We start from the raw sequence: 242,871 nt of genomic DNA, 5'->3' as shown, positions 1-242,871 counted from the left end.
CTTTCTTTCTTTCTTTCTTTCTTTCTTTCTTTCTTTCTTTCTTTCTTCCTTTCCTTCACCATTTGCTCAAAACACTATCCTTTCTCCACTGAATTATTTTAGTACCTTTGTCAGAAATCAGTTAATCATATATATGTGGGTCTATTTCTGGACTCTGTGATCCACTAACCTGTGTATATTTACATCAATACCATATTGTCTTGATTATACTATAGTTTTAATTTCTTGTCTTAAAATAAGTTAATGTTCGATAAGAATAAAAATATTCTTATTTTTAGAATAAGCCCATCAATTTCTACCAGAAAAATCATGTGAAGATTTTTATTGGGATTGCAGTGACTCTATGGGTCAATGTGTTGAATATGGAAGTTAGATTTTGTCAGATGATTTTCCTGTGTCTATTGAGATAAGCATATGATTTTTCTTTTTTAGTCCATCAGTATGGTAAAATACATTGATTTATTTTTTAAAATATTGCACCAACTTTGCATTCCTAGGGTAAACTCCACTTGGTCATGGTATGTTATCCTTTTATATGTGGTTAATTTGATTTGTTAACATGTCATTTAGAATATTTATATCTATGTTCATGAGGAAAATCAGCTGTAGTTTCCTTCAAATATCTTTGTCTAGATTTGGTATCAGAGTAATGCTTGCCTCATAGAGTGAACTGGGGAGAATTCCCTTCTTTTTAATTTTCTGGAAGCGTTTTTGAAGATTTGGTATTATTTCTTCCTTGTATGTTTGGTATAATTCACCAGTGTAGCCATTTGGGCCTGTAGTTTTCTTTGTGGGATGCCATTTAATTACAATTAATTTTTGTAATGGCTTTATGGCTCTTTAGGTTATCCATTTCTTCTTGAGTGACCTTTGGTAGTTTGCATCTTTCATGTAATTTATCCATTTCATCAAAGGGGTCTAATTTTTTTAGCATAAAGTAATTAATAATATTCCCTTATTGTCCTTTTAATATCTGTAAACTCTGTAATTATGTCACTTATATCTTCTCTCTTTTTTCCCTATCGGTCTTGCTAGAGAGTTATCAGTTTGTTGATCTCAAAGAACTAGCTTTGGGTCTAATTTATGTACTCTATTGTTTTCTGTTTTCTATTTTACCGATTTCCATTATAATATTTATTATTTCCTGTCTTCTGCTTACTTTGGGTTTAATTTACTCTTTTTTTCCACTTTAATTTGTTAAGATGGAAATGGAGGTCATTGATTTGAGATCTTCTTTTCTAATATAGAAATTTCATACCATGCATTTCCCTCTAAGTACTGCTTTGGCAGCTTCCCATTAGTTTTTATGTGTTACATTTTCATTTTCATTCAATTGAAAATACTTCTAATTTCCTTTTTGATTTTTCTTTGATCCATATAAGTATTTTATTAACTTTCCATATATTTGGAGATTTTCCAGAGATCTTTCTCCTGTTGACTTCTACTGTAATTCCATGTGGAAAGAGAACATGCTTGTGTATGATATGAATCCCTTTAAATTTATTGATACTTGTTTAATGGCTCATAGTATGATCTATCTTGGCAAATGTTCCCTGTACATTTGAAAAACATGTATATTCTGCTACTGTTGAGTAGATAGTTCTATGAATGTCGATTAGGTCAAGTTGGTTGATTGTGTTGTTCAAGTTTTCTATATCTTCACTGATTTTCTATCTGCTTGTTTTATCATTTATTGAGAGACATGCTGAACCCTCTGACTATAACTGTGGGTTAATCTATTTCTTCCATCAGTTCTATCAGTTGTTGCTTCTTGTATTTTGCAGCTTTGTTATTAGGTTTGTAAACATTTAAGATTATTGTGTCTTCTTGATGAGTGGGCCCATTTATCATTATGAAGTGACCTTTGCTTTGAAATCTCTTTTGTCTGATAATCATATAGCCACTCCAGTTTTCTTGTGATTAGTATTAACATGGTATATCTTTTTCTATTCTATTACTTTTAACCTATCTGTTACAATAGTACCTATCTCTAGAACACTCAAAAAAATTAAATAAATTACTAACAGATGTCCTTTCCCTTCTCCATATTCTATTGGTTAGAAGCAAGTCACTAGATCCAGTCCACACTCAAGGGGAGGGGATAAACATTTTAAAAAATAAATTGCTTACAACAGAACATAAAACATGGTGAATATTCAGTGTATGTTAATTACTATAACCAATTGCTATTTCTCATCACTATATTCAAGGCAATGAGAACAGTCCCTAATATATCAGTATGTTTTCACTACTTGGGTACAGTTGTATTTATATTTTCTATTTTTAGATGCAAATAGAAAAAATATACTAAAATTATGTGAAGGCCAAAATAGAAGTGTTTAAAAAAATCCAAATGAGAATATTTCCTATTATTTAACCTAAGTGAGGCAGCCTGGGATGGTAGTTAGGAGCTCATATTCCGGAGCCAGAATGCCTGAATGGATCCCCTAGTGCTTACTAGCCATGTGACCTTGGGGAAGTTACTTAACCTCCCTGCACCTTGGGGAAGTTACTTAACCTCCCTCCATCATCAGTCAGGGATGGATAATAATAGCACCTAGATTCCTACAGTTGTTGAGAAGTCCTCATGCATTGATACATTAATATTTGTAAAGGGCTCAGAACAATACCAAACCCATAACAAGTGCTCTCTATATAAATGTTTGATAAAATAAGAAAACAAACTTTACTTCCTTCCACTGATCATTCTAATAAAGTATGAAAGAAATTCATATTCAGAAGGCCTAAACTGAAGCCCCTGAATCTGCAGTTTTATTAAATACTGCAGGTGATTCTGATGGAAATTATCAGTGGATGACACTTTGAGACACGGTATAATTCCAAGATTTATTTCAAATATGACTAACAGGGCACAACAAGTGGTACCAGTTGGTAATGGGAGTGTCACCGTGTGTGATGAAGACCCATGACTGAGTGCAGAGCCTGATTTGGAGAAAGATATCTAGTTTAATGTTGAGGTCCCCTAGCCTCCTTGTGACTGGCACGGGTGCATTCAGAGAAGGAAGGAGAAAAGCAGGAAATTCTCTTAAAATTTTTTTTTCCTAAAAAGAAAAAAATTTTTTTCCTATAATGTTTGGACTTACGGGCATGCATCATTTTATTGTGCTTTGCTTTATTACACTTTACAGATAATTTTTTTTTTTAACAAACTGAAGGTTTGTGGCAACACTGCATTGTCAGATGATGGTTAGTACTTTTTAGCAACAAAGTTTTTTTAAAATCTCTGGGAGTTCTTTCTTTATTAAAATTTTTTTCTTCTAGCTTTATTGAGATATAGTTGACACAGAGCATTGTATAAGTTTAAGGTGTACAGCATAATGATTTGATTTACATACATCATGAAATGATTACCATAATAAGTTTAGTGAACATCCATCATATCATACAGATACAAAATTAAAGAAATAGAAAAAAATTTTTCCTTGTGATGAGAACTCAAGATTTACTCTCTTAACTTTCAGATATAATGTACAGTGATGTTAATTATCTTTATCGTGTTGTACATTATATCCCTAGTACTTATTTCTCTTATAACTAGAAGTTTGTACCATTTGATCACCTTCATCCAGTTCCTCCTCCCCCGACTCCCTGCCTCTGGTAACCACAAATCTGATCTCTTATGAGTGTGCGTGTTTGTTTTTGTGGTATAATTGACCTACAACACTGTGTTAGTTCCTAGTACACAATATAGTGATTCGGTATTTCTGTACATTTCAAAATAATCATCGTGATAAGTCTAGTTACCATAATAAAGTATTTTTAATTAATTATGTACATTGCTTTCTCAGACATAACGCTATTGCACACTTAATAGGCTACAGTATAAACATAACTTTTATATGCACTGAGAAACCAAAAAATTCATGGGACTTGCTGTATTGCATCACTCGCTTTATTGCGGTGGTCTGGAACCTGCAATATCTCCGTGGTATGTCTCTATGTCTTATTTTTAGTTAAGTTTTTCAAATTTTCTTTATTGTTTAGACTCCTCTTTCCCTCCAGATGGCGCCAGTTAACTGTTATTTTATGTACTCAAGTCAAGGTGCACTGACATTTTCCCTGGAAGTCAGGCACCCAGCCTTCCTTGACACTTTAAAGGTTTGCATAGCACATGAACATAATTTGAGAGTGGGAATATTTTGCTTTCCCTCCCCAGGAAGATGTTTACTCAGTACTAGGAAAGGTTTACTAAGAGGAAAGTAATCCAGAGCTTACAAATTATGCGTGTTGATAAAATCATAGAACCATCCTGGAGAAATCAGTCAGTTCTGACCAATACCTTCAGGCAGGACCACACAGACACCACCCTCTCAGAGATGAGACTGAATGCAGAGAGAGAACTAGAGAAGCTCAGGGTTTTGTTTAATGACTTGAGACACCATTGCATCCACTGAGAGCTGCTTTACCTCCTACCTGAGGAAAGGGGCAGTTCTCTAGGGGCTGGCAGAGAGCCAAAAGGCTTCAAGGCCTGTCTCCCACCTTAGATGGCCTTTGCCTCCTTGCTTCTTACTTACAGACCCTGGGTGTCCCTAAAGAATAAATGCTCAGCATCTTTGCATGTGATGGGGGTCATGGGAGACCCTATCCTATGCATCCCTGTTTACTTGTTTATTAATAAAAGGTATAAGGAGACCCAGAATTTAATTGCTTTTGGTTTTTTTTTTTGGAGAATCAATTAAATTTAAGCCACTATCTCCAGAGAGTAAGATCCAGATCTTATCTAAATATTCAATTCCAGGAGGAATATTCAATATTCACCTTCCAAGAGGGAGTACTTTTTGGCTACTCTGAATTCCAGATGTAAAAACATAAGCCCACTTGATAGGGGGTTTTCATCATAAAAGACAGAGAACAGCTGACTCTCATTTTCTGAACAATATCCCTTAATAGATCTGAAGGCTAATTTTAAGTGTTCCACACTCATCTACTATCTGTACTAACCAACCCCAGCCCTTTTTGCTTTTTGTCATGACTTGAATGTCCAAACCCTGCCTCAGACTCTTCACTTTCCTTGTAAGTTCTAGAGACACGACTAGAATTCAAATGAAAAGTGATCGCTCTAACAACCAAGGATAATTATATTTACAAGTTGAATTCCATTTTAACAAAAACAATGACAACATCCAATCTGATCTCTTGAGGCTTTTTTGCATGTCTCAACAACTAGATCATGTTAATAGTGCATTACTGATAGAGAAAAATGTTTCCTGTAGAGGAGAAAATCATATATAATAGATGTGTTCAAAAGTTGTTATACATGTTGAGGTCAAACTACATAATTAAGGTATTGTTCTGGTTAAGTGTATGTATAATAATTAATTTATAATATGTCTAAAATAAACCTCAGTCTATGTCACCAGTGAGGGCTATTAATAAAATACCACTTTAATGTTCAAATTATAACTGATTCCTAACATTGTGTGACCACTAGAAGTAAAAATTTCCCTATATTCAGCTGCAAATAACAGAAGACCTAACAGAGGATTAAAGGAATAGAGTTCATTTTTCTCACAAAACAAGGAATCCTGAGGTGGGAAGTTGCTGGCAGTGGTCCAGTTAGTTGTGCAATGATGCCATCCAAGACCACGCTTTTTCTATATTTCCTCCCTGCCATTTTTAGTGTTGGCATTTGTCTCCATACTTTTTGTTTCATGATTACGAGATGGCTTCTAATGCTCCAGGCTGCATCTCTGTGTTTAAGAGAGAAAGAAGGGGAGGAAAAGAAAGGCGAGCGATGCTGGCTGCTACCTCTGTTCCAGAGCAAAAGGCTGCCTCAAGATGACTCAGTGTCTTCAATGCTAGAAAATAAAACTGCTGGCAAATTTACAGTCAGTTCTGTTAATAACACAATTTATCTATACCTTCCCTTTTTCATTCACGGTTGATTCAATAGGTAGTTCACAGTATCTTCTGCCACATTTTAAAATGCATAAATTGATAAGGAAGGAAATGGTTGATTCTATATATCAATTTTTATTTTTATAATTTTGTACTTGGAAAAATGTCCTTCTCACTTTGAAGCAAATGAGAGACTGGCAATTGAGACTGCAGAAAATCTAGGCGTTTATATCTTGGTTGGGTAACCAAATACCCTGGGTGGCCTAGGACAGGAGCTTTTTTTTTTTTTTTTAAGATGTTGTGGGTAGGAGTTTATTAATTAATTAATTTATTTTTGCTGTGTTGTGTCTTCGTTTCTGTGCGAGGGCTTTCTCTAGTTGTGGCAAGCGGGGGCCACTCTTCATCGCGGTGCGCGGGCCTCTCACTGTCGCGGCCTCTCTTGTTGCAGAGCACAGGCTCCAGACGCGCAGGCTCAGTAGTTGTGGCTCATGGGCCTAGTTGCTCCGCGGCATGTGGGATCTTCCCGGACCAGGGCTCGAACCCGTGTCCCCTGCATTAGCAGGCGGATTCTCAACCACTGCGCCACCAGAGAAGCCCGACAGGAGCTTTTAACATTTTCTGTGAAACCAGCAGATATAAAAAGAGTCCTAATACTGGGTCCTCCTTGAAGTAATTTCTTCTCAGTCATAAAATAGTTTGGAATGAAGGGATCGTGAGATGATTAGGCCCATTCTGTATTTCAGAATTTGTAGGCTACGATGATGTAGACAGTCCATTGACATCTCATAAACTAGGGTGTGCTTAGAACTTGGCACACTGCAACACATGTAACAGCAGTTAGGGATGGTCAGGTCCAGGATGGCCCCAGAAAGAGGTGACTATATCAGCATCCACTATAAACCGCAGTCTAGAATTCAAGAGACCTAGATAGGGCCCAGGGAGAACAACGTACTGGTGCTCAAGAGCAATTTAGATAGTTATCTAAGAGCAGTAAACTACAATGTCCTGGAGCTGGGGAATTGATGGAGGAGTGGAGAGGAGTAGGATTCAGCATTTAAGACATTGACATGCAGGACTGATGTCACTCTATAAATAAAAGCATTCTGACACTTACATATCCAGCCCCTCCAGCTTTGGGCCTTCAATTGATTACTTTAGTGATAAATAAGTCCAGTGCCATTGTTCCATATTAAAAAAAAAGTCTGATTTGTACAAAGAGAGAACTAGAAGAGCTCAAGAATTCTTCTTTATCTTTAACTTGGAATTGAATATAATTTGGCCAAAAATTAAAAGAGAACTTTATCAAAGAAAATCTAAAGAATGTTCAGACTCTCAAGATAGCTAAATGGAAGTGAACTTTTACTTAACTTACAAAGAAGTAAACTCAAGGAATGTGCTATCTTGTTTTGGTCAGAGCACTTAAAAGATATCCTATCTTTGGCAAAAATAAGTAAATAAACACAATTACTATTAAAGTAAAGGATTTAGGATTGAGAAAAAAAAGGCTGAATTTCATCAAGAAGCTTGGTAAATGTAGATCCAAATAGATAGTCTTCCAAATTCAATTTGTCTTCCAATTTAAAAAGAGATATGTGAATTTAAAGAAAAATATGAATTTCTGCACTTTAAAATGGCAGCTCATGATTTTGCCAGAATCTGTTAGTTCCATTTGTTCTGAAGTCAAGTTATGAGTACAGTCTTTCTATGGACCAGGGTTATCTATTTTTGCATACAGATGGTATCCCCATTGTAGCCATCCTAACATCTGTAAGAATGTGGTAGTTGATTTGTTGCTCACAAGAGGAAGGAACCAAATAGTGTATCAGTTAGCTTCTGCTGTGTAACAAACTACCTTAAAACTCTGTGGCTCAAACCAACAGCCATTTATTTAGTTCACAGTTCTTCATAGCAGTTTGGGTTGGGCTTAGCTTCTCAGTTCTTCTCGTAGCATTGGGGCTCACTCATGTGTATCTGCAGTCAGCATCCAGCTTAGCTGAGGTCTGTCTAATCTACAGGACCCCAGCTGGGATAGGTTGTCTTGTTCTTTTTGGCCTTTCATCCTTAGTTGACTGGCACAGTCTTGTTTACACAGCAGCTGGACAGGTTTCCAGAGTGAGTGGAAATGTTCAAGGTCTCTTGTCACCTGGGTTCAGAACTGGCACACCATTACTTCCACTGAGTTTTATTAGCCAAAACAGGTCACAAGTTCAGCCCAGATCTGAGGGGAGGACAAATTGACTCCATCTCTTAATGGGAAGGGCTGCGAAGCCACATTGAACAGGACGTGAATACGGGGAGGAGTGAGGAATTGTGATCGTTTGTGCAATCTACTACAGAAAGGATAGATAAATCAATACAAGCCTTTCTACTACTAGAAAAAGAAGTCTTCACGTGCCAGGCATCATGCTGTGTAATAGAGATTTTGCAGGAGATGCTCTAGTAGCTATACTATGCCATGTGAAATATGGAAGGATAGGCCTGAGCTAGATAAGTGGAAGGTGTTTGCCCGAAGTTTTTATGCCAGGAGCAGTTTCTTTGGTAAAAAGTAAGCACTAGCATGCTATAATGTAAATAGATTGATTTTTTAAAAAATAAATCAGAATAATCAGATCTGGAGATTTACCTTCCCTATATGTTCCATAAAGACTTGGATTTTGTCTGTGTTCTTCCCTGCTGTATCACTCAGGCCTTGACCAGTGCCTGCCACATAGTAGACACTCAGTAAGTGTTTGAATGTTGATTTAAAGTCTCTTGGTAGAGGGAGGAGGTAATGGGGATATAAGTATATGTATAGCTGATTCACTTTGTTATAAAGCAGAAACTAACACACCATTGTAAAGCATTTATACCCCAATAAAGATGTTTAAAAATAAATAAAGTCTCTTGGTAATATAACTATGTGAACAGAAGGACAGAAGAAGGCAGATAACAATGGTGCTTTTGTGCTGGGGACAAAATCATTCTGGGTGTTCTCACTGGTGTACACAGGTATCTCTGGGGTTTTTTTGTTGCATATTTAACCTTTTCTGTTGGTATTTAACAGGAGGGAAGTGTAGTAGAGTAGATGTTGCCCACCTGGTGCAGTGATCACCATTCCCAGGTATGGTTGGAAGTGGAGTGGGATTGAGGTGGGAGTTGGGGGTTGACCTCATACTTTTTTGGAATTTGAATCAGTATGTTTGCAGACGAAAGAGAATAGGGCAATCAAAGCAGAGAACTACCAGAAGAGCAGACACTCCATTTTTATTCTTCAGCTACTAAAAGTCTAGATCTTACCTTCCCCACTGCTGACCAATGGCAGTGACTTTGGAGGGAGAGAACAAAGCAGTTGCATACAGTTAGCTGGGGACCAGTAGAGAATACTGGGACCATTTGCTCATTCTTTTGTTTATTCATTTATTCATTCATTCATTCACTCACTCATGTATTGTGATGGTTAATTTTATGTGTCAACTTGACTGGGTCACAGGGGGCCCATATATTTAGTCAAACATTCTGGATGTTTCTGTGAGGGTGTTTTTGGATGAGATTAATGTATAAATCAGTAGACTGAGTGAAGTAAAGTAAATCCCTAATGTGGTGGGCCTTACCCAATCAGTTGAAGACCTGAATAGCTCAAAAAGGCTGACCTTCCCCTGACTAAGAGAATTATTCCCATCTGTGGACTTGTACTGAGATATCAGCTCTTCCTGGGTCTTAAGCCTGCTGGCCTTCAACTGGAACCACACCATCAGCTCTCTGGGTTTCCAGCTTGCTGACTCACCCTGTAGATTTGGGGACATGAAAGCCTCCATAATCATGTAAGCCAGTTCCTCATAATAAATGTATTTCTCTATATATACATCCTATTGGTTCTGTTTCTCTAGAGAATCCTAATACATGTATATATTCATTCATTCCACAAATATCTATTGCGTTAAGTACTGGGGATAGTGATGAACCCTGCCATCATTGAGCTTTTAATTTAAGGGCAAATATAAATGAATAAATGGACATGGTATGATGGGTGAAGTTCAAGCTAGGTGGGTGTTACAGGAACGCTTAACTGAGACTTGGGGGACTAAGCAAAAGCTTCTCAGAGGAAGTAACATCTAAGCTGAGCCCTGAAAAATTAGTGGGGTTAGCCAGGCAACGAGGAGAACTGTGGGAAAGTGCATGGGCAGAGGGAACAGTTTATCTAGCGACCTGCATGAGACAGGTGACAGGACACAACACCTGAGAAGACCTCGAAGTGGTTCAGTATAACTGTTTCATAGAGTAGATGGGCAAGAGGTAAGAAAAGAGGCAAGAGAAAGAGGCAGAGGCCAGGTCATGCAGGAGGCAGCAGGCCAGGTGAGAAGGGATGACGACCTGACCAGAGCAGAGAGCAGACAAAGAAGTGGGTGGATTCAGGGGTTACATAGGAGGCTGAATTGACAAGAGTGGATGATGAATTACACTTGAGGATAGAGGGGTCAGGGTTTCTGGATGGCCTGAGGCATACTGGGGTCATTTACTGAGATGGGGGATTAAGACATTTGGGCTGGGATGTTGTTAATAATCTCCACAGGTTTTCTCACTTTTTTTTTCCTTCCAAGGTCAAACTTAATATCCATTTTGATCTCAAATGGATAAAACTGGGTCCTGGAGGAAGCCAGCCTCGACTCAAACCTGTGCTCCCCTGCCTGTGGGCTAGAGATGTGACCTTGGGCAAATCTCTTAACCTCTTTGAGCCTCATCTCGCTCAGCATATACTGAGAAAATAATAGTGCATATTTCATAGAGTTGCTGTTGAAGTCAAATAATAAATCATATACACAGTGTTTCACACAGTGTTGAGTTCTGTAAACGCTAACGACAATTCTTGTGTTGGAAATGGTAGGAAGAGAAAGGAAGAAACCTAGACCCAGAGGCCCTTCAGAAAATCCGGAGGAGTCAGCTAGGCAGGAGCCTGGAGGAGAGGGAAACACAGGGTCTGAGGAAATGTAGTGGACACAGGCCTAGACCATTGTCTTAATCTCGGCTGACACACTTCATCCCAGTGAGAGGCTGACCATAGATGCCTTTGCTCCCTGCCCCAGAAACACATTCCGACCTGCTTCTTTCTGCCCCTTATTGTTCCTCAGTAGTGGTCTTTCATTTGTTTCCCAAATTCCCAGCACCACATTAGATGCTAATATTCTGAAATTACATATTAAAAACTTCCTTCGACAAGAAAGAACACAGGTCCTGTGGCACTGCCCTTATGCATCTGGCCCTGAAACCCAACCCGGATCCCCTTCTGATTACCAGCCAACACTGGCTTTGGTCAAGTGACTTAACCCCGCTGTGCCCTGGCTTCCTAACCTGTAAGGTAAAGACGAGAGTAGTAACCACCTCAGAGGGGATCTGTGAGGATTCAAAGTGGGTAGAACAATTGCTGGTCCAAGTACACCTTCAGAAAATGTTAGCCATCATTACAGGGCCAGCAGAAAGACTAGCGAGCCAGGCCGGTGCCTCCTGAGGCCCTTAGGTCCTGAACGGAGCAGTGTCCAAACCCATGGGTACTAAGAGAGGCCAGTTGTCCTGGGTACCCCGCTGCTGGGGTGATAACAACAGCAGTACTTGTCAGTTATTAGGTGTTATTTCATTTCCGTTCACAATTCATAGGAGGTGGGTATCGGAAGTTAAAGAACTCTATTGGGATTAGAACCCAAGACTCCATGAAGGTCTTAGTAACATTTTATTCTGTTGGGGAGAAGCTGCAAGTAGATCACAGGTAAGTTAAAATATAGGTTGGGAGCCCACCAATAGCCACAATCCACAAATGGCACTCCCTAGAAAACCTGGGAATTAAAAAGAGTAATTCTGGTGTCCTAGGAGAAGCTGCAGGGGGATTCTTTTATTTGCACGATGACAGCTGCCTCTCCAGCCCCTGCGGTGCCCCCCAGCCCGGCAGGAGGATCCCATCTGCTGGCTTCCTCCTCCTCTCCCAGCCAGGCTTATCTGGCAGACGGCCAGCCTAAGCCAGGGCATCTGAGGAGGCCTGATTTTAATAAATTTCTATTTCCTGTAGAAAACCGGTTTTTTCAGTGGCTTTGTAACTCAACCATTCTTGATCACATCAGGACTAAAACCGGCAGCCAGCTTGGCAGCTCGTGGGCACCCTGTATACAATGGTGCATTGTTTAGCCTTTATTATAATCCAGAGCAATGTAAGGAAAAGGGAGGAAGGGAAAGCAAAGAAAGAAAAAAGTGAAAGAGAAGAAAAATATTCAAACCTCTTTTATAATTTCATAGTACAGCAGGGAGGTCCCAATTCTCTTTAAGGAAAATACAGAATCAATTAGCCTGTCTCTCTCTCTCTCTCTCTCTCTCTCTCTCTCTCTCACTCACACACACACACACACACACACACACACACACACACACACACATCACCTATAGAACAGACAAATGATGGATTCTAAGTTGATGCCTTTTTTCCTGTCTTTTTCTTCTTGACCAACACATGTCACATCCAAGGAGAGTTGAAGGAGTGAAAATCAAGGCCTGAGAGGCAAGAGCATGTTTAAAGGATCTTAGAGACAAGGCAGTGAAAAGAGAGTGGGTCTGAGAGGGCCAAGGAGAGGATGAAAAAAACAGATGCATAACAAGTATCAGCATATTGAAATTATTGGGTTGAGGGAGAACATGAAGTTAGAAATTATATAAACTGAATGGTCAGAAAGTGTCCTATTTCATTCCTATGTTCTCAGAAAAAGTGTTGCACGTGAGCTATGTTTGGGGCCTCCCTTTCCCAGCTTCATCAAATATCTCTGCCCTTTTCCACACCCGTCTTGGGTGGTCACAAATACAAGTATTTCAGGGTGTCTTGTCTGAGTCCCTGCCCTCCAGTGCTAGACAGACCAGCCTTCTCTTCTGCCATCTAGTCACAAAGCTGACTAGACCCATGTTCTGTCCTCATGACCTACTTCTGAAATTACTGGAGAAACTAGTGAGCGTTTATGGATGTTAATATGCTCCATGTTATGTTTACGTTGTTCTGAAGGTAAGAACATGTACAGTTGTTCTATTAGAAATTCTAGGCACCCGGGCAGGTCTGTTGGGGAGAATTTTTCTTGGTGAGCAGTCCTCCTCCTATGTCCAATCAGTCCTATCACAGGGAGACCCAGGATTCATTTACAGGAGAATTGAAATTGTTGGGTATATATCATTACCAAGGGCAGGGTAGAGGTTTGCTGGCAGCCAGGGTACGCTTCAAATGTGATGCAGGGCTTACGTCAATAGTCTGAATAGATCAGGATGTACTGATTGAAAGGATATAGGATTCTAATGAGGGTAGGTTTTGAAGTCACTTACCATGGATTCCAGTGTAGAGAGATAGCTAAGCAGGCAAATGAAAAGACACAAGTAAACCAGGAATAGGTTTGGATACATGGTAGGGTCAAAAGCTAGTTAGGTGGGAAATGGAGTATGGATAAGGGAATGGAACAGACCTTCTAATTCAACTAAACAATTTCCTATGGAACACCCTTATGTCCTTGGCATTGTGTTGGATTCAAAATTATGGGTCACGATACTTATCATCAATATTTTAGTCTCTTTTGGGGTGGGGGGTGAAGGATTGCACATCATAGTGCATAACCCAATGAGAAATGGGTTCTTAACTGAGGCAGGAGTTGGAAAGGAAAGCATAGGAATCATCTAAGAAGCTTTTTCAAAACATATTCTAGATTTCATGAATCAGAATCTCTGAGATGGGTGGAGTTGAAAATGGGCTTGCCTGGTGTGAAAAGCTTCCCAAGACATTCAGGTGTGTACCCTGGTTAACAGCCATTGAATTAGACCAGCCCTTCTCAGTCTTACCTGATCATGAGAATCACCTGCTTTGCTTGTTGAGCATAGATTCCCTGGCTCCACCCACCTCCAGAGCGGCTGATTCAGCAGGCCTGGCACAGGGCACAGAAATGTTTCTAACAGTTGCTCCAATTTATATAAATGTGTAAAGTTGAAGAATACCAAATTAGTTAATACTTACTTATTCAAGAACTGCTCATTGAGCACCTTCTGTTGTGCTGAATGCTGGGAAAACAGAGGAATTCAATCCTTCTGGCCTGCAGGAGCCCACAGAGAAGACAAATACAAGGTAAGTGCAATGAAGTGCTGGGCTAGGGACGAATGGAGTTTCAATAGGGACTGTGGTCAAGGGAGATTTGTTGAAAAGGCTGAGAGTTGAACTGGGCTGTGAAGGATTTGGCTCTGTGGAAAGGAAGGAAGAAGAGATCAGACGGACGGGAGGTAGGGATGAGTGTGGCAAAGTTCTGAAACTCTGAGAGGGGAGCGCTGCCTGAATGGCTGTCTCTTTGTGACAGCCGCAGAGTGGCGAAAGCGTGGGCTCGAGGACTGGAGCCTGTGCTGGACCCTCAGCTCAGCCACTGTCGCTGTGTCCCTAGGATGCATTAGAACCCATGTGTACCTGGTTATCTTACTGGCAAAGTGGAAATAGTAATAGGCGTCCTAGGTTGTGGGATTTAGTAAGCAAGTACACCACCTAGCATTTCGTTCAAGTGCTCAATAAATATTACTGCTATTATATTTTACAATGTTTGCTGCTTACAGAGGGCTTTCACCAGCACGAATTCATTTGCTCCTCAATAATCTTGAGAGGTAGATATTATTATTAATCCCCCTTTACAAATGAGAAAATTGAAGCTAAAAGAGGTCAAGAAATCCAAATAAGCTAATCAGCTTTAACTTGAACCCGAGTCTCTTAACACAGCATAATCTACTCTTTCTCTTATGGCAAACTGCGGTATTCAGGTTACAGAGGAGTCCTTGAGTGCCAGTTTTAAGAAAGTTAGACTGACTCCTGCACATAGTAGGAAGCATTTAAGCAGAAGATGGACATGTTGAAAATGTGTTATGAAAAGTTGAATATTCTGGATAAGATGGGAAACTGGGGGCCCTGAGAGAGAGAAAACTGAGTCATCTGCAGTATTTTAGGAGTAAACTGAACCTTAAGCATAATGAGGTTGGTGAGGAAAGGAAGAATAGGGGGACAGGGACTGAAAAGAAAAGGAAACACACCCTAATAAGCAGTGACAATTGATATACAAAGCGCTTGGAAGGGGACGGTCCAACATTCAAAAATTATAGAGGCTGTTTTCACTTCTAATTGCTAGGATCAAGAGCGGGGAGCATTAGATTCTGTTTCTCGTGTTCATTCCGCGTGCTTGAGCATTCTTTCTACAACTTTGCACAAAGCTTTATGTTTGCCAAGCGCTGCAGTCATTATTATTTATTGTTTCTCACATCAAGGATCCAAGATCTCAGCACTTAACTCTAGAAAGTGGTATTAGAATGCCCTGGGGACCTGACTGTGGAGGGGGAAGATTTTCAGCATCCTAAACATAAATATCTTCCAAGTAAAAGCATCGATTGAGAAGCCTGGATGGATAAAATTAACTGCTGCAATCTTAAAGACGTCTGGTTCACATCCTGGGTAAGAAGGGGAAGAGCTTTATGGAGCCTGTTAACGTCAATATCCAATGACATGAAACAGCATTATGCTAACCCTCTCCCCAAATCCCATCTAGTCCGTTATCTACTGCTCCTTAGTGTGTGGCTCACTGTCCAAGAAGGTCCCCCTTCATACAGCCAGGTGGGAGTCATACGCTGTCTGCTTCCTTGTCAAGGAACGGATTTGATTTCTGGAGAGGTTACATTGACTGCTGAAGGTCACAAGCTAGTAAGTTGCAGAGCCAATGTTCAGACAAGTCTTCGTATCTATCTTCATTGCTCTTTTAGGCTCTTCTGGGAAATATGGCACTTGAAAATAATTTTTAAATAAAGCAGGTGTTGATGGAAAAATTCAAATAGCACAGAAGTGCTTGAATCAGGAAGCAAAGTCACCTCCCACTCCCCCTCAGAGATAATCACTGCTCCAGTTTGATAACATCCTACCTACCAGGTACCGTCTGATGCACGTAAGCATGCACACATGTAAATCTGCACATGTAAGTCTGCATCATGTCTTCTCTGAAAAAGTAAGAAGGCTCATTCTATTCATACAATTCTGTAACCTACTATTTTTCCCCTCAACAGCACATCCCAGGTAGCTTTAACATATAGATCAGCCTTGCTGACCTTCAAAGCTATGTTCCAAGGCACCAAAACCTATTTAACCAATTCCTTACTAATGAGCATGAAGCTTGTTTTGATTTCTTTTACCTTTTTTTTAATTGAAGTATAGTTGATTTATAATATCATGTCAGTTTCAGGTGTACAGCACCGTGATTCAATTATACATACACATATATATATTCTTTTTCAGATTCTTTTCCCTTATAGGTTATTACAAAATATTGAGTATAATTCTCTGTGCTATACAGTAGGTCCTTGTTGATTATCTATTTTATATATAGTAGTGTGTATCTGTTCATCCCAAACTCCTAATTTATCTCCCCCACCTTCCTCGTTGGTAACCATCAGTTTGTTTTCTGTGTCTGTGAGTCTATTTCTGTTTTCTAAATAAGTTCATTTGTATATTTTAATTTTTAGATTAGTGGTTAGTACTCTGTGTTGTGATTTATTTTATTCTTTTAAAAAATACTTCTTTAATTATTTTTGGCCATATATCTTTGTGAACTAGTACTGTTATGGGGGAAATTCCTAGAAATTGAGTTGCTGGAGCAAAAAGAATATTTATCTTTTATTTTGATGGGTATTTCCAAGTGCCAAATAGCTCTCTAAAGTGTTTGTCTCAATTTATCCTTCCACCAACAGAGTATGATGCTATTGCCTCACATCCCCACCACCACTAAGTATTACTAATCTTTTTAAGTTTTCCAGTGTGATAAGTGAGGTGTTCATTCACTGACTCTTCTTCATTCATTCAATCAACACAAACGTACTGAGTGCCTACCAGTGGGATTTCTCTCTTCGTCATATGCATCATTTGCATTAGTAGCGAAGTTCAGCTCTGTGTGTATACGTGTGAGTGTGAGTATGTGTGAGATCATCATACTTTAAGACTGGCCTAGACAATCTTTTGGGTTCCATCTACCTCTAATTATCTGCTTCTAGGAATAAAGCATCTTTGAGTGAAACTTTTTATAATATTACTATTCTCTTTTAATAAAAGCATAATTCACTTTTTTCAACATTTCAGGCTGTCTTTATTTAGTTGTCTCCTAAGTGACATGGGCAGGTCAGCCTTCCCCAGACAGGGCAAATGCACATATAATATTATTGGACTTAACATTATTTAAAGAGAACTCACTAATGCCCTGCCCTTTCATACTATATAAGAAAAGCAGAATAATACTGCAAATCAAGTGAAGGACTTGGAGCCTGACTCCTCTTCCTATTTGCCATATGAACTTGGGCTAGTCAACAACTCTGAACCACAATTTCCTCATCTGTAAAACTGGGATAATAATCTTCATGTACTTCATGGAATTTTTGTGAGATCCAAATGAAAAATCCAAATGAAAACTCATGCATATAAAGTCCTTTTGTAAGTGGTAAAAGTACAATTCAAATGAAAGTTGCTGTAGTTCCTTAATACACAGTACTCTATAATAGCAGTTTTCATGCAACCCCATATATCAATGTTATTTGTGTATGCTATTTGTCTTTATTATACTACGAGAGCCTAGAAGCATTTATTCATCCTTATGCCCTTATAATGTGTTGCATCTTGTTTGATATTGACTGTGTAGGTGCTTAAACAATGTTTATTGAATTGAATTGATGTTGGTGGTCACTTATCTTCCTTGTTGCTAAATTTTATAATGTAACACCTAGAGCACAGAAGGTAAGTCTAAGTAGTATATACAACAGTTCTCAGATGTTTCCAGGGAAAACAAGTCTTATGCATTTGTTCATTTGGCTTTCTGTTTAGAATTAATTCTCTCCCTCCTATCAAGAACGTATGAGGCATCTTGCACAATTAAACAAAATGTTAAGGGATGATGAACATCAAAAACAAAATTAATCGCATTAAAATGAACAGAGGAATTCAAAGAGTAGAGGAATATTATCAAGCACATGGAATGGGTTAGTTACAGCATTTAAGACCATTAATGCTGAAAGCATCAGTGTTTCTGTTTTCTTTTTTTTTTTAATAGAACTTTATTGGAATATAATTGCTTTACAGTGTTGTATTAGTTTCTGCTGTACAACCAAGTGAATCATCCATGTGCAAACATATATCCCCATATCCCCTCCCTCTTGAGCCTCCCTCCCACCCTCCCTATCCCACCCCTCTAGGTGGTCACAGAGCACCGAGCTGATCTCCCTGTGCTATGCGGCTGCTTCCCACTAGCCATCCATTTTACATTTGGTAGTGTATATGTGTCGATGCTACTCTCACTTCGCTCCAGCTTCCCCCTCACCCCTGTGTCTTCAAGTCCATTCTCTATGTCTACATCTTTTTTCCATAGTGGACAGTAGTTTTCAGGGAGGGGAAGAAAGCCGTTGTTTCATCTCACATGCCAGCACCTCAGATTTGTTTTGTTCCAAGTGCTGATCAATTTAATCTCCATATTCCACCACAAGTGTGTGGAAAGTGTCTTGGTGAACTTCCTGTCACTGGCCCTTGAAATTGGCATCTCTTTGGTATTGAGCTGCGCTCACTCTTGAGGCAATGGTGCCTTAAAATCATGGTACGTTGCTGCAGCACTGCAGAATTCCCTTGGAAAAACATATTACAACCTCATTAAAACCACATTAGTTTATCATAATTTACAGTGAGAGAACTAGAAGATGAATTATTGAGTAACTTCTTATTAATACAAAAGAAGTCTGTTACACTAAATTATAAACTGTAGTTTAAGGCATCAATTACAGGCCTCAGAGGCAGAATATATAAAGATGCTCTTCAAACCAAATGCCCCCACTACCCAAGAATGGTCATAGGCCTCCTGAATGTCAGTATCTGCAGAAAGAAGATGTGGCTCCTACTAGGCTCTTCACAAATTATTTAAACATAAATGGGACTTAACTACACAAAGTTATTATGAGATAAACAATGTGTGTAGGGCCTGGTACATTTCTATGGAAGGGAAACAATGAGGTTCCAGGTTGCTTAACACTTCTAAGAATCAAGCTCCTATTGACAGAACTGGAAAATCCACGGAAAGGAAAACAAGCCAACAGCTATGGAGCACCTACTAGTTGTCAGCACAGCATTTACATCTAACCCACTCTTCACAACTACTTGCTCAGCAACCTGTTTTTGAGATGAAGAAACTGAGGCTCAGGGGGCTAAAGAACTTGCTCAAGTTAGTTAGGGACAGAGTCTGTCTGACCTCAGTCTGACTTCAAATAACGTCTACTTCACCGTACAGCTTTTATACTGAAATAGCTCTTTTATCCCTCATGCTTGGGAGGAGAGGTATACAAGATAACTAAAGTTTTCCCCTTAGGCACAGAAAATCTTAAATGGAAATGTTTCTAGAATATGTTGTTTTGCTACCTTAAAAATCAGGATATGCTGAATGTAGATTAACCCTTTTTTAAAAATAAAGGACTATTATATAATAATTCACTTATTATGCTGTAGGTGTAGGTTGACTGTAACTTACATGACCCCTTCCCCATGGATGTGGTGCAGACCCCACGGTGGGCCATTTTGTACCCTACGGACAGGATCAACATCTTAAGGAAGGTCAAGTGACAAGACAGAAAGATTCTGAGCCCCAGAAGACTTCACAGAGCAGAGTTACCATAAGTGCTTATATGTTTATAGAAAAGAAAAATGACTATACCAGGGGTTGGCAAATTTTTCCTGTAGAGGATCATGCGGTAAATATTTTCAGCTTTGCAAGCCATATTATTGGTGTTGTGACTACTAACTCTGCTGTCATAGCACAAAAGCAGCCATAGATGATTCATAAATAAATGGGTGTGGGTATGTTCTAATAAAACTTTATTTACAAAAACAGGTGGTGGGCCAGATCTGGCCCCAAGGCCATGGTTTTCTCACTCCTGATTTATATAATTGAAAGCATGCTATTTTAGGTCTGTCAGAACAACTGAACCTATATTCTAAGTTATTTAAGTGCTAACCTGAAATTTTTAAACCTGTTTTCCTTACCATCTGGTTGCTACCTAGTCATTTTTCTTTTTTCTCATGAAAATAGAGAGAAACAATTTCAGTTGTGTGACCTCCTAAAAAAAGTAATATGACCATCTTTCTATGAATTTATTCATTGTATGAAAGATCAAAGTAGCTTGTCCCTTCAGTCAAAAGAATCATCATCTTCACAGTTTTTATCAATTTATTTTTTTATTTTGACAGAGCTCAAGCATTATGCTTTTTTCTATATCAGAATCCTCTTTACAGCCTAGTCAGTTTCAACCCATTTTCCTTTATTTATTTTATAAATATTTTCCGGTGCACATGTGTCAGGCAATGAGTTAATTCTCTTTCTTTCACTTATTGTTCTGCAAAGTGAGAAATTTAATTATGGGTAAAAATTTACTCTTTATGAATTTTTAAAGGATTTGTACTAAAACAGAGCCATTTTTGGTACTATAGCATCAATAAACTTCCCATCTTAGTTTCCATTTATGGGGCTTAGTTTTTTGGGGTTTTTTTTGCGGTACACGGGCCTCTCACTGTTGTGGCCTTTCCCGTTGCGGAGCACAGGCTCCGGACGCTCAGGCTCAGCGGCCATGGCTCACGGGACCAGCCGCTTCGCGGCATGTGGGATCTTCCCGGACCGGGGCACGAACCTGTGTCCCCTGCATTGGCAGACGGACTCTCAACCACTGTGCCACCAGGGAAGCCCTGAGGCTTAGTTATTTGAGCCTCTGTGGTTATGTCCAAGTTCATTATAATAACCTGAGAATTTAAGATTTTTTTAAATGTATAACTGAGGTTTTATTATAAAGCAGAACTAATATATGACTTTATGAGAAAATGTATGATTCCTGTATGTGGAATCTTTTCTACTTTTAAAAGTAAATTAACAGTGGCTTTGATGGAGTAATTTGTAGCAGAACAAACAAATAAGCAGAAAAGCTAGATAAAAAACAAAAGAAAACCCAACCAGATAAGTAGGAAAGCTAGATTAAAAACAAAAACAAACAAACAAAAATCTGCAGGAAGCTATGGAGATACAGAGGCAGCTAGGATGTAAGGGATCAAGATTCTAGAGGGAAGGAAACATTACTGTTTCATGAATAAGTTCAGTTGTGTCATATTTTAGATTCCACATATAAGTGATATCATATGATATTTGTCTTTCTTTTCTGACTCACTTTGCTTAGTATGATAATCTCTAGGTCCATCCGTGTTGCTGCAAATGGCATTAATTCATTCATTTTATGGCTAATATTCTATTGTATGTATATATATATATATATATATATATATATATATATATATACCACATCTTATTTATCAATTCATCTGTCAATGGACATTTAGGTTTCTTCCACATCTTGGCTATTGTAAATAGTGCTGCTATGAACATTGGGGTGCATGTATCTTTTTAAATTAGAGTTTTCTCTGGATATATGCCCAGGAGTGGGATTGCTGGATCATATGGCAACTCTATTTTTAGTTTTTTAAGGAACCTCCATACTGTTTTCCACAGTGGCTGCACCAATTTATATTCCCACCAACAGTATGGGAGGGTTTCCTTCTTTCCACACCCTCTCCAGCATTTATTATCTGTAAACATTTTAATAATGGCCATTCTAACTGGTGTGAGGTGGTACCTCATTGTAGTTTTGACTTGCATTTCTCTAATAATTAGTGATGTTGAGCAACTTTTCATGTGCCTATTGGCCATCTGTATTTCTTCTTTGGAGAAATGTCTATTTAGGTCTCCTGCCCATTTTTTGATTGGATTGTTTGGGTTTTTTTGTTATTGAGTTGTATGAGCTGATTGCATCTTTTAGAAATTAATCCCCTTTCAATCACATTGTTTGCTCCCAGTCCATAAGTTGTCTTTTCATTTTTGTTTATGGTTTCCTTTGCTGTGCAGAAGTTTATAACTTTGATTAGGTCCCATTTGTTTATTTTTGTTTTTATTTCTATTACCATGGCAGACTGACCTAAAAACATTGGTATGATTTATGTCAGAGAATGTTTTGATACTCTTCAGGCAGTATCAGTTTTGATTTCTCGTCTTTCTTATTTTGCTTATTTGGGTACACTCTCTTTTCTTCTTGGTGAGCCTGGCCAGAGGTTTGTCTGTTTTGTTTACCCCTTCAAAGAATCAGCTCTTGGTGTTTTTTGGTTTTTGGTTTTTTTTGAACAAAGTTGGTTTATTGCTGGATGCAACAAACAGCTCTTGGTTTTATTGATTTTTTTCTATTGTTTGTTTAATCTCAATTTTATTTACTTCCTCTCTGATCTTTATTATTTCCTTCCTTCTGCTGACTCTAGGTTTTGTTCATTCTTCTTTTTCTAATTCTTTTAGGTGGTAAGTTAGGTTGTTTATTTGAGATTTTTCTTGTTTTTTTTTTTTGAGGAAAGCGTGTATCACTATGAACTTCCCTCTAAGAACTGCCTTTGTTTTACCCCATAGATTTTGTGTTGTTGTGTTTTCATTGTCATTTGTCTCAATATATTTTTAAATTTCCTCTTTGATTTCATCATTGACCCATTGGTTTTTAGTAGCCTGTTGTTTAGTCTCCATGTAATCATTTTTTTCTCATTTCTCTTTCTGTGGTTGATTTCTAATTTCATGCCATTGTAGTCAGAAAAGATGCTTGAAATGACTTCTATCCTCTTGAATTTGTTGAGACTTCTTTTGTGTCCTAGTATGTGGTCAATCCTAGAGAATGTTCCATGTGTGCTTGAAAAGAATGTGTATTCTGGGGTCTTCCCTGGTGGTGCAGTGTTTAAGAATCTGCCTGCCAATGCAGCGGACATGGGTTTGAGCCCTGCTCTGGGAAGATCCCACATGCCACAGAGCAACTAAGCCCATGCGCCACAACTACCGAGCCTGCGCTCTAGAGCCCACAAGTCACAACTACTGAAGCCTGCGTGCCACAACTACTGAAGCCACGTGCCTAGAGCCCATGCTCCACAATAAGAGAAGTCACTGCAATGAGAAGCCCGTGCACCACAACAAAGAGTAGCACCCACTCGCTGCAACTAGAAAATGCCTGCACGCAGCAACATAGATGCAATACAGCCAAAAATAAAATAAATAAATTTATAAAAAAAAAAAGAATGTGTATTCTGGTTTTTTGGGGATGTATTTTCCTGACAACGTCAATCAAATCTAACTCTTCTGTTGTGTCATTTAGGATCTCTGTTGCCTCACTGATTTTCCATCTGGAAGATCTGTCCATTGATGTGAGTGGGGTTTTAAAGTCTCATACTATTATTTTGTTCTCATCAATTTCTCCCTTTATGTCTGTTAGTATTTGTTTTATGTATTAGGTGTTCCTATATTGGGTGCATATATGTTAACGAGTGTTATGTCCTCTTCTTGTATCAATCCTTTTATCATTATATAGTGTCCTTCTTTATCTTTCGTTATGGCCTTTGTTTTAAAGTCTATTTTGTCTGATATGAGTATTGCTACCCCACTTTCTTGTCATCTTTTTCCATCCCCTCACTTTCAATCTATGTGTGTCCTTCACCCTAAAGTGAGTCTCTTGTAGGCAGCATATTGTAAGCTCTTGCTTTTTGGTCAAATCTGCCGCTCTATGTCTTTTGATTGGAGCATTTAGTCCATTGACATTTAAGATAATTACTGATAGATATGTATTTATTGTCATTTTAAACCTTGTTTTTCACTTGGTTTTATATTTCTTCTTTCTTTTTGTTTCTATTTTTCTATTGTATGTTTTTGCTTTATGGTTACCCTGCTTTTCAAGTATGTTAACCTATTACTTATCTATTTGCTTTAGACTGGTCGAACACATTCTGAAAAATAGTCTACATTTTCTTACTCTTTTCCCCAACATTTTATGATTTTGATGTCCTCTTTTATATTTTCATGTTTATCTTTTTGCTGTTCTTTGTAGTTATCATCACTCTCACAATTAAAAAAAAATTTTTTTTTAATCTGTGTACTGGCTTATTTAAGTGATTTACTTTCCAATTATGATTTTCTCTTTCCTATACAGTCTTGCTTCTTTTAGAGAAGACCTTTCAATATTTATTTTAGGATAGGTTTAATATTGCTGTATTCTTTTAGTTTTTGCTTGTCTGAGAAATTCTTTCTCTCTCCTATTCTAAATGATAATCTTGCTGGGTAGAGTATCCTAGGTTGCAGGTTTTTCCCTTTCAGGACTTTAAATATATCTAGCCACTCCCTTCTGGCCTGCAACATTTCTGTAGAGAAACCAGCTGATATAGCATTATGGGGGTTCCCTTGCAATTAACTCTTTGTTTTTTTTCTTGATGGCTTTAGAATCATCTCTTTAACTTTTGCCATTTTAATTAAAATATGTCTTGGTGTAGGTCTGTTTGGGTTCATCTTGTTTGGAAACTTCTGTGCTTCCCATATCTGGATATCTGTTTCCTTCTTTAGGTTTGGAAAGTTTTCAGCCATAATTTCTTCACAGACAAAGACATTTACATTGCTAATTATTTTGGTCCAAGAAATTGATGTCAAGATAGAGAATTTCATTTAAAAAATATGTTTGGGTCTTCCCTGGTGGTGCAGTGGTTGAGAGTCTGCCTGCCGATGCAGGGGACGTGGGTTCGTGCCCCGGTCCGGGAAGATCCCACATGCCGCGGAACGGCTAGGCCCCTGAGCCATGGCCCCTGAGCCATGGCCGCTGAGCCTGCGTGTCCAGAGCCTGTACTCCGCAATGGGAGAGGCCACAACAGTGAGAGGGCCACGTACCGAAGGAAAAGAAAAATATGTTTGATTTTAAAAATAAAATGGCTTTTCTAGTTCAGGTAAATAGAATAAGTGAAATTAAAAACTCAGTGGATGGATTTAACAGCAGATTAGACAGAGCTAAAGAAAGCTAAGTGACTTGGAATATAGGTCAGTAGAAAATATTCAAACTGAAGCATGGAGAGCAAAGAGTGTGGGAAATGCAGAAAAGAACTTATGAGACATGGTAAAATTTTACTGAGTGGAAAAACAACCCCAACTCAGATGCTAGGACTTGAGGAACAGACACTATAAGTAATGTGTTGCCAATAAATTTGAAATTGTAAGTAAAACAACAAAAGTCTTTGAAACACGCAGCTTAACAAACTGATACAAGAGGAAATAAAAAATCCAAATAGCCTTTTTCCTAATAAAGAAGTTAATTTTGTTATTAGAAACATTCCTACAAGGAAATCTCCAGGCCCACATGGTTTCACTGATAAATTCTCTAATCATTTTAGGAAGAAATACACCAATCTTGCACAAACTCTCCCATATATATCAGTATATATATATTTTAATGCTAGCATAGCTTTGAGATAAAAAACTGACAAGAACATTGCACTATAAGATATGAAAATTCAGGCCAATCTCTCCCATTAACATAAATACAAAAAATCTTAAAAGTATTAGCAAATAAAATCTAGCAATATATTTAAAAGATAATATATCATTACCAAATTGGATTTATTCCAGGATTGCAGAGGTAGTTTAGTATAGAAAATCATTCAATGTAATTCACTATATTAACAGAGTAAAGGAGGAAAATCATATTGTATCCATAAATAAAGAAAAAGCATTTGACAAAATTTCATATCCATTCAAGATTAAGTGTGTGTATGTGTATATATATATATATATATATATATATATATATATATATATATAAAGAGAGAGAGAGAGGAATAGAAGGGAATTGCCTTAATCTGATGTAGTATTTGCAAAACAAAGAGAAAACTACCCCCTACAATATTTAAGGCTTTTACTCTGAGATTAATAATGAATCATGGATGTCTGCTATTCCTATTTAGTCAACATTACCAGGTCAAAGGCAAAGGGTTAGAAGAAAAAACATGTGGCGATATCTCTAGAATCATGAGTGACATAACCATTTTCCATCCCTATTTTATGCCTGCAACATTATTCCACACCTACTGCTATCACAGTACCCAAATCACTTGGTAGTATTTATATTTATTTGCAAGTTGGCTTCCATTAAGTGATCTGTAAACTTCTTGAAAATAGGAATCTTGTTGACTCTTTGCTATAATCCCCAGAACTTTATACAGTGCCTCACCCATGGAAGGCATGGTATTAGTTGAATATTTTGTTAAATTGTAATGTTCCCCAAAGCTCCTTGTCCAAGTTACTACTGGTGTGAAATAAACTATTTCAAAAGTTAGAAGATTAAAACATTAACCATTATATATATATATATATATAAAATCATACAGGAAGTACTTGGAATTAACTAAGCCATACTCTTAGTAAAAGCTGGACTTCCCTGGTGGCACAGTGGTTAAGAATCTGCCTGCCAATGCAGGGGACATGGGTTTGAGCCCTGGTCCGGGAAGATCCCACATGCCGTGGAGCAACTAAACCCGTGCGCCACAACTACTGAGCCCGTGCGCCACAACTACTGAAGCCCACGTGCCTAGAGCCTGTACTCTGCAACAAGAGAAACCACCACAAATGAGAAGGCCGCGCACCGCAATGAAGAGTAGCCCGTGCTCGCTGCAACTAGAGAAAGCCCCCATGCAGCAACGAAGACCCAATGCAGCCAAATAATAATAATAATAATAAATAAAAACTTATATCCTCTAAGAATTAGACTGTAAGGGCAGCACATCTTCATCACTACCCCTTCTCTATCAGGAATTTGACCTAGCACCAATATAATGGAAGCTCTGCGAAGCCTGATTTTTTTCTTCGCTCTCTTCAGGACCAGAGTCTCATGTTGTTGTACCTGATGTCTAGCTGTTGAATACAAGGAAACCTGGGAATTTGAGCTTTGACTTCAACACTGGGGAGGCTGGACTCATAACTTAGGAATTCTGAATTGTAAAAAAGTTATTCAAAATATGATGGCACCCATGACTGTGAATGCAAATGTTCATTGTATAGAGTTAAGATCTTTTTTTTTTAAACATCATTTTTATTGAGATGTAATTCACACACCATAAAATTCACCCTCTTAAAGTGTAAAATTCAGTGATATTTAGTATATACACTGAGTTGTGTAGCCATCTATCTAGTTTTGGAACATTTTAATCACCACCAAAGAAGCACCATCACATTAGCAGTCACTCCCCATTTTTCCTTCCCCTCAGCCCCTGACAACCACTGATCTACTTTCTGTCTCAATGGATTTGCCTATTCTGAACATTTCATATAAATAGAATCATATAATATGGATCTTTTGTAACTGGCTTCTTTCATTTAGCATAATGTTTTCAATGTTCATCCATGTTGTAGCATGTATCAGTACTTCATTCCTTTTAGTGACCAAATAATATTCCACTGTATGGATATACCACATTTTGTTTATTTACTCATCATCTGGTAGACATATTTGTTGTTTCCACTTTGGGGCTATTATGAATAATGCTGACTTGAACATTCATGTACAATGACTTGTGTGAACATAAGATTTCATTTCTCTTGGGTATATATCTAGGAGTGGAATTGCTGGATCATATAGTATAAAGATCTTAATCATTTTTCTGCCTTATATTTTTCAAAGACTTTTCCTAAGTTTGTCTTTTCCCTTTTGATCTTACTGATTTTTTGTTTGGGGTTTTAGTTTTTTACATAGAGAAATTTATATCTTTCTCTAGTCATAGTTATTTATCATTTCTTTGTGCTTTCTTACTGAGAACTTTTAGAATATGTTTGAATTCCTAACTGGTTTATCTACAGAGAGAAATTACCTTATCATGTCCATTGGAAGTATTCTGATCCATACTCTCCAGCATTTTATTTCCAATGGTTAGTACCATACTGATATGCTTTTGTTGTTATTGTTAGGTGTGTGGAAACAGAAATCATAAACTGAAAACTTTGTTTCAGCCTTCATTACAATTAAATTAAAATGTAAACCTTAAAACACAATGGTATTTAATCAGAAGTCTTTGAGAGGGAATAATCTTGTTGACATGTCCTTTGACATTGCAAAGCACTGGGCTACTCATTACCTTCCTCATGAGATAAGGAAAGGAAGCTGGAAACATTTACATTTCTGTGCCCTCAGAAGCACAAGGACCAAAGAGTCTAGACAGGTGGGGGAAAAGGGCAATTGAACTGTAACATATCCTGTTTGCTCACATATGCATAAAACACCTCTGAAAGAATGGGATAAGAAACTAACAATAGTGGTTTTCCCTAAGGAAGGGAAGTGGGAGATTGTGAGATGTGGGTGGGAAGTCTCTTCACTATTACACCATTATGCTTCCTGAGTTTTTAACCATCTGCCTCTGCTACCTACATAATAAATAATAGAGAGATAAAAAATAATACCTTTAAATAAATACAGATTTCTTAAAACCTTATTATGTTATTTAGAAGTAGCAAGAAGCTTCTTGTGATAGTCAAGGTTTTAAAAAATTCTTCTGGGACCGTTCAATTCAGGCTTTCTGTTTAATCTCACAGGAATGTAACCTCCAACTGTAGAACATGGATTGACAACAAAAGCTTATAAATATCTTATTGTTCATTTAACCTCTAGCATGTTTGTTGTAGGAAAGAGAATTTGTTCTCTTAAATTGCAAAGCTACCATCCAGTCTTTTGTTAAACCAACCCATCAGTATATAAATCAGGTAAGCTCTTCCAGTCATTAACAAAGACCTTAGACCCTTGGTCTAAATTTTCTCCTTTTTTTTTTTTAACAATTGAGGCAGTCACATTTCTCTCAATAAATCAACAAATTGATATTTGGATTTATATTTCAGCCTTCTATGAATTTGATTAATATGAATAAATTCCTGAGAGGTTGATAATGCAAACCTGGTACTTGGCAGCCAGACAGCCAGTGCCTCCTGGTATCAAAAATTCGGTCAAAAATTCTATATGTAAGTAAACTATTCCTTCAACTATATAAAAATTTGGATGCCTATAAACAAGAGCTAGAAGATAATAGGGGAATATAATAATAACAAAGATATTAATAGCTACCATTAACTGAAAACGTACCCTGTGCCAGGCATCACACAAAGACCTTTACATATATTATATTCTCACTTTCAAAATAACATTAAGCAGAATTGTTACCTTTTATGTGAGGACAATGAGGCTTAGAGAGGCTGTGGAACTGGCCATGGTCATGTAGCTGGCAGAGCTGGGATTCAAACCCGTGGCTATCCTGAGACTGTGATCTCAACCAGTAACTACTTCTGACAAAATAACAGGTAGAATGAAGGAATTATGGGAAATGTTTTGCTTCTTAGGAAAACTTTTTAAAAATTTAAGATATTTTTAAGTTTAAAATTCAAAAGGAAAGAAATCTATTCTACTGTGTTCCCGGTAAAACTGTAAATACATTTGGGAAATGGGTAATAGGTACACTCAGCAGGAACTGTAATAGACTACTACCATCTGGTTATTCTGATAACTCACTATCAACATCAGAAGGTGGGATGGGGCTGCTGAAGGCCTGGAGCCCCATGAGGCCGCAGCTGAATTAGGAGGTGAAGGAAGGTCCCCAGAGCAGGGGACCATGGCGAGGGCGGGTGCTTCTTCCAGGGGACTTCTGCATGTATGAGACAGGGGAAGGAGAAATGGGACAGCACAGAAATCAAATTGCAGCCTTTGGGAGTGTGACCCAGTGAGTCTTGCCTCTGTCCTTCCCTTACCCCTATCCAGAACGCCCCCATGCCCCAGGTCCACAGACACTGTGCTGAAGTGGGAATGGCCACAGCCTGGTAACATCTGCCCAACTGAGGCTTCCAATGGGTCAGAATGAGAAGAGGAGGCCTTGAGCCTGTCCGTACCTGCAGCCAGAATCTCTGGCCTTAGGATGTATCTCTTGTTTACTCCATCATTCATTCTTTCAGAGATGAAGTACTTTTTATTATGAAAAATTTCAAACATGCAGCAAAGTGAAATAATTTTACAATGACCACTCATACACCCACCACCTAGAGTTTATCATTAACATTTTGCTGTACTTGCTTATCAGTTATCTATTCATCCTTGTATTCACTCATGATTGAGTCTTGATTCTGGAAGTTCAGGATGGAGCAGAGGAGAGGGCTAGCCTCAGAGAGGAAGCAGCCTCTAGTCTCACTGTGCAATGCAATCTACCCCAATGACTTGTTTGTCTGGGGTCTTATTCCCTTCCCAGCTCCTCAGTTCTAGCTGCTCTCAGACATTCTTCCTTATTTTTCTCACCATCAACACTAGTTCTCAGCATCTGTATTCATAAGATGTGGGTTCCATAAAATCTTCAGCAGTGAAAGGGATTTTATAGGTCAGTAATGTCCAACTCCTACAGCCTAAATAAACGTCTCCCTTGGACATTTATATCCTCACTGGGATACATTCTGTATAATAATAACTACTTTCCTTGGAATAATGGCTTGGAGTTACAAAAGGACCTTCATGTACAACCTGGCACACAGAGAAAATGATTGCATCTCTGAAGCACATTGAGGTAAACCAAGACAACTAGTTCATGAGTTTGGGCACCCCAGACTCTGCTACCCTGGTTTAAGGGAACTGGGATTTCAGCATATCAGTAACCTATTCCAGGCACGGCTGAGAAGTTCCTTTGCTCTAGGAATTAACAGCCTGGGACACTTACTAATCAAGGAAGTTGCCCAACGTCCCTCAGTCTCAATTTTTTCTGAAGAATGGGTTTACTGTTATTAACTACCCTGAAGAATAACTGTGGAAAAAAAAAATTCACTGAGCCCTTTGCTAGCCAGTATATTTCCTTCATATTAGGTAATCATCTCACTAACCCCTAGTAGTAGGTACTGTTGTTTTCTGCATTCTAAAGGTGAGAAAACCGAGGACTAAACATGTTAAAAATAACTTTCATAAGGTGACAAGTGGGGTTCAATGCCAGGACTTGAATCCCGGTTGGCCAGGCTGCAATGCTCACCCTTTTAACCTCTGCACAAGTCGTTCTCAATCTGGGGCAGTTTTGCCTCCAGGAGCATCTGATAATATCTGGAAATATTTTTGGTTGTCACAACTGAGGGAAATGCTACCAGCATCTAGTGTGTAGACAACAGGGATGCTTCTAAGTATCCTATCATGTGCACGACTGCCCCTCACGGCAAAGCATTATCCAGCCCAAATGTCAATAGTGCAGAGATTGAGAAGCCATGTTCCATATTTATTGTCTCCAACTAGTGGAAAAACAAAAATCCCCAAATGAAGCATGGGTTTGGAAGCTTTGACTGTTGTTTTAGGGTAACCCACCAAGGAGGGGGTCAGGCCCCCATCAGGACAAACACTCCGGTGGGGACGCCGATGGCAGGCCCACCCATCAGGCATTATCCCTGTTGCCTGAGAAGCCACAACTCTCATTTGGCAATAGTCTGTGTGTCCAAAGCCGCATTCATTTCCTTTTTCTATAGTGTCTTTTGTGTCAAAGATCCTAAACTCCCTTGACAAACTGTGTGAAGCATAGCATCCTCTCAGCCACAGCTTTGCTCTGAAGCTCTGGGTGCTAGATAATTAGGGACAAACCGAGAATTCCGTAAAGAAGGAAAGAGACAAGCCAGCCAAGGAGCCAAAAGAAAATTCTGTTGTCACTTTTCCTTCACTGTGATTTCCCCAGCAGCTTCTCCTTCCAAAGCCCCAGCAGGGAGGTTGTGGATGAGGAGGGCAGAGCAGCCTCTGGGCCACGGGCGGCCGCTGTGACGCCCAGCCCCGAGTCTGCAGAAGCTTTTGTTCAATTATTGATGTCTGGGGAGGGAAGCGGTGGGCTGGCTGGGCTAGGAGGGCTGACACAATCCAAGTGAAGCAGGAAAATCATCAGGAAGGGAGAAGAGGGGGCCTAGTCAGGTCTGTCTGTGTTGATCGACATGAAAACATGTCCAGGAGAGCTGATTAAGTGAAAAAGCAGCTTACAGAACGGCTCCAAGGGTGAGATTATTAAATTTTAGCATGTGTGTATGAGAGAGACAGATTTGACAGACATTCACCCAAAAAGTGAGTGGGGTTTATTTCTGAGTGGTAGGATTTTAAATAATTTCTAGGTTCTTTAGGCTTTCTGGATTTCTTTACTATTAATAATAAGTTAATATGATATTAATATTAGCTTAATGATAATAATATCATTAATATTATATTAATATTAATTAATATTAATACATCATTGATGTAATTAATATATCATTGATATAATTAATTAATTACATTGATATAATTATAATATTAATTATAACAATATAATTAATATTAATATAACATTGATATAATTAATATAACATTGATATAATTAATTAATTACATCGATATAATTATAATATTAATTATAATAATATAATTAATATAACATCGATATAATTAATATATCATTGATACAATTAATATAACATTGATTAATTAATTAATATAACATTGATATAATTAATCGATAATATAATATTAATATAATTAATATTATATTAATATAATAATTATAGTTAATATTACTATTAATAAGTAATTCCTATTTTCAGAACCTAAACCACCAGTTCTATTCCTGGAGGGGGTGGGGAGAGGAAGGAGGCTCCGACAGAGGTATGTGGAGCAGCAGCCAGTCCCCAGACTTTCAGAGGCTTAGTTGCCCTTGAGGGGCTCATGCCTGGCGAGAAGCTCATTAACATGTCCAAGGAACTGGCTGGCCCATCATGGCAGGTCGGGGTTGGGGGGAGGGGTGAAGAAATCTCGTTTACTGAGACAAGAAAGGCCTGGCTCCTGTGTCAGCCCTCATAGTGCAGGGACCTAGGAAGCCAGCTGTCTCCCCACAGAGCCTCTCCCACTGAAACCAACGTTCCCTTAGGCGGATGGTACTGTTTCCTCACCAGAAACAAAGCCCTGCCTGAAAAATGTCCGGGGTCCCAATGCAGAGTCACAGAATCACACAACCGCAGGGTGGAAGCATCCCCAGAAAGTCATCACCTCGTCCAACTCCTCCTCCTGAAGTTTGAAGTCCCTCTGTCATGTGGTTGATTATTCTGGGCCTGTGCCACCCACAGGCCAGGGGACCCCCAATTTAGGGTTCCAATGGCTCTGTTTTTGGATAGTGTTAGGAACTTCATCATTCGTTTGAGCTCAAATCGGCCTCCCTCTAACCTCCACACTTTTGTCCAGACAAAACAGTTTTAACTCCCCCCACTCACCTTCCCTGCTTTTTCATCGTTCTGTGGGCTTCCATCACCTTCATATCAAGTTTAAACTCTTTTTCTGGGTGTACAGAATCCCTCAGACTTTGGGTTATAAGGACCACAAGTTGACGGGCCCTAACATAAGCAGGAAATGATGGAAACAGGGGAACCTCATCGACTCAAAGAGCAGGAATCTGGGGAGCTGCTGGGACCAAGAACAGAGGACATCTTGGAGACCTGCCTTCCATCTTCTCTGTTCTCCTTTGCATCTATACATCCTTTTTCTCAGTCTCTCAATGCCACACGGTGGGCAGGACTTGGGCCCTCACAGCTCCTGAGTTTATTTCTTCCAGTCTGGACCAATCTGGAATCTCTCGCTCCCAATTCCAAACTCCTGAAAGACCATTAGTGGCCCAGATTGGATCCAGTTCAACCAAGGGGATCAGGGGAAAGGGGTAAAGTGTGTATACATAACTCCTGAGAGCGTATAGTTGGAGGAAGCACTTAAAGAGGTTATGTGACCTGTACAGACACCCCTAAAAGTGCCCACTTCAGATTCATTATGATCTGGGCCCTGTTGACCTCTCTCACATCATCCCTTAACTCCTTTCCTTTTGCCACTTCTCTATCTCTTGCTTCTTCCTCCACCACTTCCTCTTCTTCTTAGAAAGTCAGTAAAGTGTAGTCATTAGATTACCAGTTCTATAGCCAGATTCCCTGGGTGCAAATCCAGTTCTGTCATTGTAGGCTGTGTGTCCTTGGGTAAGTTACTTACCTTACCTGTACCTCCAATTCATTTTTTATAAACAGATATAATTTAAAATGCCTACTTCATAGGATTGGTATGTTAATTAAGTGAGTTAGTAGAAGTGAAGCACTTAGAACAGTGCCTGGGGTATAATAATAGCTTGATCTGTGTTGCGATGATTCTCTCTACCCAGCCCACTACTCCAGGAATACTAGATGCATTAGCCAGGGTACTCCAGAGGAACTGAACCAATAGGATACATATATACATTTATATTTATAAGGAGATTTATTAATTATAAGGAATTGGCTCATGAAATTATGAAGGCTAAGAAGTCCCCAAATCTACAGTTGGCACGCTTGAGACCAAGGAGAGCTGGTAGTGTAGCTCCAGTCCAAATCTGAAGGCCTGAGAACCGGGAGAGCCCATGGTGTAAGTTCTAGTCTCAAGGCAATCAGGCAGAAGGCCTCTTAGCCTTTTTTTTCTATTTAGATCTTCAGTTGATTGGATGAGGCCCATCACGGAAGGCAACCTGCTTTACTCAGTTTACCATTCAAATGTTAATCTCATCCAGATACAACCTCGCAGACATGTCCAGAATAATGTTTGACCAAATATCTGGCCACTCTGTGGCCCAGCCAAGCTCACACATAAAATTATCTGTCATAGTAGACAACCAGCATTCCCTCAAACATGCAAGAAATAAAAGTTCCACAAAACAATGCTTGCCTTATATTATACATTTTTAGAATGGCCACATATTTTGCAGACCCTACCATCAGGTTCATTTCTCCACTGCTTGAATTAACACATGAACTGCAAACAGATAATGGAAAAGTGCTTGCCCTCTGTTGCTGCTTTTTTTTTTTTTTTTTTTTTTTTTAGTTTTATTGGAGTATAGTTGATTTACAATGTTGTGTTAGTTTTAGGTGTACAGCAAAGAGATTCAGTTATACATATACATATATTCATTCTTTTTCAGATTCTTTTCTCATATAGGTTATCACAGAATATTAAGTAAAGTTCCCTATGCTGTATGTAGGTCCTTGTTGGTTATCTATCTTATATATTGTAGTGTGTGTGTGTTAACCCTAAACTCCTGATTTATCCCTTCCCCCCATGTTTTCCCTTTGGTAAACATAAGTTTGTTTTTGATATCTGTAAATCTGTTTCTGTTTTGTAAATAAGTTCATTTGCATCATTTTTTAAAAAATTAGATCCCACATATCAGTGATACCATATGATATTTGTCTTTCTCTGTCTGACTTACTTCACTTAGTATGATAATCTCTAGGTCCATCCATGTTGCTGCAAATGGCATTATTTCATTCTTTTTTATGGCTGAGTAATATTCCATTGTATATATGTACCACATCTTCCTTATCCATTCTTCTTTTGATGGACATTTAGGTTGCTTCAATGTCTTGGCTATTGTAAATAGTACTTTAATGAACACTAGGGTTCATGTATCGTTTCTAATCATGGTTTTTCTCCGGATATATACATGCCCAGGATTGGGATTGCTGAATCATATGGTAGCTCTATTTTTAGTTTTTTTAAGGAACCCCATACTGTTCTCCATAGCGGTTGTACCAATTTACATTCCCACCAACAGTGTAATAGGGTTCCGTTTTCTCCACACCCTCTCCAGCATTTATTGTTTGTAGACTTTTTGATGATGGCCATTCTGACTGGTGTGAGGTGATACCTCACTGTAGTTTTGATTTGCATTTCTCTGATAATTAATGACATTGATATTGCTGCTTTTGGAACCCAGCCTACATGTTTAGAAGCCTGGGCTAGCATGCTGGATGCTGCAAATGTCCTATTGTTCTAGCTTATCACCAGATATGTGGCTGGGCATCAGTGATTCTCCAGCCCCAGTCCTGCCAGCCCAGATCAGAAAAATCACTCAGCCCAGCCATAGCATCTTAAGAAAATTTTTTAAAAGCATTATTTTTTTTTAAAGCCAGTAAGTTTTCTGGTTTTTTACACAATAATAGATAACTGATGCCTACCGGAAGTGGGATGTAGCTATAACAGAAACCTAAAACAAAGACATTGACAATGGGACTGGCTAGTGGGAAGCTGGAAATGTGGTGAGGAAGCTGTTAGCAAAAATGGGGAAAATGATGAGCACATCATTAGCGGAGACTGGAAAACCATCGAGGGAACTAGTATAGCAGGCTGGAAAAATGATGACCCATGTTATGCCGTAAAAAAACCATTGACAAAACTGTTGCCTACGGTAACCTGAAAGATAGAAACTGACTAATCAGTGGATCTGGCTAAAGAGACATCCAACTAGATGGTGGAAGTGTAAGTTGGGTGCTTTCAGCTGTAACAAAGAGATGAGCTGAAGAAAGACCTGTTTTGTTCACAAGCAGAATTCACAGGAAATTTAGAGAAACCAGGACTTGCTAGGTTGGAAAATAAAAGTTTCACATTTTTAGTCTCTCCAGAGGGCCAAAGAGTTTCAAAGAAATGGCTCAGAGCGAAGAACAAATCTAGATATGGCTATAAGACTCTTTGCTGAGACTTCCAAAATATTTAATTTAAGGTGATGCCAAGTGTGAAATAATAAAAAAATATATATGTTGGCCGGAACTCAGTCACACGGCCACGCAAGGAGGGCCTGGGGAGGTGAACTAGCTGGGTGCCCCGGAGGAAGGGGAAATGGGCAGGTGTGGAGGTGAGAGGCAATTGGAGGAAGTTCTGAATGACAATGGAGTTGAGAGAGTATCAAAGTTATCATGATTGTTATTATATTTTTAGTACTGGAGATTTTTTAAAAATACTATACTAGAACCCAAATATACAAAGTATGTAAAATCAGAGTGTTCTCTTTGAAACACAGGCTTTGGGCTCACGTCTAGCATATTGCCGCTCCTCATCCAACCCAGGCTTAGAAGACCCTGAACCCAGTGGTTAAGAGCAGGCACTTTGCAGCCACCCAGTTCTGGGGTAAAAGCCAGTTCTGCTATTTATTAACTGTGGGATCTTTCTTTACTTTTCTGAGCCTCAGTAGCCGTATCTATAAAATGGGGATTATATTACTTATCTCACAGGATTTCTGGGAGAATTAAATGAATCTTATTATGTAAACTGCTTACTACCTGCCTGATGCATGGTAGGGTAATCCATAAGTGATAATATGTTTATTATTGTTCCTCCAAGAAGGCATCTCTAAAGATGTCAGTTCCCCGGAGTTTGCTCCCCAGGGATGAAAGCTGAATGCCTAGGTGGGGATGTACACAAACACTAGCAAGTCCACCAAAAGAATGTCCTGTGCCAGTAAAAGAAATAAAAGGCATTCCTGACATTTCAACAACAGAGGGCGGCTCATGCAGGTGCCTGCGGCAGCCTGTGACTAGAATTGTACTGGAAACCTCAGCCAGATTCTCAGACCCCATCCCAGATGGCCTCAAGAGTGGCATCTAATGCTTCTCATTAAAAACACAGCCAGTCGGCACTTTATGAGCCTTTCTCTTTTCACTGTGAAATTCCTAGCTCCTCTCCACTCTTCCTGCTTTCAAATGAAATGTATTTTCAATGAATAAAATGAGACCCTATGTGTTCTGGCTTTTTAAAATGCAACATCTTATTTGCCGTATCGTGATACAAAGCTAAAATTGGGAAGGAGATGGAAATAATTACCAAGAAGCACAGGAATATGGGAGATTTTGAAAACATAGAGATATTAATCTCCTTGGACTGGTTAATATTAGGACCAGAAGGATCCTTAGCAATCAGTCAGTTGGATGCTGGAATTTCAAGCCGGGGTATTTAAATTTGAATCCTGATTCTACCACTTAATAGCAACGTGACCTTGGGCTAGCCTCATTTTCCTCAACCATAAAATGGAAGTAATAATAATACTTCTTGCTTACAATTGTCCTGTGGGTCAAATGAGATCACATGTGGGAAAACTACAATGTAAACTATAAAGATATAGATGGACATTAGATGTTGTTTTTATTGTGTATCATCTCAGTTCCACGAATACTGTGAATCCTTAAGGTACTTTGTTCAGCACAGGAGATGCAAAGATGGACAAGGAACTCCCAGTCTGGTGTGGAAGACATGTAACTAATTTGACAAAATGCCAGAAAGGATGAGTACCAGAGTGGCTTTCCCAACCTGCCCTTACCACACCCCTGCCTAGGAAAGGGACTGGCCTCCACTGTAGGATCACTACTCACAGCTGCTAAGAACAAGGAGGACATGTGACCGTAGCTGGGCCAATCAGATTCCCTTCCCAAGATTTTGGAATTGGGCACGAATTGAGTTACTGGGCTGTAAAAACTGTGCTGTGAAATCCGTAAACTTGGGAGCCAAGGTAGGCATTTTGGTGAGGGCTGCATGTTGGGGGGCTTTGTATGCTGAAGAGCAAGCAGAGAACTTGTCTGCAAAGAGAAATAAGAGACGGGAGCAGATGCGTAGCAAGAGAAAGAGACAAAAGAGCAGGTGAAAGAAAGATTAAGAGAATCCCCTTTGGGTCTCTCCAGGTATGAGGCCCGAATACATTCCACTCGTGGGTAAAAGTGAGGTCCTCTTGGGTAAAATACAATATTCTTGTATTATACCCCTCCCTACCTTCCCTTCTCCCTTCTAAATTAATTTTGATTGGGTTTCTCTTACTTAAAATCAACAAGCCAAAGTAAAACAAGGTCACTGCACATACTGTCCTGGGCACCTGAGAACAGAGCATTCTCCCAGGACAAGGTGGCATTGAGAGGAGCCTTACAGTCTCATGCCCTCGTTTCACAGAACTGGAGACTGAGACCCAGGTCACGGTGATGACCCCGAGCTCACACAGCTGATGGGTGTAGAGCCAGGGCTTCAACCGAATCTGAACTCCTCATTTGAGAGGAAGACCTGACTCCAGGCTATCAGTCAACCAAGAAGATAAATGCAAACAAGAAGGCAGGCCCCTTCTCCCTCCTCTGCTTGTCAAATCTCAATTTAAGCCCAACTGACACCTCCCCTCATCTCTATGTGCCTCTAGTACTTCCTTCTTCTACTCTTATTTGGGCACTTAGCCCATACTTCCTCTCATTGCTCTTTGATGCTTCATTTATCTCCCTACCTGTCCTGTCAGGGAAAAACCACATCCTGAATCTCATACTCAGCTGGGAGGCGAAGTTCTAGAGTGGAAAAAGCAGAGGGCTTTTTAAGTTTCTCTGAGGTCAAATCTTGACTCTGCCTTTAGTTAATGATAATGATTAATTATTTACTGAGCATCCATGATGTACCCAATACCACATTATGTGCTTTATATGTGATCTGTTTAATATTCACAAGAACTCCAGGAAATAGGGTTGGTTATTCTATGCCTACAGAAGAGGAAACTGAGCTTGACAGAGTGTCGAAGAGAACGCAAGTACACAGTTAACAAGAGACAGAGCTGTGGTTAATAGTCCCAGCTCTGCAACTTCTATTCAGGGTTAGGGGTTGCAGCCTGACTATGAAAGGGTGCTCGTGAACTTGATTTAAATTTAAGTTTGCATAACAAACACATTACTTTAAGTTAGAATGTTTTACCTCTTAATAGAAATAGCAAAAAAAATAATCTACAAATGCATAATTTTTATAGAAGATTGAGAAAAGATCAAGTGCCCATATCAGAAACTAAGGACCTGCAAGGTGGTGGCTTTGGGGTGCTGATGACCTAGATATAGCCCTTTCAGGAGTGTGGCCATGAATCCCTGCTCTCCTTGGGACATCACAGTGTCCCGTGCCTACCTGACATGTGCCTGATAGAGCTGCTGTCCCCACAGGGAAAGACAGGAACAGTGAAGGTCTGAGCCTGTTTCTTGTGGAATAAACAAAGGGAAACATCATAAAATCAGTTGAAATAGTTAATCTGTGTTTAATATATGGGAATATTTTTAAAATTCCCCAAATAATTACACTAAGTTAAGGGACCCAGCAAAGCCCACAGTCTCTGCTCTTCATCTGTTAGTTATAAAAAATGGTGTCCCAGAACCCTCTGCAGCTAGAGCTGAGGCCGAAGAAAAGTTCCAGTGTTTACATTTTCTGTTGTAATATTTGGCAAAAAAGAGTATCTAAACCCACGCTCATCATTCAGATGTGAGCATTCAGAGCCTTTATAGATGTTTAGTGCTTGTTTGTGTTTCCTATTCTCTGGTTTCAACAATCACCAAAGGGAGACTGTTGACAAGACGGTAGGTGTGCCAGCTCCGGCTGGGCGTTCACCCAGGAGCCAGCCGGCCAGCTCCCACCCCAGTCCTTGATTGTGGTTCCTGCCTCTGGGGTTTTCCTATTGCCTTTTGGATCCTCTCCCAAACTCATGTCTCCCACTCTTCCCCCTTCTCTTCTTTATCCCATGTCCCTTCCTAACTGGACGTGTCATATGAGGTCATGTGTTTTGAGGTGTTTGTAAATGGCAGTAGTGTGACAAGCCCTACATAAACCACATTATTTCCATGGCTGGGTGGGGTGTCAGCACTAAGACTGACTACTGGCTTATCCAGAATTCATGGGGTGAACCACGGAGCAAGTGAGGCCAGTTGACGATAGTGGCCAGTACCAATTAAGATGGGAAGGATGCTGATTATAACCTTGCTGTGCAAGAGTGCTGTACTTTTGAGAACCCCATCATTTAAGACAATTATCTCTGAAAGGGCAGTTTTTAAAGAAATGATTCCATGAACCATAACCGGACGGGGCTGTATTGTTACAGGCACTGGCTTGGTACTGCCATGGTTTGAAGGAATTAGAAGTTGATACTCAAAGTATCTGACAGCTGATAATGGCATGAGCACCTAGAAGGGGCGATCAAAATGCAGACCGTACTGGCTGAGAGCATTCCTGAGAAAAGAGTCTAAAATGGGATGACGTAATCACCTGCCATATGGCTCCCCTGCCATGATGAGGGCAATGAACCAACTATCGGGTGAAGAAGTGATCTGAAATCATGTGACCTCCGTTTTCTTTATCAGATGGTTTGGTATTTTCTATTTGACCACTGTAGTCTATAATGTGGCAATTAAGAGGTAAAACAGTTTAGACTTTTCACCAGTTTTCATGTCACCTTGAAATGAATGGTGGGGGTAGTGAGGGAAACGGCAATTTCAAATTGCCCAGGTGATGAATAAAATACACAACTTCACACACACACACACACACACACACACACACAATATTGGATACCAATAGTTTCCACTTCTTAAGTATTTATTGAGTTCCCAGCCTTGTGCTGAGTAGTTTACATGTTTGACTTCATTTAATCTTCACAAGAAGACTATGAGGGACAGTCTATGATCCCCATCCTACAGATGAGAAATTGAGAAGTAGAGAAATTAAATAGCTTCCTTGAGGTCACAGACCAGGTATTCACACCTAGGTCTTTAGAATTCTGAAACCCATAATCAGAATGACTCTGCTATTACTATCATTATGAATAACAATGACTGCTAAAAATAGTTAATGTTTTTGAAGATAAGACTAATAATTCTTTTTCAGACTTTAGCTATCTATCGCTTGAGTTGTTAGCTCTCCAAAGAATATTGCATGATAATAAGCAAATGCCGGTTCCCTGAAGATCAGCCATGATCATGGAAGAGTTGACTGACTGGGATTCCTACACTTACTTACAGATTCCTTGACAGCGAGCACCAGCCTCCCCTATCCTTGCCCCCAGCCCTTCCAATGGCTGTGTAACTTCTATCTCCCTAGATTAAATTCTTTTCCACCCTGAAATACCTAGAGTAGCTTCTGTTTTCCTGACAGAACACTGAGGATATACCTCCCACTAACCATTACCTGTTTGTAACCATTAATAGGTAATGAACTGTTACTAATAAAATTAAAACAATTAATAAACAAATACATATTGATTACCTACTGTGTTCAAGACATTGTTTTTTGATGTTGGGACAGCATAAATAAGAAATAATTCTTTCCCTTGAAAAATGTATGCTATTATATTTTGTAAATATTCATTGAATGAATGAATACAAACAACAAGAAAAATAGAAATTTAGAAACAATAGTATAAACAGAACAACAGAATGAGTTTGAACTTGAGGGCAAGATACACTTGGGTTCTGTAATCCACTTACTGTTTAATTGTTAACCATCATTGCAGAGCCTCTTAATACATTTTCCTAATTTTAATTTCACCCTGTGGAAGCCACATGGGTTTGGGATTTGAGTAGACCAAGAGCAGCCAATCCTTTTTTTAAAAAATTTTTTAATTTTTATTTTATACTGGAGTATAGTTGATTAACAATGTTATGTTAGTTTCAGGTGTACAGCAAAGTGTTTCAGTTATACATGTACATGTATCTATTCTTTTTCAAATTATTTTCCCATTTAGGTTATTACAGAGTATTGAGCAGTGTTCCCTGTGCTATACAGTAGGTCCTTGTTGGTTATCTATTTTAAATGTGGCAGTGTATGCATGTCAATCCCAAACTCCAAATCTATCCCTCCCCCCGACTCTTCCCCCCCCGGTAACCATAATTTCCTTCTCTAAGTCTGTGAGTATGTTTTTGTTTTATAAATAAGTTCACTTGTATCATATAAGTGATATCATATGATATTTGTCTTTCTCTGTCTGACTTACTTCACTTAGTATGATAATCTCCAGGTCCATCCATGTTGTCCAAAATGGCATTATTTCATATCTTTTTGGCTGAGTAATATTCCGTTGTATATTTGTACCACATCTTCTTTATCCATTCATCTGTCAGTGGACATTTAGGTTGCTTCCAGGTCTTGGCTATTGTAAATAGTGCTGCTATGAACATTGGGGCACATGTATCCTTTCGAACCATGTTTTTTCTCCAGATATATGCCCAGGAGTGAGATTGCAGGATCATATGGTAGCTTTACTTTTAGTTTTTCAAGGAACGTCCATACTATTCTCCTTAGTGGCTGTACTGATTTACATTCCCACTAACAGTAGAGGAGGGTTCCCAAGAGTAGCCCATCCTTGATGGCTATTGACCTAGGGTAATATTTTCCATCCATAAAATGAGTTTTTAAAGTACCAAAGTGAACACATAAACCAGGACTCAAAATTCTTCAGTCCCTTCCTGAGAAGCAAAACTTTTAGTGAATGTAGCCCAGAGTGGGCTTTTAAAAAAATCTTTCTTCCTGTCTTCCTCCAACATGTAAGGGTGTCTCTTGGTAGCTGGCCTCCAAGATGGCCCCAGTGATTCTCTTTTCCTGGTGTTCATGTTCTTGCATATGTTCTCCCCACACCAAATGGCTAACCTGTGTAACTGATTGGATACTGCTGAAAGGACTGTGACTTCTGACACTGCAGTGTCCATCTTCTCTCTGTGGGGTCACTCACTCGGGGAAGCCAGTTACCATGTCATACTCAGTGGAAGGGTCCATGTGGTGAGGAACAGAGGGCTCCTGCCCATAGCCATGTGAATGGGTTATCGTGAAAGTGACTCTTCTGGGCCTCATGCTTTCAGAGGATGCAGCCCAGCCAACACCTTGACTGCCACCTCATGATGGACCTGGAGCCAGAGCCACCCTGCTAAGCCACTCCCAAATCCCTGACGTACTGAAATTCTGTGAGATAAATGTTTATAGTTGTTTTAAGCCACTGAGTTTTGAGGAAGTTTGTTAAGTTACACAGCAGTCAATAACTGATACAGGGCTCAGAAATTCACTCACAGAAGTGCATCAAATCCCTTGCCCTCTCCTCTCCTCTCCTCTAGCACTCCAGACTCCTGGGAGTCTCTTACCCTCTACTTTAACAGAAACTTTTCACCAGCCTTCCCTATTCCATCAAGTTATACCTACACCCCTTTCTCCTCACCACAGCCACAGAAAACAGCCTCTCAGGAGTCATCTTTCTCCTGTTCTCATTGCCTTTACTCCTAAAAAAGTCTGTCTCTGCCATGTTTATCTTTTCTATTCTCAGAGATAAGAAGGAGGAATAGCGAAAGATGCTAAGTGAGCAAAAGAGAAGGGATGGCCATAAATAAGTTTATCCCATCACATAATGCATTGGGTTATGAATTAAATAAGGTGATACGTGACAATGCCCAGTTCAGTGGATGACAAATGACCATCCAGTCTATCTTAGTTCCCTCCTTTCTCTTCATGCCCCACTTCACCTCTCTTCTAGCCACACAGATCCTCTTGGGGCTCACCTCAATTCTTCACTTCTATTTGCATTAGCATTTTATGTTCCCTCTGATAGGAATGCCATGTGTCTTCTGAACTATTTGGTGACCTCTTACTCAATCTACGAAATCAGTTCAAGTTGTAACTGTTCTGGAAAGCCTTCTGTGTCCTCCCCGGGGTAACTACTTTCTTCTTCTCTGTGCCCTTCAACCTCTTTTTGGCATCCATCCATTGCTATAATTATTGCTCTCATGTCACTCCCTGCCCACCCTGAAGGGCCTCAAGGGCAGGGAATGTGTTCTCATGTTTGTAGCCACAGAAGAGAGAAGGAAAGAAGGTGAGAAAGAAAGAGAAGGGAAAGAAGGGAAGGAGGTAGTAGACGTTGATTGGTCGGTCCTCAGCATCCATTTCCCACTTCTCTGACTTCCTGTGAGGGAATAACCTTCCCCTGTTCTCAGTCCTGGTGTCAAGGTGTGATTGACCCCATCCTGAAGAGTAGGCCTGAATGACCCAAAGAAATCACAGTATTCCAAGTCTCTGGCTACAGATGGGTTCAGATATGGGTATATAACCCAGTCAGAGACATTTTTGGAGTCTTCAGGGAAAGACAAGCCTCCTTCTATAAGCGGTACCAGAGACACTTCTCTCTTCCTGATTGATATGAATAAGGAATAAGGAATGAATGAATAAGGAAGAGTGTATACCTGGGGGCTGCTGGCACCCTCTTTTACTTCAAAGGGAAAATCTGTCTGAGAATGAAACAAATGTTTAGGAGACAGAGACCAGAAATCAAAAGAGTAAAAAAAAAAGAAAAAAACGTACATCTTGATCACATTGTCTGCACCCTGGATCAAGCCACACCTAAAAGTGTAGCCCTTGGTATTCAGATAGGAAAATACTTTTTATTATTAAAGCCAATTGAAATTATAATACTGGCAACATAAAGAGTCCTACCTGCTACAAGAAGAAAAGAACAGGGACTTCCAGGGTGGCACAGTGGTTAAGAATCCACCTGTCAATGCAGGGGACACGGGTTCAAGCCCTAGTCCGGGAAGATCTCACGTGCCGCGGAGCAACTAAGCCAGTGTGCCACAACTACTGAGCCTGCGCTCTAGAGCCCGCGAGGCACAACTACTGAGACTGCGTGCTGCACTACTGAAACCCGCGTGCCTAGAGCCTGTGCTCCACAGCAAGAGAAGCCGCCACAATGAGAAGCCTGCACACCGCAAAGAAGAGTAGCCCCCATTCACCACAACTAGAGAAAGCCCGCGTGCAGCAACGAAGACCCAACGCAGCCACAAATAAATAATTAATTAATTTTGAAAAAGAAGAAGAACAGAAGAAGTTAAATATTCTCATCTAAAATGTTTAAGATAAGTATAATTTTGTGTTCAAAGGCATGTGCTTCATTTATCTGGAAATTTATTTATCTAGGAGTTTTTATTCCCCAGTGATGTCAGATGAGAAAGACATTGCTGTACCTCTCTGCCTGAGTAGATAACAAGCTCGTTAAAGGCAGAAACTATTTACTCATTCATTTGACAAATATTGAGCAGCTTCCAAAAGTCAGGTGCTGCGCTAACACAAGAAGAAGATAAGGTCCTTGTCAGATGGAGGAGACAGCCACATCTGCTCTTCCTCTATGGTATCTAGCTCAGAGCCCTGCATATCAAGAGTGGGCAATAAAAATCAGTGAACTATTTCATGACTTCTTAAGTGCAGCCGCACAGCAGCTGAGGGTTGGTTACCAAGAAAAAGAAGAGAGTAGGAAATGGGAGACTGGAAAGAATGCTCATTTGGTCCAGGTTGAAGGAACTGTAAAGCGAGTTATCAAAGAGAACACCATTTGAGAGACCAGGTCAGTTAGAAAAGAGTTGAATTAAGGGGCTGGCCAAAAGAAAAGCTGACGAGTTATGGACTTGCTGGGACACTGGGAGGAGCCTAGAGAGAAAGCCCAGTGGGTTCCCTAGGCCCAGAGTGAAGGAAGCGTGAGCGACCAGGTCATGGAGGAAGAGGCAAGAACTCTTTTTTTTTTTTTATTTTTTTTAATTTTTATTGGGGTATAGTTGATTTACAATGTTGTATTAGTTTCAGGTGTACAGCAAAGTGAATCAGTTATACATACACCTATATCCACTCTATTTTAGATTATTTTCCCATATAGGCCACTACAGAGTATTCAGTAGAATTCCCTGTGCTATACAGTAGGTCCTTATTAGTTATCTCTTTTATATACAGTAGTGTGTATATATATCAATCTCCCAATTTATCCCTTCTCCCCCTTATCCCACCCCCTTTGACCATAAGCTTATTTTCTACATCTGTGACTCTATTTCTGTTTTGTAGAAAGTTCATTTGTAGCCTTTATTTAGAGTCCACGTGTAAGCGATATCATATGATATTTGTCTTTCTCTCTCTGACTTACTTCATTCAGTATGACGGTCTCTAGGTTCATCCATGTTGCTGCAAATGGCATTATTTCGTCCTTTTTTATGGCTAATATTCCATGGTATATAGGTAGCACATCTTCTTTATTCCTCTGCTGATGGACGTTTAGGTTGCTTCCATGTCCCGAGCCAAGAACTATTAACCCCTGACCATCCTGATGAACCAAGTCAGGCAGAGTCAAAGAAGATTCTCTCTGGACTCCTTCCTCCCAGCTCTCCTTGAAGGCACCTCCCCCTGGTACCTTATAGCCCTAACTAAAGCCCTCTCTGGCCCTGCCCTGCGTACAGAATAAACTTTTTAACTCTTTAATGCTTGCCCACATCAGTTTCTCCCAATTTCTAGACTCATTTCTTACCTTTAATCCAAGTAGAACTTGGATAATCCTATTATTAGACTTTGTTTACATTTTTATCTCTCCCACTGTTTTCTGGACAGGGACTATATTGTATTCATCCCTGTGGCCCCAGCACCTAGCTCCACTACTGGTATCTAAGCTCTTGCTAAATGACTGGTGAGGTATTGTGTTCAGATGGCCAAATGGTTAGGCAAGGGGGCCCAGGTTTGATGCCTGGTTCCTGCACTTACTGTGGAATTTGGGGCAAGTTATCTGATTTCTCTGCACTTGAATTCCTCATCACCTACGTAAGGATCTTAGTGGTAGGTACCTCTGGTTGTTATGAGGGTTACATGAAATAACCCTTCTAAAACAGAGACACCAGGGCCTGGCACAAAAGGCTCAATTTAAAGCTAAGTCTTATCACTGCCTGAATTTGGGAAATTCAGGGTTAAGCTCCAACAACTTCTAAAATCCCAACCCAACTTTAAGAGTCAGATTCTGTAAAATCAATCATCAGAACAGCGAATGCTGTACATTTGTGCGTGGAGCACCCTGTGTTTCACAAGGCATGCTTTGTCCTTTTCCAGCATCCCCAGTCCAGCACCGGGGAGCAGACTTTTAATAAATGTCCACACAACAGGATGCAGGAACCTGCTGGCCTTTTCTTAGTATGGGTGGATACCAGGTATTAGAGTCCTAGGCTGGCTGTAATATTACTGCCAACTGGGTAGCCTAAAACAACAAAAATTGGGCTTCCCTGGTGGCGCAGTGGTTGAGAGTCCGCCTGCTGATGCAGGGCACACGGGTTCGTGCCCTGGTCCGGGAAGATCCCACATGCCGCGGAGCTCTGCCATGGCCGCTGAGCCTGCACGTCCGGAGCCTGTGCTCCACAGCGAGAGAGGCCACAACAGTGAGAGGCCCGCGTACCGCAAAAAAAAAAAAAAATTATTCTCTCAGAGTCTGGAGGCTAGAAGTCTGAAATCAAGGTGTCCACACAGCTGCCATTTCTCCAGAGGCTCTAAAGGAGACTCCTCCTCACCTCTTCCACCTTCTGGGGGTCCAGGTGTTTCTTGGCTGTGGCAGCACCACTTCAGTCTCTGCATCTATCTTCACATGACCACTGCCTCTGTGTGTCTGCATCTTCTTCTTGTCTGTCTCCTATAAAACACTTGTCATTGGATTTAGGGTCCACTTGGGTAATCCAGGGTGATGTTGTTGCAAGATTCTTAAATTAATTACAGCTACAAAGACCCTTTTTCCAAATAAGGACACTTTCACAGGTCCCAGGTAGATATATGTTGGGTGGGCATATTTGTTGGGTGGGCCACCATTCCACCCACCATGCCAAGCATGGCCTCAGAGGAGGCTACCTCTGCTCTGGCAGGAACCACTGGGTTCTCTTGGACTCGCAGAAGTAAGGGGAGCCGGCACTGCTTGCCTTGGGGAAATGCACAGCAAGACCACCCCTCCCTGCCAGACTTTGGCTGCTGGGTTGAGGGGAAGGAAGCTGCTATGAACCCAAACCTGTATCCCTGAGAGTCCCAGGGTGTGGAGGATGGAAGTTAGAGCCTGATCAAGGTTACCACAGCAGAAGGGCACAGCGAGGGTTCTCACCAGGAGGGCTCAACCTTGCATCCCCTGGACCTGAGGCTGGAGGACTTTAGACCCAGCCTCCCAACAGGGGGTTCTGATTTGAGAAGTTACGAGTGTGAACTAAGAGAGTAAAATTTTGGAGCCAAAAGAAGGGGCACTACCGGTGTGTTGGCCAGGGTCCCAGTGGCAAAGGTATCCCTGGGGCGGATGAGCATCTGAGTGACAGTGCAAGACCAGGCAGCAAGGTGAGCTCACTGGGCAATGGACTGAGAGTCAGGTGGGAGAGCACATGTTAGGAAGGACCCATGAGGGAAACAACAAATAAGTGTATGTGAGAATTTTTTTTTTAAACATCTTTTTTGGAGTATAATTGCTTTACAATGGTGTGTTAGTTTCTGCTTTACAACAAAATGAATCAGTTATATATATACATATGTTCCCATATCTCTTCCCTCTTGCATCTCCCTCCCTCCCACCCTCCCTATCCCACCCCTCCAGGTGATCACAAAGCACTGAGCTGACCTCCCTGTGCTATGCGGCTGCTTCCCGTATGTGAGAATTAAAGTTGGGAAAAACTTACTCTCTAAGCTAGCTGGCTGGCATTGGATTGAGCACTTACTCTTGGGCACTGTTCTAAACATATCACATGAATTCTTGTAGTCTTAAGTCATCATCTTATGGGGTAATAATATCATCCCCATTTTACAGATGAGGGAAGTGAGGCAAGAGAGTCTAAGTAACGCCCAAGGTCATGCGGCTACTAGGTAAGTATTTGAACTAGATTAGAACCCAGGGGGTCTGGCTCTAGTCCACTACACACTGGTTGCCAATCGTGCTGGTTATGTTGGAGGAAAGGAAGGAATCTCATGGAATCTTGAGACCTTCCTTGTAAAGTAGGCAAGGCAGGGATTATTGTTCACTTTGCAGATTAGAAAACTGGTGCTCAGAGAAAGTCAGTGACTTGGTTGATTTCAACCAGCTAGACAGTAGCAAAGCCACTGTTTGAACCTGGATCATCTGGGCCTAGTCCAGTGCCATATCTAATTTTCCATGCTGCCTTCAGCAGAAGTGCTTTTGTACCCTAAGTGCCTGCCTGAGCATATATTCTTCAGTCATGGGGCATGCCTAAGAAAAAGAAAGGGGGAAGGCTGAGTCTGAAGCATTGCTGTGTTTAGTGCTGAAACCCGTGCTTTTTCTTAGGGCCATACAAAGTTATTGATTCAATTAAACCAACATATAATTGAGCCCCTGCTGTCACCAGGAATGTGGAGGGATGGGGAGCTCCATCTCTGGTGATGTTCTGGTCACTAGACCCCCCGCCACCCCCTGCCCCAACACAGAACCAGCACCCTCTCCAAGGTGTGTAAATGCTCAGTCCCGGCTGAGGCCTTATCACCAACCGAGAATGACGCCTGGATGAGTGAGAAAGCCCAGGCATGCTAGATTTCAGCTGCAGCGCTGCTCTAATAAGCTGTGTAACCTTTCTGGGCCTCAATTTCCTTCTCCATAAAATGTGAAAGCTGGGCTGAGCCGTTTCTAAGATGCCACCATATACTAACTCTCTAGGAGTCTGTGATTTCCTAGAGTCCACGCCTTAATCTGTGATGGAAACAACTCTTATGATAACAACACTTGTGTGGTTCTGATAAGAGTATTATCTCACATAGTCTCAGAGTCACCCTGGGAGATAAGTATGCTTCTCCCCATTTTGCGAGGGCTGGGGGGAAGTAGGACAGAGACGTGGAGACTTGACGTTCGGCGCTGTAACCCCACAGCTAGCAAGATTTGTACTCAGGCCTGACTGATGCCACAGCCCTTGCCCTGGCTCAGAACAATTGCACCCTGCCCACCACCACCTCCCATATGGCCCTGCATAGGCTGGGTCCACACATAGCAGTCTGGGCCTATGGGGGCATTGCCAGTCTTGTCGGGCTCAGCCTGCCTTCTTGCTGAGCCTGGAAAATAAGACAGGTGTGTGGGGTGCTTGTCAGGACTGTGGGCACCTCAGGTTGCTGAGAGAGAACTCACTACATTAAGGAGGTGAAAGCTCCCATTCCTGACTTCTGCTGGGCTAGAGACCCACGCCAGACCAGGCCTGATGGTTTCCTGCTGCCAGTTCCAGGGGGTTACCAACCAGTGGGTTTTTGAGGTTTGCTCAGCTTTCAAGTCTGGCCACATACAGTCCCTTGCCAGACCTCGGACCAGCTCCGGCAAATGCCTCTGGCAGTTGTAGCTGCATCCAAATGAAAACAACTCTTTGATGAGCAGCATCTACATCATGGGGCTCCAGGGGTGGGAGGAGATCCAGACCCCTCAGAAACCCGGTAGTCCAAGGTTCAGCCTGAGGCGCCGGTAGCCAGGCTCCCCTGGGGCTGCCAATTTAGGAAAACTCAGACCCAGCTAGAATCATACACACACAGAGAACCGGAGCCGCACAATGTCCCGTGACCCCTTTCTTTACCGTTCACTGCTGGGCCAAGTTGTTGACGGCCTACAAGGTACTGTTCACTGTACTCATTCATCCCTGTCCTTCCACGTACTAGCTCATGGCCTTCAGGAACTTATTTGACCTCTCTGTGCCTCTGCTTCCTTATCTATACAGCAAGGATAGTAGTTGTACCTCACAGGGTTGTTATATGATTAAATGAGAAGATGTATTTTCATTGTGCTTAGCACAATGCCCGGCACATAAGCATACAGCCTGTGGTGTTAGCTATGAGTAATCTACAGATAACAATTGAATCATTCAATAATTAAATATACACATTCTAAATATGAATACTTGCCAAGGCTATTGTGAGCCAGGCTCTGTGCTGGGTGATGGGAGTGCAGCTACGAAGGGCACTTCTGTAGCATTTGCCAATTTCCATGGTGTAAATATTCCCACTGTGGTAAATTCCAAGCCACACTGTCATGTCCCTGAATGCAGATTTGGGAAGAGATACACACAAGAGCTCTCACAAACCAGTGCCAGCACAGAGCCACTTCTGGTGGACATCTAGCCAGCTTCCTGGGAACTGAGCTGGAGGCAGAGAAATCAGGAGCTGAAGCTCTCCATGTCTGGGTTGCTGCCTGTCCCTCTCACTTCTGCTTTTCTCCACATCCTTTCCCTAGAGAGTTTTTCTGTTTACTTCTGACACACGTGGCCCAGGCTGGAGGCTTCAGATCTTAAGACCACCATAGGTTTCATAGCTTACTGACTCAGCATCCCAGTGCACAATTCCAAAAATCAGATCACTCATCTTTTCTTCCAGAGTCTGGCTATACAAATCACTCTTTCGTCTCTTACCTTGCTTTACATTCCTTATGACATAACATCTATTTATTTATTATCTGTCTTCCCATTTGAATGTCAGGTCCATGAAGGCAGAGACACTATATACCTGGTGCCTAGAACAGTGCCTGTCACTTGATAAGTATTTGTTGAATTGCTGGATCGATGAATGAATGAATTCACAGACCACTGATGAGATAACAGGTTGCCCAGTCTCAGGTCAGCTCAGCGGTGGCCCCTGGTCCATTCACCTTTGGTGAGAGAAAACCATGTGGCTCACAGGGGCAGGCTGTCTCACATATATCTACTTCAGTCATCACTTAGATTAGACTAGCACTCTCCAGGGAAATAACACACATCCCTAGAACATTGCACCACAGGAATTTAGATTTACCTATAAGATAGTCCATGAATATTCAGATAGGACATCTTACCTGCAGAGTTTGAGACTGGTTTGAGAAATTCTAGCTTGAGTGTGATCAGTCTAGCATACTGTTGGTGGAATTTATACTTCCTATAGAAGACATCTATTGCTCTACCTGTCTGGCACCCTTCTGTTTTATTCTAGAAACAGAATTCCCTTTTTTCTGGGAAATCTTCTTATCCCAACTCCATCCACTTATTCTAAGTGGACATCACCATGTTCTTGCAAACCCCATTTCAAGTCACAATTGAATAGACCAAGGACAAACAAATCACTCAAGCTGAGTCCCCTGTTTTTATTCTTGACACCAGTGAGAGAGGGTGGATCGGTCTTTCTCAGGTGGTGAAAAGAAGCCACAAGCTATGAAACTTGGAAACTATAGCCAGGATCTCCACCAAGCAAAGAAAACCCATCTGTGGTGAAAGGTAACGACTCAATATGCGGAAAAATGGAAATAAAATATGGAGGACAAGAGTCCTGACAGCATTTGATTGAGATCCAGATGAATCTCTATTCTTACTGTCATTTGTTCAGTGCTTCCACCAGTCATTTATGATAGACCTTCCCCAGCCCCAGCCCTATCACAATTCCTTTTTTGATATAAAGGAGTTCTAAGTTTGATTCTCTGCCACTTTTGCTGGGTTTGTGCTGACTCAAATTTCCATCACCACTTGCTATGTATATAGTTGAACACCCCTGAGGGCAAGCAGAAAGGTCCTTCGCAGATAGCTCTCTAGAAATTAAAACCCTGAAATTATAGAGCTTGAAGCAGCCTTATAGCCAGTATTTGAGGTGGGGGATTGTGGTGGGGAGGGGTACTTAGGGGGACAAATTAAGGAAGGAAAGAGAAAGAAAACTACTCAGAGAATATCTATTTTATGCCATATATGTTAATTTATTATGTTATGTAAACCTCACAATAATCATAATAACTGTAATAAAAGTTGTTCCCATTTTATAGAAGATAAAACTGATGCTTGGACAGATTAACTAATTTGCCTAAGGACATCCGTGGTTGAAGGGAGCTAGGATTTTAACTCAGTCTTCTCCACTCTACTCTCCCTGGAGTTGACTCAACAGTGAGAAACCAAGAGTCTCTGAAGGCAGAAGATTCTCTCCCTGCCCTTCAAAGCCAGCGTTTCCCCTGCTGGCTGGTCCTGCCTGACAAAGGAGGAGAGTCAGTGCCCCATTCTCTTTGCTCTCACCCTTCTGTTCCATGGGTTTCCCTATCTCCCTACTCTTTTTTAAAAATTTATATTTTTATTGGGAAAACAATATTTTAAAAAATATTCAAAAATATTTATTCATAATACCCCACACTTGAGCTAACCCAAATGTCTATTATTAAGAGAATGGATAAATATTTTGTGATATATTCTTTTTTCAGATTTGTATTATAGTTGATTTACAATGTTGTGTCAGTTTCAGGTGTACAGCAAAGTGAATCAGTTATACATACACATATATCAACTCTTTTTTAGATTCTTTTCCCATATAGGTCATTACAGAGTATTGAGCAGAATTCCCTGTGCTATATGATAGGTCCTTATTAGTTATCTCTTTTATATATGGTAGTGTGTCAATCCCAATCTCCCAATTTATCCCTCCCCCTCTTTCCTCCCTGGTAACCATAAGTTTGTTTTGTATGTAAGTTCATTTGTACCATCTTTTAGATTCCACATATAAGTGATATCATATGGTATTTGTCTTTCTCTGTCTGACTTACTTCACTCAGTATGACAATCTCTAGGTCCATCCATGTTGCTGGGGAAGGCAATATTAAGACAAAGTGTCTTGTATATATGTACAATGACTGTTCCTTCTTACGTTAAGTCTAGAAAATAATACATCTGTTTAACATCACGGCTGCTCTGGAATTCTCGTTGAAAACTTTTTTAACAGAGTATCCAAGAACATCCTGTTTCCTCTAACTGGGTAATTTTTTATTCCAGTTTTACTGAGAAATAGTTGACATACATCACTGTATAAGATTAAGGTGTACAGCATAGTGGTTTGATTTACATATACTGTGAAATGATTATCACCATAGGTTCAGCTAACATCCATCATCTTACGTAGATACAATAAAAAGAAAGGAAGAAAAATGTTCTCCTTGTGATGAGGACTCTTAGGATTTCCTCTCTTAACAACTTTCATGTATAATGTACAGCCATGTTCATTATCTTTATCATGTTGTACACGACACCCCTAGGACTTATTTGTCTTATAGCTGGAAGTTTGTACCTTTTGACCGCCTTCCTCCAATTCCTTCTTCCCCCACTCTCCACCTCTGGTAACCACATGTCTGATTTTTTATGAGTTTACTTTTTTCCTGTTTCCATATATAAGTGAGCTCATACAGTATTTGTCTTTCTCTGTCTGACTTACTACACTTAGCGTAATGCCTTCAAGGTCTATCCATGTTGGTGCAAATGGTAGGATTTCCTCACCTTTTTATGGCTGAATAATATTCCATTGTATATATAATATAAATTCTTTATCCATTCATCCATTGATGGACACTTAGGTTGTTTCCATGTCTTGACTATTATAAATAATGCTACTATGTACATGGGGGTTCGGTATCTCTTCAACATAGTGTTTTCATTTCCTTCAGATATATTCCCAGAAGGGAAATTGCTGGATCATATGATAGTTCTATTTTCAACTTTTTGAGAAACCTCTGTACTGTTTTCCATAGTGGCTGCATCAATTTACAATTTCACCAGCAGTGCACAAGTGTTCCCTTTTCTCTACATCTGCTCCAGCATTTGTTGTCTCTTGTCTTTTTGTTGGTGGCCATTCTAACAGGCTGAGGTGATATCTTATTGTGGTTTTCATTTGCATTTCCCTAATGACTAGTGAGGTTGAGCATCTTTTCGTGTACCTGTTAGCCTTTTGTATATCTTCTTTGGAAAAATGTCTATTCTGTTCCTTGCCATTTTTTAATTGGGTTATTTGGCTCTTTGCTATTGAGTTATATGAGTTCTTTATATATTTGGATATTAACCTCTTATCAGATGTACGGCTTGCATATATATTCACTTTGTTAATGGTTTCTTTTTTATTATTAATTTTTATTGGAGTATAGTTGCTTTACAATGTTGTGTTAGTTTCTGCTGTATAGCAAAGTGGTCAGTTATACATATATCCACTCTTTCTTTAGATTCCCTTCGCATTTAGGTCACCACAGAGCAGTGAGTAGAGTTCCCTGTGCTATACAGTAGGTTCTCATTCTCCCATTTTATATAAAGTAGTGTATATATGTCAATCCCAATCTCTCAGTTCATCCCTCCCCACATCCCCGCTTGGTAACCATAAATTTCTTTTCTATCTGTAACTCTATTTCTGCTTTGCAAATAAGTTCATCTGTACCATTTTTCTAGTTCCACATATAAGCCATATTATATGATATTTGTCTTTCTCTTTCTGACTTCACTCTGTATGACAATCCCTAGGTCCATCCATGTCACTGCAAACGGCATTATTTCATTCCTTTTTATGGCTGAGTAATATTCCATTGTATATATGTACCACATCTTCCTTATCCATTCCTCTCTGATGGACATTTAGGTTGCTTCCATGTCTTGGCTATTGTAAATAGTGCTGCTATGAATATTGAGGTGCCTGTATCTTTTGAATTAGAGTTTTCTCTGGATATATGCCCAGGAGTGGGATTGCTGGATGATATGGCAACTCTATTTTTAGTTTTTTGAGGAATCCCCATACTGTTTTCCATAGTGACTGCACCAATTTACATTCCTACCAACAGAATAGGAGGGTTTCCTTCTCTCCACACCCTCTCCAGCATTTGTTATCTGTAGACATTTAAATGATGGCCATTCTAACTGGTGTGAGGTGGTACCTCATTGTAGTTTTTTAAAAATTAATTAATTAATTAATTTGGCTGCATCGGGTCTTCGTTGTTGCGCGCGGGCTTTCTCTAGTTGCAGCGAGTGGCAGCTACTCTTCGTTGTGCTGTGTGGGCTTCTCATTGCGGTGGCTTCTCTTGTTGCGGAGCACGGGCTCTAGGTGAGCAGGCTTCAGTAGTTGTGGTGTGCAGGCTCAGTAGATGTGGCTCGTGGGCACTAGAGTGCAGGCTCAGTAGTTGTGGCACATGGGCTTAGTTGCTCTGCGGCATGTGGGATCTTCCCAGACCGGGGCACGAACCCGTGTCCCCTGCATCAGCAGGCGGACTCTCAACCACTTCGCCACCAGGGAAGCCCCTCACTGTAGTTTTGATTTGCATTTCTCTAATAATTAGTGATGTTGAGCATCTTTTCATGTGCCTATTGGCCATCTGTATGTCTGATGACTTTTTTTAAACCTCAGAACCAAGTTGGCTTTCGAGCCTAAGTGGAGGAAACCACTTCCCCCCCAAACAAGTCTTGGCTCTAGCCCGTCTATCTATATGGGATTGATGTCTTCTTCTAAGAATATTCTAAAGCAGTAACTTTCATACTTATAATTTTATCGGTGGAATCCTTCAATCAAATTAAAACTTATGGAGAACTGCCATATCTAAACCATGAATTCATTTATTTACTGAGTGCCTATTTCTGCCAGACTCTCTTCAAGGCACCGATCAAAACAGTGGAACTTCTTGGAGTCAAGGTGATGAATCCCTGAAACCTGCCTATTTATTTGTCTTCCCATCTTCATCCCCACCTGTTCTTGATCCCTGAGATATCTTCATAATTCCCAGGGGCTCTATGTCTCAGAAAACTACTGCCCCACATCACCTTTGGAATGTAGCTTCTCAGAACACTAAGAGTTGGAGGGAGGAAACTTATGCAGCTTCCACTGACTGTGAAGAGGAGCTGTCAGCTTTGCTCCCACTAGAAGGTAGAGTCTGGAATTGGCAAATGATTTTCTAGAGTGTTCTGCATGAAGCTGTTGAGTTGAAACCTTGCCTCCATCCTTTCTGCCACTTCCAGCGATCTGTGCCTCTCCCCTCTGATTTGTGGCTTGTGTGCCATCTGCTTCCTAGAACTGGAGTCCTATGCTGACCTTTAGATCATTTGCTCAAGCTCTGCTCTCTAGCCCATCTCCTGTTGGATATTGAACTCTCCAGCCATGGGCCATGCTCCAACTAAGTGACTGTTAATCACAAATAAGGAGGCTAACCACTGTTGGCTGATCTTCCCTTTGGAGATTTTTCTATTAAATACCACTGCCATAACCACATTGACCACACTGGGTATTGCTGCCCCTTTGATACTGCAACTCCAATGTGGGCCCCGGCAGGAGTTGTCCCATAAGTCTCACTAGCCAAGGCTGGCACATTCAAGGACACTTTTCCTTATGACTGGTAAGAACAAAAGAGAAATCAAAACAGAGACTGGCATATAGCTTTATAGCCTGGCTTACAATATGTGGTCCGTTCTTCACAGTTAAGAACCCTTACAGCACACCTCTGCCTGGCTCTCAGCATGCTCCTTGGAGCAGAAACCTTCTCCCTCACCACTTCTAAGCTCTTTGACATCCAGATCTTTGAGAGTAAGAACCAAAGAGAATCAACCATTCTCATTTCTTATCTTCCTAACTGCTTACAGGCCTACCTTCTCAGTTCTGATTTCCTGTACCATGCTCTGTCTCTACCCCAAAATTATATACACCCACAGGGGGTAGTGTTACCTAGGTCCTTAACAGAAAAGCCACATCTAAATAAAATGCAGAAATATCAGTGCTATACAAAGGCTGTACTACACATATACACTATAGAGTTTGCATTGTGGTAGGGGTTGAGATGGTCTTTTATACTAGTCTGACATGAAGGGGGATGGAATTTATGTTTCTTAGGAGCCTACTATGGATTAGGCATTGAGCTTCCTATTCTCACCTATTTTAAATAGTTTAAAGTAATCCTCAGAGCAATCCCATGTAGCAGATACTATTATTAATCCTCTTTTTATAGTGGAGAAAATCAAGGTTTAGACAGGTTAAGAAACTTACCCAAGTCCCTTGCTGGGAAGTGACAAAATAGAATGTTAAGGCCATGTCACTCTAACTCCAGAACCAAGGCTCCAAATGTTAATGCTGCCCAGAATCTCCTGTCACTAGATTGCCAGTTCTGCCTTGGTTGTGTGAGTGGAAACTAGTTGAGGCCCCAGAGGCCGTTCCAAGTATGCAAGAGTAACCACATTACCAGTGACTGGTCCAGGGCGGGACAGGTCTAAGCCATTTTGAGCCAATGATACAGGAGGAGAATTCACTGGGAGTTTTTGGGAAAAACATGTCTTCAGTCTTAAGAGAAAATCATAGGAAGCCAACCTCTCTCTTTCATACTGAGTGAAAATAAGGAAGCATGTACCCTTGATTGCTAGTGACGGCAACCCTACAAGGAAGAGGGACCCCATCCTTGGGATGAAGCCAACACTGTGGACCTAAGAGCATGCACTGGGTCCTTGCCAAGGCCACTGAACCTCTTGCTCACCCAACCCGAAGCCTCCCTGCCTCAGGGCTCCTCCTCTGTCAGCTAATACTGCTTAAGCCATTTTGAGTTGGATTTTCTGCTGCCCAAGGATAAAACCATCTTCAGTGATACAGACACTAATACCAGTGTTGTTGTGCACTGTCATTTGGCCTCTAGACTGTGTCTAGCATAAGGGCCACTATGTTTTCTGGTTGGTAACCTCAGCATCAATATAATATAGTAATTAAAATATCTAGTTCTGGAGTCTGAGTTAGGACTCCATCTCTTCCAGTTAATAGCTAGGCAAAGTTGCTTGAGCAATTAATTTTTTTTTTTTTTTTTTTCGGTACGCGGGCCTCTCACTGTTGTGGCCTCTCCCATTGCGGAGCACAGGCTCCGGACGTGCAGGCCCAGCGGCCATGGCTCACGGGCCCAGCCGCTCCACGGCATGTGGGATCTTCCCGGACCGGGGCACGAACCCGTGTCCCCTGCATCGGCAGGCAGACTCTCAACCACTGCGCCACCAGGGAAGCCCCAGTTTGCTTAATTTTATTTCTGTTTCCTCGTCTGTAAACATAGTAGTACTGTTGCCCTTGAAGGATTGTTATGAGGATTAAGTGAGATACAGAACATGAAGCAGTTAGTACAGGGCCTGATATATAGTAAATACTAGAAATTGCAGTGCTATATTAAGGTCGACCCCATCTGTTTCCATCTTTTCCTCCATCTCCCAGTATGCTTTGCAGCATAAAACAAGTGGATAACCACTAGGATGACCATATAATTTGTTATCAAAGTCAGGATGTTTTGTCTGAGATAAATGCTAAACTAGAACAGGGATGACCTGTCCTGGGGAAACCCGGATGCATGGTCACTTTAGGAATATCAAGAATGGATCTTGGACAGCAATTTTTCCAGCGAAAGTCATCACTCTAAGATAACGATTATTGAGTTCAGTAGCAACTTCTCAGAGAATCAAAAAGTTTAAAGGTGTGATCCATGATGAATGAGTGTTCTTTACAAGGAGACCATTCTTAGAAGAGCTGGACTGCCACATAAAGCTAATGTCTAGCCTATTCCCTGTCTGCATGTATAACAACAGAAACTTTTTTTTTAAAATAAATTTATTTTATTTATTTATTTTTGGCTGTGTTGGGCTTTCGTTGCTGTGCGCGGGCTTTCTCTTCATTGCGGTGCATGGGCTTCTCATTGCAGTGGCTTCTCTTGTTGCAGAGCACGGGCTCTAGGCGTGCAGGCTTCAGTAGTTGTGGCACATGGGCTCAGTAATTGTGGCTCATGGCTCTAGAGCACAGGCTCAGTAGTTGTGGCGCATGGGCTTTGTTGCTCCTCAGCATGTGGGATCTTCCCGGACCAGGGCTCGAGCCCGTGTCCCCTGTATCGGCAGGCAGATTCTTAAACACTGCGCCACCAGGGAAGCCCAAACGGAAACTTTTTAGAAGCTCTTTGTAGACAGCACTCAGCTTTCTTCTAGTCCAATACCTGTAATGCATTTCAAAGAGATGGTGGAGACAGAGCATTTGAGGAACCATCTTAATGTAATTAATATGAGACGTATTATTGCCTCAAGTTGAAAAGATGACTCTCTTTTTCTTTATTGTGTGCCAAAAGAAATTTCAGGAAACGAGTTCAAGCTGGAATCTTCCCTGCTGCCACCTCAGCATTGGGGTGACAGAGTCCCAGGACCCAAGAGCACATGCCCTGTGGTCAGCAGTACCAGGCTCGCTTTAGCCATGAGAAATCCTTTAGATGATGTGATGACCAGATGAGATTCTTTAGACCTCAGTGAGGCTCTTCTTTTTTAAACCTGCAAGCTTTAGGGGGAAAGCTGCCTGACTCCTTGTGTAGTCTGAGAGGAAATAGTCTTTCTTATGAACCCGTGAGTTTGTATGTCCTTAGGGGCACACCACCGGGAAGTACACTTGGTCTCTCTCAACAGGTACCTCCAGCTTGACAAGGGATTACAAAACTTGACCCTGGGGATTTTCCCTTGATATTACTGGATCAGAAGGGACCTGCCTCTGGGAAGGATCAGATTCAATCCCCTACTATACTGAACAGGTATTTGCCTCCACAGTATCCATTCCACACAAACACACACCCATGATGTTGCAGCCATGCTATTTGGATGGACTTAACCCCATCCATCTCTGGGGGTCCAAGCCACCAGAGTCATCTCATGGCCCTTGCTACTGTGGTTCAGGAGTGGACATGTGACCTAACTTGGCCCAAACAGAGAGGCTTGGGTTTTTCTTTGAATATCAATAAGAGTGTTTCTCTCCCCTGACTGTGAACAAGGAAACATGTAGCTCCAGGAGATGCTGTCAACCATCTTCATACCTTAAGGGAAGCTTGAAGATGAAGAGAAGTCCAGAGTTGAGAAGTGATACAGGGAAATGAAACCAAACCCCTGAACAAACCATACCTAAAGTCTTCCACACCACATCTTTCAATTATGTGTGCCTATAAGTATCATTTAATGTTAAATTGGTTTGAATTAGATTTCCTCTTGCTTGCAGTTGAAGGCCTCCTAGGTTGAACATTGCTTTGCAAGCACTTATATAGGTAGAAGGTTCCTTCTGGCTCCCAATTCTGGCCGTTAAGGAAAATCACGGCAGCATGATTGGCATAGAACGTTAGAGAAATTATTAGCTTGTTTCACATGAAATTGCCAATATTTGCTCATTTCTGACCTGTGAAATGGCAATTTCATGTGGCTCAACCAATTAGCAACAAGCAGCTTCTTTTTAAAAAGCTAGGAAGCTTGGCTCTACCTCCAAAATGTGTTTCCTACCATTCCACTTTTCTTCATCCTTATTACCATCATCCTGGCCTATATCAATGCCATCTCCTACCTGGATGGTGTCTATGAACTCCTAAATCATCCCCTGTCACCACTCCTGTCCCCTCCAATCCACTCTCCATGAGAAGAGAGAAGTGACCTCTCCAAGATGGAAATAAGTTTGAATCCTCCGTGCTTGAAATCCTTTCCTGGCTTCCCATTGCTCTTAAAAAAATGTTGAATATCCATAGAAAGCTCCCAGGGCTTTCTGCAACCTGAACTCCTACCTCACCCTGAGAGTTTCTTAGCTACCTTTCACTTCCTTAGTCACACCATGCCCACTCTTACCTCCCCACCTCTGCACACGCTGCGGCATCAGCCTAGAACCTTCTCCCCCAGCAACTGTTGAGCGAGGTTATCTGTGGTCAACATGGTACAGCCGTGTCTGGCTAAGATTAGGAACTACACTCGTAGCGTTCCCTTTCCCACTGGCAATGAGGGGAATTCACGTGAGATTGGGAAAGTGGAGATGAAGCATTCCTTTATTTGCCCCAAGTCATGGCAGCCAAAAATGATGGCAGTTTAACGATGGTCAGACAGAGCTAGGTCAGGGGCAGTGGATGGACAGGCTTCTCGGACCTCGTCACATCTCCTGCCTCACAGTTTGACTTTGGCAGCCAGATGGACACAACTCAGATTTCTCTGCCAACTGCAGCTTCTTCACCCACCCCATTGCTTCAGGCTGAAATGATTAGTACCTGCTCCTCCAGTGCTATGAGTCCTCTTCCAGACCTTCACTCCCCCAGCTTCTCCCACATTCACAGAACTCTTAATTCCTACATTAAACCCCGTATTCCTGTAGTGCTTAAAGGGACTCTTTTCCGGACCAGAGCCACTTGTGTCAACGGAAGTGTCATTTTCTCAGGGAGGGCGTTCATGACTGAGGCTAGATTCAGCCTCCCTTTCATATGTCCCCAGAGCTCCTGACATCCCTTTCTTAACAGACTGTATTAGTCTGCTTGGGCTGCCATAATAAAAACACCGTACACTGGTGCCTTAAGTAACAAATATTATTTCTCACAGTTCTGGAGGCTGAGAAGTGCAAGATCAAGGTCCTGGCTCATCCAGTTCCTGGTGAAAGCCCTCTTCCTGGCTTGCAGATAGCCACTTTCTTATTATGTCCTCACATGGCGTGGAGTAGGAGGCAAGACAGAGAGAGGGAGAGTAAGAGAGAGAGAGGAAGAAGGAGACAGAGAGAGAGGGAGAAAGCAAGCAAGCTCTAGTCTCTCTTTTAATTCTTAGAGGACCCTAATACCATCATGGGGGCCCCACCCTCATGACCTCATCTCAACCTAATCACCTTCCGAAGGCTCCACCTCCAAAACCATCACATTGGTATTATTATTAGGGATTAGGGCTTTAATGTATGAATTTTGGGGGGGCACAAACATTTAGTCCATAACACCCTCCTCACATTCAAATTACTTTTGGATGTCTGCTGATCTTCCCTGTTAGACTCTAAGCAACTGAGAAAAATAGGGGATAATTTGGATGTGTGAATAACATTCCTCATTACTGAATCCCTAATGCTCAATAGAGCACAAGAAACATAGTAGCTGCTCAATAAATACTTGTCAATGAATAACTGAATGAATGAATGGAAAAGAGAAACATTGTATTCTACCAGAACTTTCTATGATCTACAAATGAACTTTGGCCTGTGCAGAATGCTTGCATGTTCTTAGTTATTTGACTCTAATGGTTTAGAGTTATACAAGCATCCAGCGGGTGCTCTTCATGCTTTACAACTCTGGGTGAAAAGAAATGGTTAATTCCAGTAGGAAGTGGGAATTTTTATGTTCCTAAATGGGGAATTTCTACTAGGCAGGCAGAATTAACTGTGAACTTTATTGTTGGAGGATCTCCCTCCCCCTCCCCCTTGCCACCCAGAGAGCCAAAGCACTTGCTTTTGGGCAAGAAGAACTGGGAATAATTTTGGCAAGTGAAAACCATTTATCACCCATCCACAGACCACTCAACACTCTATGTCTCTACTGTTAAGAATAGAGAAATGGAAGCCTCAGCCTTCATACTTACACACGTCTATTAAAACTCACTCAGTGACTGAAACATGCCCATCCATCAGGGCTCTATCAGGGTGAAGTGGTAGCAGAGACAGTAGGAGAATATTTTGCTTCAGTAGCCAAAAGCAATCCATTTGAGAGCTGTTCCATGCCTTTGGTATTTCACAGGACACTGTGATTTTTTTTTTTTTTTTTAGTTCACTGGCTCTCTTTCATTTTGTAGGTATGTATTGAACACCTACCAGGCACAGACCCTGTCCTAGGCTCTGGGGAAACAAAATTCAGTAGGTCCTGGTTCCACTCCCCAAGGAAACTGAGTCTTCTGAGAAAGATGGACAAGTAAACAGGAAGTTACAGTATAGTTTAGAACCATATATTGGATTAGTTATGGCGAAAGTCTAAATATCTCAAACAAAGGGCCAACAAAACTGTGGCTTAAGGAAGAAAGAAGTGTGTTTCTCTCTTATGTAATAGTCCCAGGAAGGAAGGCATTTTCTGCCCCACACTGTCATTCAGGATCTAGGTTCCTTCCATTCTGTCATTCTACAGCCCACCTGTGGTATTGTCCTCATCTGAATGGCTGAAGCTGGGTGACAGCACGCCTGTACTCCCACTAGCAGGGAGGAAAAGATGAGGAAGGAGCATGAGTGACACATTTTAAGGCCCAAGAATAACATGCACATATCAATGACATGACCTTAACATAAACTTAGTCATATAAACACACCTAACTGCTGCGAGGCTGGGCCATGCCTTTTCTGGTGTCCAGATACCACTCTACTGTGATAGAAGAAGGAGAAAAGAGATGCTGTTGAGCAACTAACCGTCTCCACCAGATAAGTGAAGATATAACTGGAACACAGATGAAAGGTGCCTTCCGCAGTGTGGGAGTGCCAGGGAAGGAGTCTCTGAAGAAGTGTCTCTCCAGCTGTGTCTTGAAGGATGAGTAGGACACAGTCGCTCAGATGGGGTGCAGAGTACTCCAGGCTTCAGGAACAGCATGTGCAAAGAGATCTAGTCCAGTGGGGCTGTGATTCAAGGGGAATGGATGAAACCACCATCATATCTGATGGTTTTTCAGCTCTTTCTGAGGTGACACAAAGTCCAGCCCAATCTAGTCCAGTATATAATTAAAACTCCAGACGCATCCACTGTAAACTTCTCCCCTGCCCTAGACGTGGAGGCCTGTACAGGAGACAGGGGCATGGCTGCTGCTTCCCTCTCTCCTCACTCTACTTCTTTCCCCTCTAGTTGGTGACTGCTTTGGGCCCCTGAGGCTCAGAAAGAAGGAAGAAAGAATTTAGGGATACGAGTAGTCTTACTTTACTACTACTGTTTTGCTCTGACTTTGGGCTTTCTTTATACGGCCGAGGCACGATTGCTGGCTTTTTCTCCTGTGAGCACTTTAATCTCCCTTGGAGATTCCTTGCTAGACCTCCTTTCTAAAGTTCTCCTGGGACAGGCATCACCTCTTCCAGCTGGCTATAGGGTGGTCCATCCCTCTGTCGAGTCACATCACCACTTCAGGTAGTTTTCTTGGGAAGGCTCCCTTTTAAGATGACCCCAGACTGGCCCTTCCATGAGGCCTTTATCTAGTCCACAAGAAACACCCCACTTGGCTTGCCGTAGGCGGTGGTACAGCAGTTGGGACAGTGCTTTCTTCAGTTTGCTCTGCCACATGCAGCAGCCTTTAGATTTCTCTCTTGAGAGTCGCTGGGTCCTCAAAATTCCAGGGAACACATGTCAGTCTCTCTGAATGATTCTCTCAAAATCCTCTCTTCACGTGGTTCAAGGTAAAGGGAAAGAAGAAAATTAGTATACCTACAGTTTTCTCCAAAATGGTCCTTCCTATGACCTCGGTTATGAGCTAGTGCTAGGAGAACCTCTTAGCAAGTGAGGCACAGCTTTCTAGCACTTCTTTAGGATGTGTGGGTGTTCTTGGCCTTTTGGTTCTCTAACTCCCAAGAAAGCAGGAGCAGTCTCATTTAACATATACAATGAAGTGGGGTTTTTTTTAATAAGTGGTATTTAAATTTTTTCAACATTGCGTTTATGGTCTATTTTCTAATTCATTGCTTCATCAAAATAGTAGGTTATTATTTCAAAGAGAGATCACTGTTAAACAGATACTTTAAAAATTACAATAAGAATGAAGATGACTCACATTCTAACCCACTGTGATAGAGGACACTTGCTAGTTCCTAGTCAGCATCTGGCACCAAGCCCCTTTCTGGTCCTCCCCCGACTCCACCTCCAGTCTCAGGGACGGTCATTCATCTAACAAATACTTACCAAGAGCCCACACCGTGCTGGGCACTGTCCTAGGTGCTGAGGACACATTTCTCTACAAAACAGTTAAAGTACCTGCACTCAGGAGCCTGCATTTCAGTTGGAGGGAAGAAAGACAACGGACAAAATAAATAAGTGAAATGTATAGTGTAGTAGCTTGTGATCAGTGCCTGGCAAAGCACTTTCTAGGTGGTGTTCCAAGGGGTGAGTGGAGAGATTTGTAAGGTAGGATGCGGTAGTCCTGGGAACTGGCATTCTAGTGAAGGAAAGCGGAATGTAAACACAATTATACGTACGATGTGCTTAAATGAGTCGGAGAGAAGGGTGTGTATAGGTTGCTAAGTGACTAAATCTGCTCAAGGGCACTAGGGAAGATTTCACTGGCTTTCCGTTTGAGAACACGGGTATTGTATTTTAGAAAAGTAGCGAGAACTATCTTCAAACGTTAGCTGCTGCCCCACCCAGTGCTTGCTTCAGCTTGTGCATTCAGTTCTTTCTCCCGTTCAGCACGGAGGCCGGGAGCAGGTCTAGGTGGAGAGCTCCTTCTCCCAAAAGGCCAGCATTCTGAAAAAAAGACTTTGAGGAAGTGGAAGGAAACATGCTGGAGATACCCATGATCAGTCCATGAGACCCACAGAAGAGGTGGTCAGTAGACCGTGATCTCCCAGCTGCTCCATCTGACCCCCAGCCTAAGGCTTCCTCCCTGTGAAGTTAGATCCTGGCTGGGCCTCGGACCATGGACATATTCTTCTATGTATTTTTTTAGATAGGGAACTCCTGGGAAGTACTCGCTCTAGCTTATATACATCTTTGCATGAGTCCCCAAAGCCTAGCTTCCCCGCCCCCAAAACCATGGCAGTGGCTTAGTAAGCAAAGCCTAATTGTAATGAAATGAAATACTTCAAAGGCAAAGATTCTGCTTCTAGGAGACATTTGTTGCTTATTGGGATAATTTTGGAGTCAGACAGACTAGAATTCTAATCCTGATCTCTTCTGTGTGATACTGGGCAAATTACCCAGTCTCTCTGAGTCTCTTCCCCTGAACTTCTAGATAAGAGTTTGAAGATGAAACAAGGGTAATAAGAGAATGCTTAGCACAGAGTCAGGCACATAATACTTGTTCAGTACAGGGCCACCATCACTCATATCAGGGAGCTACAAGGAGGGTAGTTGGAGCCCAGTAAAGGGAATAAATAAATACATAAATAAATAATCATTATAGCTCACCAACGATCTAAATGGCTCCCTTGGTAGGTAGTGAGCCCTCCATCACTGGAGGGATTCAACTAGTAAGGTTGGATGGCAGTTTCTCCATCAGAAATTTCTGCACTCGTGAAAGGTAGGACTAGGTATGCTTCATATGCCTTCCAAAGGTAAAGTCTGCCAAGGTTGATTTTGGAGGACAGGGTAACAATCAGATCATGGGCTTTGGAGGCAGGCAGGTTGGGTTCTAATCCCAGCTCTGTCACTTTACTAGCTCTGTAATCCTACGAAAATTTTTTACTTGTGGAGCCTTAGTTTCCTTATTTGTGATAGTAATAGAACCCAGTATGCAGAATTGTCATAATGATTAAATGAGTTAATACTCATTTAGTAAGCTCTTAGTAAGTCCTCAGTAAATACTAGTCATTATTTTGTGGACAGTGACCCTTCTGGTCTCAGGCAGACAGTGTCATCTGACATCTGCTTAGTGACCTGCTCCAGGATTCAATGGATCATGACTTGCTTGAAGTCTCAGCTAGTCTCCCTCCCACAAATAATCCATACTTTGATTAAATTGAATTATTAGAGAGAAAGTGAATAAATAGTATCAGTGCTTCTGGGCAAGTAACAAGAATCTATACTGAAAGTTTCGAGCTCTGGAAAATGCAAGACGATAGCGGTTGTCCAATGCCCCTCAAGTCTCCTGATGGTCAGCGTGGGTTAATGCAGTACCTGTCCGAGCTACCCCACTCCCCCTCACTTAGCTTGTTCATCCCATGGGATCTTGCCAAATGTGTTTGCAGATCAGTCTTCCAGTTAAAAGGTCCCAAAGGAAAAGCTCCTTTATACAAAGTCAGGAGACATGGGCGCACGCACACGCACACACACACATACACACACATATCTCGAGTACCACTCATATCACCCACCTAGTTGAAGGAAAATATAACCAGCTTAGACAGAATCCTTCTGTCTTTGAAGTACATCTGAGTATCCTTTGCCTCCTTTTTTTAAATCCTTCTTTCTCCACGACACAAGGAAACCATCACCACACTTCAGGTCCTTCTATCTTCCTGCTGTCTGCATCCTCTTTCTCTAGAAGAACAGAGAAGGATTTGCATTAAACATTACAGTATGTTATTGATTGGCAGAAAATGTGCCTGAAACTCACACGCATGAATGTGTTCTCTCAGCTGGGTGTTTGGATGGTATAGGGGCTTAGTGTTTCTGTGGGCCCTGCATCCAATTCCACTTCTCTGGGAAGAAGTTCCCTGTTTTCCATTAGAGACCCACTTCTCCTCAACCCCAGGCCACATGGGTCAGGGAAACCTCACTTACCCCCCTGAATTCAAATGTGGACACATTACTCAGACATGACCAATAAGAGTACCACAGGCCTTTGGCCACAGTGATAAGTCAAGGGGCTGGTACAAGACCCAACCTGGCCAAGGAGAGCTAATGAACATTAGCATTAGGACTTTTGCTTATAGGATGTCATCCTAAAGCTGCTGGGCATGACGAGAGTGGTTACCCTGTGGCTAAAGCTAACTTGAAGAATGAAGCCAGCACCAAGGAAAACTGATCTGAGAGATATACCAGCACTAAGTAATAATGGCATTACTTGAGCTCCTAGGTCCAGCTGTACCTGAAGCTGACTAGTCTTGAAATTTTCGCTGTATGAGCCAATAAATCCTCCTTTTGCAACTGAAAGCCTCCTGACTACCATACATGAAATTTTTTTCAACTTTTCTCTAATGGAGGTCTATTCTCTTTGCCAAAAGAAATTTAAATTTTAGGGGGACTATAGAAGTTATTTTTTAAATGGAGATATATAGTGGTAGGGCACCAGGTATTTCACACTGGCTGAGAGAAGAAATCTATCTTAAAGAAATAGCATTAAGCAAGACCCAAGGGCTGAGTAGGAACTGGGCATATGAAACACATTGTCCAATGGGGAGTACTGGGGCTCAAATAAGGGCCGTTAGAGAAGGTAGAGAAAACCAAGAAGGAATATCTAGGATCATGGGCAGAAAGACTCTGTTCATAAGATAATCACTCTCCCCTTTACCCCCAAGTGTCTAGAAAATATCTGACCCATTGTAGCCGTGCAATATTTATTACTATCACTATCTTTATTATTATTTATGGATAGTGGCAGGGGAGAGGCAACCCAAGACCATACAGGAGTGCATTAGTCAGAACTCGTTTGAGTTCAGGTGAATAAAATCCAGCTCAAATAGCTTAAGCAGAAGGGGAGAGAATTCCTTAAAGGCTCAGAGTGGGAGTTTAGCTGGATCTCAAGGCAGCTGGAATCGTGCATTAGAACCCAATAGAATGCTCTCCTCCACTCATGTTCACTTCTCTTGGTGTGTCGGCCTCATTTTCTCCCATAGAAGCCTGGATTTATTCAAACAGTGAGGGACAGTGAGCCTCATAACCAGAGAAGAACTGACACTCACTCTGCATCTTCATTTCCAAGTTCTAAAACATCAAGGAAGGCGTGTGACTGGTCTGTTTCGAGTCAGGTGTGGAAAGCTGAGGAAGGAGCCAGACGTGGCAACCTATGGCAGACACCATCAGCGCCCACCCAGATCTCTCAAACCCTTCACCTTCCAACTGCCAGTATCTGCATCCCTGTGCCCGAGGGCTTCATTGCCCAGTACCATGTAAAGATGCTCTGTGTCTATTAGTGGCAGGCCAGAAGCTCTGGGGAATTCTCAGTCCCCAGGAATCGTCCTCAACCAAAGACTATCTGGAATTGGTGTATAAATCTCCAGCTCCCTTGCTCCTTGGGGAGGGTAATTCTGAGGTATGTGGTTTGCACTGTTTCCCAGAGCTTCCCCACAGGACAGTGATCCAGTTGCTTTCTGGAGTAACATAAGGCACAATTTGCTGTCTGTCTTCCCTTCCTACCAAGGTCCTGCATCGCCCACATAAACTACGAGCTCAGGCTCTGCTTGTGGAAAAACTCAAACTAAGACATAAGCCAAGTCTAGAGGATTACCATCAACGTATGTCCGTGTGTGTGAGCGCACACACGTGTGTGCCCGTGCACCTGTACCTGCGTGTGCAACAATTCAAATCTTCAATCTGTGAACACAGGCACCTCCAACTTTACAAAGCCAACAAAACAATTTTCAAAACAACTGTGGAAGACAAAGTGTTAATGCAGTCATTCGTTGAATACCTTAAAATGACAAAAAGAAACCGAGGACTCCGAGAGCCTCACTGAAAAGGAGACGCGGAGCTGCTGGAGGAAATGATCTGTTAGACAAACACAGGGAGTGCTCATCTCCCCCGCTCCGCCCCAGGAATGAAATAAATGCAATCTGTAAAATGAAACAACAAAAGGATGCTATTACAAGAATTTCAAATATTGAATATGGATTATGCCTTTTTGCCCACAATGTAGCCTAGGATACATTTATTTTATTATATTTTGTGTATTACATATACTATATACCTTGTATCATGTTTACATTATTATACTTCAACGTGATATATTATGTTTCAAAAAAAAAAAAAGGCATAAGCTAAGGAGGACCAAAACTGGGTATCAAGAGGCCAAATACAAAATTAAGAAAATGAGGATGACAGGCTGGGTAAATAAAGGAGGAGGTGGTCTTGGGCAAAATGCCTGGGACAGGGGCTACTCACCTGGCCGGCTCTACAGCTCTGCGGGGAGGGGGGGCAAAGTCTAGGACAGAGAGGGGTGCAGTGACATGGACAATGATAGAGACATTGCAGTGCGTTTTCTTCCACTGAATTCTAGAACTAGGAGTTCCCACCAAGCCTCCGTGTATGGAGTGTGTTTCTGGCATGCTTTGTGGGCTGTGCATATGTATGCGACTGTGGCTGTATTGGGAGTGGGCGGTGTGCAGGTGGTCCACATTCCCTCCCTCCTGGCTGCCTCCTAGGAGGGAGGGAAAGTAGACCACCTCCCTGTGGGCTCTGTCTGCACACACTGCAGCACCTTTCTATGTGACTCAGTCATTTCCTCAGGAAGCAAGAAAGTGAGGCCCTGGAGATGGATAGGGACTTTGAAGGGTGCAGTTGTGCTCCATCTACCTGTCAGAGAAACCTTTAATAAATAAAAAGGGAATGAGCTATATGGAAAAGAATCTAAAAAAGAGTGGATATATGTATAACTGATTCACTTCACTATACAGCAGAAACTAAGACAACACTGTACATCAACTATACTCCAGTAAAAATTATGAATAAATAAATAACGGAAAGGGGGAGATGTGGGATCACAGTTACAGGGAGAGAAACATGAAATGGGAAGGCTTCTGTCCCTGGCTCTAAACCAATGCATTCTGGGTCCTGAGATGAGAGACAGCAGAAATAGTCCATGGCCAGGCCTCCTCTCTGCTCTGCAGCAGCCCCCAGACCAACGGGTGTGAGGCCCTCACCTTCCTGCTCACAGGAAGGGAAACTATAGGGAACATAGGACAGTCCCCAGGCATGCTGGTAGTGTGAGTGTGAGTGTGTGTGTGTGTGTGTGTGTGCATGTACATATGTGAATGTCAGGGAATAAGTCTGAGGTAGAGCTGCTTTTAGCTGCTTCTCCAAAGTAGGCCACTGTATAGGATTTCAAGAGCCCAAACTAATTACCCACCATGGGGGAAAAAAAAATAGGTTGCATATTCCTGTCTTTGGAAAATTCCAGAGAACATTCTGGGGAAGTAGTTGATTGCCCCACCTCTCTTCAGAAAGAAAACATTTCCAAAAGAACGGATAATGTATTGTATATATCAGGCTACTCCCAGCCCTCCCCTTTTTACCGACTTTTCTAGAATCACAGTTGTACGGTGTAGTGAAAAGCCCAGCTTCTTTTTTGTTTAATTTTTTAGAAAATTATAGTATAGCTGATTTACAATATTGTGTTACTTTTAGTTGTACAGCAAAGTGATTCAGTTATGTGTATATACATATATTTTTTCTGATTATTTTCCATTATAGGTTGTTATAAAATATTGAATACTATTTCCTGTATTGTACAGAAAATCCTTGTTGCTTATCTATTTTATGTATAGTAGTTTGTATCTGTTAATCCCATACTTCTAATTTAACCCTCTGCCACCCCCTTTCCCCTTTGGTAACCATAAGTTTGTTTTCTATGGGAGTCTGTTTCTGTTTTGTATATAGATTCATTTGTATTGTTTTTTAGGTTCCACATATAAGTGATATCATACAATATTTGTCTTTCTCTGTCAGACTTACTTCACTTAGTATGATCTTATCTAGTTCCATCCATGTTGCTGCAAATGGCAATATTTCATTCTTTTTTATGGCTGAATAATATTCCATTGTATAGATAGACAGACAGAGCTAGCTAGCTAGACAGATAGATATCAAAGCCCAACTTCTTAAATACAGCATTTTCTGTACCTGTCCTATGACTTTCGACTTTCTCCTCTCTGGGACTGTTTTTTCATCTGTTGAACAAGGAGGCTGGCTAAGAAAGTGATTTCCAATGTTTTGTTTTAACCTAAAACTCTTATTCCTATCAAAACCTCGTACAGAACTTCAGTAAATAAAATAAAGCACTGGTTAAAGAGCAATGAGGGACATAGGCCCCACTTGCCTAGCCTTCCTCTCAGGCCAAAAACAGTTCCAAAGCCGTCTGTGTGGAATCCTAAAACCCTGGGGAACCAGTTTGAAAACCACCTAACTTTGGGCTTTTCCAGCTCTAAGGTTCTAGGTCTTGTATAAGCTATGGGCTGCTGGGTTGTGTTTGATGAACCAAAGATGATCACATTTCTTTGTGTTAGGGTCACACTTTTCATCCAACAGCTGCATACAGCCAGAATTCTACCACCTTTGTCCCCATAGCTCATGAGCACCTCAAGGTCAGTTTGGCCTGCATGGGGTGGCCCAGCAACTGCGAGATCAGCCCCAGAATCCTTGTGTCTTACTTCCCAGGTAAGCCCCAAGAGGATAGGACTCAAAAAAACAAAACAAATATTCTTCTAAATTCCTATATGGTTCAATGGGATGCGTTCTGATACAATTGCCATCTAAAGAATGTCACTTGGGGCTTCCCTGGTGGCGCAGTGGTTGAAAGTCCGCCTGCTGATGAAAGGGACACGGGTTCGTGCCCCAGTCTGGGAAGATCCCACATGCCGCGGAGTGGCTGGGCCCGTGAGCCGTGGTCGCTGAGCCTGCGCGTCCGGAGCCTGTGCTCCGTAACGGGAGAGGCCACAACAGTGAGAGGCCCGCGTACTGCAAAAAAAAAAAAAAATGTCACTTGCCATCTGGCTCTACAAAGATTAGGTCATTAGCCACTGCAGTCACTGACCTTTAACACACCCTGAAGTGAGTTCAGGGTGGAGATCAGGAATGAGGCGCTCTGTGCTCTGGGAAAAACTGGCAGAACAGGCCTTCAGATAGTTAGATATTTTCAGAAGAAAATTTTATGAACCCAAATTCTTGCATCTTATACCTAGAAAAACACTAAAATCATTAACAGAGACATCTATGCCTTGTGACTTGGAGCAACCTTCTACCAAGATGTATGCTTGATGGCCTGGACCCCCTTCACCAAAATCATATATACACTGACCGCCACCCCCCGCACTTTGCAGCAGTTCCTCAGAGCTGTGTGAGAGGCTGTCTCCCAGGCGATAATCCTCCGTGAGTCCCCATATAAAACTGAACTCACAACCCTCATGTTGTATGCTTTTTTCAGTCAACACAATCATTTTCTGTTTTCATGCTCATATTGCCCCAGATTTGAGCAGTGAAAGGTCAATAAAGCTACCATAATTTAACAAAAGGAGGGAAAAAAAAAAAAAGAGGACAAGACTCAATCCCTCCCAATGGCCCCCACTGAGCCTGTTTTCAGCGGAAAATACTCCAGAGACAGCAAGAGCTCTTAGCCCACCGGAGAATCCCAAGAACCTTGGTCTTCAAGAGAAAGGGAGATGGGAAAAGGAAGTGATCTTCCCTTCACTTGCACCTCCTCCCTCTCCACCCTGTATGACTTCCAGTATAAGGGGAAACGCTTCCCTGGATCACCTAAGACCCTTGGTCCCTGCGTCCTCTGGCTCATGCCATGCACGCCCCCGCCCCCAAATCCTACATTCAGCCACAGCTGCCCACCGGCTGTACACATTTGCAAGCCTTTCTCTGATTCGATTCCAGCTCCTGAGAGCACTTCCCTCACCCCAGAGTCACCCACCCCATCAAAGCCAACAGGTTTCTGCAGCTTCGCCTCTCTTCTTCAACATTGATCCATACTTCCCTCCCCTTGACCACTGCCCCTCACCCCTACATTCGCACACAAGCCTTGTCTTGGAGGGTGCCTCTCCTGCCATCCCTGGCGCCCTATTAGGTCCCCTAGGACACTGCTCTCAGTGTCCCCAGTACATAACAAAAATAGCTACCACGTGCCACATGCTAGACCTTATCCTAAGGACTTTGCAGGAAGAAACTCATTTATTCCTTGCAGCAATTCCAGGAGTCAGGTCTTATTTTCATTACCATTTTACAGATGGGAAAGTCCCAGGCACAGAATAACCTGTGCAAAGCCACAGAAGCAGGAGCAGAGCCAGGCTTTTTCTCAGGCAATCCGATGGCACTCATGCTCTTAGCGTCTATACCCCAGGCCTGATACAGAGCAGGAAACAGATTTCAATTGAATGAATTGATTTGGACAGATTGTCTAACTTGGTCTGTGTCCTAAGAACCCCAAGATTCTCAACGGTGCCTCAGCAGTGGCCAAGGCCCTGGGGTGACAGGACCAGCCCCTCTCTTCCATTTCTTCAACCAGGGCAGCTCAACCTTGATCTGCTTTATATATTGGGTTTTGTGTTAAAGGTTGTTGAAGAAGGACTTCTACTGCAAAGGGAAGGGAAAAAAAGAAAAGAAGAAGGAAGCTAGATATTTATTCAGTTCAAGTAATAATAGTTAATATTTATTGACTATTAAGGTGGGTCAAGTGTTCTACATGCATTAATTTTTAACCCACTCAACAATCCCATGAGATAGTGACTTTATCATCCATACTTCCATTTCACAGATGAGGAAACTGAGTCATTGAATGTAAAGTGACTTGTCCCTGGCTGACATGAGCAAAGCCAGGATTTGACTCAGATCATCAGACTCCAGGTTCTTAATCACTGTGGAAGGCTGAATAATGCCCCCCAAAGATCAAAAAACCCTAATTCCTAGAACCTGTGAATGCAACCCTGTATGGCAAAAGGGACTTTGCTGCTGTAACTAACTTAAGGATCTTGAGATGTGACGATTATCCTGGATTATCTAAGTGAGCTCTAAATGGAGTCAAGTGTCTTTATAAGGGAGAGTCGCAGGGAGATTTGACTGCAGAAAAGGAGAAGGTAATGTGATCACAGAGGCAGAGATTGGAGTGGGGTGGCCAAAAGCCAAGGAATGCAGGCAGCCTTCAGAAGCTGGAAGAGGCAAGGAAGAGGTTTTTCTCCTAGAGCTTCTGCAGAGGAAGCCGACACCTGCTGACACCTTGACCTCAACTGACTTTGGACTTCCTCCCTCCAGAACTGTATAAGAACAAATGTGTTGTTTTAAGTCACCAAGCTTGTGTCCATTTGGTACAGCACCCATAGGACAGTAATAGAACCACTAAAGGATGCTGCTTTCCAAAGGAAGAGGACTCTAAAGGGTCAGAGCCAGTGGACTGAGGAGATTTGAGGCTGCAGGGCAGAGGGCTTCGCTTCACGACTCCAATCACATCTCAGGGAGTCTTCACCCACCTCTGCTGACCTGCTGCCTACACTGACAACATGTGTCTGTGTGTGCTTCTGGGCCGTCTCTAGGCAGAGGCTCTGGAGCTTGAACAATGTGCGACAGAATTTGGCAGTTCCTGCTTTAGTGTGTTTGAATTTTTTTTTTTTTACATTTTTACAGAGAAGGTGGTTAGAAGGATACTTCCTTAAGTCCTAAGTGTCCCTTGTCACCTTGAAGACCACACCTCTCCTTTCCCCCATATCAGAAGGAAGGCGGGGAGATTATTCCACCTGGCACTGTGCTGAAGACAGCTCTGCTGTTCCTCTCCGCCACACAAACAGGGACCTTCAAGCATCTGCACTTGATCCTTAGCTGGCTGTGGGACTTGGAAGCTGAGCGTTTTCCTTTATTCTAGTTCAGTTTCCTCATTGGTAAAATGTGGGTTAGGACACCTGGCCTGCCTCCCTCTTAAGACTGGTGTGAGGATGACAATGAGATACCACTAGCAAAGGCACTTTTTGAACAGTAAAGCTGCTCAGCACTCCAGCTGTTTCATGTATAGGGGGTCCGCCTCCCCCCCAAATTATAAACACTCCTCATTGCTACTAATAATAGGAATAAGAAAAGGTGCCATTTATTGACAGCTTACTCTGCACCAGATATGTTTCATTCGTCCATCATTTATTCATTAATTCGTTTGAAAAATATTGCTTGAACCTAAGTTCCAGGCATTATATGAGTATACAGTGGATCAAGAACAAAATTGGTAGCAATCCCTGCTCTCCGAGAGACTGCACTTTTTTTTTTTTTTTTGCGGTACACGGGCCTCTCACTGTGTGGCCTCTCCCGTTGCGGAGCACAGGCTCCGGACGCGCAGGCTCAGTGGCCATGGCTCACAGGCCCAGCCGCTCCGCGGCATGTGGGATCCTCCCAGACTGGGGCACGAACCCGTGTCCCCTGCATCGGCAGGCGGACTCTCAACCACAGCGCCACCAGGGAAGCCCGAGACTGCACTTTTATAGGAGAGGCAAACAATAACTAAGAGAACAAATAAACACCTGTATAATCACAAATAATGATAATTCTATGAAGAGATAGAGCAGGGTGTGGTGTGCAGACTGTTGAGCATGGAGGTGGTCTGTATTGGTGTTGGAAGGGTCAGGGTCTTGTTAAACTTTTTAACATTTTTTTATCCCAAGTGTGGTGAAGGAATATTTGAGAGCTTTAAGCATGGGTGTCATGATCTAATTTAAGTTTTAAAGAATGGCAAGCAAAAGAGAGACATTTAAATATATATAACATCCTCTGTGATAGGTATTATTATTCTCGTTGCCATAGGAAACAGGCTCAGAGAAGTGAATTGAGTCACCCAAACTTTTCTAGAAGTGTCATAACTGGAACTCAGAGCCAGATCTGTCTCATATTTGAGCCCAGACTGGCATATTCACCAACAGCTCTAAATTCTTATCAGTTCCTTTTTACCACATTTTTACCACCCTTTCTATGCCTGTACCTACTCATTTTTAATACCCAATACAGTGGGGAGATTTGTTGGGCTTAGCTTACTTTTGTTTTGTCTTTCCATCTCAGTTTCCAAAAGAAAATCCTGAAGTCACCCCCCCCCCAGCTCTCTCTGGGTCCAGCTCCTCGCCCCCTCCAACTCCCCCTCTCGCCCCCCACTGAGGCACTCACTTCCCGCTGTGGACTAGTGGGGAGGAGCCTTCCTGGGGACTGCTGCCTTCTCCCCCATCCAATCCTTCACAGAGCTTTGAAATGCTAATGAAATCATAAAATCTCACGGAATCTGTTCGACTTCCGTTCCTTTTCATATGCCTCTCCATGGATATTCAAGTGTCAGACCTCAGTAGGTTGTAAATCTCCTCCGTGGCTGCAATCAGAGCAATTTCACAAGCTGGAGAGAAATTCTTCCTTCCAGGGAGCCTGGCCCTCCCCACCTTGGCCAGCCGCCTGGGAGACGAGAGTGAACGCATTCTCATCGTTACACTGACAATTTCCCCATGTGAACCGGGGGAGGATGGGGTCCCCTAGCCTGAACCAGGGGAGGATGGGGTCCAACACCACATGTGGAAAACCCACTGGGAAGCAGTAGCCTTGAGCCCAGTGCCCGCCTCCCTGGGCCTCGGTTTCCCCATCAGAACCTCAGCAATGTCTCCTGGCCTCCTATAGGGCCTCACAGAGAGAAGGAGGAATATTTATTGAATGAATGAATTATTGGCTATGTAAAACAGGAAATAATAGTGCATATCTCGCGCTGTTGTCAAGGTGATTAAGCGAAGTAACAGCACGTGGAAACTCCTAGTGGAGAAAGGACACCATAAACAGAAGGGAGTTGCTTTCCTCCCCCCCTCCCCGGTCCGTCCCTCCCTTCCTTTCCCCCTTGGCTCTGTTAGCCCCTTTCTGCCTGCTGCTTTCCAACCTCTTTCTCCTCCTTCTATTTTTAGCAGGAGACATCTCTACCTTGCAAGCTGGCAGGAGAGTGGAGAGCAAAACTTTTCAGAGCAAGCTCCTAGAGCCAGGGACCTGGTAACAGTCCTCCAGCCCAGTGTGGGGAGATCTGAGAGGTCAAGATGAGCTTCCCACAGCTAGTAGGGCTTTCACATAGCAAAAAGCTGAACTATTTCATGGGCCTTTCTTTCCTCCTGGAACTCTTTCAAGGAGAGTGAGGGCACGGTGAGGTTTCTAACTAGGTTTGCCAGTGGGAAGACACAGATCTGACCTCTGCCCAGCACCCTCACCTCCAAACACAAAGAATTGTAAACTAAGCTGCATTAGCCACTGTGCATTCTACTTATATCCATCAACACCAGCTCTCTATTTTATTAGCATTTATGACTGAAACTGTATTTTTATTGTTGGCTTATAGTTTATAATAGATGCTTGTCTCCCCTACTAACTCAGAGCTTCTCCAGGATAAACAGCTCTGTATTAGCATCCGGTATATAGCAGGCCTCAAAAAAAAAAAAAAACCTGTGGAATAAATAAGTTTATTTTGTGCTTACTAAATGCAAGTCCTTGCCATATAGAGATGAATGAAAAAGGGTTCAAAACTCAAGAAGTTCACAACCTACCAGTGAAGACACATATACGTATGCAAAGCAGTTGTCATTTTGTAACAGTAGATGCTATGTCACAGAATCCAGTACTCAGTATTAATCAGTCCATCCATCATTCCTTACCCCTTAAAATATAGTCAGTGCCTTAATAAAACCATTTTTTATCAGCAAGAACAGAAAAGACATCATGTGAGTTAATTGTTTTACAGTTTTCATTATGCAGATGAATCCAAACTAAACTGACACCTTTCTGCCAGGTGAGCTGGCCCTCCAGTATTTATTACCATTTCTTTGGTATTATTTATAACATGGGTAACAATGTTGCCAAGGAATGCAGTGATAGACATAAGTCAGGTTTAAAGCTACCTACATGCATTATCTTTCCCAAGGTCTTCTTTGAGTCTGTACTAAATGATTTCTCTCTCCCCTCCTCCCATTACGTCACCATCACTTTGAAAATAAATCAGAAGTTCCAAGGGCTGTCAGAAGCCTGCTGGGGAACTGTCTGCCCACTTTTTACTGCTCTTTTCCTTTACAGTTTCAATGTAATCTTTAGTTGCTGTCACTCTAAGAGGAAAAATATCAACACTATATTGTATTGAAATCCATAAGGACATTTTTCAGTTGCCTCCTTAGAGATTGGGTCTACAGGTTGGAAATGGACCATGATGCAGTTACACACTCCAATTTTCAACTGGGGACTCATATCTCACATTATGATCTGTGATATGTGACAGGAAAGCTTGAGCTATAAGGAACATATTAAATACAGGACATGAAAATGTAATAACAGTGGATTCTTCCCTCTGCAAAACTAATCAGGCATCTTTGAAAGGCTTGGCATTGTAATAGCAAAAAAATCCAAAACTAAAACCAAAACCACTAAGGTATCCAGACATGAAAAACTTGTGTAATCTCCTATCTAGTAGGAGTAAAGTCTGGATTCCAGGATGGACCCCACCTAACAATCATGGACACCAATTGTTATGAATATCAAATAAAAGCTTGCAGTTAAAGAACCATCTAGAAACCTGGCCAAGATCAATTATCTATCTATTTCTTCATCACTAGGGATGCCAAATAGTAACACATTTGCCTCCCAGCTGCTATCATGTTTTGTATCAAGAGCATTTTAGTCTGAAGCCAGTGACTTTTCTGGGAACAAGCCATTTCCATTTGATATAAGACCTTCCACCTTTTCACTGCTTACACTATTACTCTTCCTTATTTCCCTGGTTTGCATCATGGTAGCTGCCCTCTTCCATTCCAACTCTGAGACTGCTCTCTTGGCCTAACCCAGGCAGATATTTTAAGAATAAAATACTTAGGAATAAACTTAATGGAGGAGGAGAGAGACTTGTACACTGAAAACAACAAAACATTACCAAAAGAAATGAAAGAGACACCAATAAATGAAGACATCCGTGTTCATGGATTGGAAGACTTAATATTCTTAAGATGTCCATACTGCCCAAAGGGATGTAAAGATTCAGTGCAAGGCCTATCAAAATCCCAATGACATTTTTTTACAGAAATAGAAAATCCTTCCTAAAATTCATATGGATTCTCAGGTGACTCCAAATAGCCAAAATAATCCTGAAAAATAAGAATATTGGTGGTCTCACACCCCTGATTTCAATACTAACTGCAAAGCTACAGTAATCAAAACAGTGTGTACTGGCATAAAGGCAGACATATAGACCAATTGAATAGAATAGAGCGTCTAGAAATACACCCTTGCATATATGATCAAATGATTTTTAACAAGGGTGCCAAGATCATTCAGTGGGGAAAGGACAGTCTTTTCAACAAATTGTGTTGGGAAAACTGAATATCCACATGTAAAAAAATGAAGTTGCACCCATACCTATGCCATATACAAACATTAACTCAAAATGGATTAAAGATCTAAACATAAAAGCTAAAACTATAAAATTCTAAGAAGAGAATAGAAGGGAAATTCTTCATAACATTGGATTTGGCAATGATTTCTTAAATATGATGCCAAGATCAGGCAGCAAAAGAAAAAATAGATAAATTGGATATCATCAAAATTAAAAATTACTATGGATCAAAGAACACTATCAACAGAGTGAAAAGCCTACTCACAAGAATGGGAAAACACATTTGCAAATCATGTATCTGGTAAGGGATTAATATCCAAACTATACAAAGAACTTCTACAACTTAACATCAAGAAAACCAAATAAATTGATTTAAAAATGGGCAAAGGACTTGAACAGACATTTCTCCAAAGAAGACATACAACTGGCCAATAAGCATATGAAAAGATGCTCAACATCAATAACCAGGAAGGAAAATGCAAATCAAAACCATAATAGATAGTACTTCACACCTTTTAGAATGGCTATGACCAGAAAACAGAAAATAACAATTGTTGCCAAGCCTGTGGAGAAATTGGAGCCCAGTGCATTGCTGGTAGGAATGTAAAATGGTGCAGCCACTGTGGAAAACAGTATGAGAGTTCCTGAAAAAACTAAACATATAATTACTATATGGTCCAGTAATTCCACTTCTGGATATATATCCAAAATTATTGATAGCAGGAACTTGAACAGATATTTGTACACCCATGTTCATACAGCATTACTCACAGTAACCAAATTGGGTGGAAACAACCCAAATGTCCATCAGTGGATGAATGGATAAAGAGAATGTGGGGGGTGTGTATACACACACACACACACACACACACACACAATGGAATATCATTTGGCTCTAAAAAGGAGGGAAATTCTGACAAATGATACAACACGGATGAACCTTGAGGACATTATGCAAAGTGAAATAATCCAGTCACAAAAGGGCAAATAGTGTATGATTTCTCTTATATGAGGTACCTAGATTAGTAAAATTCATAAAGACAGAAAGTAGAATGGTGATTGCCAGGGGCTGTGGGAAGATGGGAATGGACAGTTATTATTTATTTGGTACAAAGTTTCAGTTTAGGAAGGTGAAAAAATTTGAAGATGGATGGTGGTGATGGTTACACAACAATGTGAATGTACTTAATGCCACTGAACAGAACATTTAAAAATAATTTAAATGGTAAATTTTATGGTATGTCTATTTTTCCACGGTTTTTTTCTAGAAAGATAACGTTATCATCTGGAAAGGAAAACCTGCTCAGGCTATCGCCACTCCTGGACAAGGACAAATTCTGATAACAATGAGAAATTTGAGTGTTATCTTGGGACCCAGTTTCCCCAGATATATCTGTTCCTGAGAATTATGTGAATTATGCCTTTGCAAAACTAATTTAACTGCATTTAATGAGTTCTATTGTGACTAGGTAGGATAGTGGGTGCCCAGGTTGAGAACAAGGTAGAATATTTATTTTCTTTTTAAAAAGATAGTGTTTACTGAGCAAGAAATTCTGCAGAAAATCAGATTCTTCATAGGAGTGGGTGAGAATACTCTTTAGAAATACTAAAACAAATCACAGATTATCATGGCCAGAGGGGAATCTAATAGATTAAATAGTCCAAGTCCTCCTTTTTTAAAAGAAAAGATTATTTATATAGGAAGAAGGATAAAAAGAGAAATCCTGTCTGAAGGTATGGGAAGGGCAGGGCACATTCACTAGCTTTGCCCACACATGAAGCAATTCATGGCCACACGCACTTTTCTCGTGGGAACAGGTAGCCTCCCAAGGGGCCTGACTGTTTGGCATTCATCGGCTTCGTGTGATCTCCAAGAGCCAGCCTCTGGCCCCAGCCTTACCAGCCTAGACATGTGATGTGCTCCCACACTGACAGCAGGCCAGCTCTCAGGAGCTGGCTCACATTAACTCTATTCACAGGATGGATATAGGGAAAAGAGAAGGCCAGTTCAGGAATTCACGGTGAGATTTATAAATGCCACAGGACCAAAAATATCCAGTCATTTTGACCAGCACATTTTCTTCCCTGTTAAATATTTGTAGGTAGCCAACTATTAATCAGAGAAGACTGCTTGGTGAACATGAAATCAGACGTCAGGCATTCAGGCTACCTCAGTGTTTCCCAAGCCCGGGAGAGTTTAATTGTTCTGGTTTCACCCTGGACATAGGTGTAGCTTCGAAAACTGCTCAGGTGATTTTAATGTACAACCCAGGCTGTGAACCACTGGAGTAACGTAAGCTGATGCATCACAAGTCTAGAGACTATCTTGCAGATGCCCTTTGGTGAAGGTCCCCTCTCTGAATAGTGGTTGAGTACTGCCAATATCTGCCTCGGAGACTCTACTTTTATTCCCTAGGTGACCACCCCCCATTTTCTTCCTTCCAAGTTCTCATTTTACAGAAAAACAGGTGAAGTGACTTGCCTAAGGTTATACAATTAGAGGCAGAGTCAAAACTAAAATTATAGTTTTTCTCAACTTCTCCATAGCCTTCCCACTTCACCTGGCCTTCTGAGGGACCTGCAGGGACTATATAATACAGGATTGCCTTGAAGGAACTTAGGTTCTCACAGATCTTGTCGGGTCCTCATAGTTTGCATGTCAACGGCTTTTAGTTTCTTGAAGTATGACTTTGGGTGGGGACAGTTAATGAGTTCAATTGAGACATAGTTAGAGTCCTTGAAGTCTACACAGATTGGCTACCCCTCCTCTGTGCTCCCTACCATACTGTGTGTTTACCTCTCTCTAACCAACTAGTTTAATTGTCTAATTATATGTCCAGCTCATCCACTGTCTTCTTTATTTTGGCACCCCTAATTTCTGACATATGCCAGACACATAAATATGAATAATATAAAATTATGTTAAATCATCACGTAGTAGATGGGAAGTTCTAGAGCTCAGAGAAGCGTCCAGGCTAAAGATGTCAATACAGGCAGGCAATGAATTATGTGACAAAGAGTCCCTCAGGGAAAGTTCCCATCTTCCAGGCCCGGAAAAGCTAATTCTGCTCCAGTCTCTGAGCCTATATTACACAGCTAGAGAACATTCATGCCTTTGTGGGTCATTTTTTAGAGAGGCGAAATGGGGCAAACACCTCGTTCACGTGATGGCAAAGTAATGTGCACTCATTGTTTGGACGTGATGCACCTCTAAATTGTTATGATAGGAGATTTTTTTATAAAGGACAGTCCCTGAAAAAATTGAATTAAAAATGTGGGCATTCTATTAATAAAAGGTACAGTAAACTTGTTATAAGGAATCTAAAAACTTCAAATCTATCTCTATTTCCTGCATGCTACTTTTTTGAAAACTGACAAATAAAATGTCCCTTATTTCTCCAATTGTATATCGAGATACGGAGTCAGGAAAGATTCAGGCCGACCACCTACACCTTCTGTTAGAGGGTAGGGATTGCTGGTTTGACTTAATAGCCCAGAGGCACTGTAAAATCTTGGAGTGTATTCAAACCACCAGAGCAAGATTAAATTTTATTCGGAATAGTTTTCATGTCAATTATACTCTCATATTCCAAATTTTTGAAAATTAATGATTCGTGCATGACATGTAAACTGTCAGTTAAACTATTTACCCTTTTTTCTACCACTTTTGGTAGGTGGGTGTTTATTTTATTTCTATTTAGGTGTTGATCCCTCTAAACCACTCTCCTCAGGCACAGGACCTGAAAAGTTTCCATAGTTTTAGTTTCTCCATTGTACTCATTTCAAAATGAGAATCTTTAGATTGTTTTTTAATTTCATTTTTATTAAATTAACATTTGAGGGTCATTCTTTAAGTCAGAATTTTGTCCATAATGGCCTGGTGCGTGAAATGGAGCTAAGCATTATTTTCTACATTTTAGGACAGGGAAAACAAAGGCTATGTCTAACAAAAGAATCCATCTTCTCCAGTTTCTGCAGCTAATTAAAATGTTTTGGTTCAAAGAGAAGCAGTAGTCCAGATTTCTGGGTTTTCATTACTCAAAGGACAGGAGGACCAATCTTTTGGAGGACTAATTTTTTTCTGTTCCTTCCCTTCATTCCCATTGGCACAAAGGCAAATACTTGAAACATGTAGATTAAATTGAGATAGATCCCGACAGCAGTTGTATAAGATTCTAGAATCAAAGAAATCTAAAATTGGGAATAATTAGTAGAGCATTTAGCTTAAAGATGGCAGATATGATTGGTGATACAGCTGTCCCTCACCTCCCATCTGTAGCAAACATCATTAATCAATTATCGAGCCTAAATGTGGCCCAGCAGTTGTTTTCTACACAAGTCCCCCAGCAGCCATTACCAAGTAACTGGAGTTGCCAATGAGTCCCTACCTAAGCTAATCTAATCATCTTACTTTATGAGAATATTGAGGCCCACAATGGTAAGGTGAAGCTCTCTCAGGGAGCCCCTGGGGACTTGAAACCAAGGCCTTGGGTGCATTAAAGGACTGGGGGGAAAGGCAGCAATGGGGCAAAGGCAGACTGAATGTAATTCTTTTTTATTCAGGCTTACTTGCCTCCTAAAAAGTGCCTCTGAACCTCTCTTGACAGAAATAAGCTTTAAGATGTAAACAAAGCAGCAGTCTGAGGCACTGAGAGAGAATTAGAAGCAACTGGGGAGAACGATGTGAAAGACTTTGAACAGTAAGACCAGATTTTCCTTCCTTAAAGGGGGTGGGTAAGAAGAAATACTGTTTCTAGCTGGGATAGTCTACATACGCTACTCACCTTCCCTCGGAATTCAATGATTGGCAAATATAATGGCTGTGAGATTGAATAAAAGGAAGGGAGTTTCTTTAAATCCAACTGACAAAGATGGTTGTTTACAGGCCTGTGGGCATTTCATGCCAGTTGATACACAGCCTTTTGGTTTGCCAACATAACTCATCTGAATCTCAGAAAAGGAACAATGATTCCATAGACTTTGTCAGTCTTCTGTTAGGAGTCCCTCTGGGGGTTGTCTCTTTCCCTCAACAAGTTTGGAAAGACCAGAAACTAATTTAATATGCAACCGGGACAAGGGCATTTGCTGATTTGTTGTTATTTTTATGAAAATATTACCATGTGCCAAGTGCATAGTGCTTTATATGGACATTCTCATGATCACCCACACAGCAACCCCCAAGATAGATAATCCTCCCATTTGCCAGTGAGAAGAGTGAGGCTCAGAGGATCAGGTCCCCTGCCCAAGATCCCACAGCTGGTGAGAGTCAGAGGCGAGATTAGAAGGCAGGTCAGCCTGACACCATACCCAGCCCCTGACCAGGGATGGTCACCCAGCAGGTCACATCCATTCAGCGGTCCCATTAGGAAGATCAATTTAGTGGGAGAAACAAGCACCTTGTAGTAACATGAAATGAAATAGAAAACAATGGAGGACATCTTATATAAAGGGTAAGGATTGGTTTGTGTTACATTTGTTTTAATTCTATATATATGTACATGGGGTCCTTGGTAGTGATATAAAATTGATTTCTTTTTTAAAAATTTTATTATTCCTTTTATTTATTTTTGTCTGCGTTGGGTCTTAGTTGTGGCTCTCAGGATCTTTCATTGCAGCGTGCGGGCTTCTCTCTAACTGTGACACATGGGCTCTGTAGTTGCAGCACATGGGCTCTCTAGTTGTGGTGCCTGGGCTCAGTAGTTGCAACACACGGACTTAGTTGCCCCACAGCATGTGGGAATCTTAGTTCCCCGACCAGGGATCGAACCTGCGTCCCCTGCATTGGAAGGTGGAGTTTTAACCACTGGACCACCAGGGAAGTCTCTAAAATTGATTTCTTACTATGGATTAGCATCAGAAAAGTTTGAAGACCACTACTCTAAACCAGTCAGTAATCCTGCCTCCATGTGTAGTTGGGAGGTGTTCGACCCTCTTACTGGGCTTTTAAAGATTTGTGGAGAGAGAGCAAAGGGTGGACCTCTTAGACAGCACTGAAGATAGAAATATCAAGAATTCTTTATTAGTTGTTGCCTCTTGAGTCAACAAACTTTTTCTTTTATTTTTCTTGTGGGCCACTTGCTTTATATTTTTTTTCCACATCTTTATTGGAGTATAAATGCTTTACAGTGTTGTGTTAGTTTCTGCTGTATAGCAAAGTGAATCAGCTATATGTATACATATATCCCCATATCCCCTCCCCCTTGAACCTCCTCCCATCCTCCCTATCCCATCCTTCCTCTAGGTCATCACAAAGCGCTGACCTGATCTCCCTGTGCTATGCATTTTACATATGGTAGTGTATATATGTCAATGTTACTCTCCCACTTCATCCCAGCTTCCCCTTCCCTCCTATACCCTCAAGTCCATTCTCTATGTCTGCGTCTTTATTGCTGTCCTGGCCCTAGGTTCATCAGTACAGCTGTTTAAAATTCCATATATATGCATTAGCATATAGTATTTGTTTTTCTCTTTCTGACTTACTTCACTCTGTATGACAGACTCTAGGTCCATCCACCTCACTACAAATAATTCAATTTCGTTCCCTTTTATGGCTGAGTAATAGTCCATTGTATATATGTGCCACGTCTTTATCCATTCATCTGTTGATACACATTTAGGTTGCTTCCATGTCCTGGCTATTGTAAATACAGCTGCAATGAACATTGTGGTACATGACTCTTTTTGAATTATGGTTTTCTCAGGGTATATGCCCAGTAGTGGGATTGCTGGGTCATATGGTAGTCTATTTGTAGTTTTTTAAAGAACCTCCATACTGTTCTCCATAATGGCTGTATCAATTTACATTCCCACCAACAGTGCAAGAGGGTTCCCTTTTCTCCACATCCTCTCCAGCATTTATTGTTTGTAGATTTTTTGATGATGGCCATTCTGACAGGTGTGAGGTGATACCTCATTGTGCTTTTGATTTGCATTTCTCTAATGATTAGTGATGTTGAGCATCTTTTCATGTGTTTGTTGGCCATCTGCATGTCTTCTTTGGAGAAACGTCTATTTAGGTCTTCTGCCTATTTTTGGATTGGGTTGTAACAAACTTTTTCTTAAAGGGCTAGATAGTAAAAACTTGAGGCTTGCTGGCCAGATGGTCCCTATCACCACTACTCAATTCTGCAAAAGTAGCCACAGACAACGTTTTAAGTAAATGAGTGTGTCTGTGTTCCATAAAATTTATTCACAAAAAACAGAGAGCTGGCCTGTGAGCTGTAGTTTGCTGATGCCTGCTTTAGAACATTGAATAAAGAAAGTACCTGAATTGCCATAGTCTAAGCCTATAGTACTTGAACGGTCCCAAATTATAAGGACAGTCCCACTTTCAAATGATCATTCCCAGATAAAATGTTCAGATTTCTGTTTCTTAAGACATGGTCATCATCCTTATGTTATTAGGTGTATTCGTTATGCAACGCTGCATAAAAAATTTACCCCATGACTTATAGCTTAAAATGGCAAATGTTATTTCATAGTTTCTATGGGTGAGGAATCTGGGCCTGGCTTTGGGTGACTCAGCTTCAAGGTCTCTCACAAGGCTGCAATCTAAATATCACCTGGGGCTGTGGTCTCATCTGAAAGTTTGACCAAGGGAAGATCTTCTTCCAAGCTCACCACACAGTTGTCAGCAAGATTGAGTTTTTTACAGGCCTCCCTCAGTTCCTTGACATGTGGGCCTCTCCATGGGACAGCTCACAACATGGCAGCTGTCTTCCACCAGAGTCAGCAAGTGAGAGAGCAAGAGAGGGCAAAGCCTGAAGCCAGAGTCCTTTCATAACCTGATCTTGAAAGTGACATTCTTTCACTTTTTTTGCACTATTGTTATACACTAGAAGGAAGTTGCTAGGTATAACCCATACTCAAGGGGAGGGGAGTACACAAGAGTGTGAATACCAGGAATCAGGAATCATTTTAGAGGCTGCCTACCACATGTGGGCTAGGTATTTCATTCATTCATTTAACAATTATTTACTGAGCACCTACTATATGCCAAGAACTCTTGTAGGCAGTAAACAGAACAGACGAAAATTCCTGCTCTCGTTCTGGTGTTCTGCCCCACTCCAAATTCACATGTTGAGTCCTTAACCACCAGTGTTGCTGAATTTGGAGATGGGGCCTTTAAGAAGTAATAAGTTTAAATGAGGTTAAAATGGTGGGGCCCTGATCCAATAGGATTAGCCTTACACTTTCTGTCCTCCCTCCCCCTCTGTGTACAAGCACCCAGGAAAAGCCATGTGAGGACAGAGGGAGAGGCAGCCAGGAAGAGAGACCTCACTAGATACAGAAACAGAATTTGTTGGCACCTTGATCATGACTTCTAGCCTCCAGAACTGTGAGAAAATACCTTTCTGTTGTTTAAGCTGCCCAGTCTGTGGTATTTTGTTATGGCAGGCCTGAGATGACTTATATATGGTGATAAGTGCCAGGGAGAGAAAGAAAACAGGGAAGTGCTGGGAATGGGTTTGCAGCTTTAAACTGGGTGGTCAGTGTAGGCCTCACAGAGGTGACAGCTGAGTAAAGCTTACGGGGAGGTACAGGAGTGAGGCGGCAAATATGGGAAAGAGTGTCAGTGCGCTGGGAGCATGCTGTTCAAGGAACAGCAAGGGCACCATCATATGTGGAACAAAATGTATGTGGAGAATGGCGAGGAGAAGATGTAGGGTTCATCAGCCATTTCAGGAATTTGGGCTTTTACTCGGAACTGGAGAGTCGTAACAGGGTTTTGAACTCAGCAGGGCCATAATGTAACTGATATTTTAGTATGTTCCTCTGGCTTCTGTGTGAAGAAAAGATTAGTAGGAAAGGCAAGGTTGGGCACAGGAGGGCCAGTTAAGAGATGATGGGGTTAAGGGTGCTGGTGGTGGCCAATGGCGGTAATGAGAAGTCAACCTCTTTGACTTTCCGGAGCAGGACGCTGGTGCATCAGTCTCTTCCTCAGCAGGGCTTCCTCAAAACACTTTTTTTTTTTTTTTTTTTTGCGGTACGCGGGCCTCTCACTGCTGTGGCCCCTCCCGTTGCGGAGCACAGGCTCCGGACGCGCAGGCTCAGCGGCCATGGCTCACGGGCCCAGCCACTCCGCGGCATGTGGGATCTTCCCGGACCGGGGCACGAACTTATGTCCCCTGCATCGGCAGGCGGACTCTCAACCACTGCGCCACCAGGGAAGCCCAACACTTTTTGTTTGTAGTGGGTGAAGTGCAGAGAGTACTAGACAGAAGCCAGGAGACCAGGTTAGTGGAGAGATAAGAGGCAAAGCAGTTAACCACTGGGTCTCAGACTTAGTCCTCCCTAAGTCTAAAGTTACAATTTAATGAGACTGTCTGTGGAAGGTGGATTTAGGACAAATGAACAGTTAGGTTACTGTTCATTTTAAGCTTGATCTTTGCTTGCAAAAGGGAAAAAAACATAGGATATTACAGAGCTGGGCCTGCAGAAAAATTAAGAAAAAAAAACCAATTACAGGCAAATTGGTATCATTGAGAAAAACCCCATGTTTAATCTTTAGGCAGCCTGGGGCCTGAGAAGACTGATGGATGTGTATCACTCTGTTCTCTTAACACAGACGAACAAAACAGAATTCAACCCCAAATCAGACAAGAGCCTATTGCTTAGGGAGTGAAATGATGTTACACTTTTAGAGCGAGTTCAGTCACTCTAATCTCTCTCCAAGTACCCACATGTCAAGTCCAATGTGCCATGACAAGGCGTTGCCCCTCAAATAGAGGCATTAAGGAGTATTATTTGCCATCTTCACCACCCACTGGAAATGTACCAGGGGAGGTTAGTAGAAGCCAAATAAGGCATCCTTAAACATTCACGTCAAACAGGTTGAAACTTGGTGACAATTGCTTCCAGAACCCATCAGGCAGTTTGTCCAAGAGAAAAATGCATATATACCACCAAATACATTTTTTAGTAACAAAATTACAATTTTTAATAGGTCACGGCAGTGCAAGGGGTTAGTATTTTTGGACTGTCCATAGCCTACCAGGTGCCCACAAATGTTAACTCATTTATTCCTCAAAATGACCTCGGAAGATAAATATTATTATGCCTGTTTTGCAGACGAGGGAACTGAGCCTGACTTGCCTGAGGACATGTGGCTAGTGAGGGCAGAGCTGGGCTCCCACCCACAATGCTGCCATGTAAAGGGTTTTGTCTCAGGGCTTGGCTCTGATCACTACATCTTAATGTTCAATGAGTCCCAAATTGAACATCAGTCACATTTTATCCACATTCTAGTTGTCTTCGTTCTAAGAGCTAATCTCATCAGTGTACTGGGGAATTTAAGAGCACCAGGTAAGTTCAGAAACTATACCAAGCTGGTTAGGGCTGCAAAATAGGTTATAAGACTGTAGAGTGTTTACAGGGTGGTAGTGGCCTCTGCAGCCCAACTAGTCTAGATTCAAACCTTGACTTCACACGCAGTATTTGGGTGACCTTTGTTGGGCAAGTTACTTAACCCCTCTGAGCTTCAGTTTCTTCATGTGTAAACTGGGAACAATAATTTTGTCTACCTCATTAAGTGCTGTGTGTGTTAAATGTGAAAATTCACAAGAATCACTTAGAACGATGCCTAATGCATAGTAAATGCTCAATAAATGTTATATGGTATTGCTGTTTACCTAAAAAAAATCTTCCTTGAGCTGTTGAAGCTATTTCCTTGTCCCTGCTGACTTTTCAGGCTGTAAGTTTTTGTGCATTTGTTTGTTTTTAAATAACAAATCTCAGAGAGTGACTGGCATAATTTTCTTTCCCAGTTCAAGCTGGTCTTGAACTTCATAGTCTATTTCCCAGCGAATTGGTGGTATATTGCTTGTCAATTCAAATCCTGGCATAGATAAATAAGTTTATATCTGCTCCATGTCTGTCCCGGAACTCTGGCTTTTAAAGCCATCACGGCTAGACCATGTGGTTAAACTACCTAAACTTCTCTTTAAGTAGACTCCACAATGTTGATGCTCTTCATGGCCTCCCAGAAATGTGTTCTTATTTTTTCAGAGACTTTTCTGGTCACAGAAATAAGTGTAATGGTCAGGTGGAGAGTGTTGCTGACTGAGGGAGGGCGAGAATTGTCAAAAAGATGTGGTTGCGGTTTACTTCTGATCAGTCTTTGCCCTACAAGGTCCAGTGTTTCAAGAAAGGCAGAAAATGCAGACGTTGAATTTCTTTCTTTCTTTTTTGGTGGTAAAAATGCTTTTCAAATGTTGACAGCTAATTCAGGAGGGAGTCATGGGCAACTAATCAAATATTGATAAGTAATGGCAACTAATCCAGATGGGATCCATAGGACAATATTTTTTTTTTTCTTTTTGTCTCTGGTCTAGTATATCTCCCTCCTTTGAAAGTTTGAGATTGGTAACAAATGAATAAAAGTTAGGGAATGGAAATAGTCTCAGGGGGAAAAAGTCTTCTGGGAATGTTTTGTGATTTGCAGCCAAGAGCCTATTACCCAGCATATAGGTTTAGACGGGCCCAAAATATTGCCTATAGGGCAAGATTTTCCTTCAGATTAATTCACTAGTGCCAAACTGCTTGAAACCACGTGATAGGGGATGACCTTGAACTTGTAGAAGATAGCTGTCCACCCCCACCCCCATAGGTCCCAACTTAACTTTGGAAGCAGAATGGATTTTGGAACAGCTGATCTAAAGCAGGCCTATGGCGACCTGTTGCCACTTAAAATTAGAATCTCAGAAATATTTCATAGCCCATGTGGAACTCTTGCCATGTTAACTTGCATTTTAAAAGCATCAAATATTGTTCTTTGTATCTGTGTTAGTCAGAACATACTGGGTTATTGCAGTAATAAATCAATAGATGGGTAACTCTGAAGCATGTTCTGCATTGTCTCCCAGGGTTCTCCAAAGGTATTTGCCCCCAGTGGTTAATGGTTTTATAATGTGCCCTGTATTAGCTTCCTTTTTTCCCTGTCTCACTTACCTGTGCCTCTAATGAAACTTCCTCCGATTACCTCCCAAATAAACACAAATCTTTGAGCCTCGGTCTGCTTGTGCAGAGCTCAAGGAAAGGCAGCCACCTTCCACTTATCTGCATGGCAGCATCTTAGGTTTGTCACATTATTTGTGGATATCTAGAAGTGTACCTAGACTGCAATGAAACTGTTTTATGTGCAAGAAAATTTGGGGGTATACAATTCAGCTTAGGAAGCCATTCTCTTTATATTGTAGCTGGCTTGTACCAATTAATCCTTAGGTGGCTGCTGGCAGAGGATATACACTAATGAGCAATGATTTTCGTCAGGCATCAAATTAGTTTCAAAGTAGAGGCATGAAAAGTTGGAGTCAACCTAATATTTCATTTACACAGATATTAGGACCCCTAGGTCCTAATTTAGTTTCTCTATAACTTTTTGCAGTAGGAAAGGCTTTCGTGTGAGTTAGGACTGTAACTTACCTTATTTTAAAAAATAAATAAACAGACTGAGGGATGGAGAATTTATTGATTTACATAACTAGGAAGCCCAGGGGTAGATTTGGCCTTAGTTATGACTAAATTCAAGAGCTTAATTAATGTTGTCAGACTCTTCTGTCTCTCTAAATAGCTTAGACCCTTACTTTAATGACTCCCCTTCGCCCAAGGAATCAAGTCTCCAGTATCTATGCCCTTGTATAGACTCTGGGCTTGACCCTGAGTATTGCTTTGACCAATGGGACATTAGCAGAGTTTGAGAAAACAGTGGGACTTGCCCTCTTGAAATTCTGCCACTGCCATATGAAGAAACTGAATCTAGCCTCCTTGAAGAAAAAAGACCACATAGATCATTCCCTGGTTTCATAAGCCCAGCAGTCCTAGCTGACTTACCAGAGAGTAGGGACCTTGTGTTAACTTTTCTGTCACTCCTAGACCACCTAGAGAGACATGGGGTAGGTGTTTGATAAACACTTGCCGACAGATTGATTGATTGGACTTAGAAGGAAATCTCCTTTAAATCTCTGGGTAATCAAAACTACTCCTTAATGGGGAGACGATGAAGGAAGATACATTTTTGAGGACAGATACGTGCCAGGTCACATGGCCCTCAATGGTCATCAATATCAAGTTGAATTTGTTTGCATTCCCTTTCCTTAATCTTCAGATTGTTAAAAGGCATATTTGGTGTTACTTGGTTAGTAAATCAAATGAGTAATTTCATAACTAACTGCCTCCAGGTTTAACCATTCACAGATAAATGAGTGTTCAGACAGGACAAATCTCACAATGAGGTGGAATGAGCTTCTACTAAATGAATAATAAATTGATAGATGCCATAGAACCACAGAGTCTATGTCTCATTCATTCAACAAATACTCAGGCACCTACTATGTGCCAGCCACTTTTAGTCCTGGAAAGAACAGCAATCATCTAGTCTATCCACCTGAACACCTCACTGCCCAGTTAACAGATGAGAAAACCAAGGCTGAGAGAGAGAAGTAAACTTCCCTACATATCAAACCAAGGACTAGAATTCAGTTGTCTTCCTTCATGGGCTAGTATATTATCTCAGGATGCCTAAACACCAGACCAGCTTTGTCTCTAGTTATGTGGCCTTAACTCAATAATTCATCCCCTTGAATTTCATTGTCTGTAAAATGATGGGAATGGGCCAGATGAGGTCTAACACTTTTTTCTGGTTCAATCTCCATATAACCCTATCTATCTCCTGAAGGAAATTTACTATAAATGTGTTTGGAAGTTTGGGCTTTTAAATGGGAGCCACAGATGCCAGCCCTGAAGGAGTAGCCTTTGTATATGTATAGTCCCTATTTAACCCACAGTAATAAAAAGAGATTTTTCTGTAGGCTGGATTTGATGGCCCCTGAGGTGGAGAAGGAAGATTTTAGTATGAAGTCCCATAGTTGACAATATTTCTAGCTATAATCTGATTTGAAAAACAATCTATTCTGAATGTCTGGGAGGAGGAAAAAGCACTTTTTTAAAAAAATTATTATTTTGGTAAAAAATACATACATAAACTTTACCATCTTAATCATTTTGAGTGTACAGTTCAGAAGTGTTAAGTATATTCACATTGTTGTGAAACAGATCTCTAGAATTTTTTCATCTTGCAAATCTGAAACTCTATACCCATTCAACAATTCCCCTTTTCCCCTCCCCCAATCTGGTAACCACCATTCTACTTTCTGTTACCACGAATGTGACTACTTTAGATACCTCATATAAGTGGAATCATACAGTATTTGTCTATTTGTGTCAAGTTTATTTCACTTAGCATAATGTCCCAAAGATTTCTGCATGATGTAGTATGTGAAAGGACCTCTTTCTTTTTTAAGGCTGAATAATATTCCACTCTATGTATATACCATATTTTCTTTATCCATTCATCCATTGATGGACATTTAAGTTGCTTCCCCTTCTTGGCTGTTGTGAATAGTGCTGCTATGAACATGGATGTGAAAATATTTCTTCAATATCCTGCTTTCAATTATTTTGGGTACATACAGGAGTAGGATTGCTGGATCATATGGTAGTTCTATTTTTTTGTTTTTTGAGAAACTGCCATACTGTTTCCATAGCAGTCACACCACTTTGCAATCCCGCCAATGGTGTATAAGTGTTTCAATTTCTCTGCATCCTCAGCAACACTTGTTATTTTCTGTGTTTTTTTTTAAATACTAGCCATCCTAAGGGATGTGAGGTGATATCTCATTGTGGTTTTGAGTTGTATTTCTCTGATGATTAGTGATGTTGAACTTTTCATATGTTTATTGGCCATTTGTATACCATCTTTGGAGAAATGTCTATTCAAGCCATTTCCCCATTTTTTTTTTTTTTTTTTTTTTGCGGTACACGGGCCTCTCACTGTTGTGGCCTCTCCCATTGCAGAGCACAGGCTCCGGACGCGCAGGCTCAGCGGCCATGGATCACGGGCCCAGCCGCTCCGCGGCATGTGGGATCTTCCCAGACCGGGGCACGAACCCCTGTCCTCTGCATCGGCAGGAGGACTCTCAACTACTGCACCACCAGGGAAGCCCCATTTCCCCATTTTTTAATTGGAGGTTATTTGATATTTTTGTTGTTGAGTCGTAGGAGCTCTTTATATATTCTGGTTATTAACCTCTTATCAGATGTACGATTTGAAATATTTTCTCCCATTGTGTAGATTGCCTTTTCACTCTGTTGATTGTGTCCTTTGATGCACAAAAGTTTTTAAGTTTGATGGAGTCTCATATGTCTATTTTTGCTTTTATTACTTGTGCTTTTGGTGTAATAGTCAAGAAATCATTGCCAAGTCCACTATTGTTAAGCTTTTCCTCTGTGTTTTCTTTTAGGAATTGTGTGTGTGTGTGTGTGTGTGTGTGTGTGTGTGTGCATATACATATATATAAAAGAGAACGTTATTCAGCCATAAAAAAGAATGAAATCTTGCCATTTGCAACAACATGGATGGACTTAGAGGGTATTATGCTAAGTGAAATAAGTCAGAAAGAGAAAGACAAATATTGTATAATCTCACTTATATGTGGAATCTAAAAAATGAAACGAACAAAACAAAACAAAACAGACTCATAGAGAGAACAAATGGGTAGTTGCCAGAGGGGAGCAATGGGGGGATGGGAAAAATAGGTGAGGGGTATTAAGAGGTTAAAACTTCCAAATATAAAATTTAAAAGTTACAGGGATGTTATATAGTATGGTAAATAGTGTCAGTGGTACTCTAATAGCATTCTATGGGGACAAGTGTTTACTAGACTTATCATGGTGAACATTTCACAATGTATATAAATTTTGAATCACTATGTTGTACAGCTGCAACAAACATAATATTGTACATCAACTATATTTCAATAAAAATAACTTTAAAATATAGTTTAATCAAAGACGTTAGTAAAAGACAAAGAAGGGCCTTACATAATGATAAAGGGATCAATCCAGCAAGAAAATATAACATTTTTAAATGTATACACATCCAAAAAAGGAGCACCAAGATAAAGCAAATATTAATGGATTTAAAGGGAAAAAGTGAAAACAATACAATAATAGTAGGGGACTTTAAAACCCCACTTACATCAATGGATAGATCATCTAGACAGAAAATCAGTAAGGAAACTTTTGACTTAAATGACACATTAGATCACATAGACTTAATAGGTATATGCAGAACATTTCATTGACAGCAGCAGAATATACATTCATCTCAAGTGCACATGAAACATTCTCCAGGATAAATCACACGCTAGGACACAAAACAAGCCTCAATAAATTTAAGAAGATTGAAATCATATTAAGCATTTCTGACCACAGTGATATGAAACTAGAAATCAATGACAAGAAAAAAAAGGAAAAGAACACAGAAATGTAGAGATTAAATAACACGCTATTGAACAACCAATGGGTCATCAAAGAATTTGGAAATGTAGAGATTAAATAACACGCTATTGAACAACAAATGGGTCATCAAAGAAACTGAAGAAGAAATCAAAAAGTATGAAGAGACAAATGAAAACAAATACAACATACCAAAATTTATGGGATACTGCAAAAGCAGTTCTAAGAGGAAAGTGCATAGCAATATAGGCCTACCTCAAGAAACAAGAAAAATCCCAAATAAACAATCTAACTTTACACCTAAAGGAACTAGAAAAAGAAGAACAAATGGTGCCCCAAATTAGTAGATGGAAGGAAAAAGTAAAGATCAGAGTGGAAATAAATGAAATAGAGATAAAAAAAAAGAAAAGAAAAGAAAGATTAATGAAACTGAAAGTGTATCTGTCAAAGATAAAAAAAATTGACAAAGCTTTAGCTAGACTAACCAAGAAAAAAAGAGAGTGTTCAAATAAATAAAATCAGAAATGAACGAGGAGAAGTTACAACTGATGTCATAGAAATACAAAAGATCATAAGAGACTTCATAGACTGATTACTAGTAAGGAGATTGAAACAGTAATCCAAAATCTACCAACAAACAAAAGCCCAAGATCAGATGACTTCACTAGCAAATTCTACAAAACATTCAAAGAGGACTTAATACCTATTCTTGTCAATTTTTTTCAAAAAAATTGAAGAGGAGGGAAACCTTCCAAACACATTTTACAAAACCAACGTTATCATGATACCAAAACCAGACAAGGACACCACAAGAAAAGAAAATTAAAGGCCAATATCTTTGATGAACATAGATGCAAAAATCCTCAACAAAATGTTAGCAACAACACATTAAAGGATCATACATCATGATCAAGTGGGATTTATTCCAAGGATAAAAGAATGGCTTACCTGCAAAGAAATCAACATGATATATCACATTAACCAAGTGAAGGATAAAAATCATATTATCATCTCAATAGATGCAGAAAAGACATCTGACAAAATTCAACATCCATTTATGATAAAAAAAAAAAAAGCACCCAGTAAGAACTTCCCAGTCCAGTGGTTGACTCCATGTTTCCACTGCAGGGGATGCAGGTTCAATCCCTGGTTGTGGAACTAAGATCCTGTAAGCAGTGCAGCATTGCCCAAAAAAAGCAAAAAAACAAAATGAAACAAACAATGCTCAACAGAGTGGCTCTAGAGGGAATGTAACAACATAATAAAGGATATGTATGACAAACTCACAGCTTACATCATAGTCAATGGTGAAAAGATGAAAGCTTTTCCTCTAAGATCAGGAACAAGACAAGGATGTCCACTCTTGCCACTTTTTTTCAACATAGTCTCAGAAGTCCTAGCCACAGCAATCAGACGGGAAAAATAAAGTACCCAAATCAGAAAGAAAAAAGTAAAACCACCACTATTTGTAGGTAACATGATACTATATAGAGAGAAATTTAAAGACTCCATCAAAAAAACTCTTAGCACTAATAAGTAAATTCAGTATATTTGTAGGTTACAAAATCAACACACAGAAAGCTCTGTCATTTCTATACACCAATAATGAATTAACAGAAAGAGAAATTAAGAAAACAATACCATTTAGAAACAAACAGAATAAAATACCTTGGAATGAATTTAACCAAGGAGGTAAAGACCTGTACACTGAAAATTATGACTCTCTTGAAAGAAATTGAAGAAGATTTAAATAAGTGGAAAGATATTCTGTGTTCATGGATTGGAAGAATTAATATTGTTAAAATGTCCATACGACTCAAAGCAATTGACAGATTTAATGCAATCCGTATCAAAATTCCAATGACATATTTCACAGAACTAGAAGAAATAATTCTAAAATTTGTATGGAAACACAGAGACCTTGAATAGCTAAAATAATCTCAAGAAAGAAGACAAACTGGAGGTATTCCGCTTCCTGATTTCAAACATCAAACCTAATTGAAATATTATGTACTGTACAGAAACAGACACACAGATCAGTGGAACAGAACTGAGAGCCCAAAAATAATCCCATATATATATGGACTATTAATTTATGAAAAAAGAGCAAAGAACAAACAATGGAGAAACAATAGACCCTTCACTTTTTTTAATTGAAGTATAGTTGATTTACTATGGTGTGTTAATTTCTGCTGTACAGCAAAGTGACAATTTATTAAAAAAAAGAACAAAGCACATACAATGGTGAAAGGATAATCCCTTCACTTTTTTTAAAACTGAAGTATAGTTGATTTACAATGTTGTGTTAATTTCAGCTGTACAGCAAAGTAATTCAGTTATACATATATATACATTCTTTTTTCGATATATCCTTTTCCATTATGGTTTATCATAAGGTAATGAATATAGTTCTCTGTGCTATACAGTAAGACCTTGTTGTTTATCCATTCTATATATGAAAGCTTGCATCTGCTAACCCCAAACTCCCACTTCATACCTCCCCCAACCCCCTCCCCCTCGACAACCACCAGTCTGTTCTCTATGTCCATGATTCTGTTTCTGTTTCCTAGATAGGTTCATCTGTGTCATATTTTAGATTCCACATATAAGTAATACTATATGGTATTTCTCATTCTCTTTCTCGTTCTCTTTCTTACTTCACTGAGTATGATAATCTCTAGTTGCATCCTTGTTGCTTCAAATGGTATTATTTTCTCCTTTTTTATGGATGAGTAGTATTCATATAAATATATATGAAGATGTAGTATATATACAGTATATGTAGTATATATATATATATATATATACAGTATATATATATATATATATATATATACTACATCTTCATTATCCATTCATCTGTTGATGAACATTTAGGTTATTTCCATGTCTTGGCTATTGTGAATAGTGCTGCTAGGAACATAGGGGTGTGTGTATCTTTTTGAATTATAGTTTTGTCTGAATATATGCCCTGGAGTGGGATTGCTATACCTCCTTGGTCAGGTTTATTCCTAAGTATTTTATTTTTGGGGTGCGATTTTAAAAGTGATTTTTTTTTACATTTCCTTTCTGATATTTCATTGTTGGTGTAAAGAAATACAACTGATTTCTGTATGTTAATCTTGTATCCTGCTACCTTGCTGAATTCATTTATCAGTTCTAGTAGTTTTCGTATGGAGTCTTTAGGGTTTTCTATATATAGTATCATATCATCTGCATATATGACAATTTTACCTCTTCTCTTCCAATCTGGATACATTTTATTTCTTTTTCTTGTCTAATAGCTGTGGCTAGGACTTCCAATACTGTGTTGAATAGAAGAGGTGAGAGTGGGAGTCCTTGTCTTGTTCCAGATTTTAGCAGAAAGGCTTTCAGCTTTTCACCATTGAGTATTATATTAGCTGTGGGTTTGTCATAAATAGCTTTTATTATCTTGAGATATGTTCCTTCTATACCCACTTTCGTAAGAGTTTTTGTCATGAATGGATGTTAAATTTTGTCATATGCTTTTTCTGCATCTGTTGAGATGATCATATGGTTTTTGTCTTTTTTTGTTGTTGATGTGGTGTATCACATTGATTGATTTGCATATGTTGAACCATCTTTGTGAATTGGGATGAATCCCACTTGGTCATGGTGTATGATCTTTTTATGTGTTGTTGGATTCATTTTGTTAATAATTTGTTGAGAATTTTTGCATCTGTATTCATCAACGATATTGGCCTGTAATTTTGGTTTTTGGTGGTGTCTTTGTATGGTTTTGGTATCAGGGTGATAGTGGCTTCATAGAATGTCTTTGGGAATGCTGCCTCCTCTTCAATTTTTTGGAAGAGTTTGAGAAGGACTGGTATAAGTTCTTCTTTGTATGTTTGGTAGGTTTCACCTATGAAGCCATCTGGTCCTGAACTTTTGTTTACAGGGAGTTTTTAAATTACAGATTCCATTTCATTTCTAGTGATTTGTCTGTTCAAATTATCTATTTCTTCTTGATTCGATTTTGTTGGGCTGTATGTTTCTAGAAACTTGTGCATTTTTACTAGGCTGTCAAATTTGTTGGCATACAATTGATCACAGCATTCCTTTATGGTTTTTTGTATTTCTGTGGTATCGGTTGTTATGTCTCCTTTTTCACTTCTTATTTATTTATTTGTGTTCTCTCTCTTTTCTTCTTGGTGAGCCTGGCCAGAGGTTTGTCAATCTTGTTTATGAGAAAGGATAGTCTCTTCAATAGATGGTGTTGGGAAAACTGGACAGCCTCATACCAAAGGATGAAACTAGGCCATTATCTTATATCATACAAAAAAATTAACTCAAAATGAATTAAAGAGTTGAATGTAAGACCTGACACCGTTAAACTCCTAGAAGAAAACGTAGGCAGTAACCTCACTGACATTGGTCTTAGTGATATTTTTTTGGATTTGAATCAAAAGGCAAGGGAAACAAAAGCAAAAATAAACAAACGGTACTACATCCAACTGAAAAGCTTCTGCACAGTGAAGGAAACCATTATCGAAATTAAAGGCAAAAAAAAAAAAATTAAAGGCAGTCTACTGAATAGGAGAAGGTATTTGTAAATCATATATCCAATAAGGGATGGGCAAAATGGGTGAAGAGGGTCAACTGTATGGTGATGGCTGGTAACTAGACTAGTGGTGATGATCACTTTGTAGGTATACAAAGGTCAAGTTATAATGCTATACACCTGGAATACATATACATATTTAAAAAACAGTAAGTAATTTCTCTGGGAAAAAAAGCATAGGTAGCAACAAGAAGGGTTAACAAGGTGATTCATTGTAATAACTTCCTGACCTTTCAGGGACAAAGGGAAAGAGATTCAATTAATCCCAGAAACGCAACCCATAGGAAGAATGGCAAAACAATGAGGCTTTCATTAGGCTGCAACTGATTTTCTCCAAAAAAAAAAAGCTAAAACCAGTGCAATACCCAACCACAAATATTCTTTATTTTTTGATGACACAATTTAACCACCATGAGAAATTCATATTACTAATATTAAGGATATTGATCTTATTTCTTGTGAAATAATAATCCTGGCCATTATTATGCTAAAATTGATACATTTTCCCCCCTCCCACCCCTGTCCTGGATTCCATTACAAATCTTTCTAACATTCACTGACAATGAATAGTGCCATGATAAAAATTTCTTATTCCTAGCCCCTAGATTTCTTCTCTAACCATGGAGAGAGTTATGGGGGCAGGTAGGAGAAAGCTAAGTTCTCCCCAGTAAAGATGTGTAGAGAAATAGGAAAGTTCATAGCTTGGTGGGTTGGGTGGGATGGGGTGGTGTAGTTTCATGTAGAACTGAGAAAGGTAGACTACTTCTTTCCCAAGACCTTGTTCATATAATTCCGCTTATTACAGGTCCTTATAACCTCGCTAAAATTCCAAGTTCCTTGTCTACATTTCTCAGTTTGGTCCTGTGCTCAGTTTACCTGTCACCTTTCAGCCCACAACTTTTTTTCTCTCTTTGACTCTATAATTCTGAACCTGAGGGTCTGCATACTACTTTTCCCAGGACTCCTTGACAACTGGCTTCCTGTTATTTTTCTTCTAGTAGGGGTCACTGACAGGACATAGAAAGTAAGAAAATGGAGAAGTTATTCTCCATCCTCCCTCTCTGCTTCTAGCACCATCTTGGAAGTGGCTGCATCCCTCTTGCAATCCCTACCTTCTCCATAGTGGCAGCATCAGCGAGGAGGCCTCTTAGCCATTGTTCCAGCATAACCAAAGAGCCCTTCTACTCTGCACATCTGGGCTCTGGTAATATCATCTTCATCCCTTTGTCACCAGCCATAGTGATTATAGTTGCTTCATGTAGTTACTTAAACTGTAGCCATCCCCTTTGCATTCTCTCTCTATCTTTCTCTGACATTCCATTACTCATGTAGCCAATTCCCTGTGTTAAATTCCTCCTATTTGAAATATCTACAGAGGTTTCTGTTTTCTTGACTTGGACTCTGATTAATACAGACCCCAACAAACCTTTCCAGTATTATCTCCTTCTTACCACTAGAATCAGTCACTACCTCTCACCCTGACTCACATGTCATATGCTCTAGTTACACTCTATTTGCTCCCTCCTCACCTAAGTCATATGAAAAAGACCATCAGTGGGCAACTTTGACCAAGCAAATCTAAGTTTATTAGACTTACTGAAAGAAGAGAGAACACTTGCTAGAGTCCTAGTAACATCTCAGAGGGGAAGTCAGAGAAGGAGCAATATAAGCTTTTAGAGCTGGGTGAGGTGATTTTAAAAAGTCTTTTGATATAAGAAGCTATTTGGGATTGGGCAGAGTTTTTAATATAAAAGCTTTGAATAATAATCCACAGTGAGATGAGGGCCTTAAAGTGACTACGTTAGTTAGTTCACAGTGTTATCTTCCAGAGGCAAGTATTTTCCAGAGCAGGTAGCTAAGTTATTTTGATTGATCTTAGTATTGTCTATCATAGGGGCTAGGAGGTATACATGGTTCATGTTTTGTTTAACACAGAGAGAGAAATTACACTTATTTCAGTTCTAACTAAACCAGTCTTTCCATGGTTTTATTTATCTGTCTTTATTTATAATGTTTCTTGCCCTTTGAATATATCTTATCTTTCATTGCACACTTATTCATCCATTAAATATCCATTTATTGAGGACTTATATGACATGCATTATTATAGGCACTGGAGGCTGGTTCTTATAATATATTACACTTTATTAGGAGAGAGAGACAATCAAGAGACAATACAGTTTCAGGCAGCAATAAATCCTAGGAAGAAAAATAAGTTAGAGTAAGCAGAGAAAATGTGACTGTGATGGGTTTTAAATAATGTGTTGAAATCATGCCCATCTTTTTCACACCAACAAAATGAGTAATTCTTCAATAAGTCATTGTCAACCACTACATATATCGAGATGATATCTTGATATATTGACCCAGGTTTTTGTCCTCTCAGTAATTTTTTTTCATCCTCCAGAACTTCCACTATAAAACTCTACCTTTAGACTAAATTTATTGTCTGAGCAAGAACAAAGAGTTAAAATCTTGACTTTGAGTTCCAAAATATCAAAAGTAAACTTGAAGAATTCAGATGATATAGTTTATATTATAAATCGAGAGTTGGATAGATTGTGTGGTGACATAAGATCATAGACAGGATATAAGAATGCTTTCTGGGCTAGGGATTGGGGGTGCTGCTGGGAGGCAGAAGTAGGGGGACAGAAGTGAGCTTAGTGGTGAGAGAGGGCTCTGGTCCCTTATCCTTTGGAGGATCAATCTTACAGTGTCTGTGTCACCAACCACAGATAAGTCTGGGGAGATATCAGAGCAGGGGGCTTGTACCTCACCTCCCTAAAAAGGCCTCAAGCCTCTTGGAGAAGTTCCTGAGCCAGCATGCAATGGCTATAGGGTGGATGTAGACATTCTCAGAGATTCCAGGGTACTCCTAAGTGGTACAATGTGCAGCCAAATTGTCCCATGTCCTAAGAGGCAGAGAGGACTAGAGGAGGAAAGGGGCTTCCTAGATACCACTGGTGACCCAGTCAATAGGTTATATGTGGATCATCCAGATTGAAGGAACCTGGCGGGACCTCATAGACCAGTAACAGTGGACATGCAAGAGAGGACAACATTCAAAGGCCAGACAAGAAACCTAGATCTCAGAGGGGTCCAGCAATGTCATATGACCCCAGATGCCCCTCTCCCAATGCTCTATATATTAGTTTGCTAGGGCTGAAAACAAAGTATCACAAATTGAATGGCTTAAACAAGAGAAATTTCTTGTCTCACAGTTTGGGAAGCTAGATATCTTAGATCACGATGTTGGCATGGTTGGTTCCTTCCAGAAGCTGTGTTCCCTCCCTGCCTTCAGGTGATTTACTGGCAATCTTTGGCATTCCTTGGCTTTTGGAAGCATCACCCCATACCTCTGCGTTCACCTTCACATGGTATTCTCTCTGCATACATGTCTATCTCCAAATTTCCAATTTTTATAAGGACACCATTCACATTGGATTAGGGCCCACCCTAATGACCATTTTAACTTGATTACCTCTGTAAAGAACCAAATTACCTTTTGAGGTATTGGATGGTAGGACTTCAACATATGATTTGGAAGAGGGAGACACAATTCAAGCCATAGTACCATTTATATAAACCCTTGGGTGAATAGAAGAAAGAATCTGAATTTGACTGAAAAGTTAACCAAGAGACTGAGTTAAAACTGGTGCAATTGAGTTACCTTATGTGTCAAACAAGTCTTGGCAGAGAATGTCAATTGTCCATATCAAAGAACCCTATTATTATTACTGTTATTAATTAGGTGTCTTGGAAGGGGATTTTTAGAAAGCAGAAGGGAGAGTTTACTCCTTGCTGCTATTACTGCTAGCAGACCACCCAGAATCCAGAGCTCAATGTGGCTTTTTTGTTCTCTTCTCATTATCAAGTATATAGTAACTCTGGGGACATAACAGAAACGTTCTTTGTGAGAAGAAATCCAACTGATAGTGCTAATGATGGCAATAAAGAGAAACTAAAGAAGTCTAAGAAAGTGAAGGTCTTTGCATTTTAAAGATTAGCAACTGTTTTAGGATATGTCCCCTGTGCATGTCAAGAATCTACTCTAAATTATACCAATTGTAGAAAATTTGAAAAGGAAATACACTAACAGGGAGGAGCATACCCATACTTTTATTAGCCCCAAATAACAAAATTAACATTTCAGAATATATATTTCCAGTCCTTTTCCTGTGTTTTAAATCTAATTGAAATGAATAGCACCCTACTTTTTCCTCTAACATTTGAAAGGCAAGTTCCCATACCAATTAAAAAAACTTCCAATAAACGTATTTTAACAAATGCATTCTATTCTATTACATTAGAGTAACATAATTTTGTAACATAACTTACTTAATAATCTCTTAATTATCCATTATTTTTCCAGTTTCATTATTATTATAAAAACATTGTCATGAACATTTTATAAATAAATTTTTTTAACGTCTTTATTGGAGTATAATTGCTTTACAAGGTTGTGTTAGTTTCTACTGTACAACAAAGTGAATCAGCTATATGTATACATATATCCCCATATCTCCTCCCTCTTGTGTCTCCCTCTTACCCTCCCTATCCCACCCCTCTAGGTGGTCACAAAGCACCGAGCTGATCTCCCTGTGCTATGCAGCAGCTTCCCATTAGCCATCTATTTTAGAGTTGGTAGTGTATATATGTCAGTGCTACTCTCTCACTTTGTCCCAGCTTACCCTTCCCCCTCCCCGTGTCCTCAAGTCCATTCTCTATGTCTGCATCTTTATTCCTGTCCTGCCCCTAGGTTCATGAGAAACATTTTTTTTTTAGATTCCATATATATGTGTTAGCATACGGTATTTGTTTTTCTCTTTTTGACTTACTTCACACTGTATGACAGACTCTAGGTCCATCCACCTCACTAAAATAACTCAGTTTTGTTTCCTTTTATGGCTGAGTAATATTCCATTGTATATATGTACCGCATCTTCTTTATCCATTCATCTGTCGATGGACACTTAGGTTGCTTCCATGTCCTGCCTATTGTAAATAGAGCTGCAATGAACATTGTGGTACATGACTCTTTTTGAATTAAGGTTTTCTCAGGGTATATGCCCAGTAGTGGGATTGCTGGGTCGTACGGCAGTTCTATTTTTAGTTTTTTAAGGAACCTCCATACTGTTTTCCACAGTGGCTATATCAATTTACATTCCCACCAACAGTGCACGAGGGTTCCGTTTTCTCCACACCCTCTCCAGCATTATAAATAAATTTTAACTGAAGTTTTATTCTTAAAGATGAGTGTATATATAATATTTCTATATCTCTGTGTGTGTATATGTTTATCTAGAAGTAGAATTACTGAATCAGAATACTATGAACATTTTAAAATCTGTTAATTCATATTATAAAATGCTTTCCAAAAAGGTTGGTCTAGTTTGTACCCCTACTAGCTGTGTAAAACAGTATCCATCTTACCACAGCCTTGCTAGCACTTTTAATAATTTGATCTTAGTGGTGATATGAGAGAAGGATCTAATGCCTTTTGATCCAAATCTGCTTTGCAATGTTTTAAGAACTATTTGTTGAATAAACTTTCCCTTTACCACTGATTTACTTTAGCTCCTTCATTGTTAAATGGTGATATATGATAGTCTTTTTCTGGGCTTTCTCTTTCTGTTCTGTCTAATTTTTGCATCTGTACCACATATACTGATTTGCTATAATTTCATAATGTGTTTTAATATCTGGTGGAGCAAGTCTATGTCATTAGTCTTTTTTGTATGGCTCTAAACTAATTTCACCTTTTGGGAATACGTTTGGTTTTAAGCTCTGCTATAGCACCAACCATATTTTACCTTAAATTATGGCTACATAACTATCCCCCTGAAGAAACGGAAAGCTCCTTAAAGTTGGATATTTTTACATCTTCTTTTTTTTATGCCCCCCTTTCTGTACTACAATTATTTACTCATAAAATATGAAGGTCACTCAATGGCAGGCAATTGGTCTCAGTCAGAGCCACCTCCAAAACTGGCCATATTCTTCTCCTCTCTGAAAATCCTAGAACCTTGATGCAGCTCCTCTGTCCCCTTTATTTCTTGCTTTCCTCAGTCACAGCCCAGTCACATCCAGAGATCCCTTAAGCAGACAGCATAAAGAATTGACAACTACTATTGAGAGTAATTTGTTCGGCATACTGTCCTATGCACTTCCTCCCTACCCATAGGCACTATTGAAAAATGAACTAATGGGTCATTATCATTATACAGGATGACTGAAGATGCAGCTAAATATTAATGAATTTTATTCAGTAATTGCCCACATAAGAGACAAAATTATCATTTAAAAGAACTGTAGTTACTAATTAGGCTCATTACTCCTTCAAGGGTTCCACTGAGCAGAGGTTATTACACCTTGGTCTAAACTAAAACTAATTCTACCTATCACTGGTGATTTTTTTGGTGTTTCTAAAAATGGTACAGAAGTTAACTAGGGATATTTTTAAACCAAATAAGTGGCTTTTTATTTGTTTAATAAGTGCATTTAGTCAAAGCAATAATTCCTAAATCAAACTGTGCTTTATAAACACTTGGGGATTGAAAATGCAGATTCTTTTGTACCCTTATACAGGGAGTATGACTCTGTAAGGCCAGGCCTGGAACCAGGAATCTGGGTTCTTTTTCTTTTTGGTTTTTTTAATTCCCTTGGTGCCCCTGATACAACCTTTTGGGAGCTACTAGGCTAAAACATGTTGTTAACAAGGCTGAGATCATTGCAAATATACACTCATTTTCTACAAGACATAAATATTCTACAGAATTCTAGGCAAGACCATTGGGTGTTGCTGGGGACCCAAAGGAGTTGATTTATAAGTAACTTGACATTCATGTGGAAGTGATGAGAAAAATACATATGGAGCATCTACGTTAGGATCACTGAGCTTTTCAAAACTGAACTTTTAATTCTTAGATCAGAAAGGGATGCCCAAGGCTGGCCTTCATGTGAGCAGAGGAGAGAATTCCAAGTTGAGGAACAAACTTAAGGACATCAGGTAGGTACCATTCCTTCTTATCCTTTCCCACCCAACCAGCCCTTTGGCAAATTATCTCCCTACTGCCGCTGTAACTGCCTAAAATCTTTTACTTACGAATTAATTCCTTTGAGTCACTCCTTATTATTCCATTCATTCTGCATGATAACTGAGCATCCAGAATTACTAGACAGGTTGCTAATCTCTGGCAAGTGGGAGATGAGAGATTCAGTCTCTGACCTTGGGGAATTCAAGTCTATTGTGGGAAGCAGCTCTATTCACTTATAATACAGCATGATATGTGCTGTCAGAGAAGAGGCCTTGGAGCCTAGAAGAGAAGGTTAAATGACGAAGTGAAAATCTCTCAGCCCTGCTGTTAAAGTCCTCAAAATTCTAGCCATGTTATCAGGAAGTCAACAGGGTTATCACTGCACACAAAGCAACACAGTCTCTTTGATGCTGTTGTTACTGCAATTAGAGGGTTCAAGCGTATGGGCCGGAATCCCAGCTGTTGGCTCTTTTTCTGTGTTCCCGTTCTCCAAGGCTGCCTGGCTACAACCCCCAGGGCAAAGCCCTCTCTGACCAGGTAAATGGTCAGAGGCTACTGGGATAGGCCAGTTACATTTTTATCAGGGCACCCAGCTGCATGAATTTAGGAGCTGGACTTGAATGGCTTAGGGGCAATTGTAGCCACAGCAGGAAGTCTGTGAGGAGATTCATGGGGGCAGAGGGTTCACAAAGACAGTGTCAAATTATAGCAGGTCACCAGGGTGGTGTGGTGACAGGAAGGGTGAGATCACCAAGTCTTCACAGACACCACGAACATTACAAATGAAGGAATAGATGTCCGTCAGGTGATAGCTTGCCCCAAATTGTTCTGGATCCTTGTCTATTAGCTATTTTCTAGGTTTCTGGCTTCCAAATGATATGCAAAAACTGGGTTCTAATCGAATCCATTGTCTTCCCCGGGGATGTAACCAGAACATCACTTTGCTGTAATACAATTCTAGTACAGCCATCCCAGACCATACTCTGTTTTCCTTGGGCATCCTTATCTACATAAACATTCTGAGCTGCCTTTTTATCTGACCCAGATGGTCTACCATAATTGCCTATGATTAGCTCTATATTCCTTTTATCTTTTATTTCCATCCAAATATATTTCGTCCCACTGCCAACTTATTTATTATGTGACATTCTTTCCCCCTTCAGACACAATATCCTCCTTGACCCATGTTGGCATAATTCCCCCTCGCCTGTTGTGTCTATCTCTTATATAAACTTTCCATCTCCAAATTATTCCGAATCTGTTTCTGGTTTTAGCCTCTCCTTAGTAATCCTTGTTACATAATGTGTCTATTATATCTCTTGGTATTTGTTTTCTTTCAGTTCACTTCTTACCATGCATATGAAAGTCATTTGTAAGGGGAGCTGTTTAGAATTTGCTTTTATTTTTAATTTGGTTTCTTTAAGTGTTCTGTCTCCATCCTTTGAGTTCTTTTAATCTCTGACCCTCTTCCCTTTCTTCAGCCCCCTTCATTTCCCTACAACATACTAGTTTGTACCTTCCTCCCAGATGCAGGCAATTTTTGCCATTGTGGCTTTGTGTATTGCTGTGTGGTTTTCCAGAAGAGTTGGCTGTCTTTCATGTAACATTCCAGTCTCCACCATTCATTCGTTTAGCAGGAACTCCATTCAAAATCAGTCTTATCCCAACCATTAGCATGTGCCTAGAGCATGAAGGAAGTCTGATAGACTTAAAAAAAGTGCAATAAACTCATTTTATGTTTTCGTGAGACTTTAGCTATCTATAAAAAGTCCAAACAACCAATTGAAAGTGAAAATAGTTTAACCCATTGCCTATTCTATTTGGCCTACAGGGAGTTGAGTAGTTTGAATTTTTTTTCCTCATTAAATTCTTAACTCAATTTCCCTACTTCCTCACCTAAATGTCCTTTTTGTTGTTGTTGTTTTGTCTGTAGGTGTATGTGGGAGTTTGCATCACTTACACACTCCCTTCACATTTATGGAAAAGCTATCAGATAGGATGTCACAGATATAGCTATACTTCTAATACCACTGAATACAGCCAGCAGTAGTGAGGGCTCATGGTAGAAGGAGTGAGATAAAGCAGTTACCTTGACTGAAAGTCTAGTGACAATACTTAAATATTTTCATGAAATGTAAATTTCCTTGGGGATGAGTTGTCTTTAGTCATCTTTGCTACTCAGCTACCCTGGGCCTCAGTTCCCTCATTTGAAAATAAGGACAATATTAACAATACTTCCTCAATGGGACTCTTCTGCAGATTATCAAAATACTGTCTAGGAAGAAACATTTTATTAATGGTGAGCAAAATAATCAGATGTGACTAGAAAGTCACCTGGGTATCAGTCAGTAAGTTTTTGTGCCAGGGAGCTAGTGAGTTATTCAATAACCTTAAAAAGAAAGTACATTTTTCTTATGGGAGTAATTTAGTGCCTAGGAGAATACAGGTGAGCGTAATTACCACATCTCATTGTTTAAAGTACCTGAAGGCAAAGTTCCCCATGCTGAGATCCCATCCTGGCAATAATGTGGTTTCAACAGACTTTGAATGTAAAATGTATTTTTCCACTTTCCCCTTGCTCACCCATAAGCTTCCCTCACCCACCCATTGTTCTCCCTTCCCTGTGATCCTCTATGGCTTCTTTTCTTTTTCCCAAAAAGAGTAATATATGCAGGACAAAACAAAACTTAAATATGTTTTAGAATAGATATTCTAAATACATGCCTTGTTTCTCCAGGAATCTCTTCACTTTAAACATTATGAGCACTTTTTTCATAATTTTGCTACACTGTGAATTGTTGCTTATAAGAAAATGGATGGCATATTCTCGGGAGATTTGAGTTATTTCCTAGTCATCAAGTATCTAAATTTTTGCTCCATATTGTATGTATCTTGCTGTTGTAATTATTCCCTGAACTCTTTGAAAACATCCCCAATGATAGAAAGAAATTTAGAGATTCAGTATGTATCTATCACTAATATATGAGGCGCCACTATAGAATAATGGGAATGATTTCAAAATTTACACAGATCTTTCTTTCAATATGTCCTACCTGTGTTTATGCATAAATGTAACCGATACATAGTGTGTGGACTACATTGGTAACAGATCTGAATAAAATGCAGTCATGGTTAAAAGCACATGCTGTGCAAGCACACAGAAATGAGGATGAGTTGTATTCACTTCTTACCACTGTAACTTTAGGTGAAACACTTTCATTTCTAGACATCCTGTTTTCTTGCCATACTGTTGGGGGGTGGGGGGCATAAGATCTCCTTTATAAAACTTTTGTTAGAATTAAATGAGAAAACATAAACCTGTAAAACTGTTAATGCAGTATCTGGCTGGCAAAATAAATACTCAATAAAAAAATAATAATAATGTGGTTTCAAGTTTAGAGAGGACAGAAGCCAGGAGAGGGAGCTCTGATTGGAACATTCCACTGTTCAGATCCAACTGTTGTTGACCTAAATTTAGTCAACAAAACTTTCCCAATAGTTTTGCTTTTAAAATTCTTGAGCCAATTGCATTTTAAGCTTATTCATAAACATGAAATTTAGAGGGAAAGAAATTTTTAAGTTTACATTGTTTGGATTAGGAGCACAGATTCTGGAGTCATGCCACTTCCATGAAAATAGCAGTGAAACTATTTAGTGGCTATGTGATCTCAGGCAGGTTACTTAAACTTCCTGAGCCTCAGTTTTCTCAATTGTAAAATAAAGAAAATAATAATACTTTCCAAATAGAGCAGCTGTGAGGATTTTTTTTTAATGTATGGAAAACCCTTATCACTGTGCTTGGCACGTAATAAGCATTAATAAAAGCTTGAGTGCTTTTTATTTTAGAAAGCTGAGGGCCAAAGAGAATTTCATTTGCCCAAAGTCTCACATATATGCTCTGCAAAGAGTGAAGTCAAGATTCATTCAGTTGATGTCAATAATTTGGCTTTTTCTACCACACACTAGGCTCTCCATATTTGTTCTTTGTACTCACCCTCTTCTATTACCATTCTCTCACGTCTAGCAATCTTTTATCATTATGTAAATTATTCATAGAAAAGAGAATACTTATTATTTAGGCAGACATTTTAGTCAAAGGTAGAAGGCCATTGATTCAGGTAGACAAGTTTGACATATCTATAGTTGACAGTCATATGTTCTCTTACCTGTTAGTCATCACTGTTCCCTCTCCTATCAAATGGTATGCTTACTGAAGCAGGGCCCATGTCTTATTTATTTGTGCAGGTCCCAGCCTTGACAAATTCTAATCATTACCCATATCTTCAAAGTACGCTAGAAATAAAAAACTTGGTAGTATTAGTAATCACATATTACAAATTATTTCTAGCATTTTTATTATATATTTTTCCCTTTTATTTCACACTGCATCCCATTTTACAATAGAGGACACCAACACTCAAAAGAGGTAAGTAGCTTGTCCAAGATCATACCACTCATAACTGCCTAGCAGGAACACAGACCCTGGGTGACTGATACCAAATCTCCATTATCGGAAGAAAAAGGGGTGGGGGTAGGGAATTCACACATTGACTGTACCTGTTCAGACACAATTTAATCTGATTAAAAATCCATTTCTATGAGAATACCCACACATTTTATGAGAGAAGAACAAATTTTACATGGCTCAATTATCTCAAGCATAGGTGAGCTTATTTGTTGACAAAAAATTAGCCATTCCTTAACCAATACCATCTATGTATTTCTTTTTTTCAAATAATAGGTTCTGACTGATAATTGTAGAAAAATCAAAGTTATCTTTTTTTAAAATTTTTTTTTGATGTGGACCATTTTTAAAGTCTTTATTGAATTTGTTACAATATTGCTTCTGCTTTATGTTTTGGTTTTTTGGCCCCGAGGCATCTGGGATCTTGGCTCCCTGACCAGGGATCAAACCCACACCCCCTGCATTGGAAGGCGAAGTCTTAACTACTGGACCACCAGGGAAGTCCCCATAGTTATCTTTTATGTGACATTCTTTCTCTTTTCAAACACTACATCTGTTTGAATCCATCTAGGCTTCATGTTAGGGTTAGGTTTAGAAATTGTCAAAAACACTTTTAACAAGCTTGTTATAAACCACTACTCCAAGAGAATCAGCTGAGTAAATTATGTCTCAACAAAAGAAAATATTCTATGATTATTATAGTGTTTGAAAACAAAGACTGTGAGAGCTACCAAAAAAAGAGAAAGGGAAGAAAAATATGGTGAATTCATTACAAGTTTATTTACAACTGAAATTATTAATAATATGTATATTTGTGAACAATCATTACCTTTTTCACCAGCCATATTTTATGACTTCATGCAGTTATTAAAACATTCTTAAAATATTAAAGTCTATTCAAACATTGAGACTAAAGGGTTACATGTCAGATGAGTAATGAGAAAATCAATGGAAAAATAACTTGTCAACAAAAAGTCCTTATCACTTTATATTGAATATCAAGAAAATCAATGGAGAGTCTTTTTTACTTGTGATGAAAGTAGAGACACAGTCAATTTTAATCTTACTTAGAGCTTTACCTTGATCTGACTAGTCAGCATTTGAGTTGTTTTGTTTAGCAACTTGGATGTTAAATATTCTATATTTTTGAGCTTTCTTATCAGTGCAGCAAAGACATTTCATAGCATAGTACTTTGACAAGTATTTTTCATATAAGAGATTTGCTACAGAGCTTTCCTTCAGTTAAAGCTGATTTTATTCTTGAAGAGAGACATTTTATTTCTGATTTAACATTTTCCTTCCCAAAACAAGGGTTTATACTATTCTATTTTCACCATCTTAATATGACATTGGGTCTTTAATGGGTTAGGCAACTCCATCAGGATTTTATCTTTTAGAAACTGTGCTATCTTTGGGGAATTGAGCCAAAGGACACTGAAGTGAGATACATCTCTGGCAGAGAAAAGGGGGCCCTATTACAGAATAATTAATGGGATTCCAGAAAAAAAGAGAGCTTAGATCCCACAGAGAGGCTTTAGTCTCCACTAAAATCTAGTACTCCTGATCTCCTGAGTCCTTAGGCCTTAGCAAAGTGGATGGAAAGCAACACTTAGTTCTCAAACTATAGCTCAGAGAAATGAAAGCAAACTGACATCAGAGAAGATGGAAAGGGTGACACATGACAAATGGAAAGAAAGGGCACGGTAAATATATCAACATAGGATGTTACAAAAAAAAAAATAGATTAAAGTAAGAAGAAAAGAATATATCATGCGAAAGAAAAAATAATGTAGCGTTCATAAAAACACATAACACAAACAATATATATATGTCCTATGAGCACTTTAGGCCAGTAAAGGATTTAATAAAGCTCTTAATTCAGTAAAGGAAGAGATCAATGGCAATATAATATACAATAAGAAAAAATGAATGGAGAGAATGCAAAGATAAGTAAACAGATTAGGAAATCAAAGCAACCATTATAGACCCAACAGTAGAAACAGTAAAAAGAAAATTAATGTAATAGTAAAAAGCTTCAGATAATCAACATGAATGCAAAAGAAAAAGGCAAAGAGATTAAGGTAACTAGAAGAAGATGATAGGTGTGGAAGATAAAGAAGATCCAACATAAGAATAACTAGGATCATAATGATAGAACCAATCAAATAAAGCATTAAAATATGCAGGAATATAGTGCAAGAAATGTTTCTTGATCTAAAGGAAGAACTAAATTTACAGAGTAAATTCCAAGAAACTGAAAAAAACAAGTTATGTAAAAATATTTTCCAGGGAAATCATTAAAATTCTAGAATTCTCTGGGATCCTAGACAAAAAAAAAAAAGTGAGGAAAATAAATCAGGCTATTATCCTCATTCACTGTTAAAAACACTGAATGCCAGAAGACAATGGAACAGTGTCTCTGATGTTCTGAGGGAAAGAAAAATATTACACTCATTCAAATGATGATTCAAAGATAAATGCAAATGACAGACATTCTAAGACATGAAAGTCCTCAGGGAATATAGCACAGTATTCAACAACCTGCCAAAATTAAGGAGCCACAGTAAAAGGAGCACCTGTGATCATTGCATCCATTTAAATGTAGAACTGTGTTTAAACAAACAAAAGGATTATGACTACAAAATAAATAAATAAATTTATAGACACTGACCAAATCAAAATAAGTCTGTAAGTAAAGGAGGAGAGGTGAGAAGAATTATAAGAAAGCTGATTTCCTCATCTTTCTTAACAAGTAGTCAATCTATCTTGTCTAAAGTTAACATGTAAGTATAAAAATAAATGATTCTCACCTCTTAGAGATTATTTCCTTCTGGCTATCCACCATTCAGCCATCCATCATTCCATCCATCCATCCATCATCTTACATATAGACATATTTTTAATGGTGTTCAACAACTGTTAACATTACTTATTTATGGATGGTGAAATTTTAGGTGATATATATCTTTCTTCTTTCACTCCTCTGTATTGCTTGAATTTTCAAGAAGCGATCATCACTGGAATGGATTAAAATTCTTTGCTGGTCTTCTCATCAGGAAATGGAGTCTATCTCCCACCCCTGGTACCTGAGCTTGACTTGTGGCTGGTATTGACCAATGGGACTCAACAGAAGCAATATACTGAGATTTCCATGCTTATCCTCTTGGAACCCTGAGACAAGCATGCTGCAAAGAAGTCCAAGATGTAAGACCACATGAAGATACAGTCCCAGCAATCCCAGCTGTTCCAACCATCCTAGATGAGGCCCTTGGCATGTGAGTGAGGCCATGTTAGACCAATTCATCCCACCTGAATTGCCAGATGACTACAGCTGCATGAGTGAGCCCAAGCAGAAATAGTAGAACATCCTAGTCAATCACAGACTTATAAGACACAATAAGTCGTTTTTGTTTTAAGCTACTAAGTTTTGGAGTTAATTCTTACATACCAAAAATTACTGATTTATTCTCTTTTACAAAAAGAATAATTTCAGTACTCTTAAAAATCTAAATAGGGCTTCCTTGGTGGTGCAGTGGTTGAGAGTCCGCCAGCCGATGTAGGGAACACGGATTCGTGCCCCGGTCTGGGATGGTCCCACATGCCGCAGAGTGGCTGGGCACGTGAGCCATGGCCGCTGAGCCTGCGCATCCAGAGCCTGTGCTCCGCAACAGGAGAGGCCACAACAGTGAGAGGCCCACGTACCGCAAAAAAAAAAAAAAAAATCTAAATAAGATGCAAAAGTCCCCATTCTATATAAAAAGCAAAGTTCTCCTTAACCTGAATTTTTCAAGGGGTTCATGATTTCCCTGTCAATATGTACTACAGCCCTCTTTCCCACTATTAACCACATCTGACATTCTCCATTACTGCCTTTGTCATTCTCTCACAAGCCCACTTCAACCCACACTGTAAATGACTGTAATTCCTCAGCTGCTCCAAAGTACCACAAGCACAAAGCTTGTGTATGTCTCAGACTTTCACTAAAGGTAAAAGATAAGATAGTACGAACACTGTATTATTTATCTATTACTGTGCAATAAATTATTCCAAAACTTAGCAGCTTACAATAAACATATATCAACCACATATCTTCTGTGGGTCAAGCCTTTGGGAAGTGGCTTAAGTGGGTGGCTCTGGCTTAGGAACTCTCATGAGGGTGTATCAAAATGTTGGTCATGGCTGAAACCATCTGGAGACCTGACTGGGGATAGAGGATCTGCTTTCAGATGACTCACACGGCTCTTGGTAGGAGCCCTTTTTGGGGCTTCTTGAGAGGCTTCATGACATGACAACTCATTTCCCTCAGAGTGAACAAGTGATCCAGGAGAGCAAAAAAGAAGTTGCAATGTCTTTTATGGCCTAGGCTTAGAAGTCTGTTATTCCTGTGATATTCTATTGGTTACAAAGTCAGCCCTATTCAGTGCAAGAAGGGACTACATAAACACATGAATACCAGGAACTGGGAATCATTGGGGACTGTCTATCTCAAGCCTCCTAGGATGAAAGTGATTCACACCATTAGGAATCAGTGTCTGACGTCTTCATCTCATTAGTTTACAAAACCACACACACACAAAAAAACAACAAAATTCCCCCAAACACAGTCATGATGGAAAGTTGTACACGTTGTTGGCCATACCGATAAACCCAGTAGAGAGATCTGAGCCCTGCACCCTAATGCAGAGTTATGTCTGTCCGAAGAAAGGGGTGTCTTTTTCTGGATTCAAATTTACTTGAAAGCCTGAAATGTACCTTTGGTGCTAAAGAAAACAACAGAAGTAGAGCTTAAACCTTCATAATATTTTAAACAAAATCATGCCAATTCTGTAATCCCAAAATGAGACTTCTGAGAAATCACTGAAAAACTATTAATATGGAATTTTTTTCTAGTATTTGCTACAAATCAGCAACTTACTGAACTTGCTTTGCAAAATTTGGCAAATTCCAATCTTAACAACTCATCACAATGTCTAAATACTTCCTCACCTTTTTTAGTTCTGAGTTTGTATCACACTGGAAGTTTTCAATGCTTTGAGGAGATTTTTGTTTCTGGATTCCCCAGTGTAGTTCTATGTTTCTGGGATATTGTGTTCTAGGAATCAATAAGAGGTAAACTCACAGAAAAACTTCCTACAATCAGATTGTTTTGCAATCAGATATCCACGTGGAAAAAACTTGAAATGTGAATTCAGGGCTACCGAGACCTTTCAAGGCTATCGCATCAATATTTTTAGTCTCTGTCCTTCTAAACACAAGGTATTTGTACCACATAATGGTTTAATCCAACCAAATCAGTCTCTCAAACCTTTCTAGGGCTACTTAATATATACCATGTTCTTCCTGCATGGCAAAGAGCTATTGCTGTCATTTAATTGGCTCTATGGAAGAAGAACTATGTGGAGTTGAAGTCACCCCCTTAAGACAGGTCCTTAGAATAAGTGGTTGTAGTCTGTGCAAACTTCCTTTATTTTATTTTATTTCATTTTATTTTTTTAAAAAAAGATGTATTTATTATTTTATTTTTGGCTGCATTGGGTCTTAGTTGCAGCACATGGGCTCTTCGTTGTGGTGCGCCTGCTTCTTTCTAGTTGTGACGTGCAGGTTTTCTCTTCTCTAGTTGTGGCGTGCAGGCTCCAGGGCATGAGGGCTCTGTAGTTTGCAGTATGTGGGCTCTAGTTGAGGCCCACGAACTCAGTAGTTGTGGCTCACAGGCTCAGTTACCCTGAGGCACGTGGAATCTTAGTTCCCTGACCAGGGATCGAACATGCGTCCCCTGCATGTGGGTAAGGTGGATTCTTTACCACTGGACCACCAGGGAAGTCCCCTTCCTTTATTTTACATATCTCAATGTAATTTATTACTCTGAATCAAATTATTTTTTTTTCTCAGTCAAATTCAGTGTTGTTTTTCTGTTTTATCCCTCTTTTTTCTATCTGTTTGGAAGGCCTTACATTTGTCTGGTTGCTCTAATATGGGGAGGTTTCTGGTCCATAGTCATCCTTTGTCTTCTGCTGGTGTCTGATAAGGTGCATCTCTTCCCCAGCATTTTTTGGTCCTTTATGTCCACCTGCATCTGGTAAGATTACCCTTGTCTTACCATGGCCTCCACCTGACAGGTCCTTGTACTCCTTATCCCAATCTCAAGGCTCCTTTGAGTCTACTGGCCTCTTTTAGAAAGATCCACACCCCTTTCATCATCAAAGAGCTGGTTCCATGTTTCACACTGTGTGCTTATGAAATTGCCCTTAGACCCATCTGCAGAGTTGCTTCAATCGGCCACTGCTACTCTAGTGCTTAGCCTGACTCTTCTGAACCACATGCTAGGAGACGAAGACTAGGTTCCCTGTTTTTTGAGCTACTATCAAATATCTCTGGTGTTTCCACTGGCCCAGAGCAGAATAGGAGCACAGGATCCCTTCTGTGAGACAGTTTCTGATGTCTATTTCCTGTTTATTCTATACTGCCTCCTACACATTTATTTTGTCTTAGAGATAATTATTACCTTTAAAAATCCAACTTCTTTATTTATGGTATTAAATTTACGTACCAACTCTTAGACCATTTGTCTCTGGAGTTTTAAAATCGGGCTCTGAGCATGTGGAAAATCTTTTCTCTTTAAAGAATCCCAGATCTTACAAATCAAAAGCTCTGACTTTCAAGACTATTATCTCTGTTTAGGTTTCAAAATGTGTTAATTTTAGTTAGGGCTGCCCTAACAAATACCACAGACTGGGTGACTTAAATAACAAAAGTTTATTTTCTCACAGTTCTGAATGCTAGAAGTCCAAGATCAAGGTGTTGGCAAGGTTGGCTTTTCCTGAAGCCTCTCTCCTTGGTTTGCAGACAGCCACCTTCTTGCTGTGTCCTCACATGGCCTCCCTTTGTCTGTGTGTTATCTATGTCCCAATCTCCTCTCCTTATAAAAACACTAGTCATATTGGATTAAGGCCCACCCATATGACCTCATTTTAGCCGAATTCTCTTTAAAGGTGCTATCTCCAAATACAGTCACATTCTGATGTACTGGGGGTTAGGACGTTAATATATGAACTTGGCGGAGGAGGGGGATGGTGGGGGAGGGAGACGAAATTCAACCCATAATACAAAATAATCTATTTAGAAACTCAGTTGACTTCTAAATTTTCTTTGGGCTCCTTTTTGTCCTCTTTTCTCTGGGGTAAATGAATACAAATTATGGCAATTATGCAATGGATGAAGGATCTAGAAATCTAATTTTCATGGCTTATAAAGCCCTTCATAAACTTTCACTAATTTCTTCAATGTCTTCTTTCAGTTTTCCCCATACTTCACTTTCTCTCCTCTAGTTATACAAGAGTTCTTTTAGATTCTCAAAATCCCCACTGCGTTTCTCACCTCTGGGTCTTCAAAAACTTTGTTCCCAGATCTGAAATGCCTTCTCTCACTCTACTTTCCTTTACCTTGCTAACTCCTACAAATCATTCATGTCTCCCTGTCTGCTTTTCCTGGGACCCGAAACTAGGTTAAGCTTCCCTATTTGTCAGGCTTCCCATAGCACATAACTGCAAGTTACCATTTTATAGAACTCCGTCACTAGCTTTTCGTTATTTATATAATATCTGTATTTTCTGCTAAGCTGTAAGCTCCATAATGACAAGGACAGTATCTATGCTGGTCACTGTTGTATATCCAGAGTGTCTGCCACAATGTCTGGCACAAAGTAGAGGCCAATAAATATTCAGTGAATGAGTAAAAAACTAACTCAGAGGCATTATTGGCTTGGTACACAGGAGTGGTATCTTGTGGAATTACACTCACATTTTTTTAAGACACAGACCTTGCTCTATGTATCAGGCAGGATTATAACTTGTAAACAACAGAAACTTATTTAAGCAGAAAAAGATATTGAATAGCTTTCAGTATCTTCCAGAAAACCAGAGAACCAGGTCTGGAGGTTACAATGCCAAGTACAATACCCAAGTCACAGTGCAAAACTGCTTCTACCTCTGGGCACCCAATGCCACAGCTGGCAATGCCACCCAATGCCAGCATCACTAGACACTAGGCACTAGGGCTACTAGAACCAGTGTCCCTGCTGCCTCCAGAAAGCTGTACCTGCTGCATGACTGCCTCCACCACATCATCATTACTCCCTCCATAGACTCCACTGCCCAGTTAGCATCCCTAGACCCTGCCCGCACTGCCATGGCCACTCCCACTACACCGGGGCCACTGCTGCTGCCTGAATGGATCCTGGGCAGACAGCACTTATTCACATTATCAGCCTTCAATTCAATAATCTGTTTGGCAGAGCCTAGGCCATGTGACCAAGGCCCTAGCTACAATTGAGGCTAGGGAAAAAATGTCTGCTATCTTAATGTCTATGGGACATATGGGCTATAACTTATAATGTAAGAAATTCCCAAACATCAGAAGGAGATGACACTAGGAGGCCAAAAAGAATGACAAATGTCCACTGCATTGTTATTGCAAAAGTAAGAAGTTCCATGACCCCACAAAGAACTGTGTCTTTGTAATGTGTGTGTGTTTGTGTGTGTGTGTGTGTGTGTGTGTATTTAATGCATCTTTACAATTGTTGACACTAAACTTGCTAGAGCACAACTAAAAAAATATCCATTATGATGCTAACATCAGTGGTCAGCTTTGCACACTTGTAGCCGATCCGTTCCACCTGCGACTCACACTCAATGCTTGTGTCCATCCCAAGTACCCATTCCACAAATTCTTCCATCTCCACTTCCTTTTCTATAAACACCCTTTTCTTCACTATCCTGTCTTCTATCTTTTATGTACTTGAATCTTCTCACCTCAAGAGAGCAGAGGCTGTCAAATGATCATGGGGATGTCGTGTTTGTGTGGGGTTGTACACAGACTAGGCTCTCTCTCAGCAAAGAAGTGTTAAATGGAAACATAAAAGAGAAAACTACCTACCCCATGCCACCTCCCTGCAGACCTGGATTCTCCTCGGTGCCTAGGATTTATCTTGTTCAATGGCTTAGGTAGCGATTTTTGGCATTGACTTGATTCCTTCACTGCCATAGATCCCAGACTCCCTTAAAACACTCAGTCTCAATATCAGGAAACCTCTTTGTCCCATGTCTTTGAACTGCTGGTCACACCTATATGTTCTTAGATCACAGCACGTGGCCAACCCATCAGTCAGAATAGACCTTCTCCCTGCATCCCTTCCCTCAGCCTCCCTCCCTTAGACCTTCCATAGTTCCTTGTTCCTTTTTGTATTTTTATTAATTTTTATTGGAGTACAGTTGATTTACAATGCTGTTAGTTTCTGCTGTACAGCAAAGTGAATCAGTCATACATATACATACATCCACTCTTTTTAAGATTCTTTTCCCCTATAGGTCATTACAGAGTATTGAGTAGAGTTCCCTGTGCTATACAATAGGTCCTTATTAGTTATCTGTTTTATGTATAGTAGTGTGTATATGTCAATCCCAATCTCCTAATTTATCCCTCCCCTCTCCTTTTCCTCTTGGTAACCATAAGTTTGTTTTCTACATCTGTGACTCTATTTCTGTTTTGTAAATAAGTTCATTTGTACCATTGTTTTAGATTCCACATGTAAGCGATATCATATGATATTTGTCTTTCTCTGACTTACTTCACTCATTATGACAGTCTCTAGGTGCATCCATGTTGCTGCAAATGGCATTACTTCATTCTTTCTTTGGTTGGTCCTTTTAATGCCTGCTCCTTTGCACCAGAATCCTGCCTCCTCTGGTGTCCTGCCTGAGTCATCTTCTCTTTCAGACGCTGCTGATGAATATAGGAAGATGAAGAAATGGAGATCTGAAGAAATGACAGCAGAGAATTCCTCATAAGGACCTGGGCTTTATTTGAAATATCTTTTTAAAAAATGTAAATGCCTCTTATACTGAGATTAACCTCTTGCTAGCTTATTTCCCCCTCCTCGCCTTTTTTCTTTTGTCTTCTATGAGTTTTAAGGTTATATTTTCCATTTCCATTCTTTTAGTAGTTACTCCAGGTATTTTAACATGCATACTTTCAAAAGTCAAATGTTAATCAATATCTTTCTATTTCTTTCCCAAAACAAAGACACTAGTGCTTCATATCTAATCAAACTTCTCAAATTATATGCTGTTGTTGTCCAGTATTTGGTTTGTATTTTTTAATTTGACAAAATAGACATTATTACTTTATACAGTCAGTATTTGTTTAGATTTACCTACAAAAATATAGAAATCTTTGCTGGTAATTCCTTTCTGTATCTGAGACTTTCCATTTCGTAGTACTTTTACCTGAATCTGCTGGTAGTAAATTCTGTTATCTTGTTTTCTTCTAACGTGGATATGTTATTCTTTCCCTCCTCTCTTGAACAATCATTTCACCACGTATTTCATTGTTGGTTGACAATTATATTCACTCAGCACTTTAAGGATACCACTCATTGTCTTCTAGTTTTCATTATTGTACAAAAATTACTCCATCAGGCTATTTGCGATGCCTTGTAGAAAGTCTTGACTCTCTATTTGCTTTCCAAGTCTTCTCCTTGCCTTTGATGCTTTGTAGTTTCACTGTGATTTACATCTAAATGAGAATTTCTTTTTATTTATCTTTGTCTAGGATTTTTTGGAGTTCCAAATCTGAGGATCAATTTTGTTTTTTTTTTAAGTTCTAGAAACTTTTGGTCATTATCTCCTAAATGATTGCTTCTTCCACATTCTCTTTATCATATCCTCCTGAAACTCCAATTAGAGAACTTTTCCATATGTTAGAGAAGTTAGAACTTCTAACTGTTAGAACTTCTCTCTCTTCCCTATGTCTTAGTCCCTTTCTCCCCTTATTTTTATGCTACAGAATGTATCCTTCACAACTTGCAGTAGCATTAAAAAAATCCACTTCTAGCTAAATATAATTGGAAATACAAAGCTCCAGAAAGGGAGTTGGAAGTAACAAAACCTTGTTCTATCACAGGACCAAAGCTCCATCTTCAGTCAGACCTGAGCACGCTCATTAGCTGGCTTGCCCTCAGGGCCACCCTGGCACCTCTCTGGAAAAGGCACACCCACACAAAATCCCTTAGTCCTCCACACAAAGGATATGACCCTGATCTTGAGGAAGAGGTAGGTCAGTCAAAAATAGCATATTGTTCTTGTTCTTTGTTCACCAATTAGAGCTTCTCTCTGCAGAGGTGGGAGATGGAAGGGGCATGTGGTCCTCCATATCAGCCTGAATTACCTGCTTCCAGCAGAGAATATTATTATCGAAAAGTTGTAGAAGAATGTAATACATGCCAGGCTACCCAAAGCCTAGCCAAGATCCCATACTGACTCCTTTGATTTACTTAAACATTGTGTGTTGAGGTCAATTCCATCTCCAAAAGGCTTTAAGAACTGCTGGTTCCATCCCTAGCTTCTGTCACAACAGTCAAGCTCTGAATGAATTGTTTGCAATACAGAGATGGCTGGACAACAAAATTATGATTTCCATTTTCAGATGCTGAATTTGATAGATTTGCCATCAGAAAATCTACCTACTTTTGTTTGAGCAGCCACCATGTTGCTTCATTACCCTACTTCTAATGGGCAGACTTGAAGAATGACACGGTTTATCCTTAAAGTACTTTGTACCCATTGCCTGGTTTATCATGACTGCTCATGCCATTCCCACAGAAGTCAGTGTAACTGAATAATTGTCCTGGCCATCTCTCTCCAGGCTCCGATGACAATAAACAACAACAACACACACACAAGTACACACACACCATTTAAATAGATATTTAAAATAAATAGATATTTGGAAATAGATATTTAAATAGATATTTAAAATAAATATTTATTTTGGAAATAGATATTTAAAATAAACAACAAAGGCTTTCTCTGGGTAATATTGTGTCCACACCTGGTGTTAATTCACTTATACTATGAAAGCGAGTCTGATCTCCTTAGCATTGAGTTGAGGTGGATTTTGTCTTTATTACTGAGTCCACAGGACAAATGTAACAAAAGTTCTAGAAAAGCATTTCTCAAAGCACACTGCTCAGAACAAAAGAACCTCGGGAAATTAAGAGGTGTAACGTAAGAAAAGTGTTCCATAGTCCAGCAATTTTGAGTAACACTGCATTAAATGAGGATAATAAAGTTAAACAGGCCTCTTTACTGCAGGACTTTTCAGAACCTTCACTATACTAATGTACATTGTAAATCATAAAGAAGAAGGTAATATGTAGCATTTTTTCAAATGTATTGGACCACGGAGTACTTTTTGTTAAGCATCTTACAAGAAGTGTTCCATGAAACAGACTTGAAAATCATGTTGGAGAGTACACATTGCTTTATTGCTCAACTTTCTTCCTCCTGAGGTAGAAAAAACCCAGCAAATCCAAGAGAAGCATCTCTTTTGGAGCCATCTGGTGTTGATTCTTTATGAGTCAGTTGGAATAGCTCTGTCGCGTCTGAAAGAGATGTTCCTTGCCACGAATTTTTTTGTCTGACCACTCTGAGCAATCACAGACCTCCCTGCCTTCTTCCCTACTTTTTCTCCCAAGATAACTCCAACCCAGCCCTGTTCCTGGCCTTCAGCCTTCATGTCTTCACTTGCCTCCCTTGGCTTTCAACCTTTATGATTTGCTATGTCCATTGCACTCTGTGCTTTGGCCTTTGGTGCTGCTGTTATTTCCCAAAATCCATTCTCTTTCTGGCTGTTAGACTTGGATCCTGCACTGTGTTTTGGGAGAACTCCACTTCCTCCCCCTAATGATATGCTCCTATTCTTATCCACCTACACTCAGCTACTAGTGGCCTCTTGCTTCTACTTCCCTATTCATCCCTTCCAGCTTCCCTGTAGAAGCTTATTCTAGCCGTGTCCTTGACCCTCACCTGTAGCATTGCCCACAACTAGGAGGTAACATTGACTACTGACGCTTATCAGGACCACAAAATATTGGAAGGATTTCTCTTGCCACATAAAAGATCAACTCAGCTACAGGAGGAGTATACCTTGAGTGCTAAGGCTCAATATTAGTGTGTGGGTCTTTTTGAGTCCCCTGTGGTTTGCAGGTTATATAGCATTAGTCAGTGGGTATCTCACAGTCATTTTGTACCAATAAGAAATGGCATTATGACAACTTGTTCCTTCTGTATTTTTAATATCTTTTATCTGTTATACAGCACTCCTTAAACTTTGCTTATTCACATGTTATTAGGAGTCATGGCAGCTCTCTGCTTATAGACCAGAGATTATCATCGGCCTGTCATTTTACTTCATCTTCTTTTGTTTTTAGTTATTTTTTCCGTTTAAGCTCCCAAAGCCCTACAGGCAGAAGTGCCTTCAAATTAAAATGCATTGTTAATATTCCAGACCACACACACTTGGTTCTTCATGTGGCTTTGAGTTTTGCTGCTGAGATGATTGTGCATGATATTCTCATGGTGAGAAAATGTGCCCAACTCAGCCTATTTTGAAAACTCTTTTGTTCCCTCAGGCAAACTTGGCATGGTTTTGTTATAAAGGTTCAGTTGGGATAACCCATATTCTTTCCCTAAGGTCACTTTTCAAATTCTTTGTCAATCAGTTTAATGAAAGGTAAATAAGTACCTGACTTCAGAGTAGTAGCCAAACAGAGTCAGTTTCTTGGGACAAGTGTGTGTGAGCATGTACATGAATGTGTGTGTGTGTGTGTGTGTGTGTGTGAATGTGGTGGGGAGAGTTGAGAGGAGATTACAAGTCCCTCTTTCAGTGACATCATGGGGCAAGAACATTTAAATGTCTTAGAAAATTGACAAGATTATTAATTGAGAGACAGGTACCATCACAAACTTCAAAAAGATATCTCAGTGCTTATTTTCATTAACTGGGATGAGTATGTTTACAAAAGATTTAGAGGATGTTGTAAATCATATTTTTAAATAATATGACTTCCGATGCTGAAGTAAACCAGATTCCAGAGCCGCCCTCAAGGACACTTGTTCTTGTCTGCCCAAGCCTGTCTGTATCTGTTCCTTAGAATCACTTCACCCTCCACAAGAACACTAATCTTCAAGCCTGGACCATGTGCTTGTTCCAGGCTGCTCTGTTACAACTTGGCTCATCTACCCTCGCTCTCTGGTTATATCCACACATTCTCACTTCTGAGTCAAGAGTACTTGGCAGTCATTTCCCTGCAGGGATTGGCTCTTCTTCTTCCTATACACTTAGCCAAAGCTTACTCATCTCTCAATGCCAAACTTACAACAGTTCAATTCTAAACTCCAAAAGGGTAGAGGCTATGTCTGCTTTCTTTCCAATCACTTACCCAGTGCCTGGCATATAATAAATTCTCAAAAAATAATTTTGAGTGAATAGCAAATGATTGAGTTTTAAACATGGGCTACAGAATCAGGAAATCCTGGGGTATTTAATAAAAGGTCAGGTTGATGCCTGCCCTGAGTGACCACTCCTGCAGAGCGCGGCTCTAATTATTCACCTGTTCATTCCCTTGTTATGTGTTAAGCCCCAGCTCTGTACCAGCACTCTGCTAGGTTCTGTAGGAGATAAAGATAAATCAGACTAGACTCCTATTCTCCAGAAACCTGTAGTCTGGAAGGTGGAATTTGATATGTACGTCAATAACTGGAACACAAGGTTGAAAGTGACAAAAGCCAATAGAGAAAAAACTCTGATAGATGAGAAGAGGAAGGAGATTAATTATGTAGGAGGATGTTACAATGAGACTTTGCTGTCTCACTTTGAGAATCAGATAGGTGCCAAGTTCCTCACAGTGACTCCACTGCCCTTGAGCAAAGGGCCAGGCTGTTTACCCATGGAATGCTGGGAGACCCACCTCAAGGCATGGAAGAGGTGATGTACTAGAGGCCAGACTGGGGGATTTCTTTGGACAGAATGATCAGTGTGCTGTGCATTCCCCTCTCACTGGTCCACTGGGTGGAAGAAAAGGAGTTGGGGAACAAAGGAGTTGCTGTCCTTCATCTCAAGCCAAGTGAGGGGCTTCTAAGGGTATGTCAGAAGCTTGGGGAATGTGAGGACTTGTATCTTAACCTAATCTGGTGGTTTAAAGGTGAACAACCACCATCAGCTGAAGAGAGGAGAATGTATTGGGAGCAAGCTGCAGCTCCACAAACAGCAGGACAAAGGTTCACGTGTTCCTGGAAGGAAAGATGTAGATTCCATGAGAAGGAGCTGATCTGGAGTCTTCTCGAAACAGAACATACTCAAGATGATTCCCCAACAGGGTGAAAGGATCCCAACAGCAAGGGTCTGTGTAGGGTGTTTGAAAGCCCAGGCCTGGAATCAGCTCATCGACAGCTGCCAGAGACAAGCATTGTGTACACTGGGGAGACTGCCATCTGAGGTCTCACTGGGAGGCTCTCCAGAAAACCCACAAAAGCACTTCATGAAAACCAGCATCCAGGGGGAACCGATAGATCACCACAGCTGTTCCGGCCATATGAACCGATGCCATTTCCCATAATCCCCTCTGCCTTGGCCCAACTCTAAGGGCTTAGACAAGCCAGCAGTGAGTGAACAGAAGGATGGGCTGGGAACAAAGGAAGAAGACAAACAGGAACATTCTGCCTCCTCTGTAGGCTTCCAGGCCTAGGTCAGGACACTGCTGCAGGAAGGGAAAAGCTTTATATTGGATAAAAGTTTGAAGTTTTGATGGTTACCCTGGACCAGGCTGAAGTTATGTGATTATGAGGCAAGAGTGGACTTTTTAATGCCAAAACAAAGGGACTATGTATTCATTACCTAAGTGTGACTGGAAAAGTCATATTGGGATATTGCCCAATATATCCCAGTATTGAGACCTACCCAATATTTCATCTAGGGAGGGTTTAAACCAAGCAACAGTAGAAAAAGAAAAACATTGCTGTTTCGTTGCATCTATCTAGTGACAGTTCATTCAATAAAAGCAGTTATAGTTCTTCTAGCTGAGGACATGAGGGAAGGAAAAGATTATTTTTTAACTTTTTATTGAAATATACTTACAGAAAGTGTACCTCTCATAAGTGTATAGCTTGATATACTTTCACAAGTTGAGCACATCCATGTACCCAGGACCCAGCTCAAGCTCTAATACCCCAGAAAAACCCCCTGGGATCCCTTTCAATCACTACTCCTCCCCCAGGGTAACCACTGTCCTGATTTCTAACAGCCTAGATGAGTTTTGGTTTTTTTTGTACTTTAGGTAAATAGAATCATGCACTGTAAGGATGCTGTGTGCTCTTTTGTGGCTTCTTTTGTCAACATTCTGTCTGTGGGATTCATCCACATTGTTCTCTGTTGTCATAGATCTTTTATTTTCATTGCTCTGTAGTATCCCTTTGTGTGACTATAACAGACTTTATTTATCCATACTTCTGCAAGTGGGCATCTAAATAGCATTGTTATAAATGTTCTAGTATGTCTTTATTTCTGGTTATACACCCAGAAGTGGAATTGCTGGTCCATAGACTATGCATATATTTAGCTTGAGTAGATGTTGAAAAAAATGGTTGTATCAATTTCCACTCACACCACCAGCACATATGAGTTCTATTACTCCACAATCAAATCAACACTTGGAATTTTCCTACCTTTTTACTTTATCCATTCAGATGGGAGCACTGGTATTTCATGGTGGTTTTAGTTTGCTTTTTCCTATAGGCTAATAAAACTGAGCACTTTTTCATATGTTTATTGACCATTTTTCTACCCTCCTTTATGAGGTGACTGTTCAAGTTTTTGTCCTTTTTTCCCTAAATGGATTATTTCTCTTTTTTTTTATTACTTTGTAGGAGTTCATTATAGAGGTTTGGTATGAGTCCTATGTCAGATATATGTATTGTGAATATCTTCTCTCAATCTGGGTTGCATTTTTACTCTTTTAAGATATTTTGATGAACAGATGTTATTAATTTTAACATAGCCCAATATATAGTGTTGGGTACAGATCAGGGAAAAAAAATTTTTCATGTATATCTCCAATTCACTCAATACTGTTTACGCAGAGAACTATGTTTTCCCTGCAGTATTGCGTTTGTTATATAAACTAGGTACCACATATGTGGACTCTATCTGTTCTGTTCTATTGGTCAGTTATCTATCCTTGTATCAATATCATACTGCTTTAATTATTTACTATAGTTTTCTAATAGATAGTGATATCTGTTAATGGGATTATTTTTCAAGACTTCCTTAGAAATTCTGAACTCTTTTAGAGATGTACTTTATTAGATTGAGGAAGTTCCCTTATAGTCCTACTTTTCTGAGACTCTTATCAAGAAAATATGGCGAGGTACTTCCCAGAACTTCCACCTCCGGTGTCCTTGTCCACGTGGTGAGCCACAGCCACCCCCCACCTCTTCAGGAGACCTTCCAACACTAGCAGCCGTGTGGCTGACAGGGTCTTGGTGCTCTGGCTGGGTGTCAGGCCTGAACCTCTGAGGTGGGAGAGCCAAGTTCAGGACATTGGACCACCAGAGACCTCCCGGCCCCACGTAATATCAATTGGTGAGAACTCTCCCAGAGATCTTAGTCTCAATGCTAAGACCCAGCTCCTCTCAACGACCAGCAAGCTCCAGTGCTGGACACCCGATGCCAAAAAACTAGCAAGACAGGAACACAACCCCACCCATTAGCAGAGAGGCTGCCTAAAATCATAAGTTCACAGACACCCCAAAACACACCACTGGATGCAGCCCTGCCTACCAGAAAGACAAGATCAAGCCTCATCCACCAGAACACAGGCACCAGTCCCCTCCACCAGGAAGCCTACATAACCCACTGAACCAACTTTAGCCACTGGGGACAAACACCAAAAACAACAGGAACTACAAACCTGCAGCCTGCAAAAAGGAGACCCCAAACACAGTAAGGTAAGCAAAATGAGAAGACAGAGAGATATGCAACAGATGAAGGAACAAAGTAAAAACCCACCAGACCAAACAAATGAAGAGGAAATAGGCAGTCTACCAGAAAAAGAATTCAGAGTAATGATAGTAAATATGATCCAAAATCTTGGAAATAGAATGAAGAAAATACAAGAAACATTTAACAAGGACCTAGAAGAACTAAAGAGCAAATGAGCAATGATGAAGAACACAATAGATGAAATTAAAAATTGTCTAGAAGGAATAAAAAGCAGAATAACTGAAGAAGAAGAACGGATAAGTGACCTGGAAGATAAAATAGTGTAAATAACTACCACAGAGCAGAATAAAGAAAAAATAAAGAAAAGAATTGAGGACAGCCTCAGAGACCTCTGGGACAACATTAAACGCATCAACATTCAAAGTATAGGGGTCCCAGAAGAAGAATAGAAAAAGAAAGGGACTGAGAAAATATTTGAAGAGATTATAGTTGAAAATTTCCCTGATATGGGAAAGGAAATAGTCAATCAAGTCCAGGAAGTGCAGAGAGTCCCATACAGGATAAATCCAAGGAGAAACAAGCCAGGACACATAATAATCAAATTATCAAAAATTAAATACAAAGAAAAAATATTAAAAACAGCAAGGGAAAAGCAACAAATAACATACAAGGGAATCCCCATAAGATTAAGTGCTGATCTTTCAGCCAAAACTCTGCAAGCCAGAAGGGACTGGCAGGACATATTTAAAGTGATGAAAGGGCAAAACCTGCAACCAAGATTACTCTACCCAGCAAGGATCTCATTCAGATTTGATGGAGAAATTAAAACCTTTACAGACAAGCAAAAGCTAAGAGAATTCAGCATCACCAAACCAGCTTTACAACAAATGCTAAAGGAACTTCTCTAGGCAGGAAACATTATAGAAGGGAAAGACCTACAATAACAAACCCAAAACAATTAAGAAAACGGTAACAGGAACATACATATCGATAATTACCTTAAATGTAAATGGATTAAATGCTCCAACCAAAAGACATAGGCTGGCTGAATGGATACAAAAACAAGACCCATATATATACTGTCTACAAGAGACCCACTTCAGACCTAGGGACACATACAGATGGAAAGTGATGGAATGGAAAAAGATATTCCATGCAAATGGAAATCAAAAGAAAGCTGGAGTAGCAATTCTCATATCAGACAAAATAGACTTTAAAGACTATTACAAGGGACAAAGAAGGACACTACATAATGATCAAGGGATCAATCCAAGAAGAAGATATAAAATTGTAAATATTTATGCACCAAACATAGGAGCACCTCAATACATAATGCAAATGCTAACAGCCATAAAAGGGGAAATTGACAGTAACACAGTCATAGTGGGGAACTATAACACCCCACTTTCACCAATGGACAGATCATCCAAAATGAAAATAAATAAGGAAACACAAGCTTTAAATGACACATTAAACAAGATGGACTTAACTGATATTTATAGGACATTCCATCCAAAAAAAAAAAAAAAAAAACAGAATACACTTTCTTCTCAAGTGCTCATGGAACATTCTCCAGGATAGATCATATCTTGGGTCACAAATCTAGCCTTGGTAAATTTAAGAAAATTGAAACTGTATCAAGTATCTTTTCTGACCACAACGCTATGAAACTAGATATCAATTACAGGAAAAAAAACTGTAAAAAATACAAACACATGGAGGCTAAACAATGCACTACTAAATAACCAAGAGATCACTGAAGAAATCAAAGAGGAAATCAAAAAATACCTAGAAACAAATGACAATGAAAACACAATGACCCAAAACCTATGAGATGCAGCAAAAACAGTTCTAAGAGGGAAGTTTATAGCAATACAATCCTACCTCAAGAAACAAGAAAAATCTCAAATAAACAATCTAACCTTACACCTGAAGCAATTAGAGAGAGAAGAATAACAAAAAAGCCCAGTTAGCAGAAGGAAAGAAATCATAAAATTCAGATCAGAAATAAATGAAAAAGAAATGAAGGAAACAGTAGCAAAGATCTATAAAACTAAAAGCTGCTTCCTTGAGAAGATGAAAAAATTGATAAACCATTAGCCAGACTCATCAAGAAAAAAAAGGGAAAAGACTCAAATCAACATAATTAGAAATGAAAAAGGAGAAGTAACAACTGACACTGCAGAAATACAAAGGATCGTGAGAGATTACTACAAGCAACTATATGGCAATAAAATGAACAACCTGGAAGAAATGGACAAATTCTTAGAAAAGCACAACCTTCTGAAACTGAACCAGGAAGAAATAGAAAATATAAACAGACCAATCACAAGCGCTGAAATTGGAACTGTGATTAAAAATCTTCTGACAAACAAAAGCCCAGGACCAGATGGCTTCACAGGAGAATTCTATCAAGCATTCAGAGAAGAGCTAACACCTATCCTTCTCAAACTCTTCCAAAATATAGCAGAGGGAGGAATACTCCCAAACTCATTCTACGAGGCCACCATCACCCTGATACCAAAACCAGACAAAGATGTCACAAAAAAAAGAAAACTACAGGCCAATATCACTGATGAACATAGGTGCAAAAATCCTCAACAAAATACTAGCAAACAGAATCCAACAGCACATTAAAAGGATCATACACCATGATCAAGTGGGGTTTATCCCAGGAATGCAAGGATTCTTCAATATATGCAAATCAATCAATGTGATACACCATATTAACAAACTGAAGGATAAAAACCATATGATAATCTCAGTTGATGCAGAAAAAGCTTTTGACAAAATTCAACACCCATTTATGATAAAAACCCTCCAGAACATAGGCATAGAGGGAACTTACCTCAACATAATAAAGCCCATATATGACAAACCCACAGCCAACATCGTTCTCAATGGTGAAAAACTGAAACCATTTCCTCTAAGGTCAGGAAAAAGACAAGGTTGCCCACTCTCACCACTGTTATTCAACATAGTTTTGGAAGTTTTAGCCACAGCAATCAGAGAAGAAAAAGAAATAAAAGGAATCCAAACTGTAAAAGAAGAAGTAAAACTGTCACTCTTTGCAGATGACATGATACTATATACAGAGAATCCTAAAGATGCTACCAGAAAACTACTAGAGCTAATCAACGAATTCGGTAGAGTAGCAGGATACAAAATTAATGCACAGAAATCTCTTGCATTCCTATACACTAATGATGAAAAATCTGAAAGAGAAATTAAGGAAACACTCCCATTTACCATTGCAACAAAAAGAATAAAATAGGTAGGAATAAACCTACCTAGGAGGCAAAAGACCTGTATGCAGAAAACTATAAGACACTGATGAAAGAAATTAAAGATGTTACAAACAGATTGAGAGATATATAGATAGCTAATGGGAAACAGCTTCATAGCACAGGGAGATTAGCTCAGTGATTTATGTCCACCAAGAAGGGTGGGATAGGGAGGCTGGGAGGGAGATGCAAGGGGGAGGGAATATGGGGATATATGTATACGTATAGCTGATTCACTTTGTTATACAGCAGAAAGTAACACAACATTGTAAAGCAATTGTACTCCAATAAAGTTGTTTAAAAAAAAGGGATGTATTTTTTCAAATGTTTTTTCTGCATCCAGAAAGATGATTATATTATTTTCATCTTTATTTAAGTAATGTGGTGAATCAAAATAACTCATTTTTAAGTATGAAACCAACATTGCATTCCTTGGAATCAACCCCCTTGCTCATAATGTATTACCTTTTTTATATATTGCAAGAGTTCATTTGAGTTAATATCTTGTGAAGGATTTTTACATCTATTCTGCATGAAGGATATTAATTTTATTGTCTATTTTAGTACTCTCTTTGTCAGGTTTTGGGATTAGGATTTACTGGCCCCATAAAATAAGTTGGAAAAAGTTCTACCACTCTCTATTTTCAGGAGTAATTTGTGTGAAACTGATAATATTTATTCTTTAAATGCACGACTGAGTTCATGCGTACAGCCACGTGAGCCAAAGTTTTCTCTGTAGGAATGTTTTTATTACATACTCATTTTCTAAATAGATGTAGGACCCTTCAGATTTTCTATTTCTTCTTTTGTAAGTTTTGGTAAGTGGTGATTTTTGAGAAATTTGTCCATTTCTTAACAGTTGTTGAATTTATTAGCATACAATTCTTAATAGTATTCTCTTATTTCCTTTTAATGTCTGTAGGATCTCAAGTGATTCCATCTTTTTCATTCTTGATATTAATAATTTGTGTTTTTATTATTTTTTCTTTTGACTAGTATTGGTAGGATTTATTTATTTTGTTAATCTTTTCAAAATATTAACTATTGGCTCTGTTAATTTTTTTATTGCTTGTCTATTTTCTCTTTTATTTTCATTCTTTTCTATTTCTTTCTTCTGTGTACTTTGTGTTTAATTTGATGTTCTTTTTCTAACATTTATGTGAAAATCTTAGATCATTGCTTTTAAAACTCTCTTCTTTTTCAATATATTCATTTAAAGCTGTAAATGTTTCTCTAATCACTTATTTAGCTGTATCCCACAAATTTTTAAAGTAGTGTTCTTATTAGCATTTAGTCCAAGTAATTTCTATTTTCTTTGTGACTTTTTCTTGACCCATAATTTATTTAGAAATGTTTTACCCAATTTCTAAATATTTAGAATATTCTAGATATTTTTCATTATTAAATTCTGATTTAATTCTATTGTGGTCAGACAATATACTCTTTATGATATCTAACTTTTGAAATCTATTGAGGTTTTTTTTTTTTACAGGTTAAAATATGGTCTGTCTTGGTAAATGTGCACTTGAAAAGAATGTATACACTGCAGATGCTCTGTATAGTGGTCAGTTAAGTCATGTTGGTTGTCTTACCATAGTCTGATTGATTTTTTCTACTACTTGTTTCATCAATTACTGAGAAGAGGTATTAAAATCTTCAGCTATGATTATGATTTTTATCTATTTTTCTTTGTATTCTGACATATTTTGCTATTTGTTTTCTATTCATCCTGTCTGTTTTTATTTTTCCTCCTTTTCTATCTTCTTTTGGCCACATATTTACCATTTTGCTGTTCCAGAATCCTTCCTCTAGATCCAGATTTCCACCTGGTATCATTTCATTTCCTTTCAGACACAAGAATTTCTTTTAACTTTTTTTTTTTTTTTTTTGCAGTACACGGGCCTCTCACTGTTGTGGCCTCTCCCATTGCGGAGCACAGGCTCTGGACGCGCAGGCTCAGCAGCCATGGCTCACAGGTCCAGCTGCTCCACGGCATGTGGGATTTTCCCGGACCGGGGCATGAACCCATGTCCCCTGCATCGGCAGACAGACTCTCAACAACTGTGTCACCAGGGAAGCCCCTCACCATTCTTTTATCTGAAAAATCTCTATTCTTCTTCATTGTTGAAAGATATTTTTACTGGATATAGAATGCTAAGTTGATAGTTTTTCATTTCAACACTTTAAAGATGTCATTCTATTTTGTTTAACTCCATTATTTTCTGATAAAAAATAAGATATTCTTATATATTTTCTCTGTTTTAAAAGTTTACTTTTTATCGTTGGGTCTTAGCAGTTGGACTGTCATTTGCTTAGATGTGGTGTTCTTTGTATTTATCCTTTTAGGAGTTCTCTGAGCTATTTGGATTGGTGGGTTGATGTATTTCCACTAAGTTAAGGAAATGTTTTATCTTATTTCTTAAGAAGAAAATTTCTACCCCATACTCTCTCCTTTTTTTCTGGCACTCCAATTACCCATGTGTCAATCAGTTTGTTGTCCCAGAAGTCACTGCAGTTTGGCTAAGTTTTTCAATTACTTTCTCTCTATTCTTCAGTTTGTATAATTTCTGTTCTCTTGTCTTTAAATTGATTTGTCCATTTTTCTGCAGTATCCAGTCTGTTAAATTCTATTGATTAATTTTTTCTTTTTTTTTTTTTTCGCTTTTGGCTGTGTTGGGTCTTCGTTGCTGCACATGGGCTTTCTCTAGTTGCAGCAAGTTGGGGCTACTCTTCATTGCAGTGTGCAGGCTTCTCATTGCAGTGGCTTCTCTTGTTGCAGAGCACAGGTTATAGGTGTGCAGACTTTAGTAGTTGCAGCATGCAGGCTTATTAGTTGCAGCACGCAGGCCCTAGAGCACACGGGCTTCAGTAGTTGTGACGTGCAGGCTCAGTAGTTGTGGCACATGGGCTTAGTTGCTCCGCGGCATGTGGGATCTTCCCAGACCAGGGATCGAACCTGTGTCCCCTGCATTGGCAGATGGATTCTTAACCACTGCACCACCAGGGAAGTCCTAATGTTTTCTTTTTTGATATTGTATTTTTTCAGCTCTAGAATTTCAAGTTGATTCTTTCATAATTTTCATTTAGTTTTTGGGATTCCCTGTCTTTCACCCATTTTGCTCATTTTTTTTTTTTTTTTGGCTGCATTGGTTCTTCATTGCTGCACACAGGCTTTCTCTATTTGAGGCTAGCTGGGGTTATTCTTCATTGCAGCCTGCAGGCTTCTCATTGTGGTGGCTTCTCTTGTTGTGGAGTATAGGCTCACGGGCTTCCGTAGTTGCAGCACACGGGCCCTAGAGCACATGGGCTTCACTAGTTGCAGCATGTGAGCTCAGTAGTTGTGGCACACAGGCTTAGTTGCTCCGCAGCATGTGGGATCTTCCTGGACCAGGGATCGAACCCATCTCCCTTATATTGGCAGGCAGATTCTTAACCACTGCACCACCAGGGAAGTCCAGCTCATCTTTTCTTTTTAATCCATTAACATATTTATAAAAGCTGTTTTAAAATTCCTGTCTCAATGCTAACATAAAAGTCATCTATGGATTTGCTTCTCTTGACTGTGTTTTCTCTTTGATTGATTGCTTATATGTTCCTGTTTCTCCAAATTTCTAGTAATACCTTATTTTATCCTGGGCAGTATGGATGAAACATTATAGAGATACTGTATTTTTGAAAGAAAGTTGAATTTGTACTAACAGAGAGTTAAGGTATTGGTGGATCACATTAATTTTTTTTTCAGTTTTATTGAGAAACAATTGGCATACATCACCAGATAAGTTTAAGGCATACAGCATGATAATTTGATTTACATATATTATGAAATGATTATCACAACAGGTTAAGGTAGAATCCATTATCTCATATAGATATAATATAAAGAAAAGAAGAAAGGGGAAAAGGAGGGGGGAAATTCTCCTTGTGATGAGAACTCTTAGGATTTACGCTTAACAACTTTCCTGTGTATCAAGCAGTGTTAAATATAGTCATCATGTTCTACATTATGCCTCTAGTACTTATTTGTCTTTTTAGTGGAAATTTGTACCTTTTGATGACCTTGCTCCAATTCTCCCTCCTCCCACTCTCGGCCTCTAGTAACCACACATATGAATCACGTTAATCATAAGTGGAAGCTTGTTTTGGATTTATTTTCATTTTGCATTTAATTCTAGACTGGAGCCCTTAGTCCTGGGCTTACTTATAAGGTATGGCTTTTCTGAGGTTTTAGTGAAAAGTCTGAGATGTTCACCAAACCCTTCTAACTTGACAGAATTTGAATTTTGAACTCTTTCTCCCCGGCTCCATGCAGCTATTAAAATTTCTTCCTCCTAGTCACTTTTTGCTGGCCTTCTTGTGTTCTCACTTTGTGAGTTTTTACTTTTGCAGCCACTAAAGGATTTTAGGAAATTTTGAATGCAAAATTTGAGGGGTAGTACACAACCATTAATATAAAAATTTTGTACCTCATCATTCAGGATAGGCTAAGTTATTCTGTAATAAAAAGCAGAAAATCTCAGTTTTCAGCAGCTTAAAAGCAACAAGAGTTATAGCTTGCCTTGAACTAACACTCCAGGTAATAACAATTATGAACTCTACACTCTGGGTTTTATTTTTATTTTATTTATTTATTTTTTTGCGGTACGTGGGCCTCTCACTGTTGTGGCCTCCCCTGTTGCGGAGCACAGGCTCCGGACGTGCAGACTCAGTGGCCATGGCTCACGGGCCTAGCCGCTCCGCGGCATGTGGGATCTTCCTGGACCGGGGCACGAACCCATGTCCCCTGCATCGGCAGGCGGACTCTCAATCACTGCGCCACCAGGGAAGCCCCTGGGTTTTATTTTAATGGTTATTTGAAAAATTACAGCTATCATACCAATCCCTTGACTTTAATCATATTATTACTTAAGTCAAGTTAATTAAAATAAAATTAGTCAATTTAAACAAAAATATGAAGAAAATAAAGTTGATGCCTGGAGATGGACAAAAATTTTGAAAGTGGTATCTAAGTCACTGATGTATGACAAATAAAGGTATAAAATATTCTCCTAAATCCAAAGCAAATTTAGATTAAGAAAAATAGTTTGAGACGGTTACTTGAACAATAAATATTAATTAAAGTAATATGATGCTTTCTACAGAAATTGACTATATTTTTGGTGCTGCATCACTAAGGAGATATAGTCTTATAGAAATATTGGGTACGTTCATAAATATTGAAAAATAAATATAACAGTAAATATTTAAACTCTTGTAACTTGATGCTTTACTAATACTACCATTAACTTTTCCATGACTTTAGGTAGATTTTGGATGAGGTAATGAGCTCTCTACTTTGGATTTCTTAGTGTCTAGTTTAAAGTTTGTACAATAAGCCATTATTGTACTACATTTTGAGATTTGCCAAAGATGAGTAAAAAGAATTAGGGTTCCTCAGCCAGCTTATATAATTTTGACTTTGGCCATGAATATTTTACTCCTTTTCAGCTCCTCTTTCTGCTGTTTCTTAAATGGCATCCCGTGCAAGATTGTTGAAAGATGGCAGAGATCAACATGCCACTATTGTTTAAATGCAAGTCCATGACAACCTGAATCTAAAATGAATGCTCAAGTCAAGTGTTAATGAATCAGTACATTCATAATTGGAAAATAAGCCTTTTTCTCCCTCCCCCTGACTTGGTAATACCTCTCATTATCTGGTGGTACTGAGAATGCCTGTGATAGGCATCTGAAGGCAAAGTTGGATGAAGAGCTATCCTAACCCCATTGATAGCAGAAGAAAAGGGAAAGAAGCTGGGATTTCCCCACCCACTGTTTATAGTCTTTTAATTAAGCTAAGACTTTGTTGTGTCATTTACAACTAGGAGAACTGCACAGGCAGCTGCGCTTTACATATTGAGTGGGTATAAATAGAAGAATTAATATAGAAAATATGAAAAAAAATGTGGATAATCGGTATCTGTTACCTCCTGAACACTATCATGCTTTTATTTTTAAAAGCCAGTCTGTGTACCTGCTATTTATTTATTTATTTTAGTTTTGGCTGCATTGGATCTTTGTTGCTGCGTTCAGGCTTTCTCTAGTTGTGGCGAGAGAGGGCTACTCTTCCTTGCGGTGCACAGGCTTCTCATTGTGGTGGCTTCTCTTGTTGCAGAGCATGGGCTCTAGGTGCGTGGGCTTCAGTAGTTGTGGCCAATGGGCTCAGTAGTTGTGGCTTGTCAGCTCTAGAGCTCAGACTCAGTAGTTGTGGCACACAGGCTTATTTGCTCCGCAGCATGTAGGATCTTCCTGGACCAGGGCTCGAACCCATGTCCCTTGCATTGGCAGGCAGATTCTTAACCACGGCCCCACCAAGGAAGTCCCTGATCCTGCTTTTTTAAAACTGGATTTTCTAAACTAGAAAGATTAGATCCAGAATTCCGAACCTGTGGACATGAGATGAACTCCCTTTAATTCTCACCTAAAACTCTCTAAGCCGATTTCATAACTGTACATTAATTGTATGACTTTTTATTTAAGGTCTCTCTTTTCCTAGATAGCTACAATATTATATTAATTTCAGGTGTACAACATAGTGATTTACAATTTTATCAATTATACTCCATTTAAAGTTATTATAAAATGTTGGCTATGTTTCTTCTGCTGTACAATATATCCTTGTAGCTTATTTATTTTATATATAGTAGTTTGTACCTCTTAATCTCCTATCTCCATCTTTCCCCCACCTTCCTTCTCCCCACTGGTAACCACTAGATTGTTCTCTATATCTGTGAAACTGCTTCTGTATTTTTATATTCATTTGCTTTAATTTTTAGATTTCACATATAAGTGATAACATATAGTAGTTGTCTTTCTCTGTCTGACTTAGTTCACTAAGCATAATACCCTCCAGGATCATCCACGTTGCTGCAAATAGCAAAATTTCATTCTTTATTATGGCTGAGTAGTATTCCACTGTATATATATACCACTTCTTCTTTATCCATTCATCTTCTGATGGACACTTCCATATCTTGGCTATTGTAAATAATGCTGCTATAAATATCAGGGTGCTTGTATATTTTTTGAATGAGTATTTTCAGTTTTTTCAAATACATACCCAGGAGTGGAATTGCAGATAGTTCTATTTTTAGTTTTTTGAGGAAATTTCATACTGTTTTCCGTAGTGGTTGCAAAAATTTACATTCCCACCAACAGTGTGCAAGTGTTCCCTTTTCTCCACATCCACACCAGCATTTGTTATCTGTGGTCATTTTGATGATGGACAGTCTGACAGGTGTGAGGTGATATGTCATTGTGGTTTTGATTTACATTTCTCTGATGATTAGCAATGTTGAATATATTTTCATGGACCTGTTGGCGATCTGTATGTCTTCTTCGAAAAAATGTCTATTCAGGTCTCTTGCCGATTTTTTAATCAGGTTGTATATTTTTTTGATACTGAGTTGTATGAGGTGTTTGTAGATTTTGGATATTAACCCCTTATTGGTCATATCATTTGTGAATATGTTCTCCCATTCAGTAGGTTGTTTTTTTGTTTTGCCAATGGTTTCCTTCGCTATGCAAAAGCTTTTAAGTTTAATTAGGTCCCATTTGTTTATTTTTACTTTTGTTCCCTTTGCCATAGGAGACAGATACAAAAAATATTGCTACAATTTATGTCAAAGAGTGCTCTGCCTATGTTTTCTTCTAGAATTTTTATGACTTACATTTAAGCAATTAATCCATTTTGAGTTTACTTTTGTAATGGTGTGATTTTATTGATGGTAAGCCATTAATCCATTTTGAGTTTATTTTTGTAATGGTGTGAGAAAGCAGTACAGTTTGATTCTTTTGCATGTAGCTGTCCAGATTTCCCAACACCATTTGTCGAAGAGGCTTTTTTGCCTTTGTATATTCTTGCCTCCTTTGTAATAAATTGACCACATAAGTGTGAGTTCGTTTCTGGACTCTCTATTCCATTGATCTATATATCTCTTTTTGTGCCAGTACCATACTGTTTTGATTACTGCAGCTTTGTAGTATAGTATGAAGTCATGGAAGATGATACCTCCAGCTCTGTTATTCTTTCTCAAGATTGTTTTAGCTATTCAGGGTCTTCTGTGTTTTGATACAAATTTAAAAATTATTTGTTCTGGTTCTGTGGAAAATGCCATTAGTATTTTGATAGGCATTGCATTGAACCTTTAGGTTGCATTCAGTGGTATTGTGGTCACTTTAACAATATCATTTCTTCCAAACCATGAACATAGTATATCTTTCCATCTGTTTGTGTTGTCTTCGATGTCTTTCATCAGTGTCTTATAGTTTTCCAAGTACAGATCTTTAACTACCTATGTTAGATTTATTCCTAGGTATTTTATTCTTTTTGATATGATTGCAAATAGGACTGTTTCCTTAATTTCTCTTTCTGATACGTTGTTGTTGAAGTAGTGCAAAAGATTTCTGTATATTAATTTTGTATCCTGCAACTTCACTAAATTCATTGATGAGCTCTAGTAGTTTTTTGGTGGTATCTTTATATTTTTTGTGTATAGTATTGTCATCAGCAAACAGTGACAGTTTAACTTCTTCCTTTCCAATTTGGATTCTTTTTACTTATTTTTCTTGCCAGATTGCAGTGGCTAGCACTTCTAATAATATGTTGAGTAAAAGTGGCAAGAGTAGGCATCCTTGTCTTATTCCTGAACTTAGAGGAAATTCTTTCAGCTTTTCACATTGAGTATGATGTTAGCTGTGTGCCTAAAGGCTCACATGCCTTTATTATTTTGAAGTATGTTCCTTCTATACCCACTTTCTGGAGACTTTTTAGAAAGTATGTTGACATACTTTTTAAGTATGTCATACTTTATAAGCATGTTTATCAACATAAATTAATGTTGAATTTTGTCAAAAGCTTTTTCTGCTCTATTGAGAAGATCATACGATTTTTTTAACATCTTTATTGGAGTATAATTGCTTTACAGTGCTGTGTTAGTTTCTTCTGTATAAAAAAGTGAATCAGCTATATGTATATGTATATCCCCATATCCCCTTCCTCTTGCATTTCCCTCCCACCCTCCTTATCCCACCCCTCTAGGTGGTCACAAAGCACCAAGCTGATCTCCCTGTGCCATGAAGCTGCTTCCCACTAGCTATCTATTTTACATTTGGTAGTGTATGTATGTCAGTTTTACTCTCTCATTTCATCCCAGCTTATCCTTCCCCCTCCCTGTGTCCTCAAGTCCATTCTCTACATCTGTGTCTTTATTCCTGTCCTGCCCCTAGGTTCTTCAGAAGCATTTTTTTTACATTCCGTATATATGGGTTAGCATATTAGTTTTTCTCTTTCTGACTTACTTCATTCTTTATGACAGACCCTAGGTCCATCCACTTCACTACAAATAACTCAATTTCGTTCCTTTTTATGGCTGAGTAATATTCCATTGTATATATGTGCCACATCTTCTTTATCCATTCTCTGTTGATGAACAATTAGGTTGCTTCCACGTCCTGGCTATTGTAAATAGTGCTGCAATGAACATTGTGGTACATGACTCTTTTTGAATTATGGTTTTCTCACGGTATGTGCCCAGTAGTGGGATTTCTGGGTCATATGGTAGTTCTATTTTTAGTTTTTTAAGGAACCTCCATACAGGCCAATATCTCTGATGAACATAGCTGCAAAAATCCTCAACAAAATAGTAGGAAACAGAATCCAACAGCACATTAAAAGGATCATACACCGCGATCAAGTTGGGTTTATCCCAGGAATGCAAGTATTCTTCAATATACACAAATCAAACAATGTGATACACCATATTAACAAACTGAAGGATAAAAACCATGTGATAATCTCAACTGATGCAGAAAAAGCTTTTGACAATATTCAACACCCATTTATGATAAAAACCCTCCAGAACATAGGCATAGAGGGAACTTACCTCAACATAATAAAGGCCATATATGACAAACCCACAGCCAACATCATTCTCAATGGTGAAAAAGTGAAACCATTTCCTCTAAGGCCAGGAACAAAACAAGGTTGCCCATTCTCACCACTATTATTCAACATAGCTTTGGAAGTTTTAGCCAGAGCAATCAGAGAAGAAAAAGAAATAAAAAGAATCCAAACCGTAAAAGAGGAAGTAAAACTGTCACTCTTTGCAGATGACATGATACTATACACCGAGAATCCTAAAGATGCCTCCAGAAAACTACTAGAGCTAATCAATGAATTCGGTAGAGTAGCAGGATACAAAATTAATGCACAGAAATTTCTTGCATTCCTATACGCTAATGATGAAAAACCTGAAAGAGAAATTAAGGAAACACTCTCATTTACCATTGTAAAAAAAGAATAAAGTACCTAGGAATAAACCTACCTAAGGAGACAAAAGACCTGTATGCAGAAAACTGTAAGACACTGATAAAAGAAATTAAAGATGATACAAACAGATGGAGAGATATACCATGTTCTTGGATTGGAAGAATCAACATTGTGAAAATGACTCTACTACCCAAAGCAAACTACAGATTCAATGCAATCCCTATCAAACTACCACTGGCACTTTTCACAGAACTAGGAACAAAAAATTTCACAATTTGTATGGAAACACAAAAAACCCCATATAATCAAAGCAATCTTGAGAAGGAAAAACGGAGGTGGAGGAATCAGATTCCCTGACTTCAGACTATACTACAAAGCTACAGTACACAAGACAGTATGGTACTGGCACAAAAACAGAAATATAGATCAATGGAACAGGATAGAAAGCCCAGAGATAGACCCACGCACATTTGGTCACCTTATCTTTGATAAAGGAGGCAAGAGTACATAATGGAGAAAAGACAGCCTCTTCAATAAATGGTGCTGGGAAAACTGGACAGCTACATGTAAAAGAATGAAATTAGAACACTCCCTAACACCATACACAAAAATAAACTCAAAATGGATTAAAGATCTAAATGTAAGGCCAGACACTATCAAACTCTTAGAGGAAAACATAGGCAGAACACTCTATGACATAAATCACAGCAATATCCTTTTTGACCTACCCCATAAAGAAATGGAAATAAAAACAAAAATAAACAAATGGGACCTAATGAAACTTAAAAGCATTTGCACAGCAAAGGAAATCATAAAATAGATGAAAAGACAACCCTCAGAATGAGAGAAAATATTTGCAAATGAAGCAACTGACAAAGGATTAATCTCCAAAATATACAAGCAGCTCATGCAGCTCAATATCAGAAAAATAAACAAACGAATCCAAAAATGGCAAAAGGCCTAAGCAGACATTTCTCCAAAGAAGATATACAGATATCCAACAAACACATGAAAAGATGCTCAATATCACTAATCATTAGAGAAATGCAAATCAAAACTACAATGAGGTATCACCTCACACCAGTCAGAATGGCCATCATCAAAAAATCTACAAACAATAAATGCTGGAGAGGGTGTGGGGAAAAGGGAAACCGCTTGTACTGTTTATGGGAATGTAAATTGATACAGCCACTTTGTAGATCATATGATTTTTATTCTTCAAATTGTTAATGTAATGTATCACACTGATTGGTTTGCAGATATTGAACCAGCCTTGCATCCCTGGGACAAACCCCACTTGATCATGGTGTATGATCCTTTTAATGTATTGTTAGATTCAGTTTGCTAATATTTTTTGAGGATTTTTGCATATATGTTTGTCAGGGACCTTGGTCTATAATTTTCTTTTTTGTGATGATATTTTTGTTTAGTTTTGGTATGAGGGTGATGCTGGCCTTGTAGAATGAGTTTGGAAGTGCTCCTTACTCTGCAATTTTTTGAAATAGTTTGAAAAGGATAGGTGTTAACTCTTCTTTAAATGTTTTGTAGAATTCACCTGTGAAACCATCTGGTGCTGGACCTTTGTTTTTGTGAAATTTTTTAAATTACTGATTCAATTTCATTACTGGTAATTGGTCTGTTCATATTTTCTATTTAAACCTGGTTCAGTCATGGGAGACTGTAGATTTCTCAGAATTTGCCCATTTTTTCTGAATTGTCCATTTTGGTGGCATGTGGTTGTTTGTAGTACTCTCTTGAGTCTTTGTATTTCTGTGATGTCAATTGCAAATTTTCCTTTTTCATTTCTGATTTTATTGATTTGAGTCATCACTCTATTTTTCTTGGTGAGTCTGGTTAAAGCCTTATCAATTTTATTTATCTTTTCAAAGAACGAGTTCTTAGTTACATTGATCTTTTCTTTTCTTTTCTTTTTAGTCTCTATTTCATTTATGTTTGCTCTGATCTTTATGATCTCATTTCTTCTACTACTACCTCTGATCTTTATGATCTCTTTTCATTTATTTTTGCTCTGATCTTTATGATCTCTTTTCTTCTGCTTCTTCTGGGGTTTTGTTTGTTCTTCTTTTTCTAATTCCTTTAGGTGTAAGGTTTGAAATTTTGAGATTTTTTTTGTTTCCAGAGGTAGACTTTATCACTCTAAATTTCCCTCTTAGAACTGATTTTGCTACATCCCATAGATTTTTTTTTCATGAAGCTGTTTATTCCTGTTATTAACCCTTAGACTCAAGTAATCCTGGTTATTCTGCAAAAAACACCTTATTGTAGGAATCATTTCATCTTCCCTTTCAATAATCACCTCTCCATGAAGCACTTTTCTTCTCTGATGTAACATATGAAAGTAGATTGTGGTAACAATGGTATATATGAGGCCATGGTTATAAGAAGGAAATAATTGTAGTCAAAAGAAGCATTGTATTTACTCGGAAGTCTTATTGAGAACATTCCTTTTTTCTTCACATATGGTAAGGCAGCATATATCGTAAGAAGTTCACCAGCAACTCTGACAGGATATAAATGATAAAAAAATTATATTAGTTTTATACTGTGAGTAAAGAGCCACACCATAAAGATTCTTGAACTCACTTGGACCCCAGCCACAAGCACAGAAGTAGGTACAATTCCACAAGCAAGGCAAATGTCTGGAAAAATTTAAGTGTCTTCTAAATACTTTTATATAAACCTTTGTGTATTCCTTTTTCCATATAAAAATGTACTGGCCAGTACATTTTTAACTACAGTACATGTAGTAGCCAGTACCAGCCACCCTGCTGTCGTGGTGATGCTGTAGAAGGTGAGCCAGGCGGTGGCCAACAAGCCCAGGCACCTCCTCTTGCCCACGGCCTCTGAGGTGCTGCCATTGGTGCTGTCCTCCTCACCAGATGCCATGGTGGCCGCACAGCCAGGGGACGTGGATGAGAGGAGCAGGGGAGTGGGAGGGGGCCCAGCTGAGCACACCGCTGAAGCGCCACCACCCGCTGCCACTGCATCCATCAGGCGCCCCATGTGCCACACACAGGGAGCTCAGCACTGCCAGCCCAGCCACCCACAGGGGGAGGAGCGGGCACCCCCAGCACCCATAGATTTTGAATTATTGTGTTTTCATGTTCATTTATTTCCAGATAATTTTTATTTCTTCAGTGATCCATTGGTTGTTTAGTAGCATATTGATTAGCCTCCATGTGTTTGTGTATTTTGCAGCCTTTATTTCTATAGTTGATTTCTAGTCTCATAGCATTGTGGTCAGAAATGATGGTTGATATGATTTCAGTTTTCTTAAATTTACTGAGACCTGCTTTATAGCCTAGTATGTTCCATGTGTATCCATGTGCACACGTTCCATGTGCATCCATGTGCACATGTTCCATGTGTATTTGAAAAGAATGCATATTCTGCTTTTAGGTAGAATATTACATATATGTATATATGTGTGTGTATATATGTATGTATATATGTATATACACACACACGCGTGCACACACACACATATATATACCATCTGGTCTAACGTGTTGTTTAATGGTTGTGTTTCTTTATTGATTTTCTGTCCACATGCCCTACTGTTATTGGGTTACTGTCAATTTCTCCCTTTATGTCTGTTAATATGAGCTTTATGTATTTAGGCACTCCCATGTTGGGTCCATATATATTTTAAATTGTTATATCTTCTTCTTTGATTGATTCCCTTGATCTTTATGTAATGTCCTTCTTTGTTTCTTGTTACAGTCTTTATTTTAAAGTCGATTTTGGCTGATATAAGTACTGCTACCAGGCTTCCTTTTAATTTCCATTTGCATGGAATATCTTTTTCCATTCTCTCACTTTTAGTCTGTGTGTGTCTTTAGATCTGAAGTCAGTCTCTTATAGGCAGCATATATATAGGTCTTGTGGCAGCATATATATATATATATATCTTGTTTTAGTATCCATTTAGACATTCTTTGTCTTTTTTTTTTTTTTTTTTTTGCGGTACGCGGGCCTCTCACTGTTGTGGCCTCTCCCGTTACAGAGCACAGGCTCCAGATGCTCAGGCTCAGCGGCCCATGGCTCACAGGCCCAGCCGCTCCGCAGCATGTGGGATCTTCCCGGACCGGGGCATGAACCCGTGTCCCCTGCATCGGCAGGCAGACCCTCAACCACTGCACCACCAGGGAAGCCCCATTCTTTGTCTTTTGATTGGAGCATTTAGACCATTTACATATAAAGTAATTATTGATAGGCATGTACTTATTGCCATTTTGTTAATTATTCTGAGCTGTTTTTATAGTTCTTTTTTGTTCCTTTCTTTGTCTTTTGTTCCCTTCTCTTGTGATTTGATGATTGTAATTAGTGTTATTTTTGGATTCCTTTCTGGATTTTGGGTATGTATCTATTATAGATTTTTGGTTTGTGATTACCATGAGGTTTACATATAGCTATTTATATATACATATATATATATACATATATATATGATTATTTAAGTTGATGATTTCTTAATTTCAAACACATTTTAACAACACTGCACTTTTTCTCTCCTTCCCTCACAATTACTGTTTTGACATCATATTTTACATGTAATTGTTTTGTGTATCCCTTAACTGCTTATTGTAGATATAGATGATTTACTACCTTGACTGAATATTTGCCTTTACCAATGTGTTTTTTCCTTTTGTAATTTTCATGCTTCTAGTTGTAGCCATATCCTGGGGCTAGTGCCGGCCCACTGGCAGGCAGAGCCAAGTCCTGGTGTCTCTGTCTGCAGGGCCCAGGGTACCCAGAGCTGTTATCAGACCACTGGTGTGTGGAGTCAGTTCCTGACACAGCTGGCTGAGGGGCCCAGGGTGTCAAGAAGCTTGTGTTGTCCTCCTGTTGAGTGGGGCCTGACCCCATGGTGGCTGGAGGGGACCAAGGTTTTTCAGATCTGATTTTGGCCTGCTGGTGGGCAGGGCTGGGGCCCATCATGTCCCAGGGCTGGTACCAGCCTGCTGGTGGGTGAGCTGTTTCCTGCCATGGCAGGCTGAGGGGCTGCAATAGTCCTGATGCTGGTGTCCGCCTGCTGCTCAGTGGGGCCAGGGCCCAGGTGGTCCTGGTGCTGATACCTCCCATTGGGAGTGGAGCTGGGTCCCAGTGTCTCTGGCTGCAGGGCCCTGCGGGGGGTCTCAGTTCTAGTGCCTGCACACACATGTCCTGAGCCCTCTGGTGGACAGGGCCATGTCCAGGGACAGCTCTAAGCTCACAGAGTCTTAAAGCAACCTGCCTGCTGGTGGGTGGGGCTGTGTCCCTTCCCAGCTTGTTGCTTGGCCTGAGACATCCGACTCCTGGAACTTACAGGCTGGTGGGTAGGGGCTGGGCTGGGTCCAAAGGCTGATGAGCTCAAGGAAGGATTCCACATTGGTGCTTGCCAGCACCAGTGTCCACATGGTAGAATGAGTGCTCCACAATGTCTGCTGCTGGTGTCTGTGTCTCCAGGATGAGCTCTAGTTGCCTCTTGCCTCTCTGGGAGACTCTCCAAGATCAGCAGGTGGCTCTGACCCAAGCTCCTTTCGAATTATTGCTTCTGCCCTGAGTCCCAGAGCATGTGAGATTTTGTGTGTGCTCTTTAAGTGTGGAGTCTCTATTTCCCACAGTCCTCTTTGTCTACCAAAAGTAAGCCCCACTGGACTTCAAAGCTAAACATTCTGGAGGCTTGTCTTCCTGGTGTAGGACCCCTATGCTGGGGAACCCAATGTGAAGCTTAGGCCCCTCGTGCCTTGGGGAGAACCTCTGCAATTGTAATTATTCTCCCGATTATAGGTTGCCCACCTGGGGGTATAAGTCTTTACTATACCGCGATTCCACCCCCCCACCTGTCTTGTTGTGGTTCCTTCTTTATATCTTTAGTTGTAGATGATCTATTCTGGTAGATTCTAGCCTTTCTCATCAATAGCTTCTCTGTAAATAGTTGTAATTTTGGTATGCCCAAGAGAGGGGGTGAGCTCAGGGTCTTCCTACTACACCATCTTGGCCAAGCCTCCAATATATTATTTATACTTCTTTTACTGATTATCTTTATAACTTTAAATAATATTTAAAATTCTCTTTCTATCAATATTAGTCAGTATCCTGACTCAACTCTGTAAGATGAAAAATGAGTTCTACCCTTTTCTTTATGTTCCTCCCCTGCCTCCCACTTTCCATCTTCCGTCAGTTACACTTTCACATTAGTTGTTTCTCAGCAACAACAAATCCATATCTTGTCTGAAGGCTGACTCTAAACATTAAAAACTGGTACATACTATTTTCATATTTATACGTATGTAAATATTTTTCTCCCATTTGTTCAAGAAGTGCGCTAGGATTACATCTTTCTTTATGTGGTCACTATCTGATCTCTTGGCCACTTAAAAGAGATTATACTTATTAAAAATATTTAATGAACTCTATTTTCTTACACCATTATTTTATTTTGTTACATATTTCAAACATGATTTTATTGTACAGCTTTTGTTTTTCCTGGACTTTTAATTGCTATTATTTTCTCTTTCATTAAAAAAAAAGTCCTTATCAGATTTTCAAGTTGTCCTGCCCTCTCAGTCATATCATATAAAGCATGGAGTCCCAATTTTTCCCCCAGGGAACTTTGTCCCAAAGACCTCCTTCCTCCTTTAATGTGGCCTGGCTTTTCCTACAGCTGCTGGCAATGCTCATCCTAGAACTTCTCTTCACCACTAGGTAGGAGGGGTCCTATGGTCCAGTTGCCTATCATCTTCATCATTTCTCTTTGGAAAAAACCCCAAATTTTAACTGAGCATATTGCTGCCTGATGTAAAACACATTTCCCAGCCTTCCTCAGTTTGGTATGACTGTATGGCAGTTCTGGCCAATGAGGTGGAAACAGAAGGGTAGTGCAGGACTCCTCACAATACTTTTAAAGGAACCTGACTCCATAGTTTTTTTGCCTTCTGCATTTTCTCCTTGCTCAAGCCTATAACTGTGACAGCTGGCATTCCACTGTCCATCTTGCAACATTATATGATGCTGAATGTGGGAGCAAAATGCTTAGGTGTTGGAACAGAAAGATAAGTCCCTAGATCCAAAATGATAATGGGTAGATAGCACATCAGTTCTACATTGCCTTTCTTTTATGTGAGAAAGTAATACAACTCTATCCTGTTTAAATTACTCATTTATTTTGTCTGTTACATGCAGCAAACCTAATTCTATCTGATATGGATTCACAGTTTCCATAATCCTATGTCTTCTCCTTCCTTGCTTTTCTGAGTATAGTCCTACACTATATTGTTGTAGCATTGATTATTTGTTTTATAGCCACTTTCTAAACCGTTTAGAGAATTTCCTACTTTATTACTCTTCATAGGAGAAAAAAGACCACTTCATTTTATAAGAGCTGAAAATGCCAAATAATTGCAGCTAAGTCATAAACATTTGCTAGAACATCATAGTTAGTTGCATACAGAAGGTGGAAGAACAGAGAATGTGAAAAAAAGGCACAACCCAATTCTTAAAAACCTTGCTCTAAGAGTGATAGACATCACTTTTTACTCACATTCCATTGATAGAGACCAGTCATATGAACCACCTAGAGAAAGGGTGTCTGAGAAAGGCAGTTTCTAACTGAAAAGCTGCTATAGGGACTTCCCTGGTGGCGTGGTGGTTAAGAATCTGCCTGTTAATGCAGGGGACACAGGTTTGAGCCCTGGCCTGGGAAGATCCCACATACCACGGAGCAACTAAGTCCATGTGCCACAACTACTGAGCCTGTGCTCTAGATCCTGCATGCCACAACTACTGAGCCTGTGCACCTAGAGCTCATGCTCCGCAACAAGAGAGAAAGCCCGCTCACAGCCACAAAGACCCAATGCAGCCAAAAATAAATAAATAAAATAAAATAAAATAAAAAGCTGCTATAAAGAAGGACCATAAATTTTGGAAGTCTGTTAGCCATCTCTGCCATAATTCATAACATTAAATATTTTAATACTGTAAACCATTGTCTTTTCTTTTTTCTTTTCCTTGTGTGTATGTATAAAGGTATATGAATTTACCATTGAAGTTCGTGACCCATCTTTTGAATTGGAGCTCATGCATTTTCTCATTAGCATCTATGAGCTCTCTATTTCAATGTACATTGATTTTTACCTGTCATGTTTTTGAAAATTTGCTCCCCAGTTTATTAGTTTCTTAATTAAATTTTATGGTTGGTTTTGGTTTACAATATAAACATCATATCAAATCTTTTGCTTTGCAATTTTTATTCTTCCTTGTTTTTAAGTTGAGTATATTCTACTTCTCAGAGATCAAAAAACTATACATTAAAATGTGCCTACGGATTTTTATTTGTAGGTTTTTATAAGTTTCTAGTGTTCAAAATTATAATTTGATATCTTTATACACTACAAAGTGATCAGCACCATATATCTAGTTATCATCCATCACCATAAAGTTGACCCCTTCACCCATTTCACCTCCCCACAACCCCCTTCCCCTCTGGTAAACACTAATCTGATCTCTGTATCTATGAGTTTGTTTTTGTTTTATTTTATTTTAAAATTGCTTTTGTTTTTTTTAGCATTCTGCATATGAGTGAACTCATACTGTATTTGTCTTTCTCCATCTGATTTGTTTCGCTTAGAGCAGTATCTCCTAGATACATCCATGTTGTCACGATGACAGGATTTTTTCCTTTTTATGGCTGAATAATATTCCATTTTGTATATATCTTTCTTTATCCATTCATCATAAGTATCAGTGGATACTTAGGTTGCTTCCATGTCTTGGCTATCATAAATAATGCTGCAGTGAACACAGGGATGAATATAACTTTTTGAATTAGTGTTTTCGTGTTCTTTGAATAAAAACCCAGAAGTGGAATACCTGTGTCATATGGTAGTTCTATTCTTAGTATTTTGAGGAACCTCCATAGTATTTTCCATAGTGACTGCATCAATTTACAGTCCCACCAACAGTGTACAAGGGTTCCCTTTTCTCCACAAACTCTCCAACATTTATTTCTTGTCTTTTCAGTAATTGCCATTCTAACAGGTGTGAGAGATATCTCGCTGTGCTTTTGATTTACGTTTCCCTAGTAATTAGTGATGTTGAACATCTTTTCAGGGGCTTGTTGGTCAACCATATGCTTTCTTTAAAAAAAATGTCTGTTCAGAACCTTTGCTTATTTTTTAATCAGGTTGTTTGTTTTTGTTGTTGTTGAGTTCTTCATATGAGTTCTTTATATATTTTGGATATTAACCCTTTATTGAAGATACGATTTGCAAGTATCTTCACTCATTCAGTAGATGGCCTTTTAATTTTGTAAGTGGCTTCCTCTGCTGTGCAGAGGCTTCTCAGTTTGATGTAGTCCCATTGGTTTAGTTTTGCTTTTGTTTCTGTTCCCCTTGGATTCAGGTGTACAAAAATACCACAAAAACCAATGTCAATAAGGTTATCACTGATGTTTTCTTTTAGTAATTTTATGATTTCAGGTCCTACATTCAAGTCTTTAATCCATTTTGAGTTAATTTTTGTGTGGTATAGTTTCATTTTTTTCATATGGATCTCCAGTTTTCCCAACATTTATTGAGGAAACTGTTGTTTCTCCATCGTATGTTCTTTACTTGTTTGCAGTAAACTAATTGTTCATATATGTGTGGGTACATTTCTGGGCTCTCAATTTTGTTTCATTAATCTATATGTCTGTTTTTGTGCCAGTGCAATACTGTTTGATTACTGTTGTTTTGTAGTATAGTTTGAAATCAGGGAGTGTGATACCTCCAGCTTTGTTCTTTTTCCTCAGGATTGTTTTCGTTATTCAGGATCTTTTGTGGTCCCATACATATTTTAGAATTCTTTTACTTTTGTGAAATATGGCATTGGAATTTTGTTAGGAATTTCCTTAAATCTGTCAATTGCTTTGGGTAATATGGACATTTGAATAATATTAATTCTTCCAATCAATGAACATGGAATATCTTTTCATTTATTTGTGTCTTCTTCAATTTCTTTCATCATTTCTTGTAGTTTTCAGTGTACAGGTCTTTAAATTCCTTGGTTAAATTTATGCCTAGGTATTATATTCTTTTTGATGCAATTGTAAATGAGATTGTTTTCTTAATTTCTCATTTAGATAGTTGGTTATTAGTGTATAGAATGCCATGGAGTTTTGTGTATTGATTTTGTATGCTTCAACATTACTGAACTCTTTATTAGTTCTAACGCTTTCTTGGTAGAGTCTTTAGGATTCTCTATATACAATATCATATCGTCTGCAAATCATGGCACTTTTACTTCTTCCTTTTCGATTTGGATGCCTTTAATTTTTTTCCTACCTAATTGCATGGCTAGGACTTCCAATACTATATTGAATAAAAGTGGCTGGAGTGGGCATCCTTGTCTTGTTCCTGATCTTAGAGGAAATGCTTTCAGCTTTTCATCATTGACTATGATATTAGCTGTGGGCTTGTCATATATGGGCTTTCTGATGTTGAGTTACATTCTCTCTACAGCCACTGTTGAGAGTTTTTATCATAAATGGATATTGAATTTTGTCAAATGCTTTTTCTGCATCTATTGAGTTGATCATATGATTTTTATTCTTCATTTGGTTAATGTGATATACCATGTTGATTGATTTGCAGATGAACTATCCTTTTATCCCTGGAATAAATTCTGCTTGATCATGATGTATGATCCTTTTAATGTATTGTTGGATTTGGTTTGTTAATATTTTGTTGAGGATTTTTTCATCTATGTTCATCAAGGATATTGGCCTGTAATTTTTTTTTTTTTATTTGTGGTGTCCTTGTCTGGCTTTGGTATCAGGATAATGCTGGCTTCATAAAGTATGTTTTTAAGGTTTACATCCTCTTCAATTTTTTGAAAGAGTTTCACAAGGATAGGTATTAAATCTTCCTTAAATATTTTGTAGAATTTACCAGCAAAGTCTTCTAGGCCTGGGTTTTTCTTTGCTGGGAGATTTTTCAATACTGTTTCAGTCTGTTCAATTTTTTTTATGTTTCATAATTCAGTTTTGGAAAATTGTATGTTCCTAGGAATTTATCCTTTCTTTCTAGGTTGTCCAATTTGTTGGCATATGAGTGTTTGTAGTAATCTCTTACAATCCTTTGTATTTCTGTGGTATCACTTGTATTTCTTTTGTCATTTCTAATTTCATTTATTTGAGTCCTCTCTCTTTATTCTTCTGATCTGTCTAGTTTAAAGTTTGTCAATTTTTTTTAACTTTTTAAAGAATCAGTTCTTAGTTTCATTGATATTTTCAATCATTTTTAGTCTGTATTTCATTTATTCCCACTCTGATCTTTATTATTTCCTTCCTTCTACTAATTTTGGACTTCATTTGTGCATCTTTTTCTAGTTCCTTTAGGTGTAAATTTAGGTTGTTTATTTCGGATTTCTCTTATTTCTTGAGGTAGACCTATATTGCTCTGAGCTTTCTTCTTAGAACTGCTTTTGCTGCATCCCATAGATTTTAGTATGTTGTATTTCTGTTTTCATTTGTCCCTAGGTATTTTTTAATTTCTCCTTTGATTTCTTTGATGATCCATTGATTGTTCAGTAGCATGTTGTTTAATCTCCACGTTTGTGGCTTTTCCTATTTATTTCTTGTGATTGATTTCTGGTTTCATATCACTGTGGTCTGAGAAAACGCTTGATATAATTTCAGTCTTCTTGAATGTATTAGGATTTGTTTTGTGACCTAACATGTAGTCTTTCCTAGAGGATGTTCCATGTGCACTTGAGAAGAATGTGTAATCTGATACTTTTGGATGGAATGTTCTATATTTATCTATTAATCCATTTGGTCTAACACATCATTTAACTGCAATATTTTCTTATGGATTTTCTGTATAGATAATTTTTTCCATTGATGTGAAAGGGAGTGTTAAAGCCCTCTACTATATTGTACTGCTTTCAACTTCTTTAAGTCTGTTAATATACACTTCATGTATCTTGGTGCTCCTTTGTTGGGTGCATATACATTTACAAATGTTATATCTTCTTGTTGGATTGACCCCTTTATCATTATGTAATTCCCTTCTTTGTCTTTTATTTGTCTTTGCTTTAAAGTGTATTTTATCTGATAAGAATATAGCTACTCCATCTTTCTTTTCATTTCCATTGCATGGAATATCTTTTTCCAGTCCTTAACTTTCAGTTTGTGTGTTTCCTTTCTGTAGTGAGCCTCTTGTAGGCAGCATATAGATAGGTCTTTTTTAAAAAAAAAAAAAAAATTCATTCCACCATTCTATGTCTTTTGATTGTCAAATTTAGCCCATTTTCGTTTAAAGTAATTATTGACAGGTATGTACTTATTGCCAGTCTGTTAATAATTTTCTGGCAGTTTCTGTTCTTCTTCTCTTTTCCTCTTTCCTGAGTTTTAGTGGTTTTCTTTAGTGTTATGTTTACGTTTCTTATTTTCTTTTGTGTATTTACTATAAGTTTTTTCCTTGTGGCTACCGTGAGGTTCACATATAATATTCTATGTAAATAGTAGCCTGTTTTAAGTTGGTAGCAACTTAAATTTGAACACATTCCAAAGTTTTATCTTTTTTTTTAACCCCCCCATGTTTTATCTTTAGATGATACATTTCACATCTTTTTATTTTGTGCATATCTTAGCTAATTATTGTAATTTTAATTTTACTACTTTTGTCTCTTAACCTTCATGCTTGTTTTATAAGTGATTGATACACTACCTTTATTATATATTTATCTTTTCCTGTGAATTTTTTACTTTTGTATGTTTTCTTATTATTAATTAGTGCCATTTCTTTTCAGCTCTAAAGAAGTGCCTTTAATATTTCTTGTAAGGATAGTTTAGTGGTGATGAATTCCTTTAGCTCTTGCTTACCTGGGAAACTCTTGATCTCTTCTTTAATTCTGAATGATAACCTTCCTGGGTAGAGAATTCTTGGTTGGAAGTTTTTTCCTTTCAGCACTTTGAATGTGTCATGCTACTCCCTTCTGGCCTGTAAAATTTCTGCTGAAAAATCTGCTGATAGCCTTATGCGGTTTCCCTTGTATATAACAAGTTGTTTTTCTCTTACTGCTTTTAGGATTCTCTCTTTTTCCTTAACTTTTACTATTTTAACTATAATATGTCTTGCTGTGTGTCCTTTTGGGTTCACCTTATATGGAACTCTCTGGGCTTCCTGGCCCTGGATGCCTGTTTTCTTCCCCAGAATAGGAAAGTTTTCAGCCACTATTTGGCCAAGTACTTTTTCTGGCCTTTTCTCTCTCTCTTCTCCTTCTGGGACTCCTATAATGTGAATGTTATTCTGCTTGATGTTGCCCCGAATGTCTCATAAGATATCTTCATTTTTTAAAATTCTTTTTTCACTTTGCTTCTCTGTCCAAGATAGTTCATTATTTTGTCTTTCAGCTCACTTACTCATCCTTCTACCTCATCCAGTCTGCTGTTGAATCCCTCTAGTGTATTTTTCAGTTGAGCTGTAACTTCTGTTTTGTACTTTCTTACATTTTCTATCTCTTTGCTGAAGTTCCCTGGAATTCTATGAACATGTTTATGACAATTACTTTGAACTCTTTATCAGGTGGATTTTTTATTTCCATTTTGTTTAGCTCTTTTTCTGAGGTTTTGTCTTATTCTCTTGATTGGAACATATTTTCTGTTTCCTTATTTTACCTAATTCTCTGTGTTTATTTCTATGTATTGAGTAAATCAGCCATCTCTCCCAGTCTTAAAGGAGTGGCCTTATTTAGAAGATGTCCTGTGGGGCTCAGAAGTTCAATTATGCCGGGCCATTAGAGCCAGGCACTCAAGAGGTGTCCCCTATGTGGGCTGGATTCATTCTTCCTTTGTGGTGGCTGCAGCTACTACTGCAGTTCACTTGTAGACAGGGCTGGCCCCCGGACTGGCTATGGGACCTGGACACAGCTGCTGTGGTGCAATGGTGGGTGGGGCCATTTCCTAAACCAACTGCAGGTCCTGGCTATGGCTGCTGTGTGGCATTGGTGGATGGGGCTGGCACCCAGCTAAGCTTCGAGACCTGCCTGTGACTACTGTAGTGTACTTGTGGCTGGCCTATTGCTCCAGGCTGTGATACTTGGTCAAGGATTAGGAGTGGGTGGGGCTCTCAGTAGGGCCCCTCTAATAGGTTAGAGGGAGAATTCCAAAATGACACCCGCCAGCACCAGTATTATGGTAGCCTGAGATCTCAAAAATGTCTTCTGCCAGTGTATCAGTTCCTGGGGAGCATCCCACTTGGTTTCTGCCTCTCTGCCAGATGCTTCAAGATTAATAAATGGGTCCCCTTCACCTATGGTCCATGCACTTTTCAATCTGGTGTTTTTGCACTGGCTTTCAGGTCAAGTGAATCTGCATGAGCCCTTTAGGAAGGAGTTTTTCATTTCCTGCAGTTCTATAGCTTTACTGGATGTATTCCTCATTGGTTTTCAAAGCCAAGTGTTTTGGGGGCTCATCTTTCCTGTGCAGGATCAAGGAGTTGAGATGCCTGATGTGGAGCTCAAATCTGTCACTCATTAGGGAAAAGATCCCTACCTTTTGTGATCCTTCCTGTTTGTGGATTTCTATGGCTGGAGTGTGGTTTCTCCCTTGCTGAGACTGTCTCTGCCTCTTCTACCTGTCTGGATGTTGTCCTTTTACCCTTTGCTGTGGAGGCTCTGTTCCTCCAGCTTTCAGGACACTTTCTGAGGGAATTATTCCATATGTAGCTGTAGACTTATTGTGTCTGTGGGAGGAGGGAAGATGGAACTTCCTACACCACCATCTTGAACTCTCTCTGTCTCTATCATTTTTAAAACTATCAAACTTAATTTGTTTAATTTATTTTAATAAATAGCATGTGGTAAGAATGTTAATTAGTTTTTTTAGAGTATCCAATTTCTATAATACATTTGTTTCCTTACTCTTTATGTATTACGTTTTTATATACACCTGTGTCAGCTTCTGGGCTTTAAAGCTATTTAACTGATTTTCTATCTATTTTGAATCAGTACTACTTATTTCACTTTAATTGTTAGTGAACAATTTTCCACCAATAGTGATCTTTCTCAGTAACTGCTTAGTTATTCTTGTCTCTTCCTTTTTCCAGACATTTTCTAGAATTATTTGGATAAGTTCTTAAGAAGTACAATTTTGGTTAAAATTTTATAAAATCCACAAGATCATTTGGAAAAAAAAGTGACATCTCTGAAATGCTTAGTTTATCTGTCAAGGAGAGAAATCTAAGTAAATGAGTAAGATTTTCCAAAACCTGAAACCTTTGACACAATGTTTCCTCCTTCTTCAAATTCCCTATTAAGCACTTATTTCTAAACTTCATTTATAAACAGTCCTCAAAATGGAAATGATTAGCCGGCAGAGTTCACTAGTATACAATTGAGGAAATGAGAAATCTGTGCTGCTTCAGTCCCATGAGCCAGTTCTCATTATCTCTATAGACTTGTGTTAGTAAACATTTACCAAAATCATTTTTCCTTAGTCAGAGATGGTAACATTTTCTCTTTAGCCAGCTTCTCTTTATATGCTGGAGTAAGAAGATTTCATCTTGGATGTTTAGTCTTTTATATATAGTTTAAAAGAGGATTAAATCTTAAAACCTTAACTCATAAACAAATATCAGACATAAGTTACACAGTAAAACAACATAAAATACAAGTGAAGAGAAATTAGTGTGGTTTCAAAACCCAGGATCTAAGTAAGAAAATGAGTGAATGACTGTAGAGAAACTAAAACATGTAATCACCTTTCAGCCCAGCGACAAAGGGCGAACTTTTTCTTTTAATATGTCTCTATCCTTTGCAACTCCCCAGGGGAAGCACACTACTTTGATTAACTACTTTGATAAAGAGGAGGACCTCCAATATCTTCCACTTGGCTCTTCCTCCCGTGATTGCGGTCATTTCATGGGACAGGGATCCAGTGTGGCGGGGAATTGCCAGAGATATTCATTTGAGATCAGAGACTAAGGAAATAACCATAGAAATGGATTTAGATTCCACTGAACCTTTTATGATGTGAATTCAGATTGGAACTCAGCTTCAGACCATCTGTTCCCATAACACCCACAGTGGTATTTGTAGGTAGCCATGAACAAGTGTGGGTTTGAAGCCCAGATCCGATAGTACTCCTTCCCACTCCTCAATCTGGATATATCCTTCCTGAGTGAATAGTCACATAGACTGTAAGTTCCTTTGGGGAAAGGAGATGCATAGTAGGCACATGGTGCGTTATAATAGGATCCTTACCTGTTTCCTCTTACTTGACCTTATTCTGTCTTCTCTTCATTCAAGGGTTCTAGGTCTTGAAGATTACTCAGGTCTGCAAATGGATGAGAGGACGTGACCCTATAGCACAATGGCTCATATTAAGTCTCTGTTTAGCAGACCTGATATGTTTTGGGTTATACAAATCAAGACTTTGGTGGGTCACTTGTTTAAATTATTTCTGTGAACCTATGATTAATTAAGCTTATCTGAGATATTCCTTTAGCAGTTTCTCTAACAGGGACTACTGAGCCCACATTATTCCCTATTTTAATAACCATGCTTACTTTGCCATATGAGCTTAGCCAATCTGGGCGCCAACTTCTCTCATAGTCAGAACTCTTTTGGTTGCAACGGACAGAAACACAGTTTGAAAAAACACAAGCAAAAAAGTGAGTTGTTGTACTTCATGTACTAATGAAACTGAGAAAGGCTGAAGGCAATTGCAGCTGTGTCTTGATGTTTCTAGGAACCAGTCAAGCAATTCTGATTGTCTCCAACTGTCAAATCCATTCTCCCCTATGGCAGACACATGGTGAGGAATGCGGTCGCTGATGCCCTTAGATTCACATCTTAACATCTTGGGGATGTGACAGTATTACCTGCCTCATCACAACTTGGAAAAATCCTAGGAAAGGACTCTGAATTGTCCAGCTTGAAACATTGAGGCCAGGAGGAGTTGAGAACCAAGCTGCCTGGGTTTGAACCCTAAAACATTTATTCACTTACTAGTTGTATCACATGGGGGAAATACTTAATCTCTGTATATCAAAGTACACTTATCTTTAGAGGAGTAGTTATCTCATAGAGTTATTTTGAAGATTGAATGAGTTGATTTGTGTAAAGCACCTAGAGCAGTGCCCAGTGCATATAATTGTTCAAGCATGAGTTGTGTGCCCACCCATTGGCTAGGGAGAAGGTCTGTTGCCAGAGTACCTGTGTAGAACAGATGAGGCTGCTGAGGCATTCTCTGCAAGGAGAACCTGTCTTCCTACATCGATTTGTGAAGAAGTGTCTGCACAACTGCATAACAATCAGAACCGAGCCTTAGCTTCCACCTGGAAGAAGAGAAGGCAGAAGAGATGTAGCCACAGCTCCTCAACAAAAGGAAAAAGAGTCCATGAACCTTATACAGTCTTAAAAGCAGGAAGTGACAGAAGGAAATGGCTAGTCCTGTCACTGAGGACCAGGCTCTGCCACAGTGTGTTTCAAACAAGGGAACAGTATGAGAGTGAAAGCTCAGCATATAGATACAGCAAGCTGGAGGAGAAGTTCCTGGTGTGTCCAGCAAAGATAGGCCCTCCTATAACATAAAAAATATAACAAAGAAAATGAGGAAAAGAGGGTTGGAAGCAAGGGCTGGAGGTATGACTGCTGATGTACACAGTAACCTCCTGTAATGGTAAACATGACCAGTGCCTGTCCAGGAGTCTAACCAATCAGAGTAGCAACTCTTCCACCATTGGAGAGGATGTAGTAAGGGGCGGAGATGGTGGTGGTGGTGGTAAAGTCTGAGGACTTTTTGTTGCGCAAATATTTAAGATGCACATATGTTCAATCCATCTTGTCTCTGATAGCATCCATGAATCTCTCTTCCGCATTTGGAATTTATGTATAGCAGCAGTCCCCAACCTTTTTGGTGCCAGGAACTAATTTCGTGGAAGACGATTTTTCCAACGATGTGTGTGGGAGGATGGTTTCGGGATGATTCAAGCACATTATATTTATTGTGCACTTTATTTCTATTATTATCACATTGTAATATATAATGAAATAATTATACAACTCACCATAATGCAGAATCAGTGGGAGCCCTGAGCTTGTTTTCACTTGCCACTCACTGATAGGGTTTTGATATGAGTCTGCAAGCAATAGATGTATTATGATCTCTGTGCAGTCAAACCTCTCTGCTAATGGTAATCTGTATTTGCAGCTGTTCCCCAGCCCTAGCATCACAGCCTCAGCTCCACCTCAGATCATCAGGCATTAGATTCTCACAAGGAGTGCGCAACCTGGATCCCTCGCATGCACAGTTCACAGTAGGGTTCGTGCTCCTATGAGAATCTAATGCTTCCACTGATCTGACAGGAGGCGGAGCTCAGGCGGATATAAATATAAAGTTTTAAATATATATATCATATATCTTATTAAATATAATAAGAAACTCAATGGCACAGACGTTCTAAATCAGTTTCCTTTTTCTTGGTGCATGACTAAACTACATTTCCCAGCACCTTCTTGGTGGGTGGACCCATGTGACTCACTCCAGCCAATGGGATGTGGACAGGTCTAGTGTGATCCTCCATGTTCTCTCCCTCGGCTTGGCAGCTGGCTGAATACAAAAGATCCAGCAGAGGAATCTGAGGCCCTAAAGAAAGTGTACCACTGGATAGAATTTTCCCCCCTCCCCCCAATGCCTAAGTGGAACAGAGCCCTGCCCACTCCCCTTCCCACCACACCACATGCATACTATGCCATGTGTGATGTGAATGAGCAATAAAGCTGTGTTAAGCCACTGCATTTGGGAGTTGTTCGTCATAGTGATTGCATAACCTCTGTAATTAACTTTCCAAACCAACTTTTTAAAAGTTTTCATCGAGAATAAAGAGTAAAGTTTACTGGATGACTTTTCAGCTACATTGAAGTTCTTATTTGATTCTTGTGGTATTTTCAGTTAACATTGTATTGGCTAGTGTTTTCCTTTGGTATTTTAACCTTGCTTCCACCATGTGGTTGTATTAGATAATGCCTAAAATAAGTTATTTTCTGTTGCTAACATTTTAGCTGGGAGTATTTGTTATCTGTTTGTTTGTAATTCCTGTCCCTGAGAAGTAGTATGGCATATTAGGAAATGCATGGGTTTGGAGCCAGAAAGATCTCACACTGAATCCTATTTCAGCCAATGACCCCATTGAGTTTGCCATTTAGCTGATCTAAATCTCAATTTTTTCATCTGGATAATAATGCCCGCCTTAGAAGATTTTTGTAAGTTTTAAACAAAACATTATATATAAAATACCTGATATATAGAGCATTAATAAATTGGAGTTATTATTATTATTCTTAATTTGACTATGATTAATCCTCTTCCTCCCTCCTTCTCTTTCTCTGTCTCTCCGTCTCTCCTCACTTATGCCCTTTTTAAACTTGGAAATGTGTGTGTATAGAGAAGATAGGCACTATATTTATCTCTAGTATTTCCTCACATCAACCAATTAGTGTTCTACTCCCTCTGATGAGTAACACTGTTTACCCTTAGAACAGGCATTCAAAATCTGAAATCCATTTCTTGCTCATTGTAGCCCATTGACTTTATAAACTGCCTGAAACTGTGTGTGAATTTATAAACCTCCTGAAGTTGAATGTGCAGTATTTTCTGGAAATATATTTCCTTGGGAGAAGGATACATAGCTTCAATCAGATTCTCAAAGGTATCTCCAAGCCAAAAATATTAAAAATTTCTACCCTAGATTCAATAACCCATCACTTCTCTAACCCACCATTCCTTCAGCTCTGATCTTCATAATACAGGTTCTTTGCCACAGAAACGTAATCAATCAGAGTTTTTGGTAGCATCTGTATGCCAATCACCTGTTCCATCTGACGTTCTGTCTTTCCTTGATGTCTTGAAACTCTCTTTTTCCTTTACTTTCATCCTCCGTCTACTTCTTTGACCATTCTTCTATCTCTATATCTGGTCTTGTTTTCTCTGGATAGCCTCTGAAAGCAGCTAACGTTAAAATCTTTTTACTCCAACTATCTTTTCCCTTGACCATCTCTCCCTATGGCAAATTCATCTACTTTTACAGCTCCTAATCTCACCTCTTTGAAGATGACTTCTAAACTTGCCCTGCAGAAATAGTCTCTCTTCCCAGCTCTTATCCCCCCTACCAGTTTCCTGTTAAGCACTTTCATGTGGCTTTTCTGTTGATACTTTACCTGAACAAGTCCCAGACCAGACTCTTCAATAATCCCCAACCCCATTCTTTCTTCCGACTTCCTTGACTCTATTAACAGCATCACTTTCCCCCCTGACATTTAGGATTGTAACTTTGGAGGCACCGTTTTCTCTTCACTCTTCTTCCTCCATTATATCAGTCAATTGCCAATTCAGTAAATTCGAACTCCACAGTGTCTCTTGAATTCATTCCCTCTTTACCAGGAGGAGACACATTTCTTCTCATCTTTTCCATTCGAGTAGCAGCCACTCTATTTCTGACACACATTTTTGTCTCATTTGGACCATTATATGAGTTCCTGTGCTGGCATCACCCCCACCTAGACTTTCCTTCATCAATCTATCCCTTGCCAAAGAAACTCTCCTAAAGCATAACTATTTTTTTCATTTTCCTACTAAAAACCTATCAATGGCAGTTTATTACCTTTTTAAATTACATGAAAGCTCATCACCTTGTCAGTCACATTAGACTGTGTTATATAGCTACTACATACCTTTTCAGCTTAGGCTCTACACTGAGGCAGGCTTGGGTTCAAATTCTGGCATTGACATTCCCTAAATAAATATGTGGAAGAGACCTTGTGCTATATTTATGAGCTTTAGCCTCAAGACGCCTTAAGGACTCCACTCTTTGTGCTTGAAAACCAAAGACTCTCTGGAGAATGAACTCAACATAGCCTTCTGCAGCAGGCATGTGGAGGAGAACCACAGCTCCGCAGCTTGCCCGCCAACTGATTGCCAACCACTAGACATGTAATTGAGGCCATCTTGGACCATCAAGCTCCAGCTCATCCACCAGCTGACTATAAGCTGCAGGAGTGAGTCCAGACGAGACTAGCCAAAGAACCCCGCCCCCCCACCCACCCAGTTGAGCCCAGTCCAAAATGCCAACCCACAGAATTGTGAGCTAATTGAAACCACTGTGTTTTGGGGTGGTGACTTAAGCAGAAAAGTTAACTGATATCTCATAGCGTTGCTAGGAGAGTTGGATGAGACTCTACACATGAAATGGTGTCTCACAATAAAAGACAGTTATTACCCTATTATTGGCCCATTCCACATAGTCTATGGGCCAGTCTAACTTGACTATCCACTGTTACCTAAACTCATCCTATTTCTTATCTCTGTACTTTACTTATGAATTTTAAGCACTGGGGAATGTACAGGCATACTTCACAGATATTGTGGATTTGGTTCTAGACCACTGCGATAAAGCGAATATCACAATAAAGTGAGTCACATGAATTTTTTGGTTTCCCAGTGCATATAATAGTTATGTTTTCACTATACTGTAGTCTATTAGTTGTGCAATATCATTACGTCTAAAAAAACAATGTACATACCTAAATTTTAAAATACTTTGTTGCTAAAATTTAAAAAAAGGGACTTCCCTGGTGGTCCAGGAGTTAAGACTCCACACTCCCAATGCAGGGGGCCGGGTTCCATCCCTGGTAGGGAACTAGATCCCATATGCGGCAGCTAAAGATCTCGCATGCCTCAACTAAAAAAAAAAAAGACCCTGCACGTGGCAACGAAGAGCTCATGTGCCACAAATAAGACCTGTTGCAGCCAAATAAATATTTTAACAAATAATAAAACAAAAAAGAAGCAGGCTCACAGATATACAGAACAAACTAGTTGTTGCCAGTGAGGTTAGGGAAGGGGGAGGGCCAATATAGGGATAGGGGAAAAAAGGGTCATTATGGGATTATGTGAAATCATGGGTGTGAAACTTCTGAAAATTGCAAAGCACTATAGAATTTAAAGAATCTTTTATTCAATAAAAATATCAATTAAAAATAATAAAAATACCTTATTGCTAAAAATGCTAAACATCATTCGAGCCTTCAGCAAGTCATAGTATTAACATCAAAGATCACTAATCACAGATCACCATAACAAAGATAATAATAATGAATAAGTTTAAAATATTGCAAGAATTACCAAAACGTGACACAGAAACATGAAGTGAGCAAATGCTGTTGGAAAAAAATGGTGCCAATAGACTTGTTTGACTCAGGGTTGCCACAAATCTTCAGCTTGTAAAGAACACAATTATCTGCGAAGCGCAATAGAGACCTGGCTGTATTCTCTCTCTCTAATGTATTTCATCCTACTCATGATTCAAGCCTCATCTCAAATGCCTCCTTCTTCATGAAAACTTTTTGAAATTTATAACTAGATAAGAGAAGCAGAAAGAATGGGACTTTGAAGCCAAACACAGCTAGATTTAAATTCTATGATACCACTTAATCAGGTATGCAATCTTGGTTCCTTTTTTTCTAAACATTTTTTTTTACCCTAACTTCCAACCTTATAAAATAAGTTTTTGTGGGGCTTCCCTGGTGGCGCAGTGGTTTAGAGTCTGCCTGCCAATGCAGGGGACACAGGTTCAAGCCTTGGCCTGGGAGGATCCCACATGCCGCAGAGAGACTGGGCCGATGAGCCACAACAACTGAGCCTGCGTGTCTGGAGCATGTGCTCCGCAACAAGAGAGGCCGCGACAGTGAGAGGCCCGCGCACCGCGATGAAGAGTGGCCCCCGCTCGCCGCAACTAGAGAAAGCCCACGCACAGAAACGAAGACCCAACACAGCCATAAATAAATAAATAAATAATAATTTAAAAAAAAAAAGTTGTTGTGAGGGTTAAATGACAATATAAAGTATCCAGCATTTTCAGTCTAACCTGTAATACCCATTCCATAAATGTTAGCTCCTTTCTCCCCTTCCTTCTCCAAACCCCTACAGCTCTGTCTGACATGCCTCCTAGTACATAGCATGTTTTGCTTTTGGTTATAATTATGAGTACTTATTTTATACTCTACTTAGGTTAAAAGTGTTTTATTTATCTTGGAGTATCTTAGATGGTAATTTGCACGTGGTAAACAATAAATATTTATTGCACTGAAAATTTTTAATTGCCGAATTTCACCAACAGTATGAGTGGAGGAAGAGCTCATTTTCACTGGGTGGTGAGGGTTGAATTTGTAGAGGACTTGGATTCAAACAAGTTTTTTAAAACGGAAAGGATTTAGAGAGATGGAGAAGAGGGAAAGGGAATTCCAGGAAGCCGTGAGTAAAAACACAGAGTTGGAACATGCATGACTATTCAGGAGACAGTGGCTGTAGCAGAAGACTGATGGCAAGATAGAAATATTTTTCGTTCCATTATAAAAAGTGAGGTAAAGGGCTTGAGAGTCTGCCCGTGCGATATTGACCCTAGGATGGCTGTGAAGTTGGGATGGGGTGACCTAAAGACAGTGGATTGCTGACAATTCAACTAGGGCTATAATATCCAAAGATGAATGCCATCTACATGCTTTAGCTGTTCTTTAAGATTTATCTTCTTCCTAATTCTTTTTCTTTTAACTTTCTCAAACTGATAGTACAACTGATGGAAATGGGTCTTTAAGTCAGTCTGCCTGTCTACATTTCAAGAGGAAAAGTAAACTCCCCCTTCAAGTTAAACTCTTACCCTACCCAGATAAGTCCTGGCCTGAAGCAAGAACGGGTAATGCACACTGAAGCTAACAGATATGTAAATTCCTTCTAGGAGCCTGGTTTAGGTTAAATGAAGCCAGGAGGGAAGCAGGGAAGGAAGGAGGGATTAGTGAACACAGCTTGCATGAGGCAGGTTGTAGGAGGAGGGATTTAAGAACCAAGGACAGACTGTCAGGGCTAGAGGAGCTACCCCTGAAGGGAGTGGTGTAGGCAGGAGAACAGGAAGGAGCCACAGCCTGGAGAGGCCTAAATGTGAACCACTTGCTAGCACATGAGTGCAGGTACATGTACACAAGTAAGGCAGCAGATATCTACAATGCACGGAAAGGTCAGGGCACAGACCATGTACAAAAATGCTGAGAACAGGGTCTGATACATCATATTTGGGCCAGAAAACTTAGTTTTAGCCCCTTCTGACTTAGTTGCTATTTTTTCTAAAATTTTCTTTCCCCCAAAAGTTAGAATTTGCCGCCTCAATCCAGTTCTCCATTTGACCTGATTTGAGCATTCTGATAACCTCAGGGCTAGGATAAATCAAGATAGTTGGTTAAACTGTTGGTGAATGCAAGACTACTACTCAGAGCATTTTATATTATTTCTGTTATTATAAGTCAGTTTTGCCATTGGAAACAATTTTTTTTTCAGATTTCTGAAAAGCTTGGTGTACATAATAGTTCTCTCAGTAGCAGACTGTGTAGAAAACACTCGTTTGATGCCGCCTCTCTAGTCCCAAGGCGCTCCTAGGAAATACAGAAATCTATTTTTAATACAACATTTGTTGACAACTGTGCGTATCCATCAGAAATAAATGAATTCAGGAGGAAACTTGTGAAGGCAGGAGGCTGAGAGTACAGGGAAACAATACAGGCAGAGATTATGCTTATGAGAACATTTGCTTCCTCCTTGGCTGGATGTGACTGGAATACTTCTTTAGTGGATACTAGAATAATGACACTTTCTAAGAAAACATTGTGTTCTGGAGTATAAGGACAGGGAGAAAATAAATGCAATTAAGACATTCACCAAAATCACCCTAAAAATCTTGCAAATAAAAATTAATGATAAAAAAAAAAGGCTGGGTTCTGAAAACCAGACACTGGAATCACTGAAGTAGCTGGAGGAGAAGAGGTTCTTTATGGAATACTAAGTAGTCCTGCTTCCTATAGTATATCATTAGCCACATCTCTAGGGCTGAGGGAATGCACCTCCAGATTTGTCTGCTGCTTTCTGCACCTCAGCCAGAACTGTGGCTGTTTAGTGGCTTGGTCAGCTGGTCTGCCCTGCCCAAATCAGTTGTCCTGCTCTGATCTGCACCTCCAAACCTTGCTTGGTATTCAAGACTGAACTTCAGTGTCACTTCTCTGACGGTGTCAGCTCGAGTGATCTCTGCCATTTAGTAATCCCTTTGGCACAGGATGTAGGTTGGAATTACTGGGAGTCACCTTAGGATCTGTGCACTACAGGTGACGCTCACGAGCATAATGATTAGGAATCGAAAACAGCCACAGAGACCATAGACAGTATGGTCCTTTATGTGAAATTCAAAGGCAGGCAAAACTAAGTTATGTGATAGAAGTCAGAATTTCTACTACTAGGGAGGAGTAGAAACTGGGAAAGAACATGAGGGAGTCTTCTGGGGTGTTGGGAATGTTTTAGATCTTGACTTGAATGGTGGGTGCATGAGTGTTAGTGTTTGTAAAAATTCATTGAGTTGTACACTTAAGATTTGGGTACTTTGTATGGATGTTCCTCAAAAAATTAAAGATAGAACTACCATATGATCCAGCAATTCCACTTCTGGGAATATATCCAAAGGAAACAAAAAGATTATGTTAAAGAGGTATCTCACCCCCATGTTCATAACAACATTATTTACAATAGCTAAGACATGGAAACAACCTAAGCATCCATCGACAGATGAATAAAGAAGTTGTGGTATGTGTACACAGTGGAATATTATTCAGCCATGATAAAGGAGGAAATCTGCCACTTGTGACAACATGGTAGACCTTGAGGGCCTTATGCTAAGTGAAATAAATCAGACAGAGAAAGACAAATACTGCATGATCTCACTTATATGTGGAAACCAAAACCAAACCAAACCAAACTGCATAGAAAAAGAGATCAAATTTACAGTTGCCAGAGGCAAATTGGATGAAGGTGGTCAAAAGGTACAAACTTCCAGTTATAAGATAAATAAGTACTAGGGATGTAATGTACAGCATGATGATTATAGTTAGCACTGCTGTATGATTTATATGAAAGTTATTTGGAGAGTAAATCCTAAGGGCTCTTATCACAAGGAAAAAAAATATTTTTTCTCTTTTTTCTTTTTGTATCCAAATGAAATGATGGAGATGGTGGATGATAGATGTTAAATAAACTGATTGGGGTAATCATTTCACAGTATATGTAAGTCAAATCAGTATGCTGTATACCTTAAACCTATACAGTGATGGATGTCAATTATATCTCAATAAAACAGGGAAAAAAGATTTGGGCACTTCATGTATATTACTCATCAAATTCTTAAAATTTTTTAAACAAACTTCTTATTGACAGACTAACAAAGTCTTTAGGAGCATGACTTTGAAGCCAGACAAATTTAGGTTTGAATAATTCTACCACTTACCAGTGAACAGAACTTGTAGCCATTACTTTATATCTCTAAGTCTTGGTTTCCTTATGTGTGACAAGAGATAATAGTAATGTTCACACAGGGTAACCGTAAGGATTAAATGAGTCAGTTGAGCAAAATTCTTGGTATATTGTTGGGCAAAGGGTGAAGTATACTAGAAATGGTATCTAGTATTAGCCGTGCTATTGCTACTACTAAATAACAGTATTTGTTTTATTTATAATTATTAATGAAGAATTAATTATGTTAGTGAATTTTTCTGTTGGTATACGACAGAAAAAGAATTTGAGAAAGAATATCTTAGATTATATATGGATGGCAAATGCATAGAATAAGTTTCCCTTGTGCAGTGTAGATGGTAAGCATTACCGTTTGATCATAACATTCTTTTCTGCTGAGTTGACTGACTTCAAATCCTTCCCAAATGCACTCCAGGCAGCTGATACTGATCAACTGGAAGTGGTAATGGAGATGAACCTCTCAGCCAATGCTGATGATAATCACCTAAAAGGCAAGAACAAGGCAATATGCAATTGAATGCTTGATAAATCTTGTCTGATGATGTGTACTCCATACAGCCCTTGTTAAAGAAGAAAGTATCAAGGAACCAGGATTTACTGGTTATTAAAAAGCACTAGGTTTTCGTTAAAAGTAAGCTGTTAGGTAGATATTAACACCAGAGTCGCAGGCAACCAGAGTCTGGGATATAGGACAAAGAGCTGCTGTTGTTGAGGAAAGCTAGAGCTACTTACCATGAAAAAGGAGCAAATAGGGGCAGAACCTGGAAGCCAATGGGGAAAGCAGAACTACAGGTCTAGAGCAGGTTGAAGTGAAGACAAGACCCTGTGTGGAGGTCAATTTAAGGTTAGAGTCAAACATGTGGTTAAGCCACAATGAGGGCATATAAAAGAAGTAGAGTCAAGGTAGTCATTAGAACAAAAACTAGAAAGATAGGTGGGGACCAGAAAAACATGCATTTGGGAAGTCTGGCTGAGGTGGACATATTAGGTTTGCAATGCCTCTTGAACACACAAGCAGAAAAGCCAGGTGGACTTGAATATTCAAGACTAAAGAGGCTGGAATTGGAGAAATGAATTTAGGACTTAGCAAAGTACCAGAAGGTGTAACGCTGACTAAGATCCCCTAGAACGTGAAAATAGAGAAGCCAGGGACTGAAACGTGGGTCCCTTCAACATTTCTTTTCAGAGAACAAAGGATAGGAGAAGACCCTAAATTTAAAAAATATAAGCAATAAATGACCGAAAACAAAGTGAAGAAAATGTTTTCAGAAAGTGTTTTTAGTGGTGTTGAGAGGTCAGTAAGATAATGACTCAATGTTCACCCCTGGATTTTGCAAGATGGAGGTCACTGACGACCTTGATAAGAGCCACTATCAATGGAATAGTAGCTACAAAGGCTTGATTAGAATGGGTTATAGAGAGATCTGGGGTCGTTAAGAGACGAAATGTTAGAAAAATTCTGTGAACTGTAAAGTGGCATACATATGAGAATTTTGTTACAACTTATCATTGTGGTAAAAAGTACTTAACCTTAGTTCTTAAGACTTGTTGGTATAGATAAGTGAATGGGTGGTAAATAAAGATAATCAAGTGATGACAGGCAGACAGTGACAGAGGCAAATCTTAAGAACACACTAAGGCAGCAAAAACAATTTGTTTTTCCCCCTCTGGTCCAAGTCTCTGTGCCTTATTAGGAAGTAGCTAAGAGTGGTTGACAAGTGCAGTAAACACAAGTAAGGCAGATCTTTGAAATGGAACTGACGCATCAGTAAATGCAGAGTTTGTACATATGTAGGTTCAAGTATAAACTTAATCAATAATCACTATCTTCAGACATTAAATTTTGGTCAATTATAAAGCCATGGAAACTTCCATTAGCTGTGGATAGGGAATTTGATAATCCATGTAGCAATTAAGTGGGCAAAGGGAATTATGGATTCCTATTTCCCAAAATATTATTTCATGCCTACTACACGTAAGGTTCTCTGAGCCAGTCCCTACTAGTAAATATAGACCAGTCAAATATTTCATAGCATAAAATTCAGAATATGGGAGAAACTTGTAACTTTAAAAATTTTTTTCTGATGAATTTAAAGTTCCTCAATAGGCTCCATCCCATTGGTAAAAGGAAAAGTATACTTAAATGCATACATCAACAATATCTCTTTCAGTTCAATTTGTCTGTTTAGTTTAAACTTGCTCTCTTTAGGGTAACAACTCCCCCTTCAGGGGGCCTTCCTTTCCCTCTTCTCCCGAGGTTAGTCTTATTGGAGGATAACTTTCCTATTCTCCTAGTGATGGAAGGGCGCCTGCCCCCCATCCTGTCTTCTGGGTCCGGTCAGCCTCTGATGCAGTGTGGCTGCACTGCTTTCATCCCTAGCTGGCATCCACTGCTATAGTTTTTAGCCAAAGAAACATCTGGTCTATTCAGTGATGGCTCCAGCTGCTGATAGCCTCATATGTTCATGTCTCCAGTCCTGATGGCATCTTGCTGCCAACTCTATCAGGTGGCCCATTTTCTAGTGCCCTTTTGGGACTTTCCTCCCCAACTTGTAGGTTTTAGGAATTCTACAGAGGCAGAAACTTGAGCCCTCTGATTCCTAGTGGCAGGTCCCTACCACAACCTCTTGGGGAACTGATGGACATGGCTCATGCCCCTGCGTCCTCCACAGCCTTCTCTAGGGAGACAGCAAACCTAGGAATCCTCTCCTTGCCAACCTGGGCTCCTTGAGAAAGCAGGGGAGATCTGTCTTCTACATTGCTATGCCTCTCTGCCATCTCTGAGTCACAGCGTGGTGGCACTGTGATCACTGCAGGGCCACCTGTATCAAACATATCTGCTTGTTTCCAAGTTTCTCCTTCCCCCTCACCCACTGGGGTTTCAGGCCAGAGAAGACAGCCTGGTATACATCTTCCCTCCCTGCCTTAGCCTTCTCTCCTTTCCTCCGAGGCCCTACTTCTTGGTGTCAAAAGGACTATCTTTTCTTTTTCTTCCTCTACATCATTTTCTCTTCCTCCCCAAGGCAACTTATATGTTCCCTTTTCTGAGGGCAGAATGGCAAAAGAAAACTGGAAAACCAAGAAGGGAGATATTTTTTTAGAAAACAGTGTAATTGTTCCAAAGAACCGAGCATATGAGAGGTTGCTTGTCCTCAGGGGCTCTATACCCTAATTGGAGAGGTAAGACAATACGTAAAACGTGAAGCAATGCAAAAGCTACCCCGGTGTTGCAGATGTTATAATCCATCCAGAGGTGGGTTCAGCTGGTAGAGCTGAGGTGGAGGGCAACCTAGGAAGCCCCACCTCCCTAAATACTGACGTAATGGATGACACAGAGAACATTGGGTGGGGATTCAGTAGGTTAGCAAAAGGCCTTTAGAGAACTCTAGGCAGCAACTTTTAATTCCTTTTTTCTCCCAGAGTCATACTGCCCTGAGCAAAAGGAATTTTGGACAGACTATCATTTTGCAAACTGATAAATGTGAACTAATTCCAGCCTAGTGGAAAATATCCTTTGTTATTCACATTTTACTTTCAGCTGAAACATAACAAGGACGGGGCACATTCTTTAATAGTTTTCCAGAAAAGAACTTGAGCCTGCAAGAAGCATTTAGTCTTTCCCCTATGAAGGAATGTCCTTGTACAAAGCTATGTGTCTATGGTTTATGTTTCAATAATTTTCCCCTGGGTATTTGTTAGTGTGGTGAATACAGTCACAGATCCCAGCATTTAGATTTTCTTACTTTAATAATACATTAATTCTTCTGTTCACCTTTATTCTTTTATTCAGTAAGTTAGATCAATATAATGTCAAAAAGGAAAATAGAGAACCAAAGAAGATATATATGTCTATATTTATATATATAATATAAATATAATTTTATATGTATACATATCTGTGTTTATTTATATGCAAATGCATAGTATATGTAATGTCTATATAAAATATAGGTATGTAGTTAGAAGTGTGTGTGTATATATGTATGAAGTGCATGTAAAAATAAATATATATACATAAACATTATGTATACATACGTATAAATACACAGATACATATACATACATACAGATATACATACTGTTGGGTAAATATAAAAGTACTGAGGCTCGTATTGGTGTGTGAGCTACGTACCCACATTTGATGCAAATGAAATGGTTTATGCCTTTGAACCTTTGCATTTCTTGGTTCCTTCAGTTTGAAATGTTCCTCCAATCCCCTTTGCCTCCCAACTCCTACTTATTCTTCAAGAACCAGCTCAAGATCCACATTTTCACTATGCTGTTATTGTGCTGGATTTCACCAAAGAATGCCTTCTCTGTGTGCTTTCATTATTTTATATACAAATCTCTCCTCCCAGACAATGAGCTCTTTAAGTGCAGGAGCTGAGTCACATTCATGTTTGCTCAGCCCCAGACCCTAGCCCTTGGGCACATACTAAGCACTCAGTAAACATTTTATGAATGAGTAAATGCAGCTCTGGAAGAATAATTAAGACTTTGATGTAAAGGGACAGAAAGCACCCTCCTCACCCAGGGTGGGAAGGGACTGGAAACTTTTTGTAAGGCAGAGGTTAAAGGACATTGGCTGCTTTGGGGATGTACTTGGAGGATGGAGACCACCTACTTGGGTTACATGAAATGATGTCATACCAACAGTTTTTGTGTCTAGACCTTTGCAAAATAACGATAAATGATTGTTATTTACTGTTAATGATAAAAATGTTAATGATAAAAAATGATTACTTTTTGAAAGTCAGAAAAATCCAAAAGGAGGTCAAGCTCTCTGAAAGTTAGGCTGTTGTTAGTAGCTTTGGAGTTGGACACCCCTACACTTACCACGTGACCAGGGCTGGTCATGTAATGTTTCTGGGCCTCAGTTTCATCATTTGTAAGGGGAGGGGGACAGCAAAGAATAGTGCCTATCTTATAGGATGAGGAGGAAACGAGAAATTTTACCTGAAGTGTTTTCTATGATATTTTAGTGTGAGTCAGGGGCTGGTCAGGAAAACTGCAACTACTTTAAGTATTTAGAACAGAGGAAATGTAATATGGGGACTTGGTTAAATGGGGGATCAAAGAACTCAAAGCCAGAGAGGGAAGGTGAGGAGATCCAGAGATCAGCCGTAGCAGGAAGCTGTGACCATTCCTGTGCTAAAGAGATCAAGGGAGAGGCTAGTGTTACCAGATAGCAAGAGCTGAGGTCACCCAACAGAAGATGAAACCATGTCCAGCGGGGATTGGAGCCATGGAGGAGACACAGCTGCTGTTGGTGAAGCCACCGTCCAAGGCAGAGAGCCGAGGAGAAATACCTTGGCTTCCTTTTCCTCTGCCTTCCTGTCTCCTACGACTACCCCTCACTGTCAGAACACAGGGCTCAGCCCCTTTGTAATATAGGGTTGGCCAAAAAGGTGGTTCAGGTTTTCCATAAGCTGTTACGGAAAAACCCAAACAAAATTTTTGGCGAGCCCAATAAAAAGCAAAGCAGGAAAATAGAGAGAAATGGATCTGAAAGGAAACACACAATTCATTAGCACAATTAGTTAGTATTCGTTTGGCCCATGAGGGACAGAAAATTCAATATAACAGCAGCTTAAATTAGATAGAAACTTGTATCTCTCTCATGTAAAAGCCCAGGTAGGTAATTTACAGTTATTATGATGTATTATATTATCAGAGACCCAGGTAGCTTCCATCTTGATACTCCTTTGTGTGTGGCCTTGATCTCATGGTCCAAAGTGAAGGTATTTGTTTCAGGCATCGAGACGGTAGCGTGGACAAAGAAAAAAAGAAGATTACATATAATGTTTCTGGTAGAACAATGCTTTTTGAATTGTGGGTCATGACTCGCTAGTGGGTCCTAAAATCAATATAATGGATAACTTTTAAAAATGAAATAGAATAGAATAGACAATATCAGAGTGTTTACCACACAGTAAAGGTAAATATTTCTACTTAAAGCTTTTGTTTCAGAAATATATATGGGCCTATAATATATGCAACATAATATAAAATGCATTTTGTATGTAGGATGCTATCAAAAGAGTTCAAAGCAATTGTTATAAAGTCCCTGGAAATGCTCCACTTCTGTGTCATCCCACTGGCCTGACCTTAGTCACATGGCTACAGAGAATTTCAAGAAGGGCTGGGGAATGTATGATTTTTATAGGCAGCCATTTGCCTGGCTAAACTAAGGATTTTACTACTATAAAACAAAGAATAGTCAAGGGCAACTAGGAGTCCCTACCCCATACAGAATCATCGTTATTATTTTTTACGTTTGAATGTTATTATTGACTGAAAGAGCCGTCTCACTCCGAGGGTGATTCTTGGTAGTTTAACAGTGATGACCAATTTGGTGACAGAACCCACACAGTCTGGCAGTCTTGATGTCTCTCTCATCAAGTTTTTGGAAGGATTGAATAAGGATGAAAGTCAATTGTTTAGTAGAGCACACGGTGCCTACAAATAGCTCAGGGATGTTGGGTGTGGACATCAGCATTGGAGCCCAGAGGCAGAGTATGTGGGAAGGCACCAGTGTGGTGGGACACTGTTTCCAGCCAACGTTGATTCTGAAGCAGTTGCTAAATTCATGGTAAATAACCTTTGGTTCATAGCAGCAGATGAACTGGGGCCAGGAATGGGATATCAGTCAGCAATGAGGAACAGTAGAGAACATCAGAACTATCTGGAACGATCTTGGAACTTGACCTTGGGCTAGTCACTGACCAGCAGCAGATTGTTACCTACAAAAAGGGGCTCCAATTTTTGTTCTTGGAATCCTCTACAAAGGGCTTCAAGACCTGCTTAGGGAAGCCCTTCATCCAGATCTTGTGTTTCTGCAACTGTCCAAGTTTGTCCTCCTTACTCAGAGCCGCTTTCTGGCAGACAGCTATCATTCGTTCGTCTCAGAAGGAAAATGAGGGGTGAACCAAAAGCAACTCCCAGGGTTCAAGTAGAATCTGAGTGATAACCACAGTGCCTGGCACATAGTAGGCCTAGATTATTTGTTGGATGACTGAATGAGTGAATGACCAAAATAGAGAAGATGTGAGCTAATTAGCTTGTTGACTATGATATAAACCTAATTTTTTCTCCTGTTGCTGATGTAGCATGGAAAAAGACAAGGTCATATAAACGAGAAATCATGTTTAAGTTGAATACATTTTCAAAAGGAAAATAATTGTCACACTCTTTCATTAAAAATACCTAACTTTTTCTTTCACCTTCTGCATATTATGGTTACTCTTTTAACACGAATTAAACACCCACCATGTGCTAAGTGGTAAACAGAACATGTGAGCAATAGTGTTTCTGCTCTCATGGTGACGGGCAGAGAAACTTGGCAGAAAACTCAGTGAGAAGGATGAAAGGGAATTTGATGTTATAACATTAATCTTATTGGCATAGTACTTTCAGGGAAAGTTGGAAACCTCTTTATGTACGGGGAAAAAAAGATAAGTCTTCAATCTACTGGCAGAAGGACAAAGTAAATGATTTTCCCATGTTCCTTCTTCATCTCCAAAGAACATCATGTGCCCAAAGCAGAGGCCACTCTAGACAGGGCTAGTGTCCCACATGGCCAGTTTAATGCCTTTACATTACTGCCTGGTCCTGGTAAGCATTTGAATGTGATATTTCTACAAATACCAAATAGTCTCCAGATCAGTAAGAAGGCTAAGTTGGAAGTAATAGATTCAAGGGTTCATTAATTGAATGAATGTTTATTAAGTCTCTACTATGTGTCATTTGCTGCTGAGAGTAAGATATTTACAGGCCAAAAACAAGTTGCTTTTCTCCTAAAGGAAGTGACTGCCCTCTGAGTAAAACAGTCAAGAGGTAACGGTGGCTATGCAGAGTGATAAAGGTGATGCCTGGAACAGGGTGAGGGAACATGGAGAAGAGACTTCTACTTCTACGTGGGGGAGAGGGCAGAGTGGTCAGGAAAGGTTTCCTAGAGGGAAGTGATTCTACCTGAATCTCCAAAAATAAGAATGCCTTAGCCAGGTGGAAAGGTGAGGGAAGACATTCCAAGCAGATGAAATCCAAAGAGCAAAGACAGGGAAGGAACGAGGTAGAGCAATGAAGGATTGTAGTCAGAGATTCAGGGGACTGATTTTGCCTGGTGATGTAGGTGTGTGCTGGGGGGGAGGGGAGTGGGGGGAATGGAGAGATGTGTTTGGGTCCAGATTATGCCAGTCCTTGTGTGCTAAGAATTTCCATTTCATCCTGAGGCTTATGTGGGATCCTTGATAAATAAATGTTGGGGAAATGAAATTATTTAACCAGATTTTTAAAAAATGGGACTTCGAGGATGACTCTCTAATTTCAATCTTGACGCCCTCAGGTCATACTTGTGTGATGCCCTCCCCTGAGGTTAGGCAGGAAGCAAGTCTGCCCAGTCTGTGCTGTGAGTTCAGGGCAAGGACACCCAACATTAAGATGCCTAGTGCCAGAGAGTGAATAATCCAAGTGTGTCTGAGGTGACATACTGAAGTAGTGGGTCCAATGGGGCTCATCAAACCCAGGGACGCTGAAGGTGAAAATCTGGGTTTATGTGTGAACTTAATGGGCCAGGGAAATCTGGAGTGATGAATGGCAGGTGAAATAAGAGGTCTTCTAATTTGTTTTAGAGGCTTTGTTGCAGGTTTTTAGTATAACACTAGAAAGTTTTGCTCGGACGTTTAACAGTTGGTAGGGGTAGGAGGTACAAATAGGAAATACAAATAAGCATGTTCCTTTCCTTTTCCTTTTCTTGACCCCTGGAGCTGTAGGGTGAGATCACAATGCTCAGCACACATATCCACTGCAGTAGGAATTCTAGAATTCTCTAACATCATGGTGTCATCAGAACAAAAAGAGCACTGATCTGAAAGTGTCTGCCTTTTGTAAAATTCCTCACTTCCAATTACGTGTGTTTGCAGTTACTAGGTCAGTATCTGTCCTTGTCTAAGCCTATGCAGTATGCCTGCACAGCAGTGCTCCCTAGCATATGGCAAAGTCCTGGTGTAAGTAAGCGACGAAGGTTTTAAAATCCGAATCCTGTTTGCCCCACTAAGTTCCTCATATTCAACTTGAACTCAGTTTAAGTCAGCTGGATGACACTGATAAAATATAAACTCTATGCCATTTATGTTTCTGATGCATCAAGATGTTTTGTGGTTAGGTTCCTATGTTTTGGCTTTCATTCAGACATGTGTCATGACCCCACTTTTCTGAGCGTTACTTTTCTCCATTGGAAAATAGACTTGACAATAATACCTGCTTGTTATTATAAAGCAGGCGAGCACTGTAATTAAGAGTGGATTTAAATAATGACACCGTCGCATGGTACTTGTGAAAACTTGGGCAAAGAACTCAATCTTACTAAGCCTCAGTTTCCTAATCTGTAAATGGAGATGACTATACCTACTAAATAGGGTCTTTGCAAGGATAAAATAAAATAATCCATTTAAAACACTTAGCATACTGTCTGGAACCTAGTGAGAGCTAAATAAATGTTAGCTATTATTATGATTGTGACTCATAGAATTCTAGGGATTAAAGGAGATAATTCGATATAAAACCCATAGCATCATGCCTAGAACCTAGTAAGCACTCAGAAAGTGTTGGCTATCAATATTTTTTCCATATATAGTCATCTTTTCACTGTGCAAACCACTGTTTGTGTACTTCATTTGCTTTGTCCATCTCTCCTCTTGCAGCCTTGATCTGTGGTTTAAATCTCTCATTGCTATTTCACTTTGTATATTTCTAGTCTTGCCTCCCTAGCCAAAGTATAAACTCAAAGCAAGCAGCACAGTTTCCTGCACATAGCAAATGCTCACCCTATAGTTGGTTTGATTTGGTTTATTGATAATTCTAGTACTCTTAAATAGTTTTTAGAAAAATTTTAAACCTTTGGTAAGATGGAAAGAACTATACTGCTTATTATGTCCAATCAAGCCCATGGAAAGAAAGTGTCATCTGATTTCAGTACAACTAGCTGAAAGTTAATTCTAACTCTTTGCTTTCTAAGACTCCCTAAGTTATGTTTGCTTTCTAAGACTCCCTAAGTTATGTTTGCTTTCTAAGACTCCCTAGCTGTGTTTAAGTTATTACTATTATGTTTATTAAAAGTCATGAGGAATCTTGCTAAAGCTCTGAGTATTTTCAATTTTTGTCTTGTTTTGGGGTTTTTTTTTTTTTTGCGGTACACGGGCCTCTCACTGTTCTGGCCTCTCCCGTTGCGGAGCACAGGCTCCGGATGCGCAGGCTCAGCGGCCATGGCTCACGGGCCCAGCCGCTCCGCGGCATGTGGGATCCTCCCGGACCGGGGCACGAACCCGTGTCCCCTGCATCGGCAGGCGGACTCTCAACCACTGCGCCACCAGGGAAGACCCTTGTTTTGGTTTTTTAAACTGAAATCCTATGTCATACTTTTTCCTTAGAAATTTCAACATCCTAATTGGAAATATTTAGATATTTTGAGTTGCTATTTAGTTCAGTCAACCGGCCTGAGTCAAGAGTCCCTGCCTTAAATCCATACCCCAAAGAACTATATATAGTGTGATCTTTCTAAAATATCACTCTCCTGCTTAAAACCCTCTGTGACTCCCCATCTATCATGGAAGAAACTCCAAGTCCCTTGGCTAAGGACCAAGGCCTCTGTTTTCACCAACAGCCTCGTCCACTGCCCCTTCCCACTTAATGCTGTGGAAATCCCAAACTTACAGCCCCTTTCTTCACATTGCTTTGTTTTGGTCTTTGCACATTTTAATGCTTTTCTCTACCAGGGCTGTTTTTTTTATGCCTGAGTGACACCTGCCTGTCCTTGGTGACCCTCCTCAGGTAACATCTTCTCTAGGGAACTTTCTCTGACCTAGCTTAGATTAACTTTCCCTCCCATTGTACATTCTCTAGAGCATTCCATATTATATCCATTCATTCAACAACTATTTCTCGAATACTTACTATGTGCCAGGTACTATTTCAGACACTGAGGATATGTTGACAAAACATATCAAAATCATTGCCTCCATCGAGTTTACGATAAACAAAATAAGTAAGTAAATATATATGTTGCTAGATGGTATAAGTCAACAGAGAGAGAAGATACAGGCAATTTCCAGAGAGGGGGTTATAGGGGTTACAGTCTTAAATGGAATGGTGAGGGAAGGCCTCCCCTCATATTTGAGTCCAGACTAGAGAAAGGCAATGTGGGGAGATAATTCTCCATGGGTTTCTTGCACTTTTACCTGTCTTGTGAGCAAGGTACTGTCTGCCCTATTGTTCTACACTATATTTTCAAGGATGTTTGTTTAGTGAACAACCTTGACAGGTAGAGACAGTGTCTCTCTTCAGAGCCTAGGGAAAACTTGCTTTCTGCCCAGTATTTTAAAGATATCTCCCTCTGGAGCAAAGGGCAGGTTTTTTTTACATTTTATTATAAATAAGATTTGGGTTATCTAAGCTTGGGTTTCCTCTTCTTCCATGGTACTTGATGTGTGCAGGTGTTAATGACCCTCTTCATGTTGCCAGTGAGAATTAGGGCTTGGAGAACTGGCACAAATGCTGACACTCAGGCTACTACTATTGATGTGAGTAATGGAGGCATGAAGTCCTTTGTCTCTAACCCTGGAGGCTCGAGTCTTCTGCCATCAGCCATGAGGCTGTGGTAGGCTGACTTGTTGGTTTGCAAGTAGGGTAAAGACTCAGACTTCACAGTTCTTGGCAGTGAAATGCAGATATCTGGAAGAAGAGCATTCAAGACACAGGGAATGGCAAGTGCAAAGGCCCTGAGGCATTTGTTGTGTGTGTTATTACCTGTCTTAAAATTCTCTGACTTTCCCAGTAACAGGAAGGTTCTTAAGAACAACCAATCTTATTCATCTGTGTATCCCTAGGACCCAGTAAAATTATTGGTTTATGGCAAATGCTCAATAGATGCTTGTTGAAATTAACAGGAAAAAAAATTGTTGCCTTAGAAATAAGGATGTTTCTCAGGCAGAGATCTATGGGTGTCAATAATTATTATTTCCTTTCTTTTTCCTTTCTTTTTGCATTCAGACAGGTACACAATAGAGCAGCAAAAGAATTGAGTTTGGAGTCATACAAACCTGGATTTCCAGCCCAGCTTTGCTGCTTACTAGCCTATAACTTTGGGCAAGTTGTTTAACTTTTCCAAGCCTCAGTTTCCCTGTGTATGAAATCATAATAATAATCTTGTCTTCTCTGCTTTGATGCTTAAATGATAGAACATAGGAAACACACTGAGTTCAAGAAATGATAAGTTGTGTGCCATAGATGTTATCCTACCCTTGGTAGGGTCTCGGTTACTTATATCAGTTACTGTTATTCTATCATTGCTAGCTCCCAATCTGAAGGGGAGTGGGAAACCTGGTGCTTTTTAAAATCAGCAGGAGGAATATGGAAACCAGGGAGACTCTATGTTCTAGATGCTCTAGACCGGTAGCTCTTTCCATCTATTTAACAAGAAGCACACTTGCTGAGATCTGAAGTCTTGTAGAAGTTAATGAGCAAATGCTAATTTCTGCCCTTGAAGTTACTGATTCTATTCTCCCTAGCTCCCTGAGTTCACAGATTCAATAGAGTTTGCAGCCAGTTATTGTTTTGAACGGGAAGCCTGCCAGCAGCATTAGGCTGAGGATTTGTTGTTAACTTGGCCCTGTTTCCACCTCAGAGCATGCAAAGGGGAATCATGGTGGCTTGGAAACTCCATACCACATTTTTGGAAATCTGACCAAGAATTCCTCAAAACTGTTTGACCTATAGGTTTTCTGTGGTGAGAAGCTTGGCCAGTGAGTGCCATGAGGTGGTCTCTCACTGAAGGGCTTTGCATCTTCCAAAGTAGGGAAGAGCAGCCAGTTTGATGAGGAATCTCGGTCCGTTCTTCTTTCACAGTCAAGGAACAGTATCGTTAATGCTACTCTTTGCACAGTGTTAATGACTCATGGATTTTCTTAATTTTTTTCCCAGTTCTTTGGTCCAACATTTATTGGGTTTCTACTCTGGATCTAGAGTTGTGCTTGACAATGTGGCAAATGAATAAGACAGTTACAGTTCCTGATGGGTGATTCTCCCGTAGAAGCCTGTAGGCCACAGTTTGAGAAACATTACGATGGAGAAAACAGACTTATAAATGGACATTTACAAGGCTGCATGTTAAGTGCTAGAGCTTATGAAGAGGAAACATAATGAACAGGTGTCCAACTCGGTCACAAGCAAGGAGTACGGGGCACTCTAGGGAGAAGCTTAATCTATCAGACAGCTTTCATGGTGGTCTCTAGTCTTCTGGACAATTGTGGCTCACTTACCAGTCTTTTCCTCATTTTGTATTCAAATAGTTACATAGTCAATACTGTCCTCTCTGCAAGAATGGATGATTGAACTTGTTCCTTGGAATTACATCAAGACAGAGGGGAGAAAAGAAGAGTCTGTTATTAATAGAACATGTAGACTTGGACTGTAACTGGAAAGTTCTGAAATCAAGTTAGTTCTGAGTCTGGGGGATGGCCTCTCTCAGGCCACATGTTCTGTGTACTCTACTCTCTCTTCTCTCTGCTTGGCTTTCTTAGCTCCTTTGTAATGTTTGCTCCCTCATAACTTCAGCTTGCAGACATCCCCACTATTTATTGGGTGCTTCTACGTACCAGGTGCTATGTGAAGTGTTTTATGTGCCTTTTCTCAAAAACTTCGGGTGTTAGTGTTTATAAAGTACAGATGACGAAACTGAAGCTAAGAGAAGTTAAGGTTTACAGAGATGACACAGCTAATAAGTACTGACCTTGGGATCTGAGCCCAGGTTTTCTAATTCTAAAAACCCTGCTCTTAGCTACCATGCTATATGGCTGTATATGCACACATGCACACATACACATATATGGTTATATATACATCTTGGAATGTATGTGTAAAAATATTTATATATAAATATATATATCTGTATATGTATTTATAGCTATACATTTCCTGTAGTATGTCTTATGGGACTCATGTCCCCTCTGACTTCTAATCATGTTTTTTTGTTTCAACTGCCACTTCTAATTGCTTTTTCCTCTTATTTCCCTAAACTTTTTGAGAATGAAAATTTGCTGGACCCAGCTAATTTTTTGCCATGCCTTGGGTGTGATAGATTGGCTGCTTGATGTTATAAGCCTACCCAGGTCTAATGAGCTGCCCCTCAGAGAACAATCCGCTCTTGCTGAGAGGGGCTGACGGTAGGGCGATTTAATTAAATGCACTGGAGACATTAAGGATTACTAGTTTATCGGACAACAAGCTTTTATTGGTCTGTCATGTGCCAGCACATATGTGTGTAAACCTTTTCTCTAACCCCAGACTAGTAGCTCAGAGCTTGCCATTTGAAGACCTGGGTTTGCACGCTGCCACCACCATTTAAAAGTTGTTAGGCAACTGACTATTTCTGAGACTTTTACTTGTTAGTGGCCCTTTCTCGGTATTGAGACTCCATAGAGTGTAGGCACTGGACGAAGCACCAGAGCTCCTGGATGAGTGAGTTTCCATCCCGGGGAGCTTGTTTGAAGTCTCTCAGCAGTTCATAAGACTCATGGTGGGCGGGGGGGAAGGGGGGGTCTGTAAAATGCATATTCCAGGACCTAGCCCACCTCCAGAGATTCTGCTTCAGTGGACCTGAGATGGACCACAGGATTTGCAGTTTATTGAGTCTCCTAAAGCTGCGGGGGGTTGGTGGACCTAATGAGAAGCATCGGGGTGGAGAAAACATGACTGTCCAATGGATAATCAGTGCTAAGAGAAGAAACAAGACTTAGAGGGACCCAAAGGAGGAGCAATCAGTTCTGTGGGGTTTGGTGTCAGAGAAGACTTCACAGAGGTGACATCTCAGCTCAGTAGGGGCTTGTCAGGTGGGGAAAAGGGTAGGGCTTTCAATACCACCAGCAAACGTGTTTTCTGCGGTTTGTGAGGATTTGAGGGGCAGAGTGGCTTATGGAAGGCCAGAAAGGCAGATAAGCCAGAGCCCAGAAAGTCTTGTTTGTTGTGTTAAGTTTATTTCTCTGTGATGGGGCACCAGAAATGATTAGGTTAGTGAGAGACAAGTCCGGATTTGACTTTTAGAAAGGTGATTTTGGTTTTACCATGGAGAATAGAAGGATGGCGGTGAGGTGGACTCCATGGAGTCCTGAGAGGAGACCGTGGTCGTGATCACAGGTGAGCTGTGATGAGAAGGCAGCCAGTGGGGTACAGATGGAGAGCAGGGGACGGATGTGGCGAGTGAGGTACCTGGTTTGGAGCATGCGTGACATCCACCCACATTCGCAGTAGGGTATAGATTTAAGTGGAGAGTGGGAAAAAGCAGGAATGAGTTTTAGGTCAAGTGTATCTAGTAGAGACGCCAGTGAACAGTTGGAATTTTGGAAATCCCACTAAAAAGGGAGATTGAGCTTTGTTTAGAAATTTGCAAAACTCTGCTGTCTTGGTGGTAATTGAAGGTGTGGGTGTAACATGAGAGTTCTCAAAAAAAAACTTAACGTAAAAAAAGGGGGACATAGGATTATAACCTCAAGAAATAGGACCCCAAGAAATAGCAAGATACAAAGGCTGGGCAAAGATGGAGAAGCCACCTGAGAGAGTTTCAGAAGGGTAGTTTAGAGATCTGTGACAATTTTGATGACAGTAACCTTGAAGAATCTAAGACAAAAAAATTAATGCTAGCTGCCCTTTATCATTTTTTTTTCTCTTCCACTTACCACAGGGACTGACATCAGTTTTGTATCACTGATTAACAATCATATGCAATGGTATAACAATGAAAAACAAGTTATAGGAGCATCTCGCTATCAAATGTCAAGTCAACTCTGGGGATCAAAGACAACAGATTTTTTTTTTAATCTCATCATTAATTCAAGAATCGTTTTTACAGTATCTACTTTGTGCTTGGTACTGAGCTAAGTGTGGATGACGGAGAGGTGGATAGGTCCCTGCCCTCAATGAGGTTACCGTGGTTCCAGGACGTGTTATGCAAAAGGAGCATCGCACATAATAAATGATGGTGTTCCAAGTGTCCCATGTGCCTCTCTCAAGGGGGCACAGAATGGGGAGTGTCACAAAATGAAAACATAGAGTATAGCAGAGATAACACTGATTGGGGAATTCAGAACTGAGAAACAACTGCGAGGCAAAATGGGTTTTATTTATTTAATTTTTGGCTGCGTTGGGTATTCGTTGCTGTGCGTGGGCTTTTCTTTAGATGCCGTTCGCGGGGGCTACTCTTTGTTGCGGTGCGCGGGCTTCTCATTGCGGTGGCTTCTCTTGTTGCGGAGCACGGCCTCTAGGTGCGCGGGTTTCAGTAGTTGTGGCACATGGGCTCAGTAGTTGTGGCGCACGGGCTTAGTTGCTCCGCGGTATGTGGGATCTACCCGGACCAGGGCTCGAACCCGTGTCCGCTGCACTGGCAGGCGGATCCTTAACCACTGCGCCACCAGGGAAGCCCAAAAATGGGGTTTTAAAACAATATAGTCAAAGAAGTAAAACATAAGGTTTTGCTGTAAAGTGAAGAGAACACCAAAGCTGAGTTCTAGTCCTGCTACCGCCTCTGCTAGGCAGCCTTCATCTTCCTGGGCACGGCTCTGTCCTCTAGGAACCTACAAGCAGGAACCTTAAGAGGCTTCTAATAACGGCCCCCACCACAACCTTCATCCATTTGTTCCAGGTGCTTCCAATAGGTGATCTCTCAGAGGGCCTGAGCCAGGAGTCAGCAGCAGGAAGGAAGGAAGCACACTGCCTCCCCAGGTTTCAGAGAAATTAGTTGTTGTGGGGCGAATTCCCGCGCAGTAGTGTTGTGGGTTTTGTTTTGTTTTGTTTATTGCTTTTGACGGGATCAGATGGTTCATTTCCAAAGAGAGGCAGAAAGAATTATGTCCTATTTAAGAGCAAGGGTCTCGGATCTGCTTAAATTCTGGATTTGCCTCTTATCCCCTGGGTGACCTTCGGCAATTCATTCCACCTCTCTAAGCCTCGGTCTTTGTTACCTAAAATTTTGGGATAAAGATAGTACCTCACAGGGATGTGGTGGGGATTAAAGGATAATGTATACAAACCCCAGAGCACTGGGCCGGGCACACAGTCGTTGGTCAAAAAAAAAAAAAAAAGGAATCCGTTGATCCAACGAATGCTAGCTATTGTTATTAATAACATCGATGAAGAGCAGTGGACGCACAAACAGCAGTCCCTTCCCTCCCGAATCTCCGCCAGGCACAAAGCCAGCGTCCTAGAACTTAAAGGGACTTTCGATGGGTGGGACCCCGGAGTCCCTGGCGAGGGCGGAGGCGGTGAGATCTGGGGTGGGCAGCTGTCTCCGGCAACCAGAAGGTCCCAGGGACCCCACCCTCGGCAGGGCTGGTACCCGAGCCGAGAGCCTGCTCTCCGGCCCGTGGCGTCTCGAGGGGCCGGTTCTGAGGCGGGAGCGGGAGAGAGAGGGGAGGGGCGACCGGGGGAATGTCCCCGCCTCTCTCCCCGCTTCCATAAATCACCGCAGCCGCAGCGGCCGCCGGGCCGGGAAGTGCACGGAGTCGGAGCGCAGCGTGGTGGCACCAGACACCTCCCTTTCCCCCGTCGCTGGCTTTCTTTCTTTCAGTGTGCTTTTTTTGTTTATTTGTTTTTGTTTTTTTAAACCTCCCCCTCTCCCGCCTCTCTCGGGTGGCTGCCCCAGCATAGCAGCCCGATCGCCGCTCCTCCTCCGCGGGTGCAGCCGCCCGCCCTCGCCGCCGCCGCCGCCTCGCTCGGCCGGGACCCGCGGGAAGCGAAAGCTCGGCGGCTCCGCCTGTCAGCCCCGCGGCCACAAACCCGGTGCGGACGCCGCAGCTCTTCCAGCCGTCCGCCGCACCGCGGGGGCCGCGCCGGCGCCGGGGTCCCGCGGACGGCTGGGGCGGCCGCTTCCTCTCCCGCCGCGGCCACCGGGGCCCGGAGATGGTGGCCGCCCGCGCTCCCGCGCCGTAGCTGGGCGCCCCCTAAGTTCGGGAGCCGCCGCGGCGCTGAGAGGCGGCTGCAGAAGGGCGAGAAAGTTTTGCCGGGTGCGCGGAGCGGGCCCTGGGCGCACCTCACGGAGCTCCCTCCCCGCTTCCCGGCGCCTGGAGCCCGTCGGCGGGGAGTGGGGGTAGGCGGCATGGCCCGCGAGCCGGAGGAAGAGGAGGCGGCGGAGGCGGCCGCCCTGGCCCGCGGGGGTCGGGGCTCGCTCGGCCGGGCTGGGGCGCGGCGGCCGCCCCTCTGGCTGCTCTGCCTGGCCGCGGGCTGGCTGCTGGGCGCCGGGGCCGACGCCGACTTCTCCATCCTGGACGAGGCGCAAGTGCTGGCGAGCCAGATGCGGAGGCTGGCGGCCGAGGAGCTGGGGGTCGTCACCATGCAGGTAAGGGCCCCCCCCATCGCGCCCGCGAACTTGCCAGGCATCCCGCCTATCTCCTCCGCTTAGAGCCCGGTCCCATCCCCAGTACAGGTCCCCTTAAACGAGCACCGACCTCGCTGGCATGCACAGAGCCCCCTTTGCCCCGGACACCTCCGCCCTCCCCATGGACCCCCTGACTACACACCAACTCCTCTTCCAAGCACTCGGGTCCCCTTCCCTTTCTCCTCTGCAGAAGCCCCTGCCCTTTGCACAGACCCATTTTCCCCGCCCCCCGGCACAGTTCCATTATCTCGGCAAGGATTCTCAGGTTCCCTCGCACCTCCTTTCCTAATTTGCACGCATTTCCCCGCAGTCTTTTTTACCCCTCCACCCCTGCAACTCCCCTTCCGACTTTGTGTACCCATCCCAGGACAGTCGGTCCCGCCTGGCCCGGATGATTTTCCGAGACCCCCAGTGTACCCCCTTGATCACCTCTTCGGATCCCCCAGACCTAGGCGCTGCAGTGGGCGCCGGGAGGGGAGGCATCGCTGCGTGCGCAGCAGCTCCGGGGCCACCTGGGGTCCCGGCTGAGGGCGGCCGGGAGAGTGAACTCCGCGCTCCCTTTCCCCGCCCGGGTGTATTGGGGGAGGGGCTGGCCTGGTAGACTCCGGGTAGATTCCCGACTCGTCCTGTGTGGTGGACTTTTTTTGTTGTTGCTTTCCGCTGTCGCTGTTGTCGGTTGCGCGCTGTCGGCTGTTTTTGTTTTGTGTATGCCTTTTGGGGAGGAAAAAGGGAGCACAGTGAATAAAGTTACCATTTCTCTAAATTGTTTACCAGGTCCGTCCTCCCCAGGAGAGGAAGGGGGCTAAAGAAAGATTGCCCGAGGCTAGTAAGGAATCCTGAAGATGTTACTAATAACCAATAGTAGTAAAAAATTGCTAAACAGAAACCACCTGGAGATTCTATCGCGCCGTTATTTTAACCTCCTTGGCCCACTAGTTTAGGAGGAGAGGTTGAGATGACATTCCGAGTCTGAAACCTTTGCTATAACATTCTTCCGTAAAATAACCTCATCCTCTTCTTATGTCTTCTAAAAATAATAACGGTGATGAATGTGGTCTTCGAAAGAGCGAAGTTTCCAGGAATGTGTTGTTGGAATAGGTTTCTGATTTCGATTCTACTGTGACAACCCTTCTACCTCCCACCGGGAGAGGTGTTTTAAAGTCACTTGGGACTCAGGTTTCTGATGTCCTTTTTTTTTTTTTTAAACCTCTCTCCCTAACCCTACGCCCCCTCCCCCCACGCCCCAGTCTCCTTCCAGGATGATACAGTTTTCCTAAAGCTAGTTCCACAGACCTTTACCGCTGTAGTGAAAGACTGTAGGGTTTTTTGTTTTGTTTTAGGAGTGAGGTGAGGCTGAGGAGTGGATGGTTTGCTTGAATGGCAATACTGCGTTTATTTGCAGGCACCGGCCCTGAAGTACAATAGAGTCCGATTTTTCTTCATGTGCATAATAGTAGACAAGCTTTTAAGATACGTCGTTTAACTTTTCTATGCAGATCTTTTAGGCTCAGATTAAGTTATAATTTTTTCCATATGCGTTTTCTGATTTCTGAGGATTGCTGACAGAGATCTTAGGAGTGAAGTGACCTTTAGAGGAAATGAACTAAAATGTTAGGGATAAACGAGGATTTCTTTTTCCACTGATGAATGTTTCAATTCAGAGGACAAATAATTGTCTTTTTGCATAGAGACCCTCTTTTAATAAAGGAAATTTAATACGTTGCAGTTTTGGACTATGTTTGTAAGATTAGCAGGCATTTATCACCTTCATCCCATCACCAGGGCTGGACAAGGAACCTCAGGGGTTTTTTCCCCCTTCACCATATAAGCTAAGGACTAGCTTTTTCTAAGATGCTGACAGCAGTTTTACTGTTTCTCACCCGATCCTTGACAAAAGGTGAAATCGGATCCCAACACATTGTCATTCAGGTAGGGATCCAAAGCAAATGTAGTTTTAAAAGGCTTCCCTGTTGAAAAGGAGACACTTTAGAAAAAAAGCTCTGATCAGTGGGGGGTTTGTGCCCAAATGGCCCTTTATCTCCTCCCAACTGGCCTCTTTTAACACCTTTGCAACCTCATTGTGGAAACTGGCCTCCTGGGGACAGGGTTTTGTCTGGCAAAATGTGAAGTGGCTTCTCTCCTTTTTTGAAAGGAGCAGCACATACTGTATTTAAATTCTTCTTCTTGAGCTGTACATTGATCTGCCACTTGCCTCCTTCTGCGAAAATTGGGGAAAGGGTCTCTTTTCAATTTTGTTAGACTGTCAACTTTTGGGGGGAGGGAACACTTGTAAAAATCTAAGGCAGGTTAGATTTTTTTGCCCTTAGAACAAAGGTTTCGAGCCTCACATTTTCCTCCGTAAACCTCTGGGATTTTTTCAATGTGTCTGAAATTATATGGGTCTAGCTGCCTAAAGTGCAGATAATATAGTCCTCCCTTGTGACATGTTGGATTTTATAGCTGTGGAGCTAATCTGTTGCTCAGAGGCAGGTAGCCTCATTTGGGCATTAAGGTGAGCAGGGTCAAACTTCCATCTGTAGATACGAGGGGGTTGGGGAGAGATGATGTCTCTTTGCAGAAAAAGAATGTCCTCTCTTGATTAAGGGATTGACTCTTCACTTGACCTTGGCATTTCCAGTACAGTGCAGACCTTTCAGGACAGAATCTTCTTTGACAAGAAACTCTCTGTAGGTCAGTTTATACGTGAAAAGCCTATTTCCAGACTTCAGTTGCTGCTGCTGAAATTCTCCAAGGACCATTTTTAATTTTGAGAAATTGCCAAGTAGCCTTCCAAGGAGGCCTGTTGCCGCCTCTGTCACAGGACAGGCACAAGGAGTAATTTTACAAAAACAAAACCCAGACCTTCTTTCAGCACTGTTGTTTCCCATGGCATAGTTTTTGTGCTTGTTGATAGAGAAGACAGTTTGAAAAGCGATCTATCTTAAAGATTTTCTTGGAAAGGTTTTCTCATGGAGGCTGCCTGCTCTTTTTTTTGTTGTTGTTGTGGTGGTGGTTCCTTTTTAGTAATGGACAAAATTAAAACAAAACAAAACAAAAACTCTAAATGATCTGCACCAGCTAATTTTGCCAGTGCCCTGGGAAAGCTGCCGCTGAACACTGCCCCCCTGGCAGCAGACCCCATACGTCATGGGTAAAAGTCAAAAACCTAAAATCATCATCTCCTCAGGGCTCTCGTGGAGTGAAGCCATCAACGTTGAGATCTAGGGAGCAGAGAGTGGCTGTGTCCAGGGAGGCTTGCCTCTGCTTTTTCATTCATGCAACAAGTTTTAATCGAAGAGCATTGTAGAGTGGAAAGAACTCCACATTGGATATTTGGAAACCTGGGTTCCAGCTCTGCCACTTGAGAAGTTGGGTGACCTTTATCTGCACACCTGGAAATGATGATTCTTCCTAGAGATCCGCTCTGTGGACCTAATGGCAGTAGTGTGTGTGAAGGCACCTGCTGATGTGAAGTTGGGGCTGGGAACTGTTGATGGACGTGGTTGTTCTTAAATGGAGAAATATTCCTTGGAATATTTCTGAGCACAGAGCATTATGCTAGCTGGGTGTTTGGGGGATTTACAGGGAGATATCGCAGCACAGCCCCTAAAGGAGTTTGCGACGTGCAGGCGGAGGTAAGGTTGCACAGGTAAAACAGTTAAGCAACAACGCCTGCTTGTTAGAAGGCATATCGGGCTCTGGGAGCCATTTCACCAGGCACTTATAAGGCCCATTTAACATTATATGACAATACAGGCTTCCTAACAGCAAGGGCCTGGCACACGTCCAGGGTGCCCGCCTTGATGTTAGCTCTAACTCAGCTCTGCTGGGCTGGGCATAGTCACTGTGAACTTGGCAGACACACTAGCAGGTTGGTCGGACAGCTGCTGTATGGGGCTTGGAAGAGGGGTGGGTGAGGAGGGTCCTTCCAGCAGGGACAGAAGAAATACCAGAAGCACAAACTTGAGCTTGAACTCAAATTGAAGAAAGAGAAGCAGCCAGGACAGTCACGACTTCAGAAACCGAAGGGCGCTGTAGGGGTGAGGTGTTGACTGAAAATATAGAGCAGTGTTGTAAATAGTGGCTACAGCTGAAAGTGAAAAGGGAGGCCTTCTCTGTATGCCCTAGGACAGCATTACGTAAGTTCATTTTTCATATTGGCATACGTTCAACAAACTTTTGGGGGAGGCTTCTATTCTGTGAGGGGCCTTGGGTTAGGCTAAGCTGGGGATACAAGGTGAATAAGGCCTGGCCCAGGCCCTGAAGTTCTCAACTGATGATGCAGACAGATACAAAAGGAGGTGGTATGATACGGGGGCTAGGGAGAGGCAGAGAGGTGTTAGAAAGCAGTGGGCTAGTGCCATGGTAGAGAGAGGAACAGGGCATTATGGGAGTACAGAGGAGGGCTGCCGAAGCCCATCTGGTGAGGTAACGGAAGTTGGTTACTCCTCCCTTGGCCTTTTAAATGAACTGTCCACGCACAGAGGCCAGTCCTGCAAGCAGAAACAGCCTCAGACATTAAGGGTAACCAAATCGGTTCACCAGACATTTCTAATGCCCTTTGGTCGTACTGGACAAGGTAGCTGTTATATCTTAAGCACCTGAAAAGGGGGGTGGCTGTGACTCTTGTACCTCTGCATATGGCCACACGTCTTATCTCATTTCTTTGGCCATCACGCCCAGAGTTTCTGTGGTTATTGGACATAAACATCTTTGTGGCTCTACTATAACTGCGTGCTGATTTGCAGTTATGTTTAGGCAAGGTTGGCATTTGCCCCTTAATCATGTCCGTCATACCAGGAATGGCATGTTTTAGGATGATTTGAATGTGTACTTAGGCAATCGAGAATGTTTTAGGGATGAAATAATCACCTGTATTTGCAAATAACGTTGTTTGATTCTATGCCCCGTGCGCAGTGTAAGCCCTAGTGGGAAAACTGCGGCCTTGTTTTCTTCTGAGATTGAAGGTTTGGAGTAGAGGAAAATTGACCATTGGTGGATGACTTTGAGGTGAACTTGGTAAGAATGAGCGCAAGGAAAAGCATGTTGAATCACTTCTGAGGGACTCTCCCTGGTGTGCTTAGAACTTCCTCTCCTTCCTCTCCACTGATACCTGTCTTAGCTGGCATCGTCGCCTGTGCTTATGCTTTTCCTACCAGTCGTGCTTGAGCCTGGTGGGGTGTGGGGGAGGGGAAGGAGATGGTTTTACACTTTCTAACTTGGTGCTATTTCTGGTTGCTGCTTGAAGAGAGTTGCTTCCTTGAGCTTAAGTGGATGAGCAGACAGGAAACTTGTGGAACTCTGGAAGTTAGGTATTATGTGCAGTGGGATTTGTTTTGAATCTGCTTGAACCTGGTGTAAGAGTGTATTGGAAGTCAAAAACATATAAAGGGCGACAGTTTTGACTCAGCTAGTTATTAACTATGTCACTTCCAGCATGTTATTAAATCACCCTGAACTTGAGTGTCTTCGCACTTCATTTGGTTAATGGAGGGAAGTATCTTTGAGCACAAGGTCTAACATAGGAACAGTCAGTAAACAGAAATAAATATGGGACAATCTATTTAGTGCCAGGGCACAGAACCTGGAAGCAACAAACATGCAACTCCAGAGCCTTAATGAAACCGAAATCTAAGCTACATGTGGTCAGTCCTCTGGCCCAGGGGTTACCAAAGTGTGGTGCACGGACCTCAGGGATGTGATGCAAAACCATCCTTTGGGGCTTGTGAGGAAAGTATTAGACCTGCTATTTATAGTTATTTATTTACTTTTAAGCTTTCTAAATGCAGAGACTTGAAAAAATATACAGAAGTAAGGAGAATAGCATAAGAATGTTCCTGTACCTCTCACCCAGCTTGAATAGCTATCAACTTGTCACACTAGTTTCATATCTGCCTCTGCCTCCACATGCTCTTCGCCTCCCCCGCAGATTATTTTGAAGCAAATTCCAGGTATCACAGAATTTCATCCATAACATTTTTATTGCATCCTTATTTAATTTCTATATTCATGTTTTATAATATGCATAATATATTGCTGCACTAGTGTATAGAATTTGCAATCCATAAATACAAATATTTTGGAGGATATATACTTATAATTTCTTTTATAATGATGTGCCTGAGCAAAATGATCACTGTGTCCCCTAGCCCTTTACAAATAGGTAGTACCTTTGCCCAGCAGCCTCCTTTGCCTTCCATATGTAACGCCTAAGATTCTTTTGCATCTGACCCTCATTTTCATGCCCGGCTTTCCCCACGAGGCTGTGAGCTTCCATGTTTTCTCAGTGGCCAGCTTATAGTCTGAGCACATGTATTTGACTGATGCGCCACAGGCCCCGTCTTCTTACTCCTGCTTTGTCCCTCTTGCAGAGAAGGAAGGCAGGAGTGAGAAAGGAACAAGGCAAAATAAGCTGCGAGGGAGGAGGGGAGGTTGAAGAGGAAAAGCTGATTATATATGTAATTGTCTTCTGATGAGTCTGTCAGCAGATATTCCCTGGGTGCCTTGTTGCAGAATCAGAGGCTGGGAGAGTGCAGGGAAAGTATAGGATACCCAGTGCTTTCCCTCCAAGAGCTGTGTCTCACCAGAGAGGCTAAACCAACTTGAATAGGTCAAGGCAGTATAGAAAGAAATGCTAAAATATGGGATCAAGGTTACACCAGGGGGTTGCTAGCTCTGACGTTGCCAGGGGTCAGTTAGACAGAATGAGTGAGGCGGACCAGGTGTAGGTCAGTAGGGAACGGTGTTGGCTGTTGTAAACAGGAGGTCACTGATCGAGGCTGAAAGGAGGCAGCTGCTACTCAGCTTCTCCGATTGCTGCCCGGTGGCAATGAGGGTCCCGTGTTGCCTCCTGACTCACTTTTCAGGAGAAGCTGGGTATCTTGTTTTTAGATGAAATCTCTTGATTCTTAAAATGTTGGCAAACAATCCACATTTAAAAAACAAAACAAACAAACAAAACATTGTGTGGGCCAAAGCAAACATGCCTGTAGGCTGGATCGGGCCAGAGGCCACCAATTTGCGGTGTCTGGATTAGAATTATTCAGTGAGCTCCAGGAGACAAAATCAGTGCTTGTGTGTAAAGGTTATGGGGAAGCAAGTTTCTGTATGATAGGAAGGACAGCTTTCTGATAGAAGAGTTCTAAATTGGATTGCTTTAGGAGATGAGCTCCCTGTCATCCTAATTACTTAAGCAAATGGTCATCGAATGTTTATTTGGTGCCAGGCACTATGTTCGTTCTGAGGCAGCCATCGGTTAATTTCCAAGGCAGTGAATGGTATGAGAAAGGAGGTTCCGGATGCTTGGAGAAAGTATGTCAGAGATGTTAACCCATTTGGGGGGTGCAGAGGGATTCAGAGAGTGCCGTTCCCAGAAGTCTCCTTTGTGATGACGCCTTCAAGGAGTGGAAAAACGGCCTTAAGATTTGGAGTTTAGAGAGCTGGAGGGAAGGAAGGGTGCAGGAAGAGGTCAGAGAAGTAGACAGAAGTCAGGTAGTGGGTCCTTGGATCCTTCATGTCTGTCGAGACACATGGCAGGTAACAGAGCACCCAGTTTATACCAGCTTAAGCAAGGAAGTAAGTACTGCCTCATGCAATTGGACAGTCTAGGGGAGATCTTTGGGCAGGGCTAGATGAGGGCTCAGTGTGGCCGTACCCTCCTTCCCTCCATTCTCATAGGTTCTCCCCTTTGTTTCAACATGGCTGGCAGTGGCTTCTTAGTGTTTGAGTTGAGAACCAGCTGCTGCTTGTGCCCGAGTCTCTTGTCTTTGGAGGAGATGTGCTCTGGGCAGGGGTGGCGGGGCGTGGCGGGGGGGAATAGGAACCTGGAGAAATGAGGAACTTGGTGCCTAGAAAGCTCAGCTGAAGTGATTTAGGATTCAGGCACCATTAGCAGCCACCACATCCCATGGCCTGCTCCGTACCTAGGTTCTGTCTCCCCCAGTACAGTTCCGGGAGGGCCTGCTTTGCGGTCTCCCTGCTTCTGGCCTGCACACGGGCTGGCTGGCCTCTCACTGTGGTCCTGTGGCCTGCCCTGAGGGGCTGTACAAACTCAGCCTCAGCAGGCCTGCCCTGGGCATGCCTTTTCTCCCTGACCTGTCAGATCCACGGATCACCGGGTGCCATGAGAACTGGGAAGAACTAGAGAGAAAGTCAGACGGACCTCTCGCATTTTACAGATGAGAAGCGGAGGCCCACTGGAGAGTGGCTCTCTGGAGCTTACAGCAGTAGTATGTGTGGTAGACTTAGAACTCAGGTCTTCGTTTTAGGGTTCTTGCTTTTTGACCTTTTTCACAGTTCTACCCCATGGCAGCTCCATTTTCCTACAGAAGATTGTCTTAAAATGGAAAGGAAACTTGACTTAAGAACCTTTCCATTCCTCTTTTGAAAAAAACTGGCTTATTTCTTTTATGGTTGAGAACTTAAAGCTGATAGTCTAATTTGACAGCTAACTGGGTTTTGTTTTGTCTGTTTGTTTGTTTTAAAGCTACTTAAATACCTAGAAGTCAGTGAGCCACTGAAGAAATACAAAAATTCTGAGACTTACCACAATGTTTTTAGATATTTTTTAAAAGAACAAATTTAAGTGGTCAATAGCTATTTATAATTGTGAACCTGTACCACCAAAATAATTTTTAATTAAAAAGATAAAGCAGAAAAAGAAAACAGAACTTGAAGGGAGGAACAACTTTGGTTTTTTGGTATTTATATAAAAGCTACAGAAGGAAATTACACCTGTAATTTTCAGGCAGAGTGCTATTTTAGAATTGAATTTTGGGACTGCATATCTCTCCCCGGTTATTCGAAGTATGAAGTTCTTTCTTTTTGTGAAAATTGTAATAGTATCATTACTTTGGAGGGGTTGTTTGTTTGATTTGATAATGAAACAAAATAAATGTCATTTGAATGCCTCTTTACCTTGCCCACTTTGTTCTGAATTCAAAAGAAGTTTTCCCTTACTTCAGATTTACATAGTCACATGATTTCTCAGTTAATTACAGTTAGAAAAGTTCCAACACCCAAGTACCAGCCTGGGTCCACTCCATATATCCCTGGAAATAGTGTCCTTTATTGTCATTGTAGTAGAGAAGCCAGTGGAGGAAATTCTTATCCATTGTACATGATAACCTCCTGGTTCTGTTCCAACCATAACAGTTATTTTAAAGGCTCGGTCAAAGCCCAAGACTCCAGCACTTTTTTTTTTTCTGGATTCCCCTTGGATATATTTTTTTAATTTTATTTTTTGCATTGAGTATTTGAAAAGATACTTCGAGGCCCTGGTAGAGGGGCAGTGAAAATCGGCAAGCCAGTGAGAATGAACCTGAATTTTTAATTAGGCTTTGAGTTGTTTCTGCAAAGTGTGGAGACATCATTAGTGATGTAAGTCTTGTTGCGTTAGCAGAGACTGACATTTCACTTCAAACGGGGAGAGTGCAGCTGTCCTGTGCAGATAAAAGTTGCCAAGTGCAGAATAGCAAGGTGGATTGGTAGATAATTAGCTGTCCCACATTACTGCAGTGTGGAAGAAGCCCGCCAGTCATGGACAGGAAGGAGGAATTATTAGCGGGAGAAAATCCAAGTGTGTCATAAAGCACTTTGGAATCACTTCAGCTGTGGCAGAGCTGATAAGGAGTATGTTAAGGAAACAAGACAAACTGAGTCTAGTATATGATGGCCAGCTTTCTCTCTTTTTTTTTTAAACAAATCTTAATTCAGAAGAGGAATAGCCAGAAATTAATGATCCATAAATACTCTGAAGTACAGATTCATCAGTCTGCCCTGACTCTGCATATAAAATAATTAACCAGCTTAGAATAGTCTTCATAGTTCCATGTCACTTGAAAATAAAGTAAGGATTCTAAATAGGAAAAAAAAAATCACAGGGAGACCATAAAGCCTTAACAATTACAGTTCTGTGTATAACCATGAAAAGATATTTGAAGAAGAAATTTTGAAGTCTGTCACCTCCCTGATATGTGTTACAGTATTTATAAGTGGTTTGAGGATATTTTTATGTCCTTATGGGTGGTGCACGTTTTAAAAGTTTTGCTGTTATCTTCGCATTCATCTCTGGGAATGAGCAGTGTAGAAAGACCTGTTGGGTTTCTTATCAGACATTTGCTAATTCACATGAAACTTCATGGGATTTTTTTCTGTCCACTGGATTGCACCCCGGGCCCCTATCAGGATCCTGGACGCCGTGTCCTAATTCCACCCATGTTTCTTGATTGGCTTTCTCCAAAGCCTGTGCTTCTCCTGGCAGCCCAGGGACAGGAGGTGCTAAAGTACTCAAGGTGCTGCGTTCTGCTTGGATGGTGTCCTCTCTGAATGAGGGCTACGCTTGGCTGCTGTAGGAGAGCCAGATTTCTGCTTTTTGCTGCTTGTCTGCTCCCTCTCTCGGTTGTTCCTGCCCTGAGCAGTTTTGGAGAAAGCCTGGAGAACTGAGGTTTTTGGCAATCTTGGCTATTGGATCCAGAGCAGGTTTCACTGACCCTACGTGAACTGGGGATATTTGCCCCTTTTGTAGTCCTTGGGGGGGGACTAGACTGTGTGCTGACTTGTGAACCTTTTCATTTGTTATGAGTTGATATCCCAGAGTTAGTGTAAATTCAGATGACCAAGGAGGCCTGGAAATTTTTATTTGCATCCATGTGTAATCAGTTAACAAATGGGGGCAAGAGTTGCGAACAGTAAAGCTTTGTGCGGATGAGGGCTATTAGAGTGTGCGCTCTCACAAGAAAGAGCCCGGATTTATTCATCTGTATAGTCCTGGTCTGTTAACACAGCCTCTGGCACATGGCGAGCACTCAAAAAAGGCCTGAACTGCTGAAATTGTGTGGTCATCTTTAAACAGTAGATTTTGTAACTTTCTAATACTATTCTGAATTTAGCTTTTGCGACTGTTTGTTTCATTACCTAGTCTAGACTTAAGTGAAATATCTTGAGCCTACACTTGCTACTAAAGATTTAACGTGTTTCGGATGAGTGACAGTGTCTAGCAGAGTAAGCACATCAAGACTCTAAGTATTAGTTGGTTCTGATGTCTAATTTCTTCATGTTAGAGAAAGCTTAGGTATGTATATCGGGGCCACTTAGGAATATAAAAAATACAAACGTGTGTGTGTACTTGCAAATTATGTACTTAGAGCTACTTAATCCTAGAGGTTAAATTCATCAGTTAGTTCATTTAACGAATATGTATTGAGCACATACTATATGCCAGGTACTGTGCTTGGATTTGAGTTCGTGGTTAACACAAGAGAGACAGGATCTCTACTCTTACAGAGTGTACCACCTACTAGGGGAAATAGACATTAAAGAAGTAATCATATAAATAAACATAAGTGATACACTTTTTGAGTAATGTTATGAAGGAAACAAGGATTATTAGAAAGACACCAGGGAGATCTTTTAAAAATATGTCAGATATGTTGCTTCTCTGCTTAAATCTCTCTAAAGGCTCCCATCTGACTCAGAGTAAAATCGAAAATTACAGTGGTCTTCACAGCCAGTGTGATCTGGCGCCTTATATCTTTGTGGCCTTATTTTTTATCTCCCCTTCACCCCCCAAGTTCCCACCCCCCCACCCCTGCCCCAGTTCCCGACACACAATGTTCCTCTAATGCTCCAAGCACACACTTGCCCCAGAGCCTTTGTACTTGCTCTTCCTTTTGTCTGGGAAGAGCAAAAAAACTTTTCCTGCCCATCTTCTTTAAAACAGTATCCTCCCTTGCCTCTCCTTACTCTGCCACCTTACCCCATTCATTTTGTTTGTCATGCCCCTTAAGTTCCCACAGGTAAGCTTTGTATTATTCACTTGTTTTCTTATGGAATGCTGCTTGGCATTTAGAATTACTCAACAAATACTTAACTGGATAAGGTGAGTGAGAGTGACAACTCTGGACTGGATGGCATGGGAAGGAATCAGAGGAGGTGATTCAAAGGAGGAGCCAGTCAGAGGAGAGGTGGGAGTGGGGCTAGCAAAAGAAGGGGGAGCCAGTCAGGGAGGGCAAGGGCTAGCATTGGAACAGAGGCAAGAGCCTTTGTAGAGGTCTTGAGGCCAAATTTTGGCATACTTAAAGAACTGAAAGATAGCCAGGTGGCTGACTTATTAGCCTGCCAGCAGAAAGATGATGCAAATGAGGAATTTGAACCTTATTTCTAATCAATGCAAGTGTAATTGTTTCTCTATAACTCTTTTGATCATGCCTTTACTGATAAGGACCCATTTGAAAGGTGAAGATGCACGATGAAAGACCCTGGATCTGTAGAGGTCTGGAGGTTGGAAAATCTGTGGCAGGTCATTTGTTTCTCTCCTGCAACAGAGGGAAGGAGAGAGGGAGGGGGAGAGGGGGTGGGAGATTACCGCTTCATGAAAAATTTAAATGTGGCTTCATTCTTCTACACCTATAAATTTAAAAAAATGCTCATACTTCCCATGTTATTCTTTTTCTTGGAAGGGGGGGAAAAACAGCTAGAGCAAACTCTGAATACAGCAATGAAGTCCTGCAGTAATGACTTAGATGTACTTTCCCCCCATTGTATTGCATTCATTCAGATAGATAGATAGATAGATTTACACACAGTAAAATGGACTGTTTTTTCTCCCCGCAGATAACAATGATCACTTTTTAATGGGGCCTTTAAATTTTAGATTGAAATCCTTGTGAAGTGGGTCGAACATTTTTTTCATTTTAATTTAAAAGTTGTAAAATGTACATAACATAAAATTTTTTATCTTCATCATTTTTAAGGGTGCAGCTGTGGCATTAAGTACATTCACATTGTGGTGCAGCCGTTACCACCATCTATGTCCAGAACTTTTTTGTCTTCCCCAACTGAAACTCTGTAGCCATTAAACAATAACTCCTCATTTCCCCCCCCCCCCCCACCCCTGGCAACCACTATTTACTTTCTACCTCTATGAATTTGACGACTTTAGGTACCTTGTATATGTGGAATCATACAGTATTTGTCCTTTTGTGGCTTATTTCACTTACCGTGTCTTCGGGGTTCATCCACGTTATGGCATGAATCAGAAGTTCCTTCCTTTTTACAAAACCGTAATTCAAAAAGACACACGCACCCCTAGGTTCATAGCAGCACTACTCACGATAGCCAAGAAATGGAAACAACCTCGATGTCCATCAACAGATGAATGGATAAAGAAGATGTGATACACATATACAATGGAATACTGTTTAGCCATAAAAGAGAATGAAATTTGCAGCAACATGGAGGGATCTAGAGATTATCATACCAAATGAAGTAAGTCAGAGAAAGACAAATATCATATAATATCGCTTATGTGTGGAATATAAAATACGACACAAATGAATTTATATACAAACCGACTCACAGACATAGAGAACAGACTTGTGGTTGCTAAGGGGCAGGTGTAAGGGAGGAATGGATTGGGAATTTGGGGTTAGCAGATGTAAACTATTAAATATAGAATGCATAAACAACAAGGTCCTACTGTATAGCACAGGAAACTATATTCAATATCTTGTGATATACATATACATATATATTCATATATGTATATATACATATATATTCATATATACACATATAACTGAATCACTTTGTACAGGAGAAATTGTAAATCAACTATACTTCAATAAAATAAAAATAAATTCCTTTTTTAAGGCTGAATAATATTCTATTGTAAATATATATCATTATTTTGTTTGTCCATTTATCCATAGATGATTCTTTGGGTTGCTTCCACCTTTTGGCTACTGTAAATAATGCTACTATGAACATGAGTGTATAGATACTTGTTTGAGTCACTGCTTTCAGTTCTTTTGGGTATATACCCAGAAGTGGAATTGCTATATCCTATGATAATTCTATGTTTAATTTTTGACAGAGAGTCATACTGTTTTCCATAGTGGCTGCACCATTTTACATACTTATCAGCAATTCACAAGAATTCTCATTTCTTCCCATTCTTGCCAACATTTTTATTTGTTTACAGTAGCCACTCTAATGGGTGTGAAAATGTACTCTTTTTGGTGTAGAGTTCCATGAAATTTGGTAAATGCACATCATGGAACTCTCACCACAATCCAAATACAGAAGTTTCATCACGCTTCAAAATTCTCTGTTGCTCGTTTTAGTCATTCCTTCCCCTCCCCCACTCCCCAACTTGCTTCGCCTGAAAACCATCTCCATTTCTAATTTGCTTTTTCCAGAGTGTCATATAAATGGAGGCATTACAGTATGCATTTTGAGTCTGGCTTTTTAAATTTAGTATAATGCATTTGAAATTCATCCATGTTATGTATATGAGTAGCTTATTCCTTTTTATTGCTGAGTAGAATTCCACTGTGTGGATGTACCACAGTTTGTCTATCCATTAACCAAATGAAAAACATTTGGAGTTACATCTATAAATATTCTTACTGTAAACATTCCCATACAAGTTTTTGTTTGAACATAATTTTTCATGTTTCTAGGGGCGGGATTACCATGTTAAGTGTATGTTAAACTTTGTTAGAAACTGCTAGTCTGTTTTCCAAAGGAGCTATCTCATGATGTATTCCCACTAGCAATGGATAAAAGTCCTGGTAGCTCCACAGCCTCACCAGAACTTGATTGGGTCAGTCATGTTAATGTTAGCCATGGTAAAATGTGTGAAGTGGTATCTCATTGTGGTCTTAAAGAACATTTCCCTAATGAGTAATGGTGCTGAGCAGTTTTTCATGTGCCTGTTTGCTATTAGTATATCTTTTTTGGTGCAATATCAAAACCTTTGCCCACTTTTAAATTGAGTTGTTTCCTTTTTTTTGGTTATTTTTTTTAAAAAAATGATTTACTGAGTTTTAAATTAAATTTGTAGATTTGTACAATGATTATTACCATCTAGTTTTATAACATTTTCATTACTCCTGAAAGTTCCTATGTGCCTGTTGTTGAGTTTTGAGAGGTACTTAGAAAAAATATTCAGAAGTACTTTTAATTTCCTTATGAGTGCCAAATTCTACTACAAGTTGTTTTTTTTTAATTTTATTTTTTTATGCAGTAGGTTCTTATTTAAATTATCTATATTATACATATTAGTGTATGCATGTCAATCCCAATCTCCCAATTCATCCCACCACCTCCACCACCCCCCGCCACTTTCCCCCCTTGGTGTCCATACGTTTGTTCTCTACATCTGTGTCTCTATTTCTGCCCTGCAAACTGGTTCATCTGTACCATTTTTCTAGGTTCCACATATATGCATTAATATATGATATTTGTTTTTCTCTTTCTGACTTCACTCTGTATGACAGTCTCTAAATCCATCCATGTCTCTACAAATGACCCAATTTCGTTCCTTTTTATGGCTGAGTAATATTCCATTGTATATATGTACCACATCTTCTTTATCCATTCATCTGTCCATGGACACTTAGTGTTGGAAGATTTTTAATCACAGTTTCAATTTCATTACTTGTGATTGGTCTGTTCATATTTTCTATTTCTTCCTGGTTTAGTCTTGGAAGGCTATACCTTTCTAAGAATATGTCCATTTCTTTCAGGCTGTCCATTTTATTGGCATGGAGTTGCTTTTAGTAGTCTCTTATGATTCTTTGTATTTCTGTGATGGCCATTGTAATTTCTCCTTTTTCATTTCTAATTTTATTGATTTGAGTCCTCTCCCTCTTTTTCTTGATGAGTCTGGCTAAAGGTTTATCAATTTTGTTTATCTTCTCAAAGAACCAGCTTTTAGTTTTATTGATCTTTGCTGTTGTTTTCTTTGTTTCTATTTCATTTATTTCTGCTCTGATCTTTATGATTTCTTTCCTTCTACTAACTTTTGGTTTTGTTCTTCTTCTCTAGTTCCTTTAGGTGTAAGGTTAGATTGTTTATTTGAGATTTTTCTTGCTTCTTGAGGTAGGCTTGTATAGCTATAAACTTCCCTCTCAGAACTGCTTTTGCTGCATCCCATAGGTTTTGGATCATCGTGTTTTTGTTGTCATTTGTCTCTAGGTATTTTTTGATTTCCTCTTTGATTTTTTCAGTGATCTCTTAGTTATTTAGTAACGTACTGTTTAGCCTCCATTTGTTTGTGTTTTTTACATTTTTTTCCCCCTGTAATTGGTTTCTAATCTCATAGTGTTGTGGTTGGAAAGATGCTTGATATGATTTCAGTTTTCTTAAATTTACTGAGGCTTGATTTGTGACCCAAGATGTGATCAATCCTGGAGAATGTTCTGTGTGCGCTTGAGAAGCAAGTGTAATCTGTTGTTTTTGGGTGGAATGTCCTATAAATATCAATTAAATCTATCTGGTCTATTGTGTCATTCAAAGCTCGTGTTTCCTTATTAATTTTCTGTCTGGATGATCTGTCCGTTGGTATAAGTGAGGTGTTAAAGTCCCCCACTATTATTGTGTTACTGTCGATCTCCTCTTTTATAGCTGTTAGCAGTTGCCTTATGTATTGATATAAGTTGCTTTTTTAAGTGACATTGTTTTCACAAGAAATTTGCTTTCACAGCTTAAAGAATAATGGTGCCCAGGATTAGAAAGAATCAAGTATAATCTAGGATAGATAAAAATCTTTAAAAGAGAATTCAGGAATTTTCAGTTCTTGTTTTCAGCAAGAAATAAAGCATTATATAAGAGCTTTGGTTAATGTGTCCTGAGTAGAGTTGTAGATTTAATCAGTCAATCTTAGTAACTATTGACTGACCTCCTGTACACCTCAGCACTGTTCTAGGTGTGGGGTACAGTGATAACCAGAACTCAGTCCCTGCCTTTGGGAGGCTTGCCTTCTGGGAGAGTGAGATAAATATTCAAGCATGCAAAAATTAAATCAAAATGACACTAGACCCTGATCAGTTCTGTGAAGGAGTTAAATTAGGCTGCTGTGCCATTTAGAGGAAGCCTCCTGGGGGAGCTGAGACTGAAATGGGCTTGGGAAGGTGGACCTGGGAGGAGCTGGGAGAAGGAGTAGGAAGCATAGGACCTGAGAGTAGAATGGGTTGGTGTGTTTGAGAGGCTGAAAGGAGGCACTGAAGGAGGGTGGGAGTGGAGGAGGAGGAGAGAGGATAGTTACAATGGGAACCAAAGAGTTTGGATTTTATTCTGGCTGAAATGGGAAGCCATTGGAGGATTTTAGGCAGAGAGTGACGTGGTCGTGATTGAATTTTGCTTTAGAAATATCCCTCTGGCTATTGGGTGCCTTGGTTGTATGTGGTGGGGATGGGGAAAGGAAGCAACGGAGGCAGGGAGACCATTAGAGTAATGAAGGTATGTGTTCTTCATGGACAGGTAGGTATTGCCACATTTACCTTTGTGATTTCATTTAAATATGATGAAACTGTGTTATTTAATGCTTTACATCAACAAAGTCCCACTGGACCAAGGCTGTGATTTGAAAGAAAGTAGGACAGGTGCCATAGAAGATCAATTCAAGAAAATAAGACTTTTCAATGTAGAATATATGAGACAGTGGTAATCTCTTTCCTATGTACAGACACTCTACCAAGTGATTGATCATCAAAGGCAGTTGAGATCTTAGCTTACCAGCTATGTAACTTTTGATAAGTCCTTTTTCCCTCTTCAGAGCCTCAGTTTTCTCACTTTATATATAGAAAAATAATACCTGCCTCAACCCTGGGCTGTTGTAAGGGTGGCCATGTGTGTATGTCATAGACCCCTCATTATCATCGTCTGTGGTTCTGTTCGGATGTTTTGAACTGCAAGTAACCACCCATCCTAACAGCCCATGAAACTGCCTTAAAGGATAAAGAGTTTGTTGGCTTAAGTAACTGAAAGATTTATATATAATGTGAACTTTCAGGCACTGTTTGATTAGAGGCAGGCTCCATTTGTCCACCCCCACCCCAATATCCCCCTGGCTCTATCACCCTCTAGGAGTTAGCTAACCTTCAGGCTGGCTTTGCCTGTAGTAAAATAAGGTCAGTGATCCCAGGTCTCTCTGGGGACATCAGACTCTTCAGAAGAGGACAACACCTCCCCTCTCTCTAGGAAGCCTTGGCTTCGTTCTGATTGGACCTTACTGTGGTTAGTGGAATAAAAGAGGATGGGATGACATTCCTTTGTGCCAGTTAGCTCCTGTTCCTAGAGCTGGGCATGGGATTGATTCCACCCACATCTCATGACAACTACATAATTGAGTGATTTGGACAACAAGAAGATAACACCAATGTTCACTACAGTTGTCTCTGTCATCGTTCCAGTGACAGTAGAATATGAGAATGATTTTCTTTATTTTGGCTGGTGTCTTATTTATGCTGGACTCCATCCTCCGGCCCCCCCCCCTTAAAAATTATTTACTGATCACTTACATGAAAAATAGGTATGGTATCATGTCAGTATGATGATCTGGGACTGCTTAATCTATTTGGTTAATAGAAGAATCCAAATCAATTCGTTTAGAAAGCAATTCTAATAATTTCTATATTAGAGTATCATTTTAGCTTTATGTGAGGTGATTATGGTTTGGAATTACCCATGCTGGTGGGAGTTTACATTTTATGAAGACTACCAATATATCTTAATATTTATAGACAGAATCATGTTTCTAAGCACCCGGTGGCAGATACTTTATAATTTGTGTTTTGCAAATTTTGGTTTTTTGACCAATCTCCATGTGCTCTTCCCTAATTTTTCTTGTTTGGCTGTGTCTGTTCCACAATGATGTTTAGAAAAGTCATGAAGAGAATTGCTACTTTAGGGTGTGGTAATTAAACAGCCTGCATTTAGTTCATTTAGTTATTGAAATGAAACAATAGTTAATATATTTTCAAGTGAATATAAATACAAAGTTTATTGAATTTTAATAAATAAATTTTGAGAGATTTATAGTTTGAACATAAATACAAAGTATTGGATTTTTAATAAATGATTTTTGAGAGATTTATAGTTATGAGAATAATTACCATCTATTTTGGACAAAGTTATCGAGAATCCATTGTTCACGGAATCTCATTTTGACATGGTAAAATATTATCAAGGAGGTAAAGTATGAAAAGTATCCTTTTTTAGTTTACCCTCCAAAAATCTGTCTTCTGTTTGAGTTGATTCAAGAGTTATAGGACTTGAATGTAACACAGTGAACTTCTTGTTGAATTTTCATTTAGCATGTTCATATATTATTGAAGTAAAGATTTGTGGTGCCAGTCCCAAAATATCTGACGTTGAATCAAGAGATGGAAAGCCTGCTAACATAACCGCCATTGTTCCTCCATCCATTCTTTTAATCCACTTAAAATGTGCATACAATCTATCAAGCAGTATGGCTTATTCAGAAATTTTAGGTACCTTCCATTTCATTAGAATTTCATTTTTATACATTGGTTCTCTTGGTTATGAGACTAAGATCAAAACTGTATAGACATTGGACTGTTTCTTTTTTTTATAATGGAGAGAGTCTTTTTTTTTTTTTAATTGTATTTATTTTTTGGCTGCGTTGGGTCTTTGTTGCTGTGCGGTCTTTCTCTAGTAGTGGCGAGCGGGGGCTACTCTTCATTGTGATGTGCGGGCTTCTCATTGCGGTGGCCTCTCTTGTTGTGGAGGACGGGCTCTAGGCGCATGGGCTTCAGTAGTTGCAGCACATGTGCTCAGTAGTTGTGGCATGCGGGCCCTAGAGCACGGAGGCTTCAGTAGTTGTGGTACGTGGGCTCAGTAGCTGTGGAGCACGGGCCTAGTTGCTCCATAGCATGTGGGATCTTCCCGGACCAGTGATCAAACCCTTTTCCCCTGCATTGGCCACAGGGAAGTCCCAGGACTGTTTCTTCTTAGTTTTCTCATCAGATTAGGATTCTATAGATGCTTTTTTCCCTCAAAACATTCATATCACTACATAACACCTTTTCAATTTAAGAAATGATTCTTGCAGCTAAACAATTTAACCAGGAAAATTGAGTAAACGATGAAATAAGTAATCCTTCATTTCACTATATTTAATGTCTACTACTAGTTAGGCGTTCTTGTAGATGTTGAAGACAGGAGTCAACAAAATACAATCCTGCTTGCCTAGAGCAGACATTCTACTGGGGTGATTAGTAAGCAGTCTGGGAACAGCAGGGAGACAAGGGTCAGTTCAGGGAAACTATGTGAATGCAATGGTCAAGGCTTCTGCCTGGTGGATGGGGATGGGTCACGTGGCCAAGAGGAATTGTCTGAGGGATTAAGTCTTTTCAGGCTAGTCTCTCCCAGGCCGCATTTCTTATTTATGGCATTTTTAGAAGACTCACAAGTGGCCTGTAAACAATTACTATGCTTTTACTCTTCCTCTGTGTGTTTCCTATAAACCCTTCCCTTGGATTTTTCTTTTTTACAACTCAGCTGCCTGGGATTTACCTCATTCTCCAATCTCCTAGCACTGTCTTGACAGGAAAGGGAATGCTTACCTTCCAGTAGGCTTTGTGGATGTGCTTCAAACTAAAAGTGATTTTTAAGTAGCAGAGGTGCTCCCAAAGGTGGCAAGAGATGTGAATAGTTCCAGCGATCCTCAGTTTACAAACAGTCTGGCTTCCAAAGCTCATTTTGAAGCCTGTTGTTTAGAACAACATTCACCCAGAGGGATTATATAAAAGCAGACCTAGTTCCCAGGCCAACTCACAAAAGCCTGTTTGGAGAAACTGGGATTTTAATCCAAGCTTTCTCACTGCCCTTCTGAGCCTCAAGTTCCTCACTGTAAAAATTGGGGGTACATTCATAATTGTTGTAGGATTATAAGAGAATATCTGGCACAATGCCTGATGCCAGAGGTCTCACAAAGTCTTAGCTTTTCTTTAGGAAGGAAGATGTTGCTGTGTGTTCAGAATTTCATGTTCCACCCCTCACTTCTAGATTTTTTGAGCAGCAGTGAGGGTCGTGGGTGTGTGTGGAGATGAGAAATGAGTAGGATAAATCGTCTGCGTTAGTAAGGGCAGGGAAGAGGAACGTGTTAGAATATGATTAGCTACTATTTATTGAACGTTTACTGTGCACTATGTACTGTGCCAAGCACAGGTTAAGTTTTGGCTGTTTTTATTTAACTCAGACATAGGCCAATGGATCAAGGTTTGTTGCCAAAATGTCTGTTCTTAATAGCTTTACCCAAAGTGAGTGGTTCTTCAGGTACAAATGGCTCTACTCAGCCTCTGCCCACTTCTATATATATTTTTTCCATTTAGCCCCTATCTGTAGATCAAGAATAACTATCTGGGGACATTTTTGTCTGTCACCAAGCTGTTTCAGCAAAAAAGAAGATGCTTTTCAAATTCCCAAAGGGCAGAACAGCCTTCTCTCTGGTACCGCAGGCCTGACTGGGCCTGGTTTCCTCTTGAAATGTCTCCCTGTGATGTTGTAACTTAAAAGATGGAGAACCGTTTGATCCAAGCCCAGGATTTGTTGGCTACAGGGTTTTTGTTAATAGAAAACACTCACACACCTCTAGGGGGAGAAATTAAAGCACATACTTCTTCCTCTTTGACCTTCGAACCCTTGCCATTTACATCAAACACTCGCAAAGAGGGAAGGCTAAATTAATAATCTGTGATAGCTCCCTCTCTAACAAGGCTCACTTTAAACTTGGCATTTTCTCCTCAAACTGATGAGTTTCCATCTTCTCAGAAGATGTATGTGCCCTTCAGACATCTGAGGGGCGGCAGTGCACTTTGTGGGAAGTACAGTGCTTTGCTAACACCGTGTTCTCCATTCGGCGAGTTTCAAAATTACTCTGTCTTTCAAGAACAATTACAAAGTGGTTGCACAAAGACTGAGTGACTTGGCTTCTGAGCCTCAATTTCTTTGTCTGTAAAATGGGGAGTACTAGCTACCTCAAAGGACTGTGGTGAACATCAAATAAAAGCATGTACCTCGGAGTGTTTTGTATTGTGCTTTTCAGATTTAATCTCTTATACTCGGGGTGTCCGCAAATGGTAATATAGGTGCAGAGTAATATTTTCTCTTTTATTTATTTAAAAAACTTTAAAAAAATGAAGTATAATTGATTTACAGTGTTTTAGGTGTATAGCAAAGTGATTCAGTTATACACACACACACACACATTCTTTTTCAGATTCTTTTCCATTATAGGTTATTACGAGATATTGAATATATTTCCCTGCACTATACAGTAGGTCCTTGTTTATTTTATATATGGTAGTGTGTATCTGTTGATCCCATATTCCCAATTTATCCCTCCCCCCAATATTTTTTCTTTTAAAATGTAGGATCCAAAGCTCCTGTCCATTAATTTTCAGTAAACCTTCAACACTTTGAGGTCCTTATGTAACAGTAAAAGATGAAATCTAGAAAATTTTGCTTAGAAATCTTTAAAACAGTAAATAATCAAACTTACAGTCCATAGAGGCCAGTGTGATATGACTATAATGTTAATAATGCCTTAAATTTATTACCCTGCTTCAGGGCTTTGGCAGGGGTTGCTTTCAAATAGTCCAAACTATAAACGTGCAGTCCATGAATGTCAAAGCCCTCTATACAGAACCCAAAGCAATGGGAAATGAGGTTCCTTTCTTCAAAGACTGCCCCCTCTTTTAAAAGAAATTATTAATAAAAATGAACGGTGAGATACTAGCTTTGTTGTATTGAAATCATATACTCTCTTTGACTTCCTTAAGAGATGTTTCCTTAGTTTTCTTGCTTGACTAAAAGTGGTTTGAAACTCCAGAACTTTCATATTTCTCCATGAGTTTAAAAAGAGTGGGACAGTTTTTTTAGAAGTTCAGGATAAAAAATGAAAATTTTTTTCATCTGGGTAGGATTTTTCACTTGGGAGAGAGAGGAGGGTTGAAGAAGATATTCTATAGCTGCTGTATAAACACCCTGTATTGGGGGGATTTTTTTTTTTTTTCCTTTTGGGCCGCGCTCTGTGGCCTATGGGATCTGAGTTCCCCGACCAGGGATCGAACCCGCGTCCCCTTAATTGGAAGCGTGGTGTCTTAACCACTGGACCACCAGGGAAGTCCCTGAGGGGATGTTTTATCTTTAGTGAAAGCCACTGGAAATCTTTGTTGCTTGAGGAGTAAGGGCATTTTTATAACTTGAGAAACATGTAGGGCAGGATAACCATTATTCTGATACCATGGAGTTGGGTTCTCCTATTATTTTCTTAGAACAGGCTTTAGACAAGCGACTCTGGCCTCCATGTCCCCTTTCCCAGCCTTTATCCATGGGTTCATACGAGGCCTCTGGACAACACCAAGTGGACCCTGGCTGCAGGTCCCTCCAGGCTCATCTCACAGGAAGGAGTTTTCCTGTTCATCGCAGGAGGTAACTTTCCCCTGTCTGAAATCCTTCTCACACAGGAATAGTAGGCTTCCTTTTGTGGAGTACTCACTGTTTCTTTAGCGTTAACAGGAGTGTAGAAGACAGCACTCTGCTGGGACTTCCAGGGTGTGCTGTGCAGTTTTTTGCTGGAACGAATACCATCCTCAGTGCATGTTTTGTTAGCCATGTGCAAGCCTGATGAGTCATGGAAGGCATGGGGTGAAGAGAACACTGGGCTTGTCCTTGGGGACTCAGCTCTGGCACTGCCTTCTCTAGAAAGTGGTCTGTTTTCTTACAATTATATTTGGGTTGAGTGCTGCCCCGACGTGACCCCTTCAAACTCTGTACTTGCCCTTGGGTGCTGCATATGTGTAGGAACTAAGTCTGTTCTCCCTGAATCCTCAATACCTTGCAGAGTGCCTAGAATAAGAGTAGGCCTTCAGTAAAAGCTGAATGAATGAATTTGGAAGTAAAGACCCAGGGCTCCACCTTATTAACCTCTCTGGGTCTGTTTCTTTATCTATAACATGGGAGTAGATAATACTTCACAGAGCTGTTAGATCAAATGAGCTGTCTCTAAAATCCCTTTGTGAATGATTAAAAATTAACATATTATAGAAGTTCTTTCTTGTGGGAAAGATTTATCTTTTTATATATCTCGATAAATAAAAGGACATTCCACTTATTACTACGGGTGGACTTGTTCTTTGTGTAACAATTTCATTCTCCTCCAAGAAGAAGTAATTATGAAGAAATAATGAGGTGAAAAACTTATAATCATTCATTAAGCCAGTGATGGCCCATGAGTGGTTTAATAACTTAAATATGTAGCTGGACACCTCACTTATAATGTTATATATTCTGTGAAAATGTATCATAAGTTTTATAGGAACATTACTTATTACATTTATACTTGCTACTTCCAAAGATTTGAGGAGCATTTTGAAGAGTACAGATTGCTGGGATTGTCATACCTGTCTCATGACGTATATACATAGGGAGGAATACTTTGAACGTGTTACGGCCCACAGCTGGAAAATATGAGAACGCAGGCATAAGAAAGGCGTTGTGTGGATGCCAACCAGCTCAACCCTGGAGCTGCAGCAGCCTTGTTGGGTGCTTTTGTCTATACCTTCTTTTCCCCTGGGAATTACCAAGGAGGGGGCGGCCCCCTGCCACTAATTATAAGTATTCCCTTCCCTCTGACACACACACCTTTTCTCCTCCCTGCAGTGGGTTTAAACACATTTTGTGGGTGCTAATGGCGTGAGCTTGTGGTCCTCATAATCTCCTTACAGAAGTGTATGCATGGTAAGAGGCCGTATTTAATAGACTTGGCTGCTTCTGTGAAAGAATGCTTTGTGGAAGAGAGCCTTTGTGTATTTCTCCATCTCTCTGGTTCCTGGGGCACTTCCCAAGTCTCTCTGACTCCCAGGGGTGGGACTGGAAAGGACCTACTCCAGAATAATGGGAGAGAGGGTTGGAGTGGGGGAGGGAGGTGGCGGAGTGATGGAATGCAGAGACCCTTGGTCTTGGCACTCCAGAGCTGAGCATCTTAACATTTTCTCTTCTTCTTACCCCCAGCTGGGGATTTTGCATTTTCAATGAGGGCCCCAGTATCCTGAGCTCTAGTGAAAGTGGATCACTTTAAGCCTGCTACAATGGTAGCTTCTTATCCTCTTAGTTAATGCTTTAGATAACTTTTCTTTTAGACCAGGTAGGGGTTTGTGAAGTGGTGCTGTAGTTTTGACTTTGCCTGGGAAGACACATGAAATTTTCTCAACTTTTCCAACTATCTTTCTTTCCCTGCTTTCTCTTCATTGAAGGACATTTTTACATTCATATTTGTGGACAAGTCAAGCTATATTAGTGACATATCATGAGCAGTTGTCACAGAGACGATTTACGTATAAAGGATAGCAGCTTCGAGTTCCCAAACAACAACATCCCAAAGCTTTTTTAGACAAAGGATTTACACTTTCTTTATTCTTTCAATTTATTTTGTAAGCTCAACTCTAGAATTCAACCAAGTGGAAGCTGCTTTTATTCACTCCTTTTTACCTACCAGTAAAGCCACAGGGATTGTGCCTGGTATTTTTTTCCTTTCCTAGCAACTTAAGGAACTATATCGCCTAAGGATGACATTTTATTGGTAAGTATGACTTACAATAGTGCACGTTTTAAGGGCACCTTTTATATGCCAGATATTATACTAAGAGTTCTATTATAGAACTCTATTATAGTTCTATTATAGAATAGAGTTCTATTTCAAATGCAGACAGTTACTTCAGAAAGAGTAAACTGACTTGTCCAAGTTTTGAAAGTCACAAAGTGGAAGAGGTTAGATTCAAAACCGTCTCAGCTTCTGCCTGAGACTTAAGTTAATTGCAATTAATTGATCCAGCATTTAATGAATGCATTAATATTTGCTGTCTGCATAAATCTTGTTTCTAGAGAATATGGGAGTGGGTTACTGGAGAAATTGGCATTACTGTAGCTCAGTCAACAGGAAATGTTGAACAGATCCAGTGGTTGAAGACATATTTGTTCATTCCTCTGTCTCAAGTAGGCATGTGTGGGAACCCCCCTGCTGCCACCCATTGCTGGAGAGAATAGAATGTATATAGAAATAATTTGAAAACTGGAAATGGATGCAAATGTCAAGTGTTATTGTCATCATCATTAGGAAAAAGAGAAAAGGAAAGGGAACTTGAGGACACAATGCCAAATTCTAGTCTCAGACATAGTATACAGTGTCTATCCTGTATTCTGGAATTCCTTCCTAATGTGTTAAGAAAAGTTCTCTTGTGTAATCTTAAATTTATTTCTTCTTGGCCTTCTCTGTTGTCATTATACATAATCTCTTCATATACTTGAAAGGCTGTTAAGTTCTCTATTATCTTCCAAGTGATTACCGTACAAAAGGGTGTGTCCTGTGTACTTGATCTCTAGGACCTGGACTGAGGTTGGTAGAAGGATTTTGTCCCTCAGTTGCTGACTGGGAGAGAGATGGAAAGAGACACTTGGACAGAAAGAGGCAATAGTTTCCATTTTATTTGACTGAGACGTAAGACAATTAGCTTTTTTTTTTTTTTTTTTTTGGACCCATTTTGAACCTAAGTTGCTATAAGTTTGCAAAGCACCCCTAACACCGATGTCCCCAGATTTCTTCATCTCAGCTTAGTTTTCTTTCCCTTCTTTTTCCATAAGCTTATTGCTGGGTCTCCATCATCTCCATTTCTTCCTAGGTTTTTCTTTCATGAGGAAATACAACAAAAGTTGGAATACCTAAACAAATTAAAAAAGAAAAAAAACATGCATAGACTTCTCTCCCTCTTTGTTGGCTGAGACCTTGGTAGCTGTATTTTAGTTTTACTGTAATGTATTTGAATAGCTTTGAGTGTACTGCCAAAGGCAAGAGGGCACTTAATACCTTTGCATTTTATAATGGTTTGTTTGCCAACCTGGCTGATGTCCCAGACAGTACATCCTAAAACTTGGGTGGTTGTGAAAGTGACTTAGTGTTTGGTACTTGTTTGAACTACTTTAGACCTATCCTTTGAAACATGTGGGCTATTTCACTCCTGCTAATAGGCTCAAGATTCTATAAATGATGTCAGGATTTTGCAAAATCGCCTCACATTATACTTATTGAAAATGTTTTGGCTGATATTTTTAGCTTGTATTATTATCGTCATCATTATTACTGTTAGCCAGCCTAGAATCACTAAGAGGTGGTGTGCAAGGGAAATCTAGCGATCTTTGCAGTAGGAGACATATTCTACATCTGGTGGGGCCTTGAGCTAATTGCTTAACCTCTCTGTGCTATAGTTGCCTCCTGTAATCTACTAGATACTTTCCCAGGTCTACTTTTCTAGGATTACGTGCTAACTCAAAATTTCCCAACCTTTTGTAGCCAAAAGCATCACGTTTAGGTGCTTGTCATACTTGAAAATTACAGCTTGCAAAATCCCCTGACTTTGGGTGAAAATGGAGTGGACCATAGTATAAATCCTTGTTCCTACCTTAACAAGGATCTTAATCGTGGAGGTGGTGTAGTGGGAATTGAGAATGAGTCTGTTAGAGGGATGAAGTGAGTCAGTCTCTTCCAGCTCAGCCAAACTGGGAAAGCTTTATTTATGGGTCAGTTTTCGGGTCAAAGAAATCATATGACATGGACTACCTTCCTATGGGATAGTTGTGCGTGGAAGCCCAATTTCCTCAAAACCTAGATTTTCCTTAGAAGTTGCCTCCAAAGGGGGAAAAAAAAAAAGCTTTGCCTAAGTGGTTTCCTGTCCTTAAGGTTTCCATGGAGAGAGCATTTTCAAGATTAAAGGACTCTAGCTGTCATTTTTAACCTGAGGGGTCTTAAGATTTATGTTTCAAAGCAGGGTGGAAATTTACTTTTAGTTGTGTTCCCTGCCCCCCCAAATCATGTGTGTGTTTAGGCAAACTTACTTCTTCTTCCAAAATGCTGAGTGTAGGAGTAATCAGCCCATGGCTACTGATTAGTTACTAGCTTTGCAGTAAAGAGAGAAAGAAAGCGTCTGATTTTACAGTGCCTCTATCCTCACAAAGGTGGCTGAGCCTTTCTCTTTCTGTTGGCTATAATGCTGCAGGGCTTTGGCCAGCAGCAGTCCTTTGATAGTCCCTTCATGTGGCCAACATTTTCTTAGCCCCTACTATGTGCTCCATAGTGCCTTGGGAGGCCCTGGGGTAGACATAGAAAAGGACACAGGCCCTGCATCTGCTTACTGTGCTAGTGGGCTGGGCAAAATCTAAGAGTTCCTCCTAGTTGTGAATTTTTCACTTCCATAATTCTAGCCAGCAGTGGTTGGCAAGGACAATAGGGAAGGGCAGGGAAGGAAACCTTTAGCCAGGAAAAACAGGGAGGCTTCAGAATCTGGTGAAATTAATGTGACGGTTATGAGAACTGAGGCTATTTGGAATCATATAGTTTGGGGAAAAAAATACCTGGAAAAGAACCTGGAGTCAGCAGACATTAAACCCTGACTTATTCTCCTGATTATCTGAATAGCATTCTAGTAAATGGGTCAGCCCTTGGGGAGAAAATAATCAAAATAACAATAGGATGAACAGGGACAGCAAAAAGGGGTAGGAGGAATTTCCGGGGGCCAAGGGTGAGCATAGACTAGATTTCAAACCCTTTGACAGACCTTCAGGCATTCTAATTTTCTGTAGAAAACCTTCCTCGATTCTTCTAACCCTGGGGAAATATACCTCTAAACAAAACATGCTCAAAGAGCTACCTAATAGACAGTTAGACCAGCGGTTAGGTATAGTATGGAGAGGGCTACCAGAGAAAGCAGAAGGGTCTCCCAATAGCATCTAGACATTGACTAGCGCAAGCTTTCAACTGACGTAAGTACAGGACCACATACAGTGCCTGGCAAAACACTGTGGTTCATACATGGGAGCTATTCATTTCTCCTCTTTATTTTCTCACCCTTTGAAATGGGAACACTTTGTTTCATAAGACATTCAGTTTAAATATGTATTTGATTATATTATATTACAGTAATACTCTATATGTCTTTTCATTGTCTTCCTGAGATTTCAAAAGTTACCAAATCTTTATTTTTGTGTGGGAAGGTGCCTTCAAAGTTAATTTCCTCCTTTTAAAGAAGGGGAATCTGAAGCTTGGAGAAATGTGGCTTCTTGCCCACATTTGCTCAGATCACGGGGTCTAGATTAAAAGCCCTTTCTCCTGAGTTTTGATCCAGTGGCACTTTAACCACAGTATACCACTTCTTAGTATGTGAAATGTGAAACAAGATGGATTTCCAGGCCTCGCCCTCTTTGTTCTCTAGTTTTGCCTGCAAAGTTAATTACTTGATTTCAAATATTTTCTTGGCCCTCTGATCCCTTACCAACTGTGAGGACTGGGAGCTACAGCTCAATTGCCTACCGTGTCATATATTCTTTTTCTTTTTTTTTTTTTTGTGGTACGCGGGCCTCTCACTGTTGTGGCCTCTCCTGTTGCAGAGCACAGGCTCCAGACGCGCAGGCTCAGCGGCCATGGCTCATGGGCCCAGCCGCTCGGCGGCATGTGGGATCTTCCCGGACCAGGGCACGAACCCGTGTCCCCTGCATCGGCAGGCAGACTCTCAACCACTGCGCCACCAGGGAAGCCCCCCTATATTCTTGAATAAGGTGTCGACTACCGTGCTAGGCTGACTTAAGAAAGAACAATAATGGTTTATGTGAATGTACATTGAATATTCCACTCTCTTTGCAATTTATAGAATGGAGGAGTATCTTAAAAAGCATGAATTATTTCAATCTCATTTTACCCAGCCTTCATAGGCTTATTAAATAGGACTCACTCCCCAATCCCTTTGAGGTACACATTCCTGGAAGTAGTACTGACCATCTCAGGACTGGAGAGCATCCTAATCCACTGACCCCAGCATCCTGTATTGGCCATCTCCAGGTGTCTTAATGTCTCTTGAAGTCATTACAAGCCTCCATACAGGGGTTTTACCAGCTGCCTTTTGTACAACTGCTGGTCAGTTTTCCCAAACTGGGTGATGTTGATGATGTCAAAAGACTTAACCAGTCCTTTGTTTTGGGCCGATTCTGATCAATTTTCTTGACCATTGCCTTAAAGGCATCTAAGCCTCCATAAAATTGCATTTTAACAACCTGAATGACACTCTTCCTTAGTCAGTTGTCATCTTGCGAAAACAATTGGTGTGAACACAATATAAATGACAGGAGCTCAATGGCAGAAGAGAAGCCACAGAGCGATATGCCTTGCATGGTGCTGCATAAGCAAGCAACTCTAGAGAGCCCAGTAGCGCTCCACCTGAGAGCTTAGAGTGTGGCTCTTGGGCAGGAGAGGGTAACACTTGGAGGTTTTATTCTGGGCTCCACAGAGTTTAGGGAGCCCAAGAATTTGATGAGAAAAAAATTATAACGTAAATCTCTAATGGAAATTTATCATTTCATTGCGATGTAAACAAGTCTTAATAGTATTAGCAGTACCTGGGGCTTTGTCACGAAAACAAAGATATTCCATAACTTGTTGTAAATATCACAGATAACTTGAAATAACATGATCTTCACTACTTTGAAATTACAGTAGTTGCTAGGTTAAAGCTGCTAGATCTTGTTGATGAATATGTTATTTATAGATGCATACGTTGCTGTATCGTCAGTTAAAAACCATTTTAGAGTTGGTGTTCTTGACAATCCTGTGGTTTTATTTTATGCATTTAAACACATGATTCTGAGAAGAGGTTCACAGCTCACTGCACTGTCCCAGGGCTCCGTGACACATAAAAAAGCTAAGAGTCCCTGGCCTAGAATAGGCTTAGGTAATGAAGAAATCCCTTCATCTCAGTGATACATATTTCTTGTTTAGTTAATGTCTTCTGGGGGTTGATGTGGCTTTCCTCTATCTTGAGACCTTAGCGTCTCAAACTTGTGACTTCCAGGCTTTTGTTGGGTGATGGCACAGGTCACTTTTTAAAATACACACCAGTCATATTTTGGGGGGCATTAATTCTCAGTTAGGATATGAAAGAATTCAGTAATGATCATGTTCCTCAAGGAGGGGTGCCAGTGCAGTGAAGGTCATGGTCAGGAATCCAGAGAAGTTCTCTCCACTCCTTTTCTCTTTGGTGGCAGTTGCATAACCGTTCACATTTGAGTTCCTTGTAAGAAAGGCAGCTGTCAAAACGTGTAAGCTTCCAGCACCTTAGAACCACCCCCCACAAGATACTCCCTTTCTTCATATTGACATACTTGTAATACTGGTAGTAACAGCTTTGAAATGCTCCAACAATGCCTTTAAGGGGTGGAATCCCACATCAGTATCTAGCCTGGCAGCTCCCCTGTTTTGACTTGAGTTTCAAAATCCATTGAGTTTCTTCTCTTTCACTAGTATGAATGATGCCATCTTGAAATCCAGGTGTACACCTGCTCTCACAAGTCACTTCTGGTCAAAGCCCATCGGCCACAGTTGGTCACATGACCCCACCTAACTGCAAAGGAGCTGTGTATGTGGGAGAGCACTTGGGCTGTCCAGTAAGCAGCGTACATCTGTTTCTCAGTGGTACGCTTTTCATTGGCCAAAAGGGTTCAACCTTGTATCTTCAACATTGAAGGTACCTAATAAACATCTACATTCTAAATGGTATCCTTGACTGGACATGTGAACAAACTAAACAAAACCCAGAATTGAAATTTCATAAAACCTAATATAGAAGGTCATATACTAATTACAAAGAATTAACCTATTCCTATGTAAATAGTGAGAGTTAGACTTTTATAATTGAGCTACTGCTTACAAATTAAGATGATCTCTTTCCTCCCCCTCCATTATGATAAATAATGTAGAAAGTGCAGTGAGCCCACTACCATTGCATTTTCTAGGGGAAAGAAATTAAAAGTAAAATAGTAAGTTAAGACCAGAATATAAAAATGGTCTGTCTTGATACACTGACTGTATTTCTTGCATTTCTTAGAAGAAGAGGTTGTAACCTCTTCTACCAGCTCCATCTTTATTTTATGTACTGTTTCTCTTGGGATAAAACTAACTTCACTCATCATGACCAGAGGCCTTTAAGTCTGGTTGGTAGCTGTATTCTTGGATTTATTTTAGTCTAGGCTCACTACCTCTTTGAACTGATTTATGCCTTTTTGTGTTGATGCCTTTAGCAGTTAACTTTATATTTTGACTAGTTTTTCTGTAAGAAAATACTATCGGAATGGCTTCTAGAAGTGACTTCTAATTCTGGCAAAAATTACCTCTGGTGAAATTATTTCTATTTGTGGTGTTTTGGGCACATAAAGACCAAAGCATGATAAGTATAATATAAATAAAGACTTTAAAAGATTGCCTGTCAGTACTATTCTCTTAAATCAGGGACTTTCTCCTCGAACGCTTTAGAAAGATGAATATTCTACTTTCCTCAAAGGCTGATGAAAAAGAAATAGTAGGGCTTCCCTGGTGGCGCAGTGGTTGAGAGTCCGCCTGCCGATGCAGGGGACACGGGTTCGTGCCCCGGTCCGGGAAGATCCCACATGCCGCGGAGCGGCTAGGTCCGTGAGCCATGGCCGCTGAGCCTGCGTGTCCAGAGCCTGTGCTCCGCAACGGGAGAGGCCACAACAGTGAGAGGCCTGCGTACCGCAAAAAAAACCCAAAAAGAAATAGTAGTGATTTCCAGTTAGAAATTATCAGCTTCACCCTATTTTTAATAAAACGGAGCCAGTCTCTTAGGGGCATAAATGTAAATTTTGAAAGAGGAACTGGGCAGCATGTATGAAGCAACTAGGGGAGAAGTTGTGGACAAGCTTGGCCTAGATGGCTCTTTGCTGGTACTGATTAAATAAACTCAGTGACTTAATGACAAAGCAAAGGTCTAGAACTCAGGTGTCATTGCTGAAAGATGTCCCTTTTTCTTCTCCATAGAAATTGTCCAAATAGCAAGCTGGATGTAAGTAACATAAGGCTTAGCTTACTTTAATAATATTTAAAGTTAGTTTGTTCTTGGATGTTTCCCCAGTTGTTTTCCTTTTTTCAATCTAAGAAAAAGCAGCAGCACAAATACTACTTCCTCATTTGGAATAGAGACGATGTATAACAACCTAAACAGGACAGAGAGTATTGCAAGTGGGCTCCTTTCCCACAGTGGAGCTGTGAACTTATCCTGTAATGTACACTTCATAGCTGTCTTACTTGAGCAAATTCTCCTGAGTCCTAAAATTGATTTGTTGTATTGCTTCCTCGTTTTTTGCCAACAGTTATTTAGACAAAGCTGAAACACATTAAACACCGGTTGAGTTCCCCATTGTCCTGTCTGGCACTCTGTTTCCATCCACAGTGTTCACTGGTGTACATTAGATCACTAAGGGGCTCATTATTACTGAATTCCAGCCAGGACTTCATTTCCTAAACACATGTGCTCGCCTGGTATTGCTTGTAGGCCTTAAGCTCTACTTTTCCCTCGTGTGTGTGAGCACGCGCACATGTTTTTTGCAGAGAATAGATAAAGCAAGAAATCTTTTTAGATTATATTACAATTTTTGTTTCTGTTACACATTCCCTTATGTTGAGGGGATTTTAGGCTGAAGAGGAGAATGCCAGCTCTTCTCTAGCGAATGTCAAAATTGGGGGAAAGCAGAGTAAGTGAGGAGCGGTGAAGATTTGTTGGAAGTGGAAGAGAATGAACAAGGTTCACTATAGTTAAAACCACTTAACCTATAGTTACTTTTCCCAGACCCAAGTGAGAGCCTTAAAACTGGCCACTGAATTATGGAAACTGAACTGAAAAAGGCTTTGGTTCATTGCATTCTGTCAAAGTACTTTTCCTTTCCCATTTTGGGTGCACTGATCTCCCCATATTTCTTGGTGTTGGTGGGAAGACTTGGTCAAAAATGGTAATTACTTTTTTTATTTAGTTGCATGCTCTTCAAAAGGCAACAGCAAGTATTCATTAATTTCCATCTGATAGAGCTGAACTTTTTTTGTGGCTAAACAATTGAAACAGGAAATGACCCGAGATACAGTTTCCATGACACCCTGTCACTTGGATCCAGTTTTCCAGAAGATGAAAGACCAAAGCCGGCTTTTGATAGTGAGTAACTAATTGGACTGGCTGATAGTGGGAGTTTTTTAATGTGAAAAATAAAGGAGAAAAAACTGGAACAGCTGTGTTTTGGTACAGTTGTCTAATCCCCAGATAAAACACTCCAAGGACATTGAAATTGAATAGTGCCTTTAGTTAAGGGGAAAAATCTAAAATCTGTCAAAGCACTGGTTTACTTTAGAGGAAATACAGAATATATTTGTGTGGAAAAGCATAAAATAACAACAAAAAAAGAGAAATTTTACAGAGCCAAGATATTAAGTGGTGCCTTTTAGAAATCATCTTTGTTGATGCAGAGCATGATTTCATATTTTTAAGATGTCTTCATGTACTCTTGCAGGTGAAAAAAGAGGTTATCTGCTGGATTACTTTTTCAGTTCACATTTTTAAACATACTCTCAAGTAGAGTAGTAGTTAGGGCTGGTTGGGAGGACCCAAAATATCTGTAACTTATGTTAAACAAACTGAGATATTGAGTTAGAAATGTTTTTATTGGCCAGTCCCCCCTATACACATAAAATTAGGTTTCAATGGTATTTTGCAGCTGAAGAGCTTCTCTGGAGAATCAAATGTGAATAATCCAGGGGTTTGTTGGACTGATAGGTAAAATTTCCTGTATACTATTGGGAAGATCATTGGTTGGGAGATTTAGGTACTAACTTCTGGCCTTGCCAGCCATCCCCCCAAGTGACCTGAACCTCTCTTGGACTCTTTCCCTTTCTCCTGTAAATGAAGAGTTTGGAGGTAGTCCTTATAGCTTTGTCATTCTGTGTAGGCCAAGCTTAGACTACTCCCAAATAGAGGTAACAGTGATGAGCATAACAGGGAATGCATATGAAAGGTTAAAATGAAAAGATGGAGAACTGTTTTACTTAAGAGGCTCTGCATCTTATCACAGGAAACATGGTATACATGAGAACTGCTTTCTTATATTTGAATCTCGAGGAACGTGGTCTTTGAGTTAATGAAGTGTCTGGTGATCCTACCTCTGTCAGTTTTTTACAGCCTTTGGATTTACTTGTTGGGCTTAATTCTTTCATTTTGTGTATAGGTGCCTCTCGTTGGTTTCATTTTTCTTTCCCTAAGCAGAAGGGTAAAAACAGATGTTAACACTGAAACACTATTATATTTAAGGAGGCAGGGTGTGGTAGTAGGAACCTCCACCCACCACCACCCACCACCACCCCTCATTTATAATCCCTAGCCCAGTGCCTGTCCCACAGAAGACACCCATTAGACGTTTGGATGGATTGTGAAGACACAGTGAGATGAGGTGCACCAGGAGCACACAGTAGCTGTTTATTTAGTAAATGGAGGTAGCTCTTATTTATGGTTTCATTTCCATGACTTGATATTGAGGCCGTTGGTCCCAGAAAGCAACTCTTTTTTTTTTTTTCTTTGCGGTACGCGGGGCTCTCACTGCTGTGGCCTCTCCCGTTGTGGAGCGCAGGCTCAGTGGCCACGGCCCACGGGCGCAGCCGCTCCGCGGCATGTGGGATCTTCCCGGACCAGGGCACGAACCCGTGTCCCCTGCATCGGCAGGCGGACTCTCAACCACTGCGCCACCAGGGAAGCCCCTGGAAAGCAACTCTTGACACCAAGACTGCTAACTTTTTTTCTAAAAGAAATGTTCTTGTTCATCCAGAAGAGCGTTTCTATTCTGATTGTAGGTCAGATTTGTTCTAGACCTGCATCTTAACTTGTGAACCCCAGAGCTCACTTTTTATGACACCACTCAATTTTATGACACCACTCTGGGTGTCCATGCGAGAATAGCTCTTTGTCTTCTCCGGGTCATCTTCCCTAGAGCAGGGGGAAGGGACAAATTACTGGACAGTCAAGAGCCACTGGTGAGCCCGAGGGCAGGTACTTGAGGGGGGGGGTGGGTACTGCCACCAGCAGTACAGCCAGGACGGCGGCACCAGCCTGACACCCTTTCCCAGACTGCACAGAAAACGTCTCCTGTCCTCTCTTCACGAAAGCAGGAGGCTGCCTCCTTTTCTCGTGGGCTGCTGGTAAAATCCAACTCGAGAAATAAAAGCTGTCCGTACTGTTGCTCTTCTCGCAACCGTGACGTCGGCGATGTCTGGAGGGCAGGGTACGGGAGAGTGCTCCTTCAGCTACCTTGGTGGCTGCCCCAGAAACGCGGCTGTCCTGGGCCGCTGTGAGCCAGGCAAGGCTCTTAGTTGGCTTGGAAGCCTTACCTGGTGCAGAAAATCGCTGCCTGCGAGACCAACCACCCCCTTCTCCTCTTCCTCCTCCCCTTCCCCCGCCGCCCCGTGGCCCTTGCCTTGTCCCGGCTGCCCATCCCCCAGGCCACGCCCCCCAGACCGCACCCCGACCCCGTTGCTCGCCACCCTGACCTCGCCCACCCCCTGTCCCCCTTTTACCCCGGCCCCGCCTCTCCCCCGGCCGCGCTCGCAGGTCTCGGTCGCCCCAGTACCCCGGCTTTCCGCCCCCTCCTCCCCCTCCCCCTGCCGCGGTTCCCCGGTGGGCCGCCCAGGATCCCAGTACAGTGTTCCAGCTCTTTGTTTCCCTCCCTTAGGCATTGTGTAGCAGCTCCACTCGGCCGTCCGGCTCCTTTCTCCCCTCCAACGCTCTGCCCTTTGTGGTCCACGCGGAACCCTCGCTGACCCTCCCCTGCACCTGGGGATTCAGGAACCGTGCCCAGCCCGTCCCGGGGCTGCTCCTCAGGGTGGCGGTGACCTGGGCCGTCACCTCCTCTTATGCCGCCAACAGTCTCTGCCACTCCTACCCGCTTTGGGCTGCGTTTTATTAATTTTATTTTTATTTTTTTGTGGTACGCGGACCTCTCACTGTTGTGGCCTCTCCCGTTGGCGGAGCACAGGCTCCGGACGCGCAGGCTCAGTGGCCATGGCTCACGGGCCTAGCCGCTCGGCGGCATGTGGGAACTTCCCGTACCGGGGCACGAACCCGTGTCCCTTGCATCGGCAGGCGGACACTCAACCACTGCGCCACCAGGGAAGCCGTGCGTTTTATTTTTTAAACCAAAGTTACTGAGGGAGTACTGGAGAAAACAGGCGCTTTTTTAAGTGGGAGAGGATTTTCCACGCAAAACACGACAGTGAATTGCACTGCTGGATAATTGCGGCCCTTCACTGGTGTGTCATTATTTTATTCGCGCCTATTTAAGTGCCAGGTGGCAGTGATTCTCTGGCTGAGAAACAGGCCAAGATTAGGAACCAACGATCTGCTTCACCTATCTGAGCTAAACTGCCACCCTACACTCATTCATTTAGCATTTAATGAGTACTTAACGCTGTGCTTGGTGCTGTGCTGGGCTCTAAGAATAAAATTAAAAAAAAGAAAAAAATTACAGAGGCCAAAGTTTCTCATGGATGCAGACGGGTAATTACATGTCATTTATTGAGCACTTACCAAATACTCTCACCAGCATATCTTATGGAATCCTCACCTCGGTTGCTACTCGGTAGCTATTACAATGGACCCTCTAATGACAGTTAATGGGTGGAAGAGCCAGCTGAAACCCTGGTACTCTTAACCACTACACCAAACAAGACTAATACATTGGGGCAGTGTACTGAGTGCTTCTGATGTATCAGGCAGTGTTCTAAACAGTTTATGTATATTAATTTGTGTAATCTTCCCAACCATCAATGAGGTGTAAGTGCTGTTATTATTTTAATACAGAAAAGGACATGGTGGGGCAAAGATGAAATAACTTTACTCGGGGCCACTTGCTAATGACAGCAGAGCTAGAAGTCAAAGCCAGGCAGGGTGTAAATGGGTATAGTGGGAGGAAGTGGTTTTTTTCTGCTGGGAGGAGGGTGATGTGTCAAGAGAGATTCAGAAGGAGGGTGACCCTTATGCTGTGAGAGTCTGGTGTATCTTGTGTATCATGGTTGTGTTCCTGCCAGTATACACTGCACCTGTTTATAGAAGCTCAGCAGGCACCCAGAAGATGTTTTAAAAGTGGAGATAGCGCTTCAATTTACCTGATTAAATACTTCAGATTGCCCGTTCTTTGTGGGAGTAGCTTCCTTTATTAGAACATGTATTTTTTTGTTGCTGTTTTTTTGCCTCTCTGTGTGGCTTGGAGATCTTAGTCCTGGACCAGGGATGAAAGCCGGGAATCCTAACCACTGGACCGCCAGGGAATTCCCTAGAGCATGTTTTTTGTTGGAGCGATTAGGAAAGTTACAGTTCTAAAGTGGTTGAAAACCACTGATAGGAGCTAAATTTGCTTTTTAGTTCTTTTTAGGACCATTTGTTAGGCACGGATTTCAGCTTATTCATCTATAAAATGGGATTAATAATAACTACCATCTCGTCTTGTGAGCTCTCAGTGAGTATTACTTTAAGAGCCTAGGCAGAGGGCTTCCCTGGTGGTGCAGTGGTTGAGAGTCCGCCTGCCGATGCAGGGGACACGGGTTCGTGCCCCGGTCCGGGAAGATCTCACATGCCGTGGAGCGGCTAGGCCCATGAACCAAGACCGCTGAGCCTGTGCGTCCGGAGCCTGTGCTCCGCAGTGGGAGAGGCCACAACAGTGAGAGGCCCGCGTACCGCAAAAAAAAAAAAAAAAAAAAGATCCTAGGCAGAAAGGTATTGGAAGCTCATTACTTGTAAATTAGTATATATTTCATGCATCCTGCTTTGTAGGTTGCTCCTGATCTACTAGGAGCAAATAGGAACAGACTTTGGGGGTCAAACCTTCTCTAAATTTCTCCAGCCAGAAACAGTTACTTTCACTCTACTCTTTGTGCCTCTATTATACCACTTACCGTGCACTTCTGGCCACCCCACTAGACTAGGTGCTCCTTGAGCCAGGCACTACCCTGCTCGTCTTTGCTTCTGAGTTTGAAACTACGTGCAACACAGGCTGATTGCGTCGAACTAATGGGCTGCCTGGTTAATAGTGTTCAGATGAAAAGTGATGGTTTTAGGTTTTTTGCTATTCCTTTACTCTGTGGGGTAGAAAAGAGGCATCTTGCATAGACATGGGGAGAGCATTGGCTCAAAGGCCTCTGGGGAAGAGGTGGGGCAAGAGAATGGGGGAACTGGAGTAGGGACCTGCTGACAGCCCAGGAGATAAAGAATGTGGAAACTCAGGTTGAATTAGGAAGATGAGCCAGAAATAGACAAGAATGAGCTTTCAAGGAGCTGGGAGTGAGAATGGAACTTGAGCTCCATTAGGAAATAGCAGAGAGAAAAATGACTTCTTTTTGATATGTCGAAAATGTGATATTAAAAGGAAAGAGCATATCTTTAAAAGTCAGAAAACTTGAGTTCGTACCCTAGTATATGCCTGGACGAGTCATTTAAAGTTGGGGCCTCCATTTCTTTACAGTGGAAAAAATCTTCTTTCCAACACATTTTTGTAGGAATTATATAAGAATGCACATAGAAGCATTCTTGTAGTAAGTGTAAAGCACAACACACTGGTGTGGAGGTGGGTGAGAGAGCTTCCTGCAGAAGAAAGAGAGCAGCATTTAGACTCAGAGGACTTGAGAGCACGTGGTCTTTTTTGTGACCTCAGGTTAGCAAGTTAGTCTGTCTAAGCCTCCGTTTCCTCATGTGTAAAATGAGGATAATGCCGACCTGACAGGCAAAGAACATACTCGCGCTGGGACTTTTCTAGAGAACGTGTTTCCGGGACTGGCATTAAATGTTTGCTACTCTCTCACTTAGCTATGTTCCTACCAACTTCACCATTGTTGCTTCTCTCACTGATCAAATAGTGGACTAGGTAAGACAGAGGTGTGACTCACAGGGAGAATCATACTCAGTGTCTGACCTGACACTCCCAGGTCTAACACTGATTTACCTCCACCAGACTTAAAAACAAACAAAAACCTCTGAAGCCCAAGACAAACTTCTCCAACCTGGATTAGTTACCTCCGTGGTTCTTCTTTTTATCCTCGAAAAAGGCACTAAGCTCCCAGCCTTTCCTTTGGTGTCTCCCGCCATCTCCCCTCTTAAGGTTCTTCTCCCTCCATGATTGGCTGCTGTGTCTCCCATCTTTGCTGCCCAGAAGACAAGAACAAAGGGAAAAGATCTTTTCTTTTTCTTTTTCCTTTTAAGGCTTTTATTGCTAATTATAAGAGAGAAAGCAATAGAGCATCACAGAAAGACTACCCTGAGACTTTTACAGGACTCAAAATTTAATGAAGTTCATGCTCTCTTTCTCTGTTACCTCATTCCTAACTTATGTGTGTGGATGGAAAATGCTTTCTGCTTTTATTCCTGAGGGCTGGGGCTCATCACCTCTTTGAACTGTCATTAGCAAAGGCCTTATACCTTCCTCCATTGTGGGGCCTTTCATGCTTGTGGTACCCGCCCCTTGTTGCAAGTGTGGAGTTTTCATTTTTTAGAGCTCTTCAGACTGGGTAATAACAAGTTCACGAGGCCTCAGCTCTGTCCAGGAGAGACTAATTGCAAAGCAAATCCCAGGCTGTAATAAGGAATTGTTGAAAGAATACCCTTTTTAATCCTTTCTTTGGCATCAGCCACTTACTATTAAAAAGGTAGGTTTGAATCAACTGAAGACGAATAGCTTTAGTTCATTTATCTTTCTTGGCTTAAAAAAATGGGTAGGAAGGAAAAGGGTCTTAGGGTAAAACACTGAAGTTATTCAGTTATTTTATAAGGCTTTATTTTTCTTTGACCATGAAATTAGCCATAGGGTGCTTTTTAAAGTAGTGAAGTTTTGTTAAATCTCCGAGGATAGAAGAAAAACAATACAATATTATATGTAAATGTGAAGATAAATCTATCAGGTAGATTTTGTGAAAACATCTTTTTTGAAAAATCTAATATATAAATCCATTTCAATATTAGTGACATTTGCATCCTTTCTCAGTTTAATTAGTACTAGGAAAGATACATAGTAGAGACAAAGATTCTCAAACAAAGACTCTTGGATGTATTTTGTGTTGCACAACTACTGTCAAGATGTTTGACTTGATGATTACGAAGGGATGATAGGCTTCAGAAAAATACAATTGTTTTAAAAGGTTGCTGAAAAACTGACAGTCCGGATCATACATGCTCTACATACACATACAAAGTCACGTTTATGACAGAATAGTGAAGAGGGATTAGAACATTCATTTTAAAAAAAACCCTATATTTAGGACAAGTTAGGGTGCTTGTTAAAGGTGTTTTTTAAACAAATTTTTACTGGGAGTCAAGAACCAGGAGCCTTGGATGGATTCTCATGCTGGCACTTGACCAGCTGCTTGAACTTGAGCAGGTCAATACCTTCTCTTATCTAAAAAGGAATGGGGAGGTATAGTAGAATCTCTCCCATGGGGTTGTGATGAAGATTCAGTGAATCTTTGAACATTTGTTGCTGTTTTGGCTACCCTGCATCTTAGACACCGTTTTTGAGGATGGACAGATGCTCCTTCTTTCTCCCTGCTCCATAAACGGCTAGGGTGATCAGACAGTTAATGTTTTAAGATGATGGAGAAGAGATTCCAGGGACAGGACAGCCAGGTGTTCATGGTGGCCTTCTAGGGAAGGTGTTTTAGTGATTTGATCTCCTTGGGGATGTTCTCAACTATCTAACCGTGCTGAGTTCCTGCCTCTTGTTTTGTTTCTAATGTCTTTCTGACATATTGTTTTTCCCCAGTTAAGGTAATTTCTGTCTTGATTTTTTTTTTTTCTCCTGGTGGTGGTCATCATCCAGCATTGTACAGTTTTCAAACTATAAAAACCAGAAATAGGCAGAGAGGTTGGCCCACTGGGTTTAAGATTCAGATAAATTCAGATAATGTCAAGTGCCCTTGTAAGTCTCTCTGCAAGACTGTTGTATCATTTAAATGAGAGATTGCATATTGGAGTGCCGTGGGACCCTGGAAGTTCGCATTTGTAACTTGTTATTCCTGGAGGTTCTGATGAGGGGAAAATCTGTGGGATGAATATGGCTGTGGGTATTATTTGGGATTTAGAATGTCAAAGAACGGATACAGGATTTGGAAATGGTTCCGGTCTTTGCATTGGGAGTCCATGTTGAGCCAGAGAATGCAGGACATTTTGCTTCTGCTTATGACTATGTGGTAGGTGACATGCACAGATATTGTGCACTGTTCTTATTTTTAGTGTACCTGAGATCTCTGCAGGCACTGCAGGACCCTAGAGCAGATGGTGACGGTGTGATACTGCGGTAGGGAGAGTTGAGAGAACATTGCAAATGAACAAGGTGAATGTTTACTGAGCTCCTATAGATCAGGCACTATATGTTAATGTTTTTTTTTTTTTTTTTCTCATTTGATGTTACTTTATTTTATAGATGAGGAAATCCTCACTGAGAGAAAGTCTTAGTAACTTGCCCAGTATCAATTAGCGATTTGGGGGGAGATTGAGCATTTTTCAGGGCTTTTGTATTTCAGAGTCCAGGCTTTTTCCATGCCCTTCAGGCTAGGATAAATGGAAAATTAAAGAAGGAAGTGGAATAAAGAAAGACTTGAGAAGAGAATAGAGGTTACCTAGGAAAATAAACAACCGTTAGGTTCCAGACATAGATTATTGAGAAATAAAAAGGGATAAGGGAATTATAAAATTGTGAGAATGGAATGGCCTCTTTATGTAAAGGAATAAAGCTCATCGCCCTCTCTAGCTGATAACTCCTGCATTGAAGTGGTCACCCAGCCCCTTCCTGTGATAGTGGTGGGGAACATCTTACTGAATCCCAGGACTTCTTTTGGCTCCAAGTTTACCTGTCTACCAGTAACCTCTTAGCAATTTCAAACAGTAATAAGCACTTTGAATTGGTAAAGCTATGCAGCAATGTGGTTATGAACCAGATGTCTAGAATTAAATTGCTTTGGTTTGAATCCCAGCTCCTCTGCTTACTAACTGAGGCCCTGGAAAAGTCACATACTCTCTCTAAGCCCTCATCCATACATGGGGGCCACCTCATCCTGTTGTGAGGATCAAATGAGATAAAGCATCTGGCACATAGTGAGGCTTTTCGTAAGGGTTTATAAGGTACTGATTGTTATTACTTTCCGTAACCCTCTGAGGTAGAAATTATTATTCCCATTTCTCAGATCTCGGAAACTGATGGAACTTCCTGAGAGTCACAGAAAAAGCAAGTGGAAAAGCAAGTGCCCTGAGGTTCAAGGGCAAATGATTCAACTTTTGCTCTTTTCTTCTTAACACTTCCTACCACTCCCCGACTCTGAACAGAGAGAGGGAACCACAGGCCAACTGGAATAACAGGAAAAAGAAAAAAAAAATACACCAAGCAGATGTGACAGTCTTGGGCTAAATTCAACACTTCTACACCTCAAATTGCTACACCTTCCTCTTTTTTTCTCCTAAAGAGGAATTTTCTTTCGAAACTGTTATTTCAGTCGTTTGCATTCTCCATTCATCAGCACATGTATTAGGTGTCACTTCTTATATTTGTTTTGAATAGCAATGATAGTCTCTTTGCGGGAGTAGAACTTTGTTTTTCAGTATATGTATGTGGTGAACTTGACATGAGATACAGTTGAGTTTTATTTTCTACCAAGTATCTCCCAGACTCTATCATAATCAGGCCACACTATATATTTTACAAAAGATCAGATGCACTTTGTTAGCTAAATGTTAATCTCTGGCCTGTGAACGTTCTTACACAAGTTCATGCCAAAGAGGCACAGATTTCCATCCTTACTGTGTTCTGTTTTTCTATTATCCGTTGCTGTTACCAGATTCTGAGAGCCCGTCTCCAGAGTTCAAACCTTGATTCTACTGCAAGCTGGTTTACTTTGAGTAAGCCACTTGAGACTATGTGTGCAAATTTGTAATAGGCCGTACCAGGGTTCTTCTAAGGCAGGTTTTCTCAACCTTGACGCTAATGACATTACGTGTAGTGGTGGAAAAGGCTGCTCTGTGCATTTTAAGATATTTAACATCTCTGGCCTCTACCCACTAGATGTCAGCAGCTCCCCCTCTCCTCCACCCCCCATCCCATTTTGATAACCAAAAATGTCAAATATTCCCTGGGAGGGGGCAAAATTGACCCCTAGTTAAGAAACACTGTTCTAAGGTAGAATGCTATATGTAAGAGCCTGTTGCAAGCTGAAGAGCTGTGAGATAACTACTAGACATTTTGTTAAATATCTACTCAAGGTAAAGCACTGTGCTAGGTGCTATGGAGAAAAGGGACTTACAATAACCATGTGTAAGTTACTGTCCCTGCTTCTGAGCCATTGTATAGAAGGAGGTGATACAAGGTAGAATTTGATAAATCTGCAAGGCTCAGTTAATATATCAAAAGCAAGGCAAGGCTTCCCTGGTGGCACAGTGGTTGAGAGTCCGCGTGCTGATGCAGGGGATGCGGGTTCGTGCCCCAGTCCGGGAAGATCGCACATGCCGTGGAGCGGCTGTGCCCGTGAGCCGTGGCCGCTGAGCCTGCGCGTCTGGAGCCTGTGCTCCACAGCGGGAGAGACCGCAACAGTGAGAGGCACGTGTACCGCAAAAAAAAAAAAAAAAAAAAAAAAGCAGGGCAGCATTTGGCATTTGAGTTATACCTTAAGGGTAGAGATGTAAAGGACTCCAAGAAGAAACCAGTGCTTCGTTTCTAGTCTTTCGATAGGTTGCCAGTCAGAAAATGGACATGAGTGAAGTAGGCCTTAAATGTATGCGTCAAACCAAAGACTGTATGACCCATCTAAAGGAGGCAGTTTCTTGTCAATGAAAGCCAATTGTTGGTAGCAGGAATGTTAGTCTGGTATTGCCAGATCTTCCAGTGTTTCAAAACATGTTGAAAATCCAGATTTTTGTTAAATGTAAGATTTCCTGAATTTTAAACATTGGCTCAAATTAAAACACCCATAACATTGTGCTGGTCAAACAAAAGACTGATGCACGTCAAGTTAGCTTGCCAGTTTGCGGCCTCTGGTCCAGGTAATCTTTTCAGGGGGTCCCTTTTCCCATCCTTTCTCTTAAAAAAGAAAAACAAACTACTGTTGGAGGAAAGGTTAAACTGGTAAGTTCCTTCTTACTGTATCCTATTCATTTCCACCTGTGTTTTACTTTCTCCATTTGAAACTTAGCTATCCAGATAAAGTTTAGATCTAAAGTTTTGACCTAGCTTCAGTAGAATAACATTTTTGGAAAATGTGAGCATCCTTCACTTAAGAATTCTCCAGGGTCTGCAGCTAAAAGTGAAACCTGGAAGAGTTGCCAGTAAATTCCTTTTGTAGCCTTGGAAATTCAAAGTGATTTATCACTTGGTGGTAATAACTGGAGACCTCTATATACTAGAAAGAAGTTAAGGGTAAGGAGGCCAAAAATAACAAGTATAACCATATGGCTTTTTTCAAGAGGTGTCCATATGGCTATCTAGCTGGAAAGGACTCTTGCCAACTTGACTGTGGGTTTTCTTTTCCTTCCCTTTCTTCCTTTCTTTCTCTCTTTCTTTTCTTTCTTTTTCTTTCTTTCTTTCTTTTTTCTTTCTTTTCTTTCTTTTCTTTTCTTTCATAGCTTTTACATAAAAGTGTTTTAACTTTAACATTGAAAGGAAGAAATTTCTCCTTTTACTCTACATTTTGAACAACTGAACTATGGCTGGGGAAGGAATGTTTTTGTAGGCAACAGGGCTAGATTCATAGTTGACCATAGGATTATTGATATTTACCTCTGCAGCAAAGCTATGTGATCACCCTTATTTATATTCTTTTAAGTATCCAGAGATGGCTTAGTTTTATGATGGTGTCCGAGTTCCATGTCTGACAGCCTAGCTCAGTGTGTCACCTTGATCTCAAGGACAAAGTGTGAAATACTTCATCAAATGTCTTGAAAAAATCAAGGTATATATTAGTTCATACAATTTCTACTTGTAAAGTAAATGGCATAATTTGGCCTGATTTGTTCTTACAGAGTCCTTATTTGTCCTTTGTAATTAGAATTAAATAATCTATTTTATATTTATGCTGAGAAAGAGCATGAAGTTGACTAGTTCAAGGGCTGTTGAGCTCATATGTTCTTCCTTGGTCGTAATGGAGATATTTTCCCCATGTTCAAGTTTTCCAGATCTCTTTGTTGGCATGTTGGTATCCATGTGATTTTTGTCACATTACAGGTGGATTTGGGAGGAACACACACACGCACAACACAGAAGGGTAAAAATTAGGGCTGTACATTAATCTGAATAGTAGGAATTCTTAGACTTTTTTTCTTGTTCTCATAATGAATCCTGAAGTCTCATTAACACAAACTGTTTACAATGTCTACTCGCCTTAACTGAACAGCATACCTCTAAAAAATAATTTCCTTGGGGTATACTGTGGAAAACAGAACCAGGGAGCTGTGGAAGTTTCACTTTCAGGTTATAATGAAAACAGAGAGTAAAAAATACAGACCCTACCACTTGGTGTGAGAGACTGAATTCAAATTATCCTGAGAGGTCTCCTCAAACCAGATGCATTTCCAGTCTGATTGGTTTGACATTTGTCTAGGACCTTTGGAATATAAGCTTAGGCAATTAAAAACGAAAATGAGTTTCTGTCTTTGCAAGTTCACAATATCTCAAAGCATTTTTTCCCCTTCTTAAATCATTTTGACTGTTAGTATTTGTGGTGGTGTGGCTTCCTCAAATGAAGAGTGCTATTATGCAACAGCTGTAGTTGTGTTGCCTGAACGCATGCCAGCTCTGTTCAGATTGAGCCGCAGGGACTGCTTGTTAATTCCCCGGCTGCCTGGGTGAGAGGGTAATGTAAAATTAATGTATGAAGAAAAGGCCTGTTATCTGACACTGTTGGGGGATGCAGGTGGTCTGGAGTGGTGTACAGAAATTAAACTAACATGCTGATCTGTCTGTATTTTTGGAAAAGTGGCTGGGATTCATGGTCCCAACTCTGGGATTCACTGATTTTAATTTAAAAATTAGGAGGACATTGAAATGTCATCCCTTCCCTTGCCTACTTCTACTTCCTAAATTAAAAGCGTGTATAAACCCTGAGATTTTGAGATCCTTAAGTCTTTGGAATTTGGGGTATGCTTCATAGACGACGTGGTATAAGAGTTTGTTAATAGGATTCTCACATACAGACTACAGATATCTGAGAAAATTCTTATTTATTCAAGTAGTCATTTTCTTGATAAGTAGCATGTAAACTAGACTGATACTGAACACTTGCAGATTAATTCTAAGCTAAGGATAATGTAACATGGGTCCTTTGTTCAGCAGTGCAGTCCCAATTCTTGATTTACCTGTCCTTTTCATATTCTTTGTTTTTCTGGTGATTTGGCAATCAATTATCAGTTATCTCTCCATTCTCATTTTAGCCAAAGCAGTTCATTTTGTCATTAAGTGTCCTGTGATGTCCACATATCTCTGTGGCATCATTTCTCATGTGGTTCTAGAATAGCTGGGAGCTCTAGACTGGGAGCCTGACTACATAACAGTCCATCTTATTGCATTTGTAATCACAACATCCAGCATGGTGCTTGGCACACACGGGGTACTTAATAAATGTTTGTTAATTCACGAACAAACTAAAGGTTCTGTAATTGAGGTGGTCAACACTGGAAAGAAGAAAGGACCAAATAATGAGCCAGATTTTTTTTTTTTTGCACTTTCATGAACAGTTCTCATTTAATCCTTAAACCAACCTTGCATGATAGGCATCATTATCCCTGTTTCATCGGTTATTAACCTTGATTGATCTCAGAGCTGGTTGGGAGAATGTCTGGATTTGAACCCAGGTTTTCATCTTCTTGATTGTTATCTTTTTAATTTATTTTATTGAAGTCTAGCTGATTTACAATGTTGTGTTAATTTCTGCTGCACAGCAAAGTGATTCAGTTATACATGTATTTATACATTCTTTTTCATATTCTTTTCCATTATGGTTTATCAAAGGTTACTGAATATAGTTCCCTGTACTATACAGTAGGACCTTGTTGCTTATCCATTCTGTATGTAATGGTTTGCCTCTGCTAACCCCAAACTCCCAATCCCTCCCTCTCCCTCCACCTTGGCAACCACAAGCCTGTTCTCTACGTCTGTGAGTCTGTTTCTGCTTCATAGATAAGTTCATTTGTGTCGTATCACTTAAACGACACATCCGCTTGATGATTTTTCTTACCGCTATATGACAGGAGGATATCCTCTGATATAGAAATGTTTCTAGGGAAACTTTTTTGTAGAGAATTTTCTCTTGGAATTTACTAGAGCATTTTTTTTGTATTCCAGACCCTTCCTCTAATAAACGCTTGGTGGAGTTCCACCAAAAACAAAACCATAGACACCTATCTAGCAGAGCTGGAATGGAAAATAGAGCATTGGAGTTAACTGGAGTCGGAAAGACCTGGGTTTTCATTCTGGCTTCTCTACTTACTAGCAATGTGACCTTGGGCAAGTCATTCATGGCTCAGTTTTGTCATATGTAAATTGGGGATACTATTAGTACCTGTCTCATAGGTTTGTGGGGATCACAGGAGATAATGCAGGTAAAACAATTGCTATATGTCTGAGACATTTCTCAGCAAATGCTACCTGCTGTTGTTTATTAGCACATAGGTACATTTTATGCATTCATTCAGCAAATATTTGAGTGCATACTGTGTACTGGGCAATTTTTTTTTTTTTTTTTTTTTTTTTGCGGTACGCGGGCCTCTCACTGTTGTGGCCTCTCCTGTTGCGGACCACAGGCTCCGGACGCGCAGGCTCAGCGGCCATGGCTCACGGGCCCAGCCGCTCCGCGGCATGTGGGATCTTCCCGGACTGGGGCACGAACCCGTGTCCCCCGCATCGGCAGGGGGACTCTCAACTACTGCACCACCAGGGAAGCCCCTGGGCACTCTTTTGTCCTGCCAGTTCATCAGTTACCAAAACAAAAGTCCCTTCTGGCATGGAATAGCAGGGGAGAGCTAGACAATAGACATAATGAATGTTGGGAAGTAAATTATACATCGTGTTGGAGAGTGTCTAATGCTATTAAATAAAAAAGTAAAGAGGGGTAAGGAGGATTAAGAGAGTTTGTAGGGGCCTCGGGTGGCCTTTGATGTTGCCATGAAATAGTGTATTCACCACGGGCCTGATTGAGAAAATGACACTTGAGCATATGACTTGAAGGATGTGAGGGAGTTTGCCATGTGGATCTCTGGGAAGAACCTGGCAGAGGGCTTAAGGTGAGGGCGAACAGCAAGGAGGCCACGGTGGCAGGAGGAGAGGAAGAGGGATCACTAGGGCTTTAGAGGCCACTGTGAGTAATGGGGGGCCATTGGGGGGTCTTTTTATTTAAATTTATTTTGGCTGTGTCAGGTTGTAGTTGCGGCACGTGGGATCTTCGTGTAGGCATGTGGGCTCTTTTGTTGTGGCATGGGCTCTTCTTTGTGTCGTGCTCGGGCTTCTCTCTAGTGGTGGTGTGCAGGTTTTCTCTCTCTAGTTGTGGCGCGCAGGCTCCAGGGCGTGTGGGCTCAGTAGTTGTGGCTCACAGGCTTAGCTGCCGCGGGGCATGTGGGATCTTAGTTCCCCGACCAGGGATCGAACCTGCGTCTCCTGCATTGGAAGGCGGATTCTTTACCACTGGACTGCCAGGGAAGTCCCCACTGAGGGGTCTTGAGCAGAGAAGTGACATGCTCGATCATCATCGCCGAGCTGCTTCTCATCAGGAGGAGAGACCTGGGCCGTGTAGCTCCTTGCTTCTCTTTCTCCTATTAGCTTAACCTTTTACACTTTAAATATGTGGGAAACAGTGTATTCCACTACCCCAGGGTAGCTGCCCTGCCTACTCTATGTCATTGATTGAACTTGGCAGCCCTGTGGCTGTAATGGTTGTATTCCTTGGGAAACAAAGGAAATGATTAGATCTTAAGAGGGAAGGAAAGTAGAATCCTGTGGTAGCACAGCTTGTGATCCTCTTTGAACAGACTTGATGTCTTCCAGGCTCCCCGTACTGAACCAGGAAACCTTTGTAGAGGATCCTGGGAGGTGTTGGTTGGTTTAGTGTTTTTTAAATGTTTGTATCTCCTTACAGTGAAGAGGATCCATTATGGGATAGGAGGAAGAGCTTAAGTGTAGTAATTTGTCAGCTCATGACCTATGCTTAACTTCTTTCGTCTGAGATAACAGCAGCAGACATACTTTCAACACACACAGGGATTGAAAACGTTTCTGTGCTATGTCTCCAATGAGAATCAATGACTCTTAAACCTGGCTTTCAACATTCAAGATCATCTTCCACTGTTTGATTTGTGTCCTCTTTTGCTCAACCAAGTTCATATGTAATCTGTTTTTTTAATGCCTGCACGGGAATATGGTGATATTAGGGAATGGTAGATGGGATGGAAGGGGGCTATGATGCAAAATTTAACACAAGACCTCATGGGATTGGAGTCAGAAGAGTTAGGTTCCATGCCTGGCTCTGTCAAAGCAGCTAAGTAACCGTGACATTTATGAGTCTGAAGTTCCTCATCTCCGAAATGCATTGAGTTACATGTGCCTTTTCTACCTCTTGGAATAGGAACAAAATGAGGTATACAGATGTCACCAAGTTACTAGAATTTTGACTACAAATGTTGGGAACCACTTTTCTGGTGAAGTCATTGTTTGGGGACAGAGAGGGTGGGACGATTATTGTTTCACCTTTTGTAGAGAGTAGCATGTCAAGCGTGGGCGTTTCTCCACTGCCTCACTGGAGTTGAAGTTTGGGGCTTTCTTTCAGGTTATTTACAACCTATTGCACTCCAGAACCCTAGAGATAAGGGCCTTGACTAGACCATCAGCCTGTACCTTCCAACACACACCCTAACAAGATGGTCCTCTGTCTAGTGGGCTTACTAATATTTAGCTCCTCACAATACCCCATCTTTCACCCATTATGGTAATTATTTGGGGTAATTTTGGAGATAGGCATCACTTAATTGAGTTAAAGCTTTACAATTGAGGGGTGACTCATTAGCAGGAACGTGTAAAAATCTTATTAACCCTTTGTTACCCATGCGATGGTGGACTTATGGAAGAATTTGCTCAAAAGTCTCAGAGACTCAAGTAGCTTCTTGGCCTGATTGATAAACTTTTTGCCTTCGGCAGTGGAAATGTGGGAAAATTCCAGCTGCTAAATAATCTGGGGCCAACAGGTTGAGGCAATGGAACCTTTTGTTTGAGGTACAGCCAGAAATTGCTAGGAGCGTCACATCAGGTACCCTAAGGAGGTCTGATTTCAGAAATGGAAACGTGTGCAACACCTTGGCAAAATTATTCATCTGCTCCGGGCCTCAGTTTCCTTATCTCTAAAATGAAAGCATTGACTAACTTGGCATTAGAGAACTAACTCATTATTATTTCTAACACTTTTAAAACACCAACCAAACTGTTGAAGTCTGAATTGACTTGTTTTTCCTTCCAGCAAAAAGTTGTCAGTGACTGGGATGAATTGGGAGATTGGGATTGACATATATACACTAATATGTATAAAATAGTTAACTAATAAGAACCTGCTGTATTAAAAAAATAATAAAATAAAATTCAAAAAAAAAGTTATCAGTGACTGCCCGTTAACCATCAATCAGATCCTTTGAACAGCCTGAGTTAACCAGAGCTAGTAGAGTACTAAGTTGATACAATTCCAGGGCAAACCAAAAAACTCGATGTTTTAGCTCATCTTATGACCGGCAGATTTTGACTTTTTATTTTTTTCCAAATGGCTCACTTGTTGTAAACTGACCTAAGCCAATTTGGTTATGCACAACTCCTAGGGTTTTGTGGGGGTTGATTTTGATAGCAGCCAGATTACTTGAGGTGAGTGAGGTTTAGCTACTATCCCACAACCTTGCCACCTGGTGGTAACTAGAGCAAGTCTGAGACGTGATTCTGCCATGCGTCCGGACGTTGATTCACAGCCGGACATCAGCCAGCAGGCACAAAATAGTTCCTGCAAAATCGCTCTGTAAGCTTGATAAAGTCCCAGCTCTCTTCCTTTAGTTGCTCTGATCTCCACCTCGCATGAAAACTGCACTCTTAGGCCTGACAGCGTTCCAGAAGAGCATCGTCTTTTCCTTAATAATCAGCACCAAGCAACTGGCAGTCTTCCAACTGTAGCTGGCTGTGAGGCCATTTAGGGAACGAGCCTATCGAGGCTGCATTCTTGGTCATGCAAGGGTAGGGGTTGCTCTAAAATATTTGGGCCAATCCTTGTAACTTGAATATGTCCTTCATTTCACCGGTGAGGGCCCATTTCTGACATTTACAGTATCTGTTCATAAGCCACTCATTTCATCCCTCCCAGCGCAGTCCACCCCTGACATTCACTTTGCTAATTGCCAAAGGGTCTGGTGCTGATTAATATGGATAACAGAAGCATTTGCAGTGCCTTGTATAGGCTTCATGATTAGAACACGAGTTGCCTACCCCTGGAGAGGGCCTTCCTGAATATAATGCCAAATGCATTTGAGTTGTAGTTGAACCTGATTACCTCACAGGTGATGTCGCAATATCACCTGTGAGGTAATACTGAATTCAGCAATACTGAATTATTGAATACAATAATACTGAATACAATATTCAGCAATACTGAATACAATAATTCAGCAATACTGAATTATTGCTAAGTGGGCATCTTAACACTGTCTTTAGAACCCCATGGTGGAAACCACTGTTGTTAATGGCACTTTATAGCAGTTAGACTTTGAAACGATTTGTCAGGATTCCTTTGTTCAAAAAGCCTTGCTTAACTTCCACATACTCAGAACCATCTCCTGTCAGTGAGTGGAAAATCATATTAGTTACCATTTATTGAGCACTTAATATGTGTCCGGTACTTTACATACATTGTCTCTACTTATCTTCTCATCTGCTCTGTGAAGTAGAGACTCAGCTCCATTTCATAGACAGAAAACTGAGGCTAAGAAAGAGATGCAGTGGAACCCTTATCTAAACCTAGGTCTGTCTCTGTAGGTTGGGCTGTCCTATAATCCCTACATTAGTTTCTTATTGCCACGTAACAATTACCCCAAACTTGATAGCTTGAAAACACCAGTTTATTATATTGCAGTGTCTTTAGGGCAGAATTCAAGGCATGGTATGGCTGGATTCTCTGCTTAGGCTCTCACTAGACTGAAATCAACGTGTCAGCTGGGGGGGTAATTACCATGTGGGTTTGGGGGTCATTTTCCAAGCTCACTCATTTCTTTGTGGTTGCAGGACCAGGGTCCTGATTTTCCTTCTGGCTGTTGGCCAGGGACCACTCTCAATTCTTACAGGCAGCTCACTACCTTGCCAGGTGGCTTCCATACGCAGTTTGCACTATGGGTGTTGTTTCCTTCTAGGCCAGCTGGAGCATGCCTCTCTGATTCCCCTTCTGGCACTAGCCAGAGAAGAACTCTGGGCTTTTAAAGGGTTCATATGATTAGGTTAGGCCCACTGGCTTATCTCCCTTTTTGAAAGTCAGCTGTACCGTATAACCTAACCTAATGACAGAGTAAAATGTCAATCCCAGAGATTATGCAGGGCATGTACAAACAGGGGCCAGAAATCTTGGGGCCATCTTAAAATTCTGCCTACCAAACCCTACTCAGAAACTTTGATCTAGAAGGAAGAGAGAGGGAAAGAAAAAGAGGAGCTGGAGCTCTACCCAGGGTGAGTGCCACAGTGGGAGCTCCTAATCACAAGGGATGGTAGGGAGCTACCCGAGGTTACAGGTGCCTAAATATGGAGACCCAAGGTAATAAATTCCTTGTGCTTCACCGTAACCCCCAACACCATCATACAGTAACAGACCTTGGAATATGGTCTAGGCAAGATCCAAATGAGCCTTAGATGGGGAAGAGGGCTTGATTTCATAGTTCTATCAGATGGGTTTTGTTTTGTTTCACAGAGGAGTACTTGGTGAACAGGGCACCATCTTAGATATGATCGCAGCTTTAAGAATGGTAGCTTTGGGCTTCCCTGGTGGCGCAATGGTTGAGAGTCCGCCTGCCGATGCAGGGGACACGGGTTCGTGCCCCGGTCCGGGAAGGTCCCACATGCTGCAGAGCGGCTGGGCCCGTGAGCCATGGCCGCTGAGCCTGCGCGTCCGGAGCCTGTGCTCCGCAACGGGAGAGGCCACAACAGTGAGAGGCCCGCGTACCGCACT

General features: G+C 40.5%; 1 protein-coding gene and 1 pseudogene across 2 annotated transcripts in view; one reads left to right on the top strand and one right to left on the bottom strand.

Moving 5' to 3' along the window:
• Positions 1-29,303: 29,303 nt before the first annotated feature.
• On the bottom strand, positions 29,304-147,186 carry LOC114897962 (annotated as a pseudogene).
• A 41,387-nt stretch (positions 147,187-188,573) lies between these two features.
• Positions 188,574-242,871, top strand: part of CACHD1 (cache domain containing 1) — a 217,427-nt gene continuing 163,129 nt past the window's right edge. For both annotated transcript variants that reach the window (XM_029229043.1, XM_029229041.1), the window contains exon 1: positions 188,574-188,924. In XM_029229043.1, coding sequence (XP_029084876.1) covers positions 188,685-188,924 — 240 coding nt within the window. In that variant the 5' untranslated portion in view covers positions 188,574-188,684. The remainder of the gene's footprint in view (positions 188,925-242,871) is intronic.

This window comes from Monodon monoceros, unplaced genomic scaffold (genome assembly GCF_005190385.1).
Source record: "Monodon monoceros isolate NGI ecotype Baffin Bay Population unplaced genomic scaffold, NGI_Narwhal_1 Super_Scaffold_18, whole genome shotgun sequence".
In the NCBI taxonomy this organism is placed as follows: Eukaryota; Metazoa; Chordata; class Mammalia; order Artiodactyla; family Monodontidae; genus Monodon; species Monodon monoceros.
Note: the sequence above shows the minus strand (reverse complement) of the source record. Positions and strands in the feature narration are given on the sequence as shown.